This window comes from Rissa tridactyla, chromosome 17 (genome assembly GCF_028500815.1).
Source record: "Rissa tridactyla isolate bRisTri1 chromosome 17, bRisTri1.patW.cur.20221130, whole genome shotgun sequence".
In the NCBI taxonomy this organism is placed as follows: domain Eukaryota; kingdom Metazoa; phylum Chordata; class Aves; order Charadriiformes; family Laridae; genus Rissa; species Rissa tridactyla.
The window spans coordinates 155,395-413,389 of record NC_071482.1 but is presented as its reverse complement, the minus strand read 5'-3'; the positions used below and the strand labels follow the sequence as shown (position 1 = coordinate 413,389).

General features: G+C 58.3%; 19 protein-coding genes across 50 annotated transcripts in view; 13 read left to right on the top strand and 6 right to left on the bottom strand.

The window, feature by feature from the left end:
• The first annotated feature begins 3,710 nt into the window (after positions 1-3,710).
• Positions 3,711-30,902, top strand: USP28 (ubiquitin specific peptidase 28). Of its 7 annotated transcripts, XM_054223122.1 has the most exons (27): positions 3,722-3,790; positions 8,184-8,247; positions 8,335-8,412; positions 9,750-9,882; positions 11,103-11,214; positions 11,848-12,010; positions 12,815-12,901; positions 13,713-13,850; positions 14,287-14,360; positions 14,886-14,962; positions 15,334-15,482; positions 17,605-17,732; positions 17,901-17,996; positions 18,700-18,879; positions 19,568-19,770; positions 20,015-20,085; positions 20,396-20,624; positions 22,192-22,395; positions 22,934-23,073; positions 23,259-23,444; positions 24,291-24,386; positions 25,496-25,674; positions 25,769-25,847; positions 26,026-26,105; positions 27,173-27,296; positions 28,085-28,283; positions 29,757-30,902. In XM_054223122.1, the coding sequence occupies exons 3-27, from the start codon at positions 8,344-8,346 to the stop codon at positions 29,930-29,932; spliced, it is 3,372 nt and encodes a 1,123-aa protein (XP_054079097.1). In that variant the 5' UTR covers positions 3,722-3,790; positions 8,184-8,247; positions 8,335-8,343; the 3' UTR covers positions 29,933-30,902. The 7 variants fall into 7 exon arrangements, with proteins under 7 accessions (XP_054079095.1, XP_054079100.1, XP_054079097.1 ...); XM_054223120.1 differs by lacking the exon at positions 8,184-8,247 and having other exon boundaries at positions 3,711-3,790; XM_054223119.1 differs by lacking the exons at positions 3,722-3,790; positions 8,184-8,247 and adding an exon at positions 7,776-8,121.
• A 2,477-nt stretch (positions 30,903-33,379) lies between these two features.
• CLDN25 (claudin 25) lies at positions 33,380-34,302 on the bottom strand. Its single transcript, XM_054223253.1, has one exon. The coding sequence runs from the start codon at positions 34,205-34,207 to the stop codon at positions 33,539-33,541; it is 669 nt and encodes a 222-aa protein (XP_054079228.1). The 5' UTR covers positions 34,208-34,302; the 3' UTR covers positions 33,380-33,538.
• Positions 34,303-35,605: 1,303 nt separating this feature from the next.
• On the top strand, positions 35,606-38,124 carry LOC128918699 (G protein-activated inward rectifier potassium channel 3-like). The gene is made up of 4 exons (XM_054223254.1): positions 35,606-35,896; positions 36,144-36,344; positions 36,442-37,558; positions 37,717-38,124. Exons 2-4 carry the CDS (start codon positions 36,186-36,188, stop codon positions 38,004-38,006), a joined length of 1,566 nt encoding a protein of 521 aa, XP_054079229.1. The 5' UTR covers positions 35,606-35,896; positions 36,144-36,185; the 3' UTR covers positions 38,007-38,124.
• Positions 38,125-41,159: 3,035 nt separating this feature from the next.
• On the top strand, positions 41,160-52,833 carry UBE4A (ubiquitination factor E4A). The gene is made up of 19 exons (XM_054223326.1): positions 41,160-41,374; positions 41,458-41,634; positions 42,325-42,437; positions 43,042-43,194; positions 43,324-43,483; positions 43,676-43,878; positions 44,097-44,288; positions 45,145-45,478; positions 45,735-45,861; positions 46,887-47,194; positions 47,703-47,835; positions 48,837-49,024; positions 49,436-49,536; positions 49,663-49,776; positions 50,587-50,761; positions 50,875-51,055; positions 51,479-51,626; positions 51,872-52,029; positions 52,171-52,833. The coding sequence occupies exons 1-19, from the start codon at positions 41,254-41,256 to the stop codon at positions 52,307-52,309; spliced, it is 3,225 nt and encodes a 1,074-aa protein (XP_054079301.1). The 5' UTR covers positions 41,160-41,253; the 3' UTR covers positions 52,310-52,833.
• ATP5MG (ATP synthase membrane subunit g) lies at positions 52,734-53,636 on the top strand. Its single transcript, XM_054223270.1, has 4 exons — positions 52,734-52,766; positions 52,823-53,096; positions 53,231-53,391; positions 53,474-53,636. Exons 1-4 carry the CDS (start codon positions 52,734-52,736, stop codon positions 53,570-53,572), a joined length of 567 nt encoding a protein of 188 aa, XP_054079245.1. The 3' UTR covers positions 53,573-53,636.
• A 2,487-nt stretch (positions 53,637-56,123) lies between these two features.
• Positions 56,124-102,887, top strand: KMT2A (lysine methyltransferase 2A). Its single transcript, XM_054223325.1, has 36 exons — positions 56,124-56,609; positions 66,715-66,784; positions 67,848-70,516; positions 71,811-71,988; positions 72,385-72,619; positions 73,156-73,220; positions 73,857-74,228; positions 74,631-74,704; positions 75,326-75,454; positions 76,310-76,423; positions 77,587-77,733; positions 77,956-78,051; positions 78,854-78,974; positions 79,753-79,866; positions 80,197-80,381; positions 80,928-81,101; positions 81,873-81,983; positions 82,229-82,302; positions 82,803-82,996; positions 83,366-83,472; positions 83,609-83,746; positions 84,942-85,100; positions 85,383-85,500; positions 85,582-85,660; positions 85,916-86,076; positions 88,380-88,565; positions 89,191-93,502; positions 94,756-94,836; positions 95,365-95,429; positions 95,824-95,994; positions 96,584-96,658; positions 96,953-97,127; positions 97,523-97,630; positions 98,049-98,132; positions 98,525-98,654; positions 99,052-102,887. The coding sequence occupies exons 1-36, from the start codon at positions 56,139-56,141 to the stop codon at positions 99,325-99,327; spliced, it is 12,018 nt and encodes a 4,005-aa protein (XP_054079300.1). The 5' UTR covers positions 56,124-56,138; the 3' UTR covers positions 99,328-102,887.
• A 340-nt stretch (positions 102,888-103,227) lies between these two features.
• TTC36 (tetratricopeptide repeat domain 36) lies at positions 103,228-104,191 on the top strand. The gene is made up of 3 exons (XM_054223329.1): positions 103,228-103,373; positions 103,454-103,642; positions 103,722-104,191. The coding sequence occupies exons 1-3, from the start codon at positions 103,256-103,258 to the stop codon at positions 103,988-103,990; spliced, it is 576 nt and encodes a 191-aa protein (XP_054079304.1). The 5' UTR covers positions 103,228-103,255; the 3' UTR covers positions 103,991-104,191.
• Positions 104,192-104,418: 227 nt separating this feature from the next.
• On the top strand, positions 104,419-106,661 carry TMEM25 (transmembrane protein 25). Its single transcript, XM_054223269.1, is given in 8 exon segments — positions 104,419-104,503; positions 104,760-104,919; positions 104,921-105,015; positions 105,212-105,502; positions 105,577-105,861; positions 105,963-106,070; positions 106,178-106,274; positions 106,547-106,661. Coding segments are annotated over 7 exon segments (1,098 nt in total). The 3' UTR covers positions 106,252-106,274; positions 106,547-106,661.
• A 94-nt stretch (positions 106,662-106,755) lies between these two features.
• On the bottom strand, positions 106,756-111,352 carry IFT46 (intraflagellar transport 46). Its single transcript, XM_054223328.1, has 11 exons — positions 111,244-111,352; positions 110,966-111,175; positions 110,749-110,888; positions 109,989-110,063; positions 109,785-109,878; positions 109,266-109,394; positions 108,712-108,833; positions 108,223-108,289; positions 107,888-107,948; positions 107,572-107,657; positions 106,756-107,239 (listed from the first exon to the last, which is right to left on the bottom strand). Exons 1-11 carry the CDS (start codon positions 111,295-111,297, stop codon positions 107,144-107,146), a joined length of 1,134 nt encoding a protein of 377 aa, XP_054079303.1. The 5' UTR covers positions 111,298-111,352; the 3' UTR covers positions 106,756-107,143.
• Positions 111,353-111,429: 77 nt separating this feature from the next.
• On the top strand, positions 111,430-120,538 carry ARCN1 (archain 1). Its single transcript, XM_054222929.1, has 10 exons — positions 111,430-111,547; positions 113,047-113,310; positions 113,860-114,039; positions 114,278-114,483; positions 115,048-115,209; positions 115,916-116,081; positions 117,392-117,539; positions 117,883-117,991; positions 118,154-118,358; positions 118,949-120,538. The coding sequence occupies exons 1-10, from the start codon at positions 111,545-111,547 to the stop codon at positions 119,036-119,038; spliced, it is 1,533 nt and encodes a 510-aa protein (XP_054078904.1). The 5' UTR covers positions 111,430-111,544; the 3' UTR covers positions 119,039-120,538.
• Positions 120,539-120,626: 88 nt separating this feature from the next.
• On the top strand, positions 120,627-141,395 carry PHLDB1 (pleckstrin homology like domain family B member 1). 17 transcript variants are annotated; one of them, XM_054222912.1, is made up of 26 exons: positions 120,627-120,695; positions 125,119-125,223; positions 125,600-125,723; positions 125,796-125,966; positions 127,772-127,897; positions 129,235-130,337; positions 131,054-131,296; positions 131,374-131,511; positions 131,628-131,765; positions 133,718-133,846; positions 134,987-135,142; positions 135,246-135,356; positions 135,499-135,588; positions 136,222-136,344; positions 137,106-137,243; positions 137,743-137,898; positions 138,268-138,435; positions 138,714-138,830; positions 138,943-139,036; positions 139,220-139,264; positions 139,660-139,951; positions 140,062-140,152; positions 140,257-140,403; positions 140,531-140,750; positions 140,841-140,926; positions 141,111-141,395. In XM_054222912.1, the coding sequence occupies exons 2-26, from the start codon at positions 125,164-125,166 to the stop codon at positions 141,249-141,251; spliced, it is 4,407 nt and encodes a 1,468-aa protein (XP_054078887.1). In that variant the 5' UTR covers positions 120,627-120,695; positions 125,119-125,163; the 3' UTR covers positions 141,252-141,395. The 17 variants fall into 17 exon arrangements, with proteins under 17 accessions (XP_054078887.1, XP_054078886.1, XP_054078884.1 ...); XM_054222911.1 differs by having other exon boundaries at positions 120,629-120,695; positions 125,122-125,223; XM_054222909.1 differs by lacking the exon at positions 120,627-120,695 and adding an exon at positions 123,684-123,910 and having other exon boundaries at positions 125,122-125,223.
• Positions 141,396-141,971: 576 nt separating this feature from the next.
• On the top strand, positions 141,972-157,153 carry HYOU1 (hypoxia up-regulated 1). 2 transcript variants are annotated; one of them, XM_054222927.1, is made up of 24 exons: positions 141,972-142,121; positions 142,213-142,306; positions 143,946-144,024; positions 144,312-144,466; positions 144,559-144,635; positions 145,559-145,740; positions 146,341-146,456; positions 147,223-147,406; positions 147,828-147,962; positions 148,809-148,891; positions 148,990-149,122; positions 149,454-149,641; positions 149,908-150,046; positions 150,136-150,196; positions 150,954-151,036; positions 151,647-151,829; positions 151,993-152,192; positions 152,362-152,449; positions 153,043-153,165; positions 153,512-153,645; positions 154,150-154,234; positions 154,704-154,956; positions 155,813-155,896; positions 156,730-157,153. In XM_054222927.1, exons 1-24 carry the CDS (start codon positions 142,058-142,060, stop codon positions 156,879-156,881), a joined length of 3,075 nt encoding a protein of 1,024 aa, XP_054078902.1. In that variant the 5' UTR covers positions 141,972-142,057; the 3' UTR covers positions 156,882-157,153. The 2 variants fall into 2 exon arrangements, with proteins under 2 accessions (XP_054078902.1, XP_054078903.1); XM_054222928.1 differs by lacking the exon at positions 156,730-157,153 and adding an exon at positions 156,379-156,617.
• Positions 157,154-157,330: 177 nt separating this feature from the next.
• Positions 157,331-165,701, top strand: SLC37A4 (solute carrier family 37 member 4). 2 transcript variants are annotated; one of them, XM_054222845.1, is made up of 9 exons: positions 157,331-157,617; positions 157,737-157,969; positions 159,299-159,542; positions 160,829-160,987; positions 161,355-161,440; positions 162,339-162,452; positions 162,728-162,793; positions 163,817-163,955; positions 164,239-165,701. In XM_054222845.1, the coding sequence occupies exons 1-9, from the start codon at positions 157,470-157,472 to the stop codon at positions 164,403-164,405; spliced, it is 1,356 nt and encodes a 451-aa protein (XP_054078820.1). In that variant the 5' UTR covers positions 157,331-157,469; the 3' UTR covers positions 164,406-165,701. The 2 variants fall into 2 exon arrangements, with proteins under 2 accessions (XP_054078820.1, XP_054078821.1); XM_054222846.1 differs by lacking the exon at positions 162,728-162,793 and having other exon boundaries at positions 157,332-157,617.
• Positions 165,702-165,820: 119 nt separating this feature from the next.
• Positions 165,821-167,569, bottom strand: TRAPPC4 (trafficking protein particle complex subunit 4). The gene is made up of 5 exons (XM_054222850.1): positions 167,362-167,569; positions 167,107-167,281; positions 166,923-167,026; positions 166,713-166,839; positions 165,821-166,292 (listed from the first exon to the last, which is right to left on the bottom strand). Exons 1-5 carry the CDS (start codon positions 167,534-167,536, stop codon positions 166,214-166,216), a joined length of 660 nt encoding a protein of 219 aa, XP_054078825.1. The 5' UTR covers positions 167,537-167,569; the 3' UTR covers positions 165,821-166,213.
• Positions 167,535-169,043, top strand: RPS25 (ribosomal protein S25). The gene is made up of 4 exons (XM_054223268.1): positions 167,535-167,612; positions 167,811-167,906; positions 168,370-168,553; positions 168,949-169,043. Exons 1-4 carry the CDS (start codon positions 167,535-167,537, stop codon positions 169,041-169,043), a joined length of 453 nt encoding a protein of 150 aa, XP_054079243.1.
• A 1,052-nt stretch (positions 169,044-170,095) lies between these two features.
• On the bottom strand, positions 170,096-173,480 carry CENATAC (centrosomal AT-AC splicing factor). Of its 2 annotated transcripts, XM_054222847.1 has the most exons (9): positions 173,149-173,479; positions 172,854-173,019; positions 172,714-172,776; positions 172,549-172,613; positions 172,073-172,175; positions 171,716-171,746; positions 171,229-171,315; positions 170,989-171,121; positions 170,096-170,530 (listed from the first exon to the last, which is right to left on the bottom strand). In XM_054222847.1, exons 1-9 carry the CDS (start codon positions 173,439-173,441, stop codon positions 170,485-170,487), a joined length of 987 nt encoding a protein of 328 aa, XP_054078822.1. In that variant the 5' UTR covers positions 173,442-173,479; the 3' UTR covers positions 170,096-170,484. The 2 variants fall into 2 exon arrangements, with proteins under 2 accessions (XP_054078822.1, XP_054078824.1); XM_054222849.1 differs by lacking the exon at positions 172,854-173,019 and having other exon boundaries at positions 172,549-172,776; positions 173,149-173,480.
• Positions 173,481-175,168: 1,688 nt separating this feature from the next.
• FOXR1 (forkhead box R1) lies at positions 175,169-178,365 on the bottom strand. Its single transcript, XM_054223019.1, has 5 exons — positions 178,152-178,365; positions 177,303-177,330; positions 176,561-176,829; positions 175,978-176,210; positions 175,169-175,605 (listed from the first exon to the last, which is right to left on the bottom strand). Exons 1-5 carry the CDS (start codon positions 178,295-178,297, stop codon positions 175,577-175,579), a joined length of 705 nt encoding a protein of 234 aa, XP_054078994.1. The 5' UTR covers positions 178,298-178,365; the 3' UTR covers positions 175,169-175,576.
• On the top strand, positions 178,365-248,085 carry BCL9L (BCL9 like). Of its 7 annotated transcripts, none has more exons than XM_054222840.1 (11): positions 178,365-178,780; positions 181,110-181,395; positions 182,042-182,211; positions 219,925-220,025; positions 234,707-235,070; positions 236,338-236,460; positions 237,782-237,992; positions 238,536-238,620; positions 239,025-241,416; positions 241,985-242,149; positions 243,417-248,085. In XM_054222840.1, exons 3-11 carry the CDS (start codon positions 182,124-182,126, stop codon positions 244,574-244,576), a joined length of 4,689 nt encoding a protein of 1,562 aa, XP_054078815.1. In that variant the 5' UTR covers positions 178,365-178,780; positions 181,110-181,395; positions 182,042-182,123; the 3' UTR covers positions 244,577-248,085. The 7 variants fall into 7 exon arrangements, with proteins under 7 accessions (XP_054078815.1, XP_054078812.1, XP_054078816.1 ...); XM_054222837.1 differs by having other exon boundaries at positions 241,889-242,149; XM_054222839.1 differs by lacking the exon at positions 178,365-178,780 and adding an exon at positions 180,815-180,895 and having other exon boundaries at positions 241,889-242,149.
• A 1,850-nt stretch (positions 248,086-249,935) lies between these two features.
• CXCR5 (C-X-C motif chemokine receptor 5) overlaps positions 249,936-257,995 on the bottom strand; it is an 8,821-nt gene continuing 761 nt past the window's right edge. Inside the window, exon 2 of the mRNA XM_054223258.1 lies at positions 249,936-253,181. Coding sequence (XP_054079233.1) covers positions 252,105-253,181 — 1,077 coding nt within the window. The 3' untranslated portion in view covers positions 249,936-252,104. The remainder of the gene's footprint in view (positions 253,182-257,995) is intronic.

The window sequence follows — 257,995 nt, the reverse complement described above, 5'->3', positions numbered from 1 at the left end:
AGGTTTGCAGAGGGACCGTGCCCGCACCGGCTGCCTTTCTGTAAAAACCTCATGTCTGCCTTCCTCCCCTTTCACCCCAGCTCTTCTGCGGCGGCTCTAGCTTTTAAGCAGTATTTCCAATCAGAAACCACAGCTCTTCCAGCCTGGGTTTTAATAAAACCACGCTGGCCATCACAGTAGGATATTTTTCCCTTCATTTTCCAAAGAAAATGAGAAAGATTTCAAGCAAATTGGAAAGGTTAATTTGGGCCGAAAAGGCTCTTAGCTTTTGAGGTAAAGCACCTGAAAAAGTCTCGCAGAAAAGCCTCCTCCCTCTTGTTTCCGTTGGAGTTGAACGCGCAGCCGGGCTCTGCCCTGGGACCAGGGGTCGCAACCCTGCCGGCGCCTATCCGAAGTCCAAGCCCCGGTCAAGAAGCTCCGGCAAATGAAGCCATCCTGCTTCCAGGAGCGACACGGGCAGGGGAGCTGCTCTGTGGGTGGTGGGGCAAGAGGGCTGAGCCGGGGGTGGTCCTGGTCCGGGGATGCTGTTGGTCCAGGGGATGCTCCCAGTGCAGAGATGCTCTCAGTGCAGGGATGGCTCCCAGTGCAGGGATGCTGTTGGTCCGGGGGATGCTCTCAGTCCAGGGATGCTTTTGGTGCAGGGATGCTCTCGGTGCAGGGGACGCTGTTGGTGCAGGGACGCTCCCGGTCCAGGGAGGGAAGGCAGAGCCAGACGCAGAGCCAGGCAGCAGCAGCGCTGGAGAGGTCAGACAGTGTCGCACAAGGTGTGGGGACGGCCCTGGAGGGGACAGTGGCCGGAGCCAGGCTGGCAGCGCACGGTGCTCGGCTGTGCGCAGGGTGCTGCCGGTGCCCGGGGAGCTGTGCAGGGTGTCGAGGGGAAGGTGAACATCTCCAGGCTGCCCCTGGCCATCGCGTCCCGACCACCCCATGGCGAGAGTCGCACAGGGCAGCAGGGGTCTGTGGGTGCCTGTTTCTGGGTGCGGAGCTCGAGATAGAGCCGGGCACGAGAACCGGAGGGCAGGGGTTTTGCCAAAGGGGAGGTGAAAACTTCCCGCTGCTTGTGTTTAAGAACAGGAACGGGACCCTCGCGAGGAAACCACAAAGGTGCTGTGCCTGGCGTCGTGGGTGACCTGACACGGAGCCGGGATGAGACCGAGGGGCAGCGAAATCCTCATCCCGCCGCTGAGGCTGGAACTCCAGGTGAGAAATTCCTCCTTCCCAGGACCATTTGCCATCTCGAGTGCGAGTGTTTGGTACCCACTGACATTCCCCTGGCGCTAATACGCCGCTCTGCTTTATTTCATTTTTTAAAGCACCCGCAATGGAAATTGCTTCCTTTTGCTAAGACAAGGCTGTGAGGAACATCTCGGGACACGGAAGAAGCGCGGTAAGGGCAGATCTTCAGCTCCTTCTTCCTCTGAGGGCGCAGGACCCCCCCTGCAGTAAATTATCTTTGATGTAGCGGCGCTCTGACTGCGCCTGACGCTGCCAACGAATCGCCAGTATCTGTCCTGCACCCTAATTAGTCACTGCGGCTTTAATCAGGCTGCTAAACGTCATACGCACTCTCGGCAAACCAGGAGGTAAAAATACAAGGCTGAGTTTATCTTCGTAACCAGGACGTTCAGAATTTTTATGGTAAATTAATACATTTTTTAAGGTGGGGAAATCCCTGGGGAGCCTTTCCTGGGCAGGGAGCTCCGGCCAGGGGGCAGAGATGGGGTCCCAGCACGCCGGGACCGTGGGGCAGACCGCGGTGACCAGCATCGCTCCCCTCCCTCTGGCTGTTTGGTGGCCTCTGGGCTCCCAAAATGGGAGTTTCTTACCTTGCGTTTAGACTTTGCCGGGTGTCTTGGTTTTTTCTTTGCATATCAGGGAAATTGGATAACAACGCCGCCGGCTCGCTCGGAGTTATTTTATCAACGCTCCTCCTCCTCCTGCTTGCCCTCTCGCCTCCTGAATTCCTGAGCTGGAGCACCTGTGGGAACGTGGGAGCCCAGAGGATCCCAGGGAGGGCAGCGGTGGAATTCCCACCCCTCTTCCCAAAACAAAAGGCAAGGGATGCTACGTGGCTGCCCAGGGAGAAACCCAGGGAAAGGGCACTTTGACTCGGGAATTAGCAAACGGGGGGGTGGCGGTGGCATCGCCCGACCCTTTCAGCCCCCGCTCCCGCAGCGCCTGGGGACGCTGAGGCCAGCGTGGGTGCCTTGGGTGCCCGGCGGGGAGAGAGCGGCCGGGCAGCAGCGAGTGACACCTTTCTGGGGGTGCAGAGGGACGTTTTACCTGCCATCCCCCAGGGAGCTTGGGCTCGGCCACGTTGTCACGTCCCCCCGCGGCGTCCCGCTCCCCGACGGCGTCGCAGCCCTGCGGATCCCCCCGCAGCCCCCCCACAGCCCCATCTCCGCTTCGGGCCTGGGGTCGTTTTATTGAGAGAAAGGTGACATCTGGGCTGCGTCTGCACGAGGATGCGAAGGGAACGGCGCTTGGTGCCCCTTGGCTCTGCACACCTGGAAAATGCCCATTTTCTGCCAATTTACCCCAGGCCCCAGAAGGCGGGGGCTTGGGCCAGGCGACGAGCAGGCGACTGGCCCCCTCTGTTGTTATGAACCGTTTCTTCACAGTTTTCGCCCAGGACGCGAGCACCCAGGCCCCAGGGCTCCCGGGTTTGGTGGCTGGTGCGGCTGCCAGGGGCAGGAGTCGTTAAAATAGCTATTTATTAGCACTTCTGCACAGAAAAGGGGGCTGGGGAGCGCCTCCGCAAAGCCGGCACCCCCAGCGTTGAAACAGCCATCCATTTATACGTTACCAATTAGCATAATTAACCATATTCATTGTTTTGCAAGTTTTCGCCAGTGCTCATAATTCCTTTTCTGGAAGCCGGCTGGCGTCTTCAATTAGGAGGTGTCCTCAATTAGAAGGTGTCCTCCTCGTCAATGAAAGGTACGGTGCCGCTTAACTTTAGGGCGCGGGCTGGGTGGGTGAAGGTCCCCAGGCGCAGGGGGGTGTCCCCGCTTCGAGAGGGGGGTCGTGTTGTAAGCGGTCATTAGGGACACGTTTCGCCCTAAGGACGCGTTTCAGGGTCCCGCCGCGTTTCCCGGGCACTCGCCCACCGAGGGCTCGTGGCCGGTTGTTCCTCTGCCCCCGTCTCTCGCCAAGAACCGTTTACCCAAAGTACTTACGGTGGTAATCGCGGAGGTTTTGATGCCGGTGTGGAGCGGCTTGGACCGAAAATAGGTTGTAAAATGTGATTTTTTTTTAATTTTTTTTTTTTTTTAATAGCTCCGGTGGGATTTTTTTTTACATTTTTTAATCTGTAAAGAGGGGTGCCGGGGGTCCGGGGCTGGTCCCTCCGCCGTTGGGTTGGGAACCGGGGAGATGGAGGGTGTTCGGGGTGGGGGGCACACGGGACCCGGGGGGGGGCACAGGACCGAGGGAGTGACCGAGGAGGGGGGAGACGGGATCGGGACCGGGCCGGGGGGGTTCCCGAGGGGGCGACGAACATGGGAGCGGGGCGGGGGGGGCAGGAGGTGGCGGACACGGGGCCGCGGCGGGGGGGACCGAGGGATGGAGGGACGCGGGACCGGGGGATACCGGGGGGCGACACGGGACTAGACCGGGGAACGGCGACCGGGACCAGGGGGGGACACGGGACCCGGGGGAAGGAAGGTCGGGGGGGACGGACGCGGGGCCGGGCCGGGGCCGTTGGCGCATGCGCGGGGGGCGGCGCGGCCCCGCTGCCGGCGGCGGGATGACGGCCGAGCTGCAGGCCCCGGGCGGCGGCGGCGGCGCGGTGAGACCCGGGGCGGGGGGACGGTGAGGGTGGGGGGCTGCTGCCGGTAAGGCCCACCCGCCTCGGGACCTCCCCCCTCCGGCGCTGGGCCGCAGGCCCGGGGCGAGGCGACCGCCTCGCCCCGGGCCTGCGGCCCAGCGCCGGAGGGGGGGGGGGGTCCCGGGGCCGTCAGCCGGTTTTGGGCTGTTTCACTAAAAACTATCGTGCGGCCTTTTCTCGGGGAGAGGGGTCCTCAGCGGGACAGGCTGAGGGAGCTGGGGGTGTCCGGCCTGGAGGAGGGAAGGCTCCGGGGAGACCTTCCAGCCCCTCAAGGGGCTCCAGGAAGGCTGGGGAGGGACTCTGGAGCAGGGAGGGGAGCCATGGGGCGAGGGGGAAGGGTTTTACGCTGAAAGAGGGGAGATTGAGATGAGATCCGAGGCAGAAATTCTTGGCTGTGGCGGCAGTGAGCCCCTGGCCCAGGTTGCCCAGAGCAGCTGTGGCTGCCCCATCCCTGGAGGGGTTCAAGGCCAGGTTGGATGGGGCTTGGAACAACCTGGTGTAGTTGGAGATGTCCCTTGGATGGCCTTTAAGGTCCCTTCCAACCCAAACCATTCTGTGATCCTCTGTGGGAAAGGGCTCGTCCATGATCATAGAATCATATAGAGTCTTCATGGTTGGAAAGGACCTTTGAGATCATGGAGTCCAACCAAACAACCTACAATCTCTGCCACTAGAGCAGGCCCTGAAGCGCCACATCCAGACGTTTCTTAAACACTTCTAGGGATGGTGACTCTACCACGTCCCTGGGCAGGCTGTTCCAGGGCCTGACCACTCTCTCAGTAAAGTAATGCTTCCTAATACCTAACCTAAACCTCCCCTGCCGCAGCTTCAGACCATTTCCTCTGGTCCTGTCATTATTCCCCTGGGAGAAGAGGCCAACCCCCACCTCTCTGCACCCTCCTTTCAGGTAGCTGTAGAGGGCAATGAGGTCTCCCCTCAGCCTCCTCTTCTCCAAGCTAAACATGCCCAGCTCCCCCAGCCTCTCCTCATATGCCCTGGTCTCCAGACCCCTCACCAGCCTGGTCGCTCTCCTCTGGACACGCTCCAGCACCTCAATGTCCCTCTTGTACAGAGGGGCCCAGAGCTGAACACAGCACTCGAGGTGAGGCCTCACCAGCGCCCAGTACAGAGGCACCATCCCTTCCCTGCTCCTGCTGGCCACGCTATTCCTGATACAAGCCAGAATGCTGTTGGCCTTCTTGGCCACCTGGGCACACTGCTGGCTCATGTTAAGCTGGCCGTCCACCGGCACCCCCAGGTCCTTTTCTGCTGGGCAGCTTTCCAGCCACTCTGCCCCAAGCCTGTAGCGTTGCTTGGGGTGGTTGTGACCGAAATGCAGGACCCGGCACTTGGCCTTGTTAAACCTCATACAGTTGGCCTTGGCCCATGGATCCAGCCTGTCCAGGTCCCTCTGCAGAGCCTTTCTACCCTCCAGCAGATCAACACTCCCACCTAGTTTGGTGTTGTCTGCGAACTTACTGAGGGTGCACTCAATCCCCTCATCCAGATCATCGATAACTCAGTATGGTCTCTCACGAGGGCTTCCTCCCCTCAGAATTCATGTTCTCCTTTCCCTAGCCCAGCATCCATTAACAAGAAACATTGCTCTTAAACTTCAGGGCACTGCGTAAGTTGTCTCTCAAGCACACGGACCCAAGCGCTGAAGGGACGCCTGGCTGGCGGCTCCTCCGCGGTGCCCGCAAGGTCGGTGTCCCTGCATGGGTGGCTGCAGCCCGGCATATCCCCAGCTTACACAGGCGGCCGCGCTTCTCTGTAGCATCTCTGCGCTCTCAGGAGGCGAGAGAGACACTTCTGAGAGGCCGGCCTTAAGGGTATCGACCTTTTCGTTGTGCTTTTAGAGGCTGATTTGTGTGGCAGCCGTTTCCCGCGCACGCAGGGACGGTGTCAGGACCGTGCCCGATGCGCAGGAGCGTGTGTTGATGGAGGAAGAGTCCGCTGGCCGCCGCTTCTTCCCCCGGTGGATATGGGTTTGTAAAAGCCTCGGTCAGGAATGCGGGTATTGTTCCTGCCGCCGCCTGTGGGTTTTTAGCCCTCTTCATGTCCATTTTCCCGCTGTGATGAAAAGCGCAGCTGAGGTGCAGAGACTGAAGGCTGTGGCTCTGCCTCCCGCTTACGCGCCACCACCTTCCTCCTCCTCCTCCTCGCGCTGTTATTTCTGGAACCCCCTTGAACTCCTGCACCGCACTTGCACCCTTCCTCACTTGCAGTTTCTCATCAAAACAAACTACTTCTGAGCGTGGTGAGTCACAGTAGAGCGAGGAAAATGGCAAAACCTTTCAGTTTCTTCGCTCGCTGCCCAACTGTGTAATTTTTATCTCCAGCGCCCTCTTTCCGCTAAGCCTCTTGGTTTTGTACGTGTCTCCTGTTGCTGTAATTTAATACTAATAGCATTTGGGTTTGGGTTGTTATTTTTCCGGCAGGTAGGACTTTGCTTTGGTTTGTTTTTTCAAGTGAGCTATGTATTAATAGCGGCGGCACGCTGGTGTTAATTGCCAGCTCTGGAGCTTGTTTTAGAGCCCCGCGGCGCGTAACCTCAAAAAGCAATCAACTAGGCTAGTTATAGCAACAAACCCACGCGCGCTCCCCAAAAACTTCACCATTTTCTTGCAGGGAGTGTGGTTCCCAGTGGTTTTTGTGGGCTGCCCGTTGGCCGCAAGCCTCTCGAAACTTGTTGTATGGGATAAGCTCTCTGCTGCTAATTCAAACCTTTCTTCTCAAAGGCAGAATACAATTGTGCTGGAAATCATTTGAATATTCAGGGCTAACGTAGAGCGGTGGATCGGTAATTAGCTTTTATGGTTACGGCAGCCTTTGTGAGGCCTCCTTTTGGCGAAGCAGAAAAACCCCTGAAAATCGTGCCCTGTCCTGCCTCAGATCTCGTTATTGTAAGGCGGTTTATTAGCATGGGTTTTCTTTTTTTTTCTCCAACGGAAAAATATACCCTGCGGCGTTAGGTGGAGTTAGCCGACGAGCACGCCGCTCGCGCAGGCAGCAAAATTAGCAACATGATATAAGTGGTTTGCCTTTGTGAAAGTATGTCTGTCCTGAGCCTCCTGCCCTCGGCTCCCGATGCTGCGGTTCCTGCCCGCGCCGTCGGCCGGGCCGGGGGCTTCCCACGCCTCTCGGCTTCTCTTGGGGCTGAAGGAGCTGCGGGACGGGTTGGGGGGGATGTGCAGACATGCGATTTTTCTTGTAAAAGTGGAGCAAAAGTAGTACTGTAGGTGGGACTATCACAAATAACTTGTTGGGGGGATCCCTATTGAAAAATAATCTAGGATTTGTTTGTTTTTAACCACCGATACGGATGCGTGCCGTCTTTGCGGTGTCTGTGCGTGGAGCAGCATCCGTCAGCGGTACGGCTGCACGGCTCAGAAGCGCGGTTGAGTTCCTACTCCCTGGGTGGAACTTGTGCTCCGATGGCACAAAGGCATCTTAAATTTTTTCCCAGTGGGGAGAGTAAGTAGAAACTTGAATTTATTCCTCTGCAGCCTTGCCGGTTAAGATCAGTTAAAGGTGTGATCCTAAGAAGCTGGCACTCGTTGGACTGTGCTGACTGCAGGATCCTTCGTAGCCTTTATAAATTGGGCATAGACGGTGCAGTCCCGGCTGGTTTTGCTGTTGTAACGTCCTTCCTGTACTCGGTGCGATGCCGGCGCTACGGAGCCATATCTCACACCCTCAGACCTCAGCCGAACCGGGCTGTTGGCGACAGGAGCTGAACTGTGGCCGCGAAAGGCGGGGGGTGGGACCCCCAGGGCCAGCTGCGGCAGGGGCGCTTGCAGAGAGTCGCCTCTCCTGACAGCCGGTCATCCGGAGTTGTGCGCAGCCACCGCTCCTGTGGCAAGCCAAGGCTGAAAAGATTTGATAAGTCTGGTAAAGAAAATTTCCATAATCTTTTTTTTAAGCGGCTGAACCAGTCAAAGAATAGGTTGTTGACTGTGGCTTAGAGCCAATATCTCGCCAAAGCTCGAGTTGCCGGTGTGGTGTGGGGGCAGGAGAAGCGATGGCAGCCTCCTGGGCGCTTATTCTGACACCTCATTGTCAGTGAGAAGTGACACGCACAAATGGCATGTGCAGCCGGACTTAAAATAGCCCCTGGCCGCTGCCCTGAGAACACACGGCCTCCTTATATGTCCCGCTGCACATGCCGCCGTCCGGGGGACGGGGTGCCCCTTCCCTCCGCAGGTGCGGAGCATCCAACGGCCGGGATAGCCTTTCCCCTCGGGCCTGCTGCCGTCCTCCTCGGGATACAACCGACTGAACGTTGCTCTGTACGTTTTGGGGAAAAAAACCGCGAGTGCGATGCTCAAGCTGATATTGGTATTGCCATCAGGGAAGCGTGATTGGATTTTCCTGTTCATCTGTCCATAAAAAGGAGAGCAAGAAGCAAGGTTCTGGTGAGCCCTTGGCACAGCTTGCGGATACTGCTTCATGTCCATCCTGGTCACCTTTTCACATGAGCTTTCTCTATTTCTTGCGTGTAGGATTGCCAGATGCTTTTAAACCAGCTGAAAGAGATCACGGGAATTCAAGACTCGGCTTTCCTCCATGCGGCTCTAAAGGTTTGTGCCTGTTGTCATTGTTCTGTGGAAAGGAGACCTCTGAATTCCTCCCAAAAGCCAGGCGGGTTCAGGCTCTCTCAAAACATGATGCGTGGGTCGGATGTTCACTGGCACGCCTGTGGGCTGGTAACGAGCTGGTCCTCGCTAAAACAGCGCGTGCGTGGCCTGTGGAAGCGATGCAGTGCGTGCGGTGTGGGGTAGCATGGTTCCTGTAGGAGCTGAAGGGTAGACCTTCCGCTGGTTTTCCGCCCTCGCTTGTGTTTTCATTCAGGTGTACCCCTGAGGCAGGCAGGTACCTGAGGCCAGCATTTGTGGTGTCAGCAGGGAACGGGTGGTTTGGGGGTTCTTGTATTTTCATCCACATCTGAAACAAAACCCCATGCTAAGGTGAGAACAGTTCATTTTTCTAACAGTAGACCTTAAAGTCTGTGCTGCTGCGGCAGCGTGTGCTGAGCTAAAGCCCTGTAAACATTCCCTGGAAGCTTTGCTCCCACGGGGCTGTTATCCCTGTGTTATGGTAAACACAAATGGAGTGGGTCAGAGTAGGTTTTTCTCCCTGTACGCCGCTCGGGGAGTTCTGGACAGCTGCGATAACATCAGGAGCTGTGGGGCTGGTGCTTGTCTTGTCTGTCACCAGAACAGTCGTCTCTGCTCCAAAGTGAAGGGACGCAGGAATCTCAGGCACTTGGAGGAGCGACATTTACCTGGAAAGATTCCTGCTCACAGCGCGTGTTTCGGTATTTGTAAATTGCAGTGTTACACTGGCTGCGACCGCATCAGTCTGGAATCATCGGTCGCCGTCCGTCCCCTTGAGAGGTAGCAGCAGGACGTGGGCTGTGCTGGAAATACACAAAGAGGCTTGTTTAAGGAAATTCCTAAATGTTTCATCAAGAAGTAATGTCCAGAAAACATTAGATTACATTTAAAGGAGTTTAGCCCCTAGCGACGGTCTGAAGAAAGCCCTAGCTAAGTAAAAGACAAACGTCTTGAAATCCCCAGAGTTTGGTTCCTGTGAGCCTCTCCCGGTGGCAGAGTACCCTGTCGTGCTTCAGGCCTCCTGCGACTACTCGAATCTCTTGTGAGGGAAATGGAATTAGTTAATGGAGTCTAGATTGTCCTAGTAATAAAGCCAAAGTGCTTTCCGACAGAGAAATTCTAGCCTTTGTTATTTTCATTTTTTACCGCTGCCTGTCACCAGCAGATCGCTCTCTCCCGTGGCCGGGGGAAGCAGAGTTGGTGGCAGGGCGCCTGTCTCTGCCCCGGAGGCACTACACGTCATGCAGATGTCGGTGAAGTAACCCTGGCACCACGGATTTCTCCCCTTGTTGTTCCGCCAGGCTGCTAATGGGGACCTGATGGAAGCAGTCACCTTCCTGACGGAGGAGCACGCTCAGGAGCCGGCTCAGGATGCGGCCGCTGCGGAGCCGTCCGCTTGGGAAGGGAGTGCAGTGGGCAAACAGCTCCCACGCAGTGAGTCCTGCGCCTCTGCTCACCCTTATGGTTTCACGCGTTTCGGTCTGAGCCGAAGGGAAGATGTCGGAAGTGTCGGTCCTCCCTGCTTCCGCCAGGGAATCCCTCCGGCTCCTGTCCCAGCACTGGTCTGATTGGCCAGTACTCGCCACAGTTCAGGGAATGAATCCTTCCTGGGGAAGGAGGGCTGCGTCCGAAGGGAAAGTGGCCTCGTAGTGTTTTAGTTGTGTTTGTAGACAACACGTCAGTTACAAAGCTGTCGTCGGTTTAAACGGTCGGTCTTGGCTAGGACAGAGACCCCGAAAGCTCCTAAAGCAGGGCAGCCAGAACAGAGAACCGAATCCCTCTCAAGGCACGCGTTTCTTTCCACAGCATCCGCTGGCAGAGCAGGCACATGCAGCGTTCACTGTCACAGTCTCGTGAAAACTTTGTGTTATTTGAGCTAGCAGTTTGACTACATGAAAAATGTTTTTATTCATGTTACAGGTTTTGGCCGTCAGTTTGGTGCGTTTAGATGTAAAAAGTGTACTTGTGGTCTGAGGTAGCTGAGGGTAGTTCCTTTAAACCTTTTTGCTAATGACACATCTGTTAACTGGAGCTTTCCCAAGTGATGTTATCACCGGACAGGTTGACGGTGCCAAAAATCTGTGCTGGGAGCTTTGAAGCAACACCCGGAACAGTGCGGCTGCCCTTTGTTCCCCTGCGCAAGGCTTCCACCTCTTCCAGAACTACTCGCTTTTCTTTCTTCTTCTTTCCTACGGAGCTAGTACGTGAAATGGCCCGTAGCCGAGGGAAGGAAGGCGAGTCTGTGTGATTGTGCCGATTTTAGTGAAATCCTTTATTTCTCGAAACAGTGTCAGTTGTCAACGCTGATGTCAAGGCATAGCAAATATAAGCAGCAGCTGATGTTCCCCTTTCCTTATTTGAAGAGGTTTGAAGTGTTTCCTCGGGCTCTGAGTTTGGCTGTGGGGAGATCTGGCCGGTACACAGCTGCGTGGTCTGTCCTGTTCTCCTCACCCGGCCCACTCAATGGCTTTTGAGGTTCCCTGGCACGATCCAAGCTGAGAGGATTTGTATTTAGAACTTGAGCTACAAAATCAGGCTCTTACCGATCCAAAAATTGTGTTTGTGAAGTGTAACATTTTCTTAAAGTTCCTTTTAAAGAGAGCGTTTGTCTTCTCCTGGTGAAAGACTGATCAGAATGCTGCCTCCACTTCTAGATCTTGCTGCTGGACTTACCCCCAGCGACAGAGACGACCTCCACACAGGAGACGCCTTCAGACCCCGGGAATCGCCGAAAGCTCAGGCTGCGGAAAGGGATGCTGCAGAAAGGTCAGTGGCTCCGCAAATTGGTCTCCTGGTATTGTAGGTGGATTCTTAAGCTGATAACTGCAAAGCAGACGCAGACCACCTCCCCGATGTACGCCTGCTGCTTTTAGAAGGTGCTTGGCTCATCGCTGCCTTCTGGGTCGTTGACTTTAGCACTGCAGCGTGATGGTTGACGTAGCAAAAGCAGGTTTAGTTGTGGCTTATTCGATCCCACTGCTGTTGCTGACATGCCGCACGGAAGGATGCTGTACTGGCGTTACGGCGCCTGGGGAAGGAGCAGCGTGAAATCTCGGTGCCCGTTCACCTCGCACCGGTCTCCCCTTCACCGGGGGTTGGGTTTGCCTCCAGTAATGGCTAAAGGTGCCACTTCTGCATGCGGCTAGTTCAGGAAGGAAAACATCCATATTTTATTACCTCCTTCCACCATTCCAAATTGTCTTGCAGTCATGTTTTCCACCCACCTCGTTTGAGAGCTGAAACCTTTCAGGAGTCAGATAAGGCGTCTGTTGCCTGTTGCGCTGGGTATGGCCCGGCTCTGGCGTCCCACTTGCGAGGGGAGGGGAGTACGATCCCCGTAGCGCTGGAGAATCTTTGTGAGATGGTGTTTTACAGCACGGTGTGCGTCTTTTGTGACAGACCGCAGGAAGCGCATTCCGCTGAAAACAAAAACCGCTCCAAAAGGAAACGCTGTGAAGTCTGGGGAGAGAACCCCAAGCAGAGTGACTGGAGGAGAGTGGGCGACTGGCCTGTTGGAATGAAAAATATCGGGAATACGTGTTGGTTTAGCGCTGTCATACAGGTAAGCTGATGGAAAGGTTCTTCTGGGGTTGCTGCGCTCTTGGAGTCAAAATGTTTATCAGTTAGAGTTAAATACGCAGCGCCTCTATGAAGTGGTCACCGTATGCAGATGAGCGAACGTGACCGTGCTCAAACGAGACTTCTGTTTTTATTTGATGTGATTGTGATTTATTCTGGGCGTGCACAGAAAGAGCCAAAGAGCGGTTAAATAGACTGTGCGTAAAAATAGCTACAGATACATATAATCTGTGCGTACGCATGCGGGGGGGATTTGGTGCAGCGATGTCCAAATGCTTACTGAATGACCGAAGCTTGACTGGCAAAGTGAACTGATAATTTAATTTTATTGCAGTTATTGTTGGCTCCATAATACCCGGTGTATCATGTTCCAGTTAATGGAATAGACTGGCATAGATGCTTGGATGAGTAAGCAACTAGGCAGCGTGTATTATTAGCGATAACCTGAACAAGAAGAGACAACAATAAGCGGAGCTGAGCAGATTTGTCTCTCGTAACCATTTCACATCAGCAGGCGGACGTTCATCACATGTCTCCAGCTGTGGGAGGAAGTGAGAAACCTTCAAATGGGCTCCTTTCTCCCTGTGACTTGTTCCTGGATGCCTTTTCTAAGCTCACTGAGGCACAGTGGAATGCTCTTGCCTAAAATGGATATGTGTAGCCTGGAAATGGCTATTGGCAGTTAACAACAAAGGTGTGGAGTAGAAGAGTAACAACGGGGCATCAAATGGCAGCGAGTCTTATCCTTGCGGACACCGACTGATCTTTCCCTCTCCTTTCCTTTCAGTCGCTGTTTCAGTTGCCGGAATTTCGGAGGCTGGTCCTTGGGTACTCCCTGCCACAAAATGTGCTTGAAAGCTGTCGTAGTCGCACTGTGAGTTCCCACCGAGTGACGCTGTCTAGTTTCCCTCTTTCGTGGCATACTCTTCCTCTAAGCTGATGTAATTTGGGGCCATCTGAGACTCCCGTGCCTGTGTTAACGGCTTTTCAATTGTCAGGCTCCAGGAAAGACAAATTTGGGAAATACTTTTCAAAGACAGAATCACTGTAGGAAAAAATCAGATGCTTCTCGTAAAGCTTTCCTCTAGAGCTTCTGACTGTGGTGTGGGGGGGAACTTGTCCCGTAAAACTTCTCTGGTAGCTCCAGACTGTCTGTTTGTTCGCGTGCACCGTGGCAGAGCTGGGCTTGGAGCCAGCCTGAAGGTCGCTGTAGCCCCAGTACCTTCTGAGCACGGTCAGCAGAAGAGGCTTAGGAAATAGAGAAACAGGCACAGGTAGAGTAATCCTTCACTTGTATCGTTCCAGCTTGTGGCCACCTCCATTTCAGAGACTTTGCTTTACTTGCTTTCGAGGGTGCTCTTGGTACTCTAAGAAACCTCAAGTGCAGGCAGAATAAATTTAAAAATTCACCGGCTTTTGCCTTCTGTTTTAGCAACTATTCCTTGTGGCACTCTTTTCTCTAAAGGTTTGGTTTCAGTTAAAGTTTTTCTCCCGTGCATCCGTGGGGAGACCGGCTTGCTTCCCAGAAATGCCGCTGCCTGTCTGTCTGCTTTTGTCCTAACGTCCCCTCTCCCCCTGGTTGTTTCTTCAGGGATGTGCACGGGGCGTCCTGCAGCACTTTGTTTTAAGACGCCGCTTCTTTGAGTTGCAGGAAGGGTTTGGCTTTTCTTCTTTTTGCAATGCAGGGAAAAAGAAACATTGCGTTCATGCAAGAACTTCAGTGTCTGTTTGCGTTAATGCTGGGCACACGTCGTAAGTTTGTAGACCCGTCTGCAGCGCTGGAGCTCCTGAGGGATGCGTTTAGATCCGCGGAGGAACAGCAGGTAAAACCCTGTTAAAAAGCCCTTTGCTTCCTTCAGAACAGCACTCGCAGCCACAGCAATCCTATTGCGCTTCATCCTGCTGTTGCTTTCAGAGGCATCTTCCCATCTTTGTCAACTGCCAAGCAGCTGTCCCTGGGTCGTTTAGGCAGAATGTACGCGCTCGCTAATTAACCAGCAGCGCAACAGTGCTCTACCCGGTGCCATCTGGGTGGTTGGGTAGCGATCACAGTAATTTCCTCTGATCTAGTTTTCAGATGAGCAGAGTGTTCATTATCGGTCTAAATCAGCACAGCGCTTGGGATTCTCGCTTCTTTGGGCTGGGTGGGTACGGCAGCACCCGTCGGGTCGGGTTCCAGCAGCTTCGGGAAACCGCAGACCGTGAAAACGCAGGCTGGGTGGCGCGAGGCTTGACGCTCGCCTTTTGTCTCTCTTCTAGCAAGATGTGAGTGAATTTACACACAAACTACTGGACTGGCTGGAGGATGCGTTCCAGCTCGCTGTGAACGTCAAGTGAGTTTTCTGGGGTCAAGAGAGCTTGACCTCCCACTGAGGAGAAACGGGTTTTAAATGTGAGGCCTTAATAAATGAGAGGCCTTTACGTGAAAATGTTGAGTAAATGAGAGACCCTTTTTTTCACTGAGGACAGTGCTCCTTAAGCTCAGTATATGCTCGTGAAGTGTTATGTCCACGTTTCCTGCACGTAAGCGCAGGACTTTATTCAGCGCCGATGCGGCCTGCAGAGTAAATAAGCTTTTTAGGGGAACTCAACAGAACTGGCGTACAGGAAAGATACAGAACCTGCATTTCAAAAGGCAGTGCCTTCATATTTATTTTCTTTTCCTTCCTTCCTATAAGTCTCATGATGTGCTTTTGAGTGCGAAGACAGATGAGAAGCTTCCTCTGTATTTTGTGCTTGGGTAGAAAACTTTCCTTTTGGCTGTAGGACGATTCCCAGGCAAAGGCTCAGATTCTGACCTGGGGCTTTTCTGCAGGCTACGGCTGCAAGTGAGCGTGTGCTTTTTCTTTCTGAAACAGAAGCCCCGGGGACAAATCTGAAAACCCGATGGTACAGCTTTTCTACGGGACTTTCCTGACGGAGGGTGTCCATGAGGGTGAGTGAAGGCTTTGGCAGGTTCACTTTTTGAGTGTGTTGATGTATAGCAGTGATGACACGGGACTTTGTTGCGCGTTCCTGATGAAATTGCCTAGTTTTTTAAACTCGCAAATAGTCTTCTTGATAGAATTGTCTGTAACGTTTACAAAGTCTGTCTTCTGAAAGCGTTAACTACTCGCAAGCGCTCCTGTGTTGGAAGCACTTGTTTATATCAGGAGCTTACCCTGGCAGACGGGTGTACGGCGATACGCCGTTCCGTTCTTGCCAGCCGCGCCTCTAAACGGGTGCTGACAACAGACTCTTGAGTTGAGCGGAGTTGTTTGTTCTCTTAAGTTAGTTCATGGGTCTTGTGTCGTTTCCATCATCCAGGCAATACTTTTTCCAAGATCGAAACCTTTGGTCAGTATCCCCTTCAGGTAAACGGTTACCGAAACTTGAATGAGTGCTTGGAAGGAGCCATGGTGGAGGGAGAGATGGATGAGGCGGCAGCATCGCAGTCGGTGAAGTACGGCCAGGAGGTTAGTTTTACCATTTTTTGTTGAGCTTTTAGCTGCCTGTTGCCGAAAAATGCAACCCATACAGCACCGGGGTGTCTCAGTATATTCTGATAACTTTAAATGGCAGTTGTAAGCGTTCCCTAAGAATTGAATACAACATATTTTGTGTGTACCTGGAATCTCGCGTAAATGTATGATAGTGTCGCGTGGCGAGACACTAAGTCTTTGCTCATTTGTAAAGATGTGTTGTCCTATGTAACCAGTTCGAGGAGTTTGTTTTAAATTAAAAAGGTAAACATCTGCTTCTGATGCAAGTGTGATAAAGTCTCTCTCTTTCTGTTGAAGCCTACCTGTACCTGAGTAGGGGAGAACCACTGCCTCCATATTTTCGGAGGGTAAAAGTACAGTGCTTAACTCTATGGTATGCCATTTGGAATTTGTCTCTTTCTCCCTCTTACAGTGTGTGTTTTTCTTTCTTCTCATTTTCACTCTTCTGACTGTGCTGATTTTTTTTTCTTTTTTCTTTTGTTTTTAAATCTCACGAATCACAAACCAATCATAAAATCCTTAGTTGCAGCAAAGTAGAAAGCAAAGGTGTACCATGGCATTCAGCATCCTACACGTGTTCGGAGAAGTTAGCTTAGAGAAAGGCTGGGAGATGACACTGAGGAATTCGCAAAGGTGTCTGACGGAGAGGGGGCAGGGAGAGGTACTTCGGTTCTGTGAGAACGTCTGAAAAATGCCGTGCTGTGGTTTAAACGGGCACAGGAGTAAGCCCTGGCCGCCTCTGGACTCAGACGTGTGTTTCTGGCTCTCCCGGTTCCCCCTGAAGCTGTTCGGGTGCGTTTCCAGCCGCCGTAGGTGAAACTGGTGTAGGCTGGTGCCAGAGACAAGGGTCGCAGGGAGCTAGTCAGGCACGTTCTTTTCAATCCAAGCCTTCCAGTTCCTCCAAATCCTTCTCTGACAAGTAAGGGGAATTGGACTGATGGTGGAGATGTTTCAATCGTTCCTTGTCTGTACGGAGAGAAGGAAAAGGCTCTGCCTGTATGTTTAAGAAATCTGACCGGAAAAACCCTGCATCTTAATTTCACTTCCCAGGATGTCGTGGCTAGAGGACTGCATGATAGGGGACAGAGAGAATAAGGTGCGTTTTGTCTTTTGAGAACCTAGGGGAGTGTACTGAAGCGCAAAGCATCAGTGGGATTAACGAGAACTTGCATTTCTCCTAGATAATAGGTGTGTAAATCCCTCCTGCTCTGTGTTCCTTTTCGCTCGTTCTGAAGATGGGGCTGCTTCTCAAACAGCTCTGCTACCTGGCCATTTCCTTCCAAAGATTATTTTTTTTTTAACAAATAATTTTAAAAAATTTCACCTGTATTGGCAACGTTTTAGGTCCGTTGCAGTTTGGAGTGGGGCGGGGTTTATTGTGGCAGGACACTCGAGATGGCTCCTGCAAAGGAAAACGAGCTTGGTGGGGTCCCGCGGGGCCCGCGGGGAGCGTCGGCTGGGCATGCCCTGCTGAGGGGGGTGCAGGAGACCCCGGCGGCGGGTGCTGGACGTGTTTGTGAGCCCAGGGAGAGAGAGGGGGACTGTCGATTCAGCCGAGGACTTTTCGTTCGGCTCTTTGAAACAGTGTAGGGAACGGACAGAAGGTGGGTTTCTTCTCCGAGCCTCCTAAATTGAAAGGTTTGTAGATAGACTGAGAGGGGCTGAGGAATCAGGCACCGCGCAAGGGCTTCTGTTTTGTTCTTCATCATTGCATGTGGTCTGCTTCGGAAGAGAGCTCTCTCGCAGGCGCTTAGCTGGCTTCCAGGCTTTGTGTGCTGTCTGCTGAGTTTGTAAAACTGACGGCCGGACCCGTTAGTAATCCACCAAGCTGGATGCACCAGGCAATGAAAAGTCACTTTCTGAAAGCCGTGCTGGGGCTTTTTCAGGGTAAAAATGTAAAACAGAAGCGGAAATTTTAATCTGCTAAAATTTGGCTTTCTGACTAGTCACTCTGTAAAGAAAATATATGTTAAATCGGTATTTAAAGACAGACGTTTAGGATCAGTCTAAAATCATTTCAGATCGGTCTAAAATGTGCCGTTTAGCAGCCGTCTTAAAACGAGTCCCTTTGGGGGCATTTCTGCTTTTGTTGCAGCGCTGGTTCACAAAGCTCCCGCCGGTGCTGACCTTTGAACTCTCCCGATTTGAGTTCAATCAGTCACTAGGGCAGCCGGAGAAAATCCACACCAGGCTAGAATTCCCCCAGACTATGTACATGGACAGGTGAGTTGTTCTGCTCTACGGTACGCCTAAAGCTACTGCGTTATTGTAATTAAGGAAATGAAAAAGGTCGTGTGGCTGAGCAAGGAGGGATTTTAAAAATCCTTCTGAAAGATTGCGGGCGCGACCAGTAAACAAATCTCACGTGGCGGGCCCTGTATTTCTGTTTAGGTACCTCTACTGCAGTAAAGAGCTTGTTCAGAGGAAGAGAGAAGAAATGAAGAGACTGAAGGAGAAAATGGTGGTTCTGCAGCAGAAACTGGAAAGGTACGTGGCCAGCTAGCTTCACTTTTGTGCCCCGCGGGAGCGTGCAAACGCCTCCTTTCAAAGGAGCTTTCCGATGGAAGAGGAACTTGTAGAGGAAGGAGAGACAGAGCCGGGTTTGTGTGGAGCGAGGAAGTGTGCTTTCAAAACCAAATTGCGTGGGGTTGATGCTTTCTGAATATTACTGATGCCATTACGAGAATAATCTCCTTAAATAGTACGATGGTCACTGTCAGCTCTGCCGGCCAGTTTGGGTGAGGAAGCCCGCTAATACAGTGAAAAAAGCTCTGCTATTTTTTATATTAGTTGTCCCCTCCAGCCTAGCGTTTGGCATTGTTTATTGGGGAAGGACGGAGACCGACAGCAAAGATCTGGCGTGTGGACAGGCAGAAGATTTTGTTTTCCGTTGTTTTTCCCTGCCTGGGCTGGAGTTAAGCGTCTCCGGAGCAGCCGGGTGGTTGTTGCGACCAAAGCGGTGCTGAGAGCGCAGCGGTGTTCCACTGCTGCCGAGCCCTGCCCGCAGCCTCACGGCTTTCGGGGCCTGCTGGGAGGGCGTCCCTTCGCGTCGCCTGGGTTTTCCCTTCCTTCCCTCACTGCTTAACCTGTCTCCATCCCCACCTGGGGGTTTTCTTCCCGGTTGCTCTTCTGTTGTCCCTCAGGTTGAACCAAACGGTTCATTCCTGCCCCACCCCGCCTGTTTCCGTAGGTACCTGCAGTACGGCTCAGGCCCAGCCCGCTTCCCCCTGCCCGACATGCTGCAGTACGTTCTCGAATTCATCGCCACAAAGCCAGCCGCAGCCCTTCCCTCTGCGCCGGGCTCTCCGACAGCACTCCCGCGGCCCCGCGCCGAGCCTGGTCTTCTGCACGCGCTTTCCCAGCCGAACGGGTTAGTAAACAGAAATGCAAATAATTCGTAGGAGAACGCTTTGCCTTTCGGCTAAGCGCTCCTGGTCTACGTCCTGGAAGTGGGTTATCTATCTGGGCGCTTGTCAGCACGCTGCTGTGCCGTACGAGTGCCTGTGCAAGTGGTCGCCGCTTCCCTCGTCCTTTGCTTCTGTTCGTGCAAACGGAACACTGCATCTGCTCTGTGCTTTTTCCTTTTCCAAAAGCATCACCATATTCCGTGTCCCAGCAGCAGTTCTGAGTTAAATTACATGCTCTTTTGGGTTAGGCTACTCATTTTTTGGCTTCATCAACCGGTAGATTACTGCAACTTTGGATTATTACGAACCTGGCCAGCATGGTTGGTTTACGCTCGAGACTAAGCTGAGTAATACGTGAGCTGCTTAGTAGTAAGGGAAGGAATTTTTTGAATTGCTCATTGTGGATCTGTGCTCACAGGGTTCTGTAAGAATTCAGCTCTTATTTGCCCGATATTTTAATTTGGTCTGTTAAGGTAGAAGCACATTTCAGTGAACTTGTTCTCTTTACATTTTGTACCATCCTGGGAGGGAAATCCCGCTCTGGCTCTGCAGCAAGTTTTGTTTGGTTTATTTCGTATTCTTTTCCAAAAAGAGAAAAAACAAGAGAAAGATTGAAAAACCTGTCCGCTCCTCTTGGATTCTGCTTCGCAGCATACTGGAAGGGAAGGATACTGGGACTGAAAACACAGCTTTCTTTTCGGCAAATCCCTCGCCACAGCAAAGATCGAGTGTGCCGCTCCAGCCTCCTGAAACGTCTGAACGTCCAGCTCCTCACGTGGTTTCCGAGGAAGAGCTGCACCTTGTCCGGACGTGTCTGCAGCGGTGGAGAAACGAGATCGAACAAGACGTGCAAGGTGAGCCCCAAATGTCTTTGTTGTGGTTTTCCTCTTGAATGCCAGCCTGATTTCCCTGATGTGTCCTGGACACATCCCGGTCTGCGACCAGTCTGGTGTGGGCTTCAGCCCTGTGTTAAGTGTATTTGGTAGTTGCTGCACGGCTGTCGCTTCGCTTCGCTGTTTGAAGTGAAAGGGGCCGGCATCGCCTGATGAGTCGTCGTTATTTCTTACGTATTTCTCTCACGCGTGATGTTCTCGGCAGATCTGAAGGAGTCTATTGCCAGAATCAAGCAGTCCATTGAACAAATGTACTGCGACCCTCTCCTCCAGCAGGTAAGAAATGCAGCTTCGTTGGGTAAATATTAAACTACGTTGGTGATATTGTTCTGTCTTAGTAGCTGTTTTAAGTTGTCCACTTTACTGTGTTAAAAAAAATCCCGGTGTTACGATGAAGCAGAGAAAGGATTCTTTATGAAAATCGTGATGCTTTTTCCCTTAAAACTCAGTTCTCACTTCGTGGGAAATTCTCCATGTGAATCAAGAGACTTGTGCCAGGCTACAGCTATGAGCGTATTTGTACAGAGGTCAGGGAAATTAATTTACTCAAAGCGCGTCTGAAACCTGTGTCGGTGTGTACTTGCAGGTTCCCTATCGCTTGCACGCAGTCTTGGTACACGAAGGGCAAGCAAACGCCGGTCACTACTGGGCCTACATATACGACCAGCCTCGGAAAAGCTGGCTCAAATACAATGACATCTCGGTGACAGAGTCGTCCTGGGAAGAGTTGGAGAGAGATTCGTTCGGAGGCTTGAAGAACGCCAGCGCCTACTGCCTGATGTACATAAGTGATAAGGTGTCCCGCTTCCTTGCAGGTACTGGAGCCAAAACTGCCGGTTAATTAGCCATTTGTGTATTATCCAGCCTGCGTGACCGTTACGTTCCTCAGCTTCTCTTTGGCGCAGCTGTCTCTTGACGATGCAAAAAACTTCCCCCCAGATAGAAGTGAAATAATCGGTTCGTTTCTAAACCCCCAGTAGGGTTGAAAACTGAAGGAAGAACTGTACTGGTGAGAATAGGTACAGAACCGTATGTATTATTCATGGGTATAAACATTCAGGCTCCACATTTGCCACTTCCAACACGCATCTATTGCTGGTGGGTGTCACTTTGGCTCTGCGTATGGTTTACATGACGCTGGTTCTTCTATGAGGGCATGTGGAGCACCTCCTGCTTTATTTCTCCCATTTTTGTCAGGCTTTCCGACTCGGCGGCTCGCTTTTTAGTGGTACCGTTACACTGAACCTAAACGGAGCTCTTGCTTTATGCAGCCTTTCCTAGCGCATGAGCTATTGGTAACGGTGGCTTAGACTTGCAAGTACGTTTGCAGTGCCAAAGTATAAATAGTTATGTGGAGAAATTATCGTGCACGTGGCACTATACATGGCAAACAGCTGTAGAAGAACCTAATAATTTCACGCGTGGTTCATTTTGATGTCATAAATAGCAAGAAACAATGGAGAACTGTCATTCTGTTCAGTGCTAAATATGGCTGATGAGGATCTGGAGGTTGTTCTTTGTCTGTCTTTCTATGACAGTTCCGTTTCTGAAATGAACCCGTGATTTTTTTTTCCCCCCATTTAATGCAGTTTTTGTTGGTTTTTAAAGACGCTTTGCTTTTACAACGGGTGCATAGGAAATATCTGGTGTAGACAATTGCCGTTTGCTTTTCATACGTTTTGGTCTGACTTGTCTAAAGCTGATACTCCTTGGGGTTAGTGCTATTTCACAGCTGAATGCCGAAGCAGATCTAAAAGTGCTGAGAAATACCGGCGTGACACTCACGCCATGGAATCCCTGCAGCTCCCTACCTGTATGTGCTGCGTACTGTTGTAGACAGGATGGCTCTGGCTGAAATGTGAATTTTCCAGCTATTGGCAGTGTAAATCCTGTTCTCTGTACAATGGCAGCCCTGGAATAAGGATGCATCCCTCACCTGCTGCATCAGCCGGTGCTTATTCTGCCATTTCTCTGTGATAGATGCCGTCCGGTGGTAGAACAAAACTGGTGTTTGTTTCGGATAACCCTGTAGATTTGTTTTTGGTTTTGCGCTTTTGCTTATGAATCATCTTAAATTACAAAGCCAGGAGAAAGTTGTGTTTTTTCCCCATTTATCCCTCAGGCAATTTGCTTGGGGCTTTCCATGGAATCACGGGACGGTTTGGAAGGGACTTTAAAGCCCACCCAGTGGCACCCCCTGCCCTGGGCAGGGACACCTCCCGCCAGCCCGGGGTGCTCCAAGCCCCGTCCAACCTGGCCTTGAACCCCTGCAGGGATGGGGCAGCCCGGTCCAGTCCGTAATGCTGCCTGTTTGTGTAGTCTCTGGCAGTGGTGTGCTGCTCCGATGTGTTCCGTTACACGCCGGCCCTGCGTCTCTTCCAGACAAGGAGGAGGGCTCAGAGCTGGGCCAGTTCCAGAAGGAGGTGGAAGCCTTGCCCCCGGAGCTGAGACACTACATCCAGGAGGACAACTGGCGCCTGGAGCAGGAGGCCGAGGAGTGGGAGGAGGAGCAGTCTTGCAAGATTCCTCAGATGGAGCCTTCACCCGCTTCCGAGTTGCAGGACCTCTCATCTGAATCGGGACCAGGTAGTACCGTGTCTGCACTCGCAAACTGCGTTGAAACCGGTGACGATCAGCTGGTCAGAAGCACCACTGTGCTGGAACCTTGGTACACTGCTGGGTATCTGGGAGAAACTGCGGATGGGTGCGGCAGCGAAGGCAGCTGGTGGAGGCTCTGTCCTGGCAGTAGGAAAGCCTGTTCTGTTATTTTTGCACGTGCGTCCTTCCAGGCTTGTCAACCGAAATGCTGGTTTCCACTCGTTTAATCATAATGGGCTAATCTCATTTCACTTACAGACTTTTTTTCTTTTTTCATAAACGCTGGGTAGAAAACGTTCAAGTGCTGTTCTCTGGAGCGGGAAAGCGTTCCTTGGCAATCCGGGATGGTGTGTGCCATCCCCGCTGAAAAGGGGCCACGCGCAAGCTCATGGTGAAATGCCCTCACCTCTGGGGTGGATGCAGCAGTGGCTGAATCCTGCAGAGACAGGCTACAGAACAGCTTAGAAGGAGAGAGGAGAAGGAATCTTGCGCTTTGCTCACTGACAGCACACCTCTGTCCCGACAGATCAGAATTCCGTCTGTGAGCAGAGCATGCGCTCTCTGTCCTCGGAGCACGCCATGATCGCCAAGGAGCAGACAGCCAAGGCCATTGCGAACACCGCCGACGCCTACGAGAAGAACGGCGTCGAGGCAGCTCTCTGCGAGGTAGGAGCTGAGCCCGGGAAGCGAACCCCTTCGTGGCTTTGCATTATTCCTCTTGACAGACCTTTGCTTTTTCCATTCCTGTGCAGTTCTGTCGCTCTGCCACGTTTAGCTCGGTCCCCTTCTGCTTTCCTGTGTTTTGCTTTGGTTTTTCTTACTCTGTTTCTTCTTTTTCTTCTTGGCCGCAGCCCAAGGAGGCAGAGCCAGCGAAGGCCCAGCCGGGAGCAGCAGCCCTTACGGTTCAGGCAGAGCAGCCCCGGGACGCTCGGGGGACAGAGCCGGCTGCCCCGGCTCGCTCACAGGTCTCGGAGGTGGAAATCCCCAGTGTGGGGAAGATCCCCGTTAGGTCCGATGCAGACGGATATAATGAGGAGGTACAGATCCCGGTGCAGGGGTTAATTACTGCCAGTCACTAATCTAGAGCTTTGCAGTTAGCTGGCTTTGAGCTTTCCGCAGATTGGGTGCGGTAGTCTGGCAGGGAGACAACGCTGTTTGCAAAGTGCATTTTCCCACCGTGGAAATGAAGAAGCCCAGACCCGGTAATCGTTCAGTAATTTCCTTTCCAAATGCCGTCAGAAAAGCAGCCCTGTAAAAGCTCTCGATCATTAGATCTGCACGTTGGTCCTTAAGTCTTCTTTCTGGCACGACTGTATCCAAATTGATCCTGGTGGTATTAATGTATTGACAAGCCTCTGTACTGTCTCCAGGTGGAGTTGGGTCCCCTCTCTCGCAGACGTTAACCGCTGATAGCGTAACTTACGGCACCCAAGCTGTGGTTTCTGAATGGGGCTGTTTAACCGCACTCACACCTCCTCAGGCAGCGTTGTGGAAGTTCAGGCTTTTTCACAAGCGCAGTGGGATTTCACACACGTACCGAGACCGTTACTCCTCGAGCGTGCGTAATACGTGCTCTTACCTATCTTGAACGGGGCGCAGAGGGGATGTGGCCAGCGTGCTTTGCGTTCTCACGTGCTGCATTTACAAATTCAGTGTTTGGAGCGATCGGACCTTTAAGCGCTTAGAAACCCCTGCATGTAAAGTGCACGCGACAGACGGAGTGAATCACGGCTCTGGCTTATTCCACCTTGCGTTCATACCATTTCCTTTACACCTGATCTTTCGAAAAGGTATTCCCTTCTTCACCATGCCTTCTCTTCTTTCCCTGTCTGTTACCCTTTTCCTTGTTCGTGTCTGTGTGTGTTTTCCTGCTCTCGTGGTAGGTGATGCTGAGCCCGGCCATGCAAGGCGTCATCCTGGCGATTGCAAAAGCCCGCCAGACCTTTGATCGCAACGGGTCTGAAGCAGGGCTTGTTAAGGTATCTGATTTGTTTGCTAAATCCAATAGTATGGACAGCTGTTTTCACAGAATGGAGAATCCATGCTGTATCGACAGGTCAGGAATGTGAAGGGAACGATTTGGGCAGTTTTTCTTCGAGTTAATGGCCTTTCTGTGGCTGCTCTCCTATTGCGACAACGAATCCTTCAGTTCTAAATAATTTTTAGAGCTTGTAAGAAAGAGCTCCCTCCTCCCAGCAGAAACAGCAACCTTTTTCTCCTTTTTTACTTTTCACTGTTTTTTCTGCCTGTTCTGTTAGTATTGGCAGTTCTCTCAGTCTGGGTAATAAGACGTAGGCTTTCATGGAATCGTAGAATCATTCAGGTTGGAAAAGACCCTTGGGATCATCAAGCCCGACCATCAACCCCACTCTGCAAAGTTCTCCCCTACACCATATCCCCCAACACCACATCTAAAGGCATCCTTTGCGTGCCTTCCGGAATGTGTTCTCTGGGGCCTCAGGGCGAGCCTCAGAAAATAAACCAGCGCTCCTGAAACGTTTGGTTTGGTCCCGAACACTCACCCTCCCTGTGACCTCTCTGGTAAAGTGTGTCCTCAAGACGTGTGCCTGGAAGAGGGGGACCGGAAAGAATGAGCGCTGCTGAATGTTGGAGCTGGCGGTAGATTTTACAGGCAGGTAGATTTAACTGAAAAAGGTAGATTTAACTGAAAATGCCACACGGGGGAAATCCCCCGTGCTGTGCATCTACAGGACTGTAGATTGTGAGACACTCTTGCACCTTACTGCGGATACAAGCGTGTCGCAGTCCATTTTTACAGCCTCGGCACCTGCCCGAGGATCACCAGAGCTGTGGAAGGCAGCGACACGCCCCGCTCTCTGCGAGCCGTTGAGACACCTCGGCGCTTGTGAGAAGCGCCCGCTTCGTGGCTGTGCTTTGCCGTGCTGCGGGTGCCTTTTGGTTACGGTTCCAGGTGCTCGTGGGCTTCCCTTCACCGTGGAACGTAACCACGCAGCGGGGGCGGGCATGGCCCAGGGGAATCCCGCCGTCACAGGACAGCTTTAGGCTTCGTCTCAGCCGCTGTGGCGTTCCCAGGGGCAGGAGCGTCAGTCCGTGTGTCCCGTTGCAGGCGTTCCACGAGGAGTACTCCCGGCTCTACCTGCTCGCCAAGGAGACCCCGACTCCTCAGAACGACGCCCGGCTGCAGCACGTCCTCATTTACCTCCTGCAGAACAACGCTCCCCAGCAGGTGGTGGAACGGACCCTTCTCGAGCAGTTTGCGGACAAGAACCTCAGCTACGATGAAAGGTTTGTGCTGCCTGGTCCGAGATGGGGCTTTTCTTATCTGGAGGCAGCCAGGGCCATTGCTCTGATCTTCTCCGTCTCTGCTCACTCGGGGCAGGTCAATTAGCATTATGAAGGTGGCGCGAGCAAAGCTGAGAGAAATCGGTCCTGACGATGTGGACATGGAGGAGTACAAGGTAACGGACCAGCGTGCGGCGCGGGGGACCGAAATGATTCATGTGTCGCTTACGAGAGATGCGTAAACCCTTCAAAGGGTAAAACCCGACACGCTTTGGGGTCATGAAGGAATGTGAAACACACGTGCGCGTGTCACGGGTGAGGCTGACGCTCCGCTCTCTCGCTGCTCCCCAACAGCGCTGGCACGAAGACTACAGCCTTTTCCGCAAGGTGTCGGTTTATCTGCTGACGGGGCTGGAGCTCTACCAGAACAGAAAGTGAGTGACTTCTCATTCCGTGTTTGGACAAGATAAGCTGTAGCTGAAAAGTAAAGGCTCCTTTGACAGAACTTCTTCTTCCTGACCTGTGATGGCCAGTTTGCATTCGGGCCTGTATCTGAGGCCAGTGGGCTTTCTTTTTCACTTGCCAGTAGCCCCTTCTGGAATCCACAGTCAGCCTTGGTTACCAGTTTAAATGTTATACCAAGGTACCGGCTGTAGCTCTCTGGTGGTTCCTTAGACTTTCCCCTAATTTTTCCCTCTGTGAAGTCGAGCTTTGTGTTCTCGTTCCCAGACACGGGTTTGCAGGAACGCTTGCCATCGCTGTTTTCCTTTCCTCTGGACTCCTGTATTAAAATTAAACTCTCTTGGATCGGCCATCGTACCTCGCATAAGCACACGCTGTGGAGTGCTCGAGACTCTTCAGAGTTTTAAAAGGGCCTTTTTTTCTCCCTACAGTTGTAGAACCTGTGTCTCACATAAATAGGGAAGTGTGGGGAAGGACAGTGCCATTTTATGAAGGGTTTGTAATTTGAAAAGCGGTTTTTTCCAATCTGGAAAATAACCTGGCTTTCAGAAATAATTCGTGGACGGAACCCGGCTTGAGCTCCGAGGTGGTTGGTGGTGATGAGCCACCTAATGCAGGTGGGCAAATTGACAAGCGGCTGGGCCAGAGCTCTCGGGGCTTCCCTGAGTTGGTCTAATCCCTGTCAGCTGCTCTGTTTTCTCACCGGGGGGTTTATAAGCTAGAAACGTGTCAAGGAGCTGACGCCGTTACCTTCTGCGTGCCTCCTCTCTGAGTGCAGAGCTCCCGGCGCAGTGCAGAAGGGCTCGGCGCTGGCACTCGCGCTGTACACAAATGTGGCTCTAAAGGGCCCCTCCCGGGATGCTCGTTTGGCGCTCTGGGCAAAAAGGGGCATGAATTACCTGACGTGGGGTGTCTGTTCCTTTCTGCTTTGGCAAGGGAGGAGTTTTTGCTGTCGGGCCTGCCGCTGGTTGCCGTTCGGGCCGAGCGGCAGACGTCCCCCGCAGTCGGAAATGGGCTGAGAGCTGCCCCTCTTCCCCAGGTACCAGGAGGCGCTCACCTACCTGGTCTACGCCTACCAGAGCAACACCAAGCTGCTGCTGAAGGGAGCCAGCCGCGGGGTGAACGAGTCGCTGATCGCCTTGTACCGAAGGAAGTGTCTCCTGGTTGGTACCGCGGAGCTCCAGCTCGCCCTGAGAGCGGAGGGGAGGGAGCAGCCGGGGTGACGCCGCCTCCGCGCTGTAATTCCCGTACCGGCGGCTCGGTGTGCGGCACCCGGGGAACGGGCTGTACCATGCCCCTTCGAGGAGCACCCTTCCTTAACCTGCTGCATTTCCGGGGAAGGTTCGGGTGCCGCTGAACACGCTCTTGGGTTTTAACTCGGCACTTGTGTTCTTTTCTGTCCATTTGCTTCCTTCCCCCTCCCGATGTTTATTTCTAGTATTAATGGCTTCCTCTCTCTGAGCGACAGAGGATGTCCTTTTCCACAGGGGGCAAAACAACTGCATAAAAATGAGATTTGTGCTTAGCTCCCGCGCCGTGGTTGCCAAGGCCACTGTAACTGTCTCTCTTGTGCCTCTCACCCGAGTACCAGCAGCACGGTGGAAATCTAGGCAATAATAATTCGATGAAAGAATGTGCAGTACGGCTCTCGGGGGGCCTGGGTAAAGGCAGATCTGGATCTCGGCATCTTAAAACCAGAATTACAGATAAGCTATGTGTACTCTGGCCATATCTATATAGTAAATTACATGTATTTATCCGCTTGTTTTCTACGGTGTGGTTCAAGGTGGCTTTCCCACCAGAACCTGTGCCTGGTTCTGTTAGTCCTCGCGTCTCCGCATGGCCATGGGTGAGGGCCCCGAGCCGTGTCCCTTTCCCGACGGCACTGCCTGGGTTACCTGGCCTCCGCGCTGCTCTCACGCCTCTGTCCCTGCCTCTCCCTCCTCCCCAGAAGCTGAACGAGGTGGCGGCAGCACTCTTCGTAAGCTGCGAAGAAGCTCGTGTGGCAGAGGGCATCGGCATCCTGAACGAGCTGATCATCCCCTGCATGCACCTCATGAACAACTTCGAGATCTCCAAAGAGGACCTGGACGCCATCGAGGTCATGAGGAACCGCTGGTGCTCCTACCTGGGACGAGAAGACATGGACGGTAGGGAACGGCCGCACCTTTGTCGTGTGGTCGTGGGCAGGGCGGCGTCCGCATCGCGGCTAAGAAAGGAATTAAAGGACCCCTTAGACGACTTCCTTAAATTCCTGGCGTTTGCACGGTAGCACTCGGGTATTTCTGAGAGCGAGAGGAGAAATGTATTTGAATTTGAATCCATTGACTTACGTTCTAGAAGAATTCAATCATCTTCTGCACTAAAGCTGTCGAGGAAGGATTCCTCTTCCCTGAAATGTGCAACGCTGATTTCCAAAGGACGGCTCAGTGTTACCTGGAGGTGTTTGGTTTGGGTTTGTCTCCTGAGCGGAGGGTTGCCCACAGACGGCAGGTGAGTGCCGGCGGGCTCCGCTGCCGGCTCCGCTGCCAGGTCCGCTCTTCAGGAGCGGGAACAGGTTTATCCCTAGCCAGAACAGTGTCCGGAGCTGCAGGAGGCCGGATGGGGGAGCGGATTCGGGGGCTCTTTGCGTATCGAAGAGAGGTTTGTCGTTTTGTGGCTCAACGTCGGTTCAGGGTGGCTGATCTGGTTCTGTAGTTCCTTCTGCAGCCTGGAGTCGGGCTCCCACGACTCCTCCGGGTCATTTTTATTAAGAGAAATCAGTTTCGACCCCCTCGGTCTGTGTGTGACGGGCTGGGGAGTCGTTACAGGGGTTTTGTCATTAGCTGAGGGTAAACTTGCCGTAGGAAAATAAGGCAAAACCACAGCGGTTTATTCTCAAAATACTGTTGTAAAGAATAACAGTTGGAGAAATTTGTGCTAGTAGGCAAGTTGCCCGTTCTCGGGCTTGCCACGACGGCATTTGCTGACACGGCAGGTTGTAAAGGAGCAGGAGGCAGCTGCGTGTCCCTCCCGGACCCTGGGAGCTGGCTCGGTGTCACCCCTTTGCGCCCGCTTTTCCTCGTCCGAGGGCGCCTGCCTGGAACGCGCGGTCGGGCGGCGTTAGTGTGGCCGGCTCCCGGGGATGGTCCTTTGCCAGGGCCGGCCGGTGCCTGCCGAGATCTCAGGTCTTCAGGCGGTAACAGCAGTGACAAAGGCGCGCTCTGTCTCATTCGAAAGCAAAGTCAATATTTGAGCGTCACCTTGAGACACGTAGCTCCTTCTGACCCGCCAGCCGGCACAGCGGCTTGCACTCGAGGCGGCGATGCCCGGTGGGACGTGGCAGCGTCCCCGGGGCGGGCGGGTGGCAGCGGAGCCGCTCTGGGTGCACAGGCAGGGCTCGGGACCGAGCAGGACCCGGCCGGTGGCGGCTGTGGCGCGTCCTCTGTGTCAGCAGGTGCTGCTCGTCCCCGCCTGCAGGAGACGGGCGGTTTTCCTGGACGGGTCCGTCCCAACGGACACCGTTGGATGACGATTGTGTAAAAGGCGTCACGGCTCCTTTGCCCACGGCCCTGGAGCCTGCTGCCATCTGCTCTCGTGCCGCTGCGGTGCCACTGACCCTGTCCCCCTCTCCCCCTTGACAGCCAAACTGCAGATGAAGCTGGGCGAGTTGCTGCCCCGGCTCCTCGACTGCTCCGCCGAGGTCGTTGTCCTGAAAGAGCCCCCGAAGATCCGGCCCAACTCCCCCTACGACCTCTGCAGCCGCTTTGCAGCCGTCATGGAGTCCATCCACGGCGCCTCGGCCGTCACAGTGAAATAGCGTGGGGACGCCCGGCCGCGCCGTGGTGCACGCTGCAGCCCGCCAGCGGCCGTCCTCCCGGCAGGCAGCGTTGGACAGGGAGAGGGGGGATTCGGATTCAGAGCTGTGTTCGTTGTAAATATGAACGAATGAAAAGCAGTATTGCACTTTTGAGAGAAGAGGCTGAGGGGACGGGCCTGACCCGCTGCTCTGGCACGAGGCGCCAGGACCCGGCACCACCGTCCGCCACGGGGTCCCCCGGCCACCTCGGCGCGTTCGGGTGTTTCGGCAGCTTTCTAGAGACAGATCCTCAGGCCCGCACCGGCAGCAGAGCGAGAGCCGGCTCCTCCGGCAGAGGCGCTGAGACCCTCCTGCAGGATTAGCTGCCGGAGGGGGTACGCCCGGTCCTGCCCCGCTGCGGCCGGAGGGCTCGCTGGTGCCGCTGGGAGCAGCGGGGAGCGGGGCTCACGCTCGGAAGGGCGCGGGCAGTCGCGCGTGCAGCAGCATGTTTGGTCAAGGCAGGCGGGCATTTGCCTTCTGTATTTTAACTGTCAAAAGACAACACGCAGGAGTCTTCCTCTGAGGAAGGCAGAAGCCGGTCCTGGCGGCGAGGAGAGGGGACAGGGCGGCAGAATTGCCCGGCACAGGGACGTCGCCCCGAAGGACGTTCCCCTCTGGGGTTCGGAGCAAACTTCCTCCTCTCCTCTGGGTTTTCAGTGCCGGATCGGCGTCGCTGGCGCCTGCGCGGGCCGGAATCGGCTCCGTTTTGGTTGGTGGTGGTTTGGTTTGGTTTTCTTTTTTACCTGGCTTTCTGTAAAACCCGTGCCCCGCTGGGTCTCCTTGAGCGGGCAGCCTGTACTTGCGCTCGAGCTGCGGCAGTTGTTTTAAACCAAATGTTGGGAGGACGTGGAGGGGGGATCCTGTGTGTTAGGACTATGCAGACTTTTCTAAAAGTGCAATAAAAGCATTTGTTCTATGTTAGAATGAAAAAGCTCCCTCTGTGTTTTTATTTCCCTCCCGGTGCTAAGCCTTAAGGTTCCTCCCGGCTTCACTATGAAGAAAAGGCAGGAGAAAAGAAAAATAGCGGTGTTGGCAATACTTCTGCAGCGTGGTGACGCTGCGGGCCGGGCAGAGCGGTGCGCGGGGTCCCGAGCTCAGCCGGGCTCTGCCGGGCAGACGGCGGAGCCGCAGGGAGCTGCTGGGAGCGGAATTCTGGGTGTTTTAGCAGAGAAACGGGTGGCTCCGCGCGCAGGGAGGCTCAGAGCGGGCAGACGAACGCGTCGGGGAGAGACTGGGCCTGGGGACACGTCCCTGTTCGCGATCGATGCTGGGGGGTCTCTTTGCAGTCGTGTTTTTCGCAGCGGGGAGCCTGTTCCAGAGCCTTTTTCCAGGGCGAAGCTGCTCCGTGTTCACGGGTGGGGTTTCGGGAGTCACCGTTCCCAAGCCAGCGGCAGTGGAGAAGCGTTCACATCCGATTAGTAAAGCAGAGGGAAAACCACTCTCTTCCTGTAGCCAAAATCTCTCTTTTTTTTTTTTATTTAATGGGGGAATTGAAACATTTAATTACGTATTGAGCTGCTAAGGTGACCCTGTGTTGTAACGGCAGCCTTTTACCTGCCGCTGCTGGCATCGCTCTGCCGAAGCACAGACGGTGTCGGCGGCGCAGCAGGGAGGCGCGCAGGGGCGAGGGTTGTTCCCAGCGCGAGGCAGACGTCCCCAGGACCCGTTCCGAGTACAGAATTTGTTGTAATTAGCGCAGCCTTGGAATGGAAGTTGCCAGCGCCGTCCCACCGTTCTGTGGGCGCGCGGTTCCCCGTTATTGAGGAGGGAATAGATCCCGTGGGAGATTCTTCCATTCTCCCAGTGATTTTATGACAGCGCGGAAGCGCCGTTACCCGTGGAGGCTCTGGCAGCCCGTGCCCACGCCGAGCCCCCTCCTCCAGGTAAGGGGCTGCTGCGGGGCCGGGGCTGCTGCTTTTTCTGCGTTTTCCCCCGTTCTCGTGACGGAGGGCGGCGGGACGCAGCCCCCGACGTACTGCAGTGACTGAGAACGTTCCGCACCTGAGCGGGGGCCGCGGACACGGTGCCAGCGCTCGCCCCTCCCAGCCTGCGCAGGACTCGGCATTTCTTGGGCGGCTTTTGCAACGCTCTTGTGTCATTCCGACTCACCGGCAAGTAGGATGTGGTTTGGGGAGGGAATCCTGGATTAGGAGAATCCGGTTACTCCGACCATCACGAGACGGTGGCTTTGCCCCGTTCTTTGTGTTGCTGCCAGAAAGTGAAATAGCCAAAGCCTGCTCTAAAAAATAAATAGCAAAGGCTGCTCCCGAGCGCGGGTCGGTGCCTGGGAAGGTGGAGGTTGGGCCGGGAGGGAGGAATGGCCCGAAGCTGGAAACCTTCGCTGGGCACCTCGTCCTCCCCTCTCCCGAGGGCGTGGGTGACGGCTCACAGCCAAAACCAACTGGTTTTGCTTTCGGGGCTGGGGGGAGCCTCGAGGAGGGCGGCTGCCGCCTGTGGGGGCTTTGGAGCGCGCGGCCAAGGACGCCGCCATCCCGGCCCCTCGGAGGGACCCAGCACCCGCCTCTGCCCCAAGCCCCGGCAGCATCAGAAACCCCCAGGGAGCAGCTCCCGTCCCCCTCCCTGCCCCTGCAGCCGAGCAAAGGGCAGGTTTCCAAAGGCGACTTTGGGAGGAGGGCGGACTTTGCTTCCCCCAGGAATGCCGGAGGCGGCCGGGGGCTTCCTCGGGATCGGTCACGCGCCCACGGCTCGGAGCCCGCAGGGATTAAACCCGCCGTGAACTCGGTTGTTCCCGGGGTGCAGCGGCAGGGCCGGCTCCCGTCGGGACTCGGGGAGTTAATCCAGCTGGCATTCCCTGCTGCGGGCAGCCCTCCTTTTACAGCCGCATCAGGAAAACGTGGGAGAACCAGTTCAGGGACCCGCAAAACACCGCTCCTGCCTCTTGGGCGCGGGTGAACCGTGCAGTTGAGGAACTTTCTACCCAAAGGTCTGTGGCACTCAGGGCTCGGTCGTCTTTGCCGTGAGACGAGGAGGGTCAGGGCAGGGGACGCCGCCTCCCTTGCAGCAGGAGCGGTTCCGGGCACTGCCGCGGCTCTCCTTCTCCCTCTTCCCCTCCTTTTCCCCCCCCGGATCTTTTCTGTACAGACCAAAGTGCTGTTGGAGCTCCCACCCTTCATCCCCGCTCACGCCATCGACGCCCCCTGCGAGACGCAGATCTACGCTCAGAGCAAAGGAGTGCGCTACCGGCGGCCGTGATAATTTATTGCGGGAACATCAGAGCGACACGGACACGCGAGGAGCGAGCTGTGAACCGCCGCGGACGCGTCGGCGGGGGATTCGCAGGGGATGCGATGCTCGCGCAGCGTCGTCAGTGAGCGACCGCCACAAATGTCACCCGGGGTACGAAGTGCTGCTCGGCCGCTGCCTCGCCGCCTTCCCGCGCGCGCTGCGGGGAAAGCTGCTGCTCCTGGGAAGAGAAAAAGCGAAGCAGACACACGGAGGAAGGAGAAAAATCTGCAGGGCCACCGTGGGAATTAGCGAATCATCCTGTCAGACCCACGGGCGCCGTCCCTGTGGTGGGCAGCGCACGGGGCAGGGCCCCCCGAGTCCTTAGATGACCAGGTCTGCGTTTTTGGGGTGCAGGTGGTGGCCCCCGGCCAGGTCCCGGGGGCTGGGGGGCTGGCGGCAGGCGGGGGCCGGCGGCGGCACGGCGGGGCGGGCGCTGCAGGCGAGGAGCAGCCCGCCGGCAGCGAGGAAGGCTCCGGCAAACCAGCCCAGGAAGGTGGCCTCCCCGAATTCCCAGCGGGGGACGATGTCGGGGACGGTGTCGTCCCAGAAGTCGAGGACGGTGTTGTAGGCGACCCAGGAGACCGGCGCCAGCGTGGCCACGGCCGCCGCACCCAGCACCGCTCCCCCAGCGAGCAGCAGCCGCCGCTTGAGGCCGGGCCGGTCCCGGCAGGGCGTCCATCCCTCCATCCCCGCGGCGGCCAGCCCGCAGCCCAGCAGCCCCAGCCCGTTGGAGAGGCACATCAGCAGGCGGGAGACGCGCAGCTCGGGGGGCAGCGCCAGGAAGGAGCCGTGGGGCCGGCACTCCACCACCCCCTCCTCCTGGGCGATGCAGACCTGCCACAGCCCCATGCTCCACACCTCCAGCTCGTTCAGGTCCAGGTTGAGGCTCTTCCAGAGGGGCACGAAGGTGGTGACGCAGGAGGAGACCCACCCGAGCAGGGCCAGCACCATCCCCCCGGCCTGCGCCGGCGCCCGCCAGCCCCCGGCCATGCTAACGCCGCCCGCCGGGCCCTGCTCGGCCACCTGCAGCGCCGGCCGCGGTCATTAACGCCTGCGGAGCAGCGTCCACCCCGCCGCCGGCCGCGTCTGCGCCCGCGGGAGCCGATCAAGCCTCTTCCTCCGAGGCCGGGGTGTGGCCACCAGCATTTTCCAGCCGTTGTTGGTTTTTCCATGCTAAAAGCAAAGCGCGGCTGCCGGGCAGGAGCCGCCGGGTGCATCCCCGCCGCCGCCTGGCCACCACGGCAGGGTTAAACCTAAGCATTTAAATCCTCCCAGGCTCGGCCACCCCCAAGCGAGAGCCTTGGCAGGGAAAGAGCCTCTTGGCGGCGGCGGGGAGGGGACCCCGGTGGGATGCGGGGAGCCGACATCGAGCTCTTCCTGGGAGGGTTTGAGGCATCGACCCTCGTTCGGTCGTTAAACAAATAGGCGAGGGGCAGTTGGGGACGCCGTGGGGAGGGCGTCCCTTTGCCCCCTGCGGAGAGATGGGCACCCGCCGCCCCGTCCCGCGCCTGGCGCCTCAGTTCTTGGCGCCTGACGTGCCCGGGCTCTTGCCTGGGAGCAAACGTCCTCTTCGTCCTGCTGGGAAAACAAGGATGGGGAAGAAGGAGGGGCCGCACTGACGGGAAAATCCCAACTTTGTGTGGGCGCCTGGCTCCCGCCTGCCCCAACCTGCGTCCCCTCCGCGGGGTCCAGCTTGAGATTCATCTGCCCGGGGAGATTAGCGACTAATCTCTCCTTCATCTGCCGTCTTCCTTATCAACGGGGGGACCGGGGGCCAGGCGGGCAAATTACTGAGGCCTCCCGGCTCCGGGGGTCTGGCCCCGCTCGGCGCCAGGGGGACCGTGGCAGGGGGTCCCGCAGCAGTGGGGAGGGGGCACGGACCGCGCTCAGACCCGAGCGGGACCAAGGGAAAGGGGGATACGGCCCCGTCCCCAGCAGCAGACGGGGAGTGTCATCCCCCAGGCGAGCGCGGGGAAATCCACTGGGAAACCCCTCCTGCTCCTTCCCCCGGAAGGGCGCCCGCTCCTCTCGATTAAATCATCTGGAGGTAATTGTGCTTGTCATTGAGACAGATTAACGGGTGACCTTCTGCCGCTGGAGCAGGATTGGCGGCCACCGTCGAGTTCCCCGTCCTTCCTCCCTTCCTTCATCCATCCTTCATCCTTCCTTCCTTCATCCTTCCATCCTCTCTCCCTCCCTGCTCCACACGGGCCGCAGCGGAGGGTCCCATCCAGCCCTCGGGAAGATGCCTGGCGGCGGCTGGGGCCGAGCGGGAGCCGGGAGCGGAGGACGACATCTGCCAGCCCCGCGGCCGCTCCGCCGGGACACAAGGTGGGTCCCCCCTCGCCAGGGCTGGGGATGGGGGGGTGCTCCAGGGGCCGACGTCCCCCAGGGCTGCACCGAGGACCGAGGGTCCCACCTCTTCACGGCGGGAGGGGATGCTCGGGGGGGCAGAGAGCCCACCTCCCCGTCCCCAGCCCCGTCCTTGTCCCCACGGGTCACTGCTCTCCAGGTGGCATTTCCAGGAACGTGACCTGGGGCGACCCAGCTGTTCCCAGCCCGTCCCAGGGAGCCCCATTACGGGATCTGCATCTCCCGTGTCCGTCCTCCCGCGCCCAGGGGCCGCCCGTCCCTGCTCGCAGCTCGTTACGGAGCTGGCAATTAGTGCCAGGTCCCGAGGTGAGCGCAGAGCCCGGCGGTGGGCGATGGCCAGAGCTTGCCCACTGCCGGGGCTGCTCGCGGCCGCGCTCCCCGGCCTCTGCAATGCAATTATGGCCCCTAATGGGCTTAGCCATCTGCTGCCACCCCGGCACGGCCCCGCGCCGGCTCCTGTGCTGTGGGCGAGGGCTGGACCCCCCCGAGGGCACGGGGAGAGGGGCCGGAGCCCCCCGCCTCCCCAATAACCCTGCTTTGTGCCCGGCCGCAGGACCCCGCGCCCGTCCCGGGGCTGAGCGCCCGCGGCCCCGCCATGGTGCTGCCCTGTGCCGGCGCCCGGCCGCTGCCCGAGGAGCCCCGCGGCCGCAGCAACTCGGTGCCCCCTGCGCAGACCCCCACCGCCAAGCACATGCTGGCCTACCTGCCCCGGCCGCCCACCGACACCAGCCGCTACCTCACCTTCCCCCAGAAGGTACGGCTGCTCCCGGGCTCCCTCCCAGGGGATGCTGCCGGCCGCCGCCGGCGCCCGGAGGCCATTCCTCACTCCCCGGCTCCTTTCCGCCCCGCAGCCTGAGCCCCCGGCCGCCCCCGGGGGGGCTGCGGCGGAGGACGGCCGGCAGCAAGCGGCCAAGAGAAGCCCCCCAATGCCAAACCACGGAGGCGTCCCCGGTGAGCCGTCCCTGCCGGCCGTCCTGCGCCGTCCCGGCGACATGTCCCGCTGCCCGCTGGCCGCCCGCTGGCACCCGCTGCAGGCGCCCGGCGCCCCTGGCGCCATCCCTGGCATCACCATCCCCAGCGCAGGGCGCGGCAGGACCCCCTCCATGGAGGGGCTGCCGGGCCGGCGCTGCAAGCGGCTGGAGGAGGACGGCCCCGTGGCCCAGGCGGGCAGGCGGCAGCGGCAGCGGTACGTCACCAAGGTGGGCAAGTGCCAGGTGAACCTGGGCAACATCCAGGAGAAGAAGCGGTTCCTCTCGGACATCTTCACCACCATCGTGGACCTCAAGTACCGCTGGTTCCTCTTCGTCTTCATGATGTGCTACATCGTCACCTGGGTGGTCTTCGGCACCGTCTACTTCTTGGATGCCTGGGCGCGGGGCGACATGGAGCACCAGGGGGACCCCGAGTGGCGGGCCTGCATCCAGAACGTGGACGGCTTCGTCTCCGCTTTGCTCTTCTCTGTGGAGAGCCAGCGCACCATCGGCTACGGCGCCCGCATGGTGACGGCCGACTGTGCCGAGGGCGTCATCCTGCTGATGGCCCAGTCCATCGTGGGCTCCATGATCGACGCCCTGATGGTGGGCTGCATGTTCGTCAAGATCTCCCGGCCCAAGAAGCGCGCCCAGACCCTCATCTTCAGCAAGAACTGCGTCATCTCCCGCCGGGACGAGCAGCTCTGCCTGATGTTCCGGGTGGGCGACCTGCGGGATAGCCACATGGTGGACGCCAAGATCCGGGCCAAGCTGATCAAGTCGCGGCAGACGGCGGAGGGGGAGTTCATCCCGCTGGAGCAGTCGGAGCTGAACCTGGGCTACGACACGGGGGAGGACCGGCTCTTCCTGGTGGAGCCCCAGATCATCTGCCACATCATCGACCGCCGCAGCCCCTTCTGGGACCTGTCGGCCGAGTCCCTGCGCCGGGAGCAGTTCGAGATCATCATCATCCTCGAGGGCATCGTGGAGGCCACAGGTGAGGGGGGGACGGGCGGCCGCCCGGGGGTGCTGGTGAAGCCGGGCTGGGGGCTGGCATCCTGGGAAGAGCTGGTGACCGGTGCCCTGGGGCTGAAGCCCCCTGTTAGCAGTCGGGGGGTCGTCACCGTGCCCCAGCTCAGCCTGGTCTCTGCGCAGGAATGACATGCCAAGCCCGCACCTCCTACACGGAGGACGAGATCCTCTGGGGGTACCGCTTCGAGCCCTGCATGTCCCTGGAGAAAGGAGCCTTCCGGGTGGACTACAGCCGCTTCGAGATGACCTTCGAGGTGCAGACACCGGCAGCCAGCGCCAAGGAGCTGCAGGAGTGGCAGGAGCTGGAGCTCCCCACGCTCGGGCTCTGCTGGGACCAGCCCCTGCTGCCCCGCGCTGCGCCGGGCGTCAGGCACCGCCGGGAGGAGCCGCTGGAGCGGGGGGACACGGGCTGAGCGCGATCCCGCACCCACAGTGCCATAGCCCACCCTCCCCCACGGGGCTGAGCCCCCCCGGCCGCGGGGCGTCACTGCCGCAGCGTTGTTCTTCCGTAAGGAGGAACGCCAGGTCCAAACAAGGGAAGTCTCTTAATTAAAAAAAAACAAACACAAAAATCAATCAGCAGTGGGTGGTTTTTTGTACAACCCTTGAAAGTGATGCCCCCCCCCCAACACCCTGCCCAGCGATGCCCCCCAGCCCTTGGGCCACCAACGTCAGAGGGACACTGAGCTGTCGGAGCGGGGCCAGAGGAGGCCCCAGAGATGCTGGGAGGGCTGGAGCCCCTCTGCTGTGGGACAGGCTGGGAGAGCTGGGGGGGGTTCAGCCTGGAGAAGAGAAGGCTCCGGGGAGACCTTCCAGCCCCTTCCAGGCCCTCAAGGGGCTCCAGGAAAGCTGGGGAGGGACTCTGGAGCAGGGAGGGGAGCCATGGGGCGAGGGGGAAGGGTTTTACACTGACAGAGGGGAGACTGAGATGAGATCCGAGGCAGAAATTCTTGGCTGTGGGGGTGGTGAGCCCCTGGCCCAGGTTGCCCAGAGCAGCTGTGGCTGCCCCATCCCTGGAGGGGTTCAAGGCCAGGTTGGACGGGGCTTGGAGCAACCTGGGCTGGTGGGAGGTGTCCCTGCCCGGGGCAGGGGGTGGCACGGGGTGGGCTTTCAGGTCCCTTCCGACGCTTTCTGCGACTGCAGGACCGGGATCCCACCGCCCCACAGACGCCCCTCCGAGCACAGGCTTTCCCGCGACAGCGCCGTCGCCTTTTATAGCGTCTGGCCCCGCCCCGCCGCGCCCCATTGGCTCTGCCGCCGCCGGCCCCGCCCCGCCGCGCTGACTGACAGCTGCCGCCCCGCAGCGGCGCTCCCCCCGTCCCCAGGCCGGGCCGCTGCGGCCGTTGTGAGGCGCGTGGCGGGAGGGGTCGGTTCCCAGCGACCCCCCGCCGTGAGAGGGAGCGGCGGGGCTGAGGCCGGTGCCACAGCGCGGTGAGGAGGGGGCAGCCGGGCGCGGCTCGTCACCGCGGAGCAAGCAGCAGTTAATCACCGCACGGTGCCGCTATGGGTCAGGTCTGTGCTACTGCGCCCGTGAGGGGCTCCGGCACCGCCTGGGACGGAGCCGTGGCTGCTTCAGGGAGCGCCCTCGTCATCCTCAAGAAGCTGGCAAACTCACGGCCACAGAACCGTGGATGCGTTGGGTGGGAAGGGACCGCGAAAGGCCATCTAGGCCCGCCCCTGCAGCAGCAGGGACGTCTGAAACTCCATCAGGTCGCTCAGAGCCTCATCCAGCCGGGCCTTGAACGTCCCCAGGGGTGCGGCCTCCGCCCCCTCTCTGGGCAGCCTGGGCCAGGGGCTCACCGCCCTCAGCGGAAAGAACTTCTTCCTAATGTCTCATCTAACCCGCCCTGCTCGAGTTTAAACCATTGCCCCTCGTCCTGTCACTACGTGCCCTTGCAAACAGCCGCTCCCCAGCTTTCCCGGAGCCCCTTGAGGGACTGGAAGGGGCTGGAAGGTCTCCCCGGAGCCTTCTCTCCTCCAGGCTGAACCCCCCCAGCTCTCCCAGCCTGTCCCACAGCAGAGGGGCTCCAGCCCTCCCGGCACCTCTGGGGCCTCCCCCAGCCCCGCTCCAACAGCTCCGTGTCCCTCCTGTGCTGAGCTCAGGCCAGTCCCCTCTGGCTGCCCGGCGATGACTCAGTGCCCAAAAAGGACGCTGTGAGGAAGGGTCTCCTCACCCGAGGGACCACCGAGACGCTCCCGCAGAAGTGTTCTGCCAACACCGCAAAATTTAATACACGTGCAAAAAGGCCATTGGGGCATCTGCTGAGCCTGAGCCGGGAGTCACGGCTGAGCCGGGCGGAATTGTGAGAGTTTTCGTGTATAAGCAATGGGTGACACCCCCACCCCCCCCCCCCCAGTGAGCCGCGCTGGAGCTGGGGGTCCCCCAGTGCCCCACGGCGAATAAAGCAGCGTCTCCTCCCTCAGCTACTTCAGGTTCTGAGAGAGTTTTTTTCGGGTAACACACTCAGCCCCACACGTTGCACAGGGACAACCCCCCACCCCCCACCCCCCACCCCCCCCAACTGTCCCCCAGTCCCACACATTGCCTGGAACTGCCATCAAACTGTCCCCCCCCCAGCCCCACACATTGCACAGGGACACCCCCCCCAAAACTGCCCCCCTCAGCCTCACACATTTCTCAGGCTCCCACCCTGCTAAGAGTGTCCCATTTCCATCCCCCCCCTTCCCCCTGCCAGCCCCACACACTGCCCAGAACACCCCCACAAACCCTCCCCCCAAAACTGCCCCCAGCCCCACACATTGGTCCAGGGCCCCCTCCCCAAACTGCCCCCTCCATGCTGCACACATTGGCCTAAGAAAACCCCCACACCCCCCCCCCCCAACCCCCAGCCCCACATATTAGCCCAGGAACCGTCCCCTCCCCCCCAGCCAGCCCCACACATTAGCGCCCCCACTTCCCCCAGCCCTACACATTTCCCAGGTGCACTCACCCCCCCCTCCCCCGCCCCCAAAACCTGCTCCCACACTGCCATACACACACAGACACCCCCCCCCCCCCAAATTGACCCAATGCCTCCTTCCCAAAAATGCCCCCCTCCACCCCCAGCATCCCCACACATTGGCCCAGGACACACACCCCGCCGCACCCCAGCCTTACACATCAGTTTAAGCCCCCCCTTGCAAACCCCCATCTCTGTCGTGACAGTGCCGTTTATAAGCAGGAACGACCCAAAAAAAAGAGGCACACACGAAAATATAAACTTTTTTTTTTTTTAAAATTTAAAAAAAATTTTACGTGTGATTTGTTTCAATTACGCAACTGCAAACAGGTGTTTATGAATGCAAATTAGTCCTGCATAAATTTGCATATTAATTAACTGATTAACATACATTTGAATAAATTAGCATGTTAATTGCCTGATTAGCATACGGTTAATATTCAATGAGCGGGCGCCCGGCGCTGCCCCGGTGTCCCGGCGGGTCCCGGCGCTCGGACAGCCCCGGGGGGTCCCGGTGTTCCCGCCGCCAGGGGGCGCGGCCGCCCGCCCGCCCGCCCCTTGCTGAAGGGCGGCCGCCTTCCGGCGCGCGGCGGTGACGCACATCCGGCGCGCCGCCGGGCCGTGGGGCGGAGGCGAGCGCGGCGGCCCCGCTGCCGGTCCCCCCCCCCCCCCCCCCCGCATGGCGCGGCGCTGAGGGGCCATGACCGACCAGGAGAACAACAACAGCATCTCCGGCAACCCCTTCGCCGCCCTCTTCGGCTCCCTCGCCGACGCCAAGCACTTCGCCGCCGGGCAGCAGCACCGCCGCCGCCCGCCCGCGGGTGAGGAGGGGCGGCGGCGGCGGCGGGGCCCCGTCCCGATCCCTCCGCGGCGGCCCCGAGCTGAGCCCCTCTGGCCCTTGCAGGCGAGGAGCCGGCGGCCGCGCAGGATGACTCGGACAACAGCGTCTCGGAGAGCCTGGACGAGTGCGAGTACTCGGCGGCGGAGATCAGCCGCGCCTTCCGCTCGCAGCGGGAGCTCTGCCAGCAGCTCAACACCAACCACATGATCCAGCGCATCTTCCTCATCACCCTCGACAACAGTGAGCGGGGCGGGGGCAGCGGGGCGCTCACAGCCCCCCCGCAAGGGCTGTCCCGGCTGCTCGGGGCCGCGGGGCGGATCGGCGGGCCGGGGGGGGCGGGAGGCCGGCACCGCTCCCGTAGCGCCTTGGGGAACCGGGGGCTGGGGGGGGATTGCGCTGCCTCGCGGCCGGCGCTGGGTTCCTAAAGGTTCCCTGGTCCGGAGGAGGTTTCCGGGCACTGATAGCGGGCTCCGGCACACCAGCGCCGCTGCCAGCACCCTGAAAGGCTTTGAAAACAGGCCCTTGGGGCTGCAGCTGGGGGCTTGTAGAGCTGCGTGTAACAGCTTTCGGTGCCGGGGTGGCCAGACGTGGCGGAAGAGTGACAACCTTCACGCGCAGGGAGGGGCCGAAGGAAGGTTCCTGTTAGCAACCACTGCGTAAACTGAGTTATGATTGTTAAAAGTGGCTATTTTCTGTGCAAGCTGCCTTTCCTTGTAAATTATAATGGACCATGGAAATTGCCCAGGAGCCCCCCAGACTGCCCCACAGCCCTACACTCTGCCCCAGGACCCCCCTAAAGGGACCCTGGGCCCCTCTAAGCAGGATGGGAACGCTGGGAGGGGGGACACATCGCAGGCAGGGCCCTGCCCACCAGTTTTGCTGCTCGCCGGCACCTTCCCCGTCGGTTTGGGCAAACTGAGTTGTTCCCAGGTGACCCCAGCATGAAGAGCGGGAACGGGATCCCGGCGCGCTGCGTCTACCTGGAGGAAATGGCCGCCGACCTGGAGGAGCAGGACTGGCTGGACATGGACAACGTGGAGCAGGTATGGCCGGCGTCCAGCTGGCTGTGGGGATGGGACCGGGGTTTATTCCCTCGCAGAGTGTCCTGGACACTGACTGTTTGCCAAAGCCCAGCGTGGAGCTGCCAGCTGCGGCCTCACTGGAAACAACCCCGGGGGTTTTGGGGTGGCAGGCTGGAAAAGGGCGAGAAGGTGCTGCTCACTGTCCCTGCTCCCAGGGGCTGCGTGACTTTGGGCTGGGGACGGAGAGGGGAACAAATCCACCCTGCGTGGGGCGTCGGGGGGCAGGCACTGCCGGCAGGGGGGCAGCCGTCTCTCGTGCCACCAAGCAAAGCTGTGTGAGGGGTGTTCCTGCGCACGCTCAGCTGCGTTTGCAGACGTGTCGGTGGTTCCTGGTGGGTTTCCCACTGACAGTAAGCCCTGTGGGGGCTGCTGTGGCTCTCGGAGGGGAACGGAGAAGTTGTTCAGCCTCAGGGTCCTGGCTGCGGAGCTTTGTTATTCAGTGAGGGACAGAGAGAGCTCTGCCCAGCAGAAATAGTTCAGGCAGGGATGACACAGGGCTGCTTTTTCCGGGGGGACTGTCCCACTGCCAGGGCCATCTCACTTCCCGCCTGTCTCCGGTGCCCAGGCCCTGTTCACCCGCTTGCTGCTGCAGGAGCCGGGCAACCACCTGATCTACATGACCCCTGCCAGCACGCAGAACCTCTCTGCCGACCGGGACGCAGGGGAGAGGCAGATCCTGCGCTACCTCTACGCCTGCTTCCAGAGGGCGAGAGAAGAGGTGAGCAGGGCCTCTGGAGGGAGGCAGGGGCTTTGTCACCCAGCTTTCTGCACCGAGGTGACCAAGCCGGGGGTTTAAAGGCCAGAAGCAGATGCCAGGGCCCAGAGCTGTCTCCTTCTCCCTGCGCAGATCACCAAGGTCCCGGAGAACCTGCTGCCCTTTGCCGTGCGCTGCCGGAACCTGACGGTGTCCAACACTCGCACCGTCCTCCTCACTCCGGAGATTTATGTCGACCAGAACGTGTATGAGCAGCTGGTGGACCTGATGCTGGAGGCGCTGAGAGGGGCGCGTAAGTGCAGCCGGGCTGCGCTGCCGGTGTGGCGCCATGTTACAGCTTGCGGGGAGAAAGCTTTGGCTGGCTGCTGAACGGGGGGGCCACGTTTAGGTCGCGCTGTGTGTACGCGCACTGAGGTTCTGTGGTTCTGTGGTTCTGAGGTTCGGCTCTGAGTCCTGTCGGTAACAGCCTCGCTCCCCTCGCTAGACTTTGAAGATGTGACAGAGTTTCTGGAGGAGGTCATAGAGGCCTTGACGGCAGAGGAGGAGGTGCGGACGTTCGGAGAGGTGATGGTTCCCGTGTTCGACATCCTGCTGGGCAGAACAAAGGACCTGGACCTCTGCCAGATGCTGCTGTACTCGTACCTTGACGTGCTCCTCTACTTCACCAGGCAGAAGGACACAGCAAAGGTGGGTGCCTGCGCCTGGCCCAGAGCTGCTCCCGGGCTCTGCCCGCAGGAGGGACGTTCGCAGGGCCTGGTCTGCCGAGCTCGGCGTGACAACACCCCCTGTGCACGCTCTTCCCCCTCCCTTCCTTCCTGAGAGCCCGGCCCAAACCCCTCGGCTTGTGAGGTTTTTTACTGGGACTTCCCAGAGCTGCTGACTTCACATCCTGCTGTGTCCCCTAGGTTTTTGCAGGCTACATCCAGCCCAAGGATCCCAGCAACGGGCAGATGTACCAGAAGACTTTGCTGGGTGCCATTTTAAGCATCTCCTGCTTGTTGAAGACCCCTGGCGTGGTGGAGAACCACGGCTATTTCCTGAATCCATCCCGATCCAGCCCGCAGGAGATCAAAGTGCAGGAATCCAACATCCACCAGGTGGGCTGCAGCGTGAGGGTCCTGCTTCCCCGCCTGGTTGAGTGGCCTCTCCTTGCCTGGGGGCTAAAGCTGTGATATGGGGCCCTGAGTTCCACCACCAGCTCTCTAACAATCCGGCTTGCGACTAAGCAAGTCTCAGAACCGTTCGGGATTCTCCGGCTGTAACAGGCGAAGGGTTTCTCCCACTTCCCTGGGCTGTTGGAGCCCAAGTCTTCTGTCGAGCGGGTGGTGCTCTATCGCAGCAGTTGTCGGAGCTTTGGGAAGGGGCAGGGTGCTGCTCGTGGGACAGACACAGGCACCGTAACTTGAGGTGCAACACAGAGGAAATCCACCTTAGGTGGTGTAACCACCGGGAAATCATTTTCAGTACCTGTCCTGTAATTAAAAGGCTAACGGACTCCCCAGCAGAGAAAGCAACAGAGAGGTCTCTCTCGCTGTGAAAATAGTTTCCTGAGCTGAGCCGTTTCAGTAAGCAAGGAGTGAGGCGTCGGGAAGCAGGATGTGAACACAGGAGCAAACTGGGCTGTGGAAGTGGTCTCAGAGAGGGGCTTTCAGGGTCAATGTTGCTGCTGAAAATGTGTAACGAGTTTTGGGTTTACTCCCCATGGAAACAACTTGCTCTCGACTATGTTTTGAGTATGTCCCCTGAGTGTTCTTTGCTGCCGGCCTCGGGATTTGAGCCGCTCGTAACGTGTGTGTCTGAGGGGTGATCGATAGAGGCGTCCTGGCGTGATTTGCTCTGAAAGCCCTGGCTGCGGTCTGGGGCCGGGAGAGCTCTGCGAGCATTACCCTCAGGAGAGGCAGAAGAGCGATCCCACCAGTGCCTCCGCCAACCGCCTCCTGTTCCCTGTCACAGTTTATGGCCCAGTTCCACGAGAAGATCTACCAGATGCTGAAGAACCTGTTGCAGTTGTCTCCTGAGACGAAGCACAGGATTCTCTCCTGGCTGGGAAACTGCCTCCACGCCAATGCCGGCCGCACCAAAATTTGGGCAAACCAGATGCCGGAGATCTTCTTCCAGATGTACGCCTCGGACGCCTTCTTCCTCAACCTGGGAGCTGCCCTGCTGAGGCTGTGCCAGCCCTTCTGCAAACCCAAATCCCCCAGGCTGCTGACCTTCAACCCCACGTACTGTGCCCTGAAGGAGCTCAACGAGGAGGAGAGGAGGAGTAAGAATGTGCACATGAAAGGTAACGCCCAGACCTCGGGGGAGCGAGGGAGGGAGAAAGGGCATCTCCCGGGGTCCTGAGCTCTGCCGGCAGTGCCCTCTCAACGTGTGCCCTTAAGGGAGAGTCAGGGAGTGCCTGGAGAGGAGCAAGGCAGGGCCGAATACAAATGAAACGCTACGTAGCATCCCCAGCAGTCATTTCGTGACTTCAGTGGGGGCCTCCACAAGCCCCCCCGTCACGGGTGGGACTGACTTGACACAGATGCTCTTCCTTCCAGGTTTGGAAAAGGAAACATGCTTGATACCCGCTATGAGCGAGCAAGAGCCGGAGTTTGCAAACAGCTACAATCTGGTGACGGAAAACCTGGTCCTCACGCAGTACACGCTTCACTTGGGATTCCACAGGTAAGCGCTCGGTGGCTGTGCCGCTCTCTCCTCTCCGAGGGCTCTCAGTGCGCTGCCGAACACGCGGGCTTTGAGAGGGGCTCTGTATGTCCAGGCTGAGATCGTGTGCGATGTCAGTAACGCGGGTACCAGAGAGCTCCCGGCGCTGTGTTCCACCCGTGCTCGGCCACAGAAATTGTTAGCAAATGCTCAGAATACAGAGTAGGGCGCTCGCGCTGCCGACTACCTTTCGCTGTGTGTGTCGACTGACGTTTGAGCCTCAGGCTGACTGTTCGGGAAAGAAACTTGGTCCGCTGCTGCTCACAGTCAACGCCAACACAGGCCCCACGTTATTTATAGAAACGTAACAGCCGAGTGCCAGACGTCCGTGGGGCGCGTGGTTCCCCATCTCCTCGGGGGAACCAACTGCCGGCATCTCCACTAGAAATCACCTTGTTGGCAGAGCTCCTGCCCGCCGTGAGCTCTGCGAACCACCCCGCCACAGGGGCTGTGTGCGCATCACAAATGCGAGGTGGCTTTTCTGGAGGCCAGGATGCACTATTTTTCTCAGCTTCCCTCTGCAAATCGTTGCCTGGATACTGTGAGGTCACCACCGATCCATGCACCGTCCCCTTCTGGTTTAGTCTCTAAATATAGAAATAGGTGGAAAAGTTATGCAGGTGGCTCGTTGCTGGGAAACTGGAAGTGCCACCTGGCAGGCGTCTCTGGGGCTTGCCGGATCCCTGACCTCGGTAGCCCAAGGAGGTTTGCAGCTGCGCCAGCTCATTGTCCGTGCCCCTGCCGAGGGCTTTGCCGCAGTCGCTGGTTTACCGGCGAGGCTGCGCAGAGGCTGCAGCTCCTCTGTACGGTCTGGTGTCCTCCTGCTGTCTGTGAGGCGCCGCGGGCGCCCCAGGCAGAGTATCCGCAGGGAATGGTTGGGACTCTGCACAGAACAGTGTCTCACTAGAGGACAGAAGCACGTGCTTCGGTGTTGCTCAGGCACTCGGTGCTGAACATATAAACGTCTCGCCTTCCTTTCCGGGCAGGCTGCACGACCAGATGGTAAAGATAAACCAAAGCCTTCACCGCCTGCAAGTGGCGTGGCGAGAAGCCCAGCAGAGCTCCAGCCCTGCTGCCGACGGCCTCAGGGAGCAGTTCGAGCGCCTGATGACCATCTATCTCTCCACCAAGACGGCCATGACGGAGCCACAGATGCTGCAGAACTGCCTGAACCTGCAGGTGTCCATGGCGGTGCTGCTGGTGCAGCTGGCCATGGGCAACCAGGGCACGGAGCCGCTGGAGCTGACCTTCCCGCTGCCCAAGGTGGAGAACAGCGCGTTGGCCTATGTGCCAGGTGAGGCCGCTGGTCCCGCTGGCCGTCGGTCGGTCTGTCTGTCCCTCCCGCAATCCACTGCCCGAGCCTCGAGCTACTTACTAAAGCTTGGGGCTCTTCGAGGGCGGGTATTGATGCTGCTGAGCTTCTAAAGATCCTGCTCGCAGCCAGCTCGCAAAGTTTCGCCAAATCCCGTGTTGATTTACTGTTGTCCCTGTGCCCCAAACCCTCCTCACGGTTTCCCTTGGCTGGAGGTTCTCTGCCCTTGAGCTTTTTGTGTGAGAGTGCGTAAGATCAGCGGGCGGCTGCTGAGTGTCACCCTGTGAGTGACTTCTGCGGGAGGTGAAGTGAGCCCTGTGCATTAGAAATCTCATCGGGCCGGGCATCCCTCCTGACCGCAGTGTTCTGACAGCGAGTCGCTTTCTGAGACCTCAGTCGGAATGGGGGGATGCGGGAGAGCACGCGGGAGGGCAGAAAAGGGCAAAATGAGCTGCCCGAGGAGTAACTCCTGTGCAATCTCTCCTCGCAGAATTTTTTGCCGATAACCTGGGCGACTTCTTCATTTTCCTGCGGCGTTTTGCTGACGACATCTTGGAGACGTCTGCCGATTCTCTGGAGCACATCCTGCACTTTGTCACAGTTTTCATGGGTGACGTGGAGAGGTACGTGCAGCCCCAGGGGCGAGCCCTGGGCTCCCCTGCCGAGCACCCAGCGCGGAACAAGGACGGGGAATTGCCGGTGGTGTCTGAGGTGCAGTTCAGACAGCGGTGGGCAGGTCGATCTCTTTGGAAAAGCTGAATTCTGCCCGTGGAAGGCAGAGTGGACAAGGCCCCGCCTGAAGGACAGGGGCTTCCTGCAAGGTACAAAGTGGATTTGGCGTCTAAACACTCGTTTGGCGGTACCACGCGGAGCCTCGTCAGCGAGAGCCACTTTGGTGCGTGTTAGAGGTGGTGATTGGGATCGATCTGTTTGGGGTGTCTCTGTGAACTCTGCTGCGGTAACTGGGCACTGAAGAAAGCCGAGTAGTGTATTGATCTCCCTGATAAGACATCTCCGCGTACGCTATGTTTCTGCCGTTGGCTTGTTTACACTCGCAAGTGTAAATAGAGCGAGCTGAGGAGGGTGGCAGAGCAGACAGGTTTCTCGTGGCGGGCAGCTCTCGCCAGCCCCGGCAGACGGGGGCTGTGGTTCTCTCCTGGCACTGCCCAGCGGCGTGACCGCGGGCGGGTGGTTTGGCTGCGGAGGAGAGTTACCCCTGGCCTCGGTACCTGTCCTGCCTGGGCAGAGGGAAAGGGCTTTGGACTGGCAGGATAAAGGGAAGCGAGTCGCAGCTGGACGAGGCAGGTTTGCTCAGCGCTACAGCTGACAAGGGAGCGCAGGCTGCGAGCAGAGCGTGCTGCCGGGGAGGGGGGAAGCAGCAGCTCGGCCGTTCCCACACCCTCTGGCCGCTCTGCCTGAGATTTGGCTGCGGGCACCGAGTGCCTTTGCCCCGTGGCCCCAGTACCAAGAGTGAGCCGCTGGACGCCAGTGGTGGTTTTACAGATGGTCTGCAACACACGGACACCCCTGCACAGATGGGCGCAGCTCCTGGAGCGCTTCCTGAGCCGCCCAGTCTCCGCGCCCTGGTGCCATCCTGGGTTCACTTTCTTGTTTTCCCCGGCAGGATGAAGAATCCCCACCTGCGCGCCAAGCTGGCGGAGGTGTTGGAAGCTGTGATGCCTCACTTAGACCAGGCCCAGAACCCGCTCGTCTCGAGCGTGTTCCATCGCAAGCGGGTGTTCTGCTCGTACCAGCATGCTGCCCACCTTGCCGAGGCGCTGATCAAAGTCTTTGTGGATATCGAGTTCACTGGTAAGCGCAAAGGGGAAAGGTGGTCTTCCATCCATAACATCTGCACGGGGACGTCTCCAGGGCGTGAAGTTTGTTGGTGGAGACAAGAGTAATCTCTTTGTGCTTTGTTCAGCTGCTGGGCTGCATTAGGCAGGCGGCATTCCAGCAAAGCATCGGGCTTGCCAGACTTGCGGCTTGTGCAGAACTGTGTCTCTAGAAGAGAGAACCCCCAGAGCTCAGGCTTTACACCTCAGCCGTGCTTATTGTGGCCCTGTCCCACTGTGGGACCTCCTGAGCTGCTCTGGGATGGGTGACAGACCTCACTGACTCGCATGGGAGCAGGGGTTTTATTTCAAACACACTGCGAGAAGGAATGAACAGCCCCTGTGCCCGCTGTCCCCCTGAGACGCTCTTGCTTTGCCTTGTCTCTAGGTGACCCGCACCAGTTTGAGCAGAAGTTTAACTACCGCCGCCCCATGTATCCCATCCTGAGGTACATGTGGGGCACGGATTCCTACCGGCAGAGCATCAAGGTAAGGCAAGAGGCGCGTGTATAAAGCGTCAGGGGCGTGTACGTGCAGCTCTTTATGGGGCGTGCGGATCCGTGTGCTGCTGGGGGGACTGTGCCACAGCGTGGACTGCTCCCTCCCTCCTGGCAGGCTCTGGCTGACTACGCCTCGGAGAACCTGGAGGCGATGAATCCTCCTCTCTTCCTGCGCTTCCTGAACTTGCTGATGAACGACGCCATTTTCCTGCTGGATGAAGCCATACAGGTAGGGCTGAGGGTGGCGCAGTTCTCGCTCCCCTGAGGACAGCCGGCGCGGTGCTCACCTCCTGTCCCTGGAGCAGGGTCAGCTCTGCTTCTGCCGGTGAATGCAGCAGATACCCGCAGGGAGCGATTCCAGGACACTGTGGCCGGTGCCCCGGGAGAAGGCAGAAGGGTGGTGGGCTCTGGGGCGCGCGGGGCACCCTCTTCCCTCCCTTCCGTCAGAACAAAGAGGAGCAAAAGGGCTGTTTCCAGATCCAGCATGAAGCTGGGGGAACGCAAGGAAACCTGCCTGTGGCTAATCTGGACACAGTCAGGCTTTAAACAACCTCTGAGGTTTTGGTTATTGAGTCCCCTTGGCCTTTCTGCAGGTGTTTCATCATAACAAAGGCCTTTTGGCTCCAGACAGTTCTGTGGGCTCACAAGGCGAGTGCCGGGTGACCTCATGTCCCTGGTGCGTGGTGACTGTCCCTCTGCGCCTTTCAGAGCTGCCCGTTGCTGCCCAAAATGGCTTTTTCTGGGAGCCTTTGCCTGCCATAGAACTGATTGTCTGGAGGCTGGCAGACAAGACGGGCAATGTGGATATTGTCCATCTGGTTTTGAACATTTATGGATGTTTCTATGGTTTGCTGTCCAAACAAGTGTTCTGTGTTTTGTGAAACATCTTCTAAGCGGCGTTTTCAAGCGCTCTCTTGTACCTTTCGTGTCCCGAATTGGCCTCTGTGGGCCCGGAGCAGCGCAGAGCAGGTCTGGTGTAGCCGTCGCTGCCTGTTTCCCTGCCTGCTCTCCCAGACGCTTCCCTGCTGTCTCTTTGCAGTACCTCAGCAAGATCAAAGTCCAGCAGATCGAGAAGGACCGGGGCGAATGGGACAGCCTGTCGCCAGAGGCTCGCCGCGAGAAGGAGTCAAGCCTGCAGATGTTTGGGCAGCTGGCGCGCTTCCACAACATCATGTCCAACGAGACCATCGGCACGCTGGCCTTCCTCACCTCGGGTAGGGAGCGCGACCCCTCTGGACAGCGGTGGGCGGTGTGGGCTCGGCTCCAGGGCGGTGGGAGCAGGAGGGGGTTGCTGTGGAGCTCAGGGAGCTGCTGGTGTCGGTTGCAGAAATTAAGTCCCTGTTCGTCCATCCTTTCCTCGCCGAGCGCATCATCTCCATGCTCAACTATTTCTTGCAACACCTGGTTGGCCCTAAAATGGGAGCTCTGAAAGTCAAGGATTTCAGCGAGTTTGACTTCAAGCCGCAGCAGCTGGTGTCCGACATCTGCACCATCTACCTGAACCTCGGGTAGGCAGCAGGGCGGAGCCGGCGTGTGGGGTGGTGGGCGCTGCCTGGGGTCCACCCTGGGGACATGCGGGCCAGCAGAGCCCCGTGGCCACCTGCCTCGGGGGCGGGAGCCTCCCCTCTGGGAGCAGCGCTAGCAGTTGCTCGGTGTGCTTACGGCAGGCTTTTTGGAAGCGTGCTGGGCTCTCCTGTAACAACTGCAGGTTACCGGGGGAAGCTCAGCTGTGACAGCTGAGCAGCGTCAGTTACCCCCACACCATGGGGGTGACTCGGGAGAGCAGCCAGGAGAAAAGGTTTAATGGCAGTCAAGCTTTTCTCCAGCTTTGAGTTCTTTCCTGCAGTAACGCAGCTCTTGTGGGGCCTGTGTTTCGCAGCCCCATAAACGTGAATTCTTAAGCCTTTGCTCTCTTCCAACCTGTGGTGCAGGGATGAAGAAAACTTCTGTGCCACGGTGCCCAAGGACGGCCGCTCCTACTCGCCCACGCTCTTTGCCCAGACCGTCCGGGTTCTGAAGAAAATCAACAAGCCTGGCAACATGATAGTGTCTTTCAGTAGCCTGGCTGAGAGGATCAAGGTGAGAAGCGGAGCGGATTTAAGCTCCCAAAAAAAGGGAGATCTGGTTCCTGGCGTCCTTTTCCATCTGGGTACCACAGCATCTTTGCTGAGGAGCCGGATTTCTGGGAGTGGGGGCTCCTGTGGGGCAGCGGGGAGGGCTCCGTCCCAGCACAGACCTGTAGATGTTTCAGCTCCCAGTTGAGAGCAAACACGGTTTGAAAGAACCGGGAGCGGCAGTCTCTACAAGCGGTGCGTGTCCCCCAGTCTCTTGCAGACCGGCAGCAGCAGGAGGAGGAGACGTACGCGGACGCCTGCGATGAATTCCTGGATCCCATCATGAGCACTCTGATGTCGGACCCAGTGATCCTGCCCTCCTCCCGCGTCACCGTCGACCGCTCGACTATCGCCCGCCACCTCCTCAGGTACACGGTGCCGGCCTCGTCCTTCCATGCTCCTGGGCATATGTTTCGCTTATCCAGTGCCTCTCCCTCGTCCCCCTTCCTCTGGTTTCATTTCTTGCACTGGGACCCTCCCAGTAATCCCCTTGCCCCTTTGTCTTTCAGCGACCAGACAGATCCTTTCAATCGGAGCCCCCTCACGATGGACCAGATCAGACCAAACACGGAGCTCAAAGAGAAGATCCAGCGGTGGCTGGCGGAGAGGAAAAAGCAGAAGGAGGAGCTGGAGGACAGGCTGAACTGAGACCCCATATCCCGGCCCCACACCCACGGGCGCCAGGGAGAGAAACGCCTCGCAGGACAGTGGCTGGGGCTGCAGCGCGTCTGTGCAACTCCCCACCTCAGTTCAGACGCCATCTCCCATTGCCACCACCTCCGGGGTCTCCCCTGGACCCTCCCTTCCACCCCTTCTTCTGTCTTCTCCTTTTAAGACTTGCTCTTTCATACTAAGACTTTCCACCGCTCTACAGCTTTGAGCCTCTGCCTCGGGGACACACCGCAGCCCGGCGCCCCGGCCCTCTGTTGCTCTTTCTTTGTGAGGCCGTGCTCTTTTTCCAGCGACACCAAAACCCCGCTCTGTTCCGTTGCTGTGTTTAACCTCTGTAACCCCACGTCCAAGGCGAAGGCGCTGCCTCCGCAGCGGGGTGTGACAGGGGCCGCGGGCAGTGATGCCAGCTTGTACGTGCCGGTTGTGTAGCAGGGTTTGATTTCCCAAGCGATGGTTGGGAACGGAGGGGGCCTTGGGAATTAAACGCAGAGATGGTCTTACAGCTGGCGTGGGGGTCTGGTAGAACGGGAAAAGCCCCTCGCGTTGGGCTGGCGGCGGCGTGGCTCGAACTCGCGTCTCCGCGGCGCGCTCCGCGCGGGGTCCTCGCTGCGGGGCTGCCCGCGGCAGACGCCTGACGCGGGCGGGGCGCGGACAGCCGAGGCGGCGGGGTCCTGCGGACGGCGGGGTGACATTGCGGGTGCCGGCAGCATGGCGCAGGGGCTGGCGCAGCGCCTGGCCGCCCGCGGGCCGCAGCTCCTCAGCGGTGAGCGCCGGGCACCGGGGCTGCACAGGCAGGGAGGGAGGGATGGACGGACGGGGAGCGGAGCGGGGCGGGGGGGGGACGGGGACGGGGACGGGGCTTCTGCTGGTGGGGAACCGCCCGTTCCTCTCCCGCAGCCGCCCTGGCCTACTCGAAGCCGCGCCTGGCCACGTTCTGGTACTACGCCAAGGTGGAGCTGGCCCCGCCGACCCCCGCCGAGATCCCGCGGGCCGTGGACAGCATGAAGGCCATGGTCCGGGCCTTCCAGAGCGGCCGCCTGGCCCAGCTCACCGTCAAGGTAACGGCGGGAGGTGCGGGCACCGGGACGGGCACCGGGACGGGCCCCGAGCGCCGAACCGGTGGCCTTTTTCCCCTTGCAGGAGGCGCTGAGGAACGGGCTGGTGGCTACGGAGGTGCTGATGTGGTTTTACATTGGGGAGATCATCGGCAAGGGCGGCCTCATCGGGTACAACGTCTGAAGACTTCCCCATCCCCACGGACCCCCCCTGTAACGGCGATGTGACAATAAAGCCGGGAACCGGTGTCAGGCTCTCCGTGGTCTTTTGTGGCGCTGGGGGCGGAGGGCGGCCCCCAAGGGGTCCCCAGGGATGGCGCTCGGTCCGTGGAGAACCACGCTGGGGAAGGCCCGAGGGCCCGGGTTCCAACCGGGGAGCACAGATGCTTCCGTTGGTTCCCAAACGCGTTTCGTATCGGCCAGCGGGAGCCAGGGAAAAGCCGATACCGGGCTTACGCTGCCCGAAGGCACCGGCTGAGCGTCTTGCAGAAGGGTGGCAGCACCGTCCACCCAGTTCTGCTGGCCTGGGGCACAGCTGCTGCGGCGGCACCTTGGAGGTAAGCGAAGCTGGGCCGTAGGTGTCATCCCAGCTCTCTGCCCTCCGGGATCCACAGCCGTGCGCGTTCCCCGCCAGGTCCTGCAGAGCTGGGTGCAAAAACCCGCTGAGATCAGCCAGGAGGTAACAGGGCTTCAGAAAACTTGTTTTCTGCTGTCCTGCCGGGGTAGGACCTAACTGCAGTTATTGTCTCAGAAGATGGGTCCCAGTCCTATTGCTTCTTGTTGGAATGTTGTATCAGCTGCTCCTTTGCTTCTCCTTGCGTTCGGCTCCCTGCTGAACCCACAGCCCCCAGCTTGGCTGCCCCGTGTGCGCTGGAGCGCTCCCTCTTCTCCCCCACCGCAGAGCTGACCTTCTCAACGCCTCAGCCCGCCCAGAAGCCCCTTGGACTCCCGACAGGTAGCACAGGTGAGCTCACATGCTTCGCAGTTGGGGACCGGGGGGTCACCGGTGGCATCGATGGAAAGCTCTTCTTTTTTGGTTAAAAAAGTTTCCTGGTGCTGCAGCTGTGGGTAGATGGGGAAGTCGAGGGTAAAAACTTCCCCAGGGAGCCTGCGACAGGAGTAGCAGTGGGACCTGGGCCTCCAGGACTCCCTGTCCTGCGTTCACTTCCCATCGCTGGCTTTGCTGCCCCAGGACTTTGCTGTTCCTCACTCCCTTCTGGGGAGGTGACGCTCTCTTGCAACGGGCCAAAGCCCAGCAAGGGTGAAGGGTGGCCTCACAGACTGCTCCCCCAGGAGCTCATGGCTCCCGGCTGCACCGAGCCGTGGCCCAGCAGATTGATGCTGGTGTGGGGAACCCACCGGGCTGCACAGTGGGGGTCTGCAGCACATCTTCCTTGGTAAGAGACAGACAGAGGGGTCACACGTGGGGCTTAAGGTGTGATCTTGGGTTGCAGGAGCTTTCTGGGCCCAGGAGCCCCTCCCGAAGCACGAGTGCACTTGCTCCTGCTGCAAGCGCTCCCTGCCCCATGTCCCTCGGTCCCAGCCCGTGTGCTCTCTCAGTGTGGGCACTCAGCCCTGGGCCCTGCGCTGCAGCTCCCGGGCCAGTGCTGGCCCCTGGGGGCTGCTGGGCTCCGTCACAAGGAGGACGGGATTGAACTGGACTGGCAGAGCATGGGAGGACTTGGACGGTGCCCCTGCCCTGCACCCACAGCAGCGCCCCGGCAGCACAGCAAGGTGGGGAGAAATAAGCAGGATAAGCAGAAGCAGCATCTGTAAACCTTGAGGGCTCAAGAAGCTTTTCTGTCCTCTTGAGCATCGCAGACACCGTTGCGCTGCTTCTGTGAGGGGCAACCGCCCTTTCTCTCCTCCCTAGGCGCTCCCTCCCTCCGGGTGCTGAGCTTTGAAGGAACCAGGTACTCTGTGCTCCCCAAGCAGAGGGTTTATACCGGCTGCTCATGTGCTGGCAGCGTGGCTTCTCTCAGGGCCGGCGGTGGGCACTTGTTGGCTGTTAACCCCATTCTCGCTGTGCTGCACAAGATAGAGGCGAACCTGCGCTGCGGGGCCGGGGACCGGAGGGAGCTGCCGGGCGAGTGCCACCGCCCTTGCCTTCCTCGCGGAGCGGGCACCGGGCGGGACGCCGACCCGGCCCAGGAGGCAAGCGGGGCGCGGGGCGGGGACGGGCCGACGCCATCGGCCCTCGGTACCTGGGCGCCGCCTCCACTTCGCATCTCCCCGGGCGGCTGGTTTCCTCCCGGGAGCCGGGCCACCCCGGGCAGGCCCCGAGCTGCGCACCGGCCCCGAGGACGGGCGGCCGCGGCTGACCGGAGCGGGGGGGTCCCCGGGCCCCCTGTCAGGGTTGAGGGGCCCTGTCAGGCCGGGCCCGCCTCACCGCCCTCCCGCCGGCCCCGCGCCCTGCATGCGGCCCGGCGCTATGCAGGGGGTTGAGGGGCGGCCTATGCCGTATGCGCGGTCCTGGGCATCGGCGGCTGGCGCTCGGGCTCGGCATCGCCGCCGCGGTTATGCAGGCTATTGGCGCGCCGCTTATGCAGCAGCCAGGTTCCGGGGCCTGCCCGCCAGGGGCCCCGCGCCTGCATGATCCTCCGCCTTATGAGGGAGGGCGGTGGCGAGAGTTGCGCTATCCAGGGCGGCGGGCTGCGCTGGGGCTCGGGCCCGGGGCTCTGCATATCGCCCAGCGTTATGCCGGGCCAGCACCCGGCGCTCATGGCTTACCCAGCCGCCCGGGCGGCGGGATGGCGGGGCCCCGCAACCTGCATGGTGCCCGCCGTTATGCAGGACCTCTGCCGGCCGGCGAGGCGCTATGCAGGGCGCGGGGTGCAGCCCGGCCCCGCTCTCTGGCTCGTCGCCTCACAGTAAAGATGGCGCACAGCGGTCGGTGGCGCTTCCCTGCCCGGCCCGGCAGCGGCGGCTGGGGCCGCCGGGGGCTGGGGGGGTCCCGGCTGCGGGTGCCGGCCGTGCGGAGCCTGCGGGCCGCCGAGCCGGCGGCGGCGGCTGCAGCGGGCGAAGGGGAGCGCGGCGGCCCGTGCTCCGGCGGGGCGGCGGGAAGCGGGGGAGGCGGGGCAGCGCCGGGCTCCGGCGGCTCCGGCGGCCCCGCGGCCGGGGTGGGACCCGGCTTCGACGCGGCGCTCCAGGTCTCGGCCGCCATCGGCATCAACCTGCGGCGGTTCCGCGCGGCCTGCGGCGCCGAGGCGGGCAGCGGCGAGGTGAGGAGGGGCGGCGGGGCCGGGGAGTGGGGGGGGGAGGTGGCACGGCGAGGGCGGGCGCGGCCCGCGGGTCCCGCTCCGCAGCATCCCCGCTCCGCCCCGGCGGCGCGGCGCGGCGCGGCCCGGCACACCCCCGCCCGGACACACCTCCGGGGCCCGCCGGGCCCGCGCTGCCGCTCCCGCGCCCCTCACAAAGGGCGCGCCCCGCCGCCGGGCCGCGGGAGGGGAGGGGGGTGCCGGGCCGGGCCCCTCCCCGCCGCCCGGGAGCCCGTTATCCCCCGCCCCACCGGTGCGCAGCGCTGCCCGCCGGCGGGGGTGGGATGGGCCGGGGGGCGGCGGCTCCTCCCGCCCGCCGCCGGGGATGCTCGGCGCGGTACCGGCCCCGGGAGGGAGTGGGGGGCCGGGTCCGTGCCCCGGACACCCAGCCAGCCCCGGGGCGAGCACCCAGAGCCCGCTTTTTTTTTTTTTTGCCTTTTTTTTTTTTTTTCCCCTCCGAGTTGCTCTTCTTCCTGCCTTCGTTTTATTTTATTTTTAAGCCTTTCGAAGGCAGCCAGAGCGGGAGTCTGACAACAGCCCACCTATTGACAGAGCAGGGAAGACATGATGGGGGTGTGTTACTTACTACGAGCTGCCGCCTTCCTCTCCCCTGGTTCTTGCCTTGCAGCGCTTGCGAGCTGCGTCCTTGTGCCCGCAAGAAAATTCCCCTGGTCCTTTGTGGCAGAAATGCTTAATTTTTTTTGAAAGGCTGGTTCTGCCTCTCCTTCTACAGCAGGTTGTCAGCTGTGGAGCGGGTGAGCATATCTTTGTCTATATTTTGCCCAGTTAAAGACCAGTTGCTTTGCTTTTCCATCGCTGGCGATACCAGAGTTTACTAAAACGCACAGAAAAATAGTGTTTTCTGGTGTCTTTCGGGCTGGGTGCTGGTGTTTTCTGTTGGGTGCCGTGAAGTGGAGCTCGTCGCTCGCGGCTGAGCTGGAGTAATTCCTGGGCTGCAGCGTTCCAGCTCCAGCAGCTGCGGTGCAGGGAGGAAGGGGGTCACATTTGCGCTGGTCATGGAAGTGCTTTTAAGGGGTTTAACTCGGCTGCCCGCCAGCATCCCGTTTATCTAATACCGGTGTCTTCAAGTCTTCAAGGCTGTGGCTTAGGATACTTGTACATTTTTCTGTTTGCAACAGAGTAGGTTCAATGGAATTCACCAGGTCCACTTGAAAGATGTTAATACCTCACAAACGCTAGTTTGGTGGCAGAAATGACTGAAATCTGGCTAACCAACCTGACCGCAGAGTTAACAACTCGGGAGGTTTTTAGTGGGGGGAGGCGAGTTGCTTTGTTTCTCTTTTTTTTTTTTTTCTTTTCTTTTTTTTTTTCCCTAAGATGAGATTGAGTTGTTTGGGGTCTTTTTTTAATTCCAGTTGTCTTAAAGTATATCTTGGCACCTCAAAAAAACTCCGAAATGTCTTTGAGAGATCTTTGTGCCTTTATGGTATCTTTGCACTACAATAAAATAGCTTGAGTACGTTCTTGGTGCTGGCAGATGATGAAGACAGGCTCTTGGATCTCAAAGATTGTACTTCTTATGTCAGTTTTCTATCTAGTTACTAAAGACTTCTGTCCAATAGCAGTACACGCAGTGGGAAGCAGTGATAAACGTTCGTTATGGCTTGGTGTCTGTAGGTTGAGGTTGATCTGACCACTCGTGGGCAGGGAAGGGGCAGAGTCTGGGTGCTTTTCCCACTCTAAATTTGCAGCCTGTGCCTGCATTCTGGGGTGCGCTCGGGGAGCGGATACGCTCGGCGTTCACATGCGGTTGGCTTGCTGAGTTGGTTTCTTCCCTTTGGTGGTGCTCGAGAAACAAAGCACTTTTGCACTGCAGGACCTGGTTCTCCTGCCCGTTGACCTGTTGTGCAGACGTTATAGTCCCGGTGCAGGCCCCACCATCGCTGCCGGGCACCAGCAGCTCTTCTCCTGCGGCACGAGTTCTCTGCGGGCGGGAGCGGGGATGTGAGAAGAGCTCTGGCACATCTAGGAAATCGGCATGCGGGTGCCACCCCATGTCTCTTCAGAGGAGAGGGTCATGTGGCAGTGCTGAAACGGGGACATCCTGGTGCCCCCGTGGTTCCCTGCTTTGGGTGGAGATGTTGTTCTCGAAGGGTCTTCCAGAAGACCCCTGCTCACTGGGCTCGCCGTGTCCTTGGAGTAGCTGCCTGGTGCTCGCTCTGTTCTCTTCCACGAGGCTGAGGGTGAGGCCTGAACACAGTCTCCAGCCGGGTTGGCTTTCTGTAGCGGGCATAAACTCTGAGTTGACGCTGTGAGTTCAGGATCCTGTGGTGGTCAGAGGAAGAAGCTCTGCTCTCTTTTTATGTACCGTTTCTGCTCTGCTTGCTTGTTTTTGTGACCTCTTGGTGGCATGCTGCATTCTGGTGTTCACTTGTGCAAGTACCTGTTGAAATTGTGCATTACCATCAAAATTTGATCTAACCAAAAAGTAGAAGTCTAGAGCAAGTGTTATGCTTGGTCTTTCCCTTGTCTCCTTGGCCGTTTTGTGGTACGTAGCAGACTTTATTTCTCATCTAAAAAGGTACCTGCATTCTGGAGTGTCACTGCGTGCTCCCCGGGTTTTGGTGACTTTGTACAAATCCTTGACTTCTGCTGCATCTTGGTGTTTCACTGAGTTATCTCGAAACCGGCTCGCTTTAAGTGAGATATGTTATGATACTTGGTTTTGTCCCCGCAAGAGCTGGGGGGGGACTTTTTGCACAGTAAAGCTAGAACTGTTTAAAACGGTGGTATTTGTACTGTGTGTTATCCTTTCTGCTTGAGGGGAATGGCACTTTAGCAATAAGGGAAACTTGGTTGTGCTTTCTTGATTCGTTATGTCGGTATTTGGTATAAAAGAAGCTGGCACGTAGCTGTTAGATATCCGCTATGCCTGTCGGTTCAGAGCTCCCTCCTGTCCCTGAAGTTTAGTTGAAGCTTTGGGATGTAAAAGTTGAGAGCGTGTTGGATGCACGTTGACAGTTTACTCCATAAATCTGCATCAGCCTGAAAGTTGCAGAAACTTGCGGTTTGAAATGGAATGTCGTGATGATGATGGTGTCTCTTAGCGCTGCTGTAATTATACATGGATCATAATTTTTTATGAGGTAACTGTTAGCATCTTTGCTGCGCATCGATGGCTGGCGTGTTTTGAAATGGTGCTGGATCCATGTGCTGGGAGGAAGGAGTGGCTTCTGTACTGCCACCACGGTCACGCTTCATCTGGAAGTACAGAGAATGTCTCTTCTCCACGGGCATTAAAATTTTACTTGTCTCGGAATTTCCGCTGCTAGTGTCATGTTGGACGGTCTCTGTAAAGCTTCCTGAGTGTTCAACCTGCGAGGCAGAGCCGTAGACTCTGTACTGGTAGCTCAGTTCCCGCGTGGGGAAAGAACTGCTCCGAGGTGTTGATGTCAAACAAGGGACGTGCGGTGAAGGCAATGCAGATGGTGGCCCCAGAGATGGAGGGCTCCTTCATGCTGCTTCTGCTTTCCCAAGATTCAGGTGCTCCTTTGTCAGAGGTGTGAAAATAAAAGGACATGTTTTAACCATGCGAGTTTCCTGTGTCTGTGATTTGGTCAGCGTCACACAGTACTGGAAACCCTCCGAGGGGTGGCTTTGGTGAAGCTTTTTGGCAGAAAGGAGTGAGAAGCTGTTGTCGATGGAAGGTGGTGCCCCTTGCTCCGCTGATGGCAGTGATGGGTAGGTCAGGCAGTTTCAGAAGCGGCAGCAGCACACGCTGACCAGTTTGCTCTGGGGGCTTTTCCGTGTTACCCTCTCTTCAGCTGGAGAGGTCGTGGGACAGACTCTTGCAGCGGCGTGCTTCACTGCCTGCTTCTGTACTGTCATCAAAGCGCTGAACTACAGATTTTACTGTACAGTGCTTGGAGGAAATGAGGGAAGAGACTGGGTAACTCTTTGAGTCAGTAGCTCGCTTCTCCGCCTCTTCTGACTCCCTTCCGAGGGCGTCCCCACCGAGGCTGCCTCCTCCCAGCCTGTTGAATGTGTGCGGGACAGTGCCGATGGCTTCCACAAGCTTCCACAGCGCTTATCTCCTCGGACACGTGCGTGGCGACACGCTGGTCGCAGCTCTTCCAGCTGCGGTGCCAACACTCGCTGCCCGTACCGCTGTTAAGCACTGAGAATTAAGTGGGAAAAGGCTGTCTTATGTGAAGTAAAGCTGTGACAAGGAGGCGTTTTGTTCAGGTTTCAGCTCAATTTGGTTTCAGCGAACAGAAGAACAGAAATGCGGGTAACTTGTGATCAGAGGGAGCTTTCCGGCAGAGGACTTCGTTTCGTTGGTCCAGTTTGCCAACCAGCAAATGTTTGTCACTCCAGCAGCATCGTCTCCTCTTCTATCTGGCATTTATTGGAAGGCGTCCTCGTCCCCTCTGGTCTCTTGCGAAGTCCAGGCTGGATTGCAGTGAGGTGTTGGTGAAGGGCAGACAAGGGAGCCGCTGGAGAAGAGATGCTGCATCTCACATCTCTCTCCAGCGTTGGTGGCCACTGGGCACGGCTTTGGCAAGGAACGCATGTTCTTGTGAACTACGCAAACGTGATGCTTCTCTGGCAATTGAATCCTTTCGGCTAGTGGCCACACAGCAGAAGCCTCTGGGGTTTTGATGATCTGGCGTTTTACTGAGGGTATTGCAGGTCATTATGGTGAATCTCCTCAGTGTAGTCTCATGCACTGACGGTGAATCCTTGGACCTTGAGGTGAAGGGATGCCACAAAATTCCCCCAGAGGGGTGACCTGTTTGCCCCCCAAGCCAAGCTACAAGGCATAGTTCGACTTTAATTTCCGTGCTTTGCCAGACAGTGTACGTTTCCACAGGAGCGAAAGATGAGTTTGCCACCACTAAAGACTTGTTTAACGCATCAATACAGCAGCTTTAGAGCACGGCCGTGTGGGTGTAGATGGGTCTGAAGTCTTGCAGCCCGCTCTTTGGTGGGTTGGGCAGCTGTGTTAGTTACATCTACTTTTATTTACCAACAAACTCTAGAAGTCTTTCCTCTCCTCAGTTGTCCCAGTCCAGCTGAAGCCTTGCTTTCTAAACGTCCATTATGGAAGTGGGAGAGAGAGAGATTTGGCTTGCCAGAAGCAGTGTGTTGCCAGTGGTCTCTTAGATGTGGTGCAGGAGCTTTGGTCTGGCTTTTCCCTCGCCGGGCACAAGCTGACTCTTTCTAGGTACTGGTTTGGCTGCCCTTTACTCAGAGGTGGTGTCGAAAGCTTGTTGCGACGAGAATGGGACTGTTCCAGGTGCTCTGAAAAGCCTCCCTCTTCCTTCAGAGGGGAAATTGTAAATCAGTTTCTCATCCAGGATGGAACTGGGACTCTGTGGAAAGCAGAGACCGACTGTGTGTTGTTGGTGGGCCGCTGCTGTAAGTTAGTCTGTTCCGCTGCTCGTGGTTTGGCCAAACAGTGAGAGACTGGCTGTGTCGTTACCTCCTAACCTTGGATATTCTCATTCTCCTTCTAGCAGGACTGATCTGCGCGCCCGATAATACTGTCACAATGGGCGTTTTCCACACTGGAGCCCCGTACGGAGCAGCTTGCTCTTTCTAATTCTAAAATGAGGTGTCGTCCAAGGGCCTCTGGAAGCCGCAGCCCTAATCGGGGTTGTATTGTGGTGGTTGGTGGCCGAGGGTCCGGCTGCAGTGCAGTGGCAGCGCTGTATCTCCCAGTGTTCTGGCCTGGGGGCTGTCGAGTGGCAGGGACCTAACCCAGAGCTGTTCCGTGCTCTCGGGACACGCTGTGTGCATCGGTGCTGTTTCCAGGCGAAGCCCCAGCATAGCCTGTGCGTCACTCCCATTCCGAGCTTTTGTCTAATTAAAGGATGAAAGGACAAGTGGACCCTCAGCTGAGCCGGTACATAGCAGTAACCCCAAGTGCCCTGCCACTTATTAGCAACGTCGCATCGCAGGCAGTCGCTTAGGGAGCATCTCCCTCAGCTCGCGGATGACTCTGCTCCCGACACGAGCGCAGAGGGCTCCCGGCCATCATCTCGGGGTTACTGATTGCCAGCCTCCAAGGATGTTTACTCTGCTGAAAGGAGAGGAGTTTGTTAGATGTTGTGCCGTAGTTACTAAGCAGGCTTCTGAATGAGCTTCTAAAAATAGCTTATCTCTTTCCAAGAGATGAGGTGCTGTATAATTGGGGCCAAGACCAAGATGATGAACAGGAAGAAAAGTAAAGCGTTGTTCAGTGACTCTATTGTAAAATTAAATAAACCTTTGCAGGAGCAGATTGGAACAGCTTTGATGGCCGTCCCGTGCCACTTCATGGGCCCGCAGTGGTGCGGGTTATGCTGTTGTTCCCTAGACAGAGATCGGGATGTCAGTCGGTACCTTCAGGATAGTTTCTCATTCAAAGGTGGATTTTGCTCTGAGATCTTTAGTTGGAAATACTTTGAAAAGTAATTTTGCTCAAGAAAGTTGTAATAAGAGATTTGCTCGCAACTTTTCTGTCCTTGCAGTAGCTGGGCTACTTCAGGAAAAGGCTTTCTCCATCGGCTCACAACTTTGGGGTTGAAACCAGCTGAGGTGAGGTCGCGTTCGGGTGGGGGATGTACGGGGAAGCTGCTGCCCGTGGAGAGGTGGCCCCTTGCCTGCTTGGTTGGGCTTTGTGCCTTGCACCGAGGCAAGCCTTCCCTCATCCTTTTGTTTATAATCCCCAGTGACCTTTTCTGTGTTGCATTATTCTTTCACAGGTAAATGAGGTCACGTTCAAAATCATTATGGTTTTTAATCACTCTCCATCTGTCGTGCTTTATAGTCACTTCTGAAAGACTGGAGGGAAGCTGTTCCTGCCTAATTTGCCACAAAAGTGCATTTTGAGGTATGATGGCTGACTGGATGGCTCAGCCTGGCAAATATGGGCTGGGACTTGGTGGCCTTTTCAATCTTCTCTGCCAAGTTGCCAGGCTGCCTTCCCAGGTCGTAGAGCGGCTGCTTTAGGGTCACCGATGCACTCATGAATGTCACCCAGCAAACATGAGTGACGTGTTGGTTGTGCTGCTTGTAGTTGTAAATGAAGCCAAGGGAATCATTTTGTGGAGAGCCTTTTTCCTGTAGCTGCTTCTGGTGAGTGCTTGGTAGGAAAGGAGGGAAAAAAGATCATTCTCAGGATATGGGGCCAAAGCCAGAATGAAGGTATCCCATTGGAAAAGTAAGATAATGGAGCAAGTTAGAAATAATGCAGGTTCCAGGGGAAGTAAAAGACACATACAGCTTTCTTTTCGTGAAGAGCCCAAAAAGGCAGAGGGGTGGCTGGAGCCACACGGTGGGTTCTCCTGTGCCCTCAGGCTGGTGTTTGGTTCTGGGCAGAAAACGCGCTTCTGTCGCGTGGTGCTGGTACCTTGGAACACCAAAGTGTCGGCTCGTAGCTTTAACTGCATGCCTGCTCTCTGTCAGCCCCTTCCCAGCTCTGGTGTTAGACAGGGGGTTATTTTGATTTGCAGTGTGCGAGACTGTGTTTAACATTAGCTGCATCTCTCTCTTTGTGACCGGAGATTGGCAGCTGTTGGCCAACAGCGAGCATTTCACACACGTGTAAGTTGAGCGCCAGTAACTGCTTTTAGTGTAGACTCCCTGAACTTGCCTCTCTGTCCAGGGATGGGCTCTAATTCCATCTTGTAAATAAGCCTTTCCGTCAGTTACTCTTCCTAAAATTAATTTGTTTGTTTATTTGGTGTTTTAAGTGGCCTGTTGGAAAGGTGACCGGTCCTTGGAGCCGGGCACAGTGGCACCGTGGTGGGGAGGAGGGCTCTGCCTTTGCCGGGTGCTCTGGGGGCACAGGCGGCAGGCACCCCTTGCTCAGCACCCTTCCTGTGCAGCTAACGAACCAAGCACTGGGGAGCTGTTTAATGAGAGCTGGGAGACGTGGAAATGAATTGTTTTATGGAAAGCAGTCGCTGCTGTCTCTGTTCACCAAGCAGTCTGTAGGATCCTCCCACAAGGGGCTGTACGTGTGCTGTAAGAGCCTTCTGCTTGCGGGAGGTTCTGTTTCCTTGGGGGAGATGTGCTCATGCCCAGCAGTCAGCGTTGTTTGGCCCATCTCCGTACCCAGCGTACGCTGTATGCACGTGGTTGTGCGTTTGAAATGCTGCAGTCTCAGGGTTTGGTAGGCTGGGGAGGAGGAGATCGCATGGGGTGAGCGGCTGTTCCCTTTGCATTTCCAAACCAATACGTAGCTTGTTCTTTTTCTGCTGGCGTTCTCGGCGTTCAGACCGTTTCAGCCCAAGTTTGTCCCCGGCGGTGGGTGCCTTGCCGCCGTGTCCCTGGCAGGCCATGCAGCGCAGCGGTGTTTACATCCCACACAGCCCACGTGCTGGGGAGCGGCCGCCTCTCGCGCCAGGTTCGTTGCTTTACGATTGGAGTTGAGAAGTGGGAGTTTTTCCCTTCCAGGAAGAGGTCTTGGGGGGTTCTGTGTGGTGCAAGGTTCCTCGGGTAGAAACAATGTGTTTTGCCCTAATTTTTTTTTTTCTTTTACCTTGCTTTATCGTTGCTTTTTCTGGTTCTCTCGGCATCGCTGCTGCAGCTGCAGAGAGCAGGTAGGCGGCAGGGGCGTGAGGAAGGGCCAGACCATCCCGCTCCAGCACGGCGCAGGGGTATTTGCTTGCAGCGATTGTGAGCTGCAGCCTAAGTGTGTGTGCATCGTATTTCACTTACTAGAGCGTTATTTGTGTTGAAAACTTGAACGGCCCTCTGCTCAGAGCATTTACTCTACTTGAATCGTTTAATACCGAGGCTCATCAAACAGAAACCAAGCAGAACATTTTGAGAAATAGTTTGTCTTAAGCTTCGTTGCTTTTTATCGACTTTCCTGTACGGGTCTCAGTGCGTGTTGTTTAATTTGTTTAACTGGTTTCAGTAGCCAAGACTTTCTTCCTGGTCTGTCCTGTAAGTCAGTGAATTAGAAATTTCACGTGGAAAGCACAAGGCGGAAAAAAGGCGCTGTTTTGATAAAGTCTTTTATCAGGCCCAAGCTGCATCAGGAAACGGTGTTAGTCCTTTGCACAGCTCACCTTCTCCCGGTTAGTGTGGCACCTTTTTGCTTTCAGGACACCTGAAACCTGCCTTAACGTGAACAGAGTGCCTTTAACATCCTGCCTCTGTCGGGGGAAAAGCTTTACAATGGAAATCAGGTTCTCATCTCTCCTAAAGACAAAGTCTGAAGTGAATTGAAAAAAAAACAACCAACCCAATACAACAGAAGCCACCTTTACTGTAATCCAGAGTCAATTTTTAAGAAAATAGTCCATGAGGTTCCATAGCGTTACCTACATGGCTACTACTTCCATCGCTCTGCAATGGGACAAGGAGTGCAGGTTGTGGTCCCTTGGAAGAAATGCTGCTTTGGTGGTGGCTTTGCTGGGAGCTGTAGGAGAGGGACACCCATTGGTGCCACCAAGAGAAGGCTGGTTCTGCCACCGTGCTGGTTTGCAGTGTTTCTGGGTATTTAGTGCTACGACAGGCTGCGGCTCTTGGGCTCCATTTCCCTTCCAGAGGCCATACGCATGGCTGGGGGGTCTTGGGGGAGCAGTGGGAAGCCCCCCCTTGGGGGGAGCTGTCAGAAAGGGCCTGGGGCGAGCCCTGAGGTCATGGTCAAGCTCCAAGATGCTCAGGCAGAATTACAAACCTCAGGTGCTTCTGCTCATCCACAGAGGCTTTTACATGAGCTGGAGGAAGTTAGTCTTGAAACGGAAAAACGCTTCTCTTGCTGGAGTATGGCTTCAGGGTAGTTTGAACACTAGCTTATAAAGCTAGGCCTTTGTGGTTTGATATGAGCGGCAGGTTTTATGCATTAAGGGTTTGTTTCCATACCCACTTGTCCTTTGTTTCCCCATAACTCTTTTTGATCATTCCGTAGCTGTAAACTGTAGCTGCTTCATATGTATATACACAAGTTGTCTTTCCTTTTTAGCAATTGTTGGCTAGAAGAACAAATGCCAGTATGTTATTTGGGGAGGGAAAATCCTCTAGAATCCTTTCATGCTTTGATCATAGCAAAGTTCGTTTTGATGTTAATATCCATGTCTTCAAATTTCCATCGGCTTTCTCATTGCAGGATGAACAGTTTTTAGGTTTTGGTTCAGATGAAGAAGTCAAAGTACGAAGTCCCACCAGGTCCCCCACAGGTACGTTCGAGTCGCAGGGATGGATGTCGACTCTGTATTCTCCTTTGTGATGGCTTTGCTCTGCCCCTTCTGTTCGTTCCATCAAATCTCATCTACCATAAAGGCCAGCCCAGTCTTTGCATTCAACTCAGTTTTGGGCTCTTTACACGTAATCTGTTACGGAACAGGGAAACTTTGAGTAAAAGAGTTATATTGATGAAATCAGTATTTGAAACCTTGTGTTAGCGTTTTGGAGAGGCAGTTATTTTAATAGTAAGGATCTAAAACTGGCTTGAATATTTCACCATCTTTCAATAGACTCATTATCGCCTGTAACTGGAACCTTCCCGTTTTTGGAAACCAAACAAATATAGAACACCAAGGAGCTAAGCTGTTGCGTTTTCAGGTTTCGAGATGTAGGATCAAATCCTGATGGGGCTGCCAGTGAATGAGCTCAGCTGTGACTGAGGTTCTCATCAATAAATGCTCTCACCGCAGCCCTCTGCTCGTCACCACCATGACGCCCTCAGCTGGGCTTTGCCCACAAACTGCTGTGGAGCCCTTGCTAAGGGGGGTTCCAGGGCAGGACGTGGTGCCTCCGGGAGACCCAGAGCTGGAGCAGCTGGATTTGCTGGGTTTACTGGCCTGTCCCTTAGCAGCGCAGATGGATGGTACTGCAGAAGGAACTTGGGTTTTCCTTTCAACTAGCTGTCATCTGCTTTAAAAAAAAAAAAAAAATCTTTTACTGTGTTTGAAAGGTGGCACATGCCCTTAAGAATTATTTTTCCCTCTCAACATCAGGTTGATAGTGGCTTTGTGCCATTGCATATATAGCTGTTGTGAAAAGGCAAGCTTGTGTTCTTAAAAAAAATGATCTACTTCATATTTTATGTGGGAGAAGAGGTTTGTTGGGAAGGTGCTCTTTACGTGTATTGATAGAACTGTATTTTTATCTTTTGATTAACTGAAATGTCTTGGTAACTTGTACAGGCGGTGTGACTGATGCTGAGTAAATATTTGGGTGACCTGGGTAATGCTGATCTGACACTCGGAGAAATTTAATGTGTTCTCTGCTCCCTCTCAGTTAAATCCAGTCCACGGAAACCTCGTGGGAGGCCCCGGAGCAGTTCTGACCGAAGTTCAGCTGTACTCTCAGACTCTTCATCAGTGTGTTCCCCCTCAAGCAAGTCTGAAACCACGTCCATGGAGAAGGTAAAGAAGAAGGAGTTGAAGAGCGGGGAAAAGAGACGAGGAAGACCTCCGACGCTTACGAGCGTGAAGTTCAAATTGTCACAAGTAAAGGACACGTCGGACGTTCAGAAGGGCAGTAAAGAAGAAAAAGAGAGTCTGAAGAAAATCAAAAGGTCACCATCCACTACATTTCAGCAAGCAACTAAAATCAAGAAATTAAGAACTAGTAAGCTCTCCCCCCTGAAATCTAAATTTAAGCCTGGGGCAAAACTTCAGATCGGGAGGAAGAGTGTTCAGATTGTGCGCAGGAGAGGCAGGCCGCCATCCTCTGAGCGTGTAAAGACTTCCTCAGCCTTAGTCATGAACTCGCAGCTGGAGAAGCCCCAAAGGATCCGCAAAGAAAAGGATGGCACGCCACCTCCTACGAAGGAAGAGAAAACCGCTGTCAGACAGAGTCCGCGCAGGATTAAGCCTGTCAGGATTATACCTTCCACCAAAAGGACGGATGCTGCCATTGCCAAGCAACTCTTGCAGAGGGCTAAAAAGGGGGCGCAAAAAAAGATCGAGAAAGAAGCGGCCAAACTGCAGGGCAGGAAGGGGAGAACCCAGCTCAAAAATATCCGACAGTTCATCATGCCGGTCGTGAGTGCTATCTCTTCACGGATTATCAAAACACCCAAACGGTTCATTGAGGACGAAGACTACGATCCTCCTATCAAAATATCCAGACTAGAATCCACACCAAACAGCAGGTTCAGCGCTACGTCTTGTGGCTCCAGTGAAAAGTCCAGCGCTGCTTCCCAGCATTCGTCCCAGATGTCTTCGGACTCTTCGCGGTCCAGCAGCCCCAGCGTGGATACCTCTACAGACTCCCAGGCTTCTGAGGAGATGCAGGCGCTCTCTGAAGAGCGGAGCAATACTCCAGAAGTTCATGCACCGCTGCCTGTTTCTCAGTCCCCTGAAAACGACAACAGCGACAGGAGAAACAGAAGATTTTCGATAACGGAACGAAGTTTTGGACAGAGGACTGCTAAGAAGCTGTCAGCCTTACCGAGCGTGCCGCAGCAGCAGTCCTCCTCCTCTCCTCCTCCCCCCTTGCTCACTCCCCCGCCGCCGCTGCAGCCTGCCTCCAGCATCTCGGACCATACCCCCTGGCTAATGCCTCCCACCATCCCGCTAGCCTCACCCTTTCTCCCCGCTTCTGCTGCGCCCATGCAAGAGAAACGCAAGTCAATTCTGCGAGAGCCCACGTTCAGGTGGACCTCCCTGAAGCATTCCAGGTCAGAACCGCAGTACTTCTCATCAGCAAAGTATGCCAAAGAGGGGCTCATTCGCAAACCAATATTCGATAACTTCAGACCCCCACCGCTGACACCGGAGGACGTTGGCTTTGCATCCGGCTTCTCAACGCCAGGAGCTACGGCTCCAGCGCGTCTGTTTTCTCTTCACTCTGGAACCAGGTTTGACATGCACAAGAGGAGTCCCCTGCTGAGGGCACCCAGGTTCACGCCCAGCGAGGCCCACTCCAGGATCTTTGAGTCTGTCACGCTGCCCTCGGCCGTCGGTCGAACCACTACGGGGACCTCCGCAGCGGGTGTCTCCTCTCGGAAGCGGAAGAGGAGGGTGTTCAGCCCCATCCGATCGGAACCCAGATCTCCTTCGCACTCCATGAGGACGAGAAGCGGGAGACTCAGTACCTCTGACCTGACAACTCTCACCCCACAGTCTTCTGTCTCTTCCTCATTAACTAGCATTTCTGTTAGTTCTCTTGCCACTAGTGCCTTAAATTCAACTTTTACTTTTCCTTCCCATTCCCTGACACAGTCTGGGGAATCGGCAGAAAGAAGCCAGAGGCCGAGGAAGCAGACCAGCACTCCGGCAGAGCCTTTCTCCTCCGGTAGCCCCACTCCTCTCTTCCCCTGGTTCACGTCGAGCCCCCAGACAGAGAGAGGCAGAAACAAGGACAGGGCGGCAGAGGAACTCTCCAAAGATAAAGATGCTGACAAAAGCCTGGAGAAGGACAAGAGCAGAGAGAAAGACAGAGAGAGAGAAAAGGAGAACAAACGGGAGTCACGGAAAGAGAAAAGGAGAAAAGGGTCGGAAATTCAGAGTAGCTCTGCTTTGTTTCCTGTAGGTAAAATGCCCAAAGAAAAAGTTGTCAGCGAAGACGTTGCAGCATCATCGTCTGCCAAAAAACCTGCCGGGCGGAAGAAGTCTATGGCATTAGATCCCGCGGCAGAGGTTTCCGCTGCTGCTCTGGCAGATACGGCAGCCATCAAAACCAAAACGTCCAAGAAAGGTAGAGGGGGGTTAGACAAGTCGGATCTGGACCTCAGCCCCGCTGCGCCGTCTCTGGAGAAGGAAAAAGCCTTGCGTCTTTCTGCTCCCTCCTCAAGCACTGTTAAACATTCCGCCTCCTCCATCAGCTCCATGCTGGCTCAAGCGGACAAACTGCCGATGACTGACAAGAGGGTGGCCAGCCTTCTGAAGAAGGCAAAAGCCCAGCTGTACAAGATTGAGAAAAGCAAGTCCCTCAAACAAGCAGACCAGCCAAAAGCACAGGTATTCCTTTTTCCAAGGTGGTTTCGTTGTGTTTTTTCGCTAGAGCGCATCTTATTTTGAACTTGCAGTGAAAGTCACAAGTAGCATTCGTATCCTAAGCGTGAAGAATTAAGGTGCTGAGCTAAGCAGCTGCTAGTGCAACAGATGGCAACCGACCCGAACAGGAGAAGAAGCCCTGGGCAGAAGCTGGGGGGAGAGGGGGCTGCTGTGCCGTCAGCCCAGGGGGGGAGCTGCCTGCATTTGTAGAGCTCAGCACGGCGTAGCTGCTGTGGGCTTCTCTGAATAACTGTGAGCAGAGCGAGCAGCTAGAGCAGTAGCACTCGCCCTGAAAAGCACCATTCTGGCAAACTGCAGGAGTCTTTCTCGGCCTCAGTGTTTCCCGTAGGCCCTTCTCAAGCAGAAAGCTGCCTTCTGAAGATAGAGTTGGTCTGGTCTCTGTCTGTTTTTAACTTCACACGGTGATGATCTGTCGCTTACGGGCGGGAGTAAAATCCATTGGGATTTTGCCTCTGATCAGGGCCGCTGCTTCCTGCCGCTTTCCTCTCTTCTCTCTCCCTTTTCCCTGTTTCTGCAGTCCTCTTTAGCTGCCAGAAAGGTAGGTGAAGTACGCTTTGTTTAAACTTTTACTTTCCTTAATGGCACTAGTGTTGAAAATCACTAGTGCGTATTCTGAATAGGAGACTCTCAAAGCTGTTGCCTCTGAGATGAAGCGCATGCTTCTGTGTGCCTGGCCTGGTGTGGAAGCAGCCCACGCCTTCACAATTACCTCTTTGGGGGAGTTCTTTTAGGAGGAGATATTTTGGAATCCCGTGGTGGAAACGTGGAAAATTGTACTAAAATGCTACGTTTCTTGCAGCACCTCGATAAACACGAGCCCCTCATCTTAAAGGCCGGCGGCTCCAAAGCTGTCAAACAGCTTCATTTCCTTCTGTCTTCTGCTGGATGAGTTAGCACCAAGTGTTGGTCTAATTCCAGTCGACTCTGGTTTTTGTGATACCGGTGCCTTGATAAGACGCCTTCTTGAGCCCAGTTTGCTGCTTTCCAGTAGCAGGTAGAAATGTACCTTGTAATTCCAAATGAGTAAAGCCTCTTGTTCTTTTGAGTTTATCCTCTCTTGGATAACCGAGGCTTAGAAGGCTGAGAGTCTTTATTTTTATCCCGATTCTTACAAAGCGCAAGCTGAGATGAAGTTTAACTCTTTTTAGGTAGCTTAGAAGTTTCCATTGCGTGTTTCTCAGCCTCATCTTCGTACCTTCCTTAGGAATACTGTCTGTTCTTGTGTTCTGAAATCCAGGGGCAAGAGAGCGATTCATCGGAAACGTCGGTGCGAGGACCACGGATCAAACACGTTTGCAGGAGAGCAGCTGTTGCGCTGGGCCGCAAGCGAGCAGTGTTTCCTGATGACATGCCCACTCTGAGTGCCTTACCGTGGGAGGAGCGGGAGAAGATACTGTCTTCCATGGGGAATGACGGTGAGTTAAGAGTTTTCGTTTTCATCTGTGGATTCGTACAGCGTTTGTTGACTGCTTACAACGAGGACTTCAAGTGATTAGCAAGGGAAAGTGTGTTAAACAGGCTCTCCGTTACAGCGCCGCTCGAACAGGGTTAATCCTTTTAACCATCGGTAATCATTATAATGTGTGTTCTGCACTAAACTTCTGCTCTGCTCGGGGCGGGGTGTGCACATGCGTATGCGCACGTACGTATGTGTGTACATACGTGTATACACATGCACTCGCGCACCCCTTGTGTGGCTCTGCAGGTGAACTTACGCTTCATGGAATATATTCCTTTAGCGAAGTAGGTGCCGCTGAAACATTCTTTGAGATCAGTGAATTCACATTTGAAATAATTTTTTTTTTTGATAGATAAGTCGTCTGTAGCTGGCTCGGAAGAGGCCGAACCTCTGGCTCCACCTATCAAGCCGATTAAGCCGGTGACCAGAAACAAGGCCCAGCAGGAGCCTCCGGTGAAGAAGGGCCGACGCTCCAGGCGCTGTGGGCAGTGCTCGGGCTGCCAGGTTCCGGAGGACTGCGGGGTCTGCACCAACTGCCTGGACAAACCCAAGTTCGGCGGGCGCAACATCAAGAAGCAGTGCTGCAAGTAAGTGTTGGGCTAATCCCTGCGCGGGGTGGGATAGGCACGCCCACACGGCGGGACGGGGAACAGCGGATTTACCCCACAGCACAGGCTCCGAGTGAATTTGCCCTGGGCTGAGGCTGGATCTCAGCAGGGGATTGTAATCAGTTTAAGAGTCAAGACCCTGATTTGAGGTGTGCTCGTTACAAGCTCTTGGAAGTGTTCTGAAACTTCTCCAATCTAAGAAACGGGCATTTTCTTAGAAATGCCCACTAAGATGGGGCATTTACCAGTGAGGCTGTGTTGTTACCTGAGCAGTACTGTCAACCTCAAGATTATGTTCAGAGTATGGAAAAGCAAAGGGAAAATACAGAGGAAAATCAGAAGTTTCTTTTACGTATCTCTGAAGAAGGGAGGCGGGGAAGAAAAGATTGCTTGGAAGAAGGTAGCAGGTGTATCAATAACGGGTTTTTTTCAACTTTTCCTGTTGAATACTTACAGACTGCCCTCTTACCGGCTGCATTTTCCTTCTGATTTCACAACGTGCTCTTTCTTTTTAGAATGAGGAAATGTCAGAATCTACAGTGGATGCCTTCAAAAGCATATCTCCAGAAGCAAGCTAAAGGTAAGCTAAGAGGCTTGGCTCGAGTCTAGCACAAGAGAGAAATTTTCATCGCTTAAATCTTGCTCTTTGTGCTGTCGTTCTGGCTCCACCCGGCTTATAAAAGGTTTAGGCTGCAGCCGGGTGTTAGGGGGGAGCCTGCCCCTCAGGTGGAACCTCTCTCGCAGGGTTGCTGCTCCCGAGGGACACGGGGGCTGAGGAGTCTCTGGAGCCTCCTTGTCTCTGACAGAAGGCTTCTGTGGGCCATCGTAGTGTTCTGTTAAATCCCCACGTTCCTGCTACTGGGGCCCTGGGGTCTGGTTTAGTGTGACAGCGCTCGGGCGGCTGCCTCTGCCTCCCCAAGCCTCACCGTACAGAGGCACGGTGACGCTGTGGATCTGCCTTGCTGCAGAAGGGTCTGGCTCGTGGCTCTCTCAGAGCAGGGGCCCAAGTATCAGAACACAAGTTGCACCATAAGCCAAGGGCGTTCATTTTACCGACAAAATTCTTTATTTTTTTGAGTACGGTTTTTTCTTTTGTACAACAGAATGACAAAATTCTGACATCAAAGTGTCTGCTTCCTGATTTTAAAAAAGCAGTAAATCATTGGAAGTCACACCATTTTGTCCATGTTGCTTTATCGATGCTTCTTCTTCCCAGCTGCCAAAAAGAAAGAGAAGAAGTCGAAGACAAACGAAAAGAAAGAAAGTCATTCTGGAAAGAACCAGCTGGACTCGGGACAGAAACAAGCCCCTCAGCCTGTCGTGTCAAGAGAAGACAGCGCCGTGAAGAAGAGCAGCGAGCCTGCCCGCAAGCCCGTGGAGGAAAAGCAGGAGGACGGGAACCCCTCCGTCCCAGCGCCGGAGCCCAAACAGCTCCCGGCGCCTGGCAGCAGAAAGACGGGGAAGCAGGCGACGCAGCCCGTCCCGCTACCGCCGCCCCAGCCACCCAGCTCAGCGCCTCTGAAAAAAGAAGCACCCAAACTTCCCGCTTCTGAGCCTAAGAAAAAGCAGACTCCCCAGCCAGAAATAGGTAAACAGGACTGTTTATCCTCAATAGGTTTGAGTCGTGCTAAGTAACAATATTAATACTGCTAAAAGCTGTTGGATTCTAAAACTGAGAAATGCTTGCTGATCTGGTGAAATTACAGCAGATTATTTTGGAAATTCTGCTTAAACTTGGCCTCCTTTTTATTGAACTACGGTGTATATTGGGGTGGGGAGAAAGATGGACGGCTTTACTGGGCCTTTGGTTGTGTAGCTTTGGCATGCCGCAAGGAGACTGTTCAAGCTGGTGCGGTGCAGTCACACAAGAGGGTGGAAAAATTCTAGTCTAAAATTCATCTCACCTTACCCAGCTGATTTTTTTCCCTTCTCTTCTCTGCAGGTGGCTCTTAGTTACTTGAAATACTCATAATTTTTCCCCCCTTCCTAGGCACAGAACAAAGCAAACAGAAAAAAATTGCTCCCCGTCCAACTTTCCCTGTGAAACAGAAACCAAAAGAAAAGGTGAATACTGCTTTTTGTACACAGTCAGTAGGTTTCAGGAACCTGGGACTTCTGTCTGTCTAGAAAGTAGAGCTGTATTGCTTAACCCTTGTGCAGATTTATTTGTTTTGTACTTAAAGATGTTAGCTTTTCCCTTGTGGCAGTACGTGGGTACCAAAGTACCTGGCACGTGCCTGAGATTCGGTTCGGATGTTCCCTCAGACGTGTCCGTGGTGGGGGGAGATGGAATTGCTAGCTTTCCCATAAATAGGGAACTATCTTCCTCTCAGAAACTACTCCAGTATGAAAAAAAAATAAAAAAATTATCTTATTTAAATGTGAGAGCGAAGTATGTAGGGACCAATTACACCCGGAGTTGCCCACTGCAGCAAAATAAAAGCCGGCGCTCTGCTGAGAGCTGACAACACGATGTTAGAGGAAAACGCAGCAAATTGAATTAGAAATGTAATTGTGTGTGGAATGCTTTTAAGAAATGGTTAGCGGAAGGGTTGCTCGCTTGCAGGTTTTACACACCGGTTAATGGTGTGACGGTTTGGGGGTTTTGTCTGAGAGTTAATAGAACTGCTGGTTAAGTTTTAATGCTCGGGGTTGGGATTAACGCAGGCTCCTTTGCTTGACCAGGAAAAGCCCCCTCCTATAAGCAAGCCCGAGAGCAGCACGCTGAATCTGCTCAGCCCTCTGACTAACGGGAGCGGTTCCAAGCAAAAGCCACCCACGGATGGAGTCCACAGAATCCGGGTGGATTTCAAGGTAGAGGACAAACTGTTTTAAGTATTTGAATGTTGCCTGGCTGTAGAGACCGGAGCCAGAGTCCCTGCGGAGCGCGGGCAGTGGCTTCTCGGTTTGGGTGTCTGGTACCGTGCAGAGAACCGCAAACAGGAGCCTTCCTAAAGTCACTCGCTTGATTTTTAGAAGCTTGTTATGCCTTTTTTCTCTTATAATTAGAGTACGGGACGAAGAGACACTTAAAGCTTTAAAACCTTAACTGTCAATGTGTGAGGATGAGCAAGAATTTGAGGTTTATGAAGAATTATTCCATTAAGATGGAACTATAAAACCTTACCACAACTTGAGCCAACAAGATTTGGGGAAAAATGTTAGTAACTTGTAATTCACAACATTTTGGGTATATCTGGGGTTTTCAACTGATAAATCATGTACTTTTTTGAACAACAGTGTTGAAATAATAAAAATTAATATTTTCCTAAGAATTTTTCAGTCCATCTATAAGTGTCGATACTGGAGACTATAGTGAGATCTCATAAGTGTTTTATACGAATACGGAGTTTTTAATAAAGTCTAATTCTTCTGCAGTTTCACTTTCAGTAATAATTGTGCGCTCGTGGAAGAACTCTGTCTGGTTCCTTAGGCGCACTTTCCGTAGCAGGGAGGCGAGCGTATTGTTGAGCTCTGGGCGAGAGCCGCGCTGAGCTGTGACTGTTGCCATACGCGCTCTAAAGCAGAGCGAGGTAGAAGCTGAAGGGATCGCGTTTGAGAGCGCTTAATTGCAGGCACAGGACGTGTAAAGCCGCGGTCAATACGAGCACTGTGTACTGATGTTTACTGCCTTATTCTGCATGGTGACGTCTGCTTTTGTGCTTTCAGGAGGACTGTGAAGTGGAGAATGTTTGGGAGATGGGTGGGTTAGGCATCGTCACCTCGGTACCTATTACTCCCAGGGTGGTCTGTTTTCTCTGTGCCAGCAGTGGACATGTGGAGGTAAAGCATTGTGTTCTGCTGTCGATGACTTAGTTGCAGCACCCTCTTGTTACAAAAAGAAATAAATCAATTAAAAGTATCATGGCCTTAATCCAGAAGGAACTCAAATAATACCTGTAAATCTGTCCTTGCTAAAATTAGTCCCGAGATACTAAAATGCAAGGTATTTAAAATCAGTTTGGAAACTTCTGCGGTGCTTACTGCGGAGCTGAACTGCGTTAGACATAAGGAACAGGCTATTTGGCAGCACCCGCATCTCCCCTTAATTTGGAATCCCACCTCTGACTAAAGCAGGGGCTTTGCTTTCCTTTAACTGGAAATTGAAAAAGGCTGCCCGATGATGCTAATGGGCTTTCCCAGGTGTGTCTGTATCTGCCAAGAGCTGCAAACCATCACTGAAACATCACTGGAAGGATGCTGGTGCTGGATATAAACAGCAGGATTCGGGCTTAGGATGTGCTAAATGCGTTTCCAGGTCCAGATGGGTGCCTTCTCGCATTGTACATTAGCTCTCTAGAAAAGGCTTGGTGGCGATGGGTGAACAATACCTGGGGAAAAGGGGGTGAAGTTCTGCACGCGTCATGGGTTCCCTTGAGGACCGTGGAGGTGCAGTGGGGCCTGGAGCCATCCCCTTCGCAGTCAGGTTGCTCGAGGGGGCGGGCTGTTCTTCTGTCCCCTCTGAGCCAGCGGTGCTCTTGCCTCCAGGACAATTCCTTTTCTAGCATGACCAGCCTCGTAGGGAACACGTAGGAATTAGAAGAGCTTTCACATGGGCCACCTAAGCTGAAGGGAGGGAGAGATGTCTCTCTCCGCTCTGCGTGTCCCCTCCTTCTGCACTACGTCCTTCTCCTGGTGCGGTCGGCTTGTGCCACAGCGAGGGAGGGAGGGGGATCCTGAGGAGCCCTATGGGCCTTTGCCAGTGCTCAGAACACGTAGATAACAGGTACCAGACTCCCCTCTGCTGCCAGATGCCCAGTCTGGGTAGACCAGCACGTACTGGGTTAGCTGAAGTAGGTGCACAGTGTCCCTCCTAAAACATACCGCTAGAGATCCTCGTTCTGTCAGTTGTAAAGCAGAATTCACAGTAGTCCGGAGCGCGAGGGGCTGGCTGGGGACTTCAGAGCAGCTTCTGACTTGCTAAAACCCCCCTCTCCCCCCTGCAGTTTGTGTATTGTCAGGTCTGCTGCGAGCCCTTCCACAAGTTCTGCTTGGAGGAGAGCGAGCGGCCGCTGGAGGACCAGCTGGAGAACTGGTGCTGCCGTCGCTGCAAGTTCTGCCACGTCTGTGGGAGACAGCACCAGGCCACCAAGGTACCCCCAAACCCCCGGGAGACCCCTCTTGCTCTGCAGCCCAGCCAGACAGCGCGCACCGGGGACGCGCGGGGGCTCCGCTGTGGTGGGGAGAAGCCTCTTGGATTGCTTTGGGGCAGCTTCTTCCTCCTCTTGCCCCGAGCCAACACAAACTGGAAACGTCCGGGATTTTGCGTCCCTTTGCGGGACTCTGTTCCAACGCTTTTCCCCTTATTCTCGTAGCAGTTGCTGGAGTGTAACAAGTGCCGAAACAGCTATCACCCCGAGTGCCTGGGCCCAAACTACCCCACAAAACCCACCAAGAAAAAGAAAGTTTGGGTGAGGGACTTTGACTTCTTTTTTGGGTAATTCACTTGTGGACTGAGCATAACACTGTGGGCAGAGCTCTGCGGTTCCCTCCTGTGCTGCAGTCACTGAGCTTTTTAGGGCAGGGTGCCTGCTGCGCTGGAAGGTGAGTTTGGAAATGGATAACGAGGTGGGCTGTTGATAAGGTTCTGAACAAACAGGTTTTTTAAAGAGATTGCACCTTATTTAGTTGTAGTAATTCTTCTGATCGCAGTCCCAGATCGTGTAAGCAGCTCTTTAGAATGGGAGCGTTTACCTTGCTAACAAACTCACCAGTTGATATCGGCGTAGAGAGACAATTTGGATTAATCGCTATTTTGTGTCTTTCACATTTTTGTTCTAAACAAGTGCGAAAGCTTTGCCTGTAGTGTATTCGGTACTGATAGTTTTTAGGTGCTTTCTGCTACAGTCTCCTCAGAGTTGGAAAATTTAAAATAAGACTTCATATCTTAGGTCAGGAGAAAGGCCACAACTACACATGCTGGTTTAGGTGAAGGGAAGGGTGATAATTTCTGGAGTGCAAATTCAAAGGACAGAAAAACTACACTGGGATTTATTTTAATTTTTTTCTTGTCGCGTTATCACCCTCTTACCATAAAGGGAGGGAGCTCATTTCTTTTTAGTGAAAGTCTGGGTATTTGAAACTCTTTATGCTGTCATACAAGCTCTCTGTGCTCATTAAATAATACAGACTAGGAAACGTATCGTTAGGGCTAAAGCACGGAAACCACTGGATAAAAGCGAGTAACTCTTGCCCGCCATGTTCCTTTTCCAGATCTGTACCAAATGTGTCCGCTGCAAGAGCTGTGGATCGACAACACCAGGCAAAGGGTGGGATGCGCAGTGGTCTCATGACTTCTCGCTGTGTCACGATTGTGCCAAACTCTTTGCTAAAGGTACATCAAGTTGTGGCTTTACAGCAGGAGCCTCCTGGGGTGCTGGGGTTGGGTTAGGCAGCGGCAGCGTGGAGTGACAGAGGGCGGTGGGGCAGGGGGCTGGGCACGGCACGGATGGGAACGAGAGCAGGTGTCGGGGGCCAGCAGGAGAGCACAAGCGATGGTTTCTGCAGGAAAGCCAAGCTCTGAGGTTGTGCAGAGGCTAACAAAGGTCACCACCGGTTTAGTGTCACTTTGAGGCTTCCAGAATTTAAGCGCTGTGCCATGTAAAGCAATTGTTACACACCTGTTGGCCCAGGGTTTCCATTAGCAGTTGAGAAAAAGACGTTTTAAAGGACTTCTGACTTAAAAGCAACAAAATTCCTATTGTGAAGTGGTGGTTCCTTCTTGCATTAGTTACCGTATGTGACACCTTTGAATCTAGGAAGGGCACTCTGGGGAGAAATCACAGGGTAGAAAATCATGAGCATTCCACCTAATTTCTGGCTTGTATGTTGTCTTTGTCCTTTCATTTTACTCCGTGAAGCTAATTGCGGATAGTATTTTGTTAGTCTCACCACCCCCAGAACACGGGCACGCAGTAACGGCGTTCCAGAGTGTATAGGTTATTTTTGCGGCCGTCGTTTGCAGTGTTGTATAAGTAGATGTAACGGCGTTGGCAGCGTACCGGTGGGACTTTTCAGAGAGCTGCTTCCTTAGCACACCAGCAAGTGACCCCCTGGCCTTTAAGGTGTGTGTGTCAGCTGAACTTCTGACAAAAATCATGTCTTGTCTGCAGGAAATTTTTGTCCTCTTTGTGACAAGTGCTATGATGATGACGACTATGAGAGCAAGATGATGCAGTGCGGGAAATGCGACCGCTGGGTCCACTCCAAATGTGAAAACCTTTCTGGTAAGGCGATTCCTTATCTCCTCAGTACCTAAGAATGCGGGGCAGGGAGGAGACTAACCTAGTTTTGGACCTTTCTACAACACCCTCACCTGTTGTAACCTACCTGAAAAATGCCTGTAAACGGCTACAGGTAACCAGTGCTAATATCAGTGACGTCTGAAAGCTCAGGACTTGCTGCAAATGCAGTATCGCTCAGTGAGTCGCACAAGATGCTTTTGTTACACGAAACGTGTTTCAGTTAGACAGTAAGTGCAGAGTAGGGGTTTTTCCCTGTATCCATCCTTCGGTAAAGTAGTTCAGATTGTTATTAATTATTTTTTTTGTCTCCAGATGAAATGTATGAGATACTCTCGAACTTGCCCGAGAGTGTGGCGTACACCTGCATTAACTGTACGGAGCAGCACCCTGCAGAGTGGCGCCTGGCCCTGGAGAAGGAGCTGCAGGTTTCCTTAAGGCAGGTTTTAACAGCCCTGCTGAACTCTAGAACTACCAGCCACTTGCTGCGCTACAGACAGGTAAGCTGGAGCCTCCATCCTGCTAACACATTGTGGCGTGAAGTACTGCCTGGCGCTCGATTGAGCTCTGGTGTTGCTGCGCGTCGCGCTGCAACAGTGTCTGTGTCCTGCTTAGCACAACACGGGCTGGGAGTTTTGCTTTATTTCTTTGGTTCATTCCCATGGAAACCAAGTGGGTATCTGTGATACGACTTGGGAGGCTAAAAGAAAAAAACGGGGTAAAGCTTGAAGAAATGGGAGGTTTTGGCTCCGTGGGGGTGAAGGTGCCTTCCTGACAGAAGAACAGAATCTTAGTCTTGAAATACATATTCAGAAATATGACTTCTGCAAATGAGTGTGATCCTTGGAGGTGATCGCTCTGCTCTGCCGTCTGCCTAACAGATCAGCAGCAGAAAGCTGGTTCAGATCTTTCTATTTGTGTCCCTCCACTTTGGACAGGAATTCAGAACTTGAGTCTCCTTCCTTTCATGTTAGTGAGAGTCTCTGTGCCCATAAATGTCATGATCAGTAGCCAAAGCCGCTCTGTCTGCTTGCTGATGTTGACAGGCAGCAAAGCCGCCTGATTTAAATCCCGAGACGGAAGAGAGTATCCCGTCCAGAAGCTCCCCTGAAGGTCCTGACCCACCTGTCCTGACAGAAGTCAGTAAACAGGAGGAGCAGCAGCCTCTGGATCTGGAAGGAGTGAAAAGAAAAATGGATCAAGGAGGTTACACTTCTGTGGTACGTCAAAGTTTTAGTGTTCCGCTCTAATAATAGACCCTGGGAATTGCTTTATGGCCTGTGGTATTTATAACTGAGCGTGCTTAAGCCTTTTCTTTATGAACAAGGAAACAGGTTAACGTGCTGCTAAAAATACTTCTGGCTGGCACTCGTGTTAACGTTGGCCCAAAGACACACAATTTGCATGGTTGTATGGCTCTCCTGCACCACCGGTGACACTTGGTTAAACCGCTCCTGCTCGTAGTCAGATGTGTCCGTTCCTGGCGACAGGAAAGGTCTTCCTTCGCGTGCACGTTCTAACGAAAGCCTGGTATCACCGAGGGCAGTCAGTTCTCTGGGACCTGGGAATTCGCGGGCGGAGGGCTGGCGTCTTCAGGGTATTTATACAAAATGCTTCTGTGGACCAAAGCAGTTTTATTTGTAGGGAGCATCCTTTTTTTTCCCTACAGCACCAGTAACCTCGAGGAAGAATGTGTGTTGCAAAGGTGCTGTTGCCAGATTTTGGCCACGTCCTTGTGAGGCAGCTGACTTAGCTGGTCTGACAGCAGCCAGCTCCTGGTAGAAGGAAGAAGTGAGCAGTTACGGGTGCAGCAGTTCTGCCAGACAGCTGGCAAACGCACAGGGCGGCTTGTTTCTTTTTGTGCTTTGAAGTCGATGCTCTGGTTCGTTCTTCTCATCACCTGGATGCTCACTTGATGCCTTACATCAGCGGATGGTGTAGCTGTGCAAGAGACTGTCCTGTTAATGTGGAATGTTGTGGCTTTCTTCCAGTTGGATTTTAGTGATGATATTGTGAAGATAATTCAAGCCGCCATTAACTCTGACGGAGGGCAGCCAGAAGTTAAGAAAGCCAATAGCATGGTCAAGTCCTTCTTTATTCGGGTGAGCTGCACTACCGTTGTTTTGAAATCTGCTTGGTGTCACCACTGCTTGTTGCTGTTGGAATCCAAAGGGTCCATCCCGCGTACCATTGCTTGGGTATTTCCAGGAATAAAATAATACATTGTCGGAGTTGTTGATGTTAATGAAACCTTATAGTTGTGCATTTACAGTAGATCTTGGCCGAATGTCTTTGAGTTTTTGGGTATGTTGTATAACGTTTCTAACAGAGTGTTGTTTTCCTTCAGCAAATGGAGCGTGTTTTTCCGTGGTTCAGTGTAAAAAAGTCCAGATTTTGGGAGCCAAATAAAGTAACAAACAAGTAAGTAATTGTTCTGTGTCCGACTGCGACACCCTGCTGTTTGCCAGCTGTCCAAGCAAAAAGTATCAGGAGAAGCCTGTTTGTGGGGGTGGGTTTGCTGGTGTTCTCGTCTTTCTTTTGGAAGAGGTTAAACAGTGATCCCATTCCCAGGTTTTGTATACGCTTCCTTGTTCTAAAGCAGAGAAACCCAAAACATCATTCAGAACTGGGCATATTGTGTGTTGGCTGTCAGTCCTGTCCTTCCTTCCCCCTCCTCCTCCTTGCCCCCATTCGGTGTGGCCCTCCTTCTGCATCCATTACCCTCAGAGCAGACAGACAGGCGGCCGCATCACAAACCATGCAGTGAAAGAGACCGGTCGTAGCCGTTGCTGAGAGCGTGTGTGGACTGTAATTAACTCGATGAGCTGTTATTGCATGTTGAATGTCAGTGGTGCTGGTAGGCAGAGCACGGGTCCTGTGGCGTGGCCAGGTCTGATGGCGCACTCCTTGTTGCATTTCAGCAGTGGTATGTTGCCGAATGCGGTGCTGCCCCCTTCGCTTGACCATAATTATGCTCAGTGGCAGGAGCGTGAAGAGAACAGCCGCACTGAACAGCCCCCTCTGATGAAGAAAATCATTCCAGCTCCAAAACCCAAAGGGCCCGGAGAGCCGGATTCACCCACGCCTCTGCATCCTCCGACACCGCCTATCTCAAGTAAGAAAATAGATCGCGGTACTGTTGGCCCCAGGCCCAGAGTGCTTCCCTCTGTAGCAGAGAGAGGTCTGTGTGCCTCTGAAGGGCTTTGGAGACCGCTGTGAGCTGGAATCGTTCAGAGGCTGTTCCATATGAGACGCTCCTGAGCTGAGCGCGGGCCCAGGAGCACACTGGCACCTGCCGCTCTTCCTCCAGAGCGCGGGCTGTGTGCGGCTGATGTGTGCTTGTCCTGGCTGTACAAGCTGCCTGTTGAAAACTCCGGGCTGCTGTTTGGCCCTTCTGCCCTGCTTGCTTACTGATGGTCTTTTCAGATGAGTTTTTCCCTCCCTGTGCTTGGAGAACAAACAGCGTTCTCTCTTTTACCATAAGGCTCTGACAGAAGCAGAGAGGACAGTCCTGAACTGAACCCACCTCCGGACGTGGAAGACAACAGGCAGTGCGCATTGTGCCTGAAGTACGGCGACGACAGCGCTAACGTGAGTCCCTGGCAATAGGAGCTGAGCTGAGCAGTACTGCAGCGCTACAGCCTCGGCGCCGGGGAGAGGCTGGATGCTTTTGGGACTGTTGTGTCTCGTGGAACCTTTGAAAAGAATGTGTCCTTCCGTTCTTTAGGATGCTGGACGTCTCCTCTATATTGGCCAGAACGAGTGGACGCATGTGAACTGTGCGTTATGGTCAGCAGAGGTGTTTGAAGATGATGATGGTTCTCTGAAGAACGTGCACATGGCTGTGATCAGGGGAAAGCAGCTGGTGGGTATCAGTAAGGAACGCTCTGTTAAACCGCACGCTGATTCACACAGAACCAAGACAGGAACCCGGCTAAAGGATTCCTTGCGTGTAGCTTTTCTGCTCTGTCCCCTCCTTGCTTTTTTGGGGTTTTTTACGCTACATACAATAGACCTGACTGCAGATACTTGAAAATGTCCTTGATCCCTGCTCAGTTCAGATATACTGTGGAGACCAAAGGGAATGTAACGGGAGAATTTTCTGAGTGTTTTTCTCAGAAGGTCTTGGCTTGCCAGCACTATACCTTAGGCAGTTGATGCCACATCTGTAGTCACAACCTGGTTTTAAAAACCGTATGGAATATGTAAAGCACGGCCAAATGTTCTGTTACAGCCCAGCGCCTCTCTAGTACAAGGACTTCCCAGATCTTCTGTTGCAGTCTGAGCCAATGAGAGCAGAGGAACTCAAAGGAGAGAGCGCGAGCCTGTACCTGATATTTTGACCTAGGTTAAATTTTATATAGGTATAACACAAGTAAAAATTGCAAGCAGTATTGTCCAGTTCAAGGTGTTGATCAAGGAGCGGTTTGAGTGCAGATGGAGGATCTTGGGATCTGGCTTGTACGTAGCGACTCTGGAAAACACTGCAAAAAGAGTGATGGTGGACTTTTCTCTGGGCTCCTGAGCAGCCTCAGAAAATGAAATAATCTTCTGTTGTGAAGTAGTTGCGTACTTTCCAGAAGAATGAAATGAGACTGGAAGCATCACTAGAAATTAGGCTGTCCAAATTTTGGTTTAATACTGTGCCATTTGGTCCTAAATATGTATTAAAACAGCAGCAGCAGTGGAATAGGACTGCTCTTAGCCAGCAGTGAGCTGCCCACGTGGGGCGTGCTCTGTGCAGCAGAAATAGTTGACATACACCTTGTGAAGCTTGCGAATACGTGGCTTGGGTATGGAGTAGGAGCAAGAAAGTCTGAGGCCTGGAGGAACCAGGCTGCAAATGCAAGAGTTGTTCCGTGTGAGGGATCCTTCTCTCACCTCCTCCTCCGTGTCTCGCTTGTGTGTGTGAGTCGGGGTGGGGAAACGTTACAGCAGTGACGTGGGAGGGCAGGCATTACTCTCAACTCCTGTCTGCGCCCAAAAACCCAGCTGACAACACTAATGGTAGCCTGGATTTAGAAGGGATTAATTTTTAACTATTTTTTTTTCTTTCATAGAGATGCGAGTTCTGCCAGAAGTCGGGCGCCACAGTAGGCTGCTGCCTTACCTCCTGTACCAGTAACTACCACTTCATGTGCTCGCGAGCCAAGAACTGCGTCTTTCTGGACGATAAGAAAGTTTACTGCCAGAGGCATCGCGACTTGATCAAGGGAGAGGTGAGATTCCTCTTTCGCACCCTGCCTCGCCTGAAGGTGGGGTTACCCTGTGACTACGAGCAGTGTGTAGGAGTTACTGTTGAGTGCGTCCCTTACTAACGAGGGCCGGACCACGGTGCTGTTAAACAGAAGTCAGTGGTACAGCTGGCACGGGGAAGTTTGGCAAGTGGCACTACGTGGCGGTTCAAAAACCAAACTGAGGATGGAGTTAGACAGACTGCAGAGCGTGCGCGTGGTGGTTCCTTTAAAATTAATGGGTAGTTTTGTGGGTTCTTGTTCCAGGTGGTGCCTGAGAACGGGTTTGAAGTTCTTAGGAGAGTTTTTGTGGACTTCGAAGGGATCAGTTTGAGAAGAAAATTCCTTAGTGGCTTGGAACCGGAGAACATCCACATGATGATTGGTAAGATCTGGTCTCTGGAGGCTTGGTCCACCTTTGGTGCTGGAATCTGCCTCACAGACCTTTTCTGGTCCTCCTGCTCAGGTTCAATGACGATAGACTGCTTAGGAATCCTGAATGACCTCTCAGACTGTGAAGACAAGTTGTTTCCCATCGGCTATCAGTGAGTATAAGCTGTTCATGATTTAGATGTCTTTTAGTATGTTCAATGCCAAACCAGGGCTGAAGTAACAGATGTAAAAAGGGACTGTGGTGTTCACACGCCGTTCAGGAATCTTGCAATTAAGCTGGGTGTGCAGCAGGTTGTGCCAGGAAGCCTTTGTCCCGTGAAATGTTGGGAAACTGAAAATTTCAGAGAGGAATGCTGAGGTTTACTGGACTGTCGAACACACTGTGTGACATTTGAACTCTCCTCCAGGTGCTCCAGGGTGTACTGGAGCACAACTGATGCCAGGAAGCGCTGCGTGTACACCTGCAAGATCATGGAGTGCCGACCGCCAGTCATTGAACCGGACATCAACAGCACTGTGGAGCATGATGACAACAGAACCATTGCCCACAGCCCCGTCCCCCTGACAGGTAATCTGGCAAGGACTTTCTAAAGGCATATTCTCTACCCGGTTTTGCCATAGTGCTTCCTCACCAGAAAGCCAGGTGGCAGCTAGGACCTGCGCCTCTCAAGCCGATTTGGACCGGAATCCTCTTCAGGCTTCCCAATTATGTTACAGCATCTTAAGGCTTAAGAGCTCAGCTCCTGAGTGTACCGGTAACTTTGGAAACTTCAGGCAAACAAAACCTACTGCAGTCATGCTTTTTAGTCTACAGATCTGAGATTATTCTAGTGATCTGAAACTTCCAATTGTACTTCAGGTGCCAGTGTTGGTATGTAGTACGGGGGTTGTTAATTACTGCCTTGAACAGCAGTACCGCGCTGCTTCTGTATTTCCAAGTTGCTTTCTCTGTAGCCACAGATGACTTTAGGAAAAAATAATAATTTCCACCCTATCCTTTTCAGCTCCCAGAAGGTGAGGTTGAGGATGATTTTTTAAACGTTTAGAATAATTGTCATTGTCAACATAAAATCTGAAGCTTTATTAAAATGTAATGGAATTTCGTGGGTAAGCTGAGGGTGACTGTATTGCTGCAAGTATTTGAAAATGTTCTTAGGAGAAGAAACTAGCCGTTATCTGATGGCATAGAAGCAGTAATCTCTGTGTTTGTTTAACAAACATCCCAATTCCCCAAGTGAAACCCGATAGCCGTAGATACTTTATAGAATCATAGAGTCTTCATGGTTGGAAAGGACCTTTGAGATCATGGAGTCCAACCAAACAACCTACAATCTCTGCCACTAGAGCAGGCCCTGAAGCGCCACATCCAGACGTTTCTTAAACACCTCTAGGGATGGTGACTCTACCACGTCCCTGGGCAGGCTGTTCCAGTGCCTGACCACTCTTTCAGTAAAGTAATTCTTCCTAATACCTAATCTAAACCTCCCCTGCCGCAGCTTCAGACCATTTCCTCTGGTCCTGTCATTATTCCCCTGGGAGAAGAGGCCAACCCCCACCTCTCTACACCCTCCTTTCAGGTAGCTGTAGAGGGCAATGAGGTCTCCCCTCAGCCCCCTCTTCTCCAAGCTAAACATGCCCAGCTCCCTCAGCCTCTCCTCACATGCCCTGGTCTCCAGACCCCTCACCAGCCTGGTCGCTCTCCTCTGGACACGCTCCAGCACCTCAATGTCCCTCTTGTACAGCGGGGCCCAGAGCTGAACACAGCACTCGAGGTGAGGCCTCACCAGTGCCGAGTACAGAGGCACCATCCCTTCCCTGCTCCTGCTGGCCACGCTATTCCTGATACAAGCCAGAATGCTGTTGGCCTTCTTGGCCACCTGGGCACACTGCTGGCTCATGTTAAGCTGGCCGTCCGTCGGCACCCCCAGGTCCTTTTCTGCCGGGCAGCTTTTCAGCCACTCTGCCCCAAGCCTGTAGCGTTGCTTGGGGTGGTTGTGACCGAAATGCGGGACCCGGCACTTGGCCTTGTTAAACTTCACACAGTTGGCCTTGGCCCATGGATCCAGCCTGTCCAGGTCCCTCTGCAGAGCCTTCCTACCCTCCAGCAGATCAACACTCCCACCTAGTTTGGTGTCGTCTGCGAACTTACTGAGGGTGCACTCAATCCCCTCATCCAGATCATTGATAAAGATATTAAACAAAACTGGCCCCAAGACTGAGCCCTGAGGGACACCACTGGTGAGCAGCCGCCAAGAGGATTTCACCCCATTAATCCCAACTCTCTGGGCACGGCCATCCAGCCAGTTTTTAACCCAGCGAAGAGCACACTTGTCTATGCCATGATTCGCCAGCTTCTCCAGGAGAATGCTGTGGGGGACGGTGTCAAAGGCCTTACCAAAGTCCAGATAGACAACGTCCACAGCCTTCCCCGCATCCAGAAGGCGGGTCACATGGTCATAGAAAGAGATCAGGTTGGTTAAGCAGGACCTCCCTTTGCTAAACCCATGCTGGCTGGCCCTGATCCCTTGGCTGCCCTGCACTTGCTGTGAGAGCTCACTCAAGATGATCCTCTCCATGATCTTTCCTGGTACCGATGTCAGGCTGACAGGCCTGTAGTTCCCTGAATCCTCCTTCCGATCCTTCTTGTAGATGGGCGTCACATTAGCCACCCTCCAGTCATCTGGCACCTGCCCTGTTGACCAGGATTGTTGATAAATGATGGGTAACTGATAAATTGGTGAGCTCTCCTGCCAGCTCCCTGAGTACTCTTGGGTGAATCCCATCTGGCCCCGTAGACTTACGTGCGTAATCAGAGCATAGCTTTTAGGATTCAGTGATGCCTTATACTGTTGTTTCTCTTTTATACAACAGAAACTATACCTAAGGACAGCCGAAATACACCTGAGATTGTAAACCTGCCGTCGCCAGATCGTCCCTTGCACTCTCAGACCTCCGGCTCCTGCTACTACCCAGTGCTCTCCAAGGGGCCCAGGATCAGGACGCCCAGTTACCCGTCCACACAGAGGTCCCCCGGCTCCAGGCCGTTACCCTCTGCAGGTATTTTGGTTGTGGGGATGGGTTTTTTGTTTGTTTTGGAAATATTTTGGGGGTTGGTTTGTGTCTTTTTTGGCTTCATTTGGAACGTGGTGTTTAGTGTTGTGTTTCTAGAGAAAACAGTGAAATGGCAATAGGTTTGAGGGAAGGAAAGTTTTGAAAATATACAGTAGAGATGGCTGTCAAGAAATGTACCACTGGAACAAAAATTAAGAAAGCGGTGTTTGGGCGATACAATGGCAGTGATGCAGAAGAGCAATAAGATGAGTTAGGGACTGAATCATCTCGGTCGGTATTTTTCCAGAGCGAGTTGGAAATCTGGGATTGTAATTCAGCTGCTATTTCTGTATGAATGAGTCATGTTTTGTTTCAAACTGATGTTGAAAAGTCACCTCTGAAGTTGAGATATGGAACCCCGAGATACAAACTTGTCAGCTCCACGTGCTGAATACCGACTGACGGTATCAGATTTTTAATACCTGTCTCAAATATTGTCATTACCTTAATGTTATTTGGCCGAAAGGCTTTTGTGGTTGTTAATTTTTGTGGCTTATACGAAGGAATTGGGGGTGTATTGGTTGTGAAGGCTTCAGATCACTTGATGGTCTTTCTTGCCTTGTTTTCTCAGGAAGTCCTACCCCAGTGACCCACGAAATAGTGACAGTGGGAGATCCTTTGCTGTCCTCCGGACTGAAGAGCATTGGTTCTAGGAGACATAGCACCTCCTCTTTGTCACAGCAGCACTCAAAGCTCCGGATGATTTCCCCCACGCGAGCTGGGAACACTTACTCCAGGCACAGCGGATCTTCGGTTTCCAGCATGGGCTCCTCCTCAGAACACGAACCCAGCATCAAAAGCACTGACCGCTTTGTGGGATTGGCGAGCGCAGGGACTCCGAGCGCCCCAGTTCCAAGCTGCTCTGCCAGTTCAGGCTCCCAGAAAACGGCGGCTACAAGTGGCAGTAAAACTTACCAGCTGGACGCATCTCAGTCTGCGGAAGGAAAACATTCTAGCAGCTCAGACTTGATAGCCAAAGGTGCGCCTTCTAAGGGAGAGAAGATGAAAACACCCACCTCAAAGGAGCCGGATTATTCAGCTCATAGTTTTGCTTCTGGAGGAAACTCCAAAATGTCCACTCAACCAACTGGTTCATCGGGCGCAGAAATGAATGTTAAAATGGGAACCTTCCAAGAATGTTCAGGCTCATTTTCGTCCAAAGAAGCGATATCCTTCCCGCTTTTGCATCAGAGAGGCCCAAGGAAAGACAGAGATCAGCATGCAGAACCCGCACAGCCAGAGAAAACGACTGTGGCTGAGGAGACGGATGCAAAGACCCTGAAGTCTGCTGGAGTAAACAGCAGATCTCCTGCAGCCAGCGAGCAGGTGGTGTCTGCCCCCAGGGACAGGCGTCAAAAGGGGAAAAAGTTAATGAAAGATAGCTTTAAGGAGAAGCATCCCCTGAAATCTGTTACAGATTCAAGTCAAGCAGCAGGCAGTGATGAGGGAAACCTGAAACCAGAATTTGGTAATCAGGGTTTGGCGACTGAACAGATCAGCCAGAGGTTATGTAATAATGCTCCTGCTGAAAAAGCTGGCGAGAAGTCTCCGCCGTCACAGGGGCCCTCGAAAGGTTCTGCAGCGCAGATGGAAGCGGCCTCTAAGGAATCGCAGGCACCAAGGAAGCGCACCGTTAAAGTCACTCTGACTCCTCTCAAGATGGAAAATGAAAACCAGTCTAAGAGCGCACAGCAGGAAAGTGATGCTGACCCTCAGTCTGCAGGAGCAGAACTGGCCGCTTTGGTGGAGCCTTCCTCAACTTCGGAGAGCCCAGAAGAGAACCCCGGCGTTCAGGAAAGCCCAAACGAGGCACCGGCACAGGAGTCTCAAACTAATGCATTTGAAAATCTGCCTGTTCAAGATAACAACTTGATGCTCCAGGATGGAGCTAAAGCTCAAGAAGAGGGCTCCTACAAGCGCAGGTATCCACGGAGAAGCGCTCGGGCCAGGTCCAACATGTTCTTTGGGTTGACTCCTCTGTATGGCGTGCGGTCTTACGGAGAGGAAGACATCCCCTTCTACAGTAACTCCACTGGGAAGAAGCGAGGAAAGCGGTCTGCGGAAGGACAAGTGGACGGTGCGGATGACTTGAGCACGTCGGATGAGGACGACTTATACTATTATAATTTCACTAGAACGGTGGTTTCCTCGAACGCGGAGGAGAGGCTCGCATCCCATAACTTGTTCAGGGAGGAGGAGCAGTGCGATCTTCCAAAAATCTCCCAGCTGGATGGTGTGGATGATGGAACGGAAAGCGATACCAGTGTCACGGCAACAACACGAAAAGTCAGTCAAGTAACAAAAAGGAGTGGTAAAGAAAACGGAACAGAGAACTTGAAGCTCGACAGAAGTGAAGAAGCTGGAGAGAAAGTCCAAGTCACCAAGAGCTCCACTGTCCACAAAACCGACCCAAAGATTGATAACTGCCATCCCGTGAGCAGGGTTAAAGCGCAAGGGCAGGACTCACTGGAAGCTCAGCTGAGCTCACTGGAAACGGGCCGCAGGGCTCACGCGAGCACGCCCTCTGACAAGAACTTGCTGGACACTTTTAACACAGAACTTCTGAAATCCGACTCGGACAATAACAACAGCGATGACTGCGGGAACATCCTCCCGTCCGACATCATGGACTTTGTACTGAAGAACACGCCGTCCATGCAGGCGTTGGGAGAAAGTCCCGAGTCCTCCTCATCTGAACTCCTAACGCTGGGAGAAGGTTTAGGTCTAGACAGCAACCGTGGCAAGGATATGGGTTTGTTTGAGGTGTTCTCCCAGCAGCTGCCAACCGCCGAGCCAGTAGACAGCAGCGTCTCTTCCTCCATATCGGCGGAGGAGCAGTTTGAATTGCCACTGGAGCTTCCTTCCGATCTCTCTGTTCTGACCACCCGCAGCCCGACGGTGCCCAGCCAGAATCACAACAGGCTCCCCGTCATCTCGGAGTCCTCCCTCTCCTCCTCAGGAGAGAGGTCGATGCTTGCCTTGCCTTCCACCGAGTCTGGGGAAAAGAGAGTGACGGTCACAGAAAAGTCTGCCTCGGGGGAAGGTGATACAGCTCTCCTGAGTCCGGGAGTAGACCCGAGCCCCGAAGGCCACATGACTCCCGATCACTTCATCCAGGGTCACATAGATGCAGAGCATATAGCCAGCCCGCCCTGCGGCCCCGTCGAGCAGGGGCATGGCAGCAACCAGGATTTAACGAGAAACAGCGGGACTCCGGGTATCCAGGTGCCGGTGTCGCCCACCGTTCCCCTCCAGAGCCAGAAGTATGTGCCAAACTCCACGGACAGTCCCGGCCCCTCGCAGATCTCCAACGCTGCGGTGCAGACAACGCCACCCCACCTCAAGCCAGCCGCAGAAAAGCTGCTGGTAGTCAATCAAAACATGCAGCCGCTCTACGTCCTCCAAACGCTTCCCAACGGCGTTACCCAAAAAATACAGTTAACGCCCTCCGTTAGTTCTGCGCAGAGCGTGATGGAGACCAACGCCTCGGTGCTGGGGCCCATGGGCAGCGGGCTCACGCTGACCACGGGATTAAATCCGAGCTTGCCCTCGTCTCAGTCGTTATTCCCTCCCACGAGCAAGGGGCTGCTGCCCATGTCCCATCACCAGCACATCCATCCCTTCTCCACAGCTGGCCAGACTGGCTTCCCACCAAACATCAGCAGCCCTTCGCCAGGTCTTCTCATCGGTGTGCAGCCGCCCCCAGATCCCCAGCTCTTGGTGTCTGAAGCCAGTCAGAGGACAGACCTTGGTTCCACCTCTTCTACCCCAACTGCTGCCCTGGGCAAGAAACGGCCCATCTCTCGTCTGCAGTCGCGGAAGAACAAGAAGCTGGCTCCCTCTGGAACCCCTTCTGCTATTGCTCCTCCCGATATGGTCTCCAACATGACCTTAATTAATTTTGCTCCTTCCCAGATTTCCAACCACCCGTTGGATTTGGGAACCATTGCGAATTCAACCTCCCATAGAACCGTCCCCAATATTATCAAAAGGTCCAAGTCCGGGGTCATGTATTTTGAGCAAACATCTTTGCTCCCGCAAGGTGGGACCGCTACCGCAGTAGGCACGTCTCCCAGTGTTATCGGGCCAGATGCCGGTCACCTCCCAGCAGGGCCCGTGTCAGGGCTGGCATCGAGCTCCTCGGTGCTGAACGTCGTCTCCATGCAGGCCACAGCAGCCCCTACTACCGGTGGGTCGGTTCCCAGTCACGTTTTGGGACAAAGTTCGGTAACGTTAACTAGCCCTGGATTATTAGGGGACCTCGGCTCAATAAGCAACCTCCTGATCAAAGCCAGTCAGCAGAGCCTTGGGCTTCAGGAGCAGCACATGACTTTACCGCCAAGTTCTGGGATGTTCTCGCAACTGGGAGCATCCCAGACTCCGTCTACGGCAGCAATGACGGCCGCGTCCAGCATTTGTGTTCTGCCTTCAGCTCAGACGATGGGCATGACGGTTGCTCCCTCGTCTGCTGACCCAGAGGGCTCTTACCAGCTCCAGCACATGACACAACTCTTGGCCAGCAAAACCGGGGTTGCTTCCTCCCAGCTGGACCTTGGCACGGCTTCGGCAACCACGCAGTTGTCGAGCTTTCCACAGCTGGTTGACGTTCCCAATAATACCGGGCTGGAACAAACCAAGGCTTCCTCCTCGGTGATGCACGCCAGCTCGGCATCTCCCGGGGGCTCCCCGTCATCGGGTCAGCAGTCAGCCACTAGCTCCGTGCTGGGCCCTGCGAAAATGAAGCCGAAAATCAAACGCATCCAGCCATCGCTAGACAAGGGGAACGGAAAGAAGCACAAAACTTCTCATGCGTGGACCGGTTCCTCTGAAGCACAGGTTCCTGAGAGAGGGGCCACCGCTGCACCCCAGGCCTCAGCTGCAGGGTAAGAGGAGTGTTTGATTTTGCTCATCCCTGAGGTTTTGTAACAATATAATGCTAGTTTTACAGCAAATTTTCCTCTTGAATGATAAGTTCTAAGGTAAAAACCCCAGCTGCCGCCAGGAAGCAAATCTCTCTAAAAGAGTTCCTAGAACTTTGACCTCTCTTAAGGGAAGGATGGAAAACCGAGGCTTTGAGGACTTTATTCATCACTGACAGCTCTGGCAAACTAGAGAGTGGTTTAGAGGTAGCAGTAGAGCAAATGGCACTCAAAAGGGCGATGGGTTCTGTTCCTTTATGTTGTTCACGCGAGTAAGCGCTCTAGAAGTTTTAATTGTAGTACCAGCAGTGTCCCGGGCACCAAAGTGACACGGTTACGGTGTTGCCTTGGTCATTCTGATTACAGAGCTTAAACTAACAGTTTCTGTGAGCTCGTCATCTCTCCAGTCTGCAGTTGGTTCTTCCTGCCCCTCTCCCCACTCTTTATCCCCTAGGCAAGAGGGAGTGGGGAGGAACTGGCAGAACAGGGAGACTCGCTCTCTGCTTCCTCAGTAGAGGATTGCTCCCCAGACCTTAGTGACGCTTGAGCGGACTCTTTGCAGTGTGCATCTGTAGAGAGAGTAAGAGCTGCTGCTCTGTGTTTTGCGTGCAAAACTGGATGGTTTTCTCCAAGTAGTCCATAGCTGTGTGTCAGTCTCACACTGCCAGCAATTACCCGTTCTGGCTGCCGGAGAGAGCTCTGCAAAGTGATTGCTGATGCCGACAGACAGTAACGTCCAGCTCGTGGTAACTGAGAAATACCGCACATCACTTGTGTAATGTTGTCATCGTCTTAATGTCTCCTAGTAGGTCTGGTTCTTAAACTCTCCAGCCCAAACTCTTTAGACAGCTTAACCTTTTAAAAAAGCTTTTTTGCATTGCTGACGCTTGCCAAGTTGTTTCAGTCTGTAAGTGTTTTCTGTAGCTGCTGCCACATTCCGCCATGCACCTCCTGACTCCTGAGCTCGCGGCTGCTCAGGCGCCCGGGCTCATGCTCCTCCTTCCTCTTGACGTGCAAGTCTTGATTCTGGTGCGGTGCTGGCAGTGTGATCCCGCTCCCTGTATCTCAGGAGCGCTTGTTACTACTTCTGTGGTTCTGCTGAACTGCGGAATCGCTGGTGGCAGCTCCTGGTGGATCTGTCACCGCTTTCCAGCCTCCTTTGTGCCATACGTGGCTTGGGCAGGGATTTTGAATGTCCCTAAATCTCTTTGTTCCAGGCCTCCTGCTGTGAAGGCAGACACGCAGGATGCGGCGAGCGTAGATCAGCCATCGCAGAAACAATGCGGCCAGGCTGCAGGGTAAGTATCGAGCAGGCCTTGCCCTCAGATTCTGCTCGCTTGAGCTCAAGGAAGGTTATACCGAGAATGCGAGAAGCCTTACTTGGCTGGTTCAGCTGTCGTGGGAGCCTTCAGTCTGGAATGAGCGGTTACGTTTAGCTACAATATGGGGCCATTTTTCAAATGAAGTTGCATGTAGCTGTGGGGAGCTCGCTGTGTGCCGAGAGCAAACCGCTCATCGAGCTTTGGCTGATCATACATCAGCACACGCTGTGTGACTGGGGGGCTGGTACAAAGGACCCGTCACGGACTGCGTTAAATCAGGCTGCTCCCCGCAGACTGATGGACGCCTCAAAAATAAACGCGACCTAGTAGAATCTGTTGGCGTGTTTGTTCCCAGTTGAACTGCTGTTGGAACATTCGATGTGGAAAAAGTGTCTTGTACCCCCGCCTAGTTCTCAGAGTTTGTAGGGGAGTGCTGGGGGCTGGTGAGGAAGTGAGGTGGGTCAGTAACCATCTTTCTTCACGTTCCCTTCCTTCCCTCCCAAGGCAAACGGCAGTCCTCCCGGAGTCTCAGTCAACGCAGAACTCAACAAACGAGCAGGAAAATGCAGGTACGTCACTTCTTCAAAAGCACCGAGTCTTGGGATTCTTCTGGACGGGGAAATTAGTACCTTGGAGTTTGGATTTTTGTGTGTCTCGTTCTCTCAGGAAAGATCCCAGAGCTAATAGTCCTGTTATTCTTGCTCTGAAGGGAGGAAAGGTTTGTTTGCTAAGAATAGATACTGGACAAACAGTGATGTCTCTATTTTTAGCTTGTGGAAATTTCAGCACTTGAGATTTCACACTCTTACTGCAACACTGTCTAGATTTTTTTCTTGGACAGATCTACTGGTCAAACGGCAAGTTAGTAATAGGTAGTAATTCATTGCCACTTGTGGAGCGACCAGTGGAAAAAACATCATTCTGCCCAGTTTCCATCTTCATGCTGGCCTCCGTCTTTCCCAGGCTCAAAAGCTGTCGAGGAAGAGGAGAGTACTTTCAGCTCCCCACTTATGTTTTGGCTTCAGCAAGAACAAAAGAGGAAAGAGTGTCTCGGTGAGAAGAAACCAAAGAAAGGTTTGGTTTTTGAGATCTCTAGTGATGACGGTTTTCAAATCTGCGCAGAAAGCATTGAAGGTGAGAACTGTGCGTTTCGCTTTTACTGGTTTTAGCTTTCCTTGCTAGAAGTAAAATCGTGACTTCTGAGGATCTGTTACTTGCTTTTTAATAGACTTAAATTGATTTACAGCCCTAGAACAATCCTAGTTCCTAGCAATGTCTGGATTGCATTGAAAAAGTTTGGTGTTGGTTGTTCTGGTTTTTTTAATCATTGTCCCCTTTTGTTCTACCAGTTGACCAATGGTCTTGAACCATACTTAGGAAATAGTCAGTGTGGCTCAGACAGCGGGGATCTAGGCTTCTCCTCTAGACCATTTGCTGAACACACTTCCCTTTATGCCAAAGGGAATTTTGGAGAGGCCAGAAGATCCGAGGATCTTAATTCACGGCCCATGAAAGGGATGCAGACTTCATATTAGTTCATTTAAACGTGAGCACGTGCTGGAAAACAGCATACTGCACACGCACGTAGAAGTCTGCCGATGGTGTGTTGTTTCACGGAAACCTGATGAGATGTGGGAAAAGAAGAGCTGTAGCAGGGCCCTGTTGTGGCAGTCAGCGCTCGGACCCTGGTTCACTCTGTTGCCTTCTGTTTGTGCCACTGCAGATGCCTGGAAGTCGCTGACCGACAAGGTCCAAGAAGCCCGTTCCAATGCCCGCCTGAAGCAGCTGTCCTTTGCAGGTAACGCCCGCTGCCAGACTCCCTCCTGCTGCGCCTCTGAGCGCGTGAGGGCAAACGCGTCTCTCTGTGAGCGACTTGGGGTTCAGAGTCTTGGCAGCGTCCGTGCAGCCGCTGCCTGCTTTACGGAGGGTAGTTGCTGCCTGATGAAATGATTGAAAATTCTGACGTAGAATGAAGTTGCTTCTGTGACGATGGCAGGCTGGCACACGAGTTGTCTTTGGCAAGCTGCCGTATCCTCCTGCTCCAAGGCTGCATTGGCAGTTGGGTTTTTTGGTGTGCTGTGTCTCGTTCCAGGTGTGAATGGTTTGAGGATGCTGGGGATCATCCACGATACCGTTGTGTTCCTGATTGAGCAACTGTACGGAGCAAAGCACTGCCACAACTACAAGTTCAGATTTCATAAGCCGGAGGAGGCCAATGAACCCCCTCTGAACCCGCACGGCTCTGCGAGGGCCGAAGTCCACCTGAGGCAAGTGTGAGCTTTGCCGCGTTTAAGGTTAACGGCCCGTTTGCTCCGTTAACTCGCTCCACGGCAGGGCATAAGCAACAAATCTCTGCAGCTCTCCGTTAGAAAGAAACATTCACAGCTTTCGCCTGTAAATCAATTACAGTGCATCTTCTGAGACTGTGCGTTTCTCTGGGCCGCTTTGTTGTGACCTTTGTGGTGTTTAACAAAGCTGTACTGGCGGGTGCGTTCATCCACGGCTCTCAGAAGGGGTCGTCTGTCACCCTGAGGCAGGGAGGGCTTTAAGAGAGGACAGACGGGAGAAGGTGCAACGCAGTAAACGTCTCGAGCTGTTGTGGCAACCACGTGTTTGTTTGCAGTCAGTAGAACAAACTTCCTCTTGTCTCTTTAAATTGCAGGAAATCGGCGTTTGATATGTTTAATTTCTTGGCTTCTAAACACCGGCAGCCGCCAGAATACAACCCAAATGACGAGGAAGAGGAGGAAGTACAGCTGAAATCAGCCCGGTACGCAGCAGAGTGTAACGGTTCAAAGGGGAAAGTAAAGCTGCGGTGTTAGAACGAGCTGCTCAGGCCTAGCTGTGCCTAGTGGTGTTTCAAACGTGAAAGCCACCCCGCAGCGGCGCTTGTAGGGGAGGCTCCCACAGCAGCAAGAGACCCGACAGCTGAGGGTGACCACCAGGCCAGTCTTCCTTTGGGTGTTTCTTTTCCTTCCTAATGTAAAAGGATCCGATGAGAATCGGGGCAGAGGAGGGGGGAGGTTATCTTTTATAGATCTAAAACCACTGCATTAATTTTGATGGTGTTCTCTGTGGGCTGTAGCGTGTCACAGCGTCTAAATTATTGTCTTGGAAAGTCTCCCAGGTAATACCTGGCCCAGACTCTTCGATAAAGGGCATCACTTAGCAGCGTCTCTTTGTTCTAGGAGGGCGACTAGTATGGATCTGCCGATGCCCATGCGCTTCCGACACTTGAAGAAGACCTCCAAGGAGGCAGTTGGTGTCTACAGGTAGGGTTTTGTTCCGGCACCTCTGCCTCTGGGACAGAGGAAGGTGAAAACTGGAAGACTTCTATGAAGTCAGACTGCAAAACTGAGGGGAAGAAGCAGGTTTGGGGTTTTTCCCTCCTCCTCCTCCCCACCCAAGATGTGTATTCAGAAGCAACCCTCCGCACAAAGTGCTGGGGCCTCGCTGGCGGGCCTTGGCGATAGCTGAGGCACGTGCTCAGGAGCGGGCAGGAGAAATCCGGTGTCGCTCTTGTTAGCGTTGCATTAGAGGAGAGGAGTGATGCCACAGTGACCCTGGTAACGAAGTAGCCTGTCTTCTGCAGCGTTGGCAACCTTGTGCTTCTGAGTTGTGCTTGTACCCTTTCAAACACTCGCCCATCTTGGTGCTTTTTCAGGTCTCCTATCCACGGCCGGGGTCTGTTCTGCAAAAGGAACATCGATGCAGGTGAGATGGTGATCGAATATTCAGGCAATGTCATTCGCTCCATCCTCACTGACAAACGAGAGAAATACTACGACAGTAAGGTGAGTTATGGGCTTTCGTAGAAGTTCTTAAAGAGTTTGGGAGACTGTAAGGTGGCTGTGAAGGTAGGACAGGCTTAGGCCACGTGCAAACTGCGTTGGGAACATCACGAATAGGGATTACAGACCTCCCGGGGTATTTCCGTCCTTGCTGGAGCACTAGAGGTGCCGCTTCTTTTCTGAGGCAGCCCTTCCGAGGGCTGGGAAGGGTCTCGGCCCAGTCTTAGCGTGGCAGATCCAAAGGCACGGGATGAAAATGAGCTTCTGAAGGCGAGCGAAGGGCAGCTGCAGGTGCTCCGGAAGGCCTGGCCCCCGGTTGCTGCGATGAGCGAGGCTGTCTGCTAGGGTGGCTCTGCCTCCTCTGCTCTCAGCTAACCCTCTCCCTGTCCTCCGTGCGTAGGGGATCGGCTGCTACATGTTCCGCATTGACGACTCGGAAGTAGTGGATGCCACCATGCACGGGAACGCGGCCCGCTTCATCAATCACTCCTGCGAGCCCAACTGCTACTCCCGGGTCATCAACATTGATGGCCAGAAACACATCGTCATCTTCGCCATGCGCAAAATCTACCGGGGGGAAGAGCTCACCTACGACTACAAGTTCCCCATTGAAGACGCCAGCAACAAACTGCCCTGTAACTGCGGCGCCAAGAAATGCAGGAAGTTTTTAAACTAGAACTTACGTCAGCTGCAGGTGAGCCCTGAGGGGCCCGGGGCGAACCAAAGCTTGGAGCGAATCCCTCCCGGCCGCTCGGACGGGCCAGGGGGGCCGGAGGCAGGGATGGAGACGGGCTGGGCTCAGGGACCGGACTGGCGGCTGCGTTTCTCTGTCAGAGTCCACATCTTCATGTCTCGCATGCGCACACGCACCCTTGGGAGAGACACGGGCCACTGGAGAAGATCCTCGGCGTGATTATGTTTTTGCTGTTCTCATTTCCCCCCGTCCCGGTATTCGTTTCTTGTCGTGGGGCTGGCGAGCGGGAGAGGGGAGGGGAGGCCGGCCCAGGCCCCAGCCTGGGGGGCGGTGGCGCATCCTGTCCCTCCGTCCCTCTCTGTCCCTCGGCTCCGTGCTGAGTGGGGGGTCCTCTCCCTCCCGCTCGGCGGAGGGCTGTGTCGGGAGCCGGCAGCGCAGCGTGTGAGCGAGGGCCCCCCCGAGGGGAGGGACTGCAGCCCCGGGACCGTGCACCTCTGGTCCCTTGTGCTTTGCGTCCGCAGGACACTGTCTGTGAGCCGTCGGCGAGCGGCCGGCGCGGGCTGGGTGCGTTCCCTGGGTCAGGCTCAGCCGGTTTCACCTCGGAACGGGGCAGAGCGGGACAGAGCAGCCCGCAGCGGGGCTGGGAGGGTTTGGCCAGCGTTGTGCTCCCAAACCCTGCGCGGGGACGTTCCCGGCGTTCCGTGGCAGACAGGGCTTGTGCCAGCCGGCGGGGCGCTGTGATCGCTGGGAGCAGAGGCGGGAAGCAGCCCCTTCCCCGCTCCTGCCTCCGACGGCTTCCTCCTCTGCCCAGCGAGCTGAGGGCGCTGCCAGCGGGGAGCTGGTCGGAGGCACTCGGAGGGACGGAGGTCTGTGGGGAGCCCCGGGGCTGGCTGTGCGCCGCTGTAGAGCGGGAGCCGGGAGGGGACACGAGGGAGCCACGGGCGTGGGGTCTCTGCAGGGGCCAGGCCAGCAGCGAGCCAGCCCCGTGGCCGGCAGCGCGCAGGGCGTCCCTCGGCGCTGGGCACGGTGGCCGCTGCGGTAGCCGGGGGAGCCAGCCCCTTTGAGGCCACCCTAGAGGCGCCCGCGTCCCAGCTACGGCAGCGGCATCCCCCCGCGCCCCCAAACCACAGAGAAAGAAGTGAAGAGCCCCAAGCCTGAGGAATGACGACATTGGATTTTACTCTGTTCTGTTTACAGTTTAGTATTTAAGGTTTTATAAATGTAAATATATTTTGTATATTTTTCTATGAGAAGCACTTCATAGGGGAAAGCACTTATGACGAGGCTTTTTAAACAGTGGTATTATCCTAATTTAAGAGAATCTCTTTTTAATGATTTTTTTATTTTCATAGGACGGTTATAGGAAATACCTGGCTGGTCACAGTCTGATCCTTTCTCCAGAGAGGGGGGTACACTTTATTTTTATTTTTTAACTCTTGTTCTGCCTTTTTGACTTCAGTAACTGTTTCCCGGAGGTTTGGCTGGACCTTAGTCTTGATTTCCCCGTCAAGCTGGGGCGGGAGGGGGAATTGCCTGGCTCAGGAGGGGGGTGACTGTCTGACCAACCGTCCGTGTCCCCCCCGGCCGGAGGCGGGTTCTGCCTTGCCCCGCGCGGCACCTGCCGGTACCTAGAGAGGAAAAACGAGATAAAGCCTGAGAGAGCGGACTCTCGGGGCGCGTGCCTCGTCCCGAGGGCAAGTTTTCCATGGGGAAGGGAAGGCAGGAAGCACCCTCGCAATTCCGACTGTCCCTGCCGTGGGTCAGCGGGTCGGGGGGCTGCTCTGAGGCGGCATTGCGGGCGGCGGGGAAGGGAGGGGAGCGCCTGGCACTCGCGGCGGGGCGCCCCGAGGCCTCTCCCTCCGAGCCGAGGGTGAAACTCGGCGCACGGAGGGTCGGGAGCTGCCGGTTTCCTTTTGTTATTGCACTGTGCGGTGGTTCTTTGGCGATAACTGTTGGAAGAAGAGTCCAGTTGACGCTGCGTTTGTTACTGAGATGATTTGATGCACTGACAGTTGGGAACGCACATACCTTGGGAGGCCGAGGGGCCTGTGCCCGGGGGTCTCAGCCCCGCTCCCGGCACAGCCGCCCTGGCCCCTTCCCTGCCCCGTTCGTGACAGCAGCCCCGGGGAACAGCCCTCGCTCGGCCGAGCCCCGAATGCGCCCGAGTGGCTCCACGCCGCCGCGTGTCCCCTCGCTGGGAGGAGCGGGACAGAGGGTTGGGGGGACGGAGGGCTGCGGGAGCCCCCCGAGCGCCTGGCGCCGTGTCCCCTTGCTGCTATCGCCGTCGCGGCCGCCTCGGCGGGAGCCGCTGTGGCCAGTGGAACCGTCTGTACCCCCGGGACGCTGCGCTGCGCCCCGCGGCTGCCCGGGCCCGCGGGGACGGTGGTGGGGCAGGGACAAGCCGTGGTGGCGAGGGGTGGCCGACGTCCTCCTGCCCTGCGGCCCCGTCCCGCCTGGGCCGGCGGCGAGCGCAGTGCAGCGTCCCCCGTATGAATGTATATTTTATAAGGACTGACGCAGATCACGGCATCTGAAAATACTAAAAAAAAAAAAAAAATACGGAACTTTAGGGCGTTTATTTTTCTTTGTACAAACCGACGTGTTTTTTGTTTTAAAGGAAAAGCGGGTCATTGCAAAGGGCTGGGTATCTTTTCTTTCTGGTTTTCTTTCGTTTCGAAGCAATACCAGGTTCTTCAGCGAGACGGTCTTTGTGCAGAATCATGCCATTCGAACCCACACGACTGCTCCACTCTCCACACTCGCAAGGTTTTTTATAACTATAAATACGATATATATAGGAACTAATATAGTAATGCACCGTGTAATGAAGCCTAGTTCAGTATCGGTCCATGGCTTTTAATTCTCTTAACACTATAGATAAGGATTGTGTTGCAGTTGCTAACGAGGCCCGGAGAGCCCCGTCCCCACGGCGCGGCCCTTCCCGGCCCTTCTTGTTTCCAGTCAGTTCTTGTACAACCGGGTCCCTTCCCCCCCTCCCTCTCGTTTCGGTGATGAATGTCGGGTACCACCTGCATCTAGGGGAAAAACGTGCTCTGTGCTTTCCTGGTCTCTTTTTAACGAGGTACAGTAGCTTTGTCTATCAACCGAGATCTATTACTTGTGGTGTTTCTTTTATTGAGCTTAACGGTCTCTTTAGTAAATACAGGTAGGTGAATAATTGTTTCAAAAAAAAAAAAAAAAAGAAAAAAAAAAGCTCTGCAAAGGCAAGGTTATGTTCTAGAGATACATTTCTTGACAACTTATCATGTATAACAAATCTCTTCTTTTTTTTTCTTGTGTTCTTCCAAGCTTCTGGTTGTTTGTTTGGTTGTTTTTTTTTTTTTTTTTAAAAAGAAAAAAAAAGAGGAAACGTGTCTAAAGTACATCAGTGTTAACTCCCTGGCGCAGGGAAGAAGGAAATACTTTAATAGTTTAAAAAAATGCTGAAAGCTCTGCAAAAGACTGAATGTAAAAATAAAAAAGTGTACATAGTTGTAAAAAAAAAAAAAAAAAAAAAAAAAAAAACCACAAAAAAAAACAAAGGAGTTTTTAAACATGTTTATTTTCTATGCACTTTTTTTTATTTAAGTGATAGTTTAATTAATAAACATGTCAAGTTTATTGCTGCAGAGGGTTGCTCTGGATTTCTTCTTCAGGGCTGAGAAGCTGCTTTCCTGGCTCCCCACGTCTCCTCCCGGGGGGACGGGAGCCCCCAGCCAGCGCCGCGGTGGGCCTTTGGTGGGCTTTTGGTGGAGCGGGGCCGTGCTGGCGCCCAGGGGTCACCTTGGGAAGCCGCGGGCGGCGGGGCCGGGTGCGGGGCTGCGATAGGACGGGCCACGTGCGGCGGGGCCCGTGGTGTGAACATTAACCGGCCGCAGCCCGGCCGTGGGGGCTCGGCGCGCGGGGCACCATGGCCACGGCCAACGACAGGGCCGTCCTGCAGACCATCTTCAACCCCAGCACCCCCTTCGGGGATATCCCCGGCCTGGACGAGGAGGAGGAGGAGGAGGAGGATGCCCAGGAGGAAGGTGAGGCGATGCCAATGTCCCCGGGGTGTCCCGGTGCCGGTGGCTTCCCCGGCCAAGGTCCCCCTGTTGCACCGCCACAGGGGACGGCTTCGCGCCGGAGCTGCTGGAGCAGGTGCGGGACCTGGAGCTGCAGGGCGTCTCCGCTGCCGAGTCGGGGGATGTGAGCGCGGCGCTGGAGCGGTTCGGGGAGGCCATCCGCCTGCTGCCCGAGCGCGCCTCCGCCTACAACAACCGCGCCCAGGCCCTGCGCCTGCGGGGGGACGTGGCAGGTGAGCGGGGACATGCGGCCGGAGGCGGGAGACCCCCCGGGACCCCCCGCCCACCCCGACGCCTCTCTCCCCCGGCCAGGCGCCCTGCGGGACCTGGACACAGCCATTCGCCTGAGCCGGGGCTGCGGCCGCGCCGCCTGCCAGAGCTTCGTGCAGCGCGGGCTCATCCACCGGCTGCAGGCGCGGGACGAGGAGGCCCGGCGGGACTTCGAGCGAGCGGCGCGGCTGGGCAGCGGCTTCGCCCGGCGGCAGCTGGTGCTGCTCAACCCCTACTCGGCCCTCTGCAACCAGATGCTCTGTGAGATGCTGGGGCGGCTGCGCAACCCCGGCGGTGCCAGCGGCGAGTGAGAGGGGCAGGGGCTGGGCAGAGCCGAGCTGCCAGGCCCAGGCGGGCACATCCCGGCCACCGCAGCGGGGCCCCGTTCCTCCTCTTGGCTGACAGCCAGGGACGGGAAGTACCAAAGCGCTCTGGCTTTGGCTCCGCTCCACCCCCAATAAACCTCCCTGTGTCCCTGGCACTTGGGCTCGGCGTGCGGCATGGTGTGCGGCGTGGCGCGGCGTGGCGTGGCATGGTGGCTGGGCAGGGCTGAGCCCCCCGGGTGGAGAGGGGAGCGGGGGGGACACGGGGAGGCTCATCCCAGCTGCCGCTGGGTGGTCTCTGGCCGCTCTCCTCTCGCTTGTCGGGGCGGCGGGGCTGACCCCACTACGGCCACAGCGGCTGCGTGCAGCCGCGCCAGCCCCGCTCGGGAAGGCAGCTGCGGGGCCTGGCGGGAGGGATGGTGGCGGCTGTGCCGGGACCGCCCCTGCGCCGCATGCGGGGCCGCACTGCGGGCCGGGCTGGCGGCAGCGGCCATGCTCCAGGTAAGGCACAGCCTGGCCGCATCCTCCGGCCCCGCTGCGTGTGGGGGCCCAGCACGGGGATAGCCCCGCATCCCTGCTCCGGCCGCCTCTCTCCCAGTGCGGCCATGGGGCGTCTCGGGGGCCGGCCGGGGGCTGCCCTCACCCGGCTGCTGCTGTATCTCGGCCTCTCAGTGCTCTGCCCGTGAGGCGGTGGTGGGGTCTGGCTGCGGCAGCAGAACCCCCCTGCAGCTCTGATGCGCGGCGGGGTCTCCAGCAGGGCTGGGGGAGCCGGGCCCCACCGTCGATGGGCGGCTGCTGGCAGCGTGCGCGCTGCGGGAGGAGGAGAGCTGAGCCTTCACCTGCCAGGCCCCCCAGCCGGCCCCCAGCACCGCGCTGACGTGGTACCTCGACGGCCAGAAGCAGAGGGCGACCTGCCAGCACCCCCGCCCCCACCGACCACCAGCTCTGCTGCTCCCCGACTGACCCAGCCTCCGGGGCGACCTACGACGTCTCCATCACCCTCGACGCGCAGCGTAAGGTCTGTGGCGCCAGCCGGAGGTGTGGGGAGGGCGCGGGGGGCTGCTGCCCGTGGCCTGTGTCCACGTAGCGGGGCAGCATCTCACCAGTCCTGAGCGAACACGGCTCCTGGTCCCTGGGGAGGCAAATCCTGCTCCCGGTGGGGCTGCCCCCATCCCTCCTGCCCTCTCGCTGCCCGTGTTCGTTGCCCAGATAAGCCACAGATCCTGCGGGCAGATGCCCGCTACCAGCAGGTCAAGGGCGCTGGGCTCCTACCGCCGCTCTCTGTGCTGGTGCGAGGCAACCCGCCCGCCAGCATCTCCTGGCTGGCCCAGGACAGGCACATGATGGCCAACGCCTCCGAGATCCTCCTCCTGGCTGCCACGCGCCACCAGGGGCTGGCCAACCACTCGCTCCACATCCACCTTGGGAGGGCGGCCGGCAACTTCTCCATCAACGTTGCCAACAGCGTGGGCGTCACCACGGCCTCCCTCCTGCCCCCAGGTAGGTGCTGGGGTGGTGGGTGCGGAGCAGCGGCCCTGCGGAGGGGTGCTGAGGGGCCCGCGCTGCCCGTGCAGGTCTGCTGGACGCCCGCGTGGAGCTGCCCCTCCTCGGCGTCGCTGTCGGAGCCGCCCTGGCCCTGGTCACCCTGCTCGGCCTGGGCTCCTGCGTCGCCTGCCTGGCGTGCCGCCGCGCCAAGCCGGCGCTGGGCGAGGTGAGAGCGGGACCGAGCAGCCCACTCAGCCGGTGCTCACGTTGCAGCGGCTCCGAGCACCTGCAGCCCCAGGGTGCGCGTCTGCCCCGCCAGACCCGCTCCCTGCCCCCCGACCTGCGTCTCGACGACCTTGCGCAGGAGGCCGGAGGTAAGACCCCGAGGTGCCGGTGCAGAGGGACATGCGGGGCCACAGGTCCTGCCGGGGCAAGGGCCAGATGTCCCAGCTCACACCCGTTTCCTTCCCTACAGCTTCCACCAAGGATGTGGGAGCCAGTGGCAGGGGAGAGGAGAGCAGCCTGTCCGGGCTGGAGACCTCCCTGCCACGGCTGGAGAACTCCCTGGTCCTCAGCAAGCTGGGTGAGGGGGCGCAGGCGGGCGAGCAGCTCCAACAGCCTCGCTGCGGGGACGCCAGCCTCTGCGGCCACCCCGAAAGGCGATGGCAATGAGCTGCCCTTGTCCTACAGGTTTTGTCCAGCTCCCCACGTCCGGGCGCATCTACAAAGTGCCGAGCGTGAGCAGCGATGAGATCTGGCTGTGAGGCGGCGCGGTGCCCGGCACCAGGTATGTACCAGAAGCGCAGCCCAAGGTGCCGGGGGGGGCCGTGCCGGGTGGCGGGTGCCCAGCAGCCCCCGGCTGTACGCTAAGGTACACGCTGCAGGTCGCGGTAGCTGTGCTGTTGGCCAAGGCACGTGTTTATGTAGCCCATGCACTTTACAAACAGACTATTATATATTATAATCGGAACGCATTAAAGCTGTTTATAGCCAGGCTCTGCCAAGCTGTTAGTGCCACGATTCCTCCCAGGGTAAGGCCAAGCACCAGCCTTGTTTTAGCAGGTTCGTGGCCGGCGCCATCCTCGCCACCCCCGCCAGAGCCACGGCAGATGGGCGGGCAGCGTGGCAGGGGCTGGAGACTCGTCCCAACAGCAATAAACTAAAGTCAAGCGTCTGTGTGGTGCCGCGCTGGTTATTTCTCCTTGTCAGCAGCTAAGGGGCTCGAGAACAGAAAAAGGGGCTCGAGACTACAGGGCAGAGGGGTCTGGATATCCCCAGAGCAGACCTGGGAATGCACCGGGCACATCCACGTGTCGTGTCTGAGCGCAGAATTTATTCCCACTTGCTCCGGCACTTGTAGTGTGCGCTCGAGGAGCCTCTGCCCCGCAGCGCCTGCCGCACAGGGAGCCTGTCAGTGGGAAGAGCTGGTTTAATGGTGAACTGTTGGGGGACAGGTCAGAAAAGGAGCGATTAGGCAGCTTCGGCAATAAACGTGGTGGGTGAAGTCCTGCTCTATGAATGCAGAACAGCTCAGCGGCACCTATAAAACCAGAGAGGCTTCTGAAACGGTGGGCGTTGCTTCACAGTTCGCTTGGGTCAAATCTCGATGCCCAGCAGCAGACGTTGATCCAGGAGACGGGGGTTTAACGTGAAGCTTCAAGTAAAGCTTAACACTTCTGCGTCTGCCGCTTGCGAAGGAGGGTTGGACAGCGGGCTCCGGCCTTTCTTCCCGTCAGCCAGCGGCTTGAAATGCTGCAGGGGAAAGATGTAGGTGCAAAGATTTTACTCTCGTCAATTAGAGTACCCGTGTGCAACTGAAAATGCCAGCCGTTCTGCTCTGCACGAGCCGTGCGCTCAGCAGCCGCCCCGACTTCGGTGGGAAAAGAATTCTGGGCTTATGCTGGACTGTTAAAAGACGTGGCATCCCGGCCTTGTGGCACCTCGGAGGCTCCTTGTGTAACGCGGAGGTACTTTGTAAACGAGACGCTTAGGAAGCGCTCTTTGGCCCCCTTTCTCGTGGCCCACCCGCCCTTCCCAAACACCCACAGCAAAGCCAAATGTACGGAGAGCAGGGAGTCACGTACCTGTGAGTTCTTGAACTCTGAGTAGAGGGAGAAGAGGACGTGCAGGGGCTGGACCCGGCTCTTGTACACGGGGATGTCCAGAATGGCTACGAGCGAGAGCAGAAATGTGTGAGGGCCTCTGGGCAGCACCGCCCTGCACGGGGTGCTGGAGGGAAGGGCTGAGCGTCCCAGGGCCCACCGTTACTTGGGCCTTCGCTCAGCGGGACAAGAGTCCGCTTCCTACTGAAGGCAGCGGAGAAGGACGTGGACTACCCGGGGCTGAGCCTGTGCCTAGAGGTCTCTTGCTGGTGTCTCCGGCACAGCCTCCCCCGCTTACCGCAAATGATGTCGACGTATTCGGCCAGGTCGCAGCTCATCTCTGCAGTCGGGAGGCCCACCTGGAACAGAGGGGCCGTCAGCTCCCATGCAGCAGGAGCCCGAGCGCAGGCACTGAGCTCCGGCCGAGCCCAGAGGCCACCCGGGCAGCAGCCGGGATGCGGGCGTTAGGCTGCTTCCCCGCCAGCCAGCAAGGGAGAAACGGCACGTAGGGACACACCTGACCGGGCCGCGCTGCCGGCAAAGAGCTCACCGTGGAGCAGGAGCCCAGCTTCCACGGGAGATGGTTTGTAGCATCATGCACTGAGCTAACTACTTACTGCTCGGACAGCGTACCTTCCCCAAGAGCTCCTCAAACTCCGGTGACCATTCCTGCATCAGGGTCTCAATGTCAGGCATTGGCCTGCGAGGGGGAAGAAACCAACACAAACTTTAGGACCACGCACAACTGAAATGGCTTCCTACCGCCGGACCGCCGTAAAGGGGACGGCCTCTGTTCTAACCGGCTCAGAGAGCGCCGCACCTCTGCGGAGGGTCAACCCGGGCATTTTTATTCATCAAAACAAGCCTCAGCTCGCCAAGACGCAAGTTCTGCGCACGGTTAAACTGACTCAAGCTACACAGGGAAAGAGAAGGGCAGAGAGGGAAACCGAGCATCCTGCACACGCGCGTGGTGCGACTGCCCTGAAAATCAGCACGTCTTCTCCCTCTTGGAGGTGGTTTGATAGTTTCACTCAGCGCTTCTCGACTTTGCTGCCAGCCTCCCGCTGACCCGCGCTCAGGCTGGACGAGCGTGTGCGAAGCAGAACTGGCGTCACGGCTCACCTGGTGTAATGGACTGTGGCCGGAGGTTTGCAGCGGTGCAGTTCGCTGATACTTTCAATCCAGCTCTCGATGGCTTTGGGGTTCTTCTCCGCATTCTCCAAACTCTTCACTTTTATCTGCTGCTGTAAACAGAAATGTAAACCTGGAGGCACTTTGTGGTGTTTGGGGGCGTTTTGGCAAACCCCGTGTTTGCTCCTGATTAACCATGCCTTTTCTCTCTCCTAGTCGCACTGCACCAACTCATTTCTGCAGACAGAAGAGCAAACGGCAAACAAACGCCCAGGGAAACCAGGTACTGACAACCAAGAGGAAACAGAGCTTCACCTGAAGGAAACGGATCCAAAGTCTGTAGCAAGACTTGCCTGAAGCAAGGCTTAGATCCGTTGCAGTTTAAAGCTATAGGTTAAAGAAAAAGGTTAGTCTTTTCTGCTTTTAAAGCCAAGTTATCGGTTGTGCTGCCACACTGTAGTCCCATAGACAAAAGTAAGAGTCAGACGCCATGTTTTTGCTAGAGCCAGCACACAGCAAGTGCCTCCTCCCTCTCCGTGACTCACCGTGACGTTATGCTGCTTGGAGTTCTCCGTCAGCCAAAGGGAGAGCACGGTGGGATCTGACTGCTTGGTGGAGGGCTCGTCCAGGACCAGCAGGCCAAGGTTATCAGGCTTGCCATCGGGCCGGGGAACCTGCAGATAGACACAGACCCTCGTTCCTCCGGGAATCCAGCGTGGGGGCAGGTGGGGCTATTTTGTACAGAGCGTCACTGCGGTTTAAAAGTCAGACCCTAAGAGGCAGGGGCAGTTGTGCCTTCCGGAATATGAGTCGTTAGCGCAGCGCTGCCTGAGAAGCACAAGGTGTTGGACACGGGGAAAGGCAGCTCTTGCCCCGAATCACGTACGTGCTCTTTGAGAGGCGACCGAACCCGGGGTGCTTTCCCAGGTCTCTGGAACGTTCTCTCCGACAGCGCAGGGCGAGGGTGCGCGCCACCGCCGGGGACGGGCGGCCTCTGTGCCCCTCTTGCACCGATGCCGTGGCTCGTGCGACAGCAGGTACAGAGAAACCTGAAGCAACTGTACCTTTAGGAACGCATCAATGTCCCCAACAGCAGGAATAAAGTCTGGAATAAAAGGCTGCAGTTTGTGTTCAATCTCTATCGTTTTGGGAGTGTACCTGGAAAAAACCAACATCACAGCGTGGGTGATTATGACCCATCCTGCTAAACTTGCCACAATAGTTGGCACAAAGGAGAGCAAGAGAGGGCCAAAACCCCTTCAACTCACCTCTTGATGTATTCAAAGAGTTCTTTGATTTCAGAAGACACTGGCAGGTAGTCGTAATCTGCCAGATTGAAGTCACTAAAGAAAGAAAGAGAAATGCAGACAAAGATTAATGCGTGGTAGGTTCAAGCAGGAACTGGCACCCAACTGCGCAAGACGATCACGAAGGAAGCTGAGCCACCAGGTATTCAGTCCTCTCCTAAAAAGACTACTTGCACGTGAAAAACACTGTTGGGCCGTGTTTTGCCTTGGGCCTCCCAGCCAAAAAAAGCAGTTGAGTGCTGGACGGTTGCTCATGATTATAGAGACCCGTGTAGGGGACGTCAAAAGGTGGACAAGTGATCTGCACAAAGGCAGGTGTTAGGACCACAACTAGGGCATTAGTAATGGTTTGGGAGTTGAAAACAGTGGAAAAGGAGGAGGATTATCAGGAGACGAGTGATGTGTTCGAGAGATGTTCCTTCTTCTTGGGCACCGACTGACAGCCGAGACTGGGGGCTTGACAACACCTTCTCCTTGCTCCGCAGGGTCGCTCCCAGCTCTGCCTCTCCTCGGGACAGCAAAGGGGGACGGGGATTGTCCGAGGAGTGGGGTGGCGGCGGTTCCTCACACGGAGGGACCTTTCTCCCGGGCCAGCCGGCTACGATGTCGAGGGAGCTGCCTGTCCCGATGCCAACAGCGAGCACACCAGCGGAGCCGAACGGGCACGTACGGCACCCGCCCAGCACCGGACCCGGCTCCTCCGGCCGGTACTGCCGCTTACCCCTCCAGCGCAGCCCCGTGCTCCTCCGAGTCGTCCTCCGAGTCCGTTTCCGAGGAATCCTCCTCCTCCGAATCGTCGTCGTCATCGTCGTCCTCATCCTCGCTGAGGGCGGCGGGGGGGGCCGGGCGGGACGCCTCCTCCTAGGTGAGAGGGACCGGGCCTCACCGGGCCGCCTCACCGGGCCGGGCCTCCCGCCCGCCGCCGGCCCCGCGCCTACCTTGCCGCCGCCGCCCTCCTCGTCGCTGCTGCGATCGGCGGCGCCGCCGCCCGCCCCGGGCAGCCCCGGCCGCCGGGAGCCCCGGGGGCGGCCCGCGCCCCCCGCCCGCGGCGAACGGGCCCCGGCCGGCTTCCCCGCCGCGCCGCCCGCCTCCTCGGCCTCCGGCAGCTCCAGGCTCTCGTCGTAGGGCTGGTTCTCGACGAGGCGGGTCTAGGCAGAGGGGGGAAATGAGGCGGCGGCCCGGCCCGGCCCGGCCCGGCGCCCCGGGCCGCGCTCACCTCCAGCGCCCGCCGCTCCGCCATGCCGCCCCGCCGCGGCCCCGCCGTCGCCATGGCGACGCGCCCGCCTCGCTCGCCTGCCGCCGGCCAGAGCGGCCCGGCCCGCGCGGCGCCCCCTGGCGGCGGGGGGGTGTGGTGTGTGGCCGCCGCGCGGCGGGCCCGCCCCGTCCTGCGCGTGACGCCACTTCCGGATGGGGACGTGGCTCGGCGCCGCCATCTTGTGGGGCTGACCGAGGGGACGCGGAGCGGCTGGGGAGCCAGCGCCGAGCCCAGCGCCCAGCCCAGCGCCGCCGCCGCCGCCATGGTAAGGGCCCGCCCGCCGCCCGTCCGCCTGCTGCGGGGCACGGCGGGTCGCGGGGAAGCGCCGGGGGGGGAGCCCGGGCCCTTCCCGTTCCGGCTTGTGGGCCCGCCGCTGGGCCAGGCCCGGGCGCAGGCCGGTGCGGGAGCCCCGTGGCCTGTCGGGGCGGAGCGGGCGCTGGTGCGGGTTCTTCGGCCGCCCGGGGGGTCGGGGCGGGGGCCGTCAGCCGTCGGGGGGCGCGCCGTCCCGGCCCGCCTCCGGGGCCCGCAAGCGGTGGGGGGCGGCGGAGCAGCGCTCTCAGAGCTGCCGGGACCTTCCAGCAGCGGGGCTGGCGGCCGCGGCCGGGGGCGCACGGCGTCCCGCTGGTTTTAAAGGCCGTTCGGGCTGCCCCCTCGATGGGCGGCTGCCCCCGTGTCGGTGCAGGGGGTAACGTGTGAGCTGTTTCTCCCTCTGAGCTCGTCCTGCGCCTCGTTGCCCATCCGCAGCGTTGTTTGACGGCGGCCTCGGTCAGCAAAGACCGGCACACTGCTCCGTTAAAGGGTAGAGGTGGGTGCTCACCGTGCAGCAGGGCCCCTTGGTGCCTTCTGCTTCTCTTGCACCGTGGCCTGAGTACTTTTGGGGAGTGCTTACGGGGGAGGGGGGGTATTTCTGGCCTGTAAGTGCTTCAGGGTATGGTTGTCCCGAAGTTGTGAAGCTGCAGGGCCCCAGAAGGAGCCTGGCACCCTTACTGAGGTGCACACACAGAGCACTGTTGACCTGGGGCTTGAAATTGAGAGTTTCCAGACTGTCGGGCAAGTGGTAATAACAACGGTTAGGATTTTAAAAGATCTTAAGTGCAGAAACTGCCTCATCCTGACAAAGTTAATTAAGAAGCTGATCTGCGAGAGAGAAGAGGCAGGAGGAAGTCTCAGTAGTCTGAGAGAGTGAGAAAATGTAAGCTGGCGATTGCCTTACTGCCTTTTTATTGTTGGTGCGATAACATCTCTGAAGTGCCCAGGAGAGTCATCCATGTTTAATATAGCTGCCAATACTTTATTAACCTGGCTTTAGTGTAAATGTGGCGTTGGGAAGGAATGTCAAATTATATAACGTTTCTGTATTTAGTTGTAAGCTGGGGCCAGACTGACAGAAAACTCAATAATTTGGAGCCTCCCCTGAAGTATTTGGGGAGGGAATTGTTACACCTCTGTGTGTCTAGGAATGGGCTGATTTGCCGCGTCTGCTCACCTGGGGCCCTGAGAGCTCACTCAGGACAAGACAGGAACGGAAAGCGGGCTGGAGAGAAAAGCAGAGGTGAATCTGCTCTTAGAGGAGTTTGGTTCCCGGTGCTGGTCACAGAATAAGACTTAAAATCGAGTTTAAGGAAAGTCAGCTGATTGAGTGATAAACATGAAGGTGAAATACAGTCGGAAGCGATCCTTTCTTTGAGCTAGTTGTGCCGCGCCAGCCTGGCTGAGGCTGCGTGGTGTGGGAGGCCCGGCTGACAGCGCTCGCCTTCTCCGCAGGTGCTGTTGGCAGCAGCCGTCTGCACAAAGGCGGGGAAGGCCATCGTCTCCCGGCAGTTCGTGGAGATGACTCGGACCCGCATCGAGGGGCTGCTGGCGGCTTTCCCGAAGTTGATGAACACGGGGAAGCAGCACACTTTTGTGGAAACAGAGAGCGTGCGGTACGTCTATCAGCCCATGGAGAAGCTCTACATGGTGCTGATCACCACCAAGAACAGCAACATCCTGGAAGACCTAGAAACACTCCGACTCTTCTCTAGAGTGGTAAGGATCTGTCGCTTAATGCAGAGTTTGTGCACGTGTCGCCTGAAACGGTGCGGTTGTAGGGGAACCTGGTGGTGAAGTGCTCTGCCTCCACCTGGCAACTTGATTTTCCGGAGCCTCTTCCTGACCTGGAAGTAAGCCTTGAAGTTTCGGTGGTATTTTTGAAGCACACATAAAAAGATCCTCGGTTGCAATTCAGCTAGTGAGACCAAAGGGTTGGTGTTGTAAATTTAGCATTAAATATTCTCTGTATTCTTGAGATAACACCCATATTCCTTATAAAAATAACGTGATGTCACAGCTTGTGGTTGTTAGAGGTACAGCACTACTTTACACGCATTTCTAAGCAGCGAGTTTGTGCAGCTGTCTTGGTGCAAGGAAAGGATCTTCAGGAAATTCACTGCCCTCAGTGTGTGTTGAGGTTCCTCCGAGTTAGCATTACAACAGAGCTAAGAGGTTGTATGAGTATTGTAGTGTAGAAAAACGAATAATGGCAAAACTTCGTGTTATACAAATACTCCTTTAAAATGTTTTCCCCTCCCTAACTAGATCCCTGAATATTGTCGAGCGCTGGAGGAGAATGAGATCTCCGAACACTGCTTCGACCTGATTTTTGCCTTTGATGAAATTGTTGCCCTGGGCTACCGTGAGAACGTAAACCTGGCACAAATTCGGACCTTCACTGAGATGGACTCGCATGAAGAAAAGGTGTTCCGAGCTGTCCGAGAGGTGCGTGGGAATAACTTGTACGGCAGCGTGCCCTGTCGGGAAACGCTGCTTTTTTTTTATACAAAGGCGTTACTCCACTTTGACTGGGGTCATAAAATTATTTGGCTTTTCTGTAAACCAAACGCCCGTCTCTTGTTCCCTTTTTCTTCGCAAAGGGCTTGCGACCAAATGCACTTAGTTCCTGTGCAGAATAAGATCGAGATTACAAAGCTCTATCAGCCTCTTGTTTTTTCTTCAGACTCAGGAGCGTGAAGCAAAAGCCGAGATGCGCCGTAAAGCCAAGGAATTGCAGCAGGCCAGGAGGGACGCAGAGAGACAGGGCAAAAAGGCACCCGGTTTCGGTGGCTTTGGTAGCTCGGCCGTGTCTGGGGGCACAACGGCGGCAATGATCACGGAGACCATCATTGAAACGGAGAAGCCCAAAGTGGCACCAGCGCCTGCCAGGTAGGTGTATGGTAGGGAACCGGTGTTCCTTGGAGCCAGCCGTGCCTGAAACCATCTGCCCGAATAAAGGCTCTCTAACACGGGTTCTTTGTCTGTGTCGCCCTCCCGTTAGGTTACCGTACAGGCGGGGACTGTCGTGTCCTTGTAAAGCCTCCCCTCAGCTTTGCCGATTGGCGTGTGTTGACCTCCGAGCTTTTAACGTGGCTGCTTGTAGGGCTGTGTATGTTGCATACTCTTGAGACCCCCTCCCGCCCCTTTCATTGTTGACGAGCGTTTGTGCTGCGTACCACAGTAGCATCCCGTGGTCTCTTTGAAATTTTTGCTGGGCAACGGGCTTCTTGTTTAGTGTGAGAAAAAGAGGTCCTAGCTACTGGGAATACTGGGAACAGAAGCCAGATAGATCTGCATTATATCTTGGCACCCCACGCTTCATATGATCAGTTTTGTGCGTGTTCTCCCCCAGAGGCGAACGCTGTATTGTTGGGATAGTCGGGTTACAACGTTTGAAGATAACTGAGTCTGCTGCTGCGAGCTGACGTGGAGATTCTTATGTCTTTTGTTTAGGCCTTCGGGTCCCAGTAAAGCCTTGAAACTTGGCGCTAAGGGGAAGGAGGTGGACAACTTCGTGGACAAGCTGAAATCGGAAGGAGAAAATATCATGACTGCCGTAGGCAAGCGCTCTACGGAAGCAGCCAAAGTTCTTGCTCCTCCCGTTAACATGGAGAGGTAGGTATTGCCCTCACTTCGAAAGCGGTCTCCTTGAAGCTTTCTCTGCGGTGCACGTGTTGCTCCATGAGCCAGCTTCCTTTTTAGTGCTTTTTTCTGCCATTCGAGTCCCATGTGCTCCCTCGACCTGTTAATTTTAAAAGATGGTGGGCAAAATTTCAGAAAGCCTGGCAGCAAAAAATCAGATAGCTAGTTTGGGTAGGAATCGCCTTAGCGATTGCTACTCAAACCTCAGTGGATGTACATCCCATCTTGGCCGAGGTTGGGAATTTTCCTATGCCTTTTTCCCTGCCACTTCTCGTGTTCCCCAGACACACAGAGTTCCTGCCATATTGTGGTTTAGGGTGAAAGCGTTCATGATTCATTTTACATTTAGTGATTCAGAACCTTGTAGTGCTGTGAGCCACGCTGCTGTACGGCTGAGGCGTTTTGAGTGAACGGGGTGTGAGGATGCTGTATCGTTGCTGTTAATCCGGGCTTCCGTCTCGTATCCGTAGAGCCACGTGGCCCTGAGTTACCCTGTCGGAGCAGCACTAGCGCCCGTATCCACTGTGCCATTCGTGCTATTTTATGTGGGGCCGTCACACTCTTGGGAGCACCTGCTTGTTACACGTGACCTGTCCTTGCTGAGCACTCGTCTCTCGTCTTGCCGGTTAGATGCCAAGCGCAGGACTTGAGACACTTGCTTTTTTTTCTGTCTGTCTAGCGTGCACATGAAAATAGAGGAGAAAATTTCCTTGACTTGTGGCCGTGACGGAGGGTTGCAGAACATGGAGCTGCATGGCATGATCATGCTGCACATTTCCGATGAAAAGTTTGCACGGATTCGCCTGCATGTAGAAAACGAAGACAAGAGGGGAGTGCAGCTACAGGTAAAGCCTGTTTGGTGTCCCGCGGCGTTGAACGTTCTTCCAGTGCTCTCCAGGGCAAGCTATTGGAAACGTTTGAGCGTGTTACTGTCTGCTGTTCTTGTCCAAGCCTTCCCTGCCAATGCGTTGTAACTGGGAGTAGTCACCGCAGATGTCCCGCAGCATAAATGCATGCTCAAAAGATTGAAGTTCACTTGAGAAATCCTGTCTTGTGAAACTTATCTCCCTGCCCTCGGAGCCTTATCTGTGCCATAACGCACGTTGGTGCGCCATCTGACCTCACTTGGACTTTGCAGCAGCCTGGTGTGTTGCGCGGGGCTTGTTTGTATGGCGCTAGCTTTAGTTCTTGAGCGGGAGCGTTAGAATGAAGTTACTGTGCCAGCGAGGAATTGATTTATTATCTAGAAAACTGTTTCTTCTCGGGGTCGCTCGTGTCCTGTTACTGCTGCCTCCGCGACAGCTCCTGGAGCCGGAGCCCTTGTTTGCAGCCAGCAATAGCAGCTCAGAAGATGCTTAGAGATACGTCCTCCCGTTTCTCCCTCTAGTTGTGTGACCTTTCTGAGCCCTGGAGATGGTGCTGCTCCGATACGCTCTTCTGCTCCCTCTCCTCCTCCTCGCCAGGGGCTTTTCTACACCTCGCTGGCTGCAGGCCTGCTTGTGCAGGAGTAGGTTCCTTACCAGCACCTCTCATGAGCGAGTCCCTGACGAGGCTCCCACACGTGCCACTTCAGGTGGAAGACGAGATCAAACTCAGTGCTGACTCCTGGCTTCCTAGTGAGACTTGAACGTTAACTTGCGAAAATCCTCTGCTGCTAAAAAGCTGCTTACACTCGCTGTTGTGAAGAGAGAACGTTTAAATCGAGTTTGGCTGCTGGCACATATATGCGTTAGGGGTTCTGAGGGAAGTCGTATTTCTGTGGTTTTGGGGTGTTCTTCCCAGCAGCATTATGTTGTTTTTTCTTCAAGAGAAATGTCCATTGTGAGTCTTCGGGGTGGTCTTTGAGCTTTTAAGAGTTATTGAAGGTGGTCTCTGGGCTATCAGCCCAGCCTAGGGAGAGTCTCTGGTGCAGTGACAAGTAAAAATTGTTGTGGTGTGGATTTTTCTTGGTGGATTTGGCATTTTCTGGAAGGAACCCAGGGTTGATAAACGGATGTGCTATAGTCAGGCTTCTGAGCAAGGAGCAAATCCGATGTGTCTTTTGTCCAGGAAAATACTCCAGGGTGCGTAGGGCTGTCGTTATAACCCGTGTTACCTACGTACGGTTGTGTCCTTGGGCTTAGAGTTACAGCCTGGGCCCGTGTTCCCCTTTCAGACCCACCCGAACGTGGACAAGAAGCTCTTCACTGCAGAGTCGCAGATCGGTTTGAAGAACCCAGAGAAGTCATTCCCTATTAACAGCGACGTGGGCGTGCTGAAGTGGCGGTTGCAGACCACAGAAGAGTCCTTCATTCCATTGACAAGTGAGTGCCAGAGTGTGATGGGGGGCTGGGGCGGGAGAGGCTGGTGTTCAGCCACGGGCTGCCGGCTGGTAGCCCACCTCCCCGCAGCTGGGCTGGCTCCAAAGTGCAGCACCTTGTGAGGTGTTCGAGATACTGTGTGTCTTCCGTTGGAGAGTACCTGTTGTTCTCCGGGGTGTGTGTTTTCCGTAATGCTCCTGAAGAAAACAAAAAGCTTTTTTTGTTTTCTTAAAGTCAGAATTTCTTGGGGCTGACTTTGCTGCACTTTTCAAAGTGCATGACGTTTTGAGAGCCTGTTGCCCATAGAAAGCCCGCATCGCTCAGCTTGCTGTTTCTGTGCCCTCAGTTAACTGCTGGCCGTCAGAAAGCGGGAACAGTTGTGATGTTAACATTGAATACGAGTTGCAAGAGGAGAGCCTAGAGCTGAACGACGTGATCATCACCATCCCCTTGCCGTAAGTAACACTCCGCGTCTGGGCAGCACTAACGAGCGGCGTCCTGGATCCCCTGGGTTCCTTCCCGCTCTGGTTTGCAGTCTGGCTGCGCCGATGGGCCTGATAAGTGTTTTCTTAGCTCGATGCAGACAAGCTGTTACAGCTTTTCGTGTCCTGCTCCAGGTCTGGCGTCGGCGCCCCCGTGATTGGGGAGATCGATGGTGAGTATCGCCACGACAGCCGGAGAAATCTCCTGGAGTGGTGCCTGCCAGTGATAGATGCCAAAAACAAGAGCGGCAGTCTGGAGTTCAGCATAGCAGGGCAGCCCAACGACTTCTTCCCGGTGCAAGTCTCCTTCGTCTCCAAAAAGAACTATTGCAACATCCAGGTAGGGTGGCTGCTGGTGCTCGGCGGGCAGGACGTCGCTCTAGCCTCTTTCAAGCTGCCTCGGTGATCCGCTGCCTCAAAGGGCCGTGCTGCGGCGTGGGGGCCCTGCCCTCCCCCTCAGTGAAGCCTTCGGCCTCGGCTCTGTCCCCTCTGTGTTAGCTGCGTTCAGGAGTGCGGCAGCACCGGCAACTTGGGCTTCCCAGAGCTCCCCTGCAGCTTCGGTTGTGCCTTTGTACCTCTGAGTGGTCATTGGTTCCCCTCAGGCTCGTGTTAGAGAGTCCGTCGCTCTCCCGAGCCAAAATGCTTCTCGGCGCGTGTCTGTCCGTCCATCCGTCCGTCCCCACTGAGCTGGAGTGAGCAACTGCTGCTGAACTCGCAGGCTGCTTTGGGGGGAGAGGTGGTTACTGCAGAAAAGCTCTCCCCTCTTTTCAGGCTCCCTGGGAACAAAGACCTTTCTTTCAGGGCTGACTTGTGGCTCGGAAGTGGGGGGTTGATGCTGCCCCTGCGACCGCCCCGGTGTCGGAAAGCGCGGCGTGGCTGCGGTGGGAGCGGTGTTCGGTGCTGAGCTGACTCTGCCTCTTGTGCCCGCAGGTTACCAAAGTGACCCAGGTAGACGGGAACAGCCCTGTAAGGTTTTCTACTGAAACCACCTTCCTGGTGGACAAGTACGAAATCCTGTAACGCCAGCCGTGGGGAATCGCAAAGGAAGAAATTTTTAAATTAAAAAAAAAAAGAGGCCGAAGTTTATTCTGAATGTTGGGAACGCCGCAGCCCCCTCTCTGCTGAGACGCGTGGCTCTGTCTGCCATCTGCAGCGTTCCTGGGCCACAGACATTTTTGGCAGAGAAGTGACGTGCTCACGGGGGGAAAGGCTACAAATTTCTTTGGCAGATTTTTACCGGCCGGCAGAAAAGCAAGATCTCCGCAGAGAACCTGGCTTTGACACGTCCCCGTCTCCCCTGCAGACCACCGGAGCTCAGCCCCGGAGCCCACCAGACATCGTTCTCTTCCTTTCTCAAGCGTCACACGCTGTTCCGTTGTTGGTGCTGCCATTTTAATTTCTCCTCGGCCTTCAACTCTCGTTTCTGTCGGTGAAAGCATTACGATACCGTGCTGGGGGTCGCCTTGCTTCTCTGGACCCCTCCCTCTGGTGGAAGCGGAGCGAGATGGCCTCGGTTTCGAAGGTTGGGGGGTTGTGGCAGGGACGTGGGGTGGGGAAGGGGGACTCGGGGCTTCACTCCTGTCGCCCTGCACGGTTACTGCTCTCTCCGGCCCTGCTGCACGGGGCGGCCCGAGGCCTGGGGGGGCTCTGAGGTAGCACAGGCTGTGGCTCCGGATGCTCTTGCTCCTGCTGCAGGGGGGAGAGCGGCCGGAAGGGGCTTCCTTGCGCACGGGTGGGCTTTGGAGGCAGTTTAATGAGGTTAGAACCAGCTGTGTGTCCTTCCTAGGCCCTTTTGGGAGGTGGAGGGCTCTGCCTGCCCCAGCGCAAGCAGCCGCGGGCACGGGGTAACGGCCTGGGTGTCAGTACCTGTCCCAGACTGGTCTCGTCCCTGCGCTTGCGGATGGGGAGAATGAAACGCTGGTTTCTGGGAAGCGTTCAGGGCTAATCCCAGCACAGGCAGCACCCCGGTGTGGTGCGGGCTGTCCCAGAGCCGCTGCTCCTCCTGCTGCCCCCTCCGGCAGAGCTGTGCTCCCCCAGAGCTCCTCACCCGCGTCGCGGCCACCCCCGAGGGCTGCAGGGGACGCGCCTGATGCCGCCGAGGGTCCTGAGCGCCCAGGTGCAAATCAAACGCCCTCACACCGTACTGTGCTCCCGAGAGAGCCCTGCTGGGGGAGCGGGCTGTCTCTGTTCCCCGGGGTCCTCTGCCAAAGAAGTTGGTGGTCTCTCCTCCCCAGGGGGGCGGGGGGGCAAACCCTGGCCCTAGCGAAGTAGGTGACGAATCCCGTTAACTCGCTCGCGTTCGAGAGTTGCTTGTCTGTATGATTTTAAAATGGAGGCGAGGTTAGTTCAAGCATCCAAGGAGCTTTTGTTTCTTTATTGGATTTGTCGGAGGGTAATATTTAAACCGAGCCGAGATTCCCCCCCTTTTTGTAACCCTGTTCGATACTGGCCTAGGGCATAGAGCACATTCCAGTGTACACAGAATACGAGTCTTTAATCAAATAAAGTATTGTCAAAGGAGCCGGCTGTGGGTCTTGGGGTCCTTCAGGAGCCGGGGCGGCTCCGTCCCTCCGCCCCCGGGGCGGGACGGGGCCGGCAGCGGGGCGGGGACTCGGCGGCGCGGGGCGGCGGAGCCGGGACGGGGCTGCGGCAGCGGCGGAGCCGGGACGGAGCGAAGGTGAGCGGCGGCGGCGAAGGGGCCGGGACAGCTCGTCTCGCCGGGTGGGGGCACCCCCGGGCACCCGCTGCCCGGCGCGGGGGGTCCCGTCCCGCGGGGACCCCCAGGCGGGGCGGCTCTGGGGCTCGGCGGGGGCCGTGGGCGGCGGTGGGGGGTCCCTGCCGGGGGGGTCCCGAGGAGGGGCGGCGGCGGGAGAGCAGGAAAGCCCCTCTGCCGCCCCCGTCCCCGCACGGCTCCCCGGGGGTGCGTGGGCGGGCCCGGAGCCGCGGCCGGCCCCGGTGGCGAGCGGGAGGCCGGAGAGCCGCCACCCGCCGCGGGAGGCCGGGGCGGCGTCTCGCCCCCGGGTCCCCCGGCGGCTCACGGGGAGGCGGCGCCGGGCCGAGGCCGCCCCGACGCCCCCGGGGTCCTGGGAACGGCGCTGGCCCGGCCGGACCCCGCTCCCGCCGGGGCCGTGTTTATTCCGGCCGCCTGACGGGCTGAGCGCGGCCCCTCGCCCGCTGCCAGAAATCCCCAGGAATTTGGCAGCCCCGGGAGGTCTCCAGCTGCTGCGCCGAGGGGCTGCCTGCTCTCCTGCCCTGCGAGCCCCCGGCCCTCCCCGGGCACCGGGACGGGGCTGCAGCGGGACAGACTCCTCAGCCCAGCGTGGCGGGCGGCTCGGAGACCAGGCAGCGCTGCCCGGGGGATTTTTCGGCAAATTCTGGTACGTGCGGGTTTGCCGTGCGCGGGTCTGCGGTGGGCAGGGTGACGGAGCTGGTGGACGAGGGTGGACTCGTTTGCGCGACGGGACGGTGGTCACCGACGGGCAGACACCAGAAGGGAGAGCGATGCCCGTTTCGGAGGGGTGAGGTTCAGCCCTGGCCCTCTCCCAGCCAGCGCTGGGCTGGGTGGCGGGTTTGTGCCGGGGACAGATCTGAGACCCACCAAACCCATCCAGGGGAGGTTTAGGATGGATATTAGGAAAAACGTTTACACTGAAAGGGTTATCGAGCACCGGAACAGGCTGCCCAGGGAAGGGGTTGAGGCACCATCCCTGGAGGTTTTTAGAAGATGGGTAGACAGTGCTTAGAGGTGTTGTTACTGAGGGTTTTGATCAGAGTTGGGTTGATGGTTGGACCTGATGATCTGAAAGGTCCCTTCTAACCTGGGCGACTACGATTCCATCCTGGGCCGTTGTCCCCCAGCCGTCGTTAGCAGGAGCCACAGGTGCTCCCAGCTGAGTGCCTGCCCTGCAGGTGGGAAGCCATCGTTAGCTACGAGAGGGCTTAGAGGAGTAAGTTTCCATCGCTGCGACCTCACGAGGGCTTGTGGAGCTCAGTGGCAGTGGTTTCCCTGTCTGTGCTGCAGTGGCCAGAGGCTCGTGCCGATGCTGGGCTCGGTGCTGGAGCTTTGGGACCGCGCATGGTGTCACCAGCCCTTGGAGCTGGCTCCCCCTGGGGAGCGTCGGGTGCTGGAAAGCAGGGATGCGTGCTCTCCCAGACACAAGCATGTGCTGGGCATCCCCCGGTGTGATGCCGGCAGGGCCTCGGCCGGAGCGCAGCTGTGCCGCGGCGGTGCGGGAGCGCTTCCCGGGAGCTCTGAGATCAGCGGGTGCGGCCGGGATTCCTTGGCTCCCGCCGGAGCTGTCTGGCGGCTGATTTACGGCGATGTTATTGCCAGCAGCGTCACGTCGTCCCAGCAACGGGGATGCAGCCCCCGCCGCCACCCCCCGCCCGGGTAGGACAGAGCCGGCCGGGTCTCCCCTGCTCGCCGTGGGGCAGCCCTGGACCTGGGGGCAGCGGCCGGGAGCGGGCTCTTTGCTCCCCCTGGCTTTGTGCCGGAGACGGGCTGCCCCTTCCCCGCTGCCGGCGGAAGGGCCGGTTGTTTACCGGGGCGGAGGGTGTGGGAAGGGGTGAGCGCGCCCTAAGCGCGTTAGCAGATGGGGAGCGAGCAGGCGGCCAAGTTGGACGGAGGCTGCGATGCTGCGCGGTGCTGCTCTGGCTCCCTCCCGTGACTCACTTGCCCACAGGCGGGGAGGAAAGGCCGTGCCGTGGGGTGCCATGTGCCCTCCCGGGGCATGGCTGGCACCGCCGAGGGGGCACGGTGGGGACGGTGCCCAGCTGTGTGTGCTCCGCCGCACCGGTGCGGCCCCTCGGCAGCGTGGGCTGGCCGGCCGTGCCCTGGTTGCGTCCTGGCCGTGCCCTGGCCGGTGGCACGCCGTGCGGCTGCAGGGTCTGCCTACCGGCTGCTGGCACCCGGCCGTGCCAATGGGGCGCGAGGCAGGTCGTGCCATGCCCCGGTTGGGTCTCGGTGGGCAGCAGTGGGTTGGGCAGCAGCAGACCCCCCAGGACGCCCGGGCAGTGGGGTGCAGGGGCTCCCCGGGAGTGTGATGGCGGCAGGGCAGCGTGTCCCGGTGCAGCCCGGCCGGCGTCGGCGGGGCTGGGCGTATTCCCAGGTGAGGCCTCTGCCTGCGCTGGGAGAAGAAAGGGGCTTTTGTCCTGCGGGAGGCCGGGGCCGAGCGGGCAGCCCAGCGCAGGGGGCACGGGGGCCGGGGGCTGTTTGGCGGTAACCGAGCCCGACCCCTTGGCATTTGCTGCCTTCGCCGCTTCCCACGGCGGGAACAAGCGGCGCGTTCTGCAGGCAGCGGCGGGAGAAGAAAGGCCGCCTTGTCCGCCCCAGCGGTGGGGCGCCGACCGGGGCGGCCACGCTCCCGCCCCACATTCCTCCAGCAGGGCCGGCTGGGCACCGCGGGGACGGGCGGTGAGGAGCCAGGTGAGGGGCTCTGCCAGGGTGGGGGGCGATGCCGGGGGGCCGGCAGCGTGGGCGTCGGGGAGCAGCCAGACGCTGGGGTCCCCCCCCAGCCCATGGGGGCTTGCAGGGTGGAGGGGGTTTGGGCAGCAGGAGGGGGACAGATCCTCCAGTCGGCAGGGCTGGGGGTCCCCGTCTCCCGGGCAGCAGGACTGGGGGTCCCCCGCGATGCTCCCCCGGCACAGCCGTACCGGGAAGGGGTTAACCCAGCGCAGGGTCCCACCCTGGCCCCGCTCCCTTCCTATCCAGCAGCCCGGCCCCTCCTGGCTTTTCCTCCTTCCTGGAGATGTGAGGGGGGCCTGGGTGCGGGCGAGGCGCAGGGTCTCAGCCAGGCTCCAGGGTCTGCGGGTGCTGCCGCCCTGCGCCCGGGGGACATGGGCACGCTGCCGCGGAGGGTCCCGCTCGGCGCCTGGGCCAGCACCGGGTGGCAGGTAAGGGAAAGCGGGGGGGTCCCACCTCGGCAGGAGCTGCTCCCGGGGGGCTGCCTCTCTGCGTCCCCCTGCTCCAGCCCAGCGGCCCCCATCCCACGCGGGGCAGCCGCCGTCCCGATAGACCCATCACCGCGGGGCAGCTGTGGGCCCCACGGAGCCCTCGCCGTGGGGCGGGCGTCCCATGGAGCCGCCCGGGCTCCGTCCCAGCCCTGCGTCCCACGCCTGGTGTTTTCCAGTATTTCATTTTTTCCGCAGTGTGTAATAGCCGCCCGCTCGCCCCCGCAGCCGCTGGCCGAGCTGGGGGGGAGGGGGGCCCTCACCCCCCAGGACGCCGGGGCTGGCGGGACCGTGGGGAGATGCGGCAGGGAGCGGGGCCGGGGGCTCCTCCTGCTGCCCCGGGAGCGGGGTCCTTAGCGGTGGTGGGGGAGCGCTCCCCGGTTCGCTGCCCCTGCCTGCCCGGGAAGGGTTAAGCCGCGTTTGGCCAGGCCTGGGCGGAAGGGAAGGGAGGGACGTGGGGAGCAGCGGACGGTAAATTTAGTAACCCCAGAGCATCCCGGGCTGTGACGGTGGCGTGAGCACCGGGTGACGGAAATCGTTCCTCCCCCAGCCGCCTCCTGCCCCTGGAGAAGGGCAGCGAGCGGCAGCGCCGGCGGGCGGCAGCTCTGCCAGCCCGGCGCGTGCCGGACACGGGGCTCAGGCACCGCGAGGTGCTGCTGCCACCTGGGCGGGAGCGAAGGTGTGTGCCCAGCTGCCAGGGACGGGCACTCACGGCACACGTGGGTGTGCCGGGGTGTGCCGCGGGCCGGGCACGAGCCAGCAGGTGATGCTGGGGACAGCTGGGTGCTGTGCTCGTCTGTCCTTGGCCACCAGTGGCCATCGGGGTCTGGCTGCCCGTCGCTCTCGGCGTTTGGGGCGTGTGTTTCCTACACCAGCTCCCCAGAGCCGAGGCGGCACGCCGGCTCTTGGCGCCGCATCCCGGCCTGACGCTTGGCACGGGTTTCCCCGGGTGTGTGCCTTGCCGTGGGGATGCTCACCGGCTTTGGGCCGATGCTGCAGGGCCGGAGCTGAGGAGGGGAATCCCTTTGCTGGCAAACCCGGCCCGGGGCGGGGCAGGGCTCGCGAGGCTCGTGCTGCCGGCAGGGATGTGCCGGAGGAATACGGCAGAGCCCAGCGCGGTTGCCTGTGCCGACCTCCTCCATCTCTCCCAGCAGCAGCCCGTGCCCGAGAGCACCCGGCGTCTCCGAGCGGGTGCCATGGAGGCAGCCGGCAGGGCCCCTGCCAGCCCGACCCGCAGAGTCCAGACCATCATCCAGGTGAGCGCGCGGGGCTGCGGGAGCATGGGGATCTGGCCGGGAGCCTTCTCCACCGCCGCCAGCCCTGCCACGGGCGGCCGGTGCTGCCCTCTGGCCTCTGCTCGCCCCAATCCTATTAGGGGATCGGTGGCAAAGCCAATCAAGATAAGTGCCTGGCAGCTCAGATCCTCTTAGACGCAGCCCAAGCCCCAGGGATCTTGTCCCCGGGGCGGGCAGGATGGAGCCCCAGCTCCTGCATCCCACCGCTGGACTGTCCTGCCGCGCGCGGCTGTGCCCGGGCACTGCTCCCTGCCTGCGGCACTGCTGTTCTGGAGCAGCCCGGGGTCCGGTCGGGGCCGCAGCCGCGGGACCCAAAAGCATCCCTCCCCTCCTGCAGAACAGCCCCCTGGACCTGATCGACACGGGCAAGGGGCTGAAGGTGCAGACGGAGAAGCCGCACTTGGTGAGCCTGGGCAGCGGCCGGCTCAGCACCGCCATCACGCTCCTGCCCCTGGAGGAAGGTGAGTGCCGGCTGCTGGGGGGTCCCCGTGTCACGCCGGACCCGGGATGCTGAGCCACCTTCTCTACCGCAGGGAGGACCACCATCGGCACGGCCGCGAGGGACATCGTCCTCCAGGGCCCCGGGCTGGCGCCCCAGCACTGCTACATCGAGAACGTGCAGGGGACCCTCACCCTGCACCCCTGCGGCAACGCTTGCGCCATCGATGGGGTGCCGCTGCGGCGGCCCACGCGCCTCACCCAAGGTAGGGACGGTCCGGGATCCTCCAGGGTCGTGCCATCGGGTATTGGGGTGTTTGTGCGTCCGTCCTGCAATTGCGTCTCCTTCTGGGATGCTCCTGTCGTCTTGCCGCGGGGTGGGGACGTGCTGGATGCGGGCGGCCTTTGGGCACCGACTCTGCCGTGCGCCCGGGGCTGTGAGACGGGGGGCAGAGACCGACACCGGCCACCTGGTGCCGGGCAGGGTTTGGTCCCCGCCGTTGCGCCCATTTCCCAGATAGCGGCGGGGACGCCGAGGCCGGGTTGGGGAGGGGGGACGGAGGCGGAACACGACCCTGCTCTGCCGGGGCATCGCTGCCGGGGACCCGCCGTGGCGGGGCTCGGGCCCTGCGCGCCCCCCGCCAGGGCCGCCCCGGGGGTCCCTCCCCAGGGCCTCCCCCGTCCCCGCGGGGCCGGTGCGGCGGGTCGGACCCCGGGCGGGGGCGGCGGGGCAGGGCGAGGCCCGTCCCCCCCGTCCCCGCCCGCCGCCCCTCCCCGGGGGCGGTGCGCGGCGCTGCCGGGCGCGGCGGCGGCGGGGCGGTGAGTGCGGGGCGGCGCGGGGGGGACACGCGTGTCCGTGGCGGGAGGAGGGGGGGGGGCGCTCCCCGTCCCTCCGCAGCTTCCAAAGCCCCTTTGTGTCCCCCCCCGCGCGGCCTCGCTGCGCCACCCCCCCGCGCCCCCCCGGCCTCTCCCGGGAGCGGGGACCCCCCCGCGTGGGCGCTGCCGCCGCGTCCCCTCGGGGGGACAATGGGAGCCACGTGGCCGCCGCGGAGGGGACGCGACGGCGGCGGAACCGACCCCGGGGCGTCCGGGGCGCGGGGCGGGAGCCGCGGGGGGGTGCGGGCGGGGGCAGCCGAGCCCCCCCCTCCCCGGCCCGGGCGGCCGCAGGGCGAGCGGGCAGCGGGGCCGCAGGGCGGGGGCGGGCTCTGCCCGGCGGCGGCGGGACGAGCCGCGGGGCTGCGAGACCGGGGCGCGGGGTGGGGGTGCCCCGCTCGGCCGGGGCGCTGCCCGGCTCCGGGGTCGGTGATGCCCCGAGCCGGAGGAGCCGCCGGAGGAGCCGTCGCCGGGCCGGGCGCTGGCGTCGCCGCCGGGATGGTCACCGAGCCGGGGCGCTGCGGCCGCTCCTGCCGGGGGGAGCACGGCTCCGTCCCCCCCGGGCGAGGAGGCCGGGCTCCCGCGGCGGCGATGGCGGTTCAGCCGCCCGGCCCCTCGCTCCCCCCGCCGCGGGCCTGGGCTGCCGGCTGCCTCGACAAACACGGCCCCTCCGGCGAGGGATTTTCGGCCGCGGCTGCCGGAGCGGAGCGGGGCGAGCCGCTCCCCGGGGCCCTGGCAGGCGCTGCGAGGCGGGGTGTGCCTGTGGCACCGAGCCTCCGGCCGCCCGACGCTCCCCGGTGCCGGCACGCCGCTCCCCGACACCGCGGGCGGCACCGGAGCGGGCACCGTGCAGCCCCGCTCCCCTGCCCCGGCCGCCTTCCCCCGGGAGAGCTGCCGCTTTGGGCCAAGAAAAGGCACTTTGCGGCCGGGGACAGGAGCTGTCTTGTCCGCAGCTGGCGGCCGCGCAGGCCCTGGAGCGCAGCCAGCTCCCCGGCGGCAGCGGGCCCCCGGCGCGGACCCCAGCTGTGCCTGCGCCCGCCACGCGCTGCCCGCGCCGGCGGGGAGTGACCTGGATTTCAGCCTCCCCCTAAGCCTCTGCTGACGGCAGGAGCCCACTCCCCTCCTGGGGACGCCCCGCAGGGACGGGCAGCACCCGGCCCCTGCCTCGCCGGCTGAGCCCTCTGCCCTCTCTCCCCAGGCTGCACCATCTGCCTGGGCCAGGCCACCTTCCTCCGTTTCAACCACCCCGCCGAGGCCAAGTGGATGAAGAGCATGATCCCGGCAGGGGGACGGAGCCCGGCGCCTCTCTACGGGCTGCCAGCAAGTAGGTGACCCCTCCTGGTCCCAGGCGGGGTGGTGGGGATGCTGGGGTGATCCTTGTCCCGCGCCGGCGTGATGTTCTCCTAGCCCGGGCTGCTGCGGTCAGGAGTGGGGCTGGCGCTCGGCCGCAGATGTGCCAGCCATTGATTCGGCATGGCAGCTGCACTGGTGTTTGTTAATGATTAATACCTCCTGGGAAGAGGGTAACGGCGAGGGCGGCGAGGCATGGCTCCCGCCTCTGCCCAGCCTGGCCACGGCAGAGCTGTCGCCCGTCGGTCCACGCCGGGGATGCGGGATGCGCGGGGCCCCCCCGGCTGCCTTGGAGCGGGTGTTTACGTGCTGGGGTGGCCGTGCGGAGGCTGCGAAGGCCGTTTCCCCGGCTGCAGTCCTCCATCTCGCCAGCTGCTTATCTTGCTGTGTCTGCCTGCCGATGGGATGAGCGCCTGCGCCGCGATCCGGCGCCGCTCACGGGGATGTCCAAACCCCCAGCAGCGGTCCCTGCGCTGGCAGCCCTTCTCCCTGCCCCGACCGGCACGCCCTGGCACGGCGAGAGGAGCTTGGCAGCCGCCTGGTGCCACGTGTGTGCCGGGAAGGCAGGCTGGGGGACGGGAGGAGGGACGCGGGGAGGTGCCGTGGCCGTGGAGCATCCCGCGCTTACCGAGCATCCCACGGCCGCTGCCCCGCCGCACCGGGCGGCATGGCGCAGGCAGGGCTGCAGCACGTCCCTCTGGGCGCTGCCGGCCGCCGCGGGGGAGCCGCCGGGTGCCAGCGGGTGACGCAGCCCGGGTGGCACGCCGTTCTGGCCGGGCTCCGCGCCTGCCGCTATTAGCTCGTCCCCTGAGTGACAGGCACATCGGTGCCGTGCCGGGAGGACGGGGTGGCCCGGGCTGGGGGCACAGCGAGGCCACGGGCGACATGGCGGTGGGTCCGTACGCGCCGTGGGTCTGTGCTTTTGGCTGTCGCATCTCTGCCCTCTTGCTGGGGTGCCGGGGACAAGGGATGGGTGCCGGCGGGTGGCGCGGGCAGCTGCTCCCCGAGGGAGCGGCCGGGAGCTGCTGGCGGCAGCGCGGGGATGACGGGAGCAGGCCGCTGGGCTGCGTTATCGGGTTTCTGTCTCCCTGGTGATGGGGCCGGCGGGATGCCGGCCTCCTCCCTGGCGCAGGAAACAGTGGCCGTGGGGCGCGGGCAGCTCGGCGTGGGGGCAGAGGGGCTGGGACGCAGCGCCGGCTCTGCCAGGCCGCGCCGTGGGGCGATGCCGGGTGGCTCCGTGGGACCCCAGCCTGGGCAGAGGCTGCGGGGGGCTCCCGCCGCGCTGACGCCTGCTCCTCTGTGTCCCTGCAGAGCCCGAGGCCCTGGTGAACGGTGGCCGGCAGCCGGCCGAGCGGGGGTCTCCCAGCCACAGCTCCCTCGTCAGCTCCATCGAGAAGGACCTGCAGGACATCATGGACTCGCTGGTGCTGGAGGAGCCGGTGTCCCCTGCCGGCAAGAAGACGCCCACCCGCGGCCGGTCCCCCCTCACCCCCGTGGTGAATGGGGGTGGGCGCTGCCTCCTGTCCCCCCCGCCCAGCCCCGGGGCCGCCTCGGGGGGCTCCAGCTATGAGAACGCCTCCCCCACCTTCTCCCCGCTCTCCTCCCCGGCCAGCAGCGGTGGCTACACCAGCCCCTCGCCCAGCAGCCAGGAGCAGGGGCCTGCTGTGCCCCCCCTCGTCCCGCTCCGCTCCTCCAGCTACAACCACGCCGTGCAGCCGCCCCCCCAGCGCCCACCCCCCCCACCTGGTGGGGGTCCCGGCGAGCCTTGGCCGCCCGAGAGGCCCGGGGACCACCGGGCAGGCAGCCCCCGGCTGACCCCCAGGGCCATGCCACGGCCGCGGGGGACCCTGCAGGAGCGGCCCCCCAGCCCCTTCCGCGACCCCCCGGCCCCCAGTCGGCAGCCCGCTGGCAGGGCGGTCCCGGACCCCCGGCTGCAGCCCCCCGAGAGCCCGCGAGCGGCCCGCAGGAACATGGAGAGCATGCGGGAGCTGCCCCCCTTGAGCCCCTCCATGTCGCGACGGGCTGCCAGCCCCCGGGTGGCCCCCGACGCCCCCTCCCCGCAGCCCCGGCTGGGCAGGGAGGTGGCCGGCAGCCCCCGCGCCAGGCGCAAGGGTCCGGAGGAGCCGAGGGGTGCCGGGAGCCCCTCACCCCCGCTGCTGGTGGACACCCCCCCACGCCGCCCCAGCTTCGGCGCCTGCCTGAGCCCAGCGTACGGGCTGAGCTCCCCGGCCGTGCCCTCGCCCCGGCAGAGCCCCCGCACCCCCAGGAAGCCCCTGGGGGACCCACGGCCGCCGGTGGGGCCGCGGGAGCGCAAGAACAGCATCACCGAGATCAGTGACAACGAGGACGAGCTGCTGGAGTACCACCGGCGGCAGCGGCAGGAGCGGGTGCGGGAGCAGGAGATGGAGCGCCTGGTGAGCCCCGGGGTCCTGGGGGTTCGAGGGTGGGATCCCCCCCTTTGCAAATGCCTTTCGGCTTTTGCTGCTTTAAACCGCCGCCCTCGCCTCTCAGGGATTTGCCGCAGCTGCCAGCCTGCTGGCTTATCCGGGGGGATTACGGCCAGGAACGGCCCTCGGTGCACGGCAGCTCTGCGGGAGCACAAACCCCTGGCTCGCAGAGCCCGGGGACACCCACGGGGTCGGCACGGCTGGAACCGCCGCGCCCCCGGCTTCGCAAAACCCTCCACGTCTCGTCCAGCCCCGCCGGGGCCACCTCGGCTGGCGACGGTGCCGTGGCGTTGTGGGCACCGCATCTATATTTAGGTGGATGGAGTTTTTATAGAGGCGGCAGCTGCCGGGGTGGGGTTTGCCCCGTGCGTCTGCCGGTGCCGGGGCCGTTTGCTCAGCCCTGACTCAACGCCCAGCGCGGGCAGCCTGAGTCACTGCCTGGAAATAGCGGCGGCGCTGGGCAGCCGCCTGTAATTAGTCCGCCTCCAGCTCATGGCGTGCCTGGCTCTAGCGAGGGGTCGGGGCGGGCTGTGCCGGGCTTTGCAATGTCCCCAGCCCGTGGTGGCATGTGGCAGGGTAAGGAACGAGCCCGCATCCCGGCGCCCACCGTTGGCACGGGGTCCCGCGGGCTCTGCCGGTGGCACGTGCTGGGCGGGCGCCACGCTGACCGTTCTTCCCCGCAGGAGCGGCAGCGCCTGGAGACCATCCTGAACCTGTGTGCCGAGTACAGCAAGACGGACGGCAGCGAGGCGGGCGACGTGCAGCGGCTCCTGGCCGGCGAGGTGGATGCTGGCCGGCGGGTGCCCCGCGGTGCCGTGGCTCTGGGCCGTGCCACCAAGGAGCTGCGGCAGAGGGAGAGCCTGGAGAAGTCGGACGAGGAGAACCTGAAGGAGGAGTGCAGCAGCACCGAGAGCACCCACCACGAGGTGAGGGGACGGCCGCGCTGTGTTGCGCCGTGTCAAGCCGTGCTGTGCCGTGCCATGCCAACCTGCCCTCTCCACAGCACGAGGAGCTGGCGGGTCCCCGGGCCAAGGAGGCGCAGCGGCTGGAGGAGGAGCGTGCCGGCGCGCTTGGCCGCCTGGACCAGCTGAAGGGCCGCCTCAAGGAGCTGGAGCAGCAGCTGCAGGAGACGTCGCGAGAGGTGAGGGGACGGGGCGTCCTGCCGGGTCCCCCACGGCTCGCTGCCATCGCCCCGTCCCATGGGCGAGAGCCGGGTCCGGCCGGGGCAGCCGTGGTGACGCAGCCGTGCCGGCGCAGGCGGAGATGGAGCGGGCGCTGCTGCAGGGTGAGCGGGAGGCGGAGGCGGCGCGGCTGCGGCAGGAGCAGGAGGCGGTGCAGCAGCTGCAGGAGAAGCTCGCCGGCCTGGATGCCAGCATCCGGAAGGAGCGGGACAAGGTGAGCCCCGGGGCAGGGCTCCCCACTGGTGCCGTGCCCACCCCGGTGCTCGCAGACGGTGCCGCGGTGCCCCGCGCTGTGGTGTTCCCCTGCGGAGAACTGTCAAGGAGCATTCCCTCTGGGTTGGCGCCGTGGGGGGGTCTGTCTGTCCGTCCCTCTGCCTGGCACTGGTCCCGCAGCCCTGCCGCAGGAGGGCAGGGTTGGCGCTGGGGCTGCGTTTCGGCCGCCGTCTGTCTGTCCATCGCACCGGAGGGGTCTTGCAGGGGGCTCTGTGGCACGGGGCTTTCCCGGACGGCTGCTGCCTGCAGCGGGCAGCGCCGACCCCGGGGTGGGGGATCCCGTGCCAGGGGGCTGCATCTTGCGGCATCCCCGGGCTCTGCTGCCCATTTGGGCATTTTCACGTGTGACGGCGGCCGCCGCCGTAGCGTTCAGCTTGCTGGAGGTGGCCAGGAAATCGGTGCGGGTGTTTCGTTTGCCTCGGTGGCTAAGGAGGGGGTCCCGGCCCCCTTCCTTGGAGTCGTGTTTGGTGCAATTGCTGCTGTGATCTGCCAGCCGTGCCGAGGGCACCCGTGCCTCTGCGCGCATGGCACGCTGGTGCTGGCTGCTGGTTGCTGGCCATCCTGCAGCCTTGTGGCCAGCGTGGCACGGCCCTGGGCGAGCTGCTCCGCGGTGGAAGAGTTGCCGGGTCCCGGCTGCTTGCTGCTGGTGGCCCCGCGCAGCTGACGCCTGGGTCCCGCTGCGGCTCTGTGCTGCCGTGATGCAGTGCCAGCGTCCCTGGGGTCTGGCTGGCCCCGTGGCTGGAGGTGCCCTGGCCGTTCGGTTGCCCGTGGCTGGGCAGAGCTGCCATCTGCGCCTGCCAGCCATGCCCCCATGGCGTTTTGGGGGTTTTGTTCTGGTTTTGGTCCTCTCTAGCCAGGGGCAATGTCGTGCAGAGCCAGGAGAGGAGCACAGGGAAATTCCCCTCCCCGTCTCTCTTCTGGCCTAACCGCCCGCTTTCCTAACCAGCCTGCACTAATTGCACTAACGATGCCCGCTCTGCAGTCTGCCATCGCTTCGACATCCCAGGGCACCCTGCAGCCCCTGTCCCGGAGTGCCCACCCGTGCCAGCCCTGTCTCCCCCCCAGCGTGTCCCCCCACCTCCCTTTCCGTGGATCCCTGTGTCTCGGCGCTGCCGCAGCATGGAGTGGGGTTTCCCAACGCCCGGCCCCCGCACGGCGCTGCCAGCGCTGCGAGAGGGGACCCCCCACGCCAGCCCCGCGTTGCTGGGCTCCATCGTGCTGCCCCATGGCGCTGGCGGGGAGGGTTGGGGACGCCTCCCGCTCCTGCTGGGGCCAGGACCGAGTGTCTGCTCTGCTGCTAACGCGGCGCAGCCCGAGCATCTCCAGCAGCAGCGCTGTGCCTCAGTCTCCCCTTTTCACTGCCATCCCGCGGGCAATTCTCCCCTTCCATGGATGGGGGTGGCCCGTGGTCCCCCAGCCCGCGTGCGGGACCTGCCGTGCTTCGTTGGCAGCATCCTGGATGGTGAGCATCAATTAACAAAGCTCGTTAGCAGTGGTTCAGAAGGTGCGTGTGGTGCAGCCGTTCGCAGGATGGGGATGACTTTATCCGTGCTGTCAGTATCAATCTTTTCCTACCCGTAAGTGGGTTTTCAGCGTGGAAACGCGCAGCTGAAGCCGAGGGCTGGCCGTAACCCCTCTAACACCGCCCGGCCCGGCTCCCCGTGGCCGTTGCTCTCTTGAACCCCCGTAAAAGCCAGTGATGCTCCTCCCTGCCAGCCCCCTCTTTTTCCAGCCGAGCCCCTCTCTAACTCTGCAGCTTCTGCATGGCGTGGATTTGAGAAGTGTGTTTTCTCTCTCTTTTTTTTTTTTTCTCCTGTTTCTTTTTCCCTTTTCTTTTTTTTCCCTTTCTTTTTTTTTTTTTTTTTTGTTTTGTCTCATTCTCCCCCGATTCAGGAAAGGGCAAAGGTTGATGCTGAGAGGAAGGAGCTAGAGCAACTCCGGGCGCTTTACCATGAGTCGAAGAGCCACCTTGATAAGTGCCCCGAGTCACTGCGGGAGCAGTTGCGGGAGCAGATGCGAAGGGTCAGTGTCTCCCCCCACCCCCCCCCCGGACCATGGCCCACCTCCCTCCGCTCCAGCTTAGGCCAGCTCTTCCCCGCCAGCCGGGGCCGCACTGGGAGCGTCGCACCCGGGCTGGAGGTGGCTGGCGCCGGGCACCGCCGTCCTGGTAAGCTTGCCGCTCGCCCGGACGGGGCACGCACCCTGCCCCGCAGAGGAGGGCAGGCTGGGGAGCCCGGGGGACCGTCGGCTCCTCCTGGGGCTGGTCCCAGCTATTTCCTGCTAGTGTTTGTTTACACCGCGCCGTCGGTTTACATTACCGCCGGTCTGCAGCATTTTTTCCCCAGCATCTGGTATTTTCCGGTAGTGGCCGACCTTCCCCAGCCCGTGGCCGGCGCCTGCCCTGCCTCGCTGTGCGGATCACCCCGCCGAGCTGCAGCCTGCTCGGGTCGGGGACCCCCGCGCTGGGCGCGGGTCCCAGCGTGCGGCGGGCAGCGACGGCGACGGGGCGGTCCCGGTGCGCGGGAGCCCTCGGTAGCCGCCACGCTGGTGGTGCCACGCCGTGCCCCGGAGTGACGGCCGTGCTGCGCCCGGAGCAGGGTGTAACGTGTCCCCACGGGGAGCACGGCGCGGTTCTGCCGGGGCAGCCCCGTCAGACCCTGAGCTGAGTCCGGCCGCGGGCTGCTGGTGCTTGAAGGCTGGGAGGACGCGCAGGCGTTTGTCCGGCGCGGTGCTCGTCCGCGGGGGCTCTGCCGCCCGCCAGCTCGGTGACGCGGGGCCACGTGGTGGTGGTTATGCCAGCGTGTGGCGTTTTGCCACCCAGATGCGGTTCGATAGGCGCAACTCGTCTCTGAGGGCCGGTGAAGCCCCTGGCCGCGGCAAACTCCTTGTCTCACGGGGGTGCCGGCTCTGACTGGCCGGTACCCGGTGCTTCCATCGCCTTCTCCAGACGGGCAGAGTTGGCGGTGCCGTTGCTGGTGCCGAGCAGAGGGAAAGCTGCCATCACAGGGCACCGGGGACAGGCTTTGCCATGGTTCCCGTTCCCAGCCAGCACCTGCAGGACGTGGGGGCACAGCAAGAGGCTTCGCTGCAGGAGACCCCCCTGCAGGACGCGGAGGCGCCCGGCCAGAGGGAGTGACCCCCTGTGCCCTTCTGTGTCCGAAGGAGGCGGAGGCGCTGGAGACGGAGGCCAAGCTGTTTGAGGACCTGGAGTTCCAGCAGCTGGAGCGGGAGAGCCGCCTCGAGGAGGAGCGGGAGGCGCGGGGCCAGCAGCTCCTGCAGAGCCGGGCTGAGTGCCACCGCAGCATCGCCCGCAGGAAGGTAGGGCTGGAGGGGGGCAGCGGGTCCGGCACGGCCGGGCGGCACCCCTGGCTGAGCCCCGCGGCTCGCGGGCGGGCGCTCACCCCTGCTGCCCCCTCCCCAGGAGCGGGTGGCCGCGCTGGACGCCCAGGCTGCCCAGGTCCGGCTGCAGAGCGCGCAGGAGGCCGAGCGCCTGGGCAGGGAGAGGAACGGCATCCTGCAGCTCCTGCAGAAGGTAACGCGGCGGTCGGGGGGTCAACGTGCGCTCCCCGACCCTGGGGACAGGGTCACACCGGCTCTTGCTGAGGTGCTGAGACTGGGGGGGACTCACAGGGCGCCATAACCATCCTCTGCCTCTGCTCTCACCCCGCGCTCAGGAGAAGGAGAAGCTCATGTCTCTGGAGCGGCGCTACCAGCTGGTCACAGGCGGCCGGAGCTTCCCCAAAATGTCCTCGGCTCTCAGAGAGGTCAGTGGGCAGAGGGGAGGGTGGTCCCTAGGGCTGCTCTGCCGCCACCCCGAGCCGCTGTCGCCAGCGGGGACGAGCCTGGTGCACGACAGGCTCTGCCCTGCAGCGGCTCCCGTGCTCCGAGCGCCTTCTGAGAGCTCAGAGCCCCTCCGTGGGCTGCAGAGACCGTCGCCAGGGAGGGAGGGAAGGGCAACGGGGCCGGGCTGGGGAGCAGCAGCACCATCCCTGCTGGGCTGCTGTGGGAGCCCTGGAGCAGTCCAGGCTTTTGCCGGCGGCTCGGCGAGGGCTGCGAGCGCCCACGAGGGAAGCGCTCAGCACGGCTGCGGAGCACCAGGACAGGCACTGCCTGCGGTCCCGTCCTTGCCCGAGCGCAAGCGTGGGGCTGTCTTGGTGCCGGCACGGGGGAGTCCTTCCAATTCACGTCCAAAGGCTTTTAGGTGGGAGGGGGTGGCCCCGTTGCCCTGCTCGCGGCTCTGAGCGGGGAGCCAGAGCCACGATGTCCTCGGGGCCCGCGGCGGTGCCCGACCCGCTGCTGGGGAGAGGGGCAGGATGGCAGGCTGCCCTCGCTCCTCCTGCTGTCGCCGCTGGGCTGCTGGTGCCCGCCTTGCCTACATGGTCTTTGCCCTCCGACAGGAGACCCTCCATATCTCAGAGCCTTATGAGCTGTTGGAGGGAACTAAGCCCCCGAGCCCCCTGCCAGCAGCAGCCGCCTCCTTAGCTTCTCCTGCCGCCCGCTCCTACCCCAAGGCACAAGAGGTAACGGGACTAACGGCACGTGCTTGCTCGCTTGCCCCCCCTTGGCCGAGCCGCTGCCAGACCCCTTACGCGGACTAACCTGGCCTTCGGGCAGCAGGGCATCCCCACGGCGCACGCCGACATGGCATGGCCGCGGCATTTCTCAGTTAGATCTCTGGTGGCTGCACCCACTAACGCTCAGCGCCCGATTTCAGGTGCTCTCCTGAGCCCGCCGGGCATCCCGGCTCCCGCTGCCGCCCTGTGCCTCGCCGTGTGGCACAGGTGTCCCTGCGCTTCCCCTTGCCTGCTGGCTGCGCACCTCCTGACGGCATCCGTTAGGGTCCTGCTAGCCTGGCTTCCCCAAAAAAGAGCCAATCCCCGGCTTTAGCCTGTTTGGTTCAGAAAGGAAGTGGATTTTAAGCTGGCTCGGAGCAGCTTGAGCTGTCACACTGGGGAGGGCTTGTGGCCGGGGACCCTGGGGGACCCCGAGATCTGGGTGATGGGAACGGCTGACGGCGCCTGGGCCCTCGGCAGGGCAGCCACAGCCCTCCGTCCCCGGTGAAGCTGCGCCGAAGGCAGGCGTGGGGCGGGATGCGGGGACGCCCAGCCCAGCTCGGGCACCCAGCTCCCGGCACGGTGGCGTGTGCCGCGGCAGCGCGGGCAGCGAGGCAGGGAAGGGCTGGGCAGGCGCGCGGGGAGACTTGCTCCCGCTCCGCGGGCAGCGCCGTGGTGCCAGCGCATGGGTCTAACTCTCCTCCTTCTCCTCCGCCGTGGATTTCTAGGAGTACATGAGGCTGTCTGACGTTTTCAGGTTCTGCAGCAATGCGCACGGCCCCAGCCCGGACACTAAAGCTTCTGCCGCTGCCCCTGCTGCCGCTCAGCGCTCTTTCTTGCTTGCTGTACCTCCCGCAGCCGACGAGGTACCTGCTCCAGAGCATGCTCGGGTTTGCTCCCGTGGGTTGCTGCCGCATCCCGGGCGGCGAGGATGCAGCAGCGGCCTCCCCGCCTCCCTGGTGCTCGGAGCCCACCTCTCTCTTGGGCTGGGGGAGTCGTCTGGCTGCAGCTGAGCAGGGAGCAGAGGCTGGAGCCGCCTGGTCTCCGGAGCGCTTCTCGCCTGCTCCGGACGGGCTTTGCCCTCTGGGGTGGCAGCAGTGGGGCTGGGCAGGCGAGCAGGTGCCCAGGGGGGTGGGAGGGTGGCCCTTTGCCTGTTGGACCCAGTCCTGGCCACCAGTCCCAGGCAGGGACGATGCAGAGCAGGCAGGGACCAAGCCGGTGCCCATCACCGGGGCGGCGGGCACCACCAGCTGCCCTTCCTCCTGGGGACCGGGCACCCTCTTCTGGGGGCTGCTCGTTGCCCTCTGCCTGCTTGCCCTTGCTTGGAGCCTCTTCTCCCGGTTTAATCTGCCTCTCTCTGCCCAGTACGTGACCGTTGAGCAGCTCTCGGGCATCCTGGGCGGCCCCCGCGCCCCTGCTGCTTCCCTGCTGAGCTGCACCCCGCTGGCTCCTTCATCCTCAGGCTGCGCTGCTCCTCCTCCTCCTCTTCCATCTCTCTCTTCTCCCTCCGTCTCTGCAGAGGTTTGTGCCCCGTTTCCTTCCCTCTGCCCTCGCGCTCTCCCGGGCAGGGATGGGGATGCCAGAGAGGGGCTGAGCTGTGGATGATGCTCTCGCCCGCCCGCACACCCCTGGCTGCTCTGCCGCTGCTTCACGGCCTGCCCGGACCCCCACGATGTGGGGCAGGGGGTCTCTGTGCCCTCACGGCGCTTCCATTGGCTCTCGCCGGCCCCGCGAGCAGCGACGGGGTCCCAGGGCTGCCGGGGTCCCTGGGGGGTTCTAGGGGAGCGGTGCGGGCGCAGGCAGCGATGCTCCAAGCTCTCTATCTGTGTGCGTCTGTCCCTTTTGCCGCGTTTCACCCTCCCTCCATTCTCACGCGACGTCTCTCTCCAGATGGAGCAGCAGCTGCCGGGGGGCCCTGTGTGGCCCCCGGCTCTTGATTTAGAGAAGTGGTACCAGGAGGTCATGGCTGGCTTTGAGACCTCTTCCTCCTCTCTCTCTCCTCCTTCTTCCCCTCCTCCGCTTCCAGCTAAAGCTCACTCCTCTCACAAGCCTCTCCAGGTAATCCCGGCTCCGTGTCGCTGGGGCTCAGGCTGCGGGGCAGCACGGGGACATTCCCGCCGGGCACCCGGCTGACGCAGGGGCAGAGACCTGCAGCGGGCAGCACGCCTGGGGCAGGCAGCCGCTGCCTCCTCTCCCTGCACCCCTGCCAAGATGGCACCGACAGCGGGGCAGGGTCTGGGAGGGGATGCTCGGCCCCGCCGACGGTGGAGCCATCCGTCCAGGGGGGCTTTCGCAGCTCCCCCGGGCCCCTCTCACCCCCCTGTCTCTGTGCCCAGGTCTATCGTGCCAAAACGGAGGGTGACGCTGGTGCCCTCACCCCTCGGATGAAGAGTGGGACACCCTCGTCCTCGCAGCACAACCTCTCCGTGCTGGGGCGCAGCCCCTCGCCCAAGGTACTGCCGGGGGGAGCTGGGCGTCGCGTGTCCCCGGGCACCTTGGCCACGGCTCCTGTGTGCCCGGTGCCAGCCCCCGTCCCCGCAGCTGACCGCCTGCCATCCTGCCCAGGGCCCCCCCAGCCCGGCGGGCAGCCTCCCCCGCAACCTGGCGGCCACGCTGCAGGACATCGAGACCAAGCGCCAGCTGGCCCTGCAGCAGAAGGGTAAGCGCCGGCTCCGCGGCCGGGCTCTGCAGGTGGTGGGACTCTGGGGAGACGTGGGCGATGGAGAAGGGCGCCCGGCCGAGGGCGGCGGCGGTGCTCCGGCGGGACACGGTGCCTCTCTCATGGTCTCTCGCTTCCACCCTCTCTCCCTCCCGACCCCTCCGCCTGACGGCGTGTCTCCAGCCCAGCCGCTCCCAGCAGAGCCCTCGCAGCCGGGCAATCTACCAGGTAGAGACGTGGGGCGGCTTGGAGGGCCTAGAGCAGCCCCAGAGGCGGCAGCATGGCTGTTTGCTGGCACCTTCTGCCACGCGTAGGAGGGGCACGACCAGCCCAGGACCCCGGGTGCCTCTCGGCGTCCGCTTAGGGACAGCCCTGTGCATCCCTAACCCGCTAACGCTTTGCCCAGCCCGCTCCTGCCCGCCTGGCGCGCGTCCCCCTCGCCTGCCTGGGGGGATGCTGCTTGCCGCGCTCACCGGGGAGTTGTGATGGCAGCTCCCACCATCCCGCCCCAGCTCCAGCAGTGCCTGTGGCATCTTCCGCCCGCACTGTCCCCTCACCCACCGCCCTGCGGCTCTGACCACGGCGCGCTCAGCCATCGCCGTCATCTTCTTCCCGTGGCGCAGGTCAGCAGGTGATCGAGGAGCAGAAGCGGCGGCTGGCGGAGCTGAAGCAGAAGGCGGCCGCCGAGGCTCAGTCCCAGTGGGAAGCCCTGCACGGGCAGCCCCCCTTCTCTACTGCCTTCCCCGGGCTCGTGCATCACTCCATCCTGCACCACCACCGTCCCCCCGGCCTCGGGCCCCGCGCCGAGGAGCTGGACCACGCGTACGACACCCTCAGCCTGGAGAGCTCGGACAGCATGGAGACCAGCATCTCCACCGGCAACAACTCTGCCTGCTCGCCCGACAACATCTCCAGGTAAGCCCGTGGCCACCTCCCCCGGCCGGAGGGCCATCCCACTCTGCCGGCCATGCCGCTGGCCCGAGGCCCTTCCGGCTGGGATGGCAGCTCCCGCGGCTGTCTTGCAGTGCCAGTGGGGTGGAGGCAGGGAAGATCGAGGAGATGGAGAAGATGCTGAAGGAGGCGCACGCGGAGAAGTCGCGGCTGATGGAGTCCCGGGTGAGCGGGGAGCGGGTCGCCCGGGCAGCAGGTCCCCGCCATGGCTCAGGTCCCCCGTAGCCCCCTTGCCCCCACGCCGGGGCTGATGCCTCTGCGTGCCGCAGGAGCGGGAGATGGAGCTGCGGCGGCAGGCGCTGGAGGACGAGCGCCGGCGCCGGGAGCAGCTGGAACGGCGGCTGCAGGATGAGACCGCGCGGCGGCAGAAGATGGTGGAGAAGGAGGTCAAGCTGCGGGAGAAGCACTTCTCACAGGTGCGGGGTCCCCCGTGTCGCCCCGGACGGCGAGACCCAGCTCCCCGCCGGCGTCCCGGGGTGCCGGTGGGGAGACGCGGCTCTCTCTGCCGCTGCCGGGCTTTGCAGGGCTGTGTTGCTTTTCCAGGCTCGTCCCCTGACGCGGTACCTCCCCATCCGCAAGGAGGACTTCGACCTGCGGCTGCACATCGAGTCCTCGGGCCACAGCGTGGACACCTGCTACCACGTCATCCTGACGGAGAAGATGTGCAAGGGCTACCTGGTCAAGATGGGCGGCAAGATCAAGTCTTGGAAGAAGCGCTGGTTCGTCTTCGACCGCATGAAGCGCACGCTCTCCTACTACGTGGGTGAGTCCCCGCGCTGCCCCGCGCCATTGCCCCCTCCCCGCCCCCTCGCCCGCAGCCCCGCGGTCCTCACCGCTTCCTTCCCTCGGGCAGATAAACACGAGACGAAGCTGAAGGGCGTCATCTACTTCCAAGCCATCGAAGAAGTTTACTACGACCACCTCCGCAGCGCGGCCAAGGTGGGAGCCGGGACCCCTCAGCATCACCCTGTTCCCCATCACCCTCTGCCGTGCGGGCGGGTGGCAGCCGGGGCCGGTCCATGGTCCCCCACACCTGGGTGCCGCGGGCAGGACGCCGGCGGGGGGTGGAGGGGTTCACGCCGTCGCGCTGACCCCCCCCTCCTCCTCCTCTCCCCTTCCCCAGAGCCCCAACCCCGCGCTCACCTTCTGCGTCAAGACCCACGACCGCCTCTACTACATGGTGGCCCCCTCGGCCGAGGCCATGCGCATCTGGATGGACGTCATCGTCACCGGGGCCGAGGGCTACACCCAGTTCATGAACTGAGGGGGGGTGGGGGGCGCAGCGCGCCCCGGGGCCGCCGGCGGGAGGGACCCTGGAGCCGCCGGAGCCCCGCCCCGGGACGCGGTGTCTTTTTTTTTTTTTTACGATGTCGACTTTTTGAAAACAAAAAACTTTATTGGAAACGCACCGGAGTGTCGACGCGCCACGGGGGGGGGGGGGGGGGGGAGGGCCGGCGGACCGGGCTCGCGCACGTGGCCGCGAGGGGGCGGGGCCTGGGGAAGGGGTGGGGCCGGGAAAAGGGCGTGGCCTGAAGAAAGGGCGGGTCTGCCCCGGGGCAGGGGCGGGGCTTGGGGAGGGGGCGGGGCCAGGGGCGGGGCCTGAGGAAAGGGCGGGGCTCGGAGGAGGGGCGGGAGCCTGAGCCAGGGGCGTGGCGGTGCTGGGACAGGGGCGGGGCTTGGAGAATGGGCGGGGCCTGAGGAAGGGGCGGGGCTTGGAGAATGGGCGGGGCCCGGCGGCACGCGGCTCTTCGCCGCCGCCGCCACCAGGTGTCGCGGGGTCGCACATGTCTCTATTGCCGTGCGCTTGCGCGTGCGTACGTCTGACGCCAGCACGCACGCGCGGCCGCACGCCCCTCCCTCCGCACCGTTGCCCCGCCCTCGTCGCCCCATAGCCAATAGGCACGAAGCTCCCGTCGTGCCCGCTTCCGGCTTCCCCCGACGTGGCCCAATGGGGGCGCGCGGCGCGGCGGAGCCGGCGGGACGCGCCAATGAGCGCGCGCCGCGTGCGGGGCCGGCGGCTGCGCGAGACGCCGGGGCCGGGTCCGGGTTCGGGTCCGGAGGACAGCGAGGATGGCGCGGGCGGCCTGCTGGGCCCTGGGCTGGCTGCTCCTCTGCTGCCGCCTGCCCGCCGCAGGTACGGCCGCGGGGGGGCTCCCGGGGGCGGCGCGGGGCGCGGGGGCAGGCCGGGGCGGCGCGGGGTCTCACCGGCTGTGTCTGTGCGGCAGAGGCGGTGGCGGTGATGTCGGTGGACGTGGGCAGCGAGTCGATGAAGATCGCCATCGTGAAGCCCGGGGTGCCCATGGAGATCGTCCTCAACAAGTGAGCCGGGGGGGGGGCCGGTGTCCGCCGCGGCGGGGCTGGGGCAGCCCAGCGGGGTAACGGGGGCTCCGAGTCGCCTTCCCCCACGGGCCAGCAGCAGCCCAGGGGCGGTTGGGGTGGTTTGTAACCTTCCCTCGGGGGCCTGGGCTGCACCGGGGGCCTCCTCAGCAAGAAACCGGCCACGCGTGTCACTGAGGACGTCACGGAACGGTTTGGGTGGGAAGGGACCCCTCCTGCCCCGGGCAGGGACACCTCCCACCAGCCCAGGCTGCTCCAAGCCCCGTCCAACCTGGCCTTGAACCCCTCCAGGGATGGGGCAGCCACAGCTGCTCTGGGCAACCTGGGCCAGGGGCTCACCGCCCTCACAGCCAAGAATTTCTGCCTCGGATCTCATCTCAGTCTCCCCTCTGTCAGTGTAAAACCCTTCCCCCTCGCCCCATGGCTCCCCTCCCTGCTCCAGAGTCCCTCCCCAGCTTTCCTGGAGCCCCTTGAGGGACTGGCAGGGGCTGGAAGGTCTCCCCGGAGCCTTCTCTTCTCCAGGCTGAACCCCCCCAGCTCTCCCAGCCTGTCCCCACAGCAGAGGGGCTCCAGCCCTCCCGGCATCTCCGGGGCCTCCTCTGGCCCCGCTCCGACAGCTCGGTGTCCCTCTGCCGTTGGTGGCCCCGGGCCGGAGGCAGCGCTGCAGGGGGGTCTCACGGAGCGGAGCAGAGGGCAGATGTGTCGTGGTTCAGGTGTGAAAGGGCGTAGTATCACCTTCTTTCCTGTCCAGTTAAGGAGCCTGATTTTCAGTTCTCCGTAAGGGAGCCCGGAGCGGGGTTTGTCTGGCTGCAGCTCGTCTGTGAAGCAGATAAAGCTCTCCTTTCATTTGGCTGCTGTCGCTGCAGCCCGTCCCCGAGACACTGAATGGAAAACCCACGGCTGGGAGAGGATGTACGGTCAGGAGCATCCTCGTCTTCTCGGAGTCTAGACTGAGAGATAACAAATGGATTTTTCACCCCGCTCCCTGAAACTTGGCAGTCGCTGGTAGAAGGAGGGAACTGTCTCGCTTTGCTCGCTGCTGGAGGGAAGCAAAAATAAAGCAAGTCTTGTCTAAGTCCGAAGCAGCACGTTCCAGAAAGCTGCTCACGAGCCTTTCTTCCTTCTGGCAAGTTGTTTTGTTGTAGCCTTACATTAGAGAACCGATAACGCATCCCGAGGCGTTTGGAAGTGGCTAGCGCGTGCTGAGCTTAGTGGACAACTTTAAGCCATTTCGTAGTTACTGTAGTGAAATGCTCACCTCGGTGCGCTAAAGCATGTGTGGGGACAGAAATGGGCCACCTCTTGTCGAGTTCTCTTGTGTTATGGGAAAAACAAGAACCTGCCCACCACGGCTTTGAGTGCGAATTTGAGAGGTGTCTGTTTGTGTTCCGGCAAAGCATTTACCCGTGTCGTGAGGAACCCCAGGAGGTACGAAAGCTGTGAAGGGAGATGCTGCTATTGCCGCCTGTCGGATGAAGGGAGGCTGGCCTTCCTCTCCACAGGTCGTGCCCCAGCACCTTCCCTTCGTCCTTCTGAAACGCAGACACCACCCTTCCTCACTAGGCACTCTGTACTGAACGTTCACCTGTTTCGACTGGTTTATTCCTCTCTTTCTGCGCAGGGAGTCACGAAGGAAAACACCTGTGGCCGTCTCTTTGAAGGAAAACGAGCGTCTCTTCGGTGACAGCGCGCTAGGAATGGTAAGAGTTCTTGTTACTCGTCGTGCCAGCTGCAGTTCCTGTAGGCAGAATGTAGCCCACCGCTGGGTCCTTCGTGATAAATGTCTGAGCTAGGAAGTGTTATTTCTTGTCCCATACGTCTCGTCTCCTTGCTGTGCTGCTGGCTTTCCGTACTGGCTGTTTGCCTGCTGGTCTTGTGCTCCTGAGTCCCGTAACACGAGCGTTCACCACGTAGCTTGGGAGAGGTTTGTTTGACGACAGCAAAGCCGAAGAAGTGCAGCCGGGCAATGTGCATTTCCTTTCTGCAGTCCATAAGGACCCCCAAGGTGGCATTCAGATACTTCCAGGATCTGCTGGGGAAGCGTATCGATAACCCCCACGTGGCACTGTACCGGTCCCGCTTCCCAGAGCACGAACTGGTGAAGGACGAGAAAAGGCAGACCGTTATCTTCAAGCTGTCCCAGTAAGTGTCTGCTTCTGGGTCCCTTGGGGGTGGGACTTTGGCTACCAACTTGTGTTGTTTCTGTAATTTTCTTTCCTGTCCGTTTCTCGTAGAACGATACAGTATTCTCCAGAGGAGATGCTGGGGATGGTCCTGAACTACTCGCGTGGTCTGGCTGAGGAGTTTGCAGGTTGGAAGGATTTAACTGTTTCTTGCAGCGTCTGTGTGTGTTTGTACATTACGGGATTTCAGCAGAGACCGAAGGCGTTTGAAAGCCCACAGATGTTTAGAAACAGGCCATTGGGTCTCTTCAGCTGTAGGCTGTAAGCGAGGCGTAGCAGCTGTCAGGTCGTCACTTGTTTCTGATACGATGCAAGTTTGGGGTCTTAATCCTGTTCTTGGGGGCAGGCACGCCAGATCCCACCCAGCCTTGCAGCGAGGAAGCCGTAGTGGCTGTCTCCGGAGAAAGAGTAAAGCGTTTCCTCACTCGTGTCTGCGACTAGAGAGAGGCATGTTTGTTGGTGACTGGGGGGGAAGGTGGCGGTGGCTCTGCTGTGGGAACCAGTCTGGTTGGGGCTGAACTACCATTAAAGGGCAAAAACTGCCCTCTGTTGTGAAACTGGCGAACAGATAAGAGAGTGCCACGCGCTTCCCGTGCTGCCTTGCTAGTGAAATACCAGAGTAATGAAAACTGGGTGAATCCCGTCGACGTGTTCGAGTCACTAGGAGGCTGTGTGGTGTTTGGTTGGTAATACTAGAGCCAGTCAAAGGCTTTTTCTTGGGAGAGCGAGCAAATCCGGCGATCAAGTCAGTCTCCGTGACGGTAACATTTGTTGAAATCTAAGGCGTCCCAGAGCATTTGAAAGTGCCCTGACGTGTGAAGGAGAGGGCAGTAGATACGTGGCTTTGCGAGAATCGGCAAAGTCCGCTTAGTCTCAGCAGGACACAGATAGATTCACGCCTAGCGATCCTGGCTGCTGATGCCGCTTCAGGGTTGCGTTCCGTACGGGTCTCTGCCTTGGATTCTCTGGCACCGCCACCCTCACCCCGCTATAACGAGTCTTTGCACGTGGCGACAGCGATGGGAAAACGTGTTCCCTGCAACTCTTTCAGAGCAGCCCATCAAGGACGCGGTGATCACTGTTCCTGCCTACTTCAACCAGGCGGAGAGGAGGGCGGTTCTGCATGCCGCCCGCATGGCCGACCTGAAGGTGCTGCAGCTCATCAACGACAACACTGCTGTGGCGCTGAACTACGGGGTTTTTAGGAGGAAAGACATCAACGCCACCGCGCAGGTAGGCGGGGGTGGGAGATGCAGACGGTCCCGTGCCAGTGCCTGCGTGTGGGGGAGAAAGGGCCGCAGATAAAATCAAAGGGACTTCACGGTGAGGAAGCCGATGCTGCTGGTCAACCGGTCTCTTCCCTTATCGTGTGTTCATCAGTAAGAGGAAGAGGTGAAACCCTCTGTGAATACGTGGTGAAGCCTGAAAGCTTCTGGAGCGAGGGCGGGAGGCCGGGAGTTCCCATTTTGTAAAGTTGTGCTTGTTCCTTGCCCACCAGCCGGGGGGGGAATAACGTTAGGGATTGGCTAAGGTATTGGAAGACCGACTCTGAAATACTTGATTTTCCTGAGGTTGAAGAAGCTTTTGAAGAGCAGATCTTTGTTTTCTGATCTGTCAGATGGATGAAAAAGTTTTCTTGTCCGCTTGTGTCAAGCGTGACCCTGAACACCTCCGGTGCTTGGTCAAAGTACGAGTCCTGCCATTGCGGTGTAAAGCCGGGTGAGGGAGCGGACAGTCTTGGCCTGTGTGAGGCCGGGACAGCAGCGGGTTCTTTCCTTATTCGTGGGGGATATCCAGGTGTTTCTGCTTCACCGTCCCAGCTTCTCTTTTCAGAATATCATGTTTTACGACATGGGAGCAGGAAGCACCGTTTGTACTATTGTTACGTATCAGACAGTGAAAACTAAGGACTCGGGAACCCAACCTCAATTGCAGATCCAGGGCATTGGGTAAGAATTCCACACGAGTTGCGCAAAACCCGCAGGTCTCAGGAAAGAAACCATTTGTTTCACAGTCTCTTCTAAAGGTGGGATTTTGCGGTGAGGCTTCAGCACAGTAATTTGGGTGGCAGAGTGGGAGACGCTTGGAGCGAGAAAGCTCCGCTTGGTAACAACTCTGGTGTCGCTGTCTTGTGCAGAAGGTAACTGAGAACTTCCAGGAGCCCGGGAGGCAATCAGTGTACTTAATTCGCTTCAACTTGCTTGGTTTTTAGCCTCAAGCCATTTTAGCCTAATTCCGCTTCCTATAATCTTAGAGAAGCAGAGCGTGTCAGCTTGAAAAAGCAGAATATCCTCCCAGAGAGGAATGAAAATGCAGTGCGTTGGCCGAGTGAGGAGGGGGGTGCTGTGAGTCGCCAGCCCAGCAATTTTAACTGCAAAACATTTGCGCTGCTGTTTCCAAGAAAACACCTGGGACCCGAGACAGCCATCCTGTGGCTTCTCAGCCCTTCGGCACGCTTGGCAATAAGGCCTTTACCGCAAATATAGTGAAAGTTCCTGCTCGAAGGCTATCGTGTGGTGAATCTTTCTTTTCTTTGTTTCGTTATAATGTGTTATTTCTGGCACAACCGTTGTTCTTTCACAGTCAGTCGCAGCTGATAGTACTGCAGCTACTTGTGACCGCTTGCCGCTCTGCATATTTGTGAAGCAATAGATGAAGTTTGTTTGTATTTCAGCTTGGTTTAAGTTGTTAATCTCCATTCGTTCTTTTGCTCAGGTTTGACCGTACTCTGGGAGGTTTAGAGATGGAGCTTCGTCTCCGGGACTACTTGGCAAAACTCTTTAATGATCAGCACCCTTCGAAAGACGTCCGAAAGAATCCCCGGGCCATGGCCAAACTCCTGAAGGAGGCCAACCGCCTGAAAACTGTCCTGAGCGCGAATGCGGACCACATGGCACAGGTCCGACCCTCTGTTGCGGGGTTTCCAGCTGTTTTTGGACCGAGGGTGGGTGGGTTAAGGGCAGGCGAGCAGGAACACCATCCCTCTGCAGCGTCGGTGCTGGTGTTCCAGGGGTGGTGGTGGCACTGGTGGTCCCTCTCGGCTTGTGCCCACTTAGTACCGCTGGTGATTAGATGAGGGGATTGGATGAGAGTTAGTCGCGAGAAGTTTGGAAAATATTTAGTAAGTAACTGTCACTGGGAGAAGCTCTCCGTTATATCCACATTCCATCCTCTTGTCACCTGAGCAATGGCGGGGTTCGATGAACGCGGTCAGGTCCCGGGTGGAACTTTTTGCACACTGGGCAAGTCGCGCAAAGATTTTGCTCGGAGAACGCTCCACAAATAACTTCATTCTGCCTGTTTGCTTTGTTTCCGGATAGATTGAGGGGCTACTAGATGACATCGACTTCAAGGCCAAGGTCTCAAGGCAAGAATTTGAGGATTTGTGCTCCGACTTGTTCCGGCGAGTCCCAGGACCGGTGCAGCAGGCTCTGAGCAGCGCAGAGATGAGCCTGGTAGGTTTAGGAATGCATTAACAAGACTGAAGTTTCTATGTACGCAGCTGCTGTCGTGCCATGATCAAAGCGTCAGGGGTTGTGTTACCAGCGCTGCTGGCAGGTACAGATGGCAGCTGTCGCGATAGAGTGGTGCTGCTGCTGCGGTGTCAAGCCAGCAGTCTGTTGTGGCGCCCTGCACCAGAAACAAGGCACTTGGAGGAGGTGTTTCTTTACGTTAAAAAACGATCTTTCCTGTTTTTTTTGTCTCGGATGCTGTTCTGTTCTCTCTTCTGAAGTTTTATCTCAAAGTGCCCAGAAACAGAATTATTCCTGTTCAGGCTTCTCCGTTGAGCGCTCCTGTTGGGGGCTGCAGTTGGACCAAAGGAGGCGCAGTCCTTTGGAGAGACTCGCTGCATTGTTAACTGCTCGCTTTCCAGGGTGCCAGGACACTCTTTGAGCATCTTTTGGCTCTGGTGTTCGGCGCGAGACGCTGAGTCGTCTCTCAGAGTCCGGGTTTCGCTCTGTTCTAGTCCCGCTCGCTGTCCGAGTCACTGGCTGCTCTGGCATTGAACTGTAGTCTGCCTGATTTTGAACCAAGTCCCACGTTTCGGGTGGCTCGAAGCCGCGGTCCGTGTTGCCCCTGTTTGGCAGACCTGACTCCGGGTGCCTCACGTTGGCACGGTGTGTGTCAGCCTGTGTGAGCTCTGCCGGGCACTGCCACGCGCCGGGACGGCAGGAGGTAGCCTGGGGAGTCTCAGAGCCCCACCTCGGTGCCTGGTGAGCGGGGAAGGAGCGTAAGGAAGCCCTGTACTTAGCTTTCCTAAATTGCTTTCTCAAAACAAGGTGACTGTTTCCAATCCCTAGGACGGAATTGACCAGGTGATTCTAGTTGGCGGTGCCACACGGGTCCCCAAAGTGCAGGAGGTTTTGCTGAAAGCTGTGGGCAAGTGAGTATGTGAGGCCCCCTTCAGTCTGTCTCCTGTTGACAAGCCGCTGTTCGTGGCAGCGGCCGCAAAGCTGACGTCTGTTGCTTTTTGCTTCATAGAGAGGAACTGGGCAAGAACATCAATGCCGATGAGGCTGCTGCCATGGGTGCAGTCTACCAGGCCGCTGCTCTGAGCAAAGCCTTTAAGGTGAAGCCTTTCATCGTTCGGGATGCCGCTGTGTTTCCTATCCAGGTAACCCTTGGCTTGCTGTCTCTCGTGCAAAGTGTGGGGAAACGGGGCTGTGCTGGGAGAAACGTTCCAGGTGACCTGTTGGGTTCCTTTGAGCTAGGAAGTTACGGAGACGTTTCTGCCAACCTAATAAAGGAAGCAGAATAAAGTCAGCCTGACTGTAGAAGTGCTGTATCCAAGAAGCCAGGCTCTTAGAAACATCTGTTGAGAAAGACGTGCCTGTCCCCCGACTTTTGCACGAGGTGGAGCAGCCAAACGCCGCGGAAATCTCTGACGCGAGGTGCCATCGGGGCAGTTTGCAGTTGCCGAGTCGTGTTTTCTGTCTGTGATGCAGGTGGAGTTTACTCGTGAAGTTGAGGAGGATGATAAATCCAAGAGTTTAAAGCACAACAAGAGGATTTTGTTCCAGCGCATGGCGCCCTATCCACAGCGCAAAGTTATCACTTTCAACCGCTACACGGACGACTTTGAGTTCTATGTCAACTATGGAGACCTGTCCTTCCTGAACCAGGATGACATGCGGTGAGTTGAGGCGTGTGAGCAGGCGGCTCCATGGCAGTGCACTATGCCCAGCTGTTAGACTTGGCTGGTGGGCCGGTCCGTGAACCCGCCTGGCCACCAGCAGGTACTTGCAGACCTGTTCTCAGTCCTATGTGCTTTAGCAAACTGAACCGTGCCGGTTCGGCGCTTTGCGCGGTTGCCTGTGGCCGCAAATGTGAGAAGCGGTTAGCTCTTCTGCAGCGTTGTAATCTTAAGCTTTCTCTCCGCTCTTGTCCCTGTGCCGTCAGGATCTTCGGTTCTCTCAATCTCACCACCGTGAGGCTAAAGGGAGTTGGGGACAGTTTCAAGAAGCACTCGGATTATGAATCCAAAGGCATCAAAGCTCACTTCAACATGGATGAGAGCGGAGTACTAAGCCTTGACCGGGTAAGCACCACCCTCTCGGGGTGTGTTTTCCAGTTCTGCGCCCCTCTCTGGTCCCTGCGTAAAACTGATTCTGTGCTCCCCTCTCCCAGGTGGAATCTGTGTTTGAGACCCTGGTGGAAGATAAGCTGGAGGAGGAGTCGACGCTGACAAGTAAGTGCTGAACTTTGATGTTCGTAGAGGCTGTTGAGTTTTCCCTGCAGTAGCTGGGGTAACCGACGCGTCTCCTTGCTTTGAGCAGAGTAGCACCGTGGGTTTGGGACGTGGAGATTAGAGGGTTAGGCATAGCCTCTGATTGTGTTTACAGCGCCAAAATACCTAAAAGCCCTTTGCAAGTGGCGTCTGGGCGCTGCCAGGAGCTCTGAAATGCCATCCGCGCCTAAGGTGACCGTGGCATGCATTGCAACTAGAAAAACAGGAGTTGTTTCCTCTTTGTTCGGCCACAGCTGCTAATTTCGGGAGGTCTGCCCTGAAGGGAAGTCCTGCATCCGCAGCATCCTCCCTTCTCGCCGTCTGGGTTGTGACGCTCTGATCCGTGCTTTGCGTCGCTCAGGTTTCAGAGCACAGGCTTCGCTCTAGGAAGGAGCTGTAAATCCGCGTGTTGGGAGGCAAAGGGGAGGTGCGGGGAAGGCTGATGCAGCCACAGGTTGTAGCCTGAAGCTTTTTAGTCAAAGCTACAAGTTTCAGGTGTCATTCCAGCAGAGGTAGAGGCCCCACGTGTCTGTGCACGCAAAAACACAAAGCAAGGTCAGGGAAGGCTGAGTTTCTGGTGTGTATGTAGCTAACGTACACCGCCAAGGGAGCTCCTTGGTGGTCGCTGTGGTTGTGGGGGGAAGAACTGAGAGCCAAAGACGACTTTCTTCCTCCTTTGGCAACACAATATTCTGGGTTCTTTGTCTCCCATGGACAGAACTTGGAAACACCATCTCAAGCCTGTTTGGGGGTGGTGGCCCCACGCCAGAGACTGGAGAGAACCTGACGGACTCGGTTCAGGTGAGCCCCGGGGTGTTTGCTGGCCGGGGGGAGCCCCTGGGTCTTGCTCTGGCCGCTGAAGAGGCAGCGGTTCGTGTGCGCAGAGCTAAAGGTGCCTGGCAGCACGTCAGGATTTCGGATATTTTCAGGAAGCGCTATATTCCTCTTGAGTTTCATGTGGCGTGCGTTTAAAGAAACGCGTGCTCTTCTGCCGGCAAGCCCAGCAGTGGTGGGCTAATGTTCCAGGACTTGGGTTTTGTTCCCGAATTGTCGCGGTGCTCTGTGGGTGGGCTTTCGCCTGGGTTGTCTGTGCAGGTGTCTGGCAGGCTCCTCGCGTTCTCCCGCGCCATGCAGGCACAGCTGCCATTGATGCTGGCAGTAGTGATTAGGTTTCCTTCTAGTGAGACGAAAGCTTCTTGTCACAGAGTCACCTCCTGCACTGAAATGACTCTTAGTTAATGTTCTAACTTGGCACAGTCCCTCGCTAGCGGCTGCGGTCACTGAGAGTGCGGTTTTTCACGCACGTCTTTTTTTCTTTCCAGAGAATTATCTGTTCTGTGAAACATTTGCATGGAATTTCTACATTAAAAACACTGGTTTTGTTTCCCTTTTACTTGCCTGTGATGAGCAGGAGGAAGAAGAGAGCCTAGCAGAACCAGGTAAAGAAGAGCAGGGGGAGAAACAGGACCAGAAAAGCAGCGCAGAAGATGAAGAGCGGGGAGAAGAGAAACAGCGGTCTGCAGGCCAGGCAGAAACTGCCCCTCCAAAAGCAGAGTCACAGAAAACAGAAGAAGGCGAGAAGTTAGAGTCTCAGGTGAGCATCGGAGAGAAGGAATGGGACTGTGATTTCCGTGTCTGAGAAGTGGAATTTCCTCAGTGGAATTCTTCTTTCCCTGTTAGTGCCCTGCCTTGGAAAAAAAAGTTGCACAAAGTGCAAATCTGTTCCCTTGCCTGAGAATGTACTTTATCTGTTCCAGGATCCCAAAGGAAACAGAGAAACTGCGAAAGAGGAAGAATCGTCAAAAAGCTCCAGTGACAGCACGGCTACCAAAACGGAGGAGGAGAAGAAGATCAAAGCACCCAAGAAGCAGAAGCTTGTCCACGAGATCACCATGGAGCTGGATGTAAACGACGTCCCTGACCTGCTGGAGGATGAACTGAAGAGCTCGATGAAAAAGTACGTTTGAAATGGCTCTGGTGGGTTAAAGCTGTAGATGAAGGAAGCGAATCGCTTTGGAGCGGTGATAGCTCACGGAGCGCTGCTATCCTCAGAAGCTGACGTATGTGATGTTGTGCACATCTAAAGGCACTTGCTACCTTTGACTTCTGTTCTCTTGGCTTGTTAGACTCCAAGACTTGACAGTCAGAGATCTAGAGAAACAGGAAAGAGAAAAATCGGCCAACAGCTTGGAGTCATTCATCTTTGAGACGCAGGTAAGAGAGGGATATAAAGACCTGAGAGTTCCTGGAGAGCAGGAAGTGTCTTACGCGGCTGATCTGAATGCAGGGGAGTTGTTTGAGCTGGGGAAGCTGATTTGAAGAGCCGACCTTTTGTCTTCCCGTCTCTCTTTCTGCTGCTGTTTGGCTTCCCAGGCCCACGTGGGCTTGGGAGGTTTCCTCGTTAGGAAGCGAACGCTTTCCTTCAGCGTGTTGAACAGGTTAAACTCGGGGTTTCCAGTATCCCTTACGCGCGCTTACCCGTGTGTTTTGGAACAGCTGCACTCGGGCTGTAAAGAAGCTACAGCTTCTCAAGAACTGTTGTGCGGAAGGGGCAACCAGTGTGAAGTGCGTGTGAAATTACGGTTGTTGCAGCTTTACCATCGCACAGCTGGTGTACTGCCATTGCGCTCCTGGTAACGCCAGGAGCAGGAGCCCAGGCCTGGGAGGGCGGAATGAGAATCTCCTGGCCGGCGCGGGCAGCGCCCCAGGAGCTCCCAGTCCAGCCCGGTTGTAAGCGGGTGACCCGGTTGTTTTCTGCTTCCGGGCTCTGCGGTGTTTGACGGGAGCACTTGCTTTTTTCTTTTCAGGACAAGCTTTACCAAGAGGAGTATCAGTTTGTCTCAACAGAGGAGCAGAGAGACGAAATTTCCAAAAAGCTCAGCGAGGCTTCCAATTGGATGGAGGAGGAGGGCTATGCAGCCTCAACGAAGGTATTGCTGCGTGGGGCCAGGATACCACTCTGCTGTCACTGGTGTGGCGGTGACCACACAGGCTGATGGCACTGATCCGTCTGGATCCTTCGTAATCTGGTTCTTGGAAGTTTCTTGCTTCCTCAGTGCGTTACACACAGAACAAAATAGTAAGTTCTTCCAGCCGTGGATGCGCCTTCAACAGCTTCAGCCTCTTCCTCCCACGTAAAGCTTAGTCATGTGGCTCTTTTTACTCTATTAAAATAGTACATTTGATAGAATGACAAAAACTGCAGTTTAAACTTCTGAGGTTTACAGTGTTAGTGGGCAAACGAACTGTCTCCTTTCCCCTCTCCCCCATTTGCAGGAGCTGAAAGACAAGCTTGCAGAGCTGAAAAAGCTTTGTAGGAACCTCTTCTTCCGTGTCGAGGAAAGGAGAAAGTGGCCGGAACGCCTGGCTGCCCTGGAGAGTCTGCTCAACCACTCGACCATCTTTCTCAAGTAAGAGCAGGCTCTTGGGAAGGGGAGTCGGGCAGCTGATAGTGCCAGAGATGCCAACAGAACGTGACCAGATCGAATGCGGTCTGAAAGTCACCGGCGCGTCTTGAGAGAGGACCAAAACCCTGCTCAGTTCTGCAGTGCCCGTTAACACAAGCGTGCAAGCTCTGATTAAACTGGGGGGGCAGGAACCGTCCGACACTGTATGCAACGTTTGCAAGCAGATTTTTCCCTCTTGGTCCAATGGCCGCCTTTTTTTCTCTCTTCCCTGTTTTTTCTGATCTCGTACTAGCTGCATCTGCTGTCTCTGTATTGCATCCTTAGCACCCAGAGATTGCTGTAGGGCTCTGTTTCCTGCAGATGCAAGAGGCGGAACTGTAAAACGTAGTAGTTGGTCGGTGTGTGCAGTGGGCAGTTAGTATTGTGACTACGGGAGTTGTAAACACTGAGTTGCCAAGGTACAATCTGTGTGGTTTACCCGAAACAAACTTTCTCCGTATCTTTAAGGGGAGCCCGAATGATTCCGGAGTCTGACCAGATATTCACGGAAGTGGAATTGAGCACACTGGAAAAAGCCATCAATGAAACAACGGTAATAAAGGATCAAATGATTTGGGGCGGCGGGGGGGCGCGTTTGGGTTATGTTTCCTGTCCAAAGTCATAGGTCGCGTACTTTCACTCAAGGTTGTGGAACAGAGCGTGCACGTCTTGTTTCCATGCCACCTGCAAACCTCTGCTGTGTTTCGGTGTTTTCTAATGCCCAGCTTGACCCCAGGCTGCTTTGAGGGGATAACGGTTCTTGTGTTGGATGGGGGCAGCTGTCTCCAGGAGCGGTGGTGTGGCCCAGGAATCTGGCTGCAGCTTTTAAAACCAGATTCTGGGTTTTGAGGGCTTCACTTTGTCCTGTGTCTGTGTATCTAAGAAGCTGGTGGAAACGTAGCAGGGAGCAGCATTCGCCTAAGTGAGAAGGCCCAGGAGCGCTGACTTTGAGATACTTGATGTACAGTGGTTCCTGGAACCAAAAAGCATCCGAAAAGTGCCTCTTCCCTCCCATCCCACAGATTTGGAAAAACGAGACGGTGGCTGAGCAGAACAAGCTCTCTCCTACTGAGAAACCCATCCTGCTGTCCAAAGACATAGAGCTCAAGCTGGCAGCCCTGGACAGGGAAGTGCAGTATCTTCTGAATAAGGCCAAGTTTGCAAAACCCAAGCCCAAAAAGGAGAAGAACACCACAAAATCGGATTCGGGCAAGAATGCTACAGCAGCCTCTGAGACTGAGAACACTATCCCTCCCACGGAGGGGAAACAAGAAGGTAAGGAGTGGGCGGGAGTTATATATATGGTACATAAATACCATGTATTTAACTCCTGGTGTATAGTTACCACGTGTAACACACTCGTATCTCCCTGCTTTGAGTGAGAGGGAGCTAAATAAGTGAAGACAGTAGTTAACTGTGGGATCAAGTGATCCTCCTCTTAGTTTTCAAAGACAGCCGGGAAAATCTAGATGTGGCAGTGTCCTTTTCCCCCCAGCATTCGTTTGGCTTTTTCCGGTATTTATAAACTTCCTGGGGTGGTCAGTCGGTATCGGCCTGGTGGGCGGCTGCCTCATGAGACAGATAAACCATCAGTTCCCTTGTGGGTGTCCAGACCAAGCATTCAAGGTCGTGTCCTCTATCAAGGAGCAGAATGAGCTGTCCATGAGAAAGGTTGGTGACTTGGATGGACCCCAGGGGGGAAAAAAAAAACATCTCTTGGGACACCAAGGCTTGCAGTTTTCTGAACTTTTTTAAGATCCTCAGGTTCTGAGTGCCCTGGTCCTTTGAAATCTAGTGTGTTGCTTGTCAGCAGAGCTCCCTGCCGGTCCCTCTGGCCTGGGGAAGAGCTGCTGCTGGTAGTCACAGCTCCAAAGGTGACTTGCCTGTGCAAGCAGTGAACCTCCAGGGCTTCCAGGGACATCAGTCCTGGCAGCCAGAGGCAGTGAGAAATAAGGAGCAATTCTGTGGCACTTCTCTAAGCGTTATAGAGAGCCACGGTGAGAGCGAATTACTACAGCCCTGCTGGGGTGCTGTGGCTGGCTTGTTCATAAACCTGACGCCTAGTCACCTGCCCCATCTCCTGCGTGTTCTCCCGTAACTTTTGTGCTGTTTCTTTCTGCTCTAAATGTAGACAAACCTGAGGATGTCGGTCCAGCCGAGGAACCTCCTACAGCTGAGAAGGTGGCAATAGATGATGAGCCTGGATCAGACTCCGGTGAGTAAATGTTCGACTAACGGTCAGGAACGCGGTAGCTGCAAGCGCAAGCTGTCCGTGAGCTTCTTTCCGTCCCTTTAGCTTGGGAGGCACTAGGACGGTAGAAGCCCCGATTGCGAAGCAATTGTTAATTCTGCAGAGGAACGCACAGATTTTGGTTCCCCGCTGTTCCTACGTTTTCACTGTTCAGTGTCAGATGATAATGTGCCACTGTCCCCTGCCTCGGTCGCTGTGGCCCATGGCCATTCCCGTAGCTGTAAGCCTGTCTTCGTTAAGGAGCTGATGAGCAGGGACACGCGTATTCCGACAGCCTGAGTGTGAGGGCAGCAACGTCCTCAGCCAGTCCCCAAAGCGTCCCCCGACCTCTCTACCACAGACAGGGAGCTGGGCGGGATAATGGATGAACGTCGGGGGCTTTCAGCCCTGCTTTTTGTGCCGTAAAAACTGTTACAGTCTGTAACGGAGTTTGCTTCATTGCACAGGGTCGAAAAAAGAGAAGAAGACAGAAAATGGAGGAGAAAACAGGAAAAACGATGAGTTATAACAGCCCTGAAATCCCACTAGTGTCAACATCTATTTATTTCATGGTTACGTTCTTGTTTTTATAATGGACCTGCCTAGTCGTGATGTACGTGGAACACCACAAACAGCCTGGCAACAAAATGGGATAGAGATGTAAATTTTATTTTTTCTTTCTGGGAATTTTGCCGCTACTAACTTAGTGAATTGTTTTTTGTTTTGTTTCTTTTTTTCTTTTTTTTTTTTTTTTTTTCCTTGTGTGTTGGGCGGTGGGGTCGTGCCCACCGAGAACGGTCTCCGTTTCCCTACCCAAGTCACGGCCCTGACTTTTTCCGTCAAGAACCAGCTTGAGCTTTCGGAGGTGCCTGGGAGCGTGAGCCCCGTCCCGCGCCTGCCGGCGAGGTGCCGTCTCTGCGGCCGAGGGGCGATAGGGACGGGAGGGGAGCCCGGAGCGTTCAGAGCCTGAACTCCCTTCCCAAAACGATGGCGTTTAGTGGCACCGTGAGGGAGAAGCAGGGCCGCGGCCGAGCCCGGCACCGAGGGGACCGAACGATGGGCCCCGTGGGGACATCCCACGGTGTGAGGCCCCGGCGCCGGAGCGGAGCGAGGGCCTGGGGCCGGACGACGTTAATTACAGCTAAACCGGGCGAAATAATTACAGCTAAACCGGGCGAAACGCATCACGATTCTCCTCCTCGCGCCCCGCCGCGCGGCAGCGGCCGCCTGCCCCCGTGCCTCTGCCGCGGCTCCGCGTTCGGGCCTCTTCAACCGAAAATAAACATTACGCCTCGGACGGTTTTCGGTTCTTCCGCGGGGCGGGGCCCGGCGCCCAATGGGAGCGGGGGGGCGGGGCGGGACTTCCGGGGGGGCGGGGCGGGACTTCCGGGCGGGGCGGGGCGGGCCGGGGCAGCGGCAGGAGCCGGGGCGCCCGCTGCTCCCGTCCCGTCCCGTCCCGTCCCGTCCCGCGCACTCCCCGGTGTCGCCGCCCGCCGGGACCGGGCCTCGGCCGCCCCGCCCGACCTGACCTGCACCGTCGCCGGAGGAGCGCGGCGGGATGGCGGCCGGCGGGTACGGCCGGTACCGGGCCGTGATCTTCGGGGCCATGTTCGTCGGGTACACGCTCTACTACTTCAACCGCAAAACCTTCTCCTTCGTCATGCCCGCCGTCATGGCCGAGGTGCCGCTGGGGAAGGACGACCTGGGTGAGTGCCGGGACACACGCACACCCCGCCCCGGCTCCCCTCCCCGCTGCGGCCGTTACCGGGCGGGCCGGCGGCCGGGCGGCCGGGCTGAGGCGCCCCGGGGGCTCTTCCCGCCGCAGGTCTCATCACCAGCAGCCAGTCGGCGGCCTACGCCATCAGCAAGTTCGTCAGCGGCGTCCTCTCCGACCGGCTGAGCGCCCGCTGGCTCTTCTCCTGCGGGCTGCTGATGGTGGGCCTGGTCAACGTGGGCTTCTCCTGCAGCTCCACCGTCGCCGCCTTCGCCGGGCTCTGGTTCCTCAACGGCTTGGCCCAGGGGCTGGGCTGGCCGCCCTGCGGGAGGATACTGCGGAAAGTAAGTGTTTGCCGGGGAAGGCGAGGGGGAACCGTCTCACGGCTGCTCTCCTGAGCTGTCCCGGCCGCGGGCCTGCGCCGACCGCGCGCGCCAAAGTCAGAGGAATTTGCAGCCTATTCCTGCCTCCTTCGAGGTCGAAACCACCAGCTCTGCTTTCTTCTGCCCGCGGAGCAAGTTTCCCTGCAGGAGGTTCTGCTCGTTTTAGCAAAGATTGAAAAAGTTTGTTAGCCCTTGCCTTGCCGTGCCTCGACTGTAGCTCGGTTTGATAAGTAACATCCCCTGGTACAGGAAACCTTCTGCCCTGGAAGAGATGTCCTTTGTTGGAATCCAGTATTTTAAGCGTGCAGGCAGAGGTCTGCTCGCCTCGCTGCCATGGCGGTGGTTTGCTGCCGGGCAAGGGGCACCGTGCAGAATGCCATCTGCACGCTCGGGAAACTCGGGAATTGCAGATTGCAGGCTGTTCAGGTAGAAAACTGGGTAACGTTTGGAGGAGCGGCATGAGGCGAGCCTCTGAGCTGCACGTGTTTGGGGTTTGTGGCAATCTGAGTGGAACAGATTGATTTCCGCCCTAGGGCAGAAGGAAAGGAGGTCAGCTGCCTGCTGACCTCTCTCGAAAGACGTAGAACCCAGGAACGCAGGTGCTTGCGGGACGAGGGGAGAGGAAGAACTGCGTTGCCCTTCAGCGAGGCGTCTGGCCTCGTCTAGCTGGCGAGAAAAGGGCTGTCCGGGATGGTAGTGTGCACAGAAAGGCGGTTCCCGAATAACGGAAAAAATACGCGTGGCGTTTTCTGAAGGCGTTAGTGAATGTGGCACTCGGAGGTTTTCCTGCCGGCTGCCCCCACCCCCGTGGTTCCGACTCCGAGCGCACAGTGCAATGCGGAGCCCGTCGTGCCTGACACTTTACTTAACGCGACAGCGAGTCCTAAAGTTACCCCGTGACTCCCTGCCTGTCCCTTCACGTTCCCGTGCCAGCAGACCTTTCCAGGAGGACGCTGTTCCTAGCAAGTGAGTACGCAGAACCGTGCGCTCTTAAATTTGCCTCTCCTGGCCTACAGCTCAGTTTCGTCATCTGTAAATGGAAATAACCCTGAGCTGGCTCGCGGTGTGAGCACCTGTCCGGCTCCTGCGGCTGACACTTACCTGACGTTTGGGGTTCCCCGCACGATCGAGGTAGCGGAGAGTGGGTGCTCCCTCTGTCTGCCTTTCTAGATCTGGGTCAGAATTGCCCCGAACCTGCAGCGTGGGCCTCGATTGAGGAATTTCGGGTGCAGCGTCACTCTTGTCACTCCCTCTCTCACACCTCATGCCCTTTTTCTTGTTGTTGCACAGTGGTTTGAGCCTTCCCAGTTTGGGACCTGGTGGGCAGTCCTCTCCACAAGCATGAACTTGGCTGGGGGCTTAGGCCCCATCGTCGCTGCCCTGGTGTCTATGAACTACGATTGGCGCATGACTTTGTCCTTCTCTGGCTTCATCTGCGTTGTTGTCTCTTTTATTTGCCTCGTCCTGATTAAAAACGAGCCGTCGGATGTTGGGCTACCCAATATTGAACAAGGAGCCAAGAAAGGGAAGAAAGGTGAGCAGGAGGCTTCACTCTAAGCGGGCAGCGCGGGAGAAGGTGTGGTGCCGTCTCTCTGTGTTGTGGCACAAACGTGTCGCTCCCGGCGTACCGAGACCTCCGTCCTTCCCACTTCCCGAAACCACGGGATATCTATAAGGGCTTGTTGTCGGTAGCTTTATTCTGGTAACTGTCAAGCTGCTGCCTCGAAGCTATAAATCCTATAAACCAAGCCCCAGCGTAGCCTTGCGGGAAGGGGCCAGTGTACGGCCTTCTGAGGCTGTCATGGCACAGTGCGGCAGCAGGGGAAGAGCCCGGCCCCCGCTGGTTCTGTTCCGTGGCCTGCCAGTGACTGCGTGTGCTGGGTTTTTCATTTCCCCATCTGCGTAATGTCTTCTTACCAGTGCCCTCGTTTTCTCGGGGCTTTGTTTGCTTAGGCTGTGAGCTGAGTCTCCTCGGGAGCACTGGAGAGGGAGGACAAACACAACAGCAGGGAATGCTTCCTCGAGCCTGACCTTCCTCTCCTCCGTGTTAGCAGGGGACAGGCGGTTCTCCCCTCACCCTGCCGTGGGTTCTCGTGACCCCTGGCTTGTGGTGGACTCTGCTCCGTGTTTTCTGTCCCAGCCTAGGACATCTGGTTAGTAAATGTTTGCTCAGACCACTGAGCGTGGTGCTCCGCTGCAAGCGGAACAGGTAGAGGGGAATTGCAACAGAGGTTTGCGGTAGGGTTTTAAAGGCCGGTGGAAACTCAGCCTGCCTGCCGCGCTGCCCTGCGATGGATGTGCTGCTAGGCTTGACCTCTTTGTGTACAAAACCCAATATCGCTTCCCCGGAGTGGTCTCTGGGGGGAGTAGGTTTGTAGGCGTTCTTGGGTGACTGATGCAAGAATGAAGGTAGCACCTGAAAGTCAGCATCTTTGATTGGGTCTGTGTAGTGGCTTTCAGGGGCAGAGCTTAAAAGCCTTCGTGCGAAATCTGGAGAAGCAGATCCTTCTTCCAACAGCCTTTGCAAAGGGTTTATTCGCAACCACAATACAGAAAATTACTGGGAGTAGTGTTTTGATTGTTCTCCTGAAATCTGTAATGAATGTGGAATAAACTGACAGAAGGGATTCTGAAATGGCCGCGAACCCAGAACACGGGGGAGGTAGAGCTGTTCACTGCCAGTGGCTGTGAATATCTGCCCCGTAAGGGTGTCCTTACGCATGAATCCTGCTTGCAGCTGTGGCTGTCGTGCCGCTGGGGCAGGGCGGTTCAGAAGCTGTGCTCGAGCAGCAGTAACGTTCCTCCTGATCTTCCTGACAGGTTCCTCCAGCGACAATAGCACTTTGACAGAGCTCCTGCTCTCGCCGTACCTCTGGGTGCTCTCAACAGGCTACCTGGTCGTTTTTGGAGTGAAAACCTGCTGTACTGACTGGGGACAGCTCTTCCTGATCCAGGAGAGGGGACAATCCGTGCTTGTGGGTAAGACGCAAAGCGGCGCATTTAAGCTTTGCGGCTGCACTTGGAGAGGGGTGGAGAGAGCTCCATGGGTACAGGAAAAGGACACGGGCACCTCCATCTGAGGGGCTCGTTTCCTTACCTCCTGCCTGTCTGTTTAGATACACGTAGTTATTGAAATGACTCGCTGCTGCGGTTACCGCGTGCGCCGAGTGCGCCGGGGCTGGCAGACGGGCGTTCCTGGATGAGGGTGAGCTGCAGGCTCGCCTCCAGCGGAGCTGCTCTGAGCTCACGGTGAGCCGACAGCAGCTGGGCTTGGCCCAAAGCCTGCAGCAGCGTCGCTGCTGTGACCCAACCTGATGGCCTCGTCTTTGCTTCACCTGCGTTCTAGGTAGTTCCTACATGAGCGCCCTGGAGATCGGGGGTCTGGTGGGAAGCATTGCCGCTGGGTACCTTTCTGACAGAGCGGTAGCAAGAGTAAGTAGTTGACACAGTGTCAATTTGAGCCACTTCCGAATTTTTACATTTATTTTTGCCTTCCTTCATGAGTGCTTAAAGGTGATTCTCCCCCGCTGCCCCCAGTCCCTGCCCTGGCAGTGGAGCAGGGTGCTCCCCTTGTGTATGTTGCTCTGGAGCCTCAGGATACCCTGAATGCAGAGGAGCTGCCGCCTCGCGGTGGAAAACAGCCATTCTCAGTAGCACGATTCTTTCTCCTGCCTTCCCAAGCTCTTCTTTTGGATGTGCTTCTTTGCCTAAACTACCTGCTTTGAAAGGAGACTTTTGCAAATCAGACCGTTCTCGATTAACCCATCTTTTTCTCTTCACGCGACCTCAGCAGCTGACCCAAGGTGCTCAGTTGGGGTGGCGTTGCCACCGCGCGCTACGATGGAGAAACAGGCCCATACCCTGTTCTGCCACGCGGACGAGCACAACTGCCGAACAGCCTGGGAGGTGCTGGGAAACGCGTGCCGATGTTAGGGATTGCGATACGCCTCTCAGGTCTAACATGTTTGATCTGCTGAATTTGTCGGCTTTACTGCGCTCTCCAAATTTCCGTGTTGAAAGAGACCTGGTTGTTGACACTTGTCTTCTGGCTGAAAATAATATCCAGTGGTGGGCTCTGAAGCCGAATTCAGGGTGGAAATAGGGCGCAGTTGATAACAGAAGCATCATTCATCGCTACGAGCTTCTTGTTTAGCACAGACTGACCGTGGGGAGCCCTTAAACCGAACCGAGAAGCCTTGCTAAAAGGCGCGCTTTTGAGGCACCGTCCGTGTTTCTGACTGGGCTGTGTGGACAGCGTTAGTTACTCCAGATATAAAATGGGAGGAGTCCGTCCAGTTCCTGACCCTCGGTTTCCCTTCCCGCGTTACAGGTGGGTCTCTCGAGCCACGGGAATCCTCGGCACGCACTGCTGCTCTCCATGATGGCCGGGATGTGCGTGTCCATGTTCCTCTTCCGCGTCACGGTCACGGGCGATTCCCCCAAGGTAATCCACGCGCGAGCAGCCGACCGGGAGTTGTAGGGACAGCTCTTCAGGCGTGAGGAGTTTGGTAGGGACTAGGACTGTTTTCCTTGCCTTTCCCCAGGACCACAGGTTTGCGTTCTCTTTGTTTGCGCTGCAGAGAAGCTGAGTCTGGGGTGGGCGGCCTCAGCCGCCTCCGCTGGCTCGGGTAGCTGTAGTGTAGACGTGACTTGCATCTGCCCAAACGATTGCTGAATAAGTGCAGCCTCTTTTCTCCCTTTCCTTTTTTTCTTCTTCAGGAAAATCACTTCTGGACTGTAGCCTTGCAACCTCTGGCTGATCTTACAGGCCTAAAAGAACATGAGGTTTCTGCCTTGCGTTTTTTTTCTCCCTCTGCCTGTTTCTGCTTTCGCTGATCTGCCTTTTTCCTATCCTGGGAGGTTGGTTAGCACTCCAGAACTTAGAACCAGGGCATTGAGAAGATTACTGTAAGTTTTGTAAAAGAAACCTTTTCCTATAATCCTTTGATTACACTGACTGACTTGAAAAGTCTGAATGTAACATTTTAAGTTCTTATATCAAAGGTTCTGGAGGACGTTTGTTTGTCAAGTAAAATGTGAGTGAGCTCAGGAGGAATGATGCTGTTCCTGCTTAACTTTGGCAAGCGGTTTCCTAACTCTTTGTGTCTGTTGCCTATCTGGAAAACGAGATGTCGCTTACTTCCTTCTGAGCATCTTGAAATGGCGTTTGTAGTTCAGAAAGCACGCTGCCGTCTCGAGACGGTCACGTTACCTATCCTTTGTTGTCCTTTCACAAGCGACTGATAAATTCTGAGCCTGGTAGATCGCTTAGAGCGTAAGCTGACGCTGAAGTTCAGACTGTTGGGGCATTTTGGATTTGTTTCCGTGTTTGTTTAGTCACATAGAGGTTATCGGGGGGTGGCTACTCACAAATAACCATGCTCTGGTGGGCCACTTGCATCTAAAATGAGAAACGCTTTTAGTCTGTGTCTCCGGGATCGTTTTAAAAAGTGACTCGACTCCCAGCGCTCTCCTGTGATTTCACGGGGTCGTCGCCCATCTCTCTTGGACGTTCTGGTTCTTTCTTGCAAACCAGCACGTCCCGCGCGTGCAGGGCGTAGGGGCCAGAACTGCGGGAGGGAGGAGAGCTCGCGCTGGGCAGCCGGACGGTGTGGTGGAGGTGGGCTGCGTGTGTCGGGGTCTGTCGCAGGCCTGCGCTCTGCCGCCTGCAGGGCAGGGAGCCGCTCTCAGCCGGGAAATGTCACGGCCTCCTCGTGCCACACATGGAGCCCGAGGTTTGTCAGCAGCTGCGGACTGAGGGTGGTGAGACGCCCAGATCCCGTTTCTGACCCTAACTTGTTTTGACAGCTGTGGATCCTGATGCTGGGAGCCGTGTTTGGGTTCTCCTCGTACGGGCCGATCGCCCTGTTCGGGGTTATAGCCAACGAAAGCGCCCCCGCCAACCTGTGTGGCACCTCCCACGCCATAGTGGCCCTCATGGCCAATGGTGAGTAGTGCCCTTTTTCCCCAGGAATACCAACAAAACCCGGGTGCGCTCTGGGTGAAGCGCGGTCTGGCCCCTGGGTGCCAAGTTACTGATGGCGGGAACTCCCCCGGGAGCAGAGGGAGTAGAGCTGGAAGCCTCAGGGATGCTTTGTGCTGCACCTGGCAGGGTTTTGCCTCATGCTTTAAGTTCAAACCAAGAATTTTTATACATGCAAAAGCAAGTATTGGCAGGTAAAACTGAGACGCTGGAGCGCTGCTGTTTTTCTCTTTGTTTTTCCTTATAGTCGGGGGTTTTCTGGCCGGGCTGCCCTTCAGCACCATTGCCAAGTACTACAGCTGGGCCACGGCCTTCTGGGTAGCCGAAATCACCTGCACCGCCAGCACCGTGGCTTTCTTCTTACTGCGCAACATCCGCACCAAGATGGGCCGGATTCCCAAGAAGGCTGACTGAGGATAAGCTGCTTTGGTGAAAAGGGTGCTCCCAGGCCGACGTGAATGATGCTCGTGTTTTGTTTAACTGGCCTAGGAGTGAGTTTACCTATTGCTGCAACCTAGATAGAAATGTCTCAATGTCTCATCCACTGTCACGTGCCTCAGGGCACAAGGTTCCTGCTACCGATCACTTTTCTTTTTCCCTCAAAATGTGATAATTCAGCTACTTTACAGCTGCGATGATTTTACTGTACCTCCTTCTCACAGCACTGTCGGTGAAGCGAGCCGGCTCCGCAGCCCAGGCTTCTCCACTAAAAGTTCTCTGAAAGGACTGGCTCCGGGTGCCGTCACATGTAGTTTTGTCCTTACTGTCCGTCTTGGTCGTTAACTGTCGCTTCAGCCTCCTCGTCCCGGGGTGCTGCCGCGAGCCGTGGCCAGGCCCGTTCGCCCCGTCCCGGTGCACTGAGCCGTGAGCTCCCAGCGCGCTCGCGGCCCCGCAACAGTGACAGAGCAGCGAGCGATGATGATGACGGCCCTTTGGCCTCACGGCTGATGTGAGAGCGGCAGGGCCGAAGGTGAGGAGGGAGCGGGTGTTTCGCTCTGGACCAGCGGGACGCCGCTGCGGCGCCATGGCAGCGCTCTCCGCGGCACTTAGGAATAGGCACGTTTCCAAGAAATTCTTGGTGCTTCAGGGGCGAGCGTTTAGAGAAGCTCCTTCTGTTGAGCTGCTCCTGCCCACTGCGATCTCTGTGTGCGGAGTTAATGATTTGCGGGGGAGGCAGCTGCTGCCAAGGCAGCTTGTAGCAAATCAGCCAGGAAAGCTGACCCAGCAGCAGGTATTGCGACAGCCGCTGCCGCCAGCCCGCGGCTGCTGCAGCTGCGTTTCGTGAAAACCCACGTTTCTGGCATTGGCTTGTGGTTTTTTTCAGTACGGTCCGAGATGTTTTCGGTCAAGAGCTGCGTCTCCCAGGGCTGCGGGGAGGGAGTTGGGCTACCTCTGAGCGGAGCCACCCGCCACTGACAGCCAGCAGCCTTGGGCAGTCAGGCCCAGCACTCTCTGCAATAAGTAACGCTCAGGTTTTTAACTGGAATTTTGTTGAATATTCTTGTTTTTCCCCAAAAGGATTTACTACTTTAGCGTTCTGGAATAGGCAAGTTCAACTCGTGAAGAACCCGCACGCGGGTGCTTTGCTGAACAGCTCGGTTGCAAGAGTAGGTAGCCAGCCTTAATTAAAACAATGGAAGTGAATTACATTTTGTACTCAATTATGTGATCTTCTACTATCTGTGAAATAAAAATGGAGCAGTGTCACAAGGGCTGTGGTTGTCTTACGGAGAACGGTGCGAGCAGAAGCCCCCGGACCCGCTATTTATCCTCTTGAGGTGCTACCGGCGCTAATCTGCCCTGCGGACAGAAAACAAGCAGCATCCGCCTCTTCGGGGAACATTTATTCCTTCTACACAGAAACCCCCTGCAGAACCATAAGTTAGAGCTATACAGGAAAAATACATATGTACAATTATGAGAGGAAAGAAAACAGTCGACTCCGGTAAGGCCACAGACCCGCACCTTGTTTGTCTTCACCCAAGGGCAGCGGAGCCGCAACAGCACAATGAGCCTCTGTGCCCGATGTAAACAGTAGCAACGAGTCTGTTTAAGGTAAATTTCACAACAAAGGGGACGAGACGGGATCCTGGGAGATAACGAAGCATAGTCTGGGGAAACGCAGTCTCTGCTGTGGAGGAGAGAGCTCCGGGAGAGGCCAGCTGGGGAGGAGAGGCCGTGTTCTTCAGGGAAAGGAGTCAGTGCAACAGGCGAGGCTCTCCCTATGATCCGGGTCCGAAGGGTCCCGCTTTCTCCGCCACCTCCAGAGCAAGTTTCAAGTTCTGGTCAAACAACTCGCATCTGAAACAGTCAGAAAAGCAGAAAAGGGATGGCTTTACCTACAGGACAGGCTAACGAAGACGGGATCTCCACATCCTTTGGCTCTGCATCCTTCAAGGAGAGATTCCGTAAGTCACATGGCAGCAACCAGACTGCTGTCAACCTTTGGCTTGGCCGTTAAGTGTGAGTAAAGCTGCTCGTGTGGGCTGCAGGGTTACGCTAGGACAGCAGGGATTGCACCAAGGAAGAGCACCTCCTGCTTCCCCAGGAGAGCGGCGCTGGAGAAAGCACAGGTCAGTGTCCCCTCCCTGCTGCGGTTGCTTCCCGCAGCCTCGGGGTCTGCTCTGCTACTTCACTGGAGGGCTGTGGGCATTTGCTACTGGGCAGGCAGAAAGTGAGGAGGGGTTGGGGCTGCGTTATTAAAACTGGGCTTTTCCTTACCTGATTGGCATCTCCAGGGAGTAGAAGGGATTCTTCAGAGCGAAGTCGGAGTAAATCTCATAGATCTTGCGGAGAAGGGAGTCTATCCCTGCCTGCCTCGGGTCAGCAAGAACCACGAATTTGATCCCTGGAGCCGCAACAACAGGAGCGTGAGGAAGGCCGAGCCCTCACAAAGCAGAGCGGCGCCGGGTGCCCGGGGCCGGAGGGTACCTGTCAGCGTCTGGAAGCAGTGCAGCTTGAAGGTGTCGGTCTCCAGCATCTCGATCCCGGAGCTCCCGACCTCGGGGGACAGCTGCGACCCGATGGCGAAGAGCCTGCGGGGAAAGGGCCCTCAGCGCCCCCAGCCACCCCTGCCTAGGCCACCCCCGTCCCCTCGCCTCCCGCCCCGCCTCACGAGTGGAACATGGAGGCCAGCATCAGCTTCTCGTTGGAGGACAGGCGGTGGCGGCCGAAGCGGATGGACACCGGGTAGTTGGCAGGGTTGGCCAGGAACTCCAGCACGTCCTTCCCGTCCGCCGTGAAGCGCCCGTTCACCTCGGCGCCGTTGATGGCCAGCACGGCGTGGCCCACTGCGGGGACAGCGAGAAGTCAGTCAGTCACTGTGTGTGTCTGTCAGTCGGCCCGGCCCGGCCCTCCCCGCTCGCCGCACCGCGGATGCCGTCGCGCTGCCCGAAGGCGACGACGACGCGCTCGTCGTGCGGGCGCAGGACGAGGTCGAGGGGGAAGCTGAAGGTCTTCTCGGTGTCGGCGCGGGGCGCGTAGTGGTCCAGCTGGTAGATGAGGCCGCCCGCCTTGTTCACCACGTAGACGCTGAAGATCGCCATGGCGCCGCCGGCCCGCCCCGCCCTGCCCCGGAAGTGGCGTCACGCCGTGCCCCGGAAGCCGCCCCCAGGCCACGGGGTTTCCTCGAGCCTCGCGCCAGGCGCTTCCTTTCTCGGCCGACATCTTGGGGGAGCAGCCGCCGCCGCAGCATGGTGAGCGCCGGGGCGGGCCGCGGGGCCGGGAGGGCGACCCCGAGGGCGGGGGAACCCCGGGGGGGGTGTACCCGCTCCCCGCCGCTGACCCTCCCGTCCTTCTCCCCTCCTTCCTCCCCCGCAGCCGCCCAAAGACGACAAGAAGAAGAAGGACGCGGGCAAGTCCACCAAAAAGGACAAGGACCCGGTCAACAAGTCCGGCGGTAAAGCCAAGAAGAAGGTAGGAGCGTGCCCGGCTGGCGGCAGGCCCCGATGCCGCTGTGGAAACCCGGGCGAGGGGGGGCACGGTGGGGCCGGGCACCCAGAGGGGGTTTGGGGGGGCCGCGGGGGCTCGCCGGGCCTTCCCCGTGTGCCAGGCCTGGGGAGCGGGCGGGTGGGTGCTCTTGGCGCTGCCGTGGTGTGCGTGTGGGGGGTCCCGTCGTGTTAGAGGGGCTTGCACTCCATCGGGCAGCGTGCTGCGTGTGAGGGTGTTAAATCCGACTAACAAGAGGCTTCTCCCCTTTTATTTGGGGATGCCGTAGGTATTACGTACAGCACGTGCATTTACAAAGATCACCTTGTGCGTCTCTAGCCCTTGAGCGTGTGATGCGATACAGAGATATTGAATGGTGCACATCTTTTGCTCGATCTTTTGTTACTGCTTAGAAGATGGCTTAGTGGGTTTTTTTCCTCTTTTCGAGTAGAAGTGGTCCAAGGGGAAAGTGAGAGACAAGTTAAACAACCTTGTTCTGTTCGACAAAGCCACCTATGACAAACTGTGCAAAGAAGTGCCCAACTACAAGCTCATCACACCTGCAGTTGTCTCCGAGAGACTGAAGATTCGAGGCTCCCTGGCGAGGGCCGCCCTCCAGGAGCTGCTCAGCAAAGGTAAGCGCTTGAAACTGTGGGAAAAACAGAAAGTTGCTTGGATTGGGTATTTTTTTCTTGTTGCTCACCACGATTTCCTGCTGCATCTGAAGTGCTCAAGTGGGTGTGGTTTTGACGAGCCACTGCCTTAGCCTGGGTTTCAGAAGTGCTCCAGTGTAAGGAGCAGAGGCTCTGCTGCATTCAGTGGCACTGCTGTACTAATGAAATGCTGCCCGAAGGACGGGTTGTGAAATAACCACTGCCAGACCTGAACAAAAGCCTTGTATAAGCGCATGTGGTGTTGGGTACCCTGGTGTTTCCTATCCTGCCTTGTCTAGTCTGCCACTTTAGAAGGCAGCGCAACATCCCCAGTGTCCTCCAGTATGCGCACACTCAAATAACTTCCTGTTTTGTAGGCTTGATCAAATTGGTGTCCAAGCACCGAGCCCAAGTGATCTACACCAGAAACACAAAAGGTGGAGATGCACCGGCCGCAGGGGAGGACGCGTAGGGAGGTGAGACGGTGGGGTCCGGGAAAGGGCCAGGTTGTGCTTTGTCAGGGGCCAGCAAAGGGCTACACGCTGTGTAAGGGGCACTGCCTCCGTGCTCTGGATGGGTGCCCTTTCTCCAAACGTTCAGAAGACATCGCTCGTGCTCCGGGCAACTTCCTGGGTGACGGAAATGTTGGCTCTCCAGAATTTAAGAGCAATTTGTGATTTTGTCCGTGTTGCCCATTGGATGAGGAAAGCCGTGTGTGCTCTCCCCTCTCTCTGGGCTGCAGGGTCCCTGGGCACGTGTCCCCTGCTGTCGGAGGGTACCGTGTCCAAGCATTCTTGTTGGAGCAAAGCTTTCAGAGCGTTCGCTTTGTGCTGCCTTGCTTTGACCCGTTTGTCTGATTTGGGACTTCTTGCTTTGCAGGTTCTCCAGTGACCTCATCAGCAACGTGTCATATGTAGATGCACACAATAAAATTATTGAAATAATTTTTCTTGCCTTTTCAAGAACGTGTACGTTTCATTATTGACGCGTTATGGACAGTGGATTCTGGTGCAGGTCACGGCTGTCTTCCTCTACCAGCCAGTTTTTGCTATACCATCTTACGAGTATACTGTATTGCAGAAAGAGGAGGAACTTTTGCATCACCTGCAGCAGCCAGTGATGTTAAACTATACTCAGTTATAATAGGAGGAAAATTGAAGGCTGGAAGGTGCTCGTGGGATATTTTCATTATTTATTTAAGCAAGCCGTGCCCACAGATCCCTGTGTGTACAAGGCAACAGCGTCTGTCAGGTCGGTGTGTAGTGGGCAAGTGCAGACAAGCAGCTCTTAAAAAAAGCTATAAGTATTTTATTTAAATTAAAGGTAAGAACCGGCCACAGCAACGGTCTTTGAGGCCTCCTTTCTTTTACTGAGGACGAATGAGTTGTCCTTTAGGTGAGGCAGAATGAACAAAAGTAGTATAAATTGGAATGAAAGCATCAGCTGCCTCTCATCGGTTGCCCCCAGAGTGGTCCCTGCATCCAAAAGGAGTTTCGGTTGGTCTACTGTACTAACACAGGTAACTTTACACGGAAAAAAGAAAAAGGTTTATTTCTCAAAAGTTTATTTCTTCAATGGACGTCATGTTACATGTCAGCGTAGGACATGTCAGCACGTGCCGTATAAGGCTGGCTTCTTGCTGGCTTGTGGAGCTTAAGGCTTTGGAAATCAGTGCCCTAACGTGCACCGGGTCGGGTGCAGGGGGTGGATCTGCCACCAGAACCCCGCAGTAGCTTTCCCTGACGGTGCTGCCGTCACCCTGCCTTCCAGGGCATCGAACGCGTCGAGGTGTGTGTGTTAAATAACAGCGTGAAACTTGGCGGCGGCGGCAGCAGCACTGACGCAGCTGCAGCTACCTATAGTCCACCTTTCACAACAGCCAGAGCTTGGTCTCCTTGGTCCTCCTCTTCTGATCACCTTTTTTTCTTCTTTTCCCCCGATTCAGTTCTAAACTGATGCCTGAGAGAGAGCATAGGAGTCAGAATGCAGCAGCCTTTAGAGAGAGGTAATGAACACTGCCTCATCTGACAAGTAAGACGGTGCCACGCGTAGTGTTTCAGAACAGAAGCTCACGCAGTGGTTTTTCCCCGTTGGTGAGCGGCACCAGTCTCAGGCAGCTGACACGGATTCCCCGCGTGTTACGAGGCACCCGCGGGCCAAGCGTGCGTATGTGCCAGGGCGGGGGTTGGAAAGGGGAGCCCGGCTCAGCGAGGCGGACACTGGTGTGCGCAGCCCCTCGCGAGTCACACACGCTGCTCCGGGACAAGAGCGACGCTCTGGCTGGGCCGGGCACTGCCCGGCACAGCTCCTTCAGGCAGCAAGATGTCTCCTCACGCTGCTGCCCCAAAGCCCGCTCCATGGGGAGCTCGACGGGGAGGACCCTCTGCCGTCACCAGTCCCTGCTGCCGGAGGCTTACCTGGACTGCCACCTCCTGCCGTGATTCCAGACCCGCCCGAAGGAAGGCAGCCAGCTCTCGCCCGTCTGAGAGGTATGGTCAAAGTTGGCGCCAACACGCTCTGCTGGCAGCTTTTTCAGCTTCTGCTTCTCCTCTAGAAAAATATTTTGTTCAGCAAAAGTTTTTCAGTCGGATTACTTCTGGTTCTTTAGCGTGGTAAAGTGAACATAAGGTTAACCCCAATGTGTACAGCCCGCTCACTTTGTTTGAGAAATTCCTCATACGAAGGTCCAATTTGTTGTTTACTTCCATCCTCCTCTTCCTCCATTAGCCACGGAGGTTTTGCTCCTAGAAGTCACGGGGAAATGTATTTACCCGCTGAAGTTATCTGAAGCTCGACAGGGAAAAGCATCCCCTCTTCCCCCGTCCCTGCAGCTCGCCCTGCCGAAGCGGCGACAGAAAAGTAAACTCTGGGCTTTGTAGGAAAAAACTGGGTTGCCTTGGTTAAAGCCGTGGCGGATCACACCACAAACCACACACGCTGCACACAGCAGCGCCCACAGAGTTTTCGTAATATAGATGTGCTTTTTTTTCTCCTCTATTATGTCAAATATTATCAAAAGAGTGGGCACCTCCTGGTTATCCTGTAACTGCTTCAGAACTGCCTTACGTTACCCCCCTTCCATTTACAAGCCAGGAGTTTTCGGTCGGGGAGCAAACAAGTGAGCCATGAAGCCGGCGTGATTACCTGTGTGCACGTTTCCTTTCCCTTCCGTTTCCTGTTAAGAGACATAAAACACTTGGGAGAAACCGATGCTTTTAAGAGGATCTTTACACAGAACGGTGTGTGTGCTGGTACAGAAAGAAGAGGGAGGCTCTTCTCTACTTTCTTTTTGGAGCATTTATTTTTCAGGCTGTGTAAAGAATGCTTCATAACAAGAAGTTAACACCAGACGACTGAAACTCTCAGCCAGGTGGTCGCCTGAATCTGCAAAGCTGCCTTTTTCGGCGCTGGAGGCAGCAAGCCCTTGTTTTGCGCTGGAAGACGTGCTGCCTGTTACCCGCAGTCACGTTTAAGTCCCGCGCGTTAGCGAGTCACCCCTACCTGGTGGCCAATGAAGGTCAAAGCCTGGCCTGATTCCATCCAGCTGAAGTCAGGTCCCGTCTGCGTCCCGCTGGGGCCAGGCTGCTCCGCATCGCGGGGGTTCCTGGAACAGAGAGGGGACAGCGCAGCCCCAGAGGTGAGTAGCGGCCGGAGCCGGGCGGGCAGCGATTGTCCGGAGGTTGCTGGAGTTTGTGTGTGGAGCTTTGCAGTAAGAAGGAAAGGGAGAAACGTTCTTGGGCTACGACTGTTAAACGCTCGCGTGTTATTGCTGCGCTGGCTCTTTCTGGCTGTCAGGGCTCACCTCCGAACGCGCAGCAGTGATCGTTCTGGGGCGGGGGTGCTTACTGGAGTCCGGATAAAAGTTTGTGAAGGATCTGAGCGAGTGCCAGACCCCGGTGATGGCAGCGTTGGCTGCGGCAGCAGCACAGAGAGTGGCTGCGGCTCGGTCTGGGAACGGGAGGGAAAACGGTTCTCACCTTCCCGGTGGTGCTGGGGGGCTGCCAACGGGAGGTCCCGCGCCGGGCTCCGGCTCCGCTTGCAGCTGATCCAGGGAAAAGCAGCGGTACCTCTGGTCCCCAGCAGAGCCCCCCCTCCGCCCGGTGCCGGTCCCGGTCCCGGGGGGCAGGGCCGGGCTCACCCACCTGCAGCGCGTCCCGCACCGTCTCCCGCTGCCTGCGCTCGGCCTCCCGGATGCCGGCCGCCATCTGCGGGGAGAGCGGGGCGGTGGGGCCGGGCCGGGCCGCGGCGGGCCGGGCCCGGGGCGGGGCGGGCCGGGGGGTACCTGCTGGATGCGCTCCTCCTCCCGCCGCCGGTGCTCGGCCAGCGCCCGCTCCAGCCCCCGGGCGAACCGCTCGTACTCCTCGGCCGGCACCAGCACCCGCTCCCGCAGCGCCGCCTCCGCCCGCTGCTCCCGCCAGAACCGCGCCGCCTCCCGCCGGTGCTCGGGCCTGCGGGGCACGCGTCAGCGGACGCCGCTCGCCCGGCGGCCCGCCCGGCCGGCCCCCGCTGGCCCCGCCCGCCGCCGCCACCCCCCCCCCCACCCCCGCCCCGGCGGCCCCCGGCCGCCCGCCACGCACCCGGCCAGGTGCCGGAGGAGGCCGGCCTGCGGCAGGGCCATCCCGCCGCTCCGCCCGTCCCGCCGCACGCCGCGGCCGCACACCAGGCACCAGACGCGCCGGCCGTGCTCCGCCGGGTCGTAGGGCCGCAGGGCCGCCTCCCCCCCCGCCGCCGCCGCCGCCCGCGCCGCCGCCACCGCCTCCTGCAGCTGCGCCAGCGCCTCCTGCAGCCGCCGCCGGTGCCCGGCGCTGTAGAGGTGCCGGCGGCCCGCGAAGGAGGAGCGGCGGCAGAGCTCGCAGTAGTGCACCGCCATGGCGGCCCCGCGGGCCCCGGGCGCAGGCGCGGCGGCAGCGCCGGCCCCTCCCGGGCAGGGCCCCGGGGAGGGCGGGAGCGCGGGGGCCGGGGCGGGTGGCCGGGGACCCGCGCCCGTGTGACGGCGGGCGGGGGCTTCTCGGTGCCGGGCGGGGACGAGCCTGTGGCGTGCGTCACCCCGGGCCCGGCTGAGGCGTTTCACTCGGTTCCGGACCCTTTTCAGTTGCTGCGGGCCTGGGCCGGGGCGTCCCCCGCACAAACCCGGGCTGGGCGGAGCGCGGACTGGGGGCAGCCCTGCCGACAAGGGCTTGCGGGTGCGGGGGTGAGAAGCTCGGCGCACCCCCGCAGCGTGCGCTGGCAGCCCGGAACCCCCCGCAGCCTGGGCAGGGGGGCGAGGGGGGGGGGCCCCCCTCTTTGAAACTGAAAGATTGAGATGAGACCCGAGGAGGAAATTCTTGGCCGTGAGGGCGGTGAGCCCCTGGCCCGGGTTGCCCAGAGCAGCTGTGGCTGCCCCATCCCTGGAGGGGTTCAAGGCCAGGTTGGATGGGGCTTGGAGCAACCTGGGCTGGTGAGAGGTGTCCCTGCCCAGGGCAGGGGGTGGCACGGGGTGGGCTTTCGGGTCCCTTCCGACCCAAACCATTCAGTGATGGTTACGAACGCTCTCTGGAGATGCGTCGTACATCCCCAGAACGTGCTGACACACCACCACCTGCCTTTTCGCCAGTCTGTCTGGTAGCCTTGGTCTGACACCTTCGTTTTCCTGCCCATCCATAGCTCTGCCAAAACCCATTTTTGTGTTTGGGGTTTTTTTTGCATTCAGGCGGAGCAGAGGGTGCTCGTGGCCCAGCCTGATGCGACTGAAGGAGAGCACCTGAACTGCAGCGCCCAGGTTATCTCCCTGCCGCCATCCAGCGCAGCCAGGCCGCCAAAGACCGTTGGCCGTGGATCAGGTCGCACTCAGGCAGACAGAAGGACAGACAGCCTGTGCCGCCCTGCGTGGGGCTGACAGCCATCCTCTCCCTCCCTCCGGCTTGTGCCGTGGCTCGCGTGGTGTTAGTGCCCGGCCAAGCAGACCCGCCCTGTCCCAGTACCTGCGCTTAGACCTGAGCCTGGGCATCGGTTCACTTTTAACATGTCTGTTTTTATGCTCCAGTGTGAAAGGAGCTGATCCGCGGGGTGCCCCAGCCAGCCCTGCCGAGCGTGTCCGGCCGGGTCGTCCCCCGGCACCTTCGCCCTGTGGGTCAGGTCTGGGTACAGCCCCGCAGTGGGCTCCAGAGCTCGTGTCATGGCTCTGTGCTGTTTGTCCCTGTGACGGGCGCCCCGGCTCCTGCTTCTCATCATGGACGTAACCGGACCCACCACGCTGCTACTCCAGCAACTGCCGCAGCAGCCAGGACGAAAGTGTGACAAATCTGCTCTTCTCGAACACTAGACACCTGGTACCTGCCTGCATTCTGGCCTGGGGACCTGATTTTCCTGCCTCTTGCTGGAGAAGCGGGTAAGCGAACAGCACAGCAGCAAGCCCCGACTGGCTGGTTTTTCCCTTCGTTGCCTCCCTGAGATCACGCTCTCCCTCCTCGCACTCTGCAGCACTCGCTGATTTCTGCCGCGGGAGCGTTGCAGAGGTTCCGCGCGCTCTGCAAAGCAGCCGGCCCAGCAGCTCTGTGGATCCCGCGCCTGCTGGTGTTACAGCAGCCTGGGATAACCTCTGCGTGGCGGGGGCTCCTCTCACTCTGCCGGCTCACGCCGCCTCTGCTCAGCCCCTGACCTCGGGCTGGGACCCTCGGTTAGGGAACAGCCCGACCTTCTCCTGCAGCTTAGTCCTCCCCACCGCAAGAACGTTGCGCAGGGCAACAGCTTGGGTGGAGGACTTGGTGTTGAAGTCGTAGCGGGTGCCACATGCCAAAACGGCTCCGCAACTTCAGATGCGTGCAGCTGCAGAGAAAACTTGCCTTTCTGAAGGAAATGAGACTGGTCATCTTTCTCCTCCCCCCCTTCTGAGTTTGAGCCCTTACGTCACGATGCCCATAATTTCCACGTGCAGTTCGTGGGAAGCTACCTGCGGCAGCACCCGAGAAAACAAGCCTGGTTTGAAAAGACATGGCACGTGTTTCAGGAGCAGGGAGCCAGAAGGAATCATAGGCCCAACAGAGATCCCACGAGATCTGCAAAAGATATGGAGAGAGAAGTTGCAACAGTTAATTGGGCTGTAACAACAGCTCGGGCACTGATGCTACGGCCTTGGTTCCTACCCACGTTAAGCTGAGAGGTATCGCATTGCTGAGCAACGCGAGAGTGAGGTGGGGGCTCTGATTTAACGCAGTCTGGTGTTTCTCCCGCTGAGTTGGTTTCATTACAGAAGGGTCCTTGGCTGGTCTGGTGGCCCAGCCCTGCTTGTGGGGGTATCACTACAGGGGTCCCTGCGCGTCTGGTAGCGTTTCCCAGACCCCAGTGTTCGGGTGCTCACCTGTAACCCTCCCACCACAGCCTGACGACTCCCTCTGCTTTTTGCGGGGCGCCTGCCCGCTGACACCTACCTGGGTCGCTCCTGCTGTGGCGCGGCAGGTTGAGAGCCTCTTCGGGCAGAGCCTGGGCTTCCTCCTGGAACGTCCTGCGTCCTTCTGGGGTCAGTTTCCACAGGCAGGACTTGCGGTTTCCCTCTCCAAACGCAAAGCCAGTGCTTTTCTCAAAGCAGCTGCTGAAGCACGGGTCGTGCCGGATCGTGCTTTTCCAGCCCTCTGGGGCCGTTTTGAAAAATGGGAAGTGCTGCCTGTGGAGAGAAAAGATCGTCCCGAGCTGAAGCAATCGGAGGCTGTGATAGGTAACAGAATACAGCGTGTCCGAGCGAGGGAAGGAGGAGAAGGTCCTCCCTGACCCCTGTGGTGTAAGGACGGTAAGACAAAACTAAACTGCCGGCTCTGGAGGCTCCTGTGTTTGGCTGTTGACAAAGAGGGGAAGCAGTTTTCTCAGCGGCGTCTGGAGCCGAAGGCAGAGCTAAGACCAGAACGCAAGCCCCGGCTGCCACCTCCCTGCTCCCCGGAAGGAGGTCAGGGACCCCTGTACCCCTCGTCGTCCCTCTTCCCCTCACTCTGCGCGCGGAGCCGGGGGGAGAGTGGGTACCGTGTGAAGTGGTAGATCTGCTGTACGGTCAGGCTGCCACTTGCGCTGTTGCCCAGGGCGAGGGTGATGAGGATGCAGTAATTCAGGGGGGGACGGGGCCAGCCTCCCTTGATTTTGGGGGTCGTCCGCCTGGAGCGCTTGAGCTTCACGCTCTGAGCTCTGAGGACCACAGATTTCCAAGGCATTGGCATCGCCTGTTGTTCGGGAGTTTCCGGCATCTCCTGAGGAACTGGGATGTCCACGCGTGAGGCCTCTTCCTCCTCAGTAAGCTGGGGAGAGGAAGGAGAAAAAGGAGGTGGATGTGTCAGGAAAAGCTGCTTTGTTCTGGGGGAGGGTGGGTCTGGCAGAGAGCATACAGAAAGTTTGCAGACTTTAAATTTCAGCCTCCTGCCCTGCGCTTTGTACTCAGCCTGTTCGTCAGTCGGGCTCCATGCACTGACCGACCCCTGCTGAAACGGGAGGCAACCGCTTGCGGAGCCGCTGAGCCAGCTCGTTTGTTCCTGCGGGATCGTTAGGCGCGAACGGTGCTTCGGACTGCCCAAGCAGTTCCCTTTTTTGTACCTTTCCAGCCTGGCTGGAGGCTGGCAGCAGGTCCTCCTCGGAGCAGTCCGGCTTGGCGTTGCCCCAGGAAGTGTTCGGAGAGGAGGTTTCCGTGGCACCCGTGACCACTGGGCTGTGGGATCCGGCCGGGGCTGTGCCGGAGCTCCCGGGGATGGGGCAGACCAGGCTGGGCTTCACCCACATCCACAGGTGGGGCTGACCGCCAGCTCCTAAGGAGAAGGAGAAACACCACTCCCCTGGTCTTACCCGAGGACCCTTTCTGGACCCTGCTGTCCAGAGGCAGCCTGGGGAAGCTCGAACGCGACGCAAACCCCAAGGCAAAGGTCCGCACTTGCCTTCTCATCCCTCTAAACAGTGTCTTTTTCCTGTTTCGCATACAGCGTGCGTGTCTGCCTGTTCTGGCACCGCTGTGGCCAGCCCGAACAACGGTGCTCAGCCCTGAAATTGTACTTTCTCTTTCCCCTGGAAAGCCAGAAGAGCGTAAGTGACTCCCTCCAGTGCTCCTTTCCCACCTTTGTCTACCCAAAAGGTTGCATTCGGAGGGAAGCGTGTCTGCAGGCACAGCTACGTCATTGTGTCCTTGTCCTTGAGAGACGGGCTTCAACTTCTTCTAAGTAAGCTTAGAAAAATTCCAGTCCAGAGGTTCTGGCTGGGCAGGGAAAAGCCCCTCTCCCGGCCGTTCCTGAAGCACCGCCGGCCTCTGAGGTGGTACCAGGTCCCAACCTTACCCCCGGCATCTGGCACCCGTGCGCCGGGGCTCAGCTGGGCACGGCGCGGGGTCTGGCCGGGAGCTGGCGGAGGGGGGAGCCCGGGGACGCCATGGGGAGCCTTTTTGTGTTGGCGTCGTTTGCTGTAAGCTGCAGACTGGCTTCATACCTAATTGCAGACACTTCTAATTTGATCTGATCACGTTTAAAAACAAAGAAAATGAGCTTTCTGTTACCTTCTAGACTGGAACTTACTATTTACCAGGCTCTACAATTTTCACCTGCATTTTAGAGATGGGAATCTTTTTAAAAGGAAGCCAGACCAATCCGTCCCCTTCAGGCCCTTACCTTTCAGAGACCTTTCAGCAGTGACGGTGAGTTTGAGCTCCTCTGCCATGTCCCAGTCCTCCAGGCCATTTTTTAAATGCAGGCTTTCCCAAAACGGCTTGTTTTGAAAACTCAAGTGCATTTTCTTTGCGTGGCGAAGCAATCTCCAGGTGCTGAGCGCAGCGGGATCTGCGGGGGCGGCACAAAGAATCCCAGGGGCTTGAAGGGCTCTGTGTGCTGAGAGACGTGATTTCGTATTTTTTTTTTAAAAGAGGGTATCGCACAGGTGGGTGAAAGGCTGGTCTCTGTTTCATACTTCTAAATACCTGTTAAAGCCCCTTCCAGTGAGTAAACGGTCCATATTGGTGGGGTCAGCGAGCTGACTGAGAATAAGATAGGTGGCAGCACACAGGCTCTGTTTTCTGCCCGTTTACTTTGCTAGAGCCTTACTAAATGAGCCATTCCCGCGTTCCTTAGACTAACAACTTATTTTTTTCCCGCTTCTGATAAAATCACAGCGTTACCTACGCTCTGCGGTGGACTTGCCCAACCTGCGAGCCCAAACGCCTCCGGAAGTAGGACGGATCTCTGAGGGATGCAGAGAGCGCTCGGGATGCGTTTGCAGGTACCGGGGAGCTCCCTGGACGCGGAGGGTTTTAAGACTGGAAACTGCTTTAGCTCAGCCCAGGCAAAACAGCGAGGGGGTGCCAGGCTGCGGGGAACGGAGCCGGGTTGGGCAGACACCGGACGTGCTTTGGCAGCGTGTGTCTCAGAAACTGTTTGTGCAGCTTGGAGCCGCAACCTGACTTCTGCGCCTCCCGGAACTGGTTTTGTTTCTTCGACTGTATCATAGAATCATAGGGCTGGAAGGGCCCTCTGGAGATCATCTCCTCCACCCCCTGCCAGGGCAGGGTCACCCAGAGAGGGTGGCACAGGCGGGTTGGGGATGTCTCCAGAGACAGAGACTCCCCCACCTCTCTGGGCAGCCTGTGCCAGGGCTCTGCCACCCTCAAAGAAGTTCCTCCTCGTGTTTAGGTGGAGCTTCCCATGGTCAAGTCTGCGCCCGTTACCTCTTGTCCTGTCCCCGGGCACCACTGAGAAGAGCCTGGCCCCATCCTCCTGACACCCCCCCTTTAAGTGTTTATAAGTGTTGATAAGGTCCCCCCTCAGCCGTCTTTTTTCCAGACTGAAGAGACCCAAATCCCTCAGCCTTTCTTCATCAGAGAGGTGTTCCATCGCCTCAGCATCTTGGTAGCCCTTTGCTGTCCCCTCTCCAGCAGTTCCTTGTCCCTCTTGACCTGGGCAGCCCAGAACTGGACCCAGCACTCCAGGTGCGGCCTCACCAGGGCAGAGCAGAGGGGGAGGATGACCTCCCTCCACCTGCTGGCCACGCTCTTCTTGATGCTCCCCAGGATGCCATTGGCCTTCTTGGCCACGCGGGCACATTGCTGGCTCATCCTGTTGTCCACCAACAGGTTTTGTTTCTTCGACTGTATCTTTCATACATGGCCCCGGCCTAATCTGCGCCAGGTATTTCGAATGAAGCCACGTGGTTTGTGCTATTGCGGGGGCTGCAGTACACCCTCCCCCTGTGCACCCACTCCCCACTCCTCTTCTGGTCGGGGGGCAGGGGAGGTGGGTGGCACGGCTGGAAACGGAGCGGCCTCAAATCAAAATCCAAGCCCTGGCTTAGCACCAGCGGACAATCAGGTTCCAGACTCTCTACGTATGTTGACCACGTTGTAGGAGGACACAGGTTGTGCTCGTAGCGGAGGGGTACGTCGGGGACCTGGTGGCAGTCTGTCGCAGGGAGATGGACAGAAAGAGGCCAGTTTTGGCAATTGCTGGCAAAGAGTGCGCCACGACGTTAGCGTCGTGATGTTGGGAGAGTCTCAGCTGAAAAGTGAATTCCCTGCCCCCTTGCACCAAAGGTCTGGCTTCCAGCGATGTAGGTTTTCTTCTGCGTGATGAAAGGAAATGCTTCTCCCCGCCGCAGGCGTGCTCTGCAGTGCTGCGGGCCAAATGTTCCTCCACTGCTTGCTGCCGCTGTTCTCACCCTTGCGTATCCGCATTTTTTGAGACGGGCTGTTGAAAAATAAGCCAGACACCGAACGCAGCTTCTCTTGAAAAGGTAACTTTGAAAGGGCAGAGAAGGACCCGGCATGCTCAGTTTTGCCTCTTGGATACAAGCAGGACGGTAGTTTGTACCGTATGCACTTGCTGGGCATTTCACAACTGTCAAGCCAGTATGGCTTGGCTTTCGCTACACGCAAAAGACTACAGTCGCCTTTCCCACCCCTGTGTGACAAAGTTCAGTCGTTAGCGGAGCCGATGTGCTCCCCGTCGGGTTCCTCAGGTGTGCGCAGGACCTGCTCGTTGGCTGCTTTCCTCAAAAACGTCGGCGCGCGCCCCAGCCAAAATCCCTTCCCCTTCCTGAAACTGGAGCCCGGTGTTTGACTAGAGATGTGCTGCAAACAATCCAGCTACTACAGTTTAATAATTTACCACGTATCACTCGACCTGTCGCACCACAAAGCAGCTTTCCCCTTCCTATCTGGAGCGAAACTCTTGCGCGGTGGGGTGTGCATCAGCTGAGGCAGAGTAATTCATTAAGCCGGTGATTATCTGCAGGCACCCTCAACTGACGCCTCACCTACCCACGTAACCTTTGGTACTCCAACGATAAACTCGCACAAGAGGGCTAGCCTGGATGCACTTTTGTTAATGATCTTAGAACCGCGTAAGTATTTTGGGGGGGGGGGAAAGAGGTCCTGCGCCAGCTAGACCCTGCATGCGGATGAAGCATCTTGTCCTGCTCGCTCTTTAGCCAGGCTTCGGAAGAGCAAGCAGGGCAACATGCGAGGCACCGATGGAGGGGGGGAGGGAAAGACAGCAGGATATTTGGGGATGGAGTTGTCCCTGGGAAGGACGTGGGTCTCTGTGCCGCTTTCCAGGAGCATCCCGGCAGAGGATGACTGGAGCCAGAGGCTCGGCCACAAGAGGCCGTATGAGCCGGCGTTTTGCAGGCAGCGATTGAATTCACCTGTAGCTGGTTCAGAGCCGGTGCCCCCGACTCAGGTGGGGGGTTTCCACCAGCAAAAGCTGCTCCAGAGCAATGAGGGAGATGAGAAACAGCTGCCGACCTGCCCCGGCCGCCTGCAGCTCACTAGAGAGTCCCTTCTGCCGTCTTCCTCCAGGTCCCTCTGACCTCAGAGAAGGCTGTACCTGTCTGTGGAGCTGGTGAGTAACAGGAGGCGAGGGGAGGGATAGGTTATAACTTAATATAATATAATACGATATAGTGCTCCCCCCAGAGAAGCCCTGAACAGTTGCACTTAGGCCCTCCCCAAAAAAAGATGTGAAAAGAGCTTGTTAATGTTTGCTGCCTGTGCTGCGGGGGTGGAAGGCATTCCCCCGTGGGATAGTGTTTACTTCTTACTGGTGGGGATTTGAGGCGCTGCTCTCGTACGAACGGGGAAAGCCGGGAAACGAGCCCCGTGGTCTGCCCAGTGCGTGCAGGGAAGCTAGCGAAGCCAGGAGCAGAAGCGTTGGTTTCCAGCTTAAAGCCTAAGAACGTTTTAAATATATAGAATTGCAACCGCGGACCTTCCCCTTAAGTCCAGGAAAAGACTAAAAGGCCTCAGTTTTGCCTTTGGCTGTTGAGTTGCTGAATCCTAGCCCCATCGGTTTGTATCCTGTGTATTCTGGGCGAAGCATCGTAACCCCTGAGCTCTGCCTTGCTGCCCCTGCTTTCCCAGGGGAGAGGGATCTCCGGCGGACTGATAGAGCCAGGTTGCCTAAGGCTGCTGATTCCTTGCGCCCTATGGTTTAACCAGCAGCTCACGCTTGTCTCCTAAAGCCATCTCGTTTCCTGGTCCCCCTCTAGCTTTGGAAGGTGAAACAGGAGTTGGAAGGGAACCTGCTGACACGTGCTGAAGGCCAAAGTAGCCAGCATCGCTATCTGCATCATGAACGGAGCTGAAAATGTAGCGAGGCGACAAGCTGGAGGTGTCTTGGCTCGGGACGGCTGGATTCTTCAAAGCCAGCTCTTCTCAGGTGAGCGTTACCGGCGCGGAAGCCAATTGATGGTGTGGTTTTACTGCAAACTGCTCTCACCTACTCCCACGCACATCGTAACCACCAGAATTCCAGGGAAGCTTTGTAAGGATGCGGTTTGGGTCGGGGGGCAAGCGCAGTTCTCTTTCCTTGCTGATTCCCGACTCTTGGTGGTTTAGGTTAAGACTTGTTTGCAAATCAAGACAGAAAAGACATTTCAGATTTGAGACGTAACTGCGAGCGTACTCAGTTGCTTCTCAGGGTGTGTGACTTTCGGGTGTGCGTGGATGTCTTCGGCCAGGCTTTCGCCTTCCTGTGTCTGCTGAACGTGCTGTGCGAGGTCTCCTCGGCAAGCCAGAGAACCTGGAGTTGCTCCTGGTTCTGGAAGATGTTGGATTTGAGCTCGCTCTCTCCTGAAAGAGGGGGCAGCTCTATGACTTGGCTTCTGGCTCCGGCTTGTTGCTCGAGTCTGGCTTGAACGGCTCTTGTATTCCACAGCCCCCGGAAGCTCTGACTTTTTTCGGAATGACATCCGCTTGTCCATGGTGATAGGAGGGTATTGCCTCTTGTTTTGGCTTCCCTCAGGTGTCGGTGTTTGTAGAGAAACAAGCTTGGTGGGCTTGGGGGACTGGGCTTGTGAACACCGGTCATGCCAGTCAACTGTGTTCTTTCTCTGTTTCTGCGGTAGAACAGAGATTAATTTCCAGTGAATTAACTGGTACTTTTCCCCATCTTCCTCGTACGCGGTGTACAGTAGGCGCCTGCCGTGTGCTCGCGCGGTGCCGCTCCTGCTGGGTTGGCATTGCTCCGGCTCCCCGTGCTGCAGCGATGGCTGACGCTGTGACTACAATAGAGAAAGAGCTCCCAGGCTTGGCACGGGCCAGCGTTAAGACCAGACCCTTCCGTTAAAGGCGAGGCAGTGGGGAAAGCAGGGGCAGGCGGGGGAAGACGAGGCAGGGAGGGGGCTGGGGGCTGGGGGGGGTCAGTCGCTCCATTGGCACCGGACGGGGGGCTGCATCAGGGCGCCCAGTGAATCCCGCGTGTGCCTGGCTCTACCTCCGTTGGTACCGTAGGCAGACGCTGCTGCCGCCATCGTAGCTGCTCGTGGCCTCCTCGGGACATGAGGACTTGATGTGTACTTGATGAGTATCACAGCCTTTTTTATTAGCCGTATTCTATTCGCTCTGAACAGATATGCCATTTTTCTGGTGGGGGAAAGGCGGCCTCTTACCCCCCACATCCTCAAATTCTGTGAAGTTGCAGTAAAAGAGCTGAACTCGGGTCTCTGCCCCTCCTCCCTGATTTTTAAAACCACTTCAAAGGTGAGCTGGCGGACGATTGAAGCGACCGGTTCTGCCGGGCTCGCCGCCGCTCACCTTTCGTGCCGCTCCCCCGCGGAACAAAGCACGGCGCTTCCCTTTGATTTCCCCCTTTGAAAGCCATAGGGGACAGAGTCTGAAACGCTCCGCAAGTTTTTTGGCGACTCTGCTCCGGTACCTTCCTGAAGCGCCGGGTGGATGAGGACAGGGCTCCAGGGAGGAGACCTCGCTCGCAGCTAAATTAGCCCTTGGCGCGGGGTGGCCGATGGGATGCTTCATCCCTCCCGGATGCCGCAGCCGGCATCCCCTGGGTTTGCAGGGAGGGCGAAGCAACGCTCGCAGTGTGAAGGGATGAAGGAGCCGCAGAGCATCTCGGTGTCGGTGACTTTGACCAACACGAAACGGGGGTCCCCGCGCCCGATCTGGCTGCTCCTCACTGGCACTACGTGCCACCTCCTGGCTCAGCCGCTGCCCGAGGGAGGCGTCTGCCCCGTTCTCCACTCTGCACGCTTTCTGCCAAGAAGAGATGGCACGCGGCGGAGCGGAGCACGTGCTGCCAGCCCCCTCCCGGGTGGGAAGGGGAAAAGGAAAGCAGCGAGCGCGCGTGCTGCAGCCAGTGCCCAAGGCACGCGGGCTGCTGCTGTCTCTGCAGGGAACGCTTCTTGTCAGGAGAGCGGGGCTGGCTGGGCGGGAGGGTGGGAGAGCAGGGCTTGGCTTCGTGGTGTGAGTTTCCATACCCTCTTCTGTGCCATCGGGGCTCGAGCCGTTTGCAAAGCTGTAACGCGTGAGGCTGTCGCCGTCAGGCAGCGATGGCGATGCAGCCCGTCCCGGCGTCGTGTGAGGGGGGAGAAGACCGCTTCGTACTGAGTCAACAGCCCCACCTGCGTGTCCCAGGGCTCTCTTATCGAAATACAAACGGCGCTTGTCTCTGCTAAGCTCTGGAGATGACAAGATTGCAGCAGGGCGGCTGCACGGCCAGCACGTGCCGTGTTTAGTGAGGAGAGACGCAGGTCGTGGCTGCGAAGCTCGGAAACAGCGGGATGCTGACTTGGTGCAGGCAGCGGCGGTAATAAAGCAGTAGGAACTGGTCGTGTTGAAGGAAGTACCAGATGACAGACTTGGGCTAAGGTTAATAAATCTGATCTCTGTTATTCTAGCGAGACTCTTCATGTTTTATAGCCAGTGTCGCTTTTGTGTGTGCTGCGGAGCTGCAGAATCGAGAGGAAACCTCTTGCCTGCTGGGTCAGGGCCAGGCTGGATGCCTGTATGTGGCATCCTACAGGACAGCGCCGAAACATCCCAACACGTTAGTGTGTGTGTGCGTGCGCGCGTCCACCCCTCAGCCCCCCCTGGGCGCGAGACCCGATGCTGGAATCACACCGAGCTGCTTACAGCAGGATGAGCCGCGTATCGGGGCACGAGCCTCCGCGTAAGACCAGCCTCCTCATCCTGCCAGCGGAGGGTCACCACGGTCGGGAGGTCCACATCACTGAAAGTTTAGTCTAAAAAAAACCCCTTTTTGTTTTACTGCTGCCTGCTTGAAACAGGGATGTTGTGTCTTTAAGGCACCCCCTTCCCACTCCCCTAATACCTCAAGGCCTTGAGTGATTCTGGAGGAGAGGATCAGTGCAGGAGTTTAAGGCATCTTTCCCTGCCCTGCTGCACTGCTCACTTGCTGCTCCGAAGGCTGTGCTTTGCCGTTTCCATGGAAACCATTAGTTGCTAAGCAACTGGAGCATCATCTGCGCTGAGCCCTCGCATCTAATTATCCCATCACAGTGGCTGAGAGGGGCTGGGGGGGGATTAACTCCTCTACCATGGCAGATCCATTGACAACACTCTAGTCGCATTTAAAGGGACATCGTCTCCCTTCTGCAGCACTAATCGACACCCTCTTGCTCGGGCAATTACTTGGTTTTCCGGCGCCGTTGGGCTGTGGGGAGGGACGCGGGGTTCTGCGAGCAGCAGAGACCCCGGCTGTGCTCGTGGCGTGTTCGCCGCCCGTGCGCGGAGCTCTGCCGTGAGCTCCTCTTTCTGCCCGAGCCGTGCGTGACGCACTTTGCTGTGCGTTTGGCTCACGCAGTCCTTGCCTTGCAGACTCTGTCTGGGCCGTACTTCCAGTCCTTCCTATATCGCCTTTGCGCCGCGAGCGCCTTGGTGCTGCCCTTCTGTTATTGTCTGTGTCCCAAGAGCCTGATGTCATGTCTGCTCTGTGAAGTATTGCTAATCCTTCACAACTCGGCAGTGGAAGAGGCGGGCAGCTCGCTGCCTTCGGTCTGCCTGCAAGCTAAAGCAAACATTGCATAGCTCCATATCCAGTTCGGTATTTCCTTGCTGTTTGCTGCCAGGAGGGCTAGAGGCTAAGTCTTCGAGGAGCACTGAAAGTCTAAAGTGGAAAGTAACACCTAAGGAAAATCTCATTTCCCGGACCTCTGTAAGTGGACAAAGCCACCAGCTGAACGGCGAGTTCTGAACATTCAGCTAAAATAGTTGGTCTGAGAGCTGACTCCGAGGTTGCAAATCCAAGGCTGATGTTGCGCAGGACTCGGTCTCCCCGCCATGATAGATTGCACCTGGGTGACGTTCCCGGACTCGTGAGGAGAGCGGTAGCAGTTTGAGTTACCTTCAGACAAACGCCTGAGCTTCATGAAAGCCCGACTGCACCCAGGTCCCTGCTTGAGTAAATTCTGTCAGCTTCTTGCCTGCTCCCGTCTGGCTGGATAGGGGAGAATTTCTCAGTTTCCCCTTTCTCCTAGGAAATGGATGCTTTGTGATTTACTGAGGCTTTTCTAGTGGCTGGATCAGGGGCGATAGGGAGGTTTGTTAGAAAGTTTTCCCATTTTTTTGACTGCGTGGGTCTGTGAACCAGCTGAGCGTTACCGCAGAGCTCCCTAGCAGTGTTTGCTGTGTCTCATCTAAATGGTGAGGACAGAGCTGCTTCAGCAGGAGCGTGGCCCATCCTTACCTTTGAAAAGGAAGGGTGTCCCTAATACCTCCCCGATTTGTCTTTGTTTCTGTGTCCATCCTTGAATTGTAATGTCTTTCGCTGCAGCCAAAGCCTGCAGGCACCATCCCGCCCTGGCAATATGTCGTGCCAACCTGTTAGCAGCGCCTCCGCCCCTCTCCTTGGAGCGGGACCAGGGCACGCGGCTCTCCGCAGACTGAGTGACCGGGGGCTCGGCGGGATGGGGCAGCTTGGGAAGATGGAGCAGGTGCCCCCCGCCGCGCTCTCGGGGTAGAGGGATGATGATGATTGTTATTAGAGCTCTTGTAATGAGCTCGGGGAGGGGCAGGTGGAGGAGAGAGACATATTTTGTCATGAAAACGGGAAATGTAATTAAAGTCCACATGTTAATTAAGAGCTGGAGGGGAGAAGTGGATGGATTTGTGCCTGAAGTCTCATTGGCGTTGGCAGTTGGGCGCTTTGCATAATGCTAATAGACGAGGAAGGAAGGTTTTGGAGGAGAAGCATGGAAGACGGAAGCGTTGCGCAGAGGTTCCTGTGGCTTGGAGAGGAGCATACAGCGTAAAGGAAAAGCTTTGTTTTCCCCAGCCGAGGTTGGGAAGCCGAAAAGAGGAACAGTGTCCACAGCCTTTCTTCGCTTTTGGTCCTTTGGCCGTGTTGAGGCTCACGGGAAGGTGGTCCAGGCCCGCTAACCCGAACGTGGTCCACCTGCCTGGGCGCCTCCCTGTCCCCTGCATGGGCATTTCCAGTCCCCCAAGCATGTCAGACCGGCACGTTCCTTCTTTTAAAAGAAGTGGATGTGCGAGAGTTCCTGAGCTCTGCCCCGTCGACAGCGGGCATCCCAGCTGACCCTGAGTCCCGTGCAGCTCCCGAGACGGAAAGTGAGACCATCTCTTAGCTCCACGCAGATCACGGCAGCTGAAACCTGCTCATCTGCCCCTCTGGAAATGTGCGAGAATGTTAATCAGGCGTGGGTCCCTGGTGGTTTCAGATGCTCTAATAAGGAATTTTATGCTTGCCTTTTACTCGCGGGTCAGGAGTCAACGAGGTTACAGCTCTGCTGCCGTGACAGGCTGGTGAATGTCAGGGCAGGTTTAACGGGAGGATCTCGTAGGTTTGGATCTCGGACTCCTTTGACGCATAGGACGCATCTGCAGAAACGCATTGGGAAACGATACCCGGGCTGTTCGTAGCGGGGTATTACTGTATTTAACATGCAGACCCTCCGCTCCTTCATCTGTGCCTGTACCCCATTGCCGTGGGCCTGGGGAAGGGAAAGGGAGCTGACGCACCACACGGGGATGGGGTGGAAATGAGCAAAGGGGAGTCCGACGTACCTGCTTCCAGGAGGGTATTGCAAAATCTGAGGGTATTGCAAAATCAGGCCGTGTCTGTGAGAAAAGAGGGTGGTGGTCCCTGCGCGCGTGATGCTGTTTGCGGGAGTAGAGGATGACTCTGCTTCCTCACAAAAGTGAGAAGAAGGTAGTCTGCGCGCAGAAATCAAGGGAGCTGTTCAAAACGCAGTTTGCCATGTGTTGTGGGCTCGCAGGGATGGGGAGAAGCAAACGTGCAAGCCTCTGACTCACGCGCGAGGTCCCAGAGTCAGGAAGGAGTAATCTAAAAGCTGCTTGAGCCATGTGCGGAATGTTAATGAGGAGGCAGCGCTCACAAAATGCTGCAGCCTGGCTCCTGCCGCCCAGCGTCGCTCCCGGGGCGGCTGCTCCCCCGAAAAGAGCAAAAGGGCTCGTGCCAGCAGAGCCTGAGGACCTGAGCTGCTGCGGCTCGGGAGCTTGCCGAGCAGAGGGGTTGGCGTCCCTCCACGCGCTGGGTGAAACGCTCCCTTCGCACCTGCGGGTTTCTGGGTGGAGAACGATCCCTCTGTTTGAGCAGAGTGTGGCACCGGGCAGAACCGGGGCAAAACTCACGGAAGAGCATCGCAGCTCTCGTCCACAGGGCATGATGCATTTGGTTTGTAAATTGTCCACGTCTGTCCCGGTGGATGAACACTGTGCTGGGGCAGCGCAGGTAACTGCAGGCACACAGCGGTTGGGTGGGACACAGAAGACATTTCGGTGAGGGAGGGAATTTAGGAAGACAGAAAGTCACTGCCTAAGCTGGAATTTGGCCAGGCCGCCAAACGGAGCAACCCGCCTTGCAGAAAACATCGAGGGGTTTCTACCGGCTTGTTTGAAATACGGTGCTCGAGGTATCGCAGTTCCTCCCGTGGCTGCCTGGGTGGGGGCTTCCCGGCTCTCGGACGGCCAGCAGCGTTTGTGGTTTGCTCCCCGACCTGGAAGTGGAACTGGGGAATGTCCCACTCCATCCGCCCGGTTATTTTGCATCCTTGCTCTTCTGCTTCACTCGTGCCCTCTTCTCTTTTGCTTTTCTTTTCACTTCCTTTTGGCATCTCGGGGCTTAGAGCGTTTCCAAGAAGAACTGAAGTTAGGAGAGCAGCAGCTGAGGAAGCTTGCCAAATGCTCTACATCGGTTGACAGCTCTTCTCAAAACCAGATGGTTACTAATTAAAGGGAGTCAAGTGAGGAGGCTATGTTGGCCTGCCTTTTTTTTTTTTTTTTTTTTCTCCTTTTTTTCCTTCTTCCTCTGAAGAAAAGATTTCATGACCTTGGAGGAAGACCATCTTCCCCTGTTTGCAGGGATGTCCTCTTCCAGAGCTCCGTAGTCTGTGGTGATCCCGGTGCTATCTGCTGGGTGCAGGATCTTTGTGAAGAAGCAGGGTCACCATTTGCCCTAAGCCCAAGGTAGCTGCCGTGGGAGGTAGGACAGGAAGCGGTTGTAAAAAGAAAGCACAAAGCAGGAGAGGAATTTGAAGTACTGGCAAGAGCCCTTCTCCGAGATCTTCTGTGGGACCTTTCCTTGGAGCCTCACATTGGCAGCAGAAACAAGCCCGACGTTGTCGTGCCGCTCTTTTGCCGAGTCCTGGCGTCCCTGGGGAACTTGTCCGTGTTCCTCAGCCTGCTGTGCCTTTCACGCAGAGGAGTACTCTAAACACGGTGGCTCTCGGGCACGTGGGCTGCTCCACGCGGCTGTTCTTCATGGTGCCGGGAGCTGGGTGGCTGGGAAGATGAAGGGCAAGCACAGCATGTTTCTCTCTTTATTTTCAAGAACATTTGGTTTCTACAGCCAGTCTTAACAGATGCACTGTCAACGCTTAACGGTTCAACCTCATGTGGAAGAACTGTGTATGAGGAAAAATGTATTGGCAGTAACAAACACCTCCCACTCAAATTCATGTCCAAGAAAAGCGTAGCAGCTTTGTCTGAATTCCCTTCCAGAGCTGTGGTCCTCCACAGGCTCCCCTTGCTGAGATCTTGCTCCTTCCTCCTGTTGGCATCACCGCTGCATGGCTGGACTTTGGGGGACTTGAGCCGGCGCGCCTGGTCGTTCCTTCCACACACACTTGCCGACAGGAACGCACTTTGGTACTATAGGCCTGACAATTTCGCTGTTGGATCATGCCTGAGAGTTTCGGAGATGATCTGAGCCCTGCTCTGGGCAGTCCTGCGTCGTGCTGTTCGCTCCGTTTTCATTCCGTGCTGTGGGGACACAAGTGCTCCTTTTATGCCAGACTTTGAGAGCCTCTTGGGCAGGACCCGCTCCACGTATTGCAGAGCGAAAACAGGGATCTCAGACCTCGCTCCCCTTTTGAATGGAGGAAGCTGCATTGAGGGCCTGAATCAAAGGCCGCCTCCACACTTTGTGCCAGATGCGGTACAGCCCCCCCGGCGATGGCTTGCCTGCTTCCAGTTGGACATCGTGCCTTTCTTGAAACCTGGGCTCCAGTTAGGGACAACCAGCGGGTTACGTGGGGCCGGTTCAGCGTTCTGACGGGGTGTTACTGTCCTGGGGATGTCCTGGGGGGACAGGTGGGGATGTCCCTCTACCCATCCTCGGATCAGGCCGAGGTGCAGCTTTCTCTGCCGGGTTTGTGCGGGAGCCGCGGCACCACCTGCGGCTCCTCGTGCTGCCGGCCCTGCAGAGCAGAGGCGGGCAGAGGAGGTCCCTTCGCCCTTGGGGGCTCCTCTTCTCGGTGGGTCCCTGTGGGTTGGAGAGTGCTGACCTGGGCTCTGTCCTTTTGTGTCCCTGGCAGCGCCGTGCGAACCCACATCTGCAGGGTGCTGCTGAAGCATCCTCTCCCCGTCCTGAAATAGGCGCGCCCGTCTCCAAAAGGGCTCCAGCGCGGCAGATCCGCGTGTCCCTCCCGTGCCCCCCCCCAACCCTGGCACTCCGCGGCGCAGCGAGGGCGGCTGCGGGCTCGCTGTGAGGTCAAGCCGGATCCAGGCAGCCGATCTCTGTCTTTGAGGAGATAAAACAGAGCAGAAAAGAAGTAGCAAACCCCCAGGAGATGCTTTTGGGCCTTAACCCCTTCCAGGCTGGGAAGCACCACTGGAGAGGGCGTGCGGCGAGCAGGCTCGGTGGTGCCGGGAGAGATGGGTCTAGGGAGCAGCTGGGGGGCTGGAGTCCTTGCTCAGGCTGGAACAGGGGGCTCTGCCGCTGTTGGGCGTGCTGGCTTAAATCCGTCTGATGCCGGTTGCTGTGCTTCTCCTGCCTCTGTTGAAGGCCGCCTTGATTTCACTGCATTCGCTCTGCAAAGCCGGAGTCCTTGCTGGAATGTCACGGAGGAGTGCTCTGCTTCCCCTGTGGGTGGAGGAGCATAAATCTTGGGTCTCGTGAGTTACTTCTCTGTGGATTTTATATGTTTTTTTTTAATGTTCAGGGCATTTTTGAGCCTCCTCCTCATTTATGGTTAAGATGTCAGACAGTGAAAGTAATATACTGCATCAATCATAGGGAGACTGCTCTGCTCCGGGGAAAGTTTCTGGGCTGGGAGCGGTGGGACTCCCTCCGTGAGCCCTGTCGTGCCACGGGGACCTCGCCTCGCCGGGTGACTCCGGAGCAGAGCGAGGTGCCGTACGGGGAGCTCCGGGCGGGTGAGGTGAGGAGGGGGTTCGGCCCTGGGGCACACGGCACAGCCTGGCTGGGCTGGCGGATGCAACTGGTTCGTTCGTCCCTCCCTGTTCATCCCCTTGATAATCCGATTTACATTCCCTTTTCTTCCCCTGGATCCTGCTGTTACCATGGGAACTATGTTCACAGTTGCATTTCATTGGCTTCTGGAAAAACTCCTTTTTGTCTTTCCCCCGTTTCTCGCCCCTTTTCCAGCTTGGACTCGGAGCTGTGGCTGTCAGAGGATGGGGAAGCTTGCAGGGCTTCGGCTAACAGGGATGAAGGCAGGAGGAGTTGGGGGAATACAGCAAGACTGTTAGGGACTGGCTGAAGTAATTCTGCTTCTGTGGTCTTTAGCGTGGCCTTTCCTGTGTCCCGCAGCTCTGAAAGGGGGTCCTGGACACCCTCAGGTCCCCAAGGGTCTCTCCCGCTTCGAGTCTGCTGTTGTCTTGGGTGGCCTGGGAAGGTGCACACTGTGCTCTTCGTTATAGCTGAGGGATTTTCCTGCCCGTTTCTGCAAAGACCAGGCTGGCGTCGCGAGTGCTGTATGGTTGAGAGACAGTAAGGGAGGAGAGGCTGCTCCAGGCTCTTGCGCTGTCACCTTCTTGCTGCTTTTTGCTTTGTCCGGGAAAATTGGGCTTCAGCCTGGTAGATTGAGGGCGTGTGCGGAAAATCACAATTGCAATGCTGCATCTTAACGAATTGTCACTTGTTGGCTTCTTTGTTCCTTAAGTAACTGCGCCTTGGTGTTTGCAAGCCTATTTGCTTGAATGGGGAGAGCAGCTGCATTCGAAGGAGGAAGGGGCAGTGGCCGGGGGGAGACGTTCCCCAAGCCCCCTCTGTCACTCTGGCCCACGTGCGGTGGGGCTGGCAGCTGGGCTGCTTCGCCCTCACCGCTCTTCCTCACCCCGTCAGGTCACACTGCTGGAGACCCAGCAGGGCTTTGGCAGCCTCCCTCCACCCCTGCCCCTCTACACCTGGCTCCTGCCTCTGGTTTTGTCCTGGCCGAGCACCTTGGCATCCATCCGACCTCGATACCTGTGGCCGGGCCAACCCCTGCATTTGGCGTCCTGGCACACGCAACTCTCCTGCAGCCCCTCGCGTTCCTGACACCTGCCAGAGGACTCTGTTGCTCGGTTCTCGGTGTCCGCACCGCATAAGTGGCAGTTGTAAAGTGTGTTACAGTGCCTGTTACGCAGATATTCAAGAAGGGCTGTTGGCGTGATTTAATGGTTCAGGTGCCGGCTGTAAGCCGCTGGTGCGGGGATGGAGGGTGCGTTCCTACGAGGATGTATCATGTGCTGCGGAAATCCATTTCCTCACTTCTGCGCCTGGATGTTAAAGCTCCGTTCGGCATTTTCCACCGGAGCCACAGTTTCTCCCTTTCCCTCTTAACTGAAACATCCCCTTCTGCTACGTGCACACGCCGCCATTCTCCTGGGCGCAGCCCTGCGTCTCCTTTGCATCACCGTAGGGAGAAAACAGGGTGATTGCGATACGGCGACGTGTTTCCCGGCGTTTCTCCCCGGTGCGTGGCAGCGCGGGGAGCCGGGGGCCAAGCCGGGCTGCGGGGGGAGCGGGGGCCCGGGGAAGGCCCCCTCTGCCGCTCCTCTCTGCGGGGACGCCCCGCTCCGCCCGCCGGGGACCCGCCGCTCCCGGCAGCCCGCACGGTGCGCCGCCAGGGGGCGCCGCCGCGCCCCGCCCCGCCCCGGCCGGGGGGGCTGGAGCGGGGGGACCCCGCGTCCCGCGGAGCCTCCGGCGGGCGGGGAGGGGGCGTCGGAGCTGCGGGAAGCGGCGCCGCAGGAGGGTGGGGTGGGAGGGGACCCTCAAAGGCCACCGGGTCCGGCCCCCCCGCCGTGGGCGCGGGCACCTCAGAGCCCCGTCCAGCCTGAGTGTTTCCAGCGAGGGGGCGTCTCCCACCTCCGCGGGCAACCTGGGCCAGGGGCTCGCCGCCCTCGCAGTGAAGAATTTCTTCCTCGGATCTCACCTCAGTCTCCCCTCTTTCAGTGGCAAACCCTTCCCGCTCGTCCCGTGGCTCCCCTCCCTGCTCCAGAGTCCCTCCCCAGCTTTCCTGGAGCCCCTTGAGGGACTGGAAGGGGCTGGAAGGTCTCCCCGGAGCCTTCTCTTCTCCAGGCTGAACCCCCCCAGCTCTCCCAGCCTGTCCCACAGCAGAGGGGCTCCAGCCTCTGATCGTTTGCACGCGTGTTTTGGGAGATCGGGTCATAGATGAGCAAGGGCTGGATGAAAACCGAGGGAGCAGAGGCGGGAGAGCAGCCTGAGCACACAAGTAGAGCCTGTGGCTTTCCTCAGACGGTCGCCTTCCCTGCAGCACGCAGGACAGATGGTTGGATTAGATGATGTGAAAGGTCCCTTCCAACCTGGGCAATTCCGTGATTCTATGACAGAAGGGTCTGGCCCGGCAGCTGAGTGTCAGTGCAGGGGCATCAGCCCCGTGTGCCGGGCTGACCCCCCGCTCCTCTGCAGAGCGGGTCAGCCCCCGAGACGCCAGGGGAGAGGCCTTTCCCCCAGCTAGGGCTCTGCCTGGCTGAGGCGTTCGCACACCGAGGTGTAATGCGAGTGTCTCAGGGATGGAGACGGCATGTGCGGGGATGGGGGCAGCAAGTGCTGGTCCAGGCTACTGGCAACACGAGTCCTTGTCGTGCTGGCAGATGGCGCAAGGCAGCAGCTCGCTAACTTTTCCTGTTATGACCCCATTTACAGAGCGGTGACTTCAAGTGACCCCAAATACTAATAGAGACATTGAATAAAATTGAATTTGTGTCAGGCGCGTGACCTCCCTGAGAACTGTCCTGATCTCTGCGCTGACACAGGTCTGCAGTGACCGGGCCTCCAGGAGCCCTCTGGAGACGAAGGTACCGAGTAAATAAATCAAAGGGAGGGATTGCTCCGCTCCTCGTTCCGCCCGACTGTAAGACTGTAGTAGCAGGGACAGCCAAAGCTGTTCCTTCGCCTTCTTGACTCTCGTTATCCCTGGCGTGATGGGGGGCCGGAGCGGCGTCAGCAGCGATGCGCGGGGCTGGCACCCCTGTGCCGCGCTCCCTGCCTGCTGCCGGTGGTTCCGCGCGCCCGTGGAAAGCGCCTCCGCCCCGGCACCGTCTCCGCCACCCGCCACCGACGCGTAGGCGTGAAGGTTTGCCCGCCTGCGAGGCGCGCTCGCCCGCGTGCGGGGCACATGCCGAGGGGCCGCGATGGCCGGCAGGGACCAGAGGGGCGCGGGACGGGGGGCCCGTTTGCCCAGAGCCGGGATCGCCTGCAGCCGGCCGGGAACGGCTCGGGGAGGGGGGAGCGGGGACCCCGCCGCCCCCGGCCCGGCCCGCCCCGCCCGCCCGCGCTCCCGGCGAGGGCTCTGCTGGCTTTGTGTCGCCGCGGCGCTGCCGCTCCAGCGCCAGCCCTGCCTGCTCAGTTTTTCCAAACCCGCACTCGGGAGAAGGCGCCGTATCAGGATAAGAGTCCTCCCCCCCCCCCCCGCACCCCCCCCAGTCCCCTCCCCGGCCGGCCCCGGCCCCGGGTGGCGGTGGGAGGCGCCGGATCCGCATTTATCGCGCCGGTGGCCTCGCGAAACGCCTTAACCCCTTGCGCCCCGCAGGCGCCGGGCTCTGCCCCGCTGGCAGCGGCTGGGGGGGGGCTCCGGCTCCGCTGGCCCTGCCCGGTGGCGGGGGCTGAAGCCCCCTCCGGTACACCCCCGCCTTTTCGGGGTCTGCTGCTCAGCAGGGGCCGCTCTGGGTGGCAGCAATGCGCCCAGGCCAGAGACAGCAAAGCAAACGCCTTTGCAGGGCTCCGGGCAGCGAGCTGCCCAAATTCGGCTGGAGCGCGTGGCAGAGGCTGCCCGAGGCTGGGCTGCTGTGGCAGGAGTGAAGCTCATCTCCTGCGCCAGCGTCCCAGCGGCGTCAGGGCTTCGTGGGCCCTGGGGTGGCTGCAGCGGGCACCAGAGGCGGTGGGAGGGTGAGGACGGCGTTCAGAGCCAGAAGGGAAGAAGGCTCGAAGAGCCATGTCGTGCCTGCGCCCGTGCAGGTGTTACGAGTGCGTCTGACGCTGTGGGAATAGCGCGTAGGATCGCGAGCCTCGGCGTCTTTGTGATCCTGGAAACGAGTCAGGAGTTTGTCTTTGCTAGATGATGGTGTGGCAGCCGTGCTGTGGCTGCAACGGCACGTTTCCATTTGGGAAGAGGACAGCTCAGCTTGATTAAATTCTCCGGTACTCCGGCGCAGGCCGTGTTTTGCCCTTAGGACTGCAGCATAGGAAAATCCCAGTGTACGGAGCGGGGCTGGGGCCCGGCTCTGGTGTGAGGACGCTGAGCAGGAGACCGTGGCTGCCCGGCTGCCTCGCTCCACTTGTTGTCTTCGCGCTCCCCAGTTTCTTCTGGCTGCGGCAGGTGACTGGCCTTGGCCTGCTGGAGATGAGATGGTTAATAAGTTAGCGTGAAGGAATCAGGCTGAGATCCCATTTGAAAGGTGCGGAGAAGCCAAGCTGGGCGCTCCTGGTTCTGCCCAGGTCCATCTGGCCCGTGGGACAGGCTGCCCGGGCGGTGGCTGAGGTGGCGCAGGCTCCTCGCAGCTGCCTGCTGCTGGCGCCTGCCCTGCTCAAACTCCGACGAGCGCGCGATGAGGGAGCCCATTCTTCCCCGGCTGGCGGCGGGGCTGGGCACAGATCTGGGGCCTCTCCTGGCTTGGCTTTTTTCCCCTTTCCCTGAGCGACGGCTTTGTGGTACCATCAAAACAGAGGTGGGATTGAGACCTTGTGGTGCAGCCCGAGGGAGGTGGAGGCACGGCAGGGGCTTGCGAGGCTGTGGGGTAGGATCCGTGCCAGCGTCTGAGGGGAGAAGAGGGCGCTGCGGCCAGGAGTCTGTGTCGGCATGGGCAGGACCGAGGGTAGCACGGGGAGAGCTGAAAAGACGTTTTTAGGCCAGAGTCTACCTCTGCAGCAGTAATGGAGCCTCTTCCATTTCCGCACTGGACCTTTGCCTCTCTGGGGTGAGTCTGTGTGGCAGGTCTGTGGATTTAACGCCGCCAGCTCCCTGCTCTGCACCCTGTGGATCAGCAAAGCGAAGGGCTGCTCCCAAAACAGGCGCTTCACAGCGCCGGGCTCGCTTCCTTCATCCCAGTTCATCTGCGCGCTTCCATCTCTGGGGCCTCTGCTGGGGGTTGGTCTGGGACTGGAGTGAGCCACTGGGGAACCGCTTTGCGAAGAGGCAGCTCCAGCTAACTGTGAGTCACATCATTAATTCCAGTATAGTTAATTGGACCTAATTAATCATATTCATAAGTGTAACGAGGGCCTTGCCCACAGGGGTCTCGCGAAGGTCTGAGCTTCAGGCTGGCGTTCTGCAGCGGCGATGGGAGCGAACAAGTCCCAGAGCCTCGCAGGTGGCTTGGGACCCGGCTTCCGTGTACTCCAGACATCCTCATCGGCAAAAGCGCAAAGGGATGAGGCCGATCCTTCCGACCCTGTATCCCAGTATCCTCCGCATCCCACAGAAGTAGAACATGCCAGGCGCTTCTGGATGGCTGCTCCCAGTTCTGGGCTGGAGTCGTGGTCACAGATGGCTCCCCCTCGGTCCTTGACTAGTTTGGAAGGGGGACTTTAGATTTCCTGGGCGTATGTTTTGTGGCCCAAAGGCAAGGAAAGCCCCGCGCAAGGGAGGGTCGGGTAACAGCCGGTCTGGGCACCCCGGCCAGGGGCTTGCCGATGCATCGATGTACGAGGCAGCTCCTGGGATGAGCTGCTGCTGTCGTCGTGGTGGTGTTGGCAGAGGGAGGCTTTGAGGAGCTCCGAGGACTCTGCTTCCCCGTCTCCACCCCTCCCTGTCTCTCCTAGCGTGGGCGTAATGATAGAGGAGGGAAGGGGAGACTGGGAGTCGGAGTCAAGTGTAGGGAGGGCAGCTAGCCCGGCAGATGTTAATTAAAGACAGAGGCTCAGCGCTGAGCCGGCAGCGGCTGGTCCTCCCGCTGACCTTTCCCAGTCTCACTCTGCCACTTTCATGTGCGCAGGCTGGGAGAGATGCGAGGGGCTGTGATGTAGAAAGCCCAGGAGGCCGCGGGGAAGGAGCTGGGGGGAGAGGCAGCCGGAGGGCCTGGAGGAGGAGAGGTGGCTCCGCACGTCCCCTCAGCACCCGATGTGGCTGGAGGGAAGGAGCTGCCAGCCTGCCCCTGGCACCCAGCTGTTGTGCCAGACAGCGGTAGCTGGGCACCGGTTTTAACTCACTGCGCCGGTGCGTGCCGTCTGCAGGGACATGAGCCCAGTGCTGCTACTGGGAAGGATGAAAGCGCGAAACTATGTCACTGCTTGCTGATGAGGCGCTCAGGAGCTCACCGGGGAGGCGGGGAGCTGCATGGCCTCGCTGCGCCCCGGTCCCTGGGAGGGGTCCATCAGGGTATGGTTGTGGGGCTGGTGTGAGCAAACGATGCTCGATGCTGCCCTTTGCAAAGGGGTCCCCAGTGACTGCCCACCCGCGCAGCCTGCGGGCCCCCGAGGGAAAACCCAGGGCATCCATCCCTCCCGTCCGCTCCAGCCTTGGCTGCTTTCCCTGGGCACTTCTGCAGACAGGCAAAGCCACCCTGTGCTGGGGGCAAAGATGTGCCTTCAAAGAAGAACGTCCATCCTTTCTGTTCGGGTTTGGGAGCAGCCAGCGTGTTTCTGCCCTCCCTCCCTGCTGCCTCTGGCACCTCTGCTCCCTGGGGGCGGGATGGCTTCCTTGCCCCGAGCCAGGGGAGGGCGGGTGACCGTGGTCCCCGGAGTCCGGCCCTGGTGATGGCTGTGGGAGCGCAAGGTGTGCTTCCATTTGCAGTCAGGGCTGTCGCTTCCCATCAGTGGAGATGGATCGCTTGTCCCTGCATCCCCTTTAGCTCTGCAATGCTCAGAGATGCTGCCAAGTGGTCCCTGCCTCCAGCCCTCTCCTCCCAGCCCACCCCTGAGCAGTTAGTGCACTGCAGACAGGAAGGTGACACATCCTGGTTAGGATGCTGCTGGCATCATCCAGAAGCGGGTGGACCGGCTTAATAGCCTGATGTGCGTGTGCACTTGTGCGGCTCCCTTCTGCCTGCCAGGGGGAGGGAGCAGGCACGGAGCGCGGGCAGCCAGCGAGCCAGCTGCGTCCTCTCCCAGCTGCATCCAGCAGCAGCCCCCGAGGTGGGTGGGGGGGTCCTGCCGCCCAGCTGGAGCTAATGGTGTATTTGGGGTGGAGGCTGTTTCCACCTGAGCCTGCACCCGGCTGTCCCCAGCCCACTCGCTCCCTGCCCCCCTCTGGGGTCTCCCCTGCCTCTCCCGTCGCCCCCGCCCCGGCGTAGCGCTGAGCAGAGGCCGTTGCTCAGGGGAAGAAGGTGGTTAACGCGTGGAAAACTTGTTAGTAAAGACAGTATCGCGCTGCCCGTCCCGGGTGTGGGGACCGGCCGCTCTGCGTCCGGCGTGTCGGCTCATGGAGGCGCGGCAGAGAGGGGCTCAGGTGTGGGGTCTCCCCCCGGCGCGGCCAGGCCCAAGAGCGGGATAGGCAGGGTGCGGGCAGGGGCAGAACCGGAGGCTCCGGAGCGTCACCTCGGGTGATGGAGCCGGGCGGGAGAAGCCCCGGTGCCGTCGCGGGACGCGGTTCTGCCGCGACGGGCGACGCGGGGACCCGCGGGCGGCTGCGCGACGCTGGCGTCCCCGGCCGGCCGCCGGCGGGGAGGCGGCCTCGGCCCTTCGGGGGGCCGGCGGCGGCCCGGGGCGAGCGGCGGCGGCCGGTGCTGGTCCCCGTCAGGCCGCTGGGCGGCCGGCGCGGCGGCGGCGGTGAATCAGCGCGCGGGGCTTTTATTTTGACAGGGCAGCGCCTGGCTCGGCGCTCGGAGGAAAGTGAATGATCCCGTTTCTCCAAATGATTATTCAGGCTCCGGCGGAGAAAGGAGCACTCGGCACGCAGCGCCTCGCCCCCCGCCACGGCGTCCCCGCCCGCGCCCGCCCCGCCGCGCCCGCCGGCACCGCAGCCCGCCGCAGCGCGGGGAAGCCGCCCGCGGCCCGGGGCCGGGCGGGCAGCCGGGGCCCGCCGCCGGACGCCCACCCCCGCCGGCGGGCGCGGGCTGGAGCCGCCGCCGCTGCCGGCGGAAGGAGCGGCGCGGCGGGGCGGGGGGCTCCGCCGGCAGCGCCGCCGCCGGCCCCGGCTCCGCGCCCCGCGGCGGGCGGCCGAGCCATGAGCGCGGCCCGCGCCGCCGGCCCCGCGCCGCCGGCCGGCCCTCAGCAGCCCGCGGAGCCGCGCCGCGCCGCCCCGGCGGGCTCGCCCGGCCTGCCCTGAGCCGCCGCCGAGGTGAGTGCCCCGCCGGCCGCCGCCCCATTGTTCCGCCGCGGGGGGCCCGGGGCTCCGCGTCGCCCCCGCCCCGGGGCTCTCCGCCGGGCGCGTCCCGCCGCGCTGCGGCTCCCGGCGGGCGGCGGGGGGACGGCCCCGGCCCGGCGCTCCCCGGGCGGGTCCGCGCCGTCCCGCCGCCGGCGGGGGCCGCCATGGGCTGTCAGCGCTCCCGCTGCTCCCGCGCCCGTCCCGCACGTCGCCCCCGGCCGCCTTCGCTCGTGCGCTTCGGGGACCGCTCTTCCCCGGCCCTTGTCACCCCTCGCCGCCACCTCGGTGACGCTCCGAGGGCCAGCGAGCCTCGAGCGGGGCTCTGCTCTGGGTCCAAAGAACTTGGTCGCGTTCGCCCGGTTTCACCCGGGCCGCTCTGGATTTGGCCAGACGCTGCTGGTGCCGTTAAAGCCCCGGGGAGGATTGGAGCTGGGATTCCTGTAGCCGGGTTCGCCGCCTTTTACGTGGGGGTTTAAGCGAAGGTTCCTGTTGGAGCCTGTCCTGAGTGTTGGGGGAGACCTCTCCCCTCTCTGCGCCGTGTCCGACTCCGTGGGCTCCTGGAGGTGAACCAGGCGTGCGGTTGGCTTGGAGGAAAAAGGGGGGAAACACCACACGTACATGCTTCCCTTGCGCACGGAAAGGAGCCCGTGTAACATAACCTTCCCCGCGTTGTATTAGGGACGTGTCTTTAGCAGGTGGTGAACTTGTCCTAGCCCTGCTCTGCTAGCAACCACTTGCTGGAGTAGAAATGTGAGAAGGATGCATATCTGAACACATAAGTAATGCTGCATGACAGGGCAGGCTGCTGTGTTGTTGTGTGCGGCGTCTGCGCGCCTTGGGGGCAGCGCGGTTTGACAGGGTGTCGGGCTGCGGCGTCGCACGGCTGTGTCCGGGCTGCGCCAGGCAAAGGGCTGCCGACAGCGTGGCACGGAGGACCACCGCGCACCTCCGCCTGCCGTGCGTCCCCGCATCCCCACCGAGCAGGGCTGCAGGAGGCTCTGCCGCGCACTTCCGACCTGCAGGATCCATGCTGCAAACGTGGCTACCACTCGTTATCCAGCCCAAAGGCCGTTTCATGCCAGGCACGCAGCAATGACATGTGGCTCCCGCCAGCCGTCAGTGGCCGGGTCTATGCGAAGGGATGTGTGTGCGCCTTGTTTTGCTACTTCGGCGGCAGGAGGGATAAGAGAAGTGAGTCACGGAGGAAGTGATTTCCCCAAGGTCGCACGGCGAGTCTGTGGCAGTGCTGAAGCAAGACCTCCTTCGGCTCTGGTGCCTGCGATAAGGCTGGCTGCCGCCGCACAGGGGTATATACCACACACCCAGGGCCGGTACTAGTGCAGAAATCACCAGGTCGACATCATTGCCCGATTCGCCCTTTCTCCTTGGTAGAAAGATGAGCGAATTGGTGTGCTGTCTTTACAGCAGTTGTCTACTCCATCAGGGACTTTTTCCGGAGCATTCACACCCTAAATGCTCGGAAACCTTTCTGGCTGTTTTTTAACGTGGGTTTTGCCATTTTAGCTGGGCGAACAGTGTGGTTGGTGCCTCCCCACCACCCTGACCTGTACCTCTGTTACCTAGAAAATCCATTTGGTGGTGTTTGGTATTTTCTGTAGCCTAATGTTGTAGGCGTTACTACATCTCCCTACCCCTGAAAGTCCCTTTCCTCTTTCCAGACCCCCCCGCTGGAAAAAATAAAACACAGCAGCTGAAGGAAAGCTTGCTCGAAAACTCGAAGCCATAGTTGTTCAGCCGAAGAAAGTGAAATAGTTATGTTTTGTACTTTAAAGCCCTCTGCCTTTTGCCCCTCGCCGTGTTGCTGTCGGAAGGTGGCTCTCTGCCCGCCGTGTGACGGAGGGGACAGACGGCTGGGTGAAGTGGCTGGGCCATCGCAGGCTGGAAGTGCTGAGCTCGGCTGCATCAGGGCAGCTGCCGGGGATGCGCTGGGCTTGCACTTCGGCTCCAGCCAGACTCGAGCCCGTGGAGCTGTGGACCTTGCTTGTGCCAGCTTGGAGTCCCTAGGGTCCAAGCTCAGCTCAGCCTTTGACTTTCCCATCGCATCGTCGACCCTGCTGGCAACACGTCCTCCATATTTGCTGGTTTTGGGGAAAAAACTTTGCTTTTTCTTCTCTTCCTTGCTGAAGTGGTGTGAGCCCTCTCCCTCCCAGCCACACTTGCTGTGTGGAGGGGTGAGGAAGGCAGCGATAACCAGAGAGGAGGCTCTTGGTTCCCACCGCGGGGAGCACCAGCAGTGTCCCCACCGGTGGCTGTTTCGTCCTGCATTATACTTCGTAGCTTACTCTGCTCATCTGCCGCTGGCTGCAGAGTCCCAAGTAAAAGACGAGTCCTGGGATGGTTTTCCACGCCCCATCTCTTCTCGGCACGATGTCCGGTTCGGCGTTGACATCGGGACAGCCTTTGCTTCTCGGGGCTGTCTCAGGTGATCGCGTCGGGCTCGGCTGCTGCTAAGAGTGAAACTGTTAAGCCATTGGAGCGCTCGAGGATGCATCTGTGTCCCCCGCGGTCCACATGTGCTCTTGCTGGCACTGGTTGTGTGTTCCAGCAGCTACGATGGGTTTTCAGCTGCTCGGGTCTAACTGTTTCCCGGGGATGGCACAGGCTGGCTTCCAGCCCTTAATTCCTCAGGGCTCCATCCAGTTTTAAGTACCCTGACGGATGGATCTCCCAAGCAGCCTCTTCTGGGGGAGTAAGTCCCCTGTGGAAAAGCACAAGTTTGCTGTTCCTGCGCAAAGGTGTGTTGAGGGTCTGCTGCGCCTGTGAGCCTGCTCCCGAGCTTCTGCTGCTGCGTCCTTCCAGGGATGGTGGCTGTAGCCTGGGCCAGGCAGGAGCCCGGAGCTTGCCCTGCAAATGTCACTTTCCTTCTGCTGTTGCTCTTTTGGCAAAGACCCAGCATCGCGCCGGTGCCCTGGATGAGGGGGAGCACAGGAGAGTTGTGCTAAGTTTGTGACTACTTTGGGCATTTTTAGCAGGAAACGTGGTACGCAGTTGCACGGATACGCGATATAATGAAGGACAGAGGTATCCTAGCGATACGATGTACAGATGCGGCAATATTTTGTCAGTGTTATTTAAGCTGCATCAGCGAAGTGCTAGGAGGATTGCCAGCATGACTCTTCTGGCAAATCAAAATCTAGTGCAGGTCAGGACTCGGTGTCACTCGGCTCTCCCTCCCTCCCGGGAAGATGTCGACCGGGAAATGTGTTTTCTGGCGATCTCGCGTGTGGTTCCCTGTCTCCAGGGGGTGTGGGAGCTTAGGATACTGACTCTATGTAGTTGATCTCTATGAGGTTAAAACTACCCTACGAGGATTCCTGTAGCGCTGAAGCTGTGGAAAAGCACACCCGTCTGGGAGCCAGGGCCCGAGGAAGCATTGCAGCTGCTTTACTTCTCAGCTGTGCGTTTCCAGCAGCTCTGTGCGGCGCAGGGGGTGAGGATGGCCCAGACGAGATTCCTTGGTTCTTCCCGACTTCTGTCTCGACGTTGCATGCTACCTTCTGGCAGGTCGGATTTTGCTCCCCCGCTTTGGTTTCCCTTCTGCGGGCACCACCCCCGGCAGCCCCGAGTGGAAGGCACCCAGGAACTGTTACCGGAGGTTGGCGGGGATGGTTTCTGTTGCTGTATTTTGCCCTCCCTCGGCCTCTCCCCGGGAGGCAGCACCAGCCAGACCACGTGGCGTGGAGGAGAGGCACCCTTCCTCCTTCCGTGGTGCCTGTTCCAGGTCATCTGCTTGGCACCAGGCCCTTTCTGGGAATGAGGAGCTGGTTTTGTTTCCTCCCTACCCGATTTTCTTTGAAACTCAAAAGGTGGAGAGGGTGATGGATTTTGCTCTAATTGGGACCGGTTCGCAGCGGCGTTTGCCGTTGCCACAGGGCTGTACTCGGCAGGAGCCAGCGTAGAGGAAGCAGTTAGTGTCACTGGCACCTGCTTTTGATTTAAGGGAGAGCCACGCTACGGAGGGGCGGCTTGCCAGGAGCCCTGCATGCTCCCCGCGTCCTTGGCCAGCGGAGCTGGGCTTGTCACTGCCCGGGCCAGTCTGGTCCCTGGTGTGGCAGGCGGGGGAGCACGGGACACCTCGGCATTGCGATCCAAAGGCCGCACCAAACCTTGGAAATGTGCTGCTGTGCGTCCTGACCAGCTCTGAGTCCGGCTTGCTTGGACCTGGACCTCTCTTCCCAGCTTGCGCTCCTGCTGCCCCTCTCCCGGGGCGTGGGATGGGCTGTTGGAGACATGCAGCTCCTCAACGGGCAGGGTTGCCTTGATGCCGGCTGTGACCCTCCGCTGGAGAAGGCGGCGTGAGGATGGTGGGTTGCAGCACCCCAAAGAGCCACGTGGGAGCCTGTTCTGCTCATGCTGGGGTGAGCAAGAGACTTGCTCAGCTCTTTCTGGAGAGATGGGCTGGTTCTCCAGCAGCTCCTGCTGTCTGGGCACAAGTGGCTCCCCTGTATCCCGGTGTCCATGCTGGATCACCAGATGGGAGCATCAGGCAGTGGTTTCCAGCCCCTCTGCGCTGCCGGGGATGGGGGGGCAGGGCCTTCGCCTGGCATCTTGTCCTGCTGCGTCTTCCCAGGCAGCCGTAGGCAGAGGAAGGTGCTGTCTGTGCCTGGGCGTCTTTGGGAGACTGTGCTTCCCTGACGTGGGCAGACGGTGTCCTGGCTTTGGCTGGAGCTGCTAGAGAAAACGGCGCTCTGTCGCGGGGTTTTGCTTCCACCAAGAGCAGGAGCTGGGCTTGGGGCTTGGTTTTTCTCGGCTGCAACTCAAGATGCCTTGAATCCCAGCTGGGGGACGATGGGGAGCCTCCTCTGGTGCTGGGGTAATAGCCTCAAGATGGCTTGAAGACTGGGCTGCGCGCTGTGCCCGGAGGTGGGGCGTCACCCTGTTTGGTGAGGAGCTCTGCTGGAGCCAAGGCCTGGGCCAGAAGCCAGGTTTGTGATCCATGCCAGAGAGGGCGAGACTCGCAAAGCGAAGCAGAGCTCCTCCTGTGTGGGAGATGGCCTGAAATACCGAGCAAAGCCACAGAGTGCTCCTTGTTCCTGCCTTTGCCTACTGGTCTTCCCTCTCCCCAAAGTACGTGGGAGGCCGCAGGACGGATCTGCTGGGGAGCAGGAGGGCTGCGCTCTGCGGGCGCCTCTGCTCCAGCCTCCCTCTTCGGGCTGCCCGTTCGGTTGGGTTTTGGGTTTTTTTTTTCCCCTTCTAACCCTGCTTCTCTCGTTACTGTATCGTCCCTCATCCGTCCTCGCTGCTACTGGTTTGAGGGCCACCTCCTTGCGGGTGGGCTGTCCAGGGCAGCGCTCTGCGTGCAGTTGCGCTGCTGCTTCTGTCGCAGCTCGGCTGAGCAGCTTTCCTTCTCCTTGCTCGGCTGCTTGCTGCAGTGGCCGAGGCGAGGAATGGGCCAGGATATGGTTTGCGTCGACGCTGCGTGGCACGGCCTGTTTGCAGGCTCCACGCTTCGCGGGGTGTGAGCAGAGGAAGGGCCAGGCTCTGCTGGGGTCGGTCTGCGCGGGCAGCGCGGATACTGCGCCCTGGGCGTCCTGCAGCCTCTGCCGGGAGCGATGCTCTGTGCTGTGACGGGCCAGAGGAGGTTTCAGGCATTGTGCAGAAGCAAGGGCTTGCGTTTTTTCACCTCTGAAATAGAGACCGGGAGGAAAAGTGACAGGAAATGACTTAACCAAAGACAGGAAGGGAATATGGGGCAGAGCTAGGGACAGAAGCCAGGATTCCCAATTCCTGCTCATCGCTCCGCTCCTGCTCAGCTGCCTCTTGGGGTCTCAGCCTGCTGTTCCAGTCCAGGCGTACGGGGGCTTTTCCAGCCCTCTGAGAAGCTGGAGGTCAGGACCTTCCGTCCTGAAGTGTCCCCAGTGCTCAGCGCGTCTGTGAGCTCTCCGGTCCCCAAGTGTCTCATCTCCAGGATTTGCCCAGCTGAGAAAACTGTAAGTTAGAAAGCTATGACTGGTGTGGTTATAGCAAACAGTGTCCGTGGCTAGTGAGTCGAGCATCTGGTTCTCCAAGGAGCACCGTGGTCCTCGTCTGACATGTGCTCTGCAGAGAAATGCCATTGTCATTGTCCTGGAGTGCTGTACCCTTTTTTGGAGGGCTGTACCCAGGTTTTCTTAAGGGTTTAAGTGAAGGGAAGCCGTTTCTCTTAGCTTGCAATGTTTCCCCTCCTGAAGTTGGCTTCATGGTCTGTCTTCCTTGACTTGCCCCCCGGGGCTTGGTAACTGCATGATCGGGTGCGCACCGGTTGCCTGGTTCTGCAGATTCTGCGGGGCGTTGCAGTCTTCCTATTAGAAAACGTATTCTTAATATCCTCTTTGGAAGAAAGGTGTTGCTGGAGAGCTGTGTACCGGTGAACAGTTGTGCTCCCCTTCAGGTGGGAAGGGGTTTCGGCAGCGGGTGGAATGGCTGTTGCTCGGTTCTGTTCTTATGCCGCGCCGGGCTCCTGGCTTCTCAGGAAAGGCACGGTGCGAGGCTGCAGCTGGTGGAGGATGCCGGCTTGTAAGAGGGCGGTTGCAAGGGTCCTGAGTAGCCACGCTGTAGGTATCCTGCAGCCCTGGCGCGGAGGAGCTGGATGGGGAGCTTGAGGGGCAGTAACTGAGAGCAAGGGCTGCGTCTCCGGGCAACTCTTCCCGGCGGCGAGCTGGCCAAGGCTGTGGAAACCCCCGCAGCACTGGAGCTTTCACCACTTCCTCGGCAGGATTCGTTCCAGCACGGGTCTGCAGTGGAGGACGGGGCCAGACTGGGCCTGAGCGGAGCGAGTCCGGCCGCAGGCGAGCCTCGAGCGCGGCAGTTCGGCTGGGCTGAAAGCTGCCTGTGTCCTGCCTCTGCGCAGCCTTGTTTGAACTTTTCTCTGGCAAGGAGCAAAAGGCACCGGGGAGACCTAGGGCTGGTCCAAGCAAGTTTCCTCTGCTCTCCCCGCCCCCAGATGCAACGGGGAGGACGGCAGCAGCTCCAGACTGCTGTCCCGGAGCGGAGCAGCCTGGGGGGGCCTCGGTCACGACAGCCTTTGAGCGAACGTGGGGTTTTTTTGCCTCTGGTGTTCCCTGCCTCTTGGGCTGTGGTGCAGGGAGGGGGAAGTGAAACTGTGGTTCAGAACAAGCCCTCTGGATGGCAAGAAAATTGCTGAGTAGCCGGTTTCCAGGTTGCTGAGGTCCTAGCCAGGGCCCGGCGCGGCTGCCAGAAGCAACAGGCTTGGAATTTCCTCTGCCCGGTGCCAGCTCCTCTCGGGCTGGCCGCAGCACCGAACGCTGGGGCCGGGGCTCCTCTCGAGCCCCGCGGATGGGGCGCTCCCGGAGCAGAGGTTACATCGGAGCCGGAGCTGCCCCCCTCGCTCTCGCAGCCTGGTTTCTATTTTCTTTTCCAGGGTCCAAGCTGTTTTGAATTATGCAGCCTGCGCCTCCCGCGGGGCTCCTTGAGCAGCCGCCTAATGAGCTGAGCTCCTGACAAACTTTGCTCTGGCTCTGGCTACGCTTGGAAAATTTTACAGCCTTTTCAGAAAAAGGAAATGCCAGGAAAGGCCTGTCTCTTCTTATTTTTATGAGGGGGTCCCAGTTGAGAGGGGGCGAGATGGGTTTGTAAAAGAAGACAGGAAGGATTTTGTACACGGCAGTATATGCGCTTTCTAGTGATGGGGGCGAGCAGGCTCGGTGCCTCCTGCCGGCGCTGGGCACGGTGCGGGGCAGGGCCGGCAGAGCTCTCGGAGGGTGCACGGTGGGCGCAGGGAGGCAGCGACCCCTCTTCTACGGGGAGGTGGTCGTCTGTGTCTTCCCACCCAGCTGCCAGCGTAGCTACTGGCTGTTTAATCTTTGCTAATTACGCTTTTTCTGAATGGCGGTGGTTTTATTTCTGCTGCGGTCGCAGGCGGAGGCTCCCGCATGCGGGTACGCTGCGTGTCGGTCCGAAAGGCTCGTGGGAGGGACTGCCACCGGACGGTGGGCTGGTGGTCCCCCCGTCGTGGGCATGGCAGGGTGCCGGTGGGCACGGGGGTGTAGGAGCACAGGTGCCGCCAGCACAACGTTTGAGCCGAAAGGGACAGTTCTTGTGTAATTTGCCCCTTTGGCTGAGCAACAGTGGGAGAACCCGGGGTGCAAGGTAAGCTGTGACTTGCCTGCCTTCCCTCGGTAGGATGGTGCTGAGAAGGGAGCTGGGAGCCCTCCGTTCTGGGTCCGCGCCCCCTCGGGGAGGTGCTGAGGGTCTGCCCTTGCGCTTTTCTGGTTTCCCTCAGCAGAGACCACCCAGGGCATCACTCATCTCCCGACTGACCGTGTCCCACATCCCGTTCCGATGGTAAAAAGGCGTCTGCGGGGAGCGGGACGGGGGTGTTGGTTGGAGCCGGTAAAGCGGAGGGGCCTGGGGAGCTGCATGGCTTCTCCAGTGGGAGGGATGGAGGTTTCTGTGCGATCCGTAGGCATCAGCTGCTGCCAGTCGTGGCGGATGAGCGTCAGACGTGGGCAGCGGTGGCCCTGGGTGGAAGGAGCCTCGCGCCGGTCCTGCTTCAAGGGCTTTGCCTGCTCCGCCTGTCAGGAGCGCGGCTCTGGAGAGCTATTTGATTTGGCAGCCGGTGCAGGCCTGGCAGCCCTCGGCGTGGGATGCGGGCACCGGAACCGTGCCCTCCTCTCCCTTTTTGTCGTCACTCCTCCCATCGCCAGCTTTCTGCTGCGCTGGGCAGGAGAAAGCACCTTCCCGGGGCTGCGTCCCCTCCTCCACCTGGAAAAGGAGTGAAATGTCCCTTTCTCGGGGCTCATGGGCAGAAGCCGAGATCGCGTTTGACAGCGGAGGCCGAGCGCCTTCGCTCTGCTGCTGTCGAGTCCGAGTGCGTCTCTGCTGCCGGTGTCGTGCAGAGATGAGCTGCTCTGCCCCACCTCCTTCTCAGCAAAAGTATTCAAAAATTAGTTAAATACCTTTTTGCTATTGTTATTTATTTCTGTGATGCCACCTGTGTATATCTGTTTTAGAATGGCTGGAGTGGGTGGTTTTTGTACTCTAATTAGTTTCCTAATTGTCGGGGGGGAATCCTGTTTCACGTGAACCTGACGCTGCGAGAGGAGAGCCCGAAGCCGTGTTTGTCGTCGTTGCCGCGAGCACAGTGCAAACCCAAGGAAGGACGGGTAAGCGCAGCAGCACGGCTGCAGTTCCCTCAGTAGCACCTTTCCTCCCGAAACGTTTCACAGGTCGCTGCTCGGTAACGATCTGCCCAGGCTGCCCGCCTCCACTGCAGAATTCAGTGTGAGTTTTGCTCCCCACTCTCTTTTGAAAAAAAAATAAAATAGTCACAGTATTCAGGGTTTGAATCTGCTTTGGAGCCTGTTTCAAAAAAACCCAAACAAGCGAACAAAAACCCCTCCCAAACCTGGTTTTGCTTGTTGAAAGTCGGTTTCACCAGCTGAAGTTGTGAATGTTTCGTACGAGAGGAGTGACTTTGCCTTGAGCAGAGCTTCAGCAAAGGTGTTGTCCTGCTGCTTGCAAACATTTTGCTATCAACGTAGTTTTAGCCCCGATTTTGCGTGTGTGTGTGTGTTATTTCAGCGAGAAGAGCGATTTACCCGCCTGAGTGTTTGTGCGATCGGGACCTGACGTGTAAGCGACTGCTCCCCACCCCACACAGCGCTTTTGGAATATGCCGCGAGTCTCAGCTGCTGGTGGAAAAGGTTTATTGGTTAGTTTGTTATGCTTTTTAGTCGAAAGTAATTTCACAAAGTTCTGGTCTGATTAAAATGTATTACTTGCATTGGTGGGTTTTAGGCTTTTTTTTTTTTTTTTTAAGGGCTCCGGTTATTTTCCTGATGCTGGTGTGGGCCCCTGTGCAACAGATCTAAGGGTATTGCAGTACCAGGCTGCCTTTCTCAAGTACCTTGCCCAGAACTCGCGGCAGTAGCCCGCAGGCCCTTGGAGGTCCATGGCGGGTAGGTTTAACACCGGCGAAGCAAACCAGCACCCGGTTCTCAGGCTGACGCTGGCAACGCCATGCTCTGAGCGCTCTCGGTGGAAAGGGACAATGTCGGCATCCGTCAGGGCTGCCGATCCCTGTCCGGGTGATGCCGAGCTTTGTGTTCATCTCGCTGCAACCAGATGGAGAGGTTAATTGCGCTGCCCAACCTCAGATTGAAAACAAGACTGCAAACAAGGGTAGCTGTAGCCGAGGGTTGGTTAGTTGGAAGGGGAGAGAGGAGAGGTGAGCGTGTCCAAGAGTAATGGCATGTTCTGGGGTTGCTCTTCCTCCATGTCCTGGTCCTGACCGTGTTGGACGGCTGCTGTTTCCGTCTTTGATCTGTGGCTGCTCCCGGCTGCGGTGGTGCAGTGGCTGGGGCTGTGGTTGCTGTTTGCAGTATACTTGGAAAAGCTGTTGGGAGCGTGCAAAGAATCGATCTCTCTTGGAAATTGATAGAAGAATCCCAATAGCAAACACGCCGGGAGGCCAGGCTCTTGCTTCTCTTGCTACCTCCTTGCCTCCCCGCTGGGCACAGGCGTTGGCGTGCGCGGAGCAGCTCTGTTGTCCCACGTAGCGGACTTGGGCTCAGCTTGAGGTGAGAGCCCGGCAGTGCCCCTGCCAGGAGTGACGTGCTGATGGTCAGGGAGGGGACGAGGCAGAGCTGGGGCCTGGCTCGAGAAGAGCAGGTGCCACGCAGGCTCCCTTCTGCACCAAGGCGTGCATCCACGAGGGTAGATGGGGCACTTAAGGACATGGTTTAGAAGTGGCTTTTGTCAGGGTAGGTTAAAGGTTGGACTTGATGATCTTAAAGGTCCCTTCCAACCTCAGCAATTCTATGATTCTATGAGTCCTCCCCGCTCTGGAGAGCTGTGGCTAACGGCCGGCCCTGAGCTTGGGAAGGGGCAGAGGCGTGGGGGAGATGGGATCGTAGTGTGAAATAGCGGGGAATCTGTGCATCGCCCTTGGCCAGTAGGCTGGTCTAATGCCTCATCTGATTTGCATATCAATTAATTGTTATTTTAAGAGGACTCAAGTGGACCCAAGTGCCAGACCGCGTCTCAGTATGCTCTCGGAGGAGCCCAGGAACTGCTTGATTTGATCCGAACAAGCCTGAAGGTGGGGTCGCTTAATGAGCCAAAGACCCCTCTGGCTGAAGTCAGCTCCTTCCGTCCCAAACGGGCAAGTGCCGATTTTTCTGGGGATTTGAAGGTGCATTTGAACAGCCCGGGCAGAGAGGGTTGTGTAGACCCTGGTGATGGTCAGGATGCTGTCTCATGGGAGGATGGTGCTTGCCTAGGACCTGCTGCCGCCCTCGGGTGTCCCAGTGCCACGGGACCGGTTCTCTAAGCTGCTGCTCCCGCCACCGTACGTCTGTCTCATCGGACCGACGCTGCCGGGCTCCCCGCATCCCCGGTGCAGGACACAACCTGTGGGGTGGTTGCGGGGTAGCTGCTGGGTGCAGAGCCGCCCTGGTCGGCGTCGCTGCGGTGGGGTGGGGAGGAAGCCAACCTCCCCTGCCCAGAGGCAGGAAACGAGAGCCACGTGGGCCGCCTCTGAGCCCCGCCGGCACCTCGCACTGAGAGCAGCGCGGCTGGGCTTGGGCTTGCTGGCTGCCCGCCACGGCGCCGGCGGCCCTGTTCTGTGTCCTCTGTTTGCAGAGGGAGGGGGGGAACGGGGGCTGGTGCTCCAGCGCCCAAAGGGGGAGGCTGCAGCCAGGGCTCCTGGGCTCTTTCCCTCTTTCTGCTGGGAATCCGCTGTGCGTCCATCCTCAGGCACTTGCCCGGGCTCTGGCTGTCAGTGCCCGGCTGTCGCGTGTGCCAGGGATAATGGCCGTGTGTGGGCTGTAGCCCGTGGCCTTTGCCCGGGCCCCGGTGGCCAGACTCGGCCCCAGCACGACGGCTGCCCCAGGGTTTGCAGCCACCGCTGCTTCCCGGCGAAGGAGGGGAGGGTCTTGGAGCCTTCATGGCAGGGCTTTTTCTTCCCGCGTTTGAGGTCTTTCGATGGCCACCCCGAGGTCTGTCTCTGACCCCCAGCTGGGGTCCTGGGGCTGCCGCTTCCCATTGCTGTCGCAGCGGTTATCGGAGGGAAAGGCAGCGTAAGCTTTCTCGGCAGACTGTCGTGTTTGTCCTGTTCAATTACAATGCAGCAGCAGTGGCACCAGCCGCCGCCTTCCTCCCCTCGCTGGGCTGGAGCGCTGCAGGCTCTCGGCAAATGCTGTCTGCGGACATCTGCTGCCTCCTCCCCCACCGCCTCCTGGCAAGCGGCAGCAGCTTCCCAGCGAACAGCCTGCTCTTTGCATCACCCCCCGCACGCCCGACCAAAGCTCCCTTCTGCTCCTACAGGCTCCTTCGCAGGACCTTGAAATGGTGGTTTCCCCGGTTGCTGGCTCGGCTCCAAGCAGCCTTCCGTCTCACAAGACCGTAGCTGGAAAAAAAAAAATCAGGGTGCCTGATGGAGGGGAAAGGCTTATTAAAGGTGATGCTTACCCGGTTCTGGCTCGTGATTCAAACAGGCAGCCCTCTCCTTGGCAGGCCTCCAGCCAGCGCCTGGGGCCTGAGGCAGGCGTGGAGGCTGGGGCAGAGAGCTCGGAGACGTTTGACTGGAGCAGATGCGGCAAGGTCAGCCGTGAGCCGCGGCCATGGTGCCAGGGCTGGATGCTTCGCGCCGCTGTCTGGCGCGGGTCTGTCCCGCGCAGCTGGGCGGGGGGCCAAAGTTCGCTATTCCAGGTATTCATCCGTCCCCTTCGGGGAGAAGGGAGGTTTGCGTCTTTCCGCTGTGGCCGAGCGGTGGGATGGCGTGCGCCTGGGGTGTGGGGGGCAGCGGGGCTGCGGATTTCTGCCTCCTGAGAGCCACCCCCAGGCTCAGCAGTCCTGCCGCTTTGGCCGCCCTGCACAGTGGCATTTCTCGTGACTTCAGCCTCTCAGTGCTGCGGCCCCGGGTTCCCGGCTGTGGGTACGCGCTTGGCACCAGAAAGCGTGGTGGTAGCCCGAGGGGAGGTCTTTGCCCCAAGCCAGTTCCCCAACAGGACGGTCACTGAGATGCCCTGGCTGCACCATGTGCTTCTAGCCTGGGGGCTTCCGCGGAGGTGAGAGCGGAGGAGCTGGGAGGGATGGAGCGGAAGGATTTAATGAAGAGGGCATGGGGGGCTGTAGCAAGCTCCTTTTCTCCTGAAACTGGTGAGGCAGTAGCTGGGAGCATGAAGGCAACGCTGGGCTGTGATCTTGGGGAAAGCCCAGAAGGAGGGCTGAGGTATGTGGATTAGTCAGAAGAGATGGTAGGGGATGAAAGAGGATTCGGCAGCTCTGACTGTAAAGGCAGGTTCGGAAGAAGGAGCTGGAGGGATTGCAGGTGGGACATGAAAACAGGAGCTTGGAAGGATGGAATAAACGAAGCCGGTGGGGAAATTTGCCGTTTTGTACCTGGATCAGAAAGATGCGAGCACGATTCAAAGGGATTTAGACAAGAAGGCACAAGTCTGCGTTTGGAGGGAGAGGGATCATCTTCTGCGCTGTGACCGTCTTTGCGGTGGAGGGGGGCAGAGGCACAGCCAGATCCCCCCTGCCAGCACGGGGGAAGCGTGGTGTTACGGAGGGGCATTGCTCGGCATGTGCTTAGTTGACAGTAGGGTCTGTCCCCCGCTTCCGTCAGTCAGGCTGCGTTACATGCCCGCACCAGGCGTCGGTAGCGGGAGAGCCGGGCAACTGCCACTGGAGGAGCCGGTGAAGTTCTCCGAGCGGCTGTGAAGGATGTGGGATAGAGATGGGAGCCGCGGGGCCAGGCTGGGGCAGGGCGCCTGGCTGACAGCAAACGGCAAGGGCCAGGCAGGGTGTCACCAGGGAAGGTGCCCGGTGCGCCCATCATAACGCTTGCGGGCACTGGTCTGTGGCCGCCGGGACTGGCGCTGCTGCACAGAGGGGCAGGGCCAAGAGGGGATCGGACCCCAGTCGAGCGCTCGGGTCTCCTGTTTGCCTGGGCAGTAACCGCAGGCCCCTCCTCCTTGCCGGCACGGCGCTGAGCACGAAGGAGATGATGAAGCGAGGGAAAGATGGGGCATGCGTCTGAGAGGAAGATGAGAGATGCCGCTGAGAAACAGAACTGAGCTCCCTTCCTCTTTGTGTGCTGGCGGATACTCGGTGGGGTGGGGGCAGCGGGGCTGGGCTGCAGGCCAGAAACGCTCGCACACATCCCCGGGAGAGGAAGCTGAAATGCTGCAGGAAGCCATGCTCTCGCCTGCACAGGTGATCCAGAGCCGCCGCGTCGCAGGGGTGAGACAGCAAAGCCATGCCTGCCCCAGCCCGCCAGACCCTGTCCCGGAGCCCGGCAGGCGGGGGCTAAGGAGATAAGGGAGCCCTGGCAGGCAGCCTTTAAAGCCCCCCTGGGGAAACGGGAGCATCACCAGCAGCCCAAGGCAAGACTGGTAGGTCCTGGTGTTTACCCAATGCTGGGGAGAAGCAGAAGGTGCCAGGTGGAGGCCGGTCGCTGCCTCCCCCAGATCAGCGGGGCATGGCGGCGCCCTGGGAAGGAAACACCCAAGAGTGGAGGCAGAGGGAGCGCCAGGGCCTGGGAAGACACTCTTCCCTTGAGCGGAGAAGGGGTGCCAGGAGCCTGGCAGGACCCTGCCCATGGGAGCATTCTCTCCCGTGGGTGCCCCGGTCAGCGCCCCCGGTTGTGACTTGCAGCCCAGAAACCCCCCGCGGGCCGGGCTGCACCCCCAGCAGCGTGGGCAGCAGGGCGAGGGGGGGATTCTGCCCCTCTGCTCTGCTTGGGGAGACCCCCCTGCAGTGCTGCCTCCAGCGCTGGGGCCTCAGCACAGGAGGGACACGGAGCTGTTGGAGCGGGGCCAGAGGAGGCCCCGGAGATGCTGGGAGGGCTGGAGCCCCTCTGCTGTGGGACAGGCTGGGAGAGCTGGGGGGGTTCAGCCTGGAGGAGAGAAGGCTCCGGGGAGACCTTCCAGCCCCTTCCAGTCCCTCAAGGGGCTCCAGGAAAGCTGGGGAGGGACTCTGGAGCAGGGAGGGGAGCCATGGGTCGAGGGGGAAGGGTTTTACACTGACAGAGGGGAGATTGAGATGAGATCCGAGGCAGAAATTCTTGGCCGTGGGGGTGGTGAGCCCCTGGCCCAGGTTGCCCAGAGCAGCTGTGGCTGCCCCATCCCTGGAGGGGTTCAAGGCCAGGTTGGACGGGGCTTGGAGCAACCTGGGCTGGTGGGAGGTGTCCCTGCCCAGGGCAGGAAGGTTGAACTAGATGATCTTTAAGGTCCCTTCCAATTCTGTGGTTGATTCTGTGATTGACTCTATGACTTGGTGGGCAGTGGCGTGGCAGAGGCAGGTGTTTGGGCTGCGGGGACTGGTGCTGGGCTCTGGGAGGCCGACCCCGGCGGGTCCGCAGTATCTGCCCTGCTCTGCCCGCGCTGGAGGGAGGGCGGCAGGAGAGGCGGAGGGGAGGGATGGCCCCGCGAAGGGTTAACGGCGCGCTCCGTCCCGCTCGCAGCCGCAGGAGCGGTGTTTCGCAGCTTGCTCCAGTTGGCGTCTTTCCCAGAATGCTTTGGAAAAGCGCTGCCCTCTGACCCCCAGTACAAACTGAGCCCAGCACGTGGGAGGCAGAAATTACTCCCAGACCTTCAGGCTCCAGGGTTTACAAGCTGCCTGCAATAAAGCAGCCATTTTTTCCGACAGTTACTAAATCTCCCCTTTTAGCTCCGCTGCAAACTTCTACCCGTCGCTCCCCTCCCCTGCCCCCAGCCCCGCGTCTTGCTCCTTCTGCTCAAATCAGAAACATCTCCGGTGGCGAGGCTGGGCTCTTCCCCCCAGGCTGGCGGCTGGGGACAGCTCGAGGGTCCCGTCCGGCTGGGCAGCTGTCCTCGCGTTGGTCTCCTGCCTGTGCCGGTGCTGGCCGCGGCAGGGTCACCGGCTGCCCCTCCGCAGCAATCCCCGGGGGCGCCGGCCCCCGTTCCCCTGCCCGTGGGGTGGGTGCAGGCCTGCACCGCTCTCCGGAGCCCCGGTGAGGCCGGCGCGGCGCTGCTGGCAGCCAGGCTTCGCGGTTGCTGCTGTAGTGTCCACGCTGAGCGCCGGGAGCCGAAGGGCAAAGGTTTTCTTGACGGCTTTGCTGGTGGCTGGGACAGCTTTGGGCAAGGCCTTGGGTTTTCTGTGCCTCCCTTCCGCTGTCTTGGCGCGGGAGCAAGAGCCACAGGGTTTGCACTTACCTGTCGTCATCTCCTTAGGTAACTTACTCTGTCTGCGCTCCCCGCAGTGAGCGAGGGATTAATCTCCAGGGAGGCTGGCCAGTTTCTATGGGAGATCACTGCGTGGGAGGCTCACGAGGCTTCACCAGCTCGTGTTTGTAATGCCTGCTGCAGCTGCAAAGTGCCAAGTACGGCTTGTTCACGTACGATTTCATGACTATCCAGTTGTGTGGAAGCGCCGCGCCGGCGTGGGGCGGCGAGCTCGGCGTGTCTGGTGCCGTGCTGAGCGTGCCAGCGCGTTGCGTTGCCGCGAAGGGCGTGGGGAGCGCGTGTTCGTGTTTGTACAGCACTTTGGGAACAGAAAGCGCTCGTTACGAGCGGCTACCGTGCCATGGGCACTGTGGGATCCAGATAAATAAAACGGGAGCTGGTATTTCAAAACAACCTCTTCCCCGCTCCTCCCACCTCCTGCGCGCATTCCTCCGGCGGGGAGCAGGCGAAGGTAGGGAGCTGCCCCATCCCGTGTCCTGAGAGCGGCCGCAGCGGCAGGCAGCCTACCGCACAGCTCCCTTCCCGGCAGATGCGGGACGCCTCGGAGGCAGCCAGCCGCCCTGGCCTTGGCTGTGCCGCCTGACGGGCAGACGGCACCTGCCTGGGGACCCCGTCTCCAGCCCTGGAGGTGGCTGTAGGGAACCAGCTCTGGGGAGCAGCCCTGGAGCCTCAGGCTTTCTTTCCCAGCACTTCTTTTCAGACACGGCATTTCGACGGGAGCGGTGCTGTGGCGGGAGCCTGGTGCCGGCAGCGCGGCAGCGGTGGCGGACCTGAGCTGCTCCTTGCTCTGCGCCGAGCCCCTGGGCACCATGTGGCAGGGAAGCCATTTTCCGAAACACGTCTTGGGCCGGTCTAGGATCTGCTCGACATGCAACAAAAAAGCACATTCATCCGAAATCCCTTCTCTCCCCTCTCCGAGAGCTTGGTTTTGTTTTTAAAACTATATGGCAGGCGACCAAACTGGCTGAGTCAGTCAGCTGGCTGGCCACCAGCAGTAAAAATGCGGTTTTGTCCCCTCCCTCGTTCTCCCCCCTTCCCCCCCGGATTTTTTTTCTCCTTCACTTAGCGACAGTTTCATGTATTGACAACAAACCTCTTTCTGCCTCCTCCTCTCTTGGGGCTGGGACAAGTGGAAGCTGGTTTTTGTTTTCAGGATCGGTGTAGGGGGAGAAGGTGTAGGATGGCAGCCCGCTTTTGCCGCCTTGCTCCTGCCTGTGGTGATGCTGCCCGGGAGGAGGGGGAGCTGCCCGCTGCGCCCAGGCCTTCGACGGCAGCGTCCGCTCTCCGACGGGCACTTAGATGGAGGGATATGGAGCGGTGAAACGTCTTGCCCAAGGCCAGGCCTGGGAGGACGGGAGCTGAGGAGCGGGTTTCCCTCGGCCGCTGGTACCCGGGATCCGTGCTGGCCGTGGGCTGGCTTTGAGGGCAGGAGGAGGTGAGAGGCGAAGCGTTGCTCCCGAGTGTTTATAAATGCTGCCATGTTGCAGGCGTGGCTGGTTGAAATGCATCCTGGGGTCAGCTCTTTCACTGGGAAGACGGGAGCTAACAACCCCAGAGGTTGCCCAGAGCGGCTGTGGCTGCCCCATCCCTGGAGGGGTTCAAGGCCAGGTTGGACGGGGCTTGGAGCAGCCTGGGCTGGTGGGAGGTGTCCCTGCCCAGGGCAGGGGAGTTGGAACTAGATGAGCTTTAAGGTCCCTTCCCACCCAAACCATTCTGTGATTCTGTTCTGTAACCCTCCTGTGTGTACGGCCCGACACCTTGTCGAGGGGCAGCCAGACACCGTGTCGTCGAGGGGGGAGCAGGCGTGTTCAGCCTCGGCTTTTCGGGGAAGCCCCCAGTCACTGTCCCACCTCCTGCTCCTGCTGCGTGTATCCCTGCACGCAGATGTGTCTGGGCTTGAGCAGGAGCAGGGTGCCTGCACAGGGGGTGGGTTTCTGCCCTGTGGCTTGGCCATCAACCGTTTTACTCCCTTTGCATCCAGCTTCCGCGGGCGGCCTCGTGACCCGTTCCCAGGGTGGAGGGGAGATGGCGCTGGGGCTGGTGTGATCCCAGCGCTGCCAGCTCGGCTCCGTGCTTGTGGCGAGCCTGTGTCCCAGCCTGAACTGCGTGACAGGTCGTGGGACCTGGCTGTGTGTCCTAGCCCCCGGGGGTCACCAGGCGCCCGAGCGTGTGGCACCTCGTGGGAGTAAAAATTACTGAGCCAACAAAGGAGGCTCCTCGGGCGAGAGCAGTTTTCAGATGCAAATTGTCCGGTTGGTTTCGGTGACAGATTTTCTTAATTTGTATGTTGATTTTTTGCTATTTTGGATGCATGAATCGCAGCAAACGCTCCAGCCTGACTCTGGCTTCTGTGTACTTGAGCAAGAGGGCCGCGTGAGAGCAAGCGGGCGGCTGGCTGCTGTGAGCCGTGCGGGTATCTGAGGATACCCGTGCTGGTCTGAACTAGTTTGCTGCTTCTTCCGTCATATATCACCGCTCAATTGCGAGACACACTTCCAAGGCAGCAAAGGCAGGGAAGGGGAGAAAATGATTTACTGCTTTTTATTTTAGCAGGAAGGAATGTGATGGGCTAAGAAATATAAAAGGCAAAATAAATCCTCCAGAGCGTTTTGCTCTGTTGAAACGAAGGGAACTTAAAGGTGCACAAGGAGGCTCGAGTCTGCGAGCTCCTGGCAAGGCCGAGCCGCTTTGCCACATGTCACGTGGGGAATGCAGATGTGAGGGGAGCGATAGCTATCTCAGTCCCTAGAAGATGTCTCCCTGCGCTCTTAGCTGTGCCCCCACCTCTTCTCCGACGGTCGGTGGCCCTGCCTATACCGTACCGCTGGAGGCAGCTACGCTGCAGCGTGCACGCGTCTGCGGCTCGTGCAGGAACTGTGATAGCAGGACAGAAGCCACGAGGAAAAGTGAGAAGTGCTGCTGGGATCTGGCGTTTGTTGGCAGAGGTTTCTGGGGCTGGAAATGAGCGGAGGGCAATGAACGCTGCACGTTTGCTGGGCAGTAAGGGAAGGAGCTTTGAGGTCAGGAGGTAGCTGCTGGGGACGCGTCTCCTGCGGTCATTCATGTGCGCGGTGCTTTTGGAGGTTGTCTGTGTTAGTGGGTACCGGCTTGATCCTGGCACTCACCTGCTTTTGCTTTTGCTTTTGCCGGAGAGAAAGAAGCAAGAGTTGTCAGTTCCGTGTTGTCCTGGTCAGCGCGATTTTCCGGTTCTCGGGCCCTTGCCTGGTCGGATCCTGTGGGGATCCTGAAATCCCAGTGCTCTTTCTGAGAGAAAGGGGGGGGGAATAATCCAGACATGGATCTGCTGTTTAAATCCACCTCGTGATCTGAACCCTCTGACAAACTGCCTGGCCTTCGGCCCCCCGTTTGCACCCTAATTGCGCTGTACTCCTCGCAACGCCGGTGCTGCCTCACAGCTGTTTGTGGTGCTCCTCCACCCAACGAGATGTTTTTTAATGTTGGGGGAGCGGAGGAGGGAAGCATCCCCGAGGGGCTACTTAACTTCCACACCTGCTTCCATTCCGCTCCCCAGGCAGGTGACCGGAGTTTGGCACAGTCTGTTTCTAACCTCATCACTGGGAAAGGCGCTTGTAACAAGGTCTGACCCATGGGCAAACTTTTAAACAAACACAAACTCCCGCATCAAATCAATACCTGGATCAATGAGGTTTTTTTCCCTCTGTCAGAAATAGAGTGTAGCTCTGTTGACTCGGTCTGCTGAGGCTGTTTCCCAGCACATCTCCCTGCCAAAGCCTGAAGAGAAGAGCTGGAATTTCAAGCTCCTGCCATTTACATTGTCACCCGAGTTGTCAGGTGTACCTGCGTTTTAGGCTTCTCAGAAAGCCTTGCTTATAGTTGTTGGAGCTAGCTGGCTATCACAAGTGCATCCGCGGGCTTGAAGAGGCTGGGCAGCTTGGCAAACCCTGAGCAAAACTGTGGTGGTATGTACTTTCTGCCCTTCCTACCTGCCAGGTTCCCTTTGGAATGCACTCCAGGAAAAGCCGAACGACTCGCCAGTGGTGCAGCGCTCTGGTGTGGCAGCCTCGGTCCCTTCCGCCAGCCCACGTGTGCAGGTACAGGCTTGAGAGAGCCCCCGCCGTGTTTCTCACCTGTGGGCTCTGTGTGCGCGCGTTGGTCGAGGAGGTTTAGCTCCGCACGTGCCGCGTTGTGGCAGCATTCCCCGCCACCTTGCCCTGGGGCTTCGCGACGGGCAGAAGCAGAGCGCCCTCAGATAGCACCGTCCCGTCCTGCGGCCGGGCACTTCGGGGCTTCGTCTGTAGTTTTACTCGGTCTGGAAGGGAAAGTCACTCTTGTGGAACTAGTTAGAGATGAGAATCTAGTTGTCGTGTGATCCTCGGGCTGTCATCACGACGTGGAGGATGGACACGGGTTGTCCCCTCCCTGTGGCTCTGCGTGTACGTTGCCCTGTGATGGGTGTCAGCAGGGCCAGCAGCCGGGGATGAGCTGCTTTGGGATGGTCCCCACTGAATGATGGGCGTTTGAATAGGAGCTGTGCTTGGCGCAGAGCAGGTGGGCAGCACTGTGCCCTGAGGGTGCTCGGGAGGAGGCTCTGCTCCAGGACAATGTGTCCGGCTTTGGGAGCGGACAGCTCGTTTCCCATTTTGCCTTGTGAGCCTGAAGATGATCGTTATCTCCTGGATTTGCCGGTGTGGAGTGAGACTAATGGCCTTGGCAGTCGGAAGGGTAGACCTACCGATGTCTTTGGTATTTGGAAAGAGCTATGAGAGACTTGGAGCCCACTCTGCTCCAGGAGAAAGCTGTCATGTCTGCAGCAGGAGCCTTGCCCCGGCTCTCTCCGCAGAGCGCTTGAGGAAATCCTGCAAGCCCCAGCTGGATGCGAGCAGGGTGGCGTGTCTCCGGCCTTACGCAGATCAGGCTTTACTTGCTTTCGCAGCGAGGTTCTGGTGCCCGGAGGTGGAGTTGCTGAATTTGCTGAGCCAAGCGTTGAAGGAGAGAACCGGCGTCCTCCCTGCCCTGCTGTGCCACAGGGCGGGCTGGCCGGCTGGATTGCCCCCCGGGCCGGGGGACAGCGGGACCTCGCAGGACAGCCTGGTTGGCGCTGAGGCCAAGCGACGGGAGAGGTGCCCGGCCATGTCCCAGGGAAGAGGGCACGGCAGGGCTGCCGTCGCGGCCGCTGGCGAGAGGCTTCCACGTTCTCTCACGCCCACGCGCCGGCACAGACGCACACACGCGGACAGATGCAGGTTCGTACCAGCGTGAACACGCTCGTGCGGATTCGCATGGATCTGCGGTTAAGCAGGCACACCCACGCCGGCACGGATGCAAATAGAGCCGTGCTGGTGCGGGCCTGCTCGCCATGGCAGAGGCAGACGTGTTCGTATTCGCACAGCTCCGGGCTTGTGCCGGCACAGGCGCGGGCAGACATGCTCCCGCGCTCGCAGGCGACAGAGCTGAGCCACAGCGCCGGTCTATTTTTGGGAGCACTCCTAAGAATTGTGAGCGTGTTTCAGATGTTAGAGTCTTAGATGGGGGAAAGCTAGAACAGATGGCTGGAGGGTTCAGAGCAGCAGCCCTGCTGAGAACAGATATTTATAGGCAGATTTAACCCTTGTGTGGTCTCTGGAGCCGTGTTTAAAGGAACAGCCTCCGAAGTGAACGTGGTGGAGCCGGGCGGTGACCCGCCAGGGTGTGCTGTCCTAGCTGGTTTCCGTGAGCCGATTATCAGTGTAGTCTGGAAATCCCATCTATGCTCTACCTCTTTCTCGAGTGCAGGGTTGCGGCTTTCCCTGCACCGTAGAGCCGGGTTTCTATAAGCCTCGGTGAAACTGGGCCGGTCGTGCTTATTACTTGCTGTCCGAGCTGGGGCAGCGGGTACTGAGGCCGCCCTGTGCTTGCGTGACCAGCAAAATGAGGACAAAGATTGTTTTGTCCCTCCTGCCCTGATTTTTTTTTCTCTTTTTTTTTTTTTTCTTTTCTGTTTTTGCCAGAGGTTACCCAGATTTTTCCTTTTCCATGTTGGAAGGAGAGATTGTGTTTTCTCTCACGCCTGCTGTCTTACAGAGATACACAGACGAAACCCTACCCTGTCAGATCCGTCAGTTTTTACCTGCGCTCGTCTTGGGCCCTTTTGCTCAAGCATTTGGGGAAGAACAAAATCCATCTGCAGGGCTGCGCTGGTTTGTTGAACGGAGCTGTCTGCAACGCGGGGAGCACAGCGCGTTTACGTCGACAGGTCTATTCGTAGCCCTTTCTTTGAGAGCAGCCAGCCTCCTGTTCGGGACCCGAAGCAGTGTTGTATTTAACTTGTATTTAACTTGTATAGCATGTCTTGAAGTGGGCTTGGCGGAGCCGAGTAACAGCAGCAGGAGAGAGCGATCTGGGGGCAAGGAAGAAAGCGATGCCCTCAGGTGGGAAACGTGAAGAAATGACAGAATAGTTATCTGGGAGTTGCAGGGGAGAAGGCTCCGGCTCTGAAAGCACGACCTGGGGTGCAGCCCTAGGGAGCTGCCCGAGCCCGCTCAGGCTGCTTGTCAGCCTGGCTCCAGGAAAACGGGGGAGCGGTGGCGCTCCCGAGCTGGTGTGGGGCGCCGGGAGACTGGGTGGAAAAGAGACGGAGATGGGGACAGCTGGCAGAGCTGGTGCTGCCGGGTCAGAGAATTGCGACGGCCTGTGTTTGCGCTTCTGAAAATGGGAAGCTCGAGTCTAGTTGTGAGATGGGGGAGGAAGCTGCCGCGTCGCGTGGAACGGGACGCATCTCCCACACGGATGGGCAGTCAGTCCCGTAGGGTTCGAGCTGCAGCAGTTGTGCGCAGCGGCGTGCACCTGAGCTGCACCTTCCCCTTGTCGGAACTCAGACTAATCCGGACGTTTGGAGCAGCACTCTGCAGCGTCGCCTGCAGGCTTGTGCCCAGCATGGGGGGTCCCGGGGAGGCAGTGCCGAGCCATACGGGGCTGTTTTACACTTTTCCTTGCACCGCCGCACTCCTGCGGACCAGCTGGAGCTGCGTCTGATGTTGGAGGCAGCGTGCGGCGGCTGTAACTCGGGCTGTTCGTCCAGAGTTGGGTTCCTGGCCAAGGGTTTCACGCCGATGCTGAGTGTACACTTCGGTGAGCTGAGTTCGTTGTTGTGTACCCTGGTCCCGTGCCCAGGGGGGCACGAAGCTCTGCTGGAAAGGCTGGGAGCATGACAGAGGGCCTTGGCGTAGGACTTCCCAGCGGTGCTGCCGCTGTGTTGGGCATCAGCTCTGTGTCTTGGGGCTGTGGATTCGGAGCATCCCGCGTTCTCTTTGCACTGACGTGCTGGGGCCGGGAGATGCAAATCTGTAGGAGAGTGGGAATACGCTGGAGCTGCTTGCTCCCTTGCTTACGCATGCCAGTTTCAGACTGTGGGGGCTTGGAAAGCCTCACTGTCATAGCCCCGCACGCGGCGCGTTCTCACTGCGCTCCTCTGTGTCAAGGCGAGGAGTTCACGGGTTTCCCAGGAGTTCTTGGTCCCAGGTCAGCACTTGCACCCGCCGTTGAAATGGGACTTTGGGGTGAGAAAACCCTGGTTCCTCGTGCTCCAGCTCCCCTGTAGTGCATGCCGAGCGTGCAGCTGATCCTGCTTGGAGACCCAGGTGCGGTGCTGGCAGCGCTCGGCAGCCGGCTCGCAGTCTGGTCTGCTGCACGCTGGTGTCGGCTGGCAGCTTTGCGCCTGTGGCTGTCTGGCTGCATTTTGTACCCAGACAAATTGGTAGGAGCGAGGTTGCTCGGCGGGGCCACCGGGCATGCTGGCATGGCATTCCTGCGGCTGAGCTGGCCCTGTTTGCTTCCAGGGTGCGTGGCAGCCACCGCTCTCCTCCTACCTGAGCGAAGGAGGAGGAGAGTTCGTGGCAGTAACGACCCACCCAGTGGGTAACTGCCAGTCCCAGGGATCTGCCCACACTTGCCTGGCCTCCCACAATGGCCCCATTGTTCCTGAGAGGGCAAGGAGGAGGCTGCCTGCAGCTCCCTGGGCATCGTTAACCCTCTGCCTGCCAGCAGCAGGGCCTGTGTGGAGCAGGAGGTCCCGAGGGCAGGTGGAGGAGCTCCTGCCACCCTTGGGAATGCAGCGGGGAGCTGCAGGGCAGCGGCTGCCTCCAAACCTGCCGGTTGTTGCTGTTTTGCTGTCACACGCCTGTGGGGACGATGTACATGGAGAGGCAGGGCCCCGCTGAGCCTTGGTTTCCTCCGACGAGGCGTGGGGAGGCTCCGTGCCTTCGTCCAGGCTGCTGGCTGCCCTGACCGTCTTTGGGAGCAGCCCTCAGCTGGCCCCGGAGCGGCTGCCGGCCGCCGTGTTGCTCTGGCCCCGGCGCGCGTGCCAGAGCAGGACGCGTCGATAGGAACGGGACGTTTGGGGTGCCGAGGTGCTAATTCCAGTGGCTGAGGTATCGGTGTGGAAGCTGTTTAAAGCGATTCCAGCCTGATCAAAGTGCCTTCTTCCTTCCTGTCCTGTAACGTGATCGCGGCCCAACGAGCTGCTGGTGGCCTGCTGTGGCTTCTGGTTCCTGTTGTTGTAAAGGCGCAGCCTTGGAGGGTGCGGGCATGCCTGCCGGTGTGCCGACGCTGCCGGGGGGCAGGCACAGAGCCAGAGCGTGGTGTCCGTGTGCCGCAGAGGACGGCGAGCACCCTGTCACCAGCCAGAGGAGCTGGGCACCCGCAGCCCTCTCTGCTGGCCGGCTCCGTGCTGCTCGTCTTTCGGTAGCAGTGATGCTTCCCCAGGGATGATAGGGCTGCCTCAGCACCTCTGCTCTGCCACAGGTTTCCTCTCCAGAATCCGTGGGATGGGGGAGAGGAAGAGGCATTTGGCTGGCATGCCAAGACTGCATACGGGAAACTTTCTGTCTGTTGGTCTCCGGAGATGTCGATCCCGGCATGTCGTGTGCGAGCTCAGAGACTTGTGAATCGGCTCGGTGATCCAGACAGCCGAGAACTTTGAAACCCAGTAGATACCATGCAAGCGTCACCAATTAGTTCAACTGGAAGCCCCGCAGCTACTTTGCTTATATCATAACCTAAACAGTCACCCTGCTTCCTAAAGATATGTTATCTCCGCTTCTCCCACTGGGTAGCCTTTGTGCTCTTTTTGCATTTGCAGAATTTTTGCAAATCTTTGCCTTTACACCTCAGTCTTTGTTGATGCAATAACTTTTCTTTTTGATATACTCTGGTTTTTAAATAACAGCATAACTAGAGTTGAGTGTGGAGGGCCAAGGGCTGACCTGGGAGCACTCGATGGCCCCGGTTACTGTACCAAATACAAACAAAACTGCTGCAGAGCTTGATGTGCCCGAGTCCAGGCACCTGGGCTCTGGGCAGAGCCCACTGCAAGCCCCAAAGCCTCCTGCGAGCCTCAGGCCCGGGGGCTTGGGGGGGTGCCAGAAGCCGGTGCCCACTCTGCATGGTGTAAGTTACTGAACCATCTCGGTTGGTGGAGAAGGGAGGCTCTCTGCAGGCAGCCCCCGGGACAGGCTGCTGTTGGGTCCCTCCTCCCTGTCTGTGGGTGTATGGCTGCGGTTCAACAGGGGTCTCGCTGTCCCCCCCGGGGGGCTGCAGTTGGCGAGATGGGGCGATTTCTGCCTCTTTCTGCCTATTTCTCGTGGGGCGGTCGGAAGCCTGGGTCAGGGTTAGATCGTCGTGTGTCTGGAGGAGCTCGGTGAGCTGCGGGGGGGGTTGTATTAAGGGCACAGCAGCCCCTGGGGCGTGGGGCTGGGTCTGTGGGGGAAGGCCGTGCCTCTTCGCGCCCCCCGCATGGGAGAAGCTGGGGAATTTCAGCTTGAGGTGCGGAGGAGGCTTCTGGGAGGTGAAGTGTGGTGAGGAGGTGGAGCAGCTGCCCTTTCGGGGTGCGCAGTGGGGAAACCCCGCTGCGGAGCGGCGCAAGCCCAGGCTCTGACGGTGCAGCCGGGTGGGGGGAGCGCGGGCTCCCCTCTCCTCTGCGACCCTTCCTCCCTCTTCAGCCCAGCGCTGGGGTCCCGGTGCCACCCGCGGCAGCCGCCCCCGCTCAGCGGTGGGATCTCCGCTGCCCGCGCCGGTACGGTCAGCGCTGGGAAGGTGAAGGGTTTCCCAGGGTGGAATTTCCTGCGAGGCAGATGCGCGGCCGCTTCGCCTCTGACCTTAAACCCCGATGTGCCTTAGTCACGATGGCATGCAAATAGGAGAGGCGACGGGGTGGGGGCTGGAGGGAGCTGCTGGGAAAAGGAAGTGACCTCAGCCGGGGTTTAAATATAGAGCCCTGGCTGCGCTGCGTGCTGGGCCTGGTGTTTGTAACCCTGCAGGAGCGCTTGGCGATGCTCCGGCGTCTCCTCTGGCAGAGGGCAGCGCCGGGGCAAGGTGCTGGAACTACCAGCCTTGCTTTTCCCCCCCTTGCCGGCGTTTCTCTGTCTGCTCCCCCTCCCCAGGTGAGCTGGGGTCCCGACGTGTGCTCAGGAGCGCAGCCGCGGTGCTGCGGTCCGGGCGGTTTGCTGCCCACAGCTGCCCCTCCCTTTGCTTTTTGTGCAAGTGTGTCCTTTGCACGTCGCATTTAGTGCCAGGACGGGGCACGGGAGGGGAGCCCAGCTCTTCCCCAGCTGTTTCAAGAGCAGGACGAGAGCTCTGGGACACCAAGTGATCTGAAAAATGCCTATAGTTGGGTCAAAGCAGGGCTGTCAGACCAAGCCATCCCGTATGTGGCTTCAAATGTCTCATCTCCTCTGCCGAGAGCATCCTCAAAGGCAAACCCGCTTGTTGCACTGCTGGCCGTACCGTGCAGTGCAGCTGGGGTACACAGCGGCGCTGAGGGATGTCCTGTAAAGATTGTGCCCTTCCTCAGGCCAGAAAGTGCCCTCAGCTTGCATGGTTGGGCTCAACGGAAGCGCTGTTGTTCTGGGGGAGGTTTTCTGCGAGGTGGCATCGGATGTCTAGCCCTCACTCGCACCGTTCAACAGGCGTCTCGGTGCCGCCTGTATCGGAGGGAGTGGGGTAAGCGCCTGCTGCAGGGGTATGGTGCATGGCTCTGCCCTCCAGCACACCCCTCTGCACCCTGTGGAGTCCCCGGTGCCAGGGCTGGGGCGCGGAGAAAGGCCTTGGTCTGGGCGCAAAGACCCTGTGCCAGCCGGGGGGTGCAGTGAGTTTGCCCGTGCTCAGCCCTGGCGGGGCTGCGGGTGCCCTGGGTGACGGTGACACCTAGTGGCTTCGTCTCACAGTCTCCACCTCTCCCCACCCAGAGATGGGGCACCGGGTGTGACACCCCGGGAAATCTCCCGGTCCTTCCTGACACCCGGCATGAAGCTGGACCAGCTGCAGGCAGCAGATCCCATGGCGCTCGGGAACTTTTATGTGTCTGGCTTGGAGACAGCGTGCAGAGAAGGGACCAGGCGCGACGTCCTCATTGACAACGGCTAGTCCGTCGCGGAGCCCTGCAGAGAGACTTTCTGCTAGGAAGAACAGAAACTGCTGTGTTAGAGCTCCTCACGAAGCTCCAGCATTGCTGGGTTCCAGTCCCGCACGCTGCTGGCATCTCACAGGCTGCTTTAGTGATTGTGGAAGGATCCTAAAGCAGTTACAGAACTCCAGGGGCAGCTGAAAGACCCTCCTTGTAGGCTGAGCTGCATCAGGGATTTACCCGACACGCGTGACTCTAGGCAAGACTTGGCTCCCTTGTGGCATTTGTGGGAACGTTGGGATTTCAAGGTCTCACCTATGAGCCCCGCTGCTCAGAGGAGCTGATGTAGCAGAGGGCGGGTCGCCAGGTAGGCTTTTAAGCATTACTCACCCATTCCCAGTAAGTTTAGTGCACAAACACAGTGGGAATTGCCTGAGGAGGTCTTTTAATCCCATGCAGCAACTGCATAGTGCGTTGCAGCCGGCAGTGTTGTCTGCCGTGACGGTTTTCAGAGGGAAACCACCCCTTTCGTGTCTAGATGGGCTTGTCATTGTGCACCCTGGCACAGCTGCGCTGATGCGGTTGGGGACGGTCTCCTGCCCTGAGCTGGGACAGCCGGCAGTGGGTGTTTGAGGGGGTCGGAAGCAAGGTGCCCGCTGCGGAAGTGTTTTGTGTATCCCAGTGTTGCTACCGGCCCGAGCCACGCCGCTGGCATCTGCGAGCCGAGATCCTCAGGGCCTTTACCTAAGGCTGCATCGGGTGTCCAGCTGTCACAGCAGCCCCCGACTCTGGCCAGATTTCACACACTGTGGGAAGAGATCCTGCCCTGGAGGAAATCGAAGCTCCCTGAGCAGCAGCAGTACCTTTGGAAGAGACTTCTGGCTTTGCTCCCTGCCCTGTTAGATGCTATTCCACCACCGCAGCCCGCCGAGCTGCAGCGTGCGGCTGCCTCTGCTCCCTGCAGGTCTCTTGCTGACCCGTCCCCAGCAGGTCACACGAGCTGGTGTACAAAATAATTCCTCGTTATTGTCCCCGTAGACCTGTGTGCGACTGTCGAGTAATGTCTGGCACGTGCAGGGTTTCTGTAGGGAACGTGCCAGTTGGACGGGGAAGCTGGAAGGATCTGCAGATCCGGTGATAGACCCGGAGGTTCCCTGAGTGCAGGACAGGGAGCCAGGCTCTGCCGGGGGGTGCAGTAGGCAGCGGAAGAGTGGGAGAAACTGTTGAGCTGGAGGCAAGGAGGAAAAGCTCTTCTAACCCTGATGGACTGAAGCTGCGGCAGGAGAAAGGTAATAGGACGTGGGGCAGAAAGCAAATGGCATTCCTGCTTCGCCTTGCTCTCTCCGAGCCTCGGCTTCCACTCCTGTTGCCTGGGGATGTCTGTTCCTAGGTGGAAGGGAACGTGAATCTGAGGTTTTGTCCTACTAAAGACCTTTGAGACTCGTGGCCAAGCAGCCCCGCTGAAACGCATCGTTCCTGAGGCAGCTCCAAATGGCAGGAGATCAGCAGGGCCTGCCAAAACGACTCTGAGAACTGGTAGGACTCAGCAGAGCTTTATTTCTCTGTGCAGGTCTTCTGGATCCCACCCAGACGGCTTGTGAGGGTACCACCTTTTCTGCCGTTTGAAAGGGCTTGAGAAGGATACAAGACATTAACAGAAGAGTAAATGGGCTTCTCTGGGCTATCCGTCGTGACGGTGTAAGAGCAAAATAATTTCATGGTGCATTCAAAACGGACAACTCTTATCCTGAGGAGTGTTGCCCTGTGGAACTGCCTGCTTCCCGATGTCTCCCGATCCGGTCGTCCGAAGCAAGGCTCAAATGAGAACGCCTTTCGCAGCAGCAGCCTGGCTTAAGGCTGCTCTTGCTGGCGATAAACACGCTCAGGCGAGTGCTCCCGTACAGGGCTTGGGGAGACGCTCCTGCCATCGTTGGTCGCTAAATGGCGTGCTGGCTCGGAGCGGTGCTTGTCGGGCTCCTCGGGTGGGTTCCAGGGCTCGTCTGAGCCCATTGCTGACTCTTGGCTGGAGCTGGCTGGGTGACAGCAATGCTGTTTTGCTACTGTTTTTGAGGGTTTTGTTTCTCACTGGAACAGACTCAAAACCCGTTGAATGGTCTTGCGAAAGGGATTGTTTTGGAACAACCATTTTTGCATGGAAAAGGTCAAGTTTCTGATTCTGGTCTTTTTCTTAAATCAGAAATGATCCAAGAGTCTCGGACTTCAGAAATCTTGCTTCTGGAAAGTTTGTTGTAGTCTTTGCCTCAGCGAAACGCTCTGACTTTAGTGAAATAGTATGGTATTTCTTTGGAGGTGTTCCAGCCCCTTCTGCTGTTAACCCTGGGAGGACTGGTAGTCTAGGAGTGGTGTTCGGCAGCGTGCCCACGATCTCATCCAGACTGGGGGTGAGAGGTATCTCAGGAGGGGATGGCGGGTCTTTTGGGTCTCTCCTTTTGCTGTTCTCTGCCTAATGCCTTTCTTCAAGAAGCCCTCGGGCTTGCGTAGAACCTCTCGTTTCCAAAGCCAAGATGTTCCGCTTGAGTTCGTGGAGGTGCCCACGGGATGTTTTGGGTCTGGCGCGTCCCAGGGTTGCTGCCTGTAGTGAGCGGGTGGTGGGTTGTCAGCATGGGCGATGTGCTTAGAGGGCGTTTGCAATGGCAGCCTGGTCTTGTTACTGCCCGGACTGGCTGGCAGAGAGGGGCTGGGTGACTTTCCGCTCGTTGCGTCACTCTGTCACGACCCATCTCGTCTGGGAGGTTGGCTGTTCGTGATCTGCGGGGCATGTCAGCACAGCTCCGGTGGCCTGGGTTCTGGCCTTCGCTGCGCGTGCGCAAGTCAGGAGTGGTCTGGGTTTCGCAAGAGCTCTCCTGTGGCGAAGCTGCTTCCTTTTGGAATCGTGGCGACTCTGGTTTCCCGGCTTCCTCTCTGGCCCTTTCTCCTGATAGGGGTAGCAGGGCAGCGATGCCCGCTGGCACCTGGGGCTGGGAGCTGCGGGGCTGGGAGCTGCGGGGCTGGCGGCCGGGGGCCACCCTGCCCCATCGGGAGGCGGGCGCGGGCTCCGCATTCTTGCGGCAGCGTTGGGAATCTGTGTTATCGTCCTTGTGAGCGAGCGGGAGCATGATTCACCAGAAAGTCCTCCAGGAACGCAGTGGGGTTTCAGGTTTCGTGAACGATCAGCCTGCAATTCCGGGACTGGGAATATGTCAGCCCAGTCTCTGCTCGCCCGGAGCTTCCTCCTCCCCCTCTGCTGCTGTTCAGGCTGGACTGGAGGAGACTTACTGAAAGCAGGTTTTGTTGTTCTGTTTTGAGGTTTCTTGTCTCCTAAGGTCCCAGTCTTTGATTTAAAGCTGTGGCTTTTCAGATGTACCAGGTGCAAATACTCTCCCTCTGCGTTTAGATGTAGCGTTTCGTCCAACAGAGATATTTCTTGTGCCTTGTAAACCTCCCGCCCCGCGTGAGGTAGGCTGGGTTGTCCCCCCCATTTAATGGCGGGGGAATCGAGGCACCCAGAAACAGTACATCTCCGCTCAGGGTCACTCGTGAAATCGGTGGCAGCCGGGGGTAGAAGCCAGGAGTCTCGGCTCCTCGCTTTAACCACTGGGAATTAAGTTAGCTATTGTCTTGAAAACTACTGGGCTGGAGTGGGTGTGTTGCTGAATTGCAGAGGGAGCCAGATTTCTATGCAATCTCCTTTTTGTCATGTTCTTTTCAAGATGTTTTGGATCATTTGCCTCCCCGTGTCAGTGTATCTACTTTCTAATTAATTCTCTTCTGTGGCCCAGATGTGTGGCATGCCTGCCGGAATCCAGTTGGAATCTAGGGGTGTGTGCAAGGAGCAATTGAGATGCCTATCGGTGCCCTGCAACCAGAGAGGTGGGAGGCCGGGGTGGATCCCCGCTATCCATCTGCATGAGGATCCAACTGTTGCTGCTCCCGAAAGCAGAGCAGAGTCTGCAGGCAGCTGCTTCTGGCCTTGTTCCCATGAGGATTTGCGAGGAGAGGGCGGTCGGACTCAGGCTGGCTGGAAGAGGAGGGCTTCCCAAGGCTGAGCCAGGGCCTCCGGTCAGCCCCGGGTGGCTTCCCATCCTGTGACGGGCTGAGGCAAGGCATTGGATGTCCTCCCTGGAGCACCAGCCTACTCCCAAAAAGAAGGAAGAAGGTAGATGCCTCAGAAACGTCACGCTCTGGAGGGACTTCGCAGCCAGTGAGGCTCATCCACGCTGCAGGCAGTGTCTGAAGGTTTCGCTGTGGCGGCTGCCAGGTCCTTCGGGATCGACACGTGTGTTCCCTGCAATCCGACCTGAGAACCGGAGGGGCAAGGGGGTGCATCTTGAGCGTTATTCTCTGCCCTCCGCAGGCACGGTCTCAGCAGGGCCCCGATTTTCTTCGTCCCTCCCCAGGGTACCCGCATGCCCCTGCCATGCTGTTCTAGGGTTGTGCTGCAATGCCGCTGAGCGTTCACGTTTCTGGCGAGGCGCTTTGGCATGCGATATTGTGCCCGTGCAGACGTGCCGCGGGCAGACCTGCGTCTCCCGTCACCGACAGGGCCGGCGGTGGCAGCACCTCCGTGGCTGGGCTGGCCGCACCCTGGTGCCGGTCGGTTTGTGGCCCTGGGGACTGCGGTGCAATGTGTTGCAAAGATTGCGGCGCAGCAGGCGGGGGCTCTGGGCCACCAGCAGCGGGAGCTGCTGCAGGGCTTGCTTTCTGGAATGCTGTCTGGCAGCAGCCTCTTCCAGCGGGGCTGAAGGCTCCCTGCAGCTGGCCAGCCAGCGGCTGCAGGCAGCGTGCGTGCTTAACGCTGCAGCTTGTGCCATATGGACCTTCTCCTCCTCCCTGCTTGCCCTCTCCATGTCTCCTTCCCAGCTCCGCTCCCCTCCCCCTGCAAGCGGTTTGACAGAGCAATTGGGCAGGCACTGGGACGGCAGCGCTGACATAAATCTCTCCTGGTGTGGAATGAGGGGTATAAATATCCAGAGAGTGATGTGATCTTTCCAGCTGCTATTAATAGGTCCCTGGAGAACAAGAGCGAGCGAGCGAGACTGGCTGACACTTAAAGGGCTAGCAACTCCCTTATGTGCTGTGAAAATTAATCAGCGCTGTGGCTCACCATCTTCCTCCAGGCTAGAGCAGAGCCCTCGCCGAGGTGCACGGGGAGGAGGCGGAGGAGGAGGGAGAACTAACGACTCGCTAGTTAGGAAGCAGTGATAGGCCAAGCTGTGCACGAAGGATCCCGCTAACTAGCTGGGAATGCCTGGGTGGGCTGTGGATGGCACTGCGGGTGTGGGCTGCTGGGGTCAGTGCCGCGGCATAGCCGGCCGCCGGCTCGGATACTGGCCTGGCGGGGAGGCAGGTGCCGAGCAGTCCCTTGTGCGGGCGGGGGGCTCGCCGGCGGCGGATGGCAAGCTGCAGCCTGCGCCTTGTGGCGATCGCTGGCTTTTGGGGATTTATGGGTTGTCTGAGTGTGCTTTGCTCCTCGCCCGTGTGCTGTTCCGCGTAGGGTGTTCTGCCCGAGCAGAGCGAGCTGTTGGCTTTTGCCGCTGGTATGTCTTCAGGCCTGCCTTTGGCAAGCCGGCAGCAGCGTGCGCAGGGCTGCTGAGCTCTTGCGGCGCTGTTCAGAGATGCGGGGTTTGGTCTGGAGCCCGTGCTTCCTGTCCCTGGGTGGCAGGAGAAATCTGTGCACAGCATCTGGCCCGCTCAGTCCAGATGGGAGGAGCAGACCACGGGCCCAGTGACGCCCCCGTGCTGGGAAATTTCTCTGCCTCTGCACAGGAAAGGTTCCTGAGTGCATCGTGGGGGTGTCATGCAAAGCACGCAGCAGACGTAAGCAAACAGAGAGTAGTACCTCAGCTTCCACGAACACAGGATTTACTGTCTTTCCCCCTTGCCCCCCGAGAAGTAGAGAAGGCTGTGATGGGCAGGGGGGTCTCTGCAGCTTTGGGGTCGCTGGCTGTGTAGCGAGGAGGCTGCAGCAGAGGAACGTGGAGCCCTGATGCAGGAAGAGTTACGTGCTCCAGATGAAGAAAGCCAGGAGTAGTTCTCGTGGAGATGCGCATCTTTCTGCGATGCGCCTGTCTCTGAGGGCTGAGCAGTGAGCGGGGCTCCGGCCAGGAGGAGTCGGTGTGTAAGAGTCGTGTCCAAAGGCCAGGGATGTCGTCTGCCTGCTCTGGTAGCCCCTGAGGTGAGGCTGGCTGACGTCCCCCACTGCCCGTGCCATGTTGAGGGCTACTTGCTGCAAGTAGGGAGGTACTCCTGGGCCAGGAGGGATGCACCCTGTAGTTACCAGGGTCGTCTGTCAAACTGAGGATTGGGAGCAGCCTTCCAGAACACACAATGTGCTCAGGTACTGTGGAGCCGCATCCCGGTCATACCTAATGCTCGTGCGGAGCTCCAAGGGGAAGAATCCCAGCGCGAGCCTAAGAGATTCTGCCAAGGCGAATAGATCCTGCAAGGAGGGCTGCTGCAGCGTTGCTCCAGCTGCACGCGCGTCCTCCAGCCCAGAAGCCTGCGCGCTCTGCCCTGGCCGCCGCTTCCCTGAAAGGCCCTGCCTCAGCCTGCGGGGCTGCTCAGAAGCTGGGCTGGGTCTGGAGCAGAGCGCCTCACCCTGCTGTCCCGGCAGAGCCGTGGCGCGTTGCATCATCCTGCCGGGCTGGGAGCTGCCGCTGAAGTGGACGCTCCCTCTTACCCAGGGCCTCGGAGCAGGAGCCGGGACGGTCCCTCAGGCCCCTGGGAGAGACAGGGATACGATACTGCTTAACTGATGAGTGCCTGCGCTTCCCGGCTCTGCCCTTGCCTTGTAACCCACGGCTGCCTCCTTCTCCTCAGCTGCCTCAACCTTCTTAGTCCTCCCCTGCTCCATCTCAGCTTTTTCTTTATAGGTTTGCGCCAAGACCGTTGTCTGTCTGCTCAGTTGTCTCCTGTGTGTTTTGCAGAGCAGAGGAAGCTTACTTAGCCACGGAAGGGGTCCCTGAAACCAGTAGGGCACCAGATTTTTCTGTTCAGGGTCACAAAGTTGTGTGAGCTCCTGGAACGCCTGCAAAATAGCTCTAAGTGTCCTTCCTGCTCACCAAAGGGCCAGGTTGGCGTGGAGCACCCCGTTTTCATTGTGGCCTCAGAAATGAGGGCCCTGGTGTCCCCGCCTGTGCCTTGGAGCTCTGGCAAGCCGGCCGTGCCTGGGTGGGAGTTCGCCGCTTGTCCGCACACGGCTCACTGCGGAGCAGGGTCCTTGGCTCAACGGGGCCAGGGCTAATTCCCCGCAGCAGCAGCGCTGGGTTGTGCCTCGCCGCAGGCTGTGTCTGGCCCTGTGACCAAGTAGCATTCCCCCGTGCCCCGGGCCGTGGCCCCGGCATCCGTGCGCACACGAGGGGCACCGCGCTCACTCACTGCCTTCTTCTCTTGCAGGTTTCTGACCGAAGGGCCTGGGAGCTCCCTCCACTGGCGCTGTGGGAAGCTTTAGCCAAACCAATGCACCCTGACAACAAACTGCCCAGCCATGGCAAGGCAGGCAGCAGCGGTGCCCCGGCCCAGCACCACAACGTGAGCCAAGCACCCACCTGCAACCTGGGCTCTAAGGGTGTGGGGGCGGGCAGCCATGGCGGCAAGGCCACTCAGATCTCCCCTGGCAACTCTGGACTGAAAAACAGCCAGAACACTGTCCCAAACTTCAGCTCCTTGAAGGGCAAGGTCAAACGGGAACGAAGCATCTCGGTGGACTCTGGAGAACAGCGAGAAGCCAGCACCCCTTCACAGGACGCAGAATCAAAAGGTAATGCTCTCCTAAACTTTGCCTCGGCACGTCCTCCTCGCAGTTGCTCCAAGCGTCCTGGCAGGACCCGGGGTGGGAGCAGCTGTGAGCATCTTGGGTTTCTGTGCTGCGGCTTCTGTCCGGGCTTGTCCTGGCTGCCTGTGCGTCTTTGCATCACTGCTCGTCACAGCCGTGGTTTTGGGACCGGAGTGGCCGAGCGTTGTCTTTACGTTTCGTTCCCTACACTGTGTGTTACACCGAGAATCTGGGACTCTGGTTTTCGTGGGCTACTGAGGCCAGCTAAGCAAGAGCGTGGGTCACGGAAACTGCACCGAGCGGCTCTGCTTTGCAGCGCGCAGACTTTCGACTTGGGACCGAGTTGAGTTGTTTTCTGTCTCCTCGCTGTTGGCAAAGAGCTGCCTTTGTGGTGTTCTTGCAGCTGCCTGACGACTCGGTCGTGGTTAGCGAGGAGGTGCTGCGAGGGTCGCTGTCTGAACAGTTCTGCGGTTTCGTCAGCAATGGATGACTCTTGTGTTACAGCACGTGGCTTCTGGAAAAGGGCTGAGTCAGTGCTTCCAAACCCTCTGGCTTCCCTGTCCTCGCCAGCCTTCCCTGTAGCCTCTTGCGTTCCACCCAGCTCTGTGCTCGACGGCTGCGTGGGGCGCTTGAGCATCTCGCGGGGTGTTCGGAGGAGAAATCCCAGCAGTGCCCTTGCTTCCAGCCAAGCCACCTGAAGTTGCGGTCCCCAAACGCGGAGCCGCTGTTCTGGCTCGCGCCCCTAAGCGTTTGGTTTCACAGCATTTTCTGAGAAATGGAGGGAGCATCCCAGTTTACAGGGGCTGCCTGAGTGACGTCTTGGCAGGGTCTGTCTCTTGTTCCTACAAAGAATGTGAACGTCCGCTCCCGTGCTATTTTCAGGTTTTAATTGCCGAATCACAGACCCCGTAAATTTCAGGTTAATATCCGAAGCTCTGCAGTTTGGACCAGCAGTTGGGCATGTCCTGTGTTTGCAGGCTCCTTTCAGGCAGTAAGAATACGTCGCGTTCTGCAGCGCTAGCTCTCACAGGGGAGTCTCACCAGGTCTGGCTGCAAAGACAAGGAGCCCAGGCTGAGCAGATGCTTCAGGACCTTTTCCAGGGCTGGGCAGATGTTGGCGCAAGGCTTCTCGCCCAGCGCATCCTGGCTGGGGTGGCAGTGCTGGTGTGCGGCACGCAGCTGGGCAGGGCCCTGGCCTTCCCAGCCCCTGCCAGGTCTCCGCAGCTCTTCTGATGGCTCTGTCCCTTCGCAGGTGAGGTGGCTCCCCGTAGCAAGCGGCGGTGTGTGCTGGAAAGGAAGCAGCCATACAGTGGGGACGAATGGTGCTCTGGGCCGGACAGCGAGGAAGACGACAAGCCCATCAGCAGTGCGCACAGTGAGTGTCTACCTCCTTACCAGCTCAGAGGCTTGACCAAAGCCAGGTCCCTCCTGCAGCTCAGCAGGGCAGACGGCGCAGGCACCTCTAGCTTTGCCTGTGTGTGCTGAGTTAGCCGGGTGCGTGGTGTGGTGCTGGGCCATCGCAGCTGGCGGTCGTCGTGCTGTGAGAGTGCTTGTGGCCATGCCGTGAGGTGTGGGACCTGTTTTGTGAAGATGCTGCCCAGATGCTGTACATTGCTCTGGCCACGTCAGCGGCAGAATGGCCATCCTGAAAGTGTGCCTGGCTTAAATCTGGTTAAGCGTGCCTGCCGCGGTCATAGCGGCAGCCAGACACGCATTGCCCTTGTCGCAGCAGCTACGCCTGTGCCAGGCCATCCACCCGGCTCTCTGCAGCTGTGCTTTAGAGGCAACTGAGGCTAAAGGGGCTCTTGGCGTCTTGACAGTGGTTCTGGCAGGGCTGAGCTGGCCGCAGTGTGCACCCTTTGGGGCAACAAATTGCAGGTCTCTCCTGTTCCCCAAAAGCATCCAAACTCTTTGATTCGTATTTTTTTTTGCATCTAGAATTCAGTTTACTTTCAAATTGCAACAGGGAGAATACCTGAGAGGATAGAGCAAGGTCCTGTGGGGCCCAAGGGCCACAGCCGATGGAGAGCATGGAAGTGTATGAAACCAAGTAGGGGGTGGCCTTTGTGCCCGCCAGTGCCCCGCAGCCATCCTCTCCAGGACATGCCCTTGTGTTTCTCTGCGCAGTTCACAGCCCTTGTGGGAAGGGAGAGTGCCACCTCCCCGTCACAGCCTGCTCCGGGACCTGCCTAATTAGAGCAGGTCAGCGCGGGGCCATCCAGGCAGCGTGTGTGTCCCCACGCCAGGTGTCCGGTGCTGTTACTTCTCTTTAAATGCCGCCGTGCCGGGGCTGGGATGCCGACACGGGCGTTCAGCGGTCTGTTGGGATGAGAGCAGGCGAGCCCGCCGCGGTGGGCGTGAGGAGCTAGGTGAAGGGAAGGCGCTGCGTGCCGCTGGTGGTTGCCGTGCTTATTGATATTCATTAGAAACCTTATTCAGTAACGGCTGACGATGGATAGCCACGACTCCGGTGGGCAGCATCCCCTCTTCCCCCGCTCCCGGGGGCAGGGAGACGGGAGCATCGGGCCCCTGCCCGGGCACCGGGAGGCGGCGGCGGGAACGGGCGGGCGACTGCTGCCACCTCCCGGTGGCCCGGCCGGCGGCTCCGCCGCTGCCCCGCGGGGCTCTGCCCCGGCTGCCTCCCCCCTGCCCGCCCCTGGGCCCGCTGCGCTGCCCTCAGCCACCTCTCCCCGCAGATTGTAATGTAGCAGATCCTGCGATGTCCACGGCCTCGCAGCTTGGCCCAGGGTCCAACCCGCTGCCGAACCTGAACGAGACCAGTTCTTCCAGCGTGCCCCATGGTGCTGCCCCCGGCTTACGGTCAGACGCTGCAGGAGGAGGAGGCGGCGGAACAGGAAAGCAGCCCTCGCAGTTCGTTTACGTCTTTACAACGCACCTTGCTAACACGTAAGCAGTAAACCCCGTCCGTCCGTCCATCTGTCCTCCGCTGGCACAGGGCTGGTGCCACACCTGCCTGTGGGTGCTGCCTTGAGCACAAGAGCTGGACAGACCCGCGTCGCTTTGGGCACACAGAGTGGGTCACCCCCGATGTTCAGGAAGTTTGCTGGCAGCTACCGCTGGTGGGCAAACTTTGTCTGGAATGCACGCTTCCTCCCAGCGATGCCCGGCACTGCGTTCCTAACCATCCCGCGGAAAGATGCACCCGAAGCAGTGTGGACTGCTGCTCTGATTCGGAAGTATCCAAGGGGCTGGGTGTCACGGGGAGTGCTGCGTAACACTTGGTGTCCTCCCTTCTATATCCTTATACATCCTCCTTTCTATATCCTTATACATCCTCCTTTCTATATCCTTATACATCCTCCTTTCTCGGTGACCTGCAGAGATTTCCCTCTTCCTGCAGGACCGAAGAGCAGAGGTGGCCCCTGGGCCCTGGGACGGGTGGGATGGGGCACAATGCCTGTTCTCCAGCGGTTTGTGCTCTCTCCCCAGAGCTGCAGAAGCTGTCCTGCAGGGCCGAGCTGACTCCATTCTGGCCTACCATCAGCAGAACGTCCCGCGGGCAAAGCTAGACCAGGTACACCAGCTATGAACCAAATGCTGCCGTTGGCACCTGCTGCTGACTGACCGTTCCCTGCCAACGCGGCTGCTCTCCCCTGGCCCTCCGCTCAGCAGTGGAGGAAGGGGCTGTCAGAACGCCCTTTCGGTGGGGTGGGAACCCGCTTTGCTGTGGAACCTCTTTGGAGAGTCCTGGCTGCTGTCAGCTGTGAAAAGCTTGGGATGTGGCCCCGCAGCCATGTGAGCGGAATTCCTATTTGTGCCTTTCCAGGGCGTGCATAGGGCCTGCTTCCTCCCCACAAGGAATGAGGGTGAACCGCCATGGCGCACGTTTTTGGGACAGAGAGAGCTGCTGAGAGGTGCAGGGAAGGATACCTGCCCGGGGTTTTTCCTGCTCACGTTTGTTTCCTTTTTCTCTGCCAGGCGCCAGCTCCTAAAGTGCTGGGGGTTGCTGAGCCGCTCCCAATTAACCCTCCTGCTGCCAACACTCCACAGTCCCAGCCACCAGCACCTCAGGCGAGTCAGCCGCAGCCGCAGCCTCCCCCGCCGCAGCCTCCGCCGCAGCCTCCGACCATCAGTCAAGCACCTTTGCCGGCGCCCAGCAGCCTGCCCCAGGAAGGGACAGGCGAAGATGTCCGGAGAGATCTGACTCCCAACTCTTTGGGGAACAACAGCGGCAGCACCCAGCCTGGGAGTAACCACCCAAATACGCCCACTGCGTCTGCCAACACCATGCAGCCTGGGCCGGTGGACTCCTCCGCCACGTCCAGCTCTGGCCTCCTCGGGGAGGGCCCGGGTCCAGGGATGCCGGGGAACGGGCAGGCAGGCCTGGGCCCCAGGAACCCCATGAACTCGGAAGGGCTCTCGAAGGAGCAGCTGGAGCACCGGGAGCGCTCTCTGCAGACCCTGCGGGACATTGAGCGGCTGCTGCTGCGCAGCGGGGAGGCCGAGCCCTTCATGAAGTCCAGCCAAAACGCGGGTGAGGGCGGGACTGCCCCCCAGCCGCAGGCTGCCCCTGCCCAGCCCCCCGCGCCACCCCCCAGCATGAAGAAGTATGAAGAGCCTCTGCAGTCCATGATCTCCCAGACCCAGAGCCTCGGCGGGCCCAGTCTGGAGCACGAGGTGCCCCACCACCCAGGCGCTGACATGGGGCAGCAGATGAACATGATGATGCAGCGGCTGAACCAGGACAGCCTGACGCCGGAGCAAGTGGCCTGGAGGAAGCTGCAGGAAGAGTACTACGAGGAAAAGCGACGGAAAGAGGAGCAGATCAGCATCCACGGCCGGCCCATGCAGGAGATCATGATCCCGCAGTCGATGGGGAGCATGATGATGCGTGGGCCCCCGCCACCCTACCACAGCAAGCCTGGAGAGCAGTGGCCGCCGGGGATGGGCAGCCAGCTGCGGGGACCCATAGACGTGCAGGACCCCATGCAGCTGCGGGGGGGGCCGCCCTTCCCAGGGCCACGCTTCCCTGGGAATCAAATGCAGAGAGTCTCTGGCTTCGGAGGGATGCAGAACATGCCCTTGGATGCTCTTGGGCCCATGAATGCCATGCAGAGGCCAGTCAGGCCCGGCATGGGGTGGAGCGACGATATGCCTCCTATGGGAGGCCCCGGGAACTTTCCGCAAGGCACCTTGCCCTACCCGTCAGGGCAAGGGGACCCCGAAAGGTTCATGAACCCCCGTGCCAGGGAGGAGATCCTGCGGCATCAGCTGATGGAGAAACGCCCAGTGGCAATGCAGAGGCCCATGGGGATGTCCGGCAACTCCATGAGCCAGGGCATGGAAATGGAGAGGATGATACAGGCTCACAGGCAGATGGATCCATCCATGTTTGCCGGGCAGATAACGGGGGACAGCCTGAGCAGCGCCCCGATGGGAATGGATTTTGCGGGCACACGGGGGATGCTGAGCCCCCCTATGAGTCAGTCGGGCCTTCGGGACATGGACGCACCCATGGGCCCTGGCAACCTCAACATGAACATGAATGTCAACATGAACATGAACATGAACCTCAACGTCCAGATGACCCCGCAGCAGCAAATGATGATGTCGCAGAAGATGAGGGGCCCCGATATGATGGCCCACCAGGGCATGAGCCCTGAGGAGCTGGCCAGGGCGAGGGCTCAGAATGGCAATGGCAGTGCAATGCTGGGGGGACCCCAGAAAATGATGATCCCCTCTCAGTTCCCCAACCAAGGACAGCAAGGCTTCTCAAGCGGGCAAGGGCCCTACCCCAACATGCCCCAGGAGATGGGCAGCGGCTCGGACATGTTCAGCCCTGAGCAGGGCACCATGCCCGTTGGGAGCATCAGTGGCACCACCAGGCTCAGCCACATCCCTCTGCCTCCGGCCTCCAATCCCACTCCCGCGCAAGGGGGCAACCTGGCCAACATGCACCCAGCACCTTCCCGGGGTCTGGGCCGCCGGCCCTCCGACCTCACCATCAACATCAGCCAGATGAACTCCCCCAGCATGGGTCACCTCAAGTCTCCCACCCTCAGCCAGGTGCACTCGCCGCTGGTCACCTCCCCCTCTGCCAACCTCAAGTCCCCGCAGACGCCCTCGCAGATGGTCAGTATGCCACCTTCGAACCAGTCTGGACCCCTCAAGTCCCCCCAGGTGATGAGCTCCTCGCTTAACGTCCGGTCTCCAACGGGCTCACCCAGCCGCCTGAAGTCCCCTTCTATGGCTGTTCCTTCCCCCGGCTGGGTGCCCTCTCCCAAAGCCACCATGCCCAGCCCAGGAGTCAACCAGAGCAAGCAGGCCCTCAGCATGAACTCGTCTACTTCCATGGGAGGACTGGATCAGGGTATGCCGGCTACCTTGTGCGCGCGTGTGCTCGGTTTTGGCACGTGTGTGGACAGTGTTCCTCTCCAGCCCACGTGCTCTCGCAGGAGCAGGGAGACACTTGTGCCTCTGCGTGCCCTTACGTCTCACGGAGCACGTCTGTTTTCCCAGGAGTCCAAACGGGGCCTTTTCAGATAGACGGGAGGGTGAAAAGAGTGGCTCTTACTTCAGCCCTGGCTCATGCTCTGCGACGCAGCAGCAGATGTGTCTGTGCTGGGCAGTCAGGGGCAGTTTGAAGCGGAGGTCCGTCACCGTCTGGAGCGGTGTCTCCGCATGAGCCCCCCCAGAGTCCGGAGGGTGCTGGGCTGTGCCGGCTCTGGGTTTTGCAGCTTCCTCTGGTCGCTGTCGTCGGAAGGAGGGGATGGGGTTGCTGTCTGACGGGAGCACGCCACGGTGTGCAGCCAGTACTCATCTGGTCTTTGTCTCGCTTGCAGGTTCTCTCCCTTCTGGGCCTCGGAGCAGCTCTTCCGCACCAGCCAGTAACACCTCTAGCACCATGAATCCCAACATGCCTTTTACTTCCTCTCCAGATCCATCCCCCTCCCAGAACCCCCTCTCGCTGATGATGTCCCAGATGTCCAAGTACGCCATGCCCAGCTCCACACCGCTTTACCACAATGCCATCAAAACCATCGCCACCTCTGACGACGAGCTGCTGCCGGACAGGCCTATGCTCCCGCCTGGAAGCATGTCAGGTACCTACTCCTGGGGCTGGGCTTGCGAGGGGTCAGACCATCTCGTGGTTGCCGGCAGACCTGCGGGACCAGGCGGAGGCGGCACTGGAAACTGTGTTCTCCCACCGACCGCCACGTAAAGTAGCTTAAATTTGCCCTCGTTCGTAACAGCCTGCTCACTTCTCTGCGCTTTGCCCAGGCTGACCAGCAGCCTTTGGCTCGGGTGTGCTGTCTGGAAGGACGTGAGCCAGTCTGGCGTTTGAGGCGCCCTTCTTCCTCCAGCTCTGGAAGCTTTCAGAACTGCCTTTACCCCGTGCAGATGCGTCGGCCCTGGATTTTTGTGGCTCCCAGCGTCACCTCGGGCCCTGGACCTGCAGGCAGAGGTCTGCTGCTTGGAGCCCTTGCGTTTGGGAGTCTGATGTTTTGAGTGGAGCCCAGGTGCCTGCACAGGCAGGGCTGTGCCGTAGCACAGTTCTGATTTCAGTAGGCGACAGCCAGATACGCTCTGCTGGCTGGTGGCACCGGCGAGGACAGCTAGGCAAATGAGTGTTTTTCGTCACTTGGTGACTTAGCCCGAAGGGGAATTCCAGCACGCTGTACCACTTGATTTAGGGGGTTAAAGCTGTCTGATAAATATTTTTGGCAGTTTTCAAAATGAAAAATCAACTTTTTGACTCTTCCACTGCTGAGTAGTCACTTAGGTTGACCGCAGGCATGCAAATGCATTGGCTCCCTCCTAACCCAGGCCCCTCCGGAGGCGCTGGTTGCTCTGCTGTACCGCTGAGCGCAGTCCTCCCTCCCGGAGACCACTCGTGTCAGGCTGACAACTCTTCTGCTTTTTTTTTCCCCTCCTCGCCACCCAGGGTGGTGCGGTCACGGGAGCTTGCCGTGTGGCTAACCCTGCAGGCAGGCAGTGGTGAAGGGTCGCTCCTCGGTGTCCCCCAGGCAGCTGAGAGCCCTGCCGAGCTCGGGGTGTAGGCTGTGCCAATGTGCAGAGCCAGCCGGGACTCTCAAATCGGTGGGCTGTAAGGAGCTACAGATCCAGCGTGGGACTGGATGAAGGTGGCATTAGCGCTCTGCTGCTCGCCAGCTTGCAGAGATGGAGCCTGGGGTACTTTTTCTTGACATCGGTGCTTTGCAAGCCCATCTTGCGGCTGCTTACGGAGCATCACACTCTGCACTCGGGGCTTCCTGCGGAGGAGCGCTCGGCAGGCTCCCAGGCTGTGGATTTTGCAGCCCCGAGAGGTCTGTGGGCAGAATTTAACTCCTCTCTTTTTCCTCTTCTTAGGCGTGACGGGGAATCAGCCGAATCAGCTGCACTTGAACTCTGTGGGGCCTGGATCCTCCCAGAGCCCCATGGGAATGAACCTGCCTGGTCAGCAACCCCTCTCCCACGAACCGCCCCCCACCTCCATGATGTCCTCCCCGAACCCTCTGGGCTCCAACATTCCTATGCACCCGAGTGCGCCGGGGGCGGGCGTCCCCCCCCAGAACCCCATGATGCTGCCCCCGGGGCCCCAGGACTCGTTGAACCAGCAGTGCGGCCCCGTGCCCAACAGTTCGCAGATGATTCCTTCCAACCAGCTCGTGTTCCCCCGCATGCAGCAGCCCCACAACGCCATGCCGTCTCCTGCCGGAGGCATGCCCATGGCCCCTGGCGGGGCAGGCGGCCCCGGCATGCAGCAACATTACCCGCCGGGGATGCCCCTGCCACCCGAGGACCTTCCCTCCCAGCAGCCCGGGCAGATGCCCCCTCAGCAGCACATGATGGGCAAGAACATCCCTCCTCGGATCGGTGAGCCCTACCCACCCGTGCTTCCCGGAGTGGCGTCGGTGCTGAACGACCCCGAGCTCAGCGAGGTCATCCGCCCCACGCCCACAGGTATCCCCGAGTTTGACCTGTCCAGGATCATCCCGTCAGAGAAGCCAAGTAGCACCTTGCAGTATTTCCCCAAGAGCGACAGCCAAGCGCCCAAATCGCAGCCTTCCAACCTCCACCTCATGAACCTGCAGAACATGATGGCTGACCAGCCCCCGGTGCGGCCAGGTATGAATGCCCCCAGCCTCCCCGGGCAGCAGGGCGTGCAGAGGGGACTTGGCATGCCCATGTGCCATCCCGGACAGGTGCCCATGCTGGGCAGGACAGGCATACCGCCCCAGCAAGGCATGATGGGCAACAGCATGCACCAGGGCATGATGTCTCCGCAGCAGAGCCTGATGGCCCAGCAGAATTTCATGCTGATGCAGGCCAAGCAGAGGAGCATGTCCGTGTCGGGGGAGATGTACGCTCAGACGGGACACATGATGTCACCTCAGGGCTCCCTCATGGGGCCCCCGCCTCAGCAGAACCTCATGGTCACGCACCAGATGAGGCAGCGGAGTGTCTCCCTGGACAGCCAGATGAGTTACATCCCCGGGCCTGGGAACATGGCGAACCTGCCGTTCTGACCCCGGCCGGCGCTCAGGGGTGGGGAGGGGACCCGGCTGCCCGGACAAGTGTTTTTAAGCCTTTCGTTGGGGGAGGGTTGGGGGCCAACGCCGGTGGAGGACACCACGTGGGATGCTTTTCGTATCGGATTCGTCTCTACACAGAAAACCAGATGTGCAGTAAACTTGATGTGAATTGGGTTTCTTTTTCCTTTCTTTTTTGGGGAAGGGGAGGGTGGAGGGGCTGGGAGTGGGGCTGTTACTTTGAACCCTCCGTGGTGACCAGGGACGTCCAGACCCTGCGGCAGTTTGTAAAGTTTTCATTTACAGTTTTCCTCTGTCAAGTGTTTTTCTTTCCCTTTTTCGTTTCTTTTTCCCCTCTCTCTTTTTTCCTTTTTCTTCCTTTTTTTTTTTGTTTTTTTTTGTTTGTTTTGTTTTTCTTTTTAAGCAACCAAAATGTGCAAGAGGGTTTTTGGAACTAGCTGTAAATAGGTCGCTGGGAAAGGCAAAACTTGTGCTGGTTTTTAATTGTTCTGTATTTCTGTGTTTTAATAGAAGCCTCAAAACATGTTTTAAAAAAAAAAAACAGAAACGAAAAACATGCTAAAGGCAACAGTGTACAAGGATTGAAAACTCTCCCTGGGGGGGCAGGAGGATCCCCCAGGGTGCACAGGGCATTGAGAGATCCCATTGTAGAGTGACTCTGTGTCAAACCTGTGTTGTTCACGCATCTGAACGGTTTGCATGTGCGGGGTGTATAGTTTCACGCAGACCTTAGGCCCCTGTGGAGGCTGTGCCCAGTACACGAACACGACCGAGGACTGTCGGGGAGGTCAGAGCTGTGGCCCCGGTGAAGCGCTGCTGAAGCACGTGCTCATCCGGCAGGGCAGAGGCCGTGGCGTCCCGGGATACGAGCCGTCGTGGCTGGGACGGGGATGGTGCCGGCCCTTCAGCTGGGGAAGCGGCGAGGATCTGGGCTTCACAGGCGATAACATGCTGGACCCGAAGGTCTCAACCGGCCGTATCACCTCTAGTCCCTTCTCTTCCCTCTGCGCTGTGTCCCCGGTGGTGCGGTGTGCAGGGACAGACGGGCTCCGAGATGCGCGAGGCGCTGCATTCCTGTGCTTCCAGGAGAGACTAGCTGGGAACCCTGCTCCTCTGCAGCCTTCCTCCCCCAGTCCTTTGCCCATCCATCGCCCTTGGCGACTGCGCCGCGCCCCCTCTACCTCTGCCACTCGACGCTCTCCCAGGTCTTCCTCACGCTTGTCGATCCTCCTTCTCCGGAGTTTCACAGGTGCTCTTCGCTCCATCTCGCCCTGAGCTACCGGCAGCAGCCCTGCCCTTCGGCATGACCGAGGTCCAACCGTTGAACACGACCTGTCCCTGCATGTGATGCTCCATCTCAGTATAAGAGTTGTCTCGCAGCGCAGCCGTCCTGTGGCTTGGGACGGAAGAGGCCAAGGTTGCGTTGCAGCCGCTGGTTCCTGGGCTGGCGGAAGCACTCAGTTCGAACAACTCCGGCTTCTCTGGATGTGCTCCACGCTCCCCATCCTCCGCTCCGCAAGGTCTTCCTGCACACTGCACTGATGGTCTTTCCTGTGTTTGTTCATGGAGGGGACTGCGGGGTGGTGTGCGTGCGCGTCTGCGCACACTGCGGTAGCTCTGGACCTCCTCGGGGACCACATTCCAGCGTGGTGTACCCTATGGGTATCCAGCGGTGAGCTCAGGGCGCGCGATTGCCCGAGGAACACCAGTTGGAGGATTATCTCTGCAGAGCCAGACTTCACGTACTACCTCTCTTGCAACAGAGCTCGCCTTTCCCGACCTGCTTCTGCGGGGAGAGGGCTTTCGGAAAGGGAGATGGAAAACAAGTGAGCGAATGGCAATGCTTTTTATTGGGTTGGAAGCTGTTCGGGAAGGCTGGCGGCTGCTGAAACATCAGCCCGTGGCTGTCTTGATCCCATCGGTGAGAAGGTGGAGCCACAAAGTCCAGTTAGGAATACCTTGAAGCCTTGGGGCGTTCTGTAGCAAGCAGTACTGCGTGGGAAGCGCGGGTTGGATTTGAGGAAGGATTTCGCTCTGGTTTCCTGCTGTGCGTGGTTTTGTTGTGTACGATGTGAGCGAGCAGCGTTTTTGCAGATGGCAAAACGGGAACAGTCCCGGGAAGTGCTCATCCCTGCCTTGGCAGCCGGAGCAGAGGAGTAGTCTTGAGGCCAGGCTAACCAAGCGTGCTTTGGAGCTGACGCGTTAGCCGGTTGGATTCTCCGTCCTTTCAGAGCGTGCGTTTCACGTGGGAGGATGTCGCTCGAACAGATGTAGCTCTTTCTAAGCTTGACTTGCCTGAAAGGCTGTGGCTTCTCTTGACTGCACTTTGGGGTGTTGGCTGCTGGTGGTTTCTCGTAAACATCCAAATACCGACGCCAGCCCCAAACCTTGCTCGCCACCCACCAGCCTAGTCTCAGTTAATTTGAAGCCATAATATTTTCTATATGGGAGTGTTTTTGTTTCTCTGTAGACAGCTGTTGTTTTAGCCCGGTTGAGATCTCCACATGTCCGTACCTTCCCCGTTGTCCCTTTTGCCCAGCCCGACTGTGAGAAGTTGCCTGGGGCTTGCGGTCCCCGCTCTGTCGGCAGCGCGTTGTCCCCGTGTCAGCCGGAGCCGCCGGCTGCGTGCGGCGCAGCGCTCTGCAGTGCTAGGCACAGGGCAGCGCGACGCTGTTTCTACCTGGCGGCAGGAGGGAAGACCTGTCCTTCGGTGACAAGTGAGTAAGAAGCGAAGCCTTTTGACTGGGCAGCCCTGGATGCAAAAGGGAAATCCTGACACTAGGTCAGAGCTGGGGACTTCGGAGCAGCGGTCTGCGCTCTTCCGCAAAATCCCGCCGCCCTGGAGCCAGCCCTACCCCCACTGCTGCGATGGCCGAGCAACGGGGAGAAGCAGCACTGCCGAACACCCCTCTGCCCCGGGCGCCGCTCCCAGCCGCGTCTGCGAACAGCAATATGGCAGGAGCTTCTCCAGGAGCGCGGTAGCAGCCAGGCCTCGTTAGACCTGGACAGGGTTTGCCACCAGCCGGGTGCCCACTGCCGTGAGCTGTGTCTCGTCTCGTGTGTTGTAGTTTATTGCTCGGCTTCTCAGCTTGAGTTCCGTGTACTGACTCCACCTAATCACAGTAAAAGGTTTGCCCATGTTTTAGCCATGACTTCGCCATGTTTTTCCAGCTCCAAAAAAAAAAAGCGAATGCTGGGAAACCACATCTTCCAGTACGTCAGATAATCACACACCCGGAATTAGCTTTCACGTTGAGGTAATGGTGACTGACCTGTTCTCTGTCATCCCATGGAGAAACTTCCCCAGTCATTTTGTACCATTATATAAATATATATATAAATATAAATATATAAATACAATATGTGAAGACATCTTATTGGTTTTTATTTGAAACAATTTTTAGGCTTGTTTTTGGGTATCTGTGCTGCCTGTAATGTATTGACCTGTTTTATAGGTGCCTTTTTATTAAAAAGACAAACTTCAAAACCTGACCCTGTGCCTGTCTTCAGTGGGCTGTGCGATTTCTGTGGGGCTGCGACCAGGTGTGCTCAGCCCAGCCGGGAGCTCGGCAACCGTCACCTGCGGCACGTTGGGGCTGATCAGAGGGGCTCGGCCGCCCCCGCTATAAATACCTGATGGCTGCCCTTTGTGAGATGGCTGCGACCTTCCTGGGGGAGCCGGGCCGCCTGTGCTCGGCGCAGACCTGCCTGCGCCCCCGTATCTGCTGCTTACAGGCAGCGGAAGCGGGGCCGGGACCTCGAACTACCGACGTGGGACAGGACGGTCCTCCCAGGTAGGTGGAGGGGCTGGCGGGGGGCAGGCAGGGCCACCCCGGGCACCTCGAGTCCTCGGGGAGGACTGCAGAGCGCAGAGGGGACCTGGAGCAGGTGTCTGGAGCCCCCTGGCTCCCCCCGGCTCCCCCCTGTTCTGGCATCTTGTGGCCTGGCAAAGCTCGTCTGTGTAGCTGCTGCGTGCTCGCGGGGGGCCAGAGCAGATGTAGAGCACGCTGCGATGGCAGTGGGGTGAGGGGCTGGTTTTGGGGGCTCGGAGAGAGAAAAGGGACGTGGGGTGGTGCGTGTGCCGCGCTGCTCAGCACCCAGGCTCATGGGCCTTGGTGGCCATGGTGCCCTATGTCCAGGGCTGTCCATGCTCAAAATAAGGAAGATACGGCAGGCAGCAGTGCGGATACTGAAGCGCTTGAGCATCTGTTTGGTTCTGGGAGACTGGGGTGAGGAAGTAGGTTGTCGCCGTGATAAGGAAAATGAAACTGTGTGCGAGTCGCAGGGGGTGCTGGAGCTGCCAGGAGGGGTGCGAGGGTGTGGGGGGAGCCCCTTCGTGGCAGCACTCCCAGGCACGTGTTCGTTCATGCGTTCCCTGGCTCGCGCTCCTCAGTGCACGCTCCGCTGCCTGGCACGGCCCCGTGATCACCGTGCGCGTAGCAGGATGCTCTGCTGAAACACCCCAGCTCTGTCCCCGGGGAGGCTCGGTCACCCTGCAGGACAGGCAGGGCAGCGTGCTGTTGTGGGGGCCTTGGTGTCGCCCGTCTTTGGGGTTGCCTTCGGCAGGGACCAGGGCTTTCTCTGGGTTGTCTGCTCCAGCCTTGTGTGCAGACCGCAGCGCGGGGTCGCACGAGCGCGCGCTGTGGGTGCTGGTGACGTGGTCTTGCCCGCGTGCCACTCGGTGGTGGTGGGCCTGGGGCCAAGCAGAGCTCCACAGGGGAGGCTGAAGGTCTTTCTGAGGGCTGCAGTGTCCGGGGGTGGCTCTGGTGGCGTCAGCACTCAGCAGGGAAGCCCCCTCTGCGCCAAGGCATGTGACGGCCATGCAGACCTTGGGGAGACGGGGAGGATTTCACTGAGTGGAAAGCCCAGCTTCCTCTGCGGTGAAGGAGAGTTCCTCTTGCTTTCTTCTCATCGCCATTCAGCTGGCTGGCTACAGTCAGCTGCGGGAGGAGCAACGTCTGCTCTCTGGGGAAGGGTCTGCCGGCTCTGAGCCAAGCCTTCCCCAGGCTGGCTGGGCCAAACGCGGGCGCAAGGGCGGCTTTCCCCAGGGTTATCAGCTGCTGTGAAACTGGGAGTCGCTGCAGCCGCTGGGAGAGGCTCCGCAAAGCGGGGAGCTAACGTAGGTCTGGGCTGACTCCAAGCGCAGCGCAGCCTCCTGCGGCACTGGGGAAGGGGAATCTCCGCGAGGCGCTCGTACGAGCCCTGCGGTTTCCCTGGGTGCAGCAACACTGGACAGAAAGGTGCCATCAACCCCCTTAGAGCTCTCTGATGCTTTTCACTTGCAAAAGTGACGCAACTGCAGACAACTGCTTACAAGTGCTATACAGGAGAAGATGGTATTTTATTTAACTGTTTATTACAGCTCACGTCAAAACTTTCTAAAAGTTTACCAAGATACCAGTACTAAAAACTATGGTAACAATAGATACCAGTACTAAAAATTACACTAATCTGTTCACACGTATTTTTCGCCCAGATTTTCTTTTTACCTTGTGAACACTGTAAGAATTTTGACTGTTCATTTCTTCAGTTACGTTTTTGTGTAGGAACACAGTTCCCATCAGAAGCGGGGCTGGGGAGGTGTTTACAGCGCGTCTGCAATGGGTTCGCTCGCCGGTACGAGCGTGGAGATGGCGAGGGCAGGTTTCAGAGAGCTGCTCTTCCTCTGCCGCGTGTACGTGCTCGGACAACCACAGTCGCCATTACCTGCAGGCTTCAGCTTTGAAGACGCAGGAAATGGTGGGCTGCTCTCTGCATAAAAGCCTTATGCTTGGGGAGTTTTCTCCTCGAGTCACGGTCTGAGAGCGAGCTATTGAGATCTCTGCCTGAGCCGGGCTGATGTAACGTGACCCCTTCTGTAATGACTGGTCTTTTTAGTGGGGCCCTTGGGCACGGTGAAGTTCAGCTGCGACCGAGCCCTTTGTTAGCGGGCTGGACTTCAGGAGCGAGCGTAGCACAAAATTCCTGCTGCAGCAGGAGAACTGGTGTTGTTCTGACTTTGTTTATCGAGCGAGGTTAATGGCAGAGTGGATTTTAAAGCGTGCTCGTGATTCTGGTCGTGCCGGCGTGATGCTACGCGTGTCTCTCGTACTGTTGAGGCTGCTGCACCGACAGCTAGCAAGAGAAGCGTAATGGAGCAGCGCTGCGTGCGCGCGGCCGCGTTGAGCTGCGACAAGACGGGCCAGGAAGCAGCGGGATGCCCCAGTCCATCAGGGCTGCCCCGCGTCCCAGCTCCCAGCTTGCGGTGCAATAATTAATGACGGCAAAGGCTGCTGCGCTTATTTTGGACCAAATCGTTATCAAGCAGCCCCGATCTGAGCAGTTGCTGGATGCTCGTGGTTCAGGGCAAGATCAGCGCCCAGGTTTGTTCTGCGCAAACCTGGATGCACTAAACCCCTGAAAGTCCCGTAGGTGCAGGTGGAGCAAAAATATCAGCACAGCGCAAAGCAAAACGTTACATCCTCTTTCAGCCTGCTAAAAACAAACAGAAATTAAGCAAGCGAGCATTTTTCCTTACTCCGGGGCAATGGGTCTCCTTGCTCTCAGAACCCACAAAGTGCTGTACAAGTAGCTGCAAAAAAAAAAAAAGTTACACCTTCTGCCTCACAAAGACGTGTGGTTCATAGCTCTTGTGCTTAGTCACGAGATAGAAGCCATCTCTCCAGACGGCTTTATTCCTTAAAGGAAAGCTTTCGGATAGTCAGGCGTTCGCTTCAGCAGCCACTCACTGGAGCTTGTCGCAGCAGTGAAACTGATGGAGTGAGCGGGAGAGGATGCAGCTGATGTCAGGAAAGGAATCTGCAACAGTCAGACCTTGGAGTCTGCGGCAGGACTGCCTGGCCTGAGCCAAGGTGGGAAGATCAACGTGCCCCGGCCAGCCAAGGGGACGTCATGCAGCAGGAGGAGCAACATTGCAGCCAGGGACCATCCAGCGCCGCGTGCCCGTGCTATCGGCGTGAGCTCTGCACCCGCCGCTGGCCCTACCTGCACCTCTCCTTCCAGCTGCCGTGGCCACCGAGTCCTGCTGCTTCCTTCGGGCACGTCTCTGCCAACCTAAGCCGGTGAAATGGAGACCTGCTTAGCTTTGCCCTCGCTTGCTGACACGACTCCCTGTTTACTCAGCTGCACTTTTTCCCTCGCCCCCAGCACCCCAGTCTCGTGCCTGGCTCCGTGCGCAGGACGCCTGCAGTCAGTTTTTCGAGGGGGAGGTGGAAACGTCCTGTTCAACGCGCTCAGGTTCATCCGTCCCTGCCAGAGCGACCATCGGACAGCCAGCGCTCACCAACAGCTGCCAGACAGATTTCTACAGGTATGAGGACCAGAAGGAGCCAGGGAAGGGATCTGGTGGGCTTTGGGTGTTTGGTGGCTACTGGACCTCAGTTTCCTGAGGAGCGGAGAGAAGCGGTGGGGGACGCTTGTGAAACGTGGGAGCGAGGCCACAGCACGTGTGCCACCGGGAAGGCAAACCCCAGGCCGGTTCTGCGCCGCAGGCAGCCTTTCCCAGCTAGAAAGTGGAGATAGAGGTGGTGTTGTCAGACTCGATGCCGCTGCCCTTCCTCGCCACCTCCAGGATCTCCTGCAGGGTCTCCTGGCTTATGCAGCCGAGCTCCTGCAGGATCCGGAAGAAGTCGTTACGGAACTTGACCCCGATGAAGGCGTAGAGGATGGGGTTGAGGCAGCAGTGCGTGAAGCCGATGGCCTCTGTCACCATGATGGCCGTGTCCAGCTGGTCTTCCAGGAGGCAGTTCTTGGTGAAGGCTTCTAGCTTGGTAAGCGTGTTCAGGAAGATGACAATGTGGTACGGGCTCCAGCAGAGCAGGAAGACGCCCGTGACCAGGATGGCCACGCGGACAGCTTTTTGCCTCTGCAGGCGCTGGGACTGACACAGAGCCCGCACGATGGCCATGTAGCAGTAACACATGACCAGCAGGGGCACGAAGAAGCCCACGGTGTGGTAGAGGAAGCGGGTCGCTAGCCAGACATTGTTGCCATCAATCCCAACCTCTGGAAAATAGCAAATGCTGCGGTTGCTGTCGTCTGTCCAGACTTCCATGAAGATGAGATCGGGTAAGGTCAAAAGCAGCGAGCAGAGCCAGACAGCCATGCAGGTGAGGTGGATGGAGCGAGCTCTGCGTTTGCGGTAGGTGTGGATTGCGTAGACGATGGCCAGGTAGCGGTCCACTGCGATGCACCCCAGCAGCATGCTACTGCAGTAGAAATTGATCTTGTGGACAGCACTGAGGATCTTGCAGAGGAACTTCCCAAACACCCACCCGGCCAAGCTCTCCACCACGCTGAAGGGGAAGGTGAGCAACAGCGCCAGGTTGGCCAGGGTGAGGTGGAAGAGGAAGTTTTCCGTGGTAGTGCGAGAGCGCTTGAACCTCTCTAAAATGACCAGGACCAGGGCATTGCCCACAGTCCCCAAGACAAACATCAGCAGGTAGATGAGGGGCATGAAGACCTTTCTGAAGGGGTCTCTCTGGTTGCCGACCACGGATGAGGATGGGTTGAAGCAAAAGTAGCCCTCCAAAGACGGGGTGCTGTTCTCGGCTTCATAGTAACCACTCAGCTCCACCTGGCTCTGGGGAAGAGAGAGAGTCTGGTCACCAGAGAGGAGTTTTTGAACATGAGAACCCAGTCCCTCAGCTGCACCTGGCAAGCCTGGAGCAGAGCATCCCCATGTCCCGCAGCCCACCTGCCTCAGGAGGAGGTGACGACCTGGGCGGCCCCTCTGGCGCCGGCCGAGGAGGTGCAGCAGCACATGGAGGGGCTTGCCCCGATCTCCAGTGGCGAGGGCTGCTCGGTCTCTAATCTTTAACTATCGTAGTCGGGGATGTTCTGGTGTCCGGACCGATGACAAGTTTCATCTTCTGGTTCTTGCCGAGTTACCTGTTTGTTGCTTTTTCTTTCTCACACAGCACGGAACCCTCCTCCAGCAGCTTTCCCGATCTTTCCACCCGCTTCTGACACTGGCTGTCCCTGTCCTGCCTGCTGTCGGGTACAAAGGCGGTGGGATTCACCGCAGAGCACATCGGCACCTCGAGCTACAGGCATGGATCCCGTCCCCTTCTGCCTCTCCTCCCCGGAGGCCTCAGAGCTGCCTGGGGCAGAGCAAGGCGAGGTGGGGGTGGCAGCAGCCATGCTTGGGATCTCTTTCCACGCGGTCAGACAAGCGTGGGGCGGGCGTTCAAACGCGACTGGAGGGATGCCTCTGAGGCACCGTGGTGCTGTAGCTACAGGAATGGATGCCAGAGAGAGAAATCTGCTCTGTTGGTAAACCTCGTGGTTCTGAATTAATTGCAGTCAGAGCAGGAAAGGGAATCCGAAAACACCGCTCGGACCCCGGGCCGATACCCGGCAAGGAAAGTGTGACAGAGCTGCCGCAGATGTGCTTCGCGCTCGGCCTGCTCCCTGCCCCGGTGAGCAGCCTGCGTTCGGGCTGAGGCTGCACACAGGCCTGAGTCCTGGGGAGCTGCCATCGGGCTCGGGATGAGCTCCCCGGCCGGCGGCCACGCTCCGGCCGGCCTCGGGCACCTCGCAGGAGCTGGGCGTTCCCGAAGGCACGGGGCTCAGATGCAGATGGGCAGAAAAGAGAGCGGCACGGGAGGTTTGTGGCAAGCTGAGAAATTGGTGACGGCTGGGAAGAGCTCAGCAGCAGTCGCCCTGAGCTCCCCCACCCACACCCTCTCTGGAGACCAGCGCCGAGACTTCAGTGTCAACCACAGCGGAAGTCTCTGCTCGGTGCTTTCATACCTTTCACTGCCAGCTGTAGCCGTTTGCACCTGCCGCTCCTTCCCTCGTCAGCCAAAGTTCCCATCTAAAAATACTAGCCCTGATTTAAACGCTTTTAGGGCTGATTTTTGGGGTGTTTGCTCCCTCCATGTGCAAAACGACCGTGACCAGCCTCGAGCTCTGTGTTGTGCCTGGCTAGAGAAGGGCGATTTGTGTTTCTCCTCCCTCAGGCGCTGGGTGCCTCTACACGCGACTGCCTGGGGTGAAGAGGTGGCAGTGCAGCGGCAGCACTCGTCTCGAACTGCTGACACCATCTGCACGCCTGCAAGGGGAGCCCGGGCGTGTTGATGGGGAAGAAGTCCACGGAGCATTGCCGAACGCGCGGAGCCGCCAGCTGGCTCAGGCGGTCCCTGAGCCGTGGGCAGTAGAAGGATGAGAGAGCGCTTGGGGGAAGGCGCGGAATAAGCTTGCCCGGCTCTTGCCCTCTGCCTTTGGCTACTGCCAGAAAGAGCGTTGAGCCAGACAGACTTTGGTGAGACCCAAGTTACTCTTGGTCCCGTTCCCCACCGGCTCCGCACCCAGCAGTGCTGCTGCTCTGCCGTGATGCCACGGTGCTCCTGAATGGGCGAGAGCCAGTCCTCTCAGGGGCTGAGAGTCCTCCTCCCGGCCCAAAACCTCGAACACCTGTGACTGTCTTCCCCGAACATAACAGCGGGGCTGCAAGCCTTTGGAGAGAAACATTCCTATTCCCAGAGAATAATTATTTTTCCAGTTTAGGGTATGATTCTGGAGACAGGAGATTGCTGCCAAAGATAAAAGTCTTTAGAAATCCCTCCCAGTTTGTTTTTGCACTGGCTTGAAAATATTTCCTGCCTTCTCCGTACCCACACCAAGCGTCAGGAGTTACCAATACGCACAGAAACCTGTGATGTGTTGGCCATGGCCAGATCCTTGAATCTCCCCAAAAAACCCAAACCCAATCCAAAACTCTTTGCAATTTGTTACAGCAACCAAAGCAGGCGGCTCGGGATGCATGGGTGGCCATGCTGAAAACCCCGAAGAGAACACGTGTCGGAACAGGTAACTTCGCTGGGGAGAGTCGGAGGGTTCCAGCTTTAAAGGGATAAAGGCAACGATGGGAAATGGCCGGGTTTGATGGCTGGAGTGTCGGAATGCCGTCTGGAGCCACACCGGTGCCACCGATGACGGCGGACGGGCAGCCTGCATGGTGTTCAACACCTTCGGCTGCTGGACGGTTTTCAGCATCACCTTGCATTCGGAGCCGGAGGTGCAGAGGCTGAGCGCCACTATCAGACACCATCTGGCTGCTGATAAGATGGCAGGTAGGGCTCTTACTGTAAGCCACTCGCCGCGGGCAGGGGAAGCGTGCGCTGAGCTGTGTCTGAGGCGTCCTCTCATGTGCATCTCCGAGCAGAGCAGCGAGTGTGGGTGGGAGCGGACAGAGATGAGTTGGAGGCAATAAAAGAGGATGAACAGTCAGAGTCCGGGCTGAGACAGGAAGGGCAGGGACCGGAGCTGCAGGAGAGGCACCGAACGCGACAAGCCGAGGCTTTGGGACTCTGCTGCGATTCCCGTTTCTAGGCCTGGAAGCGGGTGGCTGCCTGATCTGGGGTGGGAGAAGCCAACGGTGTGCACGCAGGGGGACGTTTGCACAGGTCTCCTGCAAGACAACTGCAGCCAGATCTGGGGGTGGACGATAAAGCAGTGCCTTCTTTTTGTAACTGAGCGGCCCAGCACATGCCTGGGAAGCCTGTTCCCGTGAGCTCTTTGTTCAGGGATCCCTTTTCCCCTCTAACCCACATCTCAGAGTTATTCCGGTCTCCCCGTGTCAGCTGCTTTTCTCAGTTCCCCACGACTGCCAGCGATCAAAACATCTGGCTGCAGAAGAGAAGCAGCTTGTGCACTATTAGGGATTTTCCACGTGAGTCATTCCCTTCTAGCCCATGCCAGGGCTGGGAGAAGCGCATCTCATTCCTAGGGCCTTCGAACTGAAGTTGCCTACATCAGTGTGAGCCGCTGGCAGGGCTTCTGCTCGTCCCCTCTCTGGCTGAACTGGGGAAACCCACGAACAAGAGCGAAGCCTTGTGGAAATGCCACATTTCTGTAGAGCAGGTGCATTTATAGCTCTCGAGTCACGTCGGCCCCATTACAATAAAAACTGGCCTGCGACACCTCAGGGGACCCGGTGGAGACCTCGGTGGTCTTTCTGCAACTGTGTTTTTGTTTCTCTAGTCTGCAGCTGAGGAAGGTTAAGCAGGCAGAGCGTTCTTGCTCTGGAGAAACGGAGTTACTGTTTTGGGTACGTTACTTTTGCACAGGGTTACAGAGACGAGTGGTCCCGTACGGTATCAAAGTTTAGGGGAGGCTCTTGCTGCCCTTACTGGGTGATATGGAGATAAATGCCTTTTCAGTGCAAATATTCTCATCATTTCTCCCTCCGCGCTTGCTCGATGGGTCGAGCGACCCTCTCTGGTGAGTGCACAGGGCAAGGTTTGTGTTGCCGCGTTGACAGGACACGATTGAGGCCTTTTTTGCAAACCTCTGTGGGTACGGTGCTGCTACGAGCACCAAGCGTGAGTACAGCAACATACGGCACTGCCACAGCAAACGTGGTTAATGCTCGTGTGAGATCTGTGGCCTCTTCCAAGGAGGGAGCCAAACCTGGGAAGCTCTTGGGAGGCAGAGGTGGGAAACACGCGTCTTGAACTCCCAACCATGGAAAGTCTGAGCAAAGGTATAAAACTGTTCTTGCTGTGGCACCCGACTGTCGGTGCTCAGTCCCAGGGTTAGCTGAGTTCCCCCCCCTCACACGGGGTCTCCTTTACAGCTTAAAATAATTCACAGCAGAGGTAAACATCACTAAGCTAAGGTTCTGGAAAGTATTATACACAAAGCACAAATCCCACTGCTGCTTAATCCCCCTGCGTTACAAACGGTGCGGTTTTGCCACAGGCAGCTGCTTGCTTACAGGGCACGGCAGGCTGCGGGCAGGTGGATGGCGCGCTTCAGCCTCGCCGGTTTTCTGGTGGGGGGACAGATTTCCAAGGGAGAGTTCAGCTGGAGGAACAAGCCAGCACGGAGATGAAAAAGGTCTGAATTTGGTTTTAACCTCTCGGTAAGCGTTAGCGCTGCCACCGAACTTCAGCAGAGGTCAGGGAGAGAAGTGCCTTCTGCAAAAAAGTTCTAAAGGAACGACCACTGTTTGCAAGGGATTTTTAGACTGGATGAATCAGAAAAATAAGGCGGGTAGGGCTTGGCCCCCCCATCTCCTCTCTTCCCTGGTGTATAGGACAAAGGAGGGGGAGAAAAAATAGCAAAAATTAAATCCAGCATTTCTCTCTTTAGAGAAACTAAACAAAACCTGAGGTCTGCTGCAGAGAGACACTGTATTAAAAAATAAATTCTGAACGGCAACACTTGAAAAGCAGGCTAATGATAGCGCTGCTGTGGACTTCCCCTTGGATAGCACAACATACGCTAAAAGGTGCAGCTGCTGTCTTTGACTTGCAAAGGCAGGGGGGAGAACTACAGGGCAGAATACAGAGTGTCATCGCTCCCTATTAGAAGAAGTACTTGCAATTTATCTTCCCTTTTTTAAAATTCCCCTCTTGTAAATACACTGTTTCAGCAGAGTCTACGGCA

Bases quoted from the DNA above. Each gene is read 5' to 3' on its own strand.
- UBE4A (XM_054223326.1), top strand. From the start codon at position 41,254: ATGACCGACCAGGAGAACAACAACAGCATCTCCGGCAACCCCTTCGCC. The intron at 49,777-50,586 runs GTAGGGCTGAGG...GTCTCTTTGCAG, and splicing joins TGCTGGATGAAGCCATACAG to TACCTCAGCAAGATCAAAGT. The intron at 50,762-50,874 runs GTAGGGAGCGCG...TGTCGGTTGCAG, and splicing joins GCTGGCCTTCCTCACCTCGG to AAATTAAGTCCCTGTTCGTC.
- TRAPPC4 (XM_054222850.1), bottom strand. From the start codon at position 167,536: ATGGCGATCTTCAGCGTCTACGTGGTGAACAAGGCGGGCGGCCTCATC. The intron at 167,282-167,361 runs GTGCGGCGAGCG...CTGTCCCCGCAG, and splicing joins GCAGCGCGACGGCATCCGCG to TGGGCCACGCCGTGCTGGCC. The intron at 166,840-166,922 runs GTACCCTCCGGC...TTGCGGCTCCAG, and splicing joins CTGCTTCCAGACGCTGACAG to GGATCAAATTCGTGGTTCTT.
- SLC37A4 (XM_054222845.1), top strand. From the start codon at position 157,470: ATGGCGGCCGGCGGGTACGGCCGGTACCGGGCCGTGATCTTCGGGGCC. The intron at 157,970-159,298 runs GTAAGTGTTTGC...GTTGTTGCACAG, and splicing joins GCGGGAGGATACTGCGGAAA to TGGTTTGAGCCTTCCCAGTT. The intron at 160,988-161,354 runs GTAAGACGCAAA...CCTGCGTTCTAG, and splicing joins GGGACAATCCGTGCTTGTGG to GTAGTTCCTACATGAGCGCC.
- BCL9L (XM_054222837.1), top strand. From the start codon at position 182,124: ATGAACGGAGCTGAAAATGTAGCGAGGCGACAAGCTGGAGGTGTCTTG. The intron at 182,212-219,924 runs GTGAGCGTTACC...CCTACCTGCCAG, and splicing joins TCAAAGCCAGCTCTTCTCAG to GTTCCCTTTGGAATGCACTC. The intron at 238,621-239,024 runs GTACACCAGCTA...TTTCTCTGCCAG, and splicing joins CGCGGGCAAAGCTAGACCAG to GCGCCAGCTCCTAAAGTGCT.
- CLDN25 (XM_054223253.1), bottom strand. From the start codon at position 34,207: ATGGCCGGGGGCTGGCGGGCGCCGGCGCAGGCCGGGGGGATGGTGCTG.
- TTC36 (XM_054223329.1), top strand. From the start codon at position 103,256: ATGGCCACGGCCAACGACAGGGCCGTCCTGCAGACCATCTTCAACCCC. The intron at 103,374-103,453 runs GTGAGGCGATGC...GCACCGCCACAG, and splicing joins GGAGGATGCCCAGGAGGAAG to GGGACGGCTTCGCGCCGGAG. The intron at 103,643-103,721 runs GTGAGCGGGGAC...TCCCCCGGCCAG, and splicing joins CCTGCGGGGGGACGTGGCAG to GCGCCCTGCGGGACCTGGAC.
- LOC128918699 (XM_054223254.1), top strand. From the start codon at position 36,186: ATGGTGCTGCCCTGTGCCGGCGCCCGGCCGCTGCCCGAGGAGCCCCGC. The intron at 36,345-36,441 runs GTACGGCTGCTC...TCCGCCCCGCAG, and splicing joins ACCTCACCTTCCCCCAGAAG to CCTGAGCCCCCGGCCGCCCC. The intron at 37,559-37,716 runs GTGAGGGGGGGA...GTCTCTGCGCAG, and splicing joins GGGCATCGTGGAGGCCACAG to GAATGACATGCCAAGCCCGC.
- USP28 (XM_054223119.1), top strand. From the start codon at position 7,915: ATGGCATGTGCAGCCGGACTTAAAATAGCCCCTGGCCGCTGCCCTGAG. The intron at 8,413-9,749 runs GTTTGTGCCTGT...TTGTTCCGCCAG, and splicing joins TCCTCCATGCGGCTCTAAAG to GCTGCTAATGGGGACCTGAT. The intron at 12,011-12,814 runs GTAAGCTGATGG...CTTTCCTTTCAG, and splicing joins GGTTTAGCGCTGTCATACAG to TCGCTGTTTCAGTTGCCGGA.
- CENATAC (XM_054222847.1), bottom strand. From the start codon at position 173,441: ATGGCGGTGCACTACTGCGAGCTCTGCCGCCGCTCCTCCTTCGCGGGC. The intron at 173,020-173,148 runs GTGCGTGGCGGG...CGTGCCCCGCAG, and splicing joins CTCCTCCGGCACCTGGCCGG to GCCCGAGCACCGGCGGGAGG. The intron at 171,747-172,072 runs GTAGGGGTGACT...GTCTCTTAACAG, and splicing joins TGACCTTCATTGGCCACCAG to GAAACGGAAGGGAAAGGAAA.
- RPS25 (XM_054223268.1), top strand. From the start codon at position 167,535: ATGGCGCCGCCGGCCCGCCCCGCCCTGCCCCGGAAGTGGCGTCACGCC. The intron at 167,613-167,810 runs GTTTCCTCGAGC...CCTCCCCCGCAG, and splicing joins AGCCGCCCCCAGGCCACGGG to CCGCCCAAAGACGACAAGAA. The intron at 167,907-168,369 runs GTAGGAGCGTGC...CTTTTCGAGTAG, and splicing joins GCGGTAAAGCCAAGAAGAAG to AAGTGGTCCAAGGGGAAAGT.
- IFT46 (XM_054223328.1), bottom strand. From the start codon at position 111,297: ATGGCGACGGCGGGGCCGCGGCGGGGCGGCATGGCGGAGCGGCGGGCG. The intron at 108,834-109,265 runs GTGAGTCACGGA...TTCTGTTTACAG, and splicing joins CCAAGCAGCATAACGTCACG to CAGCAGATAAAAGTGAAGAG. The intron at 107,949-108,222 runs GTACGCTGTCCG...CCTCTGTTCCAG, and splicing joins TTGAGGAGCTCTTGGGGAAG to GTGGGCCTCCCGACTGCAGA.
- HYOU1 (XM_054222927.1), top strand. From the start codon at position 142,058: ATGGCGCGGGCGGCCTGCTGGGCCCTGGGCTGGCTGCTCCTCTGCTGC. The intron at 150,197-150,953 runs GTAAGTGCTGAA...TCCCATGGACAG, and splicing joins GGAGGAGTCGACGCTGACAA to AACTTGGAAACACCATCTCA. The intron at 154,957-155,812 runs GTAAGGAGTGGG...CTCTAAATGTAG, and splicing joins CACGGAGGGGAAACAAGAAG to ACAAACCTGAGGATGTCGGT.
- FOXR1 (XM_054223019.1), bottom strand. From the start codon at position 178,297: ATGCACTTGAGTTTTCAAAACAAGCCGTTTTGGGAAAGCCTGCATTTA. The intron at 177,331-178,151 runs GTCTGGCTTCCT...CCTTCTCCTTAG, and splicing joins GGCCTGAAGGGGACGGATTG to GAGCTGGCGGTCAGCCCCAC. The intron at 176,211-176,560 runs GTACCCACTCTC...TTCTCTCCACAG, and splicing joins CAGATCTACCACTTCACACG to GCAGCACTTCCCATTTTTCA.
- ATP5MG (XM_054223270.1), top strand. From the start codon at position 52,734: ATGCCAGCTTGTACGTGCCGGTTGTGTAGCAGG. The intron at 53,097-53,230 runs GTGAGCGCCGGG...CCTCTCCCGCAG, and splicing joins CGGGCCGCAGCTCCTCAGCG to CCGCCCTGGCCTACTCGAAG. The intron at 53,392-53,473 runs GTAACGGCGGGA...TTCCCCTTGCAG, and splicing joins TGGCCCAGCTCACCGTCAAG to GAGGCGCTGAGGAACGGGCT.
- PHLDB1 (XM_054222909.1), top strand. From the start codon at position 123,854: ATGGGCACGCTGCCGCGGAGGGTCCCGCTCGGCGCCTGGGCCAGCACC. The intron at 136,345-137,105 runs GTAACGGGACTA...GTGGATTTCTAG, and splicing joins CCTACCCCAAGGCACAAGAG to GAGTACATGAGGCTGTCTGA. The intron at 139,265-139,659 runs GTAGAGACGTGG...CCCGTGGCGCAG, and splicing joins GCAGCCGGGCAATCTACCAG to GTCAGCAGGTGATCGAGGAG.
- KMT2A (XM_054223325.1), top strand. From the start codon at position 56,139: ATGGCGGGGCCCCGCAACCTGCATGGTGCCCGCCGTTATGCAGGACCT. The intron at 81,102-81,872 runs GTACGTCAAAGT...GCTTTCTTCCAG, and splicing joins AAGGAGGTTACACTTCTGTG to TTGGATTTTAGTGATGATAT. The intron at 93,503-94,755 runs GTAAGAGGAGTG...TCTTTGTTCCAG, and splicing joins CCCCAGGCCTCAGCTGCAGG to GCCTCCTGCTGTGAAGGCAG.
- ARCN1 (XM_054222929.1), top strand. The intron at 113,311-113,859 runs GTAAGGATCTGT...CTCCCTAACTAG, and splicing joins TCCGACTCTTCTCTAGAGTG to ATCCCTGAATATTGTCGAGC. The intron at 114,040-114,277 runs GTGCGTGGGAAT...TTTTTTCTTCAG, and splicing joins TGTTCCGAGCTGTCCGAGAG to ACTCAGGAGCGTGAAGCAAA.